This window comes from Lissotriton helveticus, chromosome 3_1 (assembly GCF_964261635.1).
Source record: "Lissotriton helveticus chromosome 3_1, aLisHel1.1, whole genome shotgun sequence".
Taxonomy (NCBI): Eukaryota; Metazoa; Chordata; class Amphibia; order Caudata; family Salamandridae; genus Lissotriton; species Lissotriton helveticus.
In genome coordinates, this window is record NC_136061.1 from 690,005,136 (window position 1) to 690,293,493 (window position 288,358).

Here is a 288,358-nt window from a genome sequence, read left to right on the forward strand (position 1 = left end):
ACGTTTTTGGATAAGGCCGGTGGCCACTCAAACCATATATAAAAAAAGTGGTATAACAATCACTAATCGATCGGGGGTAAGGCCTAGGGCCTTGGGAATCGCTGGGACTACACTGGACTAACCACGGTTGGGACGGGAGTAGCCCGCGGGATTCGGGTGCAGTGCAGAAAGCGCACGCATGCACCAATGTAAAGTCAATGGTGCGTAAAAGTTATCGTTTTACAGATTAAAGAGTCTTCCGACTGGACTAGGACTATCAAACTTTAGAGTTAGGCACTAGAGGTGTGTACCAGTGTAAGAACACCGGCGCTAGTAAGTTACCTCACCCACAGGAAGCGGGTGCATAGGTGCTAAAGTGTGTCGGGTTTCGTCACGCAGTTCGATGGTGCCTGAAGATGAAGATGCTGCAGGCGTCCAGAAGAGAAGTGTCCGGTGCGATCCAAGGGTGGATCGAAGCTGAAGGGTACCTGAAAGCAGTGGGGACAGAGTCTGGGTCACTGGGCAGTGATCAGGAAGGAACCAGGAAGGAACCAGGCGATGTTGGGCGCAATCAGGTCGATGTTGGATGCCTTGTCTCCACTGCCACGTGGACTCTGGGGCACCGAGGATATCCTGGAGTGAATCACGAGCTGTGCCACGAAGGCTCTTGCTGTTGGCGGTGTTGGCTTCACGATCGGAGTCAACAAGCCTTGGCAAAGGAAACCCACGCAGGATTCAAAGATGGCTTAATACTCAGACCAGCAAGGTCTGAGCGGGTGCTCCTTTTCAGGGGAGCGAGTGCCAGTCTGGAGCAACCAGACCAGCTGTTCAAGTTTGAAGGTTCGTCGGTTCTGGGGCCACTGGCCAACGGGCAAGCGACCGGACCAACACGTCAAGCAGGAAAATGCAAAAGCGCCCCACGCAGCACTCGTCGAGTGTAGAGGGGTGAGCTTCGGTGCAAAAGCTGCTCCGGGCTGGACCTTCTCAAACTCCAATGCACAGCTTCAAGAAAGCCTCGGGTGCTGCACGGTCAGCGCTTCGTGGTTTATTCAAGATGGCCGCTCCCACACTTCAGGTTGCCTCCACGGGTCCCAGCTCTGCTTGGACTGTGGATCGGGCTGTTGGAAGGCAGGATAGCTGGCTCTTGTCAGTCACTGTCGCTCGAGTTCCGACGGGAACTGCAACAAAGCAAACGTCAAGGTGCTGGATGGTGCCTGTTTGCACAGGGTGGTCACTCCTTGACCACAAGGGAGATTCTTCAGTCTTCCACGTCGAGTGGGATGTCGAAGGGTCCAGAGTTTCGTTTCATAAGTTTGTCAGGATAATCTGATGTTCATTGGCACTGCTCCCACCTATATTCCAAATCTGGGGGCTGGATTACCTGCTAGGTCCCTCCTATGGGTGGGACCCAGGAAGGGGGTGGTTACACCCCTTTCCTTTGTCCAGTTTGCCGCCAGGACTGGGGCAGGAGTGCCCCAGAACCGGTTTGACTGGAATCTGCCCAGGGACACCTTGTGCGCCCCAGGCAGCGTCTAGTTTCTTTCAACCCACCCTGCTACAATCCACTATCTCCTGTCTGGGGTGGTGTGACACCTCCCTGTGACAGGAAACCCTTTGTCCAGGCGTCCTCTGCCAAGGTTCTGTCAGCAGCAGGAGGTCGGACATGTGTCTGTGGCAGCAGCATCCATTTTGTGATGCTGGGGCTCTGGTTAGGATTAACCGCATTTGCAGTAAGTAACATGTCTTCTCCCTCTAGAAGGGTGGAATGCTACCCCCGTCGCCAGAATTGGCGAGGGGGTAGTATTCCAAAATGTATGACACCAAACACGACATGTTTTGATAAAGCCAAACCAAAGTTAGCATTAACCGCGAGGATTATAATGCATTTAAGAGTATATGATATGGCAGTATCACTAGAACAGCTATACGGAAATGGTTCCGAAAGCTGCAGACAGGCTCAGCTCAAGCTAGAGCACCATCTCACATAAAACCAAGCACTCTGCCTCCAGGATTGTGAAGGCCTGCCATAGGAGTGACTTATAGGTATATATGTGTCCAGATATAGGTTTAGACATAGGTATACTACATCTAAGCAAGGGGTGATTACACCCCCTTGCCCCAGCTGTGTGAACAGCCAGTTGTGTCGATTCAAGTACCAGCCAGGGGTGGCAAAAGATATGCTGCAGCCCCTGGTAGGCCTTGGATGCACCTATGCCCTTGGTACCTATAGTGCACTGTATAGGGGCTGACAAGGTGTCCAGTACCAAATTGGTTATGTACTTATAGTACGTGTCTGTGAATTTAGAGAGAGAACAGCAGGCTGTGGGTCTGATTAGCAGGCCCACAGCCACATTAAGTCGAAAACCAGTGAAGCAAAAAGCAAAAATTGGGGTGACCATAGGATAGCAGACCCTACTCTCCTACATTCCATTTTAGCTTTTTGTCCTGACGAATGCCCCCTAGACCCGGCTGGGTGAGGTGGGGCAGAAACATGTTGACTATTTCCTGATCTTTTAAGTGGTATAATCAGATCAAGTAACCCGATCTGTGTGTATACCCAACTGTTTTAACAACAAACCTCATCCTTTGGTGAATAAAACTTTCTATGATGCAAGTTTGTCTTTTATAATTTTTGTGGGCTTCTATATATCTCTGGACACTACTGCGCTACACCAGAGGTTGCCTCAGGCTTGAGGCTGGCATACAGTACGAATTTAGATAACCCGATGATAATGTCATAACGCATATGTGGGGCGGAGAAACGATATAAACCGCAACCGAGAACAACATAGCGTTTATGAGGGTTATCTAAGAGAACCATTGTAACGCTGTTACAAGTGTCCATTCTTTGATTGATTTTATTGAGGGAATCGCCATGTAAATGGGGGAGGCATCTTCTGCGGGCACTGTAGCACCAACAATATGGGGGGCGTGAAATGAGAAGGTTTGAGGGTGGACCTTACAATCCCTAACCTCCGAATAATGACCGCTTGCCAAAAGCCAGTAATCTATTCTAGTATGAAGTTCATGTGGAGCACAGTAGTGAGTAAAATCCCCTAGTTCTGGGAATCGTGTGCGCCAAACAACTACCAAAGCTAGACGAACCATGTCGTCTGCTTTAGCATTCGCTGAAGCCGAACTGCACCTGAATGGACTCCCCGACCTATCTAAGGATGGCTCAAGTACACAATTAAAATCATCACCATCAGTGACAGTGCGGTGTTGACAGAGGGACCTGAAAGAGGGATTGGAAAAACTGAGGGTGATCAAAATTGGGTCCACATACATTAAGCACTACTAAGTCTAGGCCTTTGCCAGTACACCTGGAGATAGTGTATCGCCCTTCCAAATACGCTAATACCTGATCGAGTTTAATGCCTGATTTCGGATTGATCCACGTGAGCACCCCTCAGCATGAGTTGAGAACCCAGGTGCTTGAAAGGAACCTTGAAAAGTTCTCTGCGGGAGGAACTTACTGTCTACCGGAAGGTGGGTTTCCTGCAACAGGCCGATGTCTACAGTGTGCCATTTTAGGTATGCAATTACGTTTCGGACCTTGCGGTAATTATTAAGGCCTCTGACATTCTATGTCAGAGCTCTGAGCATATATTTATTCAGCTTGTGTCATCTGAGGGCTATCTGGGAATCTATGTTTTGCCTAGCTATCTTTGTGATGTCTAGCTGTGTCATTGAACTCTCTGATCTAAAAAATTCCATATCAGAACTCACACTGTGACTCAAAAAACACACAACAGTGGACGCCCTCCCCCACCCACGCCACATCTTCCCCAACTGGATACGAATGAGAAACCCCCCTTCCCAATACATAAACTAAGAAGGTGCAGCGCCATCAGGTGGAGCACACACCAGGGTAGATGTTGCTGCTCCATTAAGTCTCATTCTGGAAACCCGAGAGAGAGTATCAGCCATTAAACAAAACAAAGGAGGGATTCTGCACCGCTCCACTGTAAAATAATTTCTAACAGAGCTGTACCATGCTCCTAAATGCAACTGCACAGTGTCACACAGTGCTAATCATATTACTATTATGAAAAAACAAAAGTTACAGTTTCCAGAGGCAGCCTACAACCTTGCCCCATAGGATATAATTGACTATATGGAGGTATATAGAGCTGGGACAATAAGGCCTGCAGTGTTGGTGCGACAAATGTAGAAACGTTACTACCAACATCAAATGTCAGAGAACAAACAGGTTGTGCGCACATTGCTTCTACTTAGAGGGGTCCTGACATAAATCCAAACAGAGAGCGCCTATGTAACACAGTCACCAACATGGTGGTGCACTCTTACTTTCAAGATGAGACATATTGCCATCAACAATCCCTCTAGTACCGTGGTACTCATAGTACGGCCAGCGGACCTTGCAGGTAATGTACCCATGGCCCCCCTGAAAAAGAGAGAGAGTGGAGGGAGTGAGAGAGAGTAGAGAGAGAGAGAGTAGAGAGAGAGAAGGAGAGAGAGAGATTGAGAGAGTGGAGAGAGAGAGTGGAGTGAGAGAGTGGAGAGAGACAGTTGGGAGAGAGTGGAATGAGAGTAGAGAGAGACTGACTGACTGAGAGACAGAGATACTGACTGACTGAGAGACTGACTGACTGAGAGAGTCTGACAGAGAGAGAGACTGGCTGACTGTGAGAGAGAGACTGACTGAGTGACTGCAAGAAAGAGAGAGGGAGACTGACTATGAGGGATAGAGAGACTGAATGACTTGGAGAGAGAGAGATACAGAGAGAAACACAAACAGAGAGAGAGACTGACTGAGAGAGAGAGAAAGACTGATAGAGAGAGAGAGACTGACAGAGAGAGAGAGACTAACTGACTGTGAGGGAGACTGACTGCGAGAGAGAAAGAGACTGACTGACAGAGAGAGAGACTGACACAGAGCGAGACTGACTGAGAGAGAGACTGATTTACAGAGAGAGACTGACTGAGAGAGACTGACAGAGAGATACTGACTGAGAGATACTGACTGACTGATAGAGAGAGTCTGACAGAGAGCGACTTACTGACAGAGAGAAAGAGACTGACTGAGAGAGACTGACTGACTGAGAGAGACTGACTGACTGAGAGAGACTGACTGACTGAGAGAGCCTGACTGACTGAGAGAGACTGACTGACTGAGAGAGACTGACTGACAGAGATAAACTGACTGAGAGAGAGAATGACTGACAGAGAGAGAGAGACTAACTGACTGAGGCTGAGAGAGACACTGACTGACTGAGAGTAGGAGAGAGACACTGACTGACTGACTAAGAGAGAGACTGACTGGCTAAGAGAGACTGACTGACAGAGAGAGACTCACTGAGAGAGAGAGAGAGAGAGAGAGAGAGAGAGAGACAGAGAGAGAGAGAGAGAGAGAGAAAGAAAGAGACTGATAGAGAGAGAGAGACTGACAGAGAGCGAGACTAACTGACTGAGAGTGAGACTGACTGACTGTGAGAGAGAAAGAGACTGACTGATAGAGAGAGAGAGACTGACACAGACAGACTGAGAGAGAGACCGACTTATAGAGAGAGAGACTGACTGAGAGAGACTGACAGAGAGATACTGACTGAGAGATACTGACTGACTGTTATAGAGAGACTGACTGACTGAGACTGAAGGAGAGAGAGAGAGAGACTGACTGAGACTGGGAGAGACATTGACTGACTGAGGCTAGGAGAGAGACACTGATTGACTGACTAAGAGAGAGACTGGCTGACTGACAGAGAGAGTCTGACTGACAGAGAAAGAGACTGACAGAGACTGACATAGAGAGAGAGACTGATTGACTGAGAGACAGACTGACTTAGAGAGAGAGAGACTGACTGACAGAGAGACTGAATGACAGAGAGAGACTGAAACAGAGAGAGACTGAGTAAGAGAGAGAAATTGACTGAAAAAAGAGACTGACTGAGAGACTGACAGAGAGAGAGACTGACTGACTGAGGGACTGACTGACTGAGAGAGACTGACTGACAGAGAAAGAGAGACTGACTGACAGAGAGAAAGAGACAGAGTGACTGAGCGAAAGACTGACCAACTAACTGAGAGAGAGAGACTGACTGACTGAAAGAGAGACTGACTAACAGAGAGAGACTAACTGAGAGAGATTGACTGAGAGAAACACTGACTGACTGAAAGAGACACTGACTGACAGAGAGAGGGAGACTAACTGACAGAGAGACAGAGACTGACTGACAGAGAGAGAGAGATTGACTGATAGAGAGAGAAAGAGAGACTGACTGAGAGAGAGAGAGACAGAGAGAGAAAGAGAGAGAGAGACTGTGACGGAATTGGGGTCAAAGTCTGTATGGAGCTATGCAATGCCTCTTAATATTGTCATTGTCTGCTAATAAAAATGCATCATCAAAATGTGCTCTTTGTAATTACATCTGCTTTTGAAATATAGCATTGTCGCATTGTCGAATGTTTTAAAATGGGTTTGATTTTTTTACTATAGTCCTGCCCCCGCTGACCCGCCCCCCACTAACTCCAACCCTAACGGTGTGGCCCTTGGCCACAAACCACACTGTATTTTTGGCCCCGACAGAAAGTTTGTGTGTACCCATGCTCTAGTAAAACATACAAAAATCTACTTTCCCCACAAGCACAGATCCGCCCACTGCCCCCTTCCCTACTGAATGTAAGACCTGTCAGGATCATAATGATGAGTTGCATTTCAGTCATTTTCTTTCATCGTGCCCCTTGCCACACCCTGCCACTGATCAGAGTCCATATCACGTTGTTGTGTTTAGGAGTAGTCTCCATGCTTTCTGCAGAGATTTTGGTTCGGGAAAAATCCTGGAAACTCCTCGTTAATAGTCACTCTTAGCCGTGCAGGGTATAACATAGCATAGTCAATGTCTTGGGCACACAGGGCACGCTTCAGAGGGTCAAATCGTCTCCGCGCTTCCTGGACTCTGGCAGTGAAGTCGGGGAACAGGGAGATGGAAGAGCCCTCATATTGCAAATTCCCAATTCTCTAGCGTGTTTTAGTGCTGCATCACTATCCCTGTAGTTCAGGAGTTTAGTGATAATCGGGTGTGGTGGGGTTCTAGGGCCCAGAGAGCGATGGGCACGTTCAATCACGAACATAGAGGTGAAAACTTCTGGGCCCAGGAGAGTCACTAATCCTCAACTTTATCTTCCAGCATGGTGAGGGCCTTGGACATCTTCTTTTGCACCACATCGGCTTCTGTGTGAGCCTCCTCCACTTCTGTGACTCGGCGTTCCGCCATGTCTAGCCTCTTAGAGTGCTTGTCAAGACGTTCTGACATACGGTTCATACGATATACCAGAGAGTCTATTTTCCCATCAATAGAGCTAAGACTTGACTGCATAGTAGCTAGAATTTGGCGTTGATCCGCAGGCGTGTCGCAAGCCCATCATACTGTTCTGGAGGGGGGGGGGACTGAGTGTCACCCGGCTCCCTGGAGCATATCTCACGTTTCTCAAATGGGAGCTTGGTCTGGCTCCTGTCTACCTTCGTAAAACAAAAGGAGAGAGAAAGGGATTTCCACTATGTGGAGGGGAATGCTCCTAGTCCCCTTAATGGTCAAGTAAACAAACAAATGGAGGAGTACCACCACAAGACCAGTCGAGGTCTCAGCAGAGTGGGGGGAGAGAGAAGAGAAGCATAAGAAAAGAAAATTGTCCTTTTCTAAGAAGACCCCTCACTCAGCAACCTAGTTGGTGACATGCTTCATCATCGGGGTCGCACCCGAACAGCCGAATGCCATCCGGGTGTTGGTAAGTTTGTTAGTGAAGTCCATTGCCTGACTCCGGTAGTCGCTCATTTTGCTGCAATTCTAGCGTAGATATTGGCCATATGGTAAATTTTCCCTTGGGGCTCTCGGGTGGAAACTCTCAAATCTGAGTAAGTTGTTCTTAGCACTTGGTTTGTGATAAGTCTTTGTCTTTAGGCGATCGTCTTCCTTGGTTATTGTGACATCCAGGAATATCATTTTGTTTTGATCAATGGTGTTGGTAAACCTCAGGTTTGGGTCACAGATGTTGATCCACACAGTGAAATCAGTCAATGTCTCAATTGCCAGATAGCAAGGACAAGTGATAGACAGGGGAAACCCAATAAACCCTTGTAGGCTTGGGCACTGGACGTTTCAGGTCTAAGTGTGCTACAAGGGGCTTAATTTAATGAAAAACTCAATTTCAATTAGGAGTTGTACAAATATATCGTACTCCAGTGTATCAACAAGATATCACACTATAAAAAAGCTAGAGCACATCAAGCCAAATGGAAGGAGAAAAAACACGGAGGAAGTAAAATGTATTCAAACAATTATTTTATAATAAGTGCCAAAGCATCTAATAATAGGGCTGGGGAGACAAGGACACAGAAATCAAATTCAGCAAAGTAATCATGAACAAAGGTACAGATTAAATCTACTCTTTAGTTCACAACTAGACATCAAACTTCTAATGATTATCACAGACAACCCAATTCATAAAAAACTGTGGTCATGTGTTCGTGCCAGCGCAACGCTTCAGGAGATGATGGAGAAGTCGACGTTTCGGTCTGTTAATGCAGTCGTCAAGAAGACCATCATCAGGACAAAGTAGTTAGTTGCTGGGACAACCCTCTGAAATTTTCAAGAATGAGCTTGCTTCTCATATCAATACATGGCAACAGATGTAGGACTGGGTATCCACTAACTTGATAGGGATGTTCATGATTACTTTGCTGAATTTGATTTCTGTGTCTTTGTCTCCCCAGCCCTATTATTAGATGCTTTGGCACTTATTATAAAATAATTTTTTGAATACATTTTACTTCCTCCGTGTTTTTTCTCCTTCCATTTAGCTTGATGTGCTCTAGCTTTTTTATAGTGTGATATCTTGTTGATACACTGGAGTACGATATATTTGTACAACTCCTAATTGAAATTGAGTTTTTCATTACATTAAGCCCCTTGTAGCACACTTTGACCTGAAACGTCCAGATGGCAAGGACATCATTGATGTATCTTTTCCAGAACACGATGTTGGCAGAAAAAGGGTTTTGGTCACTTAGTATGAATCGCTTTTCGAATTCGAAAACATACAACCCTGCCACGCTAGGAGCAAAAGTGCTTCCCATAGATGTACCCCCTGTTTGGAGGTACAGTCCTCCCTCAAATTAGAAAAAAATATTTTTAATGCAAGTCTTGCACACTCAAGGATGAAACTCTTCGGTGTTCTGTATGTCCAGGTAGTCTCATCTAGGGCTTTCTTGAGTACTTCCAAAGTGTCATCTTGTGGGATGATGGTGTACAAGCTTTCGATATCAAAGCTGACCAGGATGGTGTTGTCATCCACTGTAATGTCCTTGAGAAGTTTCAGAAGACATTTAGTGTCTTGTAGATAGGTAGTAGTATTTTGTACAAGTGTCTTGAAAAATAAGTCACAAAAGTGTGACAGGGGCTCAGAAGGGAGTCAATGCCCAACAGAATTGGTCTGCCTGGGGGGGGGGGGGTGGGGGAACTTTTCCTTTGTGCATTTTTGGTAGAGTGTAAAAATAGGGGATCTTCCCCTCACTGTTGCACAGAAAGTCCGTTTCTTGTTTTGAGATTTTTCCTATGGTCTCTGCGTGGTCAACAAGGGTTCTGATTCTAATTTGAGATCATCAGTAGGGTCAGTAAGTAACAGTCTATAGTTCCTTGTGTCTTACAACAGTCTTTGGCATTCTGCCCAGTAGGCGACGTTGTCAAGGACGACGACCCCGCCACCCTTATCTGCCGGTTTTATGATAATGGAGTCACAAGATTTCAAATTTTCCAGAGCCAGGTTTTATTCTCTGCTCATGTTCTGGAATGGAGGTTTTGGGTTCAGGTTTTCGATATCATTGAAGACAGCTTGCTCAAAAGTCGCTATCTCCACTGGGATGCTGTGTGGAGGAGGAATGAAGGTGGACTTTACCCATAATCCAGTCTCATTAGGATCTTCGGGGAATTGGGGTTCCCCTTGTTTTTCAAAAAGTGCTTTCAGTCTAAGCTTCCTAAAGAAACTTGCTAACTCACAGTGAAGTTGGAATTTGTCTAGGTGTGCTGTGGGGACAAAACCCAGGCCTTTGTTTAAAACCTTTTCTTCCATGCTTGACAGGGGTCTGGTTGACAAATTGGTTACTAAGCTTTGCTGTTGCTTGTCCCCACCTGTGTCTTGCTCCGAGTGTAGCTGCCTACCGCGTCCTCTTCTTCCCAGTGTACTTGATTGGCGCCCTTTCTCCTTCCCCTCCTGCCCCAGCCTAAAAAAGGCGGCCTGAAGGAGTTATAAGGAAAAAGAGGTTGTGGGAAAGGTGACTGCCATCCATACATCGCATATGTTTGGTGTGGGTTATAAGGGCCTTGGAATCCTGGTTGTAAATGTGCATTATACATGGGCCAGTTGTTATGTGCTTTATTCCTCCCTCTTTGTCTTTATCAGCCGCTTCCTGCACTGGAGCTGTTGCTCCCGGTTGAATTGTTGCTGGATGTATCGGAAGCATCTGATAATTTTCAGACCTTGTAGGTGGTACATATTCCGGATCAGAATATGGATATGTTTTCACAAGAGGAGAATCGCTTGAGATTCTTTTGAATGCATGCACCTTTTGTTGGGTGAGGTTGTCCCTGTATTCATTGATTTCCTTATTACGTTTATCCAGTCAACCATATAAAAAATTGCCTGTAATGGTTGTTCTTATGTGACCTTCTGTCTGTTGGATTTCTATCAATATTGCCTCAGAAAGGCGCAGGGCAGTCTTCATGGTCAGCACAATCCAATCATGCGGGCAGTGCCACGCAATCTGGGCCCAATCTTTCCTGAAGAGTGGGTCGTCCGGAAAGATGCGTGGGGCATTGGTGACAGACAAGCCTTTAGGTGCCATGTTGCTTTTCAAGTATTCCTTCAGGATGGTTCCATGTAGGATTGTCCTTATCTGATTTCTTTTCATTTCTGAAAACTTTTCCCAATCAGTAGTCTGGGAAATAGTTTGTGCAATGCTAGCGTCAGCAAACAGGGTTAGGTCACCCATGATAGCATCCACTGCCTCACTAGAATAGGATAGTCCTTGATTTTCCCCCATGATGCAAAGGTAGGCTAAAGATACGTTCTGTGCTGGAGTAGAATTCTTGCAGCTATGCGCTGTAACAGAGCTCTCGCAGCTGTGCGCTGCCAATGTCCCCAAAACAAAAGGAGAGAGAAAGGGATTTCCACTATGTGGAGGGGAATACTCCTGGTCCCCTTAATGGTCAAGTAAACAAACAAATGGAGGAGTACCACCACAAGACCAGTCGAGGTCTCAGCAGAGTGGGGGGAGAGAGAAGAGAAGCATAAGAAAAGGAAATTGTCCTTTTCTAAGAAGACCCCTCACTCACCAACCTAGTTGGTGACATGCTTAATCATCGGGCTCCCACCTGAACAGCCGAATGCCACTATGTTACAGGCATGTCATTTGTTTGCTTGTCATTGTATTTTCTAACTTTGCAGGTTTTTTTCTCTTTCTCACACTGGAAGAAAGGGCATCAACTCTGAGTACACAGCTGGCTTTTTGTGATTGAGGGTAGAGTACACCTTAGCGTGTGTACACAGCCCAGGTCACGTACACTTTGGTCCTGACGAAAACCTGGTAATTTCCTGTTACAGGTTGAAACATGTAGACCGTCACTTAGCACTTTTTTCACATTACACAGATACCAATTGATCAGTAACATCCATATATGCATCTGATATATCTTTTTAATATTGTCCAGTAGCTCTAGAATAAAACAAAATCAATTGAGTTATACCAGGACAATTTTTAATCCACATTTTACACTCACAAACTCACACAAAAAAAACCCGCTCCACTGTAGTCAGGTGTTGCAGCACACCCAGATGGCATTTGGCTGTTCGGGTGGGACCCCGATGATGAAGCATGTCACCAACTAGGTTGGTGAGTGAGGGGTATTCTTAGAAAAGGACAATTTCCTTTTCTTATGCTTCTCTTCTCTCTCCCCCTCACTCTGCTGGGACCTCGACTGGTCTTGTGGTGGTACTCCTCCATTTGTTTGTTTCCTGTCTACCTTCCCCATTTTTAGTGGGGCAACACTGAATGACATCTAGCTGAACACCACCACCACAGTGAGGCCCACTGTATAAACACGGAGCAATGAGGACACCAAGCATGGCGAGGAGTAGTGAGTGTGCCCCCTCTGCACAGCGCTCGCCCAAGCAACAGGAGGAACAATAGGGATTGAGGCAGGCAGATGCAAGACACTTCAAGGCCCAGTCCACAGTTAACAGCCCACAGGACCAAGGACCAGCAAGTAGAGGCCGTCACTCAGGCCTACAATCCCTGCACGATAAGCATACATTTGAAGAAAGAAGGATAGCTGAGACCCCTTCTGAGGCACACCAACTTGACAAACGACTGTTCAAGGCCCTGTGTGAGTCCCAAGCACGGGTTAATATCTCTGCTACAAGGTCGTATATAGGCATCAGAGCACACAGCAACAGCTTCATCACAAAAAATATTCACCTATCAGGTGCCACAGCTTACTGTAAACGGGCCACCATGCAGCCCGATAGCAGCAGTACAAATCACGCTTCCGGTCCACTCTCCTGCGGGAGCACTACGCCAGGGGGCCAGGCGCAACCCGCTCCAGCTCCCCGGCCAGTCACGCTCACTGTGTGTGGCAGGGGAGATCATCGGCACACCAGGAGGCCTCTCCCAGGGAATGCAGTAGTTCTTCACCATTACCCCCTGCAGGCCCAGGCACACCACAGGTCAGGCGCCAGGCAAAAGGTGCACACCGGCAACAGCTGTCCCCGGTAGAATCGGTGCCCACACCAGGGGTGTTCTCGAGTAGCATTTTCACCGCCGATGGAGAAGCAGGACTGCCCCCACTGTACAGGCATCCACCAGTCAGCTCACCTCGCTGCGCAGCAGGTCATAATGGTGAGTGATGCTGGCCTCATCTATTCGGTCAGCACAACCTTGCCGCAACTCCACGCATCAGTACCTCCGTGGCATGAAATTGCGCAGGAGCACTTCCGACACTCAGCACTAACAACGCCGACTCAAGCAGGTACCAGAAATGGCAGGATAATGCAGGATAATTATGATGGCTTAGAGGAGCCCCTCTTCAGCACGGCCATCTTGCGAGCTGGCAAGCTCCGCCCCCCATTCTAAATACCTCTGGGGCTGGAAACATGCAGAACCTTCTCCTACTTCAAAGCTAGCACCAGGTTGACATAATGGACCCTCAAACCCAACTCCTAAGCACACTTCTGGACATGTGGAAGACTCAGAAGTACTGCTGAGCTGCTCTGGAAGAAGTACTGCTACTCTGCTGCCCAACTGCACTGCTGCCCTCCTGCTTCAGTGAAAAAAGACTGAACCTGTATCTTGAACCCAGGACCACCAAAGTGACTCCAAAGCCTAGATGGCTGACCTCTTCATCAGAGCTTCAGGGACAGGAAAGGCTCCAACCACTTTTGACCCAGCACCTGAACTCTACCAGTTGTGAGTCCTGCCCTATAAGTGATGCCACCCCAGTTCTGGACCCTTGGAAGTGAGCCAGAAGGTGCTCTGTCAGTCCAGCTGGGGTCCTGTGAGCAGAACTAACCCAGCACAACGCATCTCCTCGCAACTTCGCTTCGGAACTGCCGTAGCTCGATGCATCCCCAACACTGGACTTCGCATCGCTGCCCGCAGTCTCCTCCAAAATTGCTGCTGCGCGATTCATGCTGGGCACAGGACTTCTAATAGCAAGCTCCTCATCAACAGCATCCTTGCAGATGCAGGACTTTGCATTGCAGCCCCGTAGCTTCTTCAGAACCAATGGTACACAACGCATCTTCAACGCAGGACCCTCTTCTACGGCAACCTCGACGATGATGTAGGACTCTGCATTGCAGCCCTACAGTTTCCTCTGAACCGGGGCCCTGGGCAATGCATCCTCAATGCAGGATCTCGCATTGCACTTCACATCAGAATTTAGGGTACTTTATTCAGCTGGCATAATTTGTAGGGGTGGACGGAAGTCGCGTAAGGGACTTACGTGGAGAGGCATGGAGATTGAACCAATCTCCGTGCCTCTCCGCATAGTTCTGTTACGCGACACCCGCCTCCTGCCCGCCTCCCGCCCGCAGTATTAAATTACATTAAAAAGCCTAAAATAAGATTTTAATAAAACGTACCTTATCGCGGGCGCATCCTTGTCCATAGAGCCTTCTTCTGGGAACTGTGCATGTGCGGGAGCCCACGCATGCCCATTCCTCGCCAGGAATGCACATACGCAGGCTCCCACGCATGCGCAGTTCCAAGAAGAAGGTGCGGGCGGGAGGCGGGCAGCCAACTTCCGTTACGCCACTGAGTATGCGGAGATTTGCCTTCTTTCTCCACCTTCATTGCGAAAGGCGGAAGGGGCAAATCTCCGCACATTCCGTGGGCGGGACGGAGATGTCCACCCACCCCTAATAATGTGGTCCCTGTATCCTTACTTCATTGCAGTCGGCCTGAACTTGTCACTTTCCCCAGTCCGGCACAATCAAATACCTACAGTTGGCGCTTTGTGCTTCTAGGCACTATTTTTACATAAATCACTAAAAATGCATATCTACAGTTCTTCTGATGGGATTTTTGTCATTTTGATCTCAAATCATTTTTTACGTGTTTCTCTATTTTTCTAAATTGGTGTGAGATTTTCTTGTGTGGTGCTTGCACTTTATTACTGTTTGAAGTGCTGCATAAGTACTTTATGCAAAAAGAACAATTGATAAATATAATGCAGAAAATGTCATACATTCACCCCAGAGATATGGGCCTATATCCATTGTTTTTGCTAACCTTGCCATTCCAGATTGAACCCAGCCATATGCAAATCAGTCTTGACCCTGAACCCAATGGGAACAGTCCAGCCCGAACTACCAGGCCAGGTCCTCTCTGGACTGGAAACAAGCATCCTAGGACTGGTTTTGGGGTTTTACCCCTCATCAGCAGGATAGCTACAATCCAGTGGCATGGAGAGCACAGGACCCATGTTTGGGCATACCCGACACACTTGGGTGACAAATGCTAAAAGAACAATTAATGGACAGAATGCAGAACAATGTAATACATTCACCCCAGTACAGAGATCTGGGCCTAAATCCATCGTTTTTGCATATGGACAGGTCTAAACTCGAGTGGCATGGTGAGCAACAGAATGATTGATTTAACCCAGATCTTTTGACTAGGGGTGAATGTTTTGATTTATTCTGCATTCTGTCCATCAATTGTGTGTCTTTTGCTTTCTCACTCTAAGTGCGCCGGGTATGCCCAGACGTAGGTTCCGGGCTCACTGTACCACTGGATTCAAGTTATCCCTGCTGACGAGGGGTGAAACTCCGAAACTGGTCCTAGGATGCTTTTTTCCAGTCCAGGGATGACCTGGCTTGGCTGTTCGGGCTGGACTGTTCCCATGAGGCACAGGGTCAAGACTGATTTGCATATGGCCAGGTCTAAACTGGGGTGGCATGGTGTGCAAAATAATGATGGAAATAACCCAGATCTTTTGACTGGGGGTGAATGTTTTGATTTGTTCTGCATTCTGTCCATCAATTGTGTGTATTTTGCATAAGTACAACCAGTCTCCGAAAATTCTGTCTAAGCTTTATACAAGTGTTATTCCTCTACTGGAAAAGGTTAGTGGCCTACCTGAGAATAGATTAAACATGGCCCCTTTAACCAATTTCGGGGAAATACACATGGAAATGGTACAGATTTTAGGAGAGTTTTTCTTTTCTAATGTCAGCTCGCAAAAGCAGAAATCTGGGTCTAATAAAGAATCCTGGTATAGTAGGGATTGCAGTGTAGCCAAAAAGGCATTGCTCTGTGCACTCAGGGGGAGTGACAGGGTGCGCATTAGGGATGCCAGGGATGATTTTAGAAGAATAATTAAAAAAGCTAAATTGGACTGGGAGGATGATAGATGGCAGGCCATTAAGACCGCCTTAGAACTTAAGGATGCCGGATCATTTTGGAACCTGGTTCACACCGGGAAATCCGAGGGAAGGACAGATATTGATCCTAACATTGATGAACAATCATGGTTTCTATATTTTAACCCCTTCGGGGCTGATGACGAGCTGGGCTCGTCATGGCGTAGCCTCCTCGCACGCTCATGACGAGCCCAGCTCGTCATGAGCCCCACCCTCGGGGGAAGCGCCAGCGCTCCCCCCGAGTCAGCCCGATTTTTTTAGTTTCTGCGGGGATGGCAGGGGAAGACCTTCCCCTGCCTCCCCCCGCCCTCCCCGCCCGCGTCATCAATGACGTCAGCGCGCGAGGCGCGCTGACGTCACCGGAGGCTCCATTTGTTTACCGACGCGCAGGAAGCCATTTGCTTCCTGCGCGTCGGATTGCAAACAGGTTAGTTTTGCGGCTGGGGCGGGGGAGATTGCAGTATTACTTCTAAGGAGGGAAAGGAAAGGCTTTTCCTTTCCCTCGGTGGCATTTTAGAGGTTTCCTGCTGCACGATCGTGCGATCGTGCAGCAGGAATGTTAGGGATTTTTTTTTTTTTTTTGATTGATGATCAATTTCGTAGTTCGGGGAGCGGCCCCTTGGGGAAGGGTCGCTCCCCTTGTTGGGGGAACATTATCTATGAAGTCTTCTCTTGGCTGCAATGTTGTTGAAAGGCCGTTTTTTCTACAAAAATGCTGATGGGGGTCATTTATAAAGTAAAATAATAGTGCTCATTGTAATGAAGGATGCAAGTGCCTCTGTCCTTCATTACTTATACTGATGTGTGTTTCTGAAGTGGCTAAAAAACACACCTGTGCTGCCTAGGCAAAGCTCACTAGTGTTTTTGGCCTGATGAATGTTTTTTTTTGTGTGCTGCTTTTCAAACACATGCTTTGTCTCCAGTGACCATGTGTGTGTTACTATGCCATGTGCGAAGGGGTCCCTTGAGTGAGCTGTCCATCATAGTGGGAAGCTCACAAATGTTTTTGGGCTGTTGATTGTTACCTGAATTTTTTGCTGCAACTCTAGCGCCATCTTTGTCTCCATTGACCATGGGTGTGTTACTATGCAACTGCACAAATGTGCGCAGGGGTCCCTTGAGTGAGCTGTCCATCATAGTGGGAAGCTCACACATTTTTTTGTGTTGATGATTGTTTTCCTGAGTTTGTGCCGCAACTCGAGCGCCATCTTTGTCTCCAGTGTCCATGTGTGCGTTACTATGCAATTGCACAGATGTGCGCAGGGGTCCCTTGTGTGAGCTGTCCATCATAGTGTTTGGGGTATGCACGAAACATGTCGACGATAGGAGTTGATAGGTACATCTGGACACATTACGTTTAGGGCAGCCTATCTTTGCACCCCGTTTATTACCACCTAGAGGCAAGAATAAAGTTTATTGTAAACCTACTGGGCAGGTATTTCACACATCACATAGTCCACTCCTCAAATACACATGCACCACACATAGTCTAATAAAGTGCTCCTACGTAACTTTCGCAAGTCGCAGCACGCCCCAGCCCGTAGAGGACTGGGATGGCCCCAATGATGAAGCATGTCACCGTGGGGCAACCCTGGTGAGTGAGGGGACACCTAAAAGAGGAGCATTTCTCCCCTTTTTTGTACACAATACCATATTTTCACAATCGACCCCAGTGTGTGTTGGTTGTTATCTGAATAAACTAGCAAGGCTCTTAGGTATCTGGAAGCAGAGACCATTTGTTCATCATAGTGGGAAGTTCACAAATGTTTTTGGGCTGATGATTGCTTTCCTGAGTTTGTGCTGCAACTCGAGCCCCATCTTTGTCTCCAGTGTCCATGTGTGCGTTACCATGCAATTGCACAGATGTGCGCAGGGGTCCCTTGTGTGAGCTGTGAATCATAGTGGGAAGGTCACAAATGTTTTTGGGCTGATGAATGTTTTCCTGAATTTGTGCTGCAACTCGAGCGCTTGCTTTGTCTCCAGTGTCCGTGTGTGTTACTATGCCATCGCACCAATGTGTGCACAGGTCCCTTGAGTGAGCTGTCCATCATAGTGGGTAAATTTAGGAAAGATGGTGCACTCCGCTAGTTGGTGGGCGTTGCCAAACGGGGATCTTCTGTGTGAGTTCACATGCCTCTTATGTGTATAAATGGTCAGAGACTGTTGAGAGCAGCAGATGGGGAGAAAGAAGCTCCTGGGTATAGGAACTGTTTTAGGATTGCGCTTGTGAAAATCAAGGATGCAAGTGCCTCTGTCCAGCATCGCAGTGAACCACAGTAATTCTGTTGTCCCCCTCCCCCTGAGAATCCCTGATGATGTCAGCGCGCACAGCACGCGCCAACATCTTCAGGGATTCCCAGGCGGTCGGGAAGCCATTTGCTTCCTGCGCCTGGAGGTGTTAGGTTGGTTTTGAGATATTTGGGGGGGTTTGCAAAGAGGCATCAGGGGAGAGGTAAGTGATTTTCCTCTCTTCTGATGTCTCTTTGCAGGGCATTTCTGGCTCACGGTCGCGCACAGCATTGCGATTGTGCGGTGGAAATGCCCCCACTAGCACCAGGGATTTTATTTTAGATTGTAGGAAGTGACCCATTGTGCAAGGGTCGCTTTCAGGTGGGTCGGATTTTAAATTTAGATTTTCTGGCCTCCCCCCCCGGTGGGCAAATCAACCCGTACTTTTGTCCGTTTTGCCCTTTTTGATGGCCCATCTGTGTGGATGTGATTTTGGGGGTAAATTTGTGTATTGTTTATTCATTTGTTATGTTGTTTGTGAAATGTAGTATTAAATTATTTTTTTTCTTCTTTGTTTTTGATCCAGGCTTTTGCTGTTTGTATTGGTGTAGGTTGTGGTTCGGTTAATGCTGGTTTTGCAGCTTGTGTAGTTGCATGTGCTTGGTAAGTAAATGTTTTTTGTACTATTTTTCCTAGATAAATGTGTTGTTATGAAAAGTGAAGTTATTGCTGTGTGTGTGGCTTTGTGTTTCTTGATTGTTGACTTTTTTTTTTGTATTGCTGCTTGATGTGTACTTTGTCTAATCTATACTTTTTTTTTTCTTTCCAGTGGGATTTCCTTTCTTTTTGCTGTGTTTCAGCAGAGTAGGTGCTGGTGAGTCTTCTTATATTTGGTTAGATTTGAATTGTTTTTGAGTGTATTGATTTTTGTGTGAAGACTCTACCTTGTTTACTTCTTCCTTTGCACAGTGTAGGTTGTTGTTCACTTGTGTGTGTAGTCTTCTTGATTTGTAAGGATAATGGCTGCTCGCAGGATTACTGCTAAGCAGGTTGTTAGTTTGCTTTTTGAGTCTTCCTCTGACCATGGTCCAGACACTGACTCCGATTCGGAGCATGAGGTAGGTGCAGAAGATTCAGGCAGTGAGTTTTCTCTTCGCATGGTATCATCGGATGATGATTCTTCTTCTAGTGCTGATGAAGTGCCTGTGGTAGAGAGGGACATTGATGTGCCGGTAGAGAGGCAAGAGCCATGTGAGCGGCAGCCTAGGTCCTCAAGGTTTCCCTTTTTTTCACGTCAGGAACAGGCAAGTGTGGTAAAGGCTGCGCCCAAAAGGTTTCACATTGCTGTGGTGCGCCAAAGGTTATCTGGTGCTGCTAGTCTTCCTGTTGTAGAGCAGCATGAGGCATCTGGTGCTGCTAGTCTTTCTGTTGTTGTTGAGCAGCAAGTGGCATCTGGGGATGCGAGTTCTTCTGTTGATGTTGAGATGCAAGAGGCAGCTGGGGATGTGAGTTCTCCTGTTGGTGAAGAGATGCAAAATGTATCTGGGGATGCTAGTATTCCTGTTGGTGTAGTGAGGCAAGAGGCATCTGGGGATGCTAGTGTTCCCGTTGATGTAGTGCAGCAAGAGGCATCTGGCCTGCAGGCTAGGGTGGCTTCTTCTCCTCATGTTAGTGATGACGTCTGGGTTGCCCCTGGCATGGTGCAGCCGGAATTGCCAGACTTCACTGGTGTTCCAGGGTGTAGAGTGGATACTGACAATTTTTTGCCAATTCAATATTTTCAGTTGTTTTTTGACGATGAGTTTTTGCAGGAGATTGTGGAGCAAACTAATTTGTATGCAGAGCAGTATTTGAGGGACCACAGTGCCAGCCTTAAGCCCCATTCCAGAGCTACCCATTGGTCTCCCACATATGTTGAAGAGATGAAGAAGTTTTTGGGATTAACTTTTTTGATGGGCTTGCTAAGGAAGCCATCAATGTCTTCTTATTGGTCCACTAGTCCCTTGATGGCAACATCTATATTTCCAGCAGTTATGACTCGTGATCGATATATGCTTGTTCTTCGCATGATGCATTTTGTTGATAATGATTTAGCGTTGCCACGCGATCACCCTGATTGTGACCGTCTTTTTAAGATTCGGCCTGTCCTTGATCACTTTGTTGATCGTTTTCCTGAGATGTTTGCACCTGGAAGAGAAATAGCTGTGGACGAGTCTTTGGTATTGTTCAAGGGCCGCTTGGTTTTTAGGCAATACATTCCTAGTAAGAGGGCACGCTATGGCATCAAACTGTATATGCTGTGTGACAGTGAGACTGGATATGTTTATAATTTCAGGGTGTACACCGGTAAGGATTCCAGCATTAACACTTCTGCTTGTCCGTCCACTTTTGGAGTGACTGAGAAAATGTGTGGGAACTAGGTAGACGATTATTTAACAAAGGCCACCATTTATATGTAGATAACTTCTACACTAGTGTGCGTTTGTTCAAGGAGTTGGCCAAAGTGGGCACTGTTGCATGTGGCACGATGCGCAGTAACCGGAAAGGTTTTCCAATAGAACTTGTTTGCAAAAGGCTTGTGCGGGGACAGTCTACTGCATTGCGATGTGGGAAGCTTCTAGCTGTGAAGTTTTCAGACAGGAGAGATGTTTACATGCTGACTACTATCCATGACGAAAGCACTGAAGCTCTGCCAGTTCGGGGTGAGACTGCTGAAGTGCGTAAACCTGTGTGCATTTTAGACTATAATAGGCACATGGGTGGTGTTGACAGAGTAGATCAGAGGTTGGAACCTTATGCTGCTCTTCGAAAGGCTTACGTTTGGTACAAGAAGTTGGCTATCCATCTTTTCCACTTGGCATCCTTTAATGCTTTTGTTGTTTTCCAGAAATCTTGTCCTGAGTCAAAGATGCCTTTTGTTAACTTTCAGGAAACTATAATAGGCAGCCTTGTACTAGTGGAACAGGCAAGTGTGCCAAGATTTGGAGTGGTGGAGGAAGTGGCTAGACTGAAAGATCGCCACTTTCCAGAATACATTCCTCCCACAACTGCAAAAGACAATCCCACTAAAAGATGTAGAGTCTGTTGGCGAAGAGAAGTGCGGAGGGAGTCTCGTATGCACTGTCCTGACTGTCCTTCAAATCCTGGATTCTGTGTGCCAGCTTGTTTTAAATCGTACCACACACAAAAGAAGTTTTGGGAGTTTCATTGAGCTTGTAAGTGTACTGTCTGGTCTGTTTTCTGTAATATTTTTTTGTTTGCTTTTAGGTTTCCATTAGTGCAAAGCATTTAGGTTTTGAATTTGTGTTAGCAGATTTGTAGGTTTCTACATTTGATTTGCGGTATTTCTTTAAAAAATTCTAATTTCGATGGTGGTGTGTGCAGGATTGTGCTTGGATTGTTGGTGTGCGTGGACTGGCGCTTGGCTGGTGGTGTGCGTGGTCTGGTGCTTGGCTGGCATAGTGCATGGATTGGAGTTGTGCTGGGGGGGTGAGTGGATTTTTGCTTGGCTGGCTGAGTGCATGGTTAGGTGCTTGGCTGGTGGTGTGAGTGGATGGCGCTTGGCTGGTGGTGTGCGTGGTCTGGTGCTTGGCTGGCATAGTGCATGGATTGGAGTTGTGCTGGGGGGGTGCGTGGATTTTTGCTTGGCTGGCGGAGTGCATGGTTAGGTGCTTGGCTGGTGGTGTGAGTGGATGGCGCTTGGCTGGTGGTGTGCGTGGTCTGGTGCTTGGCTGGCATAGTGCATGGATTGGAGTTGTGCTGGGGGGGTGCGTGGATTTTTGCTTGGCTGGCGGAGTGTATGGTTAGGTGCTTGGCTGGCGGTGTGAGTGGAGTGGTGCTTGGCTGGCGGTGTGTGTGGAGTGGTGCTTGGCTGGCGGCGTGTGTGGAGTGGTGCTTGGATGGTGTTGTGTTTGTGGAGTGGCGCTTGGCTGGTGGTGTGCGTGGAGTGATGCTTGGCTGGTGGTGTGTGTGGAGTGGTAGTTGGCTGTCGGTGTGCGCTGAGTGGTGTTTGGCTGGCAGTGTGCATGGTCTGGTGCTTGGATGGTGGTGTGGGTGGACTGGCGCTCGGCAGGCGGTGTGTGAGTAGTTACTTTCTGTTGGTCAATACACACACTGCTAGTTGAGTGACACTCCACACAGTCCATCATTTTGTGTAGTTGCAGTGTCAGAAATGTGGGCGTGTGAAAGTGATGGGCCCTTGAATGGCGCTGTTTGCTGGTGTGAGTGTTGAAATGTGATGGGTCCGCGGCTGGCGGTGTGAATGTTTTGTATGTGTCACGCGTACGAAAGGTGTATGAATGGCCTGTAAAGAGGTTGGTGCCTTGACGTGGCTTTACAGCTCACGAGCTGCGAGTCAGTGGTTCAGTTTATCATACTTTCAATTATACGCAGTGTATTTCATTTTTGAAGAAATTACTTGCGTATCCAATTGTATGTACTGAATCATCACTCACCCTCGTGCCAAATCCAACCAGTATGTGTGTGTGCTTGCGGATTAGATGGGTGTGCAGTAATAATTGTTTTTTTTCTCTTTCTGCAGTAGGGTGTACCTTGCCCCTTATTGTGATTGTTGTTATGTGTTGCTTTTCCATTCGGATGGTGTCAATGGTCTGGTTTGTATCAGGTATGAAAGGTGCGTGAATGGCCTGTAAAACGGTTGGTGCCTTGTCGTGGCTTTACAGCTCACGAGTTGCGAGTCACTGGTTCAGTTTTTATGCATTTATTTATTGACAGAGTATTTCATTTTTTTGAAATATCTTGTTAATAAAATTTTATGTACTGAACCATCACTCGCCCTCGTGCCAAATCCAACCTGTATGTGTGTGTCTTTGAGGAATAGATAGCCGTGCTTGAATGTTTGACTTTTGAGTAACTCTGTTAAGGTGTGGTATCCTTTTACTCGGGAGAACAAGGGGAGCGCAGGGTGGTAGGACTTTTTTGCCGGCACGGCGATCCCACGCCAAAATGTTTGGAAAATTGCTATTTTTACCTATTTTTAAAGTTTGCAAGGAGTTCTGGGTAGGAAAACATTGGTGGACCCACACATGCCATACCTCCCTGGACTCTCCCGGGTGTCTAGTTTTCAGAACTGTTTGGGTTTGCTACTTTCCAAAGAATACCACCCACCCCGGCCCAAAAACTCAGGTGCCTCCCCCCCAAAAAATCAAAGTTATATTGCTTCAGGGTATTTTATATTCACCACTGTTAGATTTGGACCTTTTCCTGTTGCAGCCACTATGGCTACCCACGCAAGTGAGGTACCGTTTTTATCGGGAGACCTGGGGGAATGCTGGGTGGGAGGTAATTTGTGTGAGCCCAGTGATGCCACGCTTTCCCAGACTACAACGTGTGAAAAAATTGATTTTTTTCTGCTAAAATTGAGGTTTGCAAGTGATTCTGGATAAAGGAACGTTGGCGGATCCACGCAAGCCATACCTCCTTGGAAGCGCCCGGGTGTCTACTTTTCAGAAATGTGTGGGTTTGGTAGGTTTCCATAGATGGCTGTCTCGCACGGGGCCAGAAACCCAGGTAACCCCTAAGTCCACCAGCTTTTGCAAGAGGGGTTACCTGGGTTTTTGGCCCCGTGCGAGACAGCCATTTAGGGAAACCTACCAATCCCACACATTTCTGAAAAGTAGACAACCGGGGGCTTCCAAGGAGGTATGGCTTGCGTGGATCCTCCAACGTTCCTTTACCCAGAATCCCTTGCAAACCTCATTTTTTGCATGGAAAAAAATCAGTTTTTTCACACGTTTTAGTGTGGGAAAGCGTGGCATCACTGGGCACACACAAATTACCTCCCACCCAGCGTTCCCCAAGGTCTCCCGATAAAAATGGTACCTCACTTGCGTGGGTAGGCATAGCGGCTGCTTTATGAAAAGGCCCAATTCATACTGTGGAGACGAAAACATTACCTTTAGCCAAATAATCTTATTTTTTGAGGGGGTCACCTGAGCTTTTGGCCCGGGGCTTGGCAGGCATCTTTGGAAACTACCAAACCCAAACAGTTCTGAGAACTAGACACCCGGGGGAGTCCAGGGTGGTATGGCATGCGTGGGTCCCCCAATGTTTTCCTACCCAGAAACCCCTGCAAACCTGAAATTTTGGTCAAAAAACCCACTTTTCCATACTTTTTTGGGTGGGATCTCGCTGCCGGAACAAATGTCCTACCACCCAGTGTTTCCCTTGTTCTCCCGAGTAAAATGATACCTCACTTGTGTGGGTGGGCCAAAGGCATGTGACTTAGGCTGGGGTGCTTAATTTGTAAAACGTAAATATGAGTAAAAACTACTTTTTTCAAAATTCATTTTTGGCGTATTCTGCTTTGGGGCACCCACACAAGTGAGGCATCCTTTTACTCGGGAGAACAAGGGGAACGCAGGGTGGTATGACTTTTTTGCCGGCCCGGCGATCCCACGCCAAAAAGTTTGGAAAAGTGCAATTTTTACCTAATTTTAAGGTTTGCAGAGAGTTCTGGGTAGGAAAACATTGGGGGACCCATGCATGACATACCTCCCTGGACTCCCCCGGGTGTCTAGTTTTCAGAACTGTTTGGGTTTGCTACTTTGCAAAGAATACCACCGAGCCCCGGGCCACAAACTCAGATGCCCCCCCCCAAAATCAAGGTAGTTTTGCAATAAGGTAATGTAAATTCACCACCGTACGATTTGAACCGTTTCCTGTTGCAGCCACTATGTCTACCCACGCAAGTGAGGTACCATTTTTTTCGGGAGACCTGGGGGCACGCTGGGTGGGTGGAAATTTGTTGATCCACGCAGATTCCAGAACTTTCCACCACAGAAATGTGAGGAAAATGTGTTTTTTTGGTCAAATTTTTATGTTTTCAAGGGATTCTGGGTAACAAAACCTGGGGGTAGGCAGGCGAGTCACCCCATCCTGAATTCCCCTGGGTGTCTAGTTTTCAAAAATGTATAGGTTTGCTAGGTTTCCCTAGGTGCTGGCAGAGCTACGGTGCAAAAACAAAAGGTAGTCTTTTTGTCCGAATCGTGCTAAATTTCACTGGGAAATTGAGGTGCGACCATGCTGCGTTTTGCGCTGTTTCATGTCGCAGCCACTATGCCTACCCACGCAAGTGAGGTACCATTTTTTTCGGGAGACCTGGGGGCATGCTGGGTGGGTGGAAATTTGTTGATCCACGCAGATTCCAGAACTTTCCACCACAGAAATGTGAGGAAAATGTGTTTTTTGGTCAAATTTTTATGTTTGCAAGGGATTCTGGGTAACAAAACCTGGGGGTAGGCAGGCGAGTCACCCCATCCTGAATTCCCCTGGGTGTCTAGTTTTCAAAAATGTATAGGTTTGCTAGGTTTCCCTAGGTGCTGGCAGAGCTACGGCGCAAAAACAAAAGGTAGTCTTTTTGTCCGAATCGTGCTAAATTTCACTGGGAAATTGAGGTGCGACCATGCTGCGTTTTGCGCTGTTTCATGTCGCAGCCAATATGCCTACCCACGCAAGTGAGGTACCATTTTTTTCGGGAGACCTGGGGGCACGCTGGGTGGGTGGAAATTTGTTGATCCACGCAGATTCCAGAACTTTCCACCACAGAAATGTGAGGAAAATGTGTTTTTTTGGTCAAATTTTTATGTTTTCAAGGGATTCTGGGTAACAAAACCTGGGGGTAGGCAGGCGAGTCACCCCATCCTGAATTCCCCTGGGTGTCTAGTTTTCAAAAATGTATAGGTTTGCTAGGTTTGGCAGAGCTACGGCGCAAAAACAAAAGGTAGTCTTTTTGTCCGAATCGTGCTAAATTTCACTGGGAAATTGAGGTGCGACCATGCTGCGTTTTGCGCTGTTTCATGTCGCAGCCACTATGCCTACCCACGCAAGTGAGGTACCATTTTTTTTGGGAGACCTGGGGGCACGCTGGGTGGGTGGAAATTTGTTAATCCACGCAGATTCCAGAACTTTCCACCACAGAAATGTGAGGAAAATGTGTTTTTTTGGTCAAATTTTTATGTTTGCAAGGGATTCTGGGTAACAAAACCTGGGGGTGGGCAGGCGAGTCACCCCATCCTAAATTGCCCTGGGTGTCTAGTTTTCAAAAATGTATAGGTTTGCTAGGTTTCCCTAGGTGCTGGCAGAGCTACGGCGCAAAAACAAAAGGTAGTCTTTTTGTCCAAATCGTGCTAAATTTCACTGGGAAATTGAGGTGCGACCATGCTGCGTTTTGCGCTGTTTCATGTCGCAGCCACTATGCCTACCCACGCAAGTGAGGTACCATTTTTTTCGGGAGACCTGGGGGCACGCTGGGTGGGTAGAAATTTGTTGATCCACGCAGATTCCAGAACTTTCCACCACAGAAATGTGAGGAAAATGTGTTTTTTTGGTCAAATTTTTATGTTTTCAAGGGATTCTGGGTAACAAAACCTGGGGGTGGGCAGGCGAGTCACCCCATCCTGAATTGCCCTGGGTGTCTAGTTTTCAAAAATGTATAGGTTTGCTAGGTTTCCCTAGGTGCTGGCAGAGCTACGGCGCCAAAACAAAAGGTAGTCTTTTTGTCCGAATCGTGCTAAATTTCACTGGGAAATTGAGGTGCGACCATGCTGCGTTTTGCGCTGTTTCATGTCGCAGCCACTATGCCTACCCACGCAAGTGAGGTACAATTTTTTTCGGGAGACCTGGGGGCACGCTGGGTGGGTGGAAATTTGTTGATCCACGCAGATTCCAGAACTTTCCACCACAGAAATGTCAGGAAAATGTGTTTTTTTGGTCAAATTTTTATGTTTGCAAGGGATTCTGGGTAACAAAACCTGGGGGTGGGCAGGCAAGTCACCCCATCCTGAATTGCCCTGGGTGTCTAGTTTTCAAAAATGTATAGGTTTGCTAGGTTTCCCTAGGTGCTGGCAGAGCTATGGCGCAAAAACAAAAGGTAGTCTTTTTGTCCGAATCGTGCTAAATTTCACTGGGAAATTGAGGTGCGACCATGCTGCGTTTTGCACTGTTTCATGTCGCAGCCACTATGCCTACCCACGCAAGTGAGGTACCATTTTTTTTGGGAGACCTGGGGGCACGCTGGGTTGGTGGAAATTTGTTGATCCACGCAGATTCCAGAACTTTCCACCACAGAAATGTGAGGAAAATGTGTTTTTTTGGTCAAATTTTTATGTTTTCAAGGGATTCTGGGTAACAAAACCTGGGGGTGGGCAGGCGAGTCACCCCATCCTGAATTGCCCTGGGTGTCTAGTTTTCAAAAATGTATAGGTTTGCTAGGTTTCCCTAGGTGCTGGCAGAGCTACGGCGCAAAAACAAAAGGTAGTCTTTTTGTCCAAATCGTGCTAAATTTCACTGGGAAATTGAGGTGCGACCATGCTGCGTTTTGCGCTGTTTCATGTCGCAGCCACTATGCCTACCCACGCAAGTGAGGTACCATTTTTTACGGGAGACCTGGGGCCACGCTGGGTGAGTGGAAATTTGTTGATCCACGCAGATTCCAGAACTTTCCACCACAGAAATGTGAGGAAAATGTGTTTTTTTGGTCAAATTTTTATGTTTTCAAGGGATTCTGGGTAACAAAACCTGGGGGTAGGCAGGCGAGTCACCCCATCCTGAATTTCCCTGGGTGTCTAGTTTTCAAAAATGTATAGGTTTGCTAGGTTTCCCTAGGTGCTGGCAGAGCTACGGCGCAAAAACAAAAGGTAGTCTTTTTGTCCGAATCGTGCTAAATTTCACTGGGAAATTGAGGTGCGACCATGCTGCGTTTTGCGCTGTTTCATGTCGCAGCCACTATGCCTACCCACGCAAGTGAGGTACCATTTTTTTGGGGAGACCTGGGGCCACGCTGGGTGAGTGAAAATGTGTTGATCCACGCAGATTCCAGAACTTTCCACCACAGAAATGTGAGGAAAATGTGTTTTTTTTATCAAATTTTTATGTTTTCAAGGGATTCTGGGTAACAAACCCTGGGGGTAGGCAGGCGAGTCACCCCATTCTGAATTTCCCTGGGTGTCTAGTTTTCAAAAATGTATAGGTTTCCTAGGTTTCCCTAGGTGCCGGCAGAGCTAGGGTGCAAAAACTACAGGTAGGCACTTTGCCAAAAAAGGGTCAATTTGTAACTGCTAAATTTAGGTGTGACCACGTTGCATTTTGCGCCGTTTCCTGTCGCAGGCACAAGGCCGACCCACACAAGTGAGGTACCGTTTTTATCGGGACACTTGGGGTAATTCAGATTTGTAAATCAACTGTTATTACCAATTGAGCTTTCATGGATTTCTCCCTTTGAATGAAAGACATTGTGTAAAAAAAAAATCTTTATGAAAAATGACCAATAATTCTCATGCTAGTATGAGTATTCCCAACTTTGAAAATGTGCAATTATATACTGTTTCTGAACTCTATAATTTGTACCCAATTCAGAAATACATAGGTGTCTTTCATACAGATTATTCCATGTATACATTTTCCAAGACAAAGTGCACTATACCCAGTAAATGAAAAAATACCATTGCAAGTTGCTGCTCAGTTTTTGGATCTGGGTTCGTCGGGTTCTTGGTGAAACTACAAGTCCTATATATCCCCACAACCAGGAAGGTCTAACGGATGTAACGGTATATTGCTTTCCAAGAGCTGTCAAAATTAGAAAAAGTTATAGGTGAAAACGTTGAGACAAAAGGCTGTTTTTTTCAACAAAATTTCAAATATTCCAATATCTAACTGTTAGTTTCTATAACGAAACCTTCATGGATTTAGACAAATGACCCCTTTCTGAATTCAGAATTTTGTCTACGTTTCGAAAATGTAAAGCTTTCCAGGATCCATTATTGCTTTCAAACTCATTTCTACCATTAACTGGAAGGAGGTGGAAAGCTCTAAAAATAGCAAAAATAGGCTATGTCCCAGAAAAATGCCAAAACTGAGTGAAACATTTCGGTTCTCTGACAAAAGTCTGTCATTCCCTGAAAGCTGAGAAAATGGAGATTTCAGCCCCACAAACCCTTTTGTGATACCATTTTCAGGGAAACACCCAGAGGCTTTCATTTGCAGCCCGTTTTTCCCATTTTTCTGAAAAAAACAAAAAAATCACTATATTTTGGTTAATTTCTGGGCCCCCTCCAAGGGAATCCACAAACCCTGGGCGCCTTTAGAATCCACATGATGTTGGAAGAAAAGGACGCAAATTTGGCGTGGATACCTTATGTGGTCAAAAAGTTACAAGGGCCTAAGCGCGCACTACTCCAAAACGCCAAAAAAAGCCTCAGCACAGGAGGGGAAAAGGCCTAGCAGCGAAGGGGTTAAAAAATTGTATTCTGGATTGTCCCTTCTCCCTCCTGATAGTAATTCATCCCATTGTTATTTTAACTCGGAACTAATACAGGAAACACCCCCATTTACAAGTGGCGAGGTTCTATTAGCTCTGGCAAAATTACTACCTAACAAGGTGCCCCGAGTTGGATAGGATCCCAGGGGATTTGTTTAAAAATGAACAGACAGTATGGGCACCGTATCTTTTACTGTTGATTAATGAGATACTTCATGGCCTTCCATTACCCTCAACATGGGCGGGGGCAGAGATTGTCCCCATTTTTAAAAAAGGGTCGCCGATTGAGCCTGCGAATTACAGACCAATCAGTCTCATCAATAACACACAGAAAATTTACGGAAGGATACTATTGGGCAGATTACAGGAATGGATTGAGGACCTAGACATATTAACTCCATTACAAGCAGGATTCAGATCGAAAATTCCGACTACAGACCAATTATTCAGGCTCCAGTTAATTTACTGGAAGCATGTAGTTTTAGAAGGGGGGAGCTTGTATCTTCCAGTTGTAGACCTGAAGTCGGCATTCGACATGGTGGACCGTGACCAGTTGTGGAAGATCTTACTGGACATGGGGGTTCCGCCATATCTTTGCTTTCAACTTAAACGCCTTCATGAAAACACCTATGCTAGGGTAAGATACAGGAAGAACGTTTTTTTACCAGCGCCCTTCCCAGTGGGAAAGGGTGTCAGACAAGGCTGTGTATTGGCTCCGACCCTCTTTTCTTTATTTTTAAATGGTCTGATAGAAGACCTGCTTCTCGCAAAAGATCTAGATGCCCCGAGAATCTCGTCATCTAAATTTACTGCTCTAATGTTTGCAGACGACACCCTGCTCCTCTCTAAGTCATCAATGGGGATGAAGAAGGTGTTGAATGAGTTTGCCCAGTTCTGCAAGAAGCGAAAATTGGTGCTTAATATTAATAAAATGAAATACATGGTCTTCAATGCCACCACCACTAACTGCCCATATCCTCTGATGGATGATAGACCGTTAGAGCGAGTTAAAACATTCGAATATCTGGGTCTGTCATTAAATGACAAGATGGGATGGAGCACCCAAATTGCCAAGGCAAATTTGAAATTAATACAAGCTGTAGGAGGTTTAATGAAAGTCCACAACTCCTGTACGACAAAGATTATAAGCCCGCTACTTGAGATTTATAAAGTCCAAGCTAGGGCGGCTGCCACTTACGGGTCAGAACTCTGGGGCCACTGCTCGCCTAAATGCCTCCAACTTACGGAAAATAAGTTTATGAGAAACATTCTAACTTTACCAACAAGCACCCCCCTGGTCCCACAACGAATGGACTTGGGAATTCTCCCAATAGAAGATCTTATCTCGGCTAGGCCGCTGCTATATTGGCGGCGGCTGTGGAGCACACCGGAATTAAGGCATTATAGGGATGAACTGAAAGCGGTACTTTCAATGTTGGGGGCTGCAGGTCGTATACCCCGGTTGTTTATTAAGGACTCCTTCCGTGCCTTGGGCATGAAGGACCTATGGACCACGCCCGAGGAAACATGTCCAGCTATCTCCAAAAGTCAATTAGCTAAGACTGTGAGAGCTTATAAACTCACAAGAGTAATACAGGGAGTAGCTATGACAAGCTTAACACAGGTGTTTTGGGATTTTAAGTCAGTTTATCAATTTGAATTGATTTTAGACCAGATTCAGCCACCGTTAGCAGGGAGGCTATACTTGAAATTCAGATACGGAACCCTCCCGCTTTATGCAGTAACTGATAAGTGGGCTAGACATACAAAGTCTCTATGCTCAGGCTGCATGGTGGAGGAGGAAACTGTGACCCATGTAATGTTCTTTTGCCCTGCGTATAAATCATCTAGGGCAAAGTGGATCATCCAATTGTGTAAGAACATGGGCATTAGAAACTATCGAGATCTTCTAAGGATTCTGAAATCTGATACTGCATTAGTACATGCTGTGGTGTGCTCAAAATTTCTCTTTGCAATGCGGCTTAAACATATGTTTTTGGTAAGGGAAGCTATACAGTTACTAGTGATTTCCTTCCCCTGGATACATATTTTATGTATTACGTTGGGATGTTTTGCTCTCTTTTAAAAATTATTGTTCGCTGATTTTTAGACTCTCTTTTTAACTTTTTATCTTAAATTATGTTTTTATATAGCCTTAATTGCATGGTTGATTCACTGCACTCCTACTGCGACTCTTTGCGCAATGTATTAATTTATAATGAAGTGAAACTGCAATTGACAATGCTGACATTGATTATGTTTTAATGTATTGTAAAAATTACTTTTGTGCTTTTTTGGCTGAAATAGCTGCAATAAAGCTTAATGAATGAATAAGTAATTTACACATTGCTTCTAAGTTAAGCCTGACTGCTTTTGTGCCAAGCTACCAGAGGGATAAACACGGGTTAATCTGGGGTTTGATTGTGTTTCACCCTGAGAGAGACTGTGGTTTTGAATGAGTGAATGAATAGAGACTGAGGTTGCTCCTTGAGCATGGCTTTACCCCTCTCAATCGGTAACCCAATTTCCAAAACACCATCTATTGTATTGTTTGATAAAACCTAATTCCTAGAGTTTGGTATAGTTTCTTGAAGATTGTAAGCGTCCAAACCACATACTCTGCAAGGATTCAGTACCTAGGCTTAAAAAACAACTTCTAGTAAATGGCACATTGGACAGAATTCAGCTTCCCATCCAAGATAGCCCCTTTAATTTAAAACTGCTGGTTTTGCAGCTTTAAACTTAGTCCAAGTTGTACTTTCCCTCATGTTAATGGTCATCAAAACCAGTGAGACACCTCCTTGCAGCATATCATTAGTCTGGACATATCTAATAGGCAGTAAAATGGAATCTTGGGAAGAATTCATTGTAACCATTACTCCCATGTGTATATTTATGAAGCTTTTGTGCAATTGCAGAAAGTTCAGTATCCTCTGCTAAGCATCTATTGACAGCAGTCATGGCAACAGTAAAGGAGATGCTAATAAGAGATGCGGAAGAAGCCAAAAAGGCATGCTAAGTGAAACAATTAAAACTGGAGAAAGATTTAAGACTTCTAATTCAACTTCATAGTAAACAACTGGACTTGACAACTATCTTGCTCTCCTCCATTCACTCAAGGCAGCGGGCCAACGGTAGTTGGTGTGCTGCGTGACTTCCAAGTGAATTTGCCTCTTTGAATGCAACAAAAGTTAGATATATAAGCTTTTCAGAATGACATGATAGAAGCAATCTGAAAACGAACTTGACTTAAATGTACAAAAAAACCTGAAAGCAGAACCATTTGCTCTCATTATGATGGGGCTGTTTGTGTCCACTCTCGGGCACTAACGTGTTTACTCAAGGATCTTAATCGTGCTTTCTGCAGTAATCACTAAATCCCCTCAATTTTCAACAGGTTCATCTGGTGAAAATTACCAGGGGAAAATGCCAGGTAAATACCTGCACAAGTGGATTTAGGTACGGAAAACATTAAAATCTGCATTTTACATCCCAATGGATATAACTTGCAAAGGGCGATACGATTTTAAAAGATGAGATATTTATTGCCTCTCCAGTCGGGGCATACATAAGGAGGGCTACTGTAATTTGAGGCCATACATAACACAATGTTCTATACTGGTATCGCATTCTCTCTCTTTCCAATTAATGATGACTGCATAATGTAATTACCACGACTGTGCTGCTACTCTAGTGGTGGACTGAACGAATGGACGCCACTGCTTCCAGCGCCGAACGGAACTCTGAACCTTAAGGGCTCTAAGAAAGGACAAAGAACAATTTAAGAAACAGCACTGCTATCCCTTAGAAGTTCCAGGCGGTGCTTTGCAGCTGGCCGTGGACAGGTGAGTGCTCCAGTCGTGCTCGTCGTTCTTCCCCTTCTAAAGCCAAACATCCTTCTTTTTCCCTCTATAGTCTATACCGTGCACGCATCACGGCCAGCGTGTGTTCTTCCTCCTTATCTTCGTGCATTCCCTGTGGTGTTCCCTAAGGTGCTGCTCCACTGCATCTTGTGGGGTTAATTCTCTCTCACTCGCCTACCGAGCTTCCCCGCCTGCGCCTGTACAGCGACCTCGTCTCTAACGCAGACATGTGCAGAGAGGCGTGGAAACACAGTTTACGCAATGCCGCCTCGCCGCCCCATTGCTTTCCGCGGGCTCATCGGAATTGATGGAGGGCGCGGCCTGGAGGCAGCGAGCTTCGGATTGGACCATTGATTCGGCTGTCTGCTTCATAAGCGCGGCGAGCGCTGTCCAGGGCTTAGGTTCTGAAGAGACGGTGGCGGTGGTGAATTCTGAGCGCCAAGGACCGCTTTCAGGTGCAGAAGCGCCCATCTTTACGCAACCTGAGCAGAGCCAAGACTAGAGAAAACCAAGTGGCATCCGGAGACCCCCGTAGCATATTGAGGTAAGAATTGGATTGCGTGGCAACGTTGCATCTGTGCCATGAATGCACACGCACTGTACACCAAACAAACTCCGTAATTCTCTACACAGCACACAGGCACCAGCCTGGACTTTGCACTCATCCATAGCCCATTGCTTATGCGCTCCAAGATCAATATCGCTTGAACAACTGTAGTCCTAGGGTCATCGGTGTTTGCTATTTTACTGCGCTATCAAGAGTTATCAAGACTTACCAGTGTCATTACTGCGGACTAGCGCTACCGCCATTACTTCACACCCTCACCACAGACACAACGCATTAATCTGAGCAGCATCGGAGCACTGGGGTTATCACTGCACGTACACTCCAGTGCACACCAACCCCATGGCAGTCACTAGACCCCATCACCAGCGCATCACTGCCGCAGCTCGAGTGCAATCACTGCACGCCTGCTGCAGTTGTCCCGATTGCATATGCATTAAAGCTGCATGTTTGATATTTGCACAAACTGGGAATGTTTACCATAAATTAATGAAAGAAGATGTTTTCCACTCAAGAGTCAGTGGGGTGTTCTGCATACTTCGGGACTTTCCACCAGCCTACTCATTCCACATGCTGTTAATAAACAGAATTTTAAAGGCAAAGAATAACATAATAAATATATGTGTCTGGCACACATTAGTACAGTAGAGAAAGCTTCGTATGGGTCAATAACTGTTGTTTCTCACCTAAGTAAGACCATGAGAGTGCTATGAAACCTGCTACTAGGAGCAGAGGGTCTTTTGAGTATGATGAAAATCACAAATCTAGGTTAATCTTAAAGTACCCGAGTCACACGTGGGATTGTAGCTAGATCGCTGAGTTCTGCGTAGGTTGTATGCTCCATGTTGAGATTAAGAATGTTACCGATGTACTTGCAATATGCTAAATGAATAGCTTTGTGGGTGGGGTGGGTGTGCAGTTATTTACAGCCTGCTCTTGAAGGGTAAAGATATAAAAGGCTGATGATAATCCATCAGCACAGTGACTGCTTGGGAGCCATAGTTGGTTAACGGACATGGGTATGCGTGGCACGATAACAGCCTTTATAACTCATGTGCCCTTGATAGAGAGCACATCTACATGCATGAGCGCACACACGTGGAAGCTGAAATTGTAACCAGTTGTGTCTCTTTGCCTCTCAGGGGACGCTCAAGCATGTTACATCTTGAAAATTTAATGTGTTGAAGACTTGCAGCAGGTTTTCCATCATGCTTATTGCTGTTCCCTTCTTTCTTGCAGGTCATTGTGGAGGGCTTGCTCCAGCTGGAGTCCTTGCTGCCTTTTGTAGGCTTGCTTGAGGAGGAATTTCACCTTGCACTGTAATCATGTGGGTCCTGGACAAGATGCGGGTGACGCTGGAGAGCAGCAGCAACACCCTCTCCTTCCCTGGCCTAGGGGCTGAGGGCATCATGCTGGGAACATATAGACTTTCTTCTGACACACAGAGCAAAGGAACTCTGCCCTATGTCCTCACCCCAGATAGGATCCCCGAGTTCTGCATCCCTCCTCAACTTACCCCCCAGCTGAAGAAGCCAGAGGCTCCCTGCCATCACAGGTCTACTCCCAACATCAGGTCATCAGCCCCAAAGGCAGGAGGAGGCCCGAAGGCTGCTAAGGTCCTGCCCTTCACACAGCAGAAGCACATCATCCAGATCGAAAGTGCTGACGACATCCCCTGTGATGTGAGTTGCAGTGATGATGAAAGGACCAACGCTGACCCTCAGTCCCAGGCTGCCCTGTCGCTCCCCCATCTGCCCAAAGCCCACACCTCCTATGGCTTCTGCACGCTACTTGAAAGCCCCAACACCCGGAGGAAGGAATCCATCTTCCACAATGACCCCTCGGGATCACCAGCGTTGCCCTGTCTGCTCCCGAGATCCAGAGCAAGCACTTACTGCAAGGGGGCATCTTCCCCCACCCTCCATGTCTCTCCCATGACCACCAGGCTGCCTCCCCAGGACATGTGTGTGCGTAGATCCTGCATGTGGGATAGCGACACTGCGTCTTCCACCGATTCCTCTCCTTTCAGCTCCCCAATGCTCAACAGGTCTATTCCCCGATCAAACTCCTTGCTCAAAGCTTTCAGCCTCAGCCAAGAGCGTCTCTTCTGCAAGGCTTTCAAGGTCAACAGCCGAGCCAGTGCGAGCAGGAACAACTCTGTCTCCACAGATGAGGGCAGCTCCACAGACAACAGCCCCAGTGTCCCCAGGAGGGCTTCGGAAGGACTCTTGGAACCCCTGCCCTCACTGGCCTGCAGCTTCTCACCGCTGCCTCTGGACTTTATGTACCGCAGAGAAAGATTCGTCAGGGAAAATGTTGTGTTCCTGGACAGGCGTGGGGTGTTGAGGCTGTCTGCTGAATACTGCCCTGAGAACGAAAGACTTCAGGTCAGGCTGATCAGCGCAGAGGGGCTATATGAGACCTCCACCGAGCCCAAGAGCATCAACTGCTGTGTCAGCCTCTCCCTACTGCCGGGGAAAACGCAGAAACAGCGCAGCACCATCATCCGCATGAGCCGCAACCCTATCTTCAATGAGGACTTTTTCTTTGAAGGGATCCGAGAGGAGGACCTGTGCAGCCGGTCCATAAAAATCAAGGCAGTCAACAAGGCGTCGAGTCTGAAACGAGACTGTGTCTTAGGAAGAAGCGAACTCTGCCTGGCCAGCATTTTGCCCATGTGAACTGCCTAAAGAGATATTCAAAGATTCAAAGTTAATATTTATTTTTGTACTTTTTATTAAAAAAAAAAATATTTATCGGATTCTACTTTGACGTTGCTTTTTTAATTGACACTCCAATGCCTTTCTGTATTATTGCTGCTGCTCCACGTAACAGTAGATTGGGTTTCTTGTAAATTATTCCCTCAATGAATTAAACGAACAGGAAAATGTATACAAAATCTAAATATCTGAATATTAAACAAAACACTTAAGATGCTATATTTTGGTTTCTGATGTCATGACGAAGACCTTATTGCAGAAAAAAACAGGTCCCATATTATAATTCATTCTGTTCTTCAAATACTTGGCTCCAAAAGAGTTTACTTAGTAGCAATAATCCAAATTAGCCTTTTTGTTTTCATCCTGCAATCAAATTTGTAGTTTGAAGTTACACCTGAACCTCATTTACATATGTAGTCAGTCCACTGAAACGCGGTGACATTCTCTTTGCACAGCAGCTTTTAAAAATGATCTGTTTGTCAAAGAAAATTACTGTCCAATTAGAACCCAAGAATAGCATCTGACGTGTGTCAACTTATCTCCAAATTTAGCTATGACTGTGTGTGGCCCTTAATCTCTGAATGACCACGCTTCCTCCTTGTGAATTTTGTGACATTATATTGACTTTGCATCCAGTTGACTACATCAGGGATTTATATTACGTGGATATAATCACTATATGGCATGAATTAGTCCTCCTGGACCTACTCTCAGTCACTGGTGCCATATTTGAAATGCCACCTCCATCATTTCCCTGCCTGCCTGCCTCGCCCCTGCCCCCTCAACCCAAGGATCGATACCTGCGAAAGAGTAAGGCTCATTTCACTAGCTCAACTGTGAAGAAAAGAGAAATAATAGCCTTTGTTCAATAAGCCAGACTTTGTTAGGTGGGCGAGCGCTGCTGGCTCACCAGACATCTTAATTTCCTCACATTTCATTTGCATTTCACAGATTTATAGGTCCTTGTATACATTACTATTAAGTTCAAGTGGCTACAAGGGGCCTGATCATGAGTTTGACGAAACCCAAGGTAATAGTGCAACAACTGCCGCACCAGTGGTCCGACTGCCGTATTACGATTACGGCTGTCAGATCGCCATAGGACCACTGCAAACGCCAGGGATCCACGATCCCTGGCAGTGGCGCGTTAGTCAGAGGGTCGCAATATGCTGAAGGTGCCCCTGCGGCACCACCAAGCATATTACACGTTTCTTAACTGCCATGCTTTGCATGGTGGTGAGCCTTTATGGCAGTGAGGAAACTCTGTTGCCTCAAGGCCTGGAGATGCATGCACGGGGGAACATGGTGAGCTCCCCTGTGTGCATGCAGTCCCTGTTCCAGCAAGGCAAGGACTTTCAAATGCTCTTCTATGAACTTCTGAAAGGCAGTCCCGTGGGCCAACCGCCACAGGACCACCTGCCCGGATTACAACTTGTAAGTTGAGGGTTTGAGGAGTTTGGCGGTGTGGGAGCATGGTGGTGGCATGCTGCCCCGCTCCCATGCAGCCAAAATCATAATCAGAACCCCCTAAATAATTTATAGCCTTTGGTAACCGCTTCCACATACCGACCAAATTCATAAAAGTAAAAAAACTTTGAAGGTGGCATCCAGAGAAACAAGAATGTTTTGTCAGATTGACTTAGGTGGCAGCCAATTGGATTCATTCAGACTGATACCGGAAATACACCAGAGGTCAGTACGGAGGATGGTCAGTAGGTAAGTGGTGGACGTGGAAGGGCAACAGGGGATTGAGGAAGCAGATAATGGGATCTGTGCTGAAATATAAATGGAAAAGCAAAACTGGGCATATGATGCGGGGGTGGTAATCCAGAAACTAGGAACCATGTTGGTGTAGGGGCACTGAAGAAATAAAGCCTAGCAGTCACAAAGTGGAAGAGGAGTTTCAGAGCTACACTGGGGTGAGGCTGACAGACGGTAACTCATGCCAGAGTGACTGGACAGGAAACTTCGGGCGGGTAATGTACTATATGATTCATATTTCATGCAGTAGAGAGTGTGAATTGGGAGGAAAGGGCATGCATGTGTCAGTTTACGTTTTTGAGGTGATGCCACCCTGCTGAAAATGGTTAGGAAGAACATTTGGAACGAAAACCACTGAACACAAAGTACCAATATAACATCTATCCTAAAGAGTGAGTGCTCAATTTTCAGGATCAGTTGGGCGGTGCTATATTCAGATAGCGCTGCAAGGGGAAAAAGCTTGTGCTCATCTCCAGACACCTCCAAAGTTGGACTTCATAATAAAGTGGAGGGCAGAGCCTGAAGGTCAAATTCATGGGTAGAGCTACAACACGGTTAGCAAGTAAGCGTTAGACCCTAAAGTAAAGAGCTGATCAAGGTAGCAAGCGAGGTGTAATGATGTAGCACACCGTATAAATGCATTAAGGAATGAGGGGGTAAACACTCAAAACATATTAAACTTTAACAAGTCACACCCACGCAGTGCTTTACCTGTAAAGACATATTGTAGTGGTCCAAAGCTTTTTCTTAAGAGCCCGCAGCTAGTATTGCCAAATGATCTTGCTGATTCCTTGTCTGGATTCCACATCAAAGCTCTTTCTTCTCCTACTCACTCTCCCTGTCTCCTTATTTCTCTCTTGCAGTTTATGAGTCATCCCTGTTTCTCCATTTGCCAATGTTTCCCTTCCTTTTTTTTCCTCTTTGCCTTTCCATCCTTTCCTTGCCAGTGCTTTATTTGTGCAGGTGTTTTCCATTGCCGGCACTGGTGCTAATTTTTAAACCCCAGCACATATTTAAGGAAGTCCACCACATTGGGGCGCTGTCGATGTAGTTTTAACAGAATCACATGAGCGAAGTCTTGAAAAATTGAATGCACAATGACAAATAATAATAGCAGTGTGCTCAGGCCGTTCTTATAGCTTTGGATAAGCTAGTACAATTCAAATCAAATCCTTAGGTTTGTGGGACTGTAATGGCAAGTAGGTGTTGTTGATACTGGTATTTGGCAGCGCTGGCAGGAACCTTAAGTGGTGCACGCAGCAGTAGCCCCCTGAGGAATATCTTGGGCCCTAGCACTTATTGCTTTTACAAATTAAGCACTGCTAATGACCCAAACAAAAATGAGCGCTGGTGCCCATGACGTATAACCAGTGACCACCAGCACTTATTAAGTTGTGCACCCAAGCAATTGGTGCCAAAGTTCCTGTCTGCCCAAGACCCACTGCCTGGACCTAGAGACTAGCGCACCAGATATGTAATAAGCAACTATAAGAAGTAACCAATGAAAAACACTCACAGACGACGAAAACAAAGCGGTGTCCAGCCCAGCAGTGCTAATGGGTCCTGACAATCACACTTTAATGCAGAAGGATGCGAAAACATAAAGTAGTACACAACCATGTTTAGATATGATGTAAGCTAGCAGTGTAACTTAAGACGGCAAAGGGAAAGTGTGACTCACAGAAACAAGAAAACAGAGCTCACACACCACATGGACTGAAATAAGGGGCCCATTAGGATCGCGGACGGACTTGAGTCCGTCCGCGACCCCTGAGGAGGAGGGAACGTCCGCATGGGCTGCGGCGTTCCCTCCTGTGCAATTAGGATGTGACCGCCACCCTGGCGGTCACATCCTCTATTTTTAACATTGCGGCGGGTGAGGCTTCAAGCTGCACCCGCCGCAATGTTAAAAAAGCACGCATTGCATTTACATGCAGAAAGAGGCAGGCACCGCGGGCCCTCAACGGGCCCCGAAGTGCACATCCGTATGCTTTTCCACGGCGAAGAACCCGCCGCGGAAAAGCATATCTGCTACGCAATCCTAATATGTCTGGCGGTGTCTGAGAGACACCGCCACCATATAGGAGCTTTTCCGCCGTGGTTGTAAGCCGACCGCGGCGGAAAAGCGGCGGACAGAAACCAAGACCCACCAGCCATCCTAATTTGGCGGTGGGTCTTTGTAGGCTCCGCGGCGGTTTTCCCGCATCCTCCGGGCCAGCGGTGGCTTCCGCTGGCCCGGAGGATGCGGGAAAACCGCGATCGTAATGTGCCCCTTAGTTCGGGAAGCGGAGAATAAGCAAAACCACTGAACAAGCTCAGCCAAACAAACACCTACCAACAAATATACAAATTCTCAAGCAAGGCAAAAAAGCTCTGACACTGAAGCACACTCATATTCAGATGGACATGTACATGCATGTGATTCTGCACGCACAGGGTACGTGCCCAGAGCTCACAATACGGGTTCACAAGCATAAATATGCACATATCAGCATGGCTGCAGATCGGCATTTTCACAAAAAAACAGCACACCCACAGGCATCAATGCACACAGGCCAACATTAAGATGTAACCATGTGCAACAGGGGCACATGGTGATGCACGTCTGCAGAGCACAGTATGACGTGCATCAAAAGGAAAAAGCAAAGCTTAGCAGGTAATCAGAGGGTGGTGTTCACCAGGGAAGCATTTGAGACTCATTAAAGGAAATATTAGGTGATGCTCCTAAGGGGAGTACTTTGTGATGTGCCTCTAGCGAACAAGTAGTGATGTATTTTATGGCAACAATGAGTGATGGGACTCATGATGCGTATCAGTGGGTGATATACCTAAGGGGACTGCTGTCTGTTGGGCCTATGGTAGCACTCTCTGATATATTACATGGCTACAAGTGGAAATATCCTGACAGCACTAGGTGCTGAGATGCCCCATGTCATGCATGACCCTGTTGAGATCTAGCAGTGAAGGGACGACAGAAATTTGAGCTTTCTGCAGAAATACGCAGCATTTTTCTCTTTTTTTACTTTTAATAAAAGCACATTTTCTCTAACCTGTGTATTGATACGCGTTTCCTACATTAACTTTAAGACACATTTCTACATTGTCATGTGGTTAATTTACATAAAAAATGTCAGCTTCCTCACTTGTACAGCTGGTTCCCATTGAAACTTTCTGTATGGCTGCTGCAAATCCGGCATAAAACAGGAAATCATTTTTTTCAGTCTTCCATTTGCTGCAAAAGGCTGCGAAGTCCGGTTGTCTGGGATCCTCATGCAAAGCACCTAGGCATTCAGGGATCATTATCTACAGGGCTCCTGGCCCGCTGGGCACCTTCTTTGATGACCTGCAGGCCGCTCTGTCTGTGCCGTGTCTCAGATCTGAGCACTGTATCCTTCTGGGAGATTTTAATCTACACATGGATAAACCCCTAGACGCTGATACCATCAAGCTTTCTGACATGGTGTGTCCATTCGGGATGACCCCTTATGTGGTCAATCCTACGCATGTTAAAGGCCATGTGTTGGATCAGATCTTTTCCACTAGGACTATAGAGGCATCTTCTCCTATGCCAGTCCTGTGGACCGACCATTATCTGATCAGATTTTGCATCTTAGCGACAGTCTCATCTGGTTCTAGAGGGGTGACTGACGCAACAAGACGGTCCCGACCTTTCCACCGAGTCACGGCGGACATGCTAGCCGACGCTCTTGTTCGTTATCCCTGTCAGCTTACAGGTTTCCTGGAACAGGACTTGGAACTGTTTCAGAAGTGGTTGTCCATGAGATTGGAGGAGCTCGCCCCGGGCAAGCCGAGTAAGGCTGCGGGTCAACAGATATCGGCCCCTTGGTTTACCCCACTCTTGGCCTCAATGCGTCAAGAATGTAAGAGGGCAGAGAGGGCTTGGAGACGAAGATATGATCCCGAAGATAAGAGCAAATACAAGGAGCTTATCTATGTCTATCATAAGCACATCTTTGAGGCAAAAAAGGTGTACTTAGAGCGTAGAATTGATGCCGCTGAATGCATGAGCAAGGAAATTTTTAAAGTTGTACGGGAATTTGTGTCACCTGTATCCGGCACACCCACTCATGCACATAGCGCTGTCTGGATCAGCCAACTTGGTGAATTTTTCACCAATAAAATTAAAATCATTCAGGGCTCTTTTCCGGCACCTTCTCCTCTGGCTGACCCCCCAGTATCTGGGCTTTCTGCTGCAGAGGCGGCGGGTCCTCTGCTCGGGATTTTTCCGTCTATCTCCCATGCTTCCTCTTTGAATCTGCTCTCTCGGCTCAAATCGGGCTCGCCGCTTGACCCCTGCCCTGCTAAGTGCTTGGGGAAAATTGCGCCGGCAGTCAACAATCTGATTAATCCTATGCTCAATGCCTCCCTGTCTTCCGGAGAGGTACCGGATTCTTGGAAGCATGCCCTTATCCTCCCGCTGCTGAAGAAACCATCTTTAGACCCTCTTGCACATGCGAACTATAGACCAATCTCCCTCCTCCCCTCGCTGGCCAAAGTGATCGAGAAGCACGTGCACCTCTCTATTTCCACCTTTATAGAGAGTAATAACATTCTGCACGACTCTCAGTCGGGTTTCCGTGCTAATTTTAGCACGGAGACGGCTCTTCTTGAGATCACTGATGCTATCCGCGAGATATTGGATGGAGGGGGAAAAGCCATCTTGGTCATGCTGGACTTGTCGGCGGCTTTCGACACCGTGCCCCACGCCGGTCTCCTTTTAAGACTCTGGGAGATAGGCTTTCGTGGGACGGTGTTGGATTGGTTTAAGTCGTTTCTGACCAACCGCCGGCAAGTGGTCTGGGCACCGCCGTTCTCCGCCGAAATGCCGCCGCTCGAGGTGGGGGTTCCTCAGGGGTCCATCCTGAGCCCCACCCTTTTTAATATCTATATGGCCCCTCTTGCGGCGGTGGCGGAGTCTTTTGGTGCCCAGATCATCTCCTACGCGGATGATACGCAGCTTCTTTTTTCATGTGGCAAGGGGGAGGATTTCGACGGCGGGCGGATTCGGGAATGTCTGGAAGCCGTTTTTGAGTGGTTTCAGGGACATAGTCTGAAGTGCAACTAAGACAAATCCGAGTTGCTCTTCTTCGGCTGCTCTCCCGACCCGGCCTGGAGGTCATGGTGGCCGTGTGATATGTCCCCTCCTTCCACGGTAGCAGTAAAGGCGAAGAATCTTGGCTTCTTGTGCGATGCCGACCTTTCCCTGAGACCTCAGATCATCGGGCTGACGGGGAAATGTTTCGGCATCCTTAGGATGCTACGAAAATTTCTCCCTTTGCTGTCCTTCCATCACAAAAGAATAACGGTGCAGGCCTTGATAGGATCACGCCTCGATTACGTGAACGCGCTTTATTTGGGCCTTCCCAAATATTTGATGGCCCGTCTGCAGGTGGTGCAGAACTCGGCGGCCAGAGCCATCTTTGGACTTCCCCGGAGGGCGCGGGCCTCGGAGCTTTTGGAGCAACTCCATTGGCTTCCGATGGCCAAGAGAGTCACGTTTAAAACCTTGACTCTGGCTTTTAAGGCGCTTCACGGAATTGGTCCTCACTATCTCCGTAAGCGGATAGCCTTCTATGTCCCCAGAAGAGCTCTCAGGTCTGCCTTCGAGGCCAAAGCGGTGGTTCCTTCCATTAGGCGCGCTCGAATCGGAGGCCGCTCTTTTCGGTACCTTGCGCCCCGGTGCTGGAACGATCTCCCTCGATTCTTAAGACTGATGACTAATTTGTTAGCCTTTAGAAAGGAGCTAAAGACCTGGCTTTTCACTCTGTAGTCTGTGTCTTTTCTGGATCACTGTTATGCTGTACCTAACCTTGTTTCACTCTTCGCCAAAGCGCCGGGACACTCCTCCGAGTAGCCGTGCGCTATAGAAGAGCTAATTTAACATAACATAACTACACCCCGTCATCATTTGCATGAATATGGGTATGTAAGCAGTTCCATTTACAGTTTTTTCGGATTTTTCAGTGGCCCACATTTTGAATGAAAGACTGTCTCTTAAGTAACATTTTTAATTACTTTTCATTCACTATACACTCTGGAAACGATTTGGCTCGAGGCACAAAATACCTCATGCCTGACTTGAATAGTTTCTGTGAACAGATTTCCTTTCCCAACAATCAATTAAACAGTGAAAGCAAGTACAAGAATGAAACACATAAACAACAATCTATGCTAAGGCATGACTCTGGCAGGTCAACTAATGGCCAGGCCAGCAATCTGTTGAAGTAATGGGGTCCACAAGTAGAAAGTTCCAAAGGTGATGCTTTATTAAGTTCCAGTTACACAAGATGTAGACTGGTAGATAAGATGGTAAGTTGGTATAACATAGCCCCACCAGGAGCAGCCTCCCTGCTGCTCAGCCTGCAATCTTCAACTGACACACACCAGATCTCCAAGCAACCCATCCATTCATGACATCATCATACATTCTACGCTCAACCAGGCTGAACAGTGGGAGGGATGTCAATGAAAGGAAGAAGATGAGAAATGCAGATTTTCGACAGTTTTAATAGGTAGAAAATCATGATTTTATTAAAGGCACGTAGGCTAATATTATGCATATCACCTGTATTGCTCCTCAAACACAGCAGCAACAAACACTTAGAATTAGAATACTCAAAGCACTCTAGAACGCAGAACATGCATATAATAACAGAACAGGCTGCCATCTTCCTCTTTAGTAGCTGCGAAATAAACAAAGTAAAAAAACACAAATCCATCCTTTGAATCTGTAATCCGAACCATCGATTCGTCTCCAAACTGGACATCGATGCTCAGCTTCTTCCTCTTTAACCTATAAAACAAACAAATAAATAGTAAATTGGGCGGGTACAGCGGAGGGATATTATTAGCCTCCGTGTCTTTTATATAATCATGATTTTCTACTAATTAAAACTGTGAAAAATCTGCATTTGATGGCAAGGCCCGGAGACCAATATTATGCATGTTCAAAGTTCATCCAATACTCTTTGTAACACATTTTCCACAGGTTTGAAATAAAATCTTTTAAAAGTTGAGTCATTTGACCAATCTGCAGCCTTCAAAATTCCATTCAAACTAAAACCCTTCATTAATGCCTTACTAGCCATAGCTCCTCTTACTGAATGTGCCCCCAAACACTAAAATCCACCCCAGCCTTAAGCATAACCCCTATTACCCACCTTTCCAAAGTAGGTGCTGAGACTGCTTTATAAGGTTTCACATAAGAAATTAACAATTGTGAACAATTATCTCATCTTAACCCTAAAGTCCTCCTCTCATATTCCTTTAGACAACTAACCACACAAAAAACATTTTCACCTTCCAAACGAGGATACAAAAATGTCCTAGACATAGTCTTTGACCTTTTTCTTATATCAAAACATACACTGGTTGATAACATCTTGAATTAACCTCTAAAGCTCTAATATCTGAAACCCTTCTAAAGGAAACTAAACACAAAAGCATAGCTAACTTCCAAGATAAAAACTTCAAATCCAAATTCGAATTTGCTCCCCAACTTTCCAACTCTTTCAAAACCTCTGAAACATCCTTGAGAGAATCATACTTTGCTTTTGGTGGACACACTACCCGAACACTCTTACTAATCTTTTAATCAAAACATGTTGCCCAACAGGTACCCCTTCAACTAAAACATGCCCTGATGAAATCACGCACCTACTTAAATTAACAGTATTATAAGCCAATCCACCATTATACTGCTCTGACAAATAATTTGCAACTTCTACTACAGGAGCTGATACAGGGTCCAAACCCCTCTCAATACACCATTCACTCCATTTTCTCCATGCAGACCCATAGACCTTTGATGTTCCTCTAGACCATGATTTAGATAAGAGCTCCTCAGCTTGCTTTGATAGTACATGCATTTGCCATATTTTCTGAAATCAACCATGCTATTAGCCTTAACTGACTGACACCACCAGATCGTGAACGTTCCCATGAGCATCCAACAAAATTTCCCTGAAATCTGGCAAAATGACCGGGGTTTCCACTAAAAGATTAATCAAATCAGGAAACCACACGTGAGCTTTCCAAAATGGCGTTATCAAAACTAACTCCGCTTGCTCCCTTCTGACTTTGGTCAACACCCTTTGAATTATTGAAAACAGAGGGAATGCATAATTCCTCCCCTCCTTCCACACCTGAAGGAATGCATCTATTCCCTTTGCCTCTGGGCCCGGTCTCCAACTGTAAAGATCTTTCAACTGTGTATTCAGTCTGGCCGCAAATAGATCCACCTGAAAAGGCCCCCACATCTGCTCTAACCTCAAAAAAACCTCTCTGTTCAACCTCCAATTGCTCACATCCTTGAGGTATCTCGAATACCAATCCACTTCTACATTGCTCAACCCTGGTATATACTGAGCTTGAACCATAATTTCCTTTTCCAAACAAAACTTCCAAAATTCCTTGGTTAGCTCCGCCAATCCCCTCGACTGAGGATCACTCAACTTGTTCACATAACGAACTGCCGACAAATTGTCAAATTTCAAAAGTATACAACACCTCACTTGATCCCTTACAAAACTCTTTATCGCAAAAGACCCTGCCAAAAGTTCCAGACAATTTATGTGCATCTGACCTTCCTCCTTCGACCATTGTCCCCCTGTCAAAATTATGCCACACCTTGCACCCCATCCGTGCAGACTCGCATCCGACTCTATTTCCATCTCCAGCATTTCCCCAAAAATCGCCCTTCCGTTCCATGCTTGTAAACTCATCCACCACCAATCCACCTCCTCCAGAGTTTCCTGGTTCATCTTTACTTTATGAGAATATCTCGCATCCGGTCTTAAATGAAATGCCTTCAATCTCTGCAACGCACGATAATGAAGGGGTGCTGGAAATATTGCCTAAATCGATGATGACAGTAGACCCAACAACGGAGCCAACTGTCTCAACGTAATCCACTTTGCACTCCTCATTCTTTTCACTTCCTTACTGATTTTCTTCACTTTCTCAATAGGCAATTTCAACAAACATTCCAATGTCTGGATCTGGAAATCTAAAAAATTGATTTCCTGCATTGGCTCTACACAAGATTTCTCCTTGCTTACAACAAATCCCAGATCCTCTATAACTCTCACCGCAAACTTTGTCTGCTCCCTCGCTAAACTCTCTTCCTCTGCCATTATCAAAATATTGTCCAGGTAAATAATCAAACAAATCCCCCTGGACCTCAGCCAAGCTGCCACTGGTCTCATCACTTTGTGAAACACCATGGATCTGACGTCAACCCGAATGGAAGACTCTTGAACCTCCGTTTTCCCTTCCACCTGAACTGTAGATAATCCCTTTGCTCCTGACACATTAGAATGGTCAGATACGCATCCTTTAAACCTAACCTCGTCACCAATCTCCCTTCCTCAATAAGTCCCTCAGCATATGAAATCCTTCCATCTTAAAGTGATTGTAACCAACCCAATCGTTTAACTCCCTTTGGTTTATTACTGGCCTCATTCCTTTTTCCTTTTTCTCCACCAAAATTAGAATGCTTATGAAGCAACCCAGTACTGCTCTTGCAGCTTCTATCGCCCCCTTTGCCTCCAAGGCCCCCACTTCCTTTGTCACAAAAGCCTCCATCTCCTTTGAGAATTTTAAAATCTTGGGAATCCTTTCCTGTACCGGCGTCCTGATAAAATCTATTCTGTAACCTGTTACCGTTTCCAGAACCCCAGGATCCTAAGTAATTTCTCGCCCTCTCAAAACAAACTGGGCTAGTCTTCCCCCCAATTTTATATGAATAGACATAGGGTCTAGTAAACAACTTACCTGAAACACCCCTTGGCCGCATTTCTGAACGCATGCTTCTTGATCTGCCTCTTTGTCTTGGTGGGAAGAAACTTCCCAGTTCAGTTCTGGTATAACCATATCCTCCTCCATAACTTGCTCCAGAGGGTCTACTTCCCCTACCAAAATTACTCCTGTAAAACCTTGTCCTCAGTCGGGGAACGGACCCCGCATTCGCCCGGCCATTCCAAAACCCTTCTGACATCTTTTTGTGCCTTCTGCAAGGAGTTAAATGTACCAACATATCTCGCCATATCTTTGACGAAATCGTTGCCAAAAAGAAACCCTCACTCTGCTCTCCTAACTCCTTACTAGCCAAGTCAGCAAGTTTCGGGTCTATTTTGAATAGAATACTCTTCCTCCTTTCCAAACACAATGCCGCATTTGAGTTACCAAGGAGACATATGGCTCTCTGCACCCTCTGGCGCATCTCCCCAACAGCCACACCAGTGTTATTAGTGTGTGCCTCCTCGCACATATCAAAAACGTTAGTTAATGGCCCCAAGACATCCAATAATCTGTCTTGGCAACCTTTAAGCCCTTTGTCTAGTCCTCTTCTAGGATCCTTTCCACTCTTATTTAGAAAGGCCATCATTGATCCAATTCGGGCGTGTAGGCCACCTTGCTGTTTAAACTAGTTCTTGGACACTCAGACCTTAGTCTGCTTCTGACATCCTTTGGGATTTCTCTTCTTATCCAGTACCTTACGTACTTTGCCACATGTTCAATCGGTGTCCATTGCGGTGACAACGGATGTTGTATTAATAATGGGTCGAACATCTCCTCCTCTTGTGGGTCCACAAAATCACAAACCTCAACCTTAATCTCTTTCCCATCTAACTTCCTCTTTTTATTAGGAACCTCTTCCACATCTGACTCCTCCGAACTCGAACAACATGTCAACTCCACATCACCACCAGATGAACTTGAGTCACATGCCACAGCACTATGTCTTCTCTTTATAGCGCAGCCTTTTTCCTTTATAGTAACCCTGGGCATAGTTTGCGAAGTAGTGCTACGCGTAGCTACGCGCAGTGCACTTCGCACTACACAAGCTACACGTAGCTACGCGAACTGCATAACACACCGTGCAAAATGCTGTTCACACTGATTGCACAGTGCCGGATGCTTGTCCACACTGTGCAATCAGTGCAAACTGCGTCTTGCACAGTGCAAGCAGTCGTTTTCTGCCGCTCTAGTAGATTTCTACTCGAGTGGCAGCTTTCTCAACGCGGACTGGTAGTTTCTCATTGCGAGCGGTCTCGAGCATAAGTGACCTCTCCGCTTTGAGAATCTCGCTGGGAGGTTTATTTTCTAAGCTCGCGATCGGCAACTTGATGTTGCTGATCGCTAACAAGGAAAAAGTCTCGCCGGGATGTCATTTTGCTTGCTCTCGGTCACCAACTTGATGTGAGGACCGCGATCAAGCAAAAAATGACCGCTGCACTATGCTACGCGTGTTTGCACTGTGTTACATGTAATTTGCGCAGTGTGAAGTAGCATAAACTTCGCAAACTACGCGAGCGTAGCGTAGTGCTTTGCCAAGAGTTACTTTAAAGCCACCCCTTTTTAGATCTCGCCTGAGACAGCGCATGCTGTCTTTTCGAGACATTTAGTAAGTGGCTTTTAAAAGTGCCACCAGAGACTTTTGCTTGCCTACAGCTTGTGTTCACGAGCACAGCTGCCATCTGAGTTTTTATTGCCGTAATCAGGCTCCTCTGCTTGCACTACCCCCCTCCCTTTTCCCCCTCCCTCCTGGTCAGCTTCATTTGTGTCTTCTAGCTGTGAGTCATGCTCCTCTGCTCGCACTCCCCCTCCTCTTCGTCAGTTTCATTTGTGTCTTCTATCACTGTGAATGCTCCTGCTTCCACCAGGCACACACACCATCAGTCGTCAGTGCAAGCTTCCACCAGGCACACACACCACCAGCCGTCAGTGCACGCTTCCATCAGGGACACACACCACCAGCCGTCAGTGCGGGCTTCCACCAGGCACACATACCACCAGCCATCAATGCATGTTTCCACCAGGCACACACACTACCAGCTGTCAGTGCATGCTTCCACCAGGCAAACACACCACCAGCCGTCAGTGCACGCTTCCACCAGGCATACACACCCCCAGCGGTAAGTGCATGCTTCCACCAGGCACACACACCACCAGCCTTCAGTGCATGCATCCACCAGGCACACACACCACCAGCCTTCAGTGCACACTTCCACCAGGCACACACACCACCAGCCGTCAGTGCAAACTTCCAACAGGCACACACACCTACAGCCATCAGTGCACGTTTCCACCAGGCACACACACCACCAGCGGTCAGTGCACACTTTCACAGGCACACACACTACCAGCCGTCACACACTACCAGCCGTCAGTAAATGCTTCCACCAGGCACACACCACCAGCCATCAGTGCACGCTTTCACCAGGCACACACACACCACCAGCCGTCGGTGCACCCTTTCACCGGGCACACGCACCACCAGCCATCAGTGCATGCTTTCACCAGGCACACACACCACCAGCCGTCAGTGCACACTTCCACCAGGGACACACACCACCAACTGTCAGTGCACACTTCCACCGGGCACACACACCACCAGCCGTCAGTGCACACTTCCACCAGGCACACACACCACCAGCCATCAGTGCACGCTTTCAACGGGCACACACACCACCAGCCATCAGTGTATGCTTTCACCAGGCACACATTCCACCAGCCATCAGTGCATGCTTCCACCAGGCACACACACCACCAGCCATCAGTGCATGCTTCCACCAGGCACACACACCACCAGCCGTCAGTGCATGCTTTCAATGGGCACACACACCACCAGCCATCAGTGCACGCTTCCACCAGGCACACACACCACCAGCCATCAGTGCATGATTTCACTGGGCACACACACCACCAGCCGTCAGTGCACACTTCCTCCAGGCACACACACCACCAGCAGTCAGTGCAAGCTTCCACCAGGCATGCACACCACCAGCCATCAGTGCACACTTCCACCAGGCATACACACCACCAGCCATCAGTGCACACTTCCACCGGGCACACACACCACCAGCCGTCACACACGACCAGCCGTTGTTGCATGCTTCCACCAGGTACACACCACCAGCCGTCAGTGCACGCTTTCACCAGGCACACACACACCACCAGCTGACAGTGCACGCTTTCACTGGGCACACACACCCCTAGCCGTCAGTGCACACTTCCACCAGGCACACACACCACCAGCTGTCAGTGCACGCTTCCACCAGGCACACACACCACCATCCATCAGTACACACTTCCACCAGGCACACACACCACCAGCCGTCAGTGCACACTTTCACCGGGCACACACACCACCAGCCGTCAGTGCATGCTTTCACCAGACACACACACCACCAGCCGTCAGTGCACGCTTTCACCAACGCACGCTTTCACCGGGCACACACACCACCAGCCGTCAGTGCACGCTTTGACCACGCACACACACCACCAGCCGTCAGTGCACACCTTCACCAGGTACACACACCACCAGCCGTCAGTGCAGCAGGCAGGCTCTTCTCAGAGTTTCTTGGAAAATATGTGTTCGATGCCTGGGAGGGAGTGAGTCGAGTTTTCTTAAACCATGCTGAGTATGCAGGTGCAGTGCATGAACTCCTGTGTGACTGAGTCATGCTGTCTGGGGCTCACTCACTCCACACTTGTAAATTGGCATAGTCAATAAGTCTAGCTTTTTGGACCCTATAGATATTTAGTTATGCAGCAGAATATCCTTGGTGCAACAACATACAGAATAAAGTTTAAAATCCTAATACGGTGCCTCAGAAATGGGACTAGCTAGAAAAAAAATGAAACAACTATTTTTAATAGTTAATAAAAATCCAATTCAATGGTGAAAGTTACCTTTTCTCTGCTAGAAATTCCTGGAGGCTGAATTTGCTCTCCAACATCTCCCTGCCAGTGATAAGTATTTGAATAGGTGTAAAGGAGGTGTGAAATTCCTCCTAGTAGCTACATAATCAGTCACTGTGATTGACTGCTCAATCTGAATGGGCAGAGATGACTCCTCTGAACCTCATAGAATGTACAGGAGGAGGGTTGTTGGCATCCTTTTTGACATTACAGTGTCAAATCCTGCTGGAGTGTCAAATCCTACTTGACAAGTCTGCTGGGTTTTACGTATAATGCTTGGGAAACACATGAAAGGAAGAAAACAAGATGCTAAGACAATTCTTGTGTCTCCACTGTCTGGCTTATGGAAAACCCTGCTTTTGTCCTACAAGACTTCTGTCTCTGGGTTTTACATATAACACTTAGACTGCACATTGAAGTAAGGAAATAGGATGCCAAGACAATTCATGTGTATCTACTGTCAGGTTGCTGGAACACACTGCTTTAGTCCTACCAGACCTATGTCTCTCGGTGTATTAGGGGTACAGTGGCTGCCTCAAACTGGATATTTGTGTTAGATGTCAGAGGACACTAGGATCACCATAGTATGCTCCATATACACCCGGCCCTCAGAGCCCGACTTTAGTGTGGCTAAAAACTTTCACCATCTTGAAAATGCCCAAAGTGGGTAGGGTGGAATCCAGCAACTTGTATTCTATTGCTTAGGGTATGCTCAGGAGTCATTTCCTCCCAATAGCACATGCCAGGCATATAGGAGATATCTCAACGCACCCTCTAGAACACTGCTGTGCCTGGGGAAGGACCGAAGATGAATGGACCTGGTGTCTGTGACCTGAGAGCAGCCCTGAAGGACTGGATCTGCTCCCTCTTGTACTCAGGACAAAAGAGCATACAACAAGGGCCATACGACTGACCTTCTGTTCAAGCTACAGGGCTACACCGAGCTGCAAGAGCCTTTTCCTGTTACTGCTCAGCTGACCATTGGCAAATGGAGCTCAACAGGACCCTGCAATTGGCCTCTGCCTAAAACCCTGTACGTTTCTAAGTGTCTCCCCTGCGGTCCTGAGGGATTTAGAAGTGTACACCTGTAGCGGAGGTTGATCATGACATAAAGGATTAAGTCAGAAGGTAAAATATTTGATCAGGATGAACCAGGTTGGTGCATTGACCCTCACTCCATTGCAGTCAGACTCAAATTGTGCCTAGGTCACGGTCTACTATGACTATTGACTATCATTGGTGCTTTGTGCCTTTTGGTGCTATTTCTACTTAAACTTTCAAAAATCATATTTATGGTTTCCTTTATTAGATTGTTGTCATTTTGTTTATTACACTTTACTCTATGTTTCTAATTCAGGTTAGTATTTTTATTATTTTATATTTTGATTTGATTACAGTCCTAAAATGCTCATTGGCCTAAATTAAGTCCGTCTGCTCTGTACCATAGCTAACGGCGAACTAAATTTAGGTTAATCTATTGATTTTAAGACTTCACCGTAACAAAGTTTGAGATTATTCCTTGAGGTTGTCAGTCACCCACCCCAATTTATAATCTAATTTCTTATAATACACTCACCTATTTAAACTTACCTTAATGATTTTCTGGCAGAACACTATTTTGTCACGCAATACTGTGACATACACTTTTCAGTCAGTTACTCTCTACAGCAGTGATCCTCAAAGTAAGGCCCAGGGGCCACATGTGTCCCTCTTGACCTTAACATGTGGCCCCCTGTTCAAGAGCAACACTGGGATAATGTTTACGTGACTCAGCACTAACAAAAAAATTATGTTAAGTAAAATGGCAAGCATTTATTAAAAGGTTGATTGAAATTAAACAAAGAAAGTAACTAGGGTTCCCTAAACCACTTAACTTTAGGAACACCAGCATTTATAAAAATATCTTAGAGTAAAAGTATTATAAAGTCTGTTAGTAACTCATTTAACATGCAGAACTGTTTCACTTTAGTACATCAGATTATCAGTGCATGGAAAAGTATATATTTTTTTAAGTGATAGTTTTCAAACATGAATTGAGAAACATTAATTCTTCCCTACACCCTGATAACAATGGCAATAGTGTGCAAAGAGGCAAGTCAGTTGTTACATGCACCTTTCAGGGGTTGGGGTTTCTATTATACATGAACAACATTTTGTTTATTAAATCAAACACTAGAGATGGCTTTTGTACAGCAGACATCCTGAAGTCATATATTTCAAGGTCCTTATGTGCTAATTAGGAAAAAGGATAATGACCTAGGATGACACAGTTTGATTAAGTTGAGAAGCCAGGATTAATCCCACATTTTTGGTTTCACATTCAGACACTAGCTGTATAGACCTAGCTTTCCTTACACCCACCATTCCACAAACCCCTTCCCAAAGCCTGAGTGCGGCCCTCGGTCACATCAAGATGCTGTGCTCAGTGGCTGCACAGATGACACTACTGACAGTAGCATTCGGTGGTGGGAGTGCTGTGGGGCAGTGGGGCGGGGCAGGGGTGGAGCAGGAATGGGGTGGTAGTAAAATATGGAATGGGGTCGAACAGAGGTAAGTAAATAAATATATAAATAAAACAAATTTCATTGCGAGCGCTGCATTGCCAAATGCGATGCAGCGAGTGCAACAACATTTGTTTGATTTATTTATTTGTTTACTTACCTCCGTTGGGCCGTATTCCATAGTTTACTACCCCTCACCCTGCTCCAACCCCGCCCTGCTCCAACCCCACCCTGCCTCCTCACCCCGCAGGACTCCCAACACCGGCCGCCACTGACTGCTGAATTTTCAAACAGCATTAGGATTAGAATCAGTGCAGCCCTGATATTTCTTGAGATTTACAGCAATCAGGTGGTATTGCCAATGATGTTCAGTCCATCTGGATGCAGTGATTTTAAACGGTACATCCAGAAATTTTCTCTGGAGTCCAGTAGTTCTTCCTTTAAGATATGTTCCACCGGGAAAATCTTCAAATCTGATAGTAAATGATCCACAAGGTTAAAATGATTGGCTACAGGCTGGTCAAGTTTCTTATAGATTATTGCATATTGCAAAAGGTCTTTCCAAAATCGCCAGTCATAGCTTGCTGCAGAGTCCCCCATTTATGATCTCTTGTTGTGAGATCTGAACTCAGGCAAGCTTTAACAAATGCAGGGGGGCATTGCTGTGATTCTAAACGGTGCATCACATGTGAATACCTTTTACAAACATCATCAGTAACTAGTTCTGTTACAAGAAGGACCTATAGAAAAAAACAGCATCTTACATGTCCAACAACATGCATTATTTATGTGATTCAATGCTAACACCAAAGCTGTAAAAAAACAATATGTAGGCCAAACAGTGAATGACATTTGTACACGATTCAGGAACCACAAATTGGCAATAATTAATAAGAAACTTGACCAGCCTGTAGCCAATCATTTTAAGCTTGTGGATCATTTACTATCAGATTTGAAGATTTTCCCTGTAGAACATATCTTAAAGAAAGAACTACTGAGAAAACTTCTGGATGTACTGTTGAGAATCACTGCATTTAGATGGACTTAATATTCCTGACAATATCACCTGATTACTGCATATCTCAAGAGATCTCAGGTCTGCATTGATTCCACATTCCAAATGGAATCTTTACTCATGATGCTTTTTGAAAATTCAGAAGTGCTATCTGTGCAGCCATTGAGCAAACCATCTTGTACTACCTGAGGAAGGCAGAAGCTAAAACGCTGTAGTGGAAATATATTTTGGTTCTTGGGAGAGTCCATCTGTTTGAGTCACTTCTTTCTTGGATATCTTTTTCTTTGTGACTTATTGTATCCTTTGGGATCCAGATTTGTGCCCTGGCTGGCTGTTTTTTTCTTGTGATTCTTCATCTTCTAGTGCATTTGTTTTAATATAATTTTTTTATTGAAGGTTTCAAACACAAAAACAAAGACACACACACCTTAACTCTGTAGAGCAGCAAGTCAATTGCACACTCCCCATCATATGCACATCAATAAGTTACCGTACCGTATAGGCGGTAACCATTCCTTCCACCCTCCTTAATACATCGTAACCCACGGATCCTATGTACCCAAGACACATTCTGCAGGCTGGCTCATGGCTGCTATATCCATTCCCATTTTTTTGTTTAGCAGTTTAGCATTCTCTGCTCTCACGAACTGGCCTTTCAAGCAGGAGGCACAATCCCATGTCCACTTTCCATTGTTTTAGGTCTGGCGGAACTGAGGAGCCCAATTGTTGGACCACATTTCTTCTAGCAACCATCAGGTCCACCCTGTAAAAGATTTTACATATCATTGTAGGGTTAAATCTCCCAATATAGCAAGTACAATCATCTTTGCTGAAAGGGGTCCCCTTATACCAGTAAGACAGTATCCTACCCCTGACCAAACTCCTTCAACTCTGGGCAGTCTGACAGCATATGTAACAAAGTCCCCCTCTAGCCATAACTGCATAGACAACGAACTTTAAGAGCACAGCCGATCCTGACCAGAAGTGACCCAGTGAGATATGCCCGTGCATGATCTTTTATTTGACCAATTTAAAATCAGAATCTTTGGCCGCCTGCGTTGGTGCAGCAATCACTTCCACCCACTCCCCCTCCTTAAAGAGACCCATGTCTTTCTCCCATTTCATCTTAAGATCCACTAGTGGGTCTGGGGTATTGTTTATAACATACTGTTATATTTTTTTACATTTTAGATCTTAGACATGTAGTAGGAGTGGGTTGTATGGTTTATTAGGGAATTAAGCTGGATGTTTTTAAAATAATTATTCTTTAAAAAATATTTTTCTTTACTTTAAATTATGTAATGTAGTGAATATTTTAATTTATCAATTATTTAGGCTTTTTATTTTTGGGATACTATTTATGTTTATATTTCTTTGGGGTTTTTTTTTTTTAATGGTTGCTTATATATTGCTTTTTCTTTGGTATTATTTGCTTTTGTAATACATTTTTTGAATTTTATTTTTGAATAAGTAAAATAATATTTAGGTTAATAGTTTTTTACATTTACATTATTATTTTTAATTTGTGTTAGTATTTTTAATTATATGTTTTAATTAACAATTTTTGTAAACTGTATATTATAAATAAATGTTTCTGTTTATGTGTTTTTGTAAGTCAATCAATCAGGCATTTATAGAGCATGACAACTCACTTGTGAGGGTTTCAAGGCACTGAGGGAGCTAACTGCTTCATGGTGATTTGTTCATTCGAACAGCCAGGTCTTGTGTCTTTTCCTGAATTCCCGGAGTGATGGGGCAGTCCTAAGGTGCAGGGAGGTCAATCCAAGCTTTGGTCGCCAGGTGTGAGAACGACCATCCTCTGCTTTTGCTTCAGTGGATCCAGGGGGTGTCTGCGAGGAAGAGGGAGGCAGAGCATAGGCGTTGGGTCGGTTGGTGGAAGGTCATGCTTTGTTGATGTATGCTGGTCCTTCGTTGTGCAGGGCATTGTATACATGGGTCAACATCTTGAACTGGCATCTACTCTGGATAGGGAACCAGTGTAGTTCTTGAGGTGTGGTGTGATGTGGGTCCATCTGGGGAGGTCGAGGATGAGTCTTGCTGCTGATTTTTGTATTGTCTGTATTCTCTTCAGCAGGTGTCTGGTGATTCCCACATAGAGTGTTTTCCCATAGTACAGCCTCCTGGTGATGAGGGCCTGCATGACTGTCCTTCTGGTATTGACTGGGAGCCACCTGAAGATCTTGCGGAGCATGCGTAGGGTGTGGAAGCAGGTGGATGAGACCACATTTACCTGTTTCTTGTTAGAGAGCTTCCTGTCCAAGAAGATGCCCAGGGCTGGTCTGCTGGGGTGTGAGATAGGCTGAGATCAGCAGGCCACCATGCGTTGGTCCATGGCAAGGTGTTGTTCCCAAATATGAGGACTTACGTCTTGTCCGTGTTAAGCTTGAGACAGTTGCTGTTGATCCAGTCAATGACGCTCATCACACATCTGTGGAAGTTGGCTCTTGTGGTGGAGGGGTCTTCTGACAGCGAGAGGATGAGCTTGGTGTCGTTGGCATGGGATATTATGTTGAATCCATGAGATCTGACGGTGTAGGCCCAGGGGGTCATATATGTGTTGAAGAAGGTGGGGCTGAGGGATGATCCTTGGGGGACACTGCAGATCTTCCTGGGTTCCAAAATGAAGGTTGGGAGTTGCATTCTCTGGTGTCTTCCGATACGTAGGTAAATATTTAATTTATTTTTATTTAATATGTGGTTTGTTTAAGTAAATTTAATTTGATTTAAATATTTGAATTTCTATGACTGAATGGTGTTCATAAATACTTTTCTATTTAATTTCTTATTGTAATGTTAAAGTATTGTGCTGTTTTTATTGTTTTGGTTATAGTATTTTTATAGTATAGTATTTTAATAAATATATGTCGTATGGAATGGTAGTTATTTTATTTATGTGTTATAAAGTTTAGGTATTTTATGTACGTTGATTACATTGCAGTGGAAGATGTGAATTTTACCTCCCCAAAATCAATACACTTTGCCCAATTAGTTTTACTTCGTATTGGGAATATTATATGTAAATATAGCCTCTTCAGGGAACAAAGTTTTTCCAAATATGGTTTGATTTGCAGTGTAAATAGTGAATCAACCCCCTCAAAGCTGAAAGCTTTCCCCTGTTCAGCTTGGACTGGAATGGAAATAATAAATACACCCCATCAAAAAGTGCAACACTTTCTCCAATGTGGCTTAGATTGGAGTGGGAATAGTAAAGTGCACCCTTTAAAGTTTAAAATGTTATGTAATACTTTTAAGTTGTAGTTGGAAACTTTATTTTACAGTCTTGTAAATTGAACACTAGGTTTAGTATCTTTAACTTTAGTTATAAAGAAATATTGCTTTTGTATGTATTGTTATTTTTTTGGTACTTTTATAGGTGAAAGTAGTGTTTATATAATTTATAAATAAGATGTTTTGATTTACAATTAAGCTTTTTATATGAAAATTGAACGATTGTCTTTTAAATGCAAGTTTAATTTATTAAATGTAGTCCTTTTAGTAAAATATAAAATTATACATTTCTTACTTTTCAACATACCTTGTGATATACATTTTAATATAATTTAATTTTCACGTTTTCACCCATATAATATACATTTATTCATGCATATAATTTGTTGTATACATTGAATATTCTGACATATTTTCCATATATTGAAAAGAGATTTGTTATTTAAGTTTTTTTAGAGTTCTTTTAACAAATTGCTACATTTTTCGTACATTTACATAACTTAGCATTTATAAAACCTTTACAATATTTTAATACATTTTAATATAAAAATGAGAAATAATATATTTCGCAGTCTATCTTTTTTATTTTGTGGTGTTGCTAGTTCCCTTTGGTTGTGGTTCCCTGTGCCTCTTCTTTGGGGAAGGTAAGATTCATTTTTGTATTAATTTTGTGTTTTTAATGTTAGTGGTTGGTTATTCGATTACTTTAGTTATGTTTGTGATTTTTAATATTCAATTTGGTTAGTATTAGACTTGCATTGTGGTTGTGGTTATCCAGTGTGGTAGGGATCATTATTCTGTAGTTATAGGTTTGTTCTATTTCGTAGTTGTGTATTAATTATATGTGTTTTTTTTATTGTATATTGTATCATGATATTTATGTGGTCTATGTGTTGTGTGAATGTTTTGTATTTCTTTCACAGGTTTCACATTTGGGTTGTCACAGCAGCTTTTTAGGGCTCGCCCCTCATGATGCACTGCACAGCAGTGCTCGCGCAGGCGAGCCGTTTTGTAGGAGGGTTTAGAGAAGGACCCTGGAATCGCACACGCTTTTCCTTTTGGGTTCCGTGATTGAGCTTTGCGTGCGTGTTTTTTTCAAACAGAGCACGCAATAGGCCAAAGGCAGGCACTTGCTCCGCCCATGACCTATTGGTGTCTGTTACGTGCACCAAAGCCCATGTGGTTTCAATTATCGTGCCCAGACACGAGCGCAATAATTGAAAACACATATGGCTCACTGTGGCGCGCGCGCATGCACCACTCGCGGCCATGTTTTTTTTTCTTTCAGTGCTGCTTGTTTCAACCCTGTGCCTTCCTTACGCCCAATATGTCCGAGGCACTTAGAAAGGGTGCCCGGGGTTTAATGCTGAGGCTGCGACTCTTGTTTTAAGTATGCTTTTAGTCAACTGCACAGGAGCTCCCAGCCTCGGCTGCTGCCTGCTCTGGCCACATCCATGTAAACGTCTGCAGAAAGGCCCTCGTCTTACAGGTAAAACATAACTGGGGGGCAGTGGACACTCCAATGAGGCGGTACCTGCTTGTTTTCAACCCGCAGAGACAGTTCTGGGGTTTAAAATATGCCCGTTCACATTTAGTGAAGCAAGTAAATGCCCTTGCATCGGGGTCTGCTGAGTGAAATCTTTCTGGCTGAAGGTACTGTAACTGTAATTGTATTTGTATAGCGCTTACTACCCCTGATGAGGCGTTAAAGCGCTTTACTCCAGACATCACCGGCTAATAGCACTTTTCGCAGCACTCTGTTAATGCATGTAGCATCTCTAGTGACTAAAAGCCCTTCTCGGGGCACTCTCGGGCCCCTGGCTTTCCCCAGCATCCTCTAGCGACTAAAAGCCCTTCTCGGGGCGCTCTCAGGTCCCTGGCTTCCCCCCAGCTAGCATGCACACGCCGGTGCTGTCGAGTGAAGACGTGTAGGGGCCGATCGGTGCAACACTAGTATTGTGTTTTTTCAGCCAGCGTTGAGGCATTCCAAGTTTAAAGGAATACCTGGTCCGCCAGTTTTAAAAAACACAAAGACAGGTTTTGGCAGGTGAGAGTTGTCAGCTCGGTTCACCGAGCACAGTTTACGAGTCCCCATTATAAGAAAATCGGGCTTGTGTTGCTGGTGCACACCATATGTACACTGTCACAGATTTCAACATTTGGTGTCAAAAGTCAAATGCAGGCACAATACACGAAATATTGCAGCCACGTGCAAGTGTTGTCATAAACCCAAAGCAGGCGTCCTCTTGGGGCCAATTACAGTGTTTTTAAGAGGCTGCTGTGCTCCATGAACATCATACGTGTGCTCAGAAGACAGGCTCCGAGGCACATAACACTGCCGGCGGTTGGACGTAGCAGGCAAAGAGTAAGCGGTCCTGGACAGACTTGCCCCGATGAAAGAATCGCATGAGTCCAGCAGGGGTGGATGCCGTGGTCTTCAAACGTTTTAATGCTGCAGCCCCCCCCCCCACCCTCACCCCTAGCGTGAAGGTGAGGGGGGAGCTGGCGTACCAGATTTGTCCCTGGGTTGGTGATAAAAAGCCACCAACTAGGGTACAGCGGGCCCATATAAACCTGTGTCCCGCGGTGTTACTGCACCACCTGCAGCCGTGATAGCACTCAGCTGACTTGCAGGGACAGTCTCTTTCCCGCTATCTCTCCTAACTAGAGGCAGAAAGTATAGCGCTGGTTCTAGCTTTCAAGAGAGTCGACGGGCCACAGCGAGGCACGTGTTTCTGTGTTTAATGCAGATCCGGCAGTCCTCATCTGACAATACAATAATTTCGCTACCACAAATTTAGTTAACAATTTAGTTAACACAAATGTACATTTAATTCCAGTTACAGCACCAATATCTGTGTTTTCTATGTGGGTGAAAATTGTCCATCAAGTCATTTTTGTAACATTTGGGCGGACCAAAATTGTGGTCCTACATTTAAGTCTGTGGATTGCCCACTTTTTGGTTCCAAAATCTGGTCCCCCTGTGGGGAGGGCGAGGCCGGCAGTGTCCCTATTGGCGCAGGGTAAACATTTACCCCTCAAAGGCCACTTTTGACGACTCAGGGTATCACTGCGGCCGAGGCTACCGCCCTCTGCATCAGCCGCTCTTTAAGAAGGACGCAGGCACGCAGTTTGTGTGTTTGAAGGACAGCCGAGGAGAGCGGTGCGGGTACCAAGGGAAGCCGGGACAACAAGGTGATTCCCCCAAAAAATCAAACATTCAGCAGTAGAGCACCATCTGCATGGGGGTAAATCACCAGTCGTGCGAAGTAGAGCACCACGCACCCTAGGGGCATGCATCCACTTACTGCACCCGGGCGACTATCTGCGCAACACACTCATCTGCAGTGTTGCCCCGGTTACTTACGGTAATCTTCATTACTCCGAGTCCATGTCTTCCTCGCCACAGTAATATACATATGAGCCTCCGGCTCCACACAGAACTCCAAGTAAAATAAAAGAGCAGCGCTCTAGTCTCCCCTCCCTCCTCCAATATGGCCCCAGAGGCTTCCTCCAATCACATAAAAGGACACATAACAAGCAGCCCAGCCTGAAAAAACCAAGCCGCAGACATGAAGCCACCACCAGGGCCGGGAGGGAAGGGAAACTATACTGTGGCGAGGAAGACATGGACTCGGAGTAATGAAGATTACCGGTAAGTAACCGGGGCATTACCTCCTCGTCCTGTCTTCCTCGCCACAGTAATATACATATGAGCCGATACCAAAGCAATCAGCTTCATGTAAGGAAAACAGACCACACCATCAGTGCAGTGAAACATATATTTAATATACAGAGGCATGACAACCCAAAATATGGACAACCTCTTAAGGTACCCCAGCAGTCAAAACAGAAGAGGCAAATGAAACAGAACCCCCACCCCCAATCTGGAGGCGGTAATGGGACATGAAGGTATGCGGAGAAGACCACGTAGCAGCCCTGCAAACATCCTCCATAGACACCCCTTTGAAAGAAGCCCAGGAAACAGCAACCGACCTGGTGGAACGACCCTGAATAGGAAGAGATGGAACCACAGAGACCGAAGCATAAGCCAAAAGAATGGCTTCCTTAATCCACCGACTGATCGTGGACAGGGAGGGCTTCATACCCTGACGCGACAAACCATAATTAACAAACAAGCAGTCAACCTTACAAAAGGGAGAAGTGCGAGAAATGTAAATCAGCAAGGCACGCCGAACATCTAAGAGGTGCAAAAGGGACTCCTCAGCCGAGGAGGGATCAGGACAAAGAACCGGAAGAACCACCTCGGCAGACCGGTGAAAAAAAGAATCCACTTTAGGAACAAAAGTGGGATGAGGGCGCAAGACCACGCGGTCCGCCAAAACCAACAAAAACGGGGCAGAACGAAGGAAAGCACCCAACTCCCCTACACGCCTGGCAGAGGCAATCGCCACCAGAAACACCACCATGAGAGTCAAAAACTTCAGGTCCACAGACTCCAAAGGCTCGAAAGGAGCCAACTGCAAGGAACGCAAAACCAAAGGAAGGTCCCAAGGAGGAGGACACATGATAGGACGTGGTCGCTGGAAAGAAAGAGACTGAAAAAGTCGAGCAACCAACGGATAAATGGAAACCAAAGGCAGGACATGAAAAGCCCGAATGGCGGCCCACTGAGCCCGAAGGGTCGAAATGGCCAATCCCAACACAAACCCATCGTTCAGAAAGTCCAGAATGCGAGCCGGATCCAAAGAATCCAACGACAGCCCATGAACAACACACCAAGAAGCAAAATGATCCCAATGCTTGGCGTAAGACTGAAGCGTAGAAGGCCTCCGGGACTGTTGAATGACACCAGCCACAGCCACCGAACAACCCTCACGTATCAGAGACTCCCTCACAAGAGCCAGGCCCGCAGACCCAGGGAACGGAACACAGGCAGAGGAAGAAGAGGACCCATCAGAGGGTACGGCACGAACGGCAAGGGCCACCCCGGAGACACAGTCAATTCCTTCAGAAGGGGAAACCAAGGGCGCCGCCGCCAACAAGGAGCAATCAGAAGCACCAACGACCCCTCCCTCTTGATCTTCTGTAACACAGCTGGAAGCAGGGGAACAGGGGGAAATGCATACAGCAGACCCTCCGGCCAAGGGAACGAAAGGGCGTCCACCCTCCAGGCAACCTGGCAAGGCATAATCGTGCAAAAACAACGGGTCTGGGCATTGTCCCGGGAGGCAAACAGGTCCACAAACGGACAACCAAACATCCCCCGCAACCTCCTGAACATCCACCTCGTGAGAGACAAGGACCCCATGGAAGGAAAACACCCGGCTCAGACAATCCGCCACAGTGTTCACCGTACCAGGCAGGTAGATGGCAGACAGGGACCCCAGAAGCACCACCGCCCAAGAACCAATCCGAAGGGCCAGGCAACTGAGGGAGCGAACCCAGCACCCCCTTACATGGGACACATAAGACCACACAACCAGATGGTCCGTCCGGAACTGCACGTGGAGACCCAGAACAAGATCCGAGAAGTCCAACAGACCCAGAAGGACGGCTTCAGTACCCTGTAGTCGGAGGAACACGACAAGACAGACTGAGGCCAAATCCCCTGAGTCCTCCGACAAAGGAACCAAAATACCCATATCGAGGGAACAGGGGACCCAATGCGACAAAAACGCGGGACCCCACCGGGTACATGTGGAGGCGAGCCCATGGCACCGTCAAAAACGACGCCGACAGCAGACCCCGAACCTTCAAACAGAGGCTCACAGGACGAGAACGCCCCAACAACAGGACACGAACTGCAGACATCAGGGACAGAATCCGTGGAGGGGGCAGGAACACCATCCCCAACAGAGTCCTAAACAGAGCCCCAATGAAGACAAATCCTGTGCAGGAACCAGGCAGGACATTGGCACAAGCACGAGGAACCCATGATGCTCCAGGACAATGCACACCCACTGGACATGCAACTCCGCCTCAGGAAGAGAAGAAGCAGAAATCAAATGTTGTCCAGAGAAGGAAAAACACAGACGCCTTCCCCATGCAAATGTCCAATAAGAGGAGCCAGAACCTCAGTAAAGATCCCAGGAGCAGAGCAGAGCCCAAGGGGCAGTACCTGGAAATGGAAATGACGACCCAGCACGCAAAACAGGAGAAATCTCCGAGAGGCTGGAGGAACAGGGATATGCAGAGAAGCATCTCACAAGGCCAATGAAGCAAGGAAGACGTCCTGAGACATCAGAGGAAGGAGCAACCGAAGCGAAACCAGATAGAACTGCATGTGAGGGATGTAAGCATACAACCACAGCAGGTCCAACACTGGCCGAAGAACCCCAGGGCGCTTGGACAGCAGGAACAGGATGGAATACACACCCAACCCCAATCGGTCGCGGGGAACAGGAATCACCGCCCTAACGACCACCAGGGAATCGATGCCGTCCCAACAGCGCCAAACACCTTACAGGGTCTCTGGGACAAGGCGTGGCCCTGAAACAGCCAGGGGGAGTCAGGGAAAACCCAAGACGAACACCCTCCGAAACCACTCGAAGAACCCGCATGTCCGACACAGTCTCGCGTCAATAAACCATGAATCAAGGTAGACGACCCCCAACCGGGCCGACACCAGGAGCGAGCCCCACATGATGAGGAAGTGGGAGTGGACGAGGCAGAAGCACCAGAGAACCGGGACTAGACAAAGGAAGGAGTACCCCGGCCATCCATGAATGACCAAAAGCACTCAGGGACCCAAAGGCATGGAAGCGATCAGGACGCCCAGGAGCAAGGAACATACGGTCCTCCGCAGTCAACTCCACCATGACATCCAAAGGAGGATCAAACAACCAAACACCCGAAAAAGGGATCATCCGGAGAACATACAGCGCAGCACCAACTATCCAGGAGCGAAGAACCAATGAAAAACATCAGAAAGCAGGCGCACCCGCCGCTCCAATATCGCCAGAGTAGAAGAATAACTACCCTTCGAACCAACAAGCAGGCACCGACCAAATTACTGAAAGCAAAGACCGGATTGCGTAAGACGAATAGGCACTGATAGAAAAAACAATGCAGCTGCAAAAAGTGCGCTTCATCGCACCAACCATTACTCACAGCAAAAAACCCGCAGCGGGTATCGAGTACACAAAACGTGAAAACGAACCCCTGACCACATACTACCCTACATGTATCCATATTAAAACAGAAGAAGGTATAGGCAAAGCAACAGTCTCAGGGCGCTGACACCGCGAAAAACAGATCGCCCACCAGATCCACCAAAATTGCAGGAAACACCAAGTCCACACGAATGTAACCCAGCACCACCATGAGGCAGCACCCAGCACAAAGCGACCTTGGACATCAACGTCCACAACATCGACAGAATCAGCAGCAGTAGCGTCATCCACCGTCGCCACATCATCAGGAGGAACAGGTACCTGACCCTGCAACGCCGTAGCCATAGCAGAAGTAAACAAAGCAGCAACAAAACAAAAGAATGAATTGCCACCACTGACCCAGAAGTCCCATGCAAGGACCCAGGAGCAGGAAAATCTAGAGAACCGCACCCCATCACAACCACACACGAGTGGAGTCAACACAAGCAATGAACAGGACAACATGCCAGGTCGAAAAGGGCCCCGAGGTTGCTAGGCAACCACATAAAGCAACGCACGCATGACTCCAACAACCCAAATGCATTGAAGAAGAGCTGCGCGCATGCGCAAAAAAACAGCCATAGACCGCCTTGCGTGGTCGGAGAAAACCGAAAGCTGAACTCAGCCAAAGAATATGCCTAGAACTGCAGCTGGCAAGGAAAGCGGCTGGGAGCCTCCGGCCCTCACAACAAGCGCACCCGGCTCCGGCAGCAGGTAGGGAATGTGACCGGGAGCCTCCGGCCCCCACATCAAGTACACCCGGCCTCGGCAGCAGGGAGGGAAATGCGACCGGGAGCCTCCGGCCCCCACAGCAAGCGCACCCGGCCCCGGCAGCAGGTAGGGAATGTGACCGGGAGCCTCCGGCCCCCACATCAAGTACACCCGGCCTCGGCAGCAGGTAGGGAAATGCGACCGGGAGCCACCGGCCCCCAGAGCAAAGACACCCGACCGCGCAACGTCCGCACAGCAGGACGCGCGGTCGGAAACAAATTAAAAACGGCTTCCAGGAACCCATGCGTCCCGCCTAAAAAGCCGAAAGAACAAGCCCAGAAGTCCGCTAAAGCAGGACGAGAGGCAAGAAAAGGCAAAAGTAGGGGGCAAGAAAATAAATTATACAAGACAAATTAAAGAACACCAACCACAAAGTGCATAGAAAAACAACACTAGCACAACACTACTACCCCCAAACTCAATACCAAAAGGGCAGAAGGGGACAGCTCAAGCAGGATCCCAGCCCCACTCACCTGACCAGCAGGGAAGACACAGCACTCGGAGAAGTGCAGAAAAAAAGAACAGGCTGGGCTGCTTGTTATGTGTCCTTTTATGTGATTGGAGGAAGCCTCTGGGGCCATATTGGAGGAGGGAGGGGAGACTAGAGCGCTGCTCTTCTATTTTACTTGGAGTTCTGTGTGGAGCCGGAGGCTCATATGTAAATTACTGTGGCGAGGAAGACAGGACGAGGAGGTAATGTATTGTGGCTAGTTTTAGCTTCTTTTTGAAAAAACTAGGATTTGTGCCCTTCATCCCAACTGGTGAAAGGTGTGGATTTATTACGTGTGTTGCATTTGTAGTGAATTTACACTGCGGCTAACAGGTGCTTTCAAAAGTGGGTTACAGTAGGTTTTAGGAGGTAGCAGGAGGTTGGATAGGGCTGGTAGATTGAGCTGGGCGTAAAGCTGCGCTCAGGTTTATGGGTTGGCAAGACAAGGAGATCTGGCACTCGTGTTACTCTTGTTACAAAAAGAATAGTGGTGAGATGCACACCTTTTTCTGTATTCAAGTTTCACTTGTTGTTCTTATTTACCGTACTCTCCAGTTTCAACTGTATAGGCGTGCTCGCTTGTACTCTCCAGTTTCAACTGTATAGGCGTGCTCGCTTGTACTCTCCAGTTTCAACTGTATAGGCGTGCTCGCTTGCTTCGCGCTCCGCCCACTTGCGCTGCAATTTAGTAAGAACATGAGGGCGCCACACTGCGGTCCCCATCAAGTTGCACAGCCAATCTCAAACGAGTCCAATGAATTAAATTCATAATAAACTCTTCAATTATTCTGCACTTTTATCCAATTGTATTCATCCTTTTAATCACATTTCTTTATTCAATTCATTTTTACTCCTTTTCATTTAGGTTTGTTGCTGCTCATGAAGACACAGGAGAATGTCTGTTTCCACATGCCACGTTTTATTTAAAATCACCCAATGCATTTTGGGAAAAATCCCTTCTGTGAAAACCATAATGTTTGTAATATAATCATCATACTAAACACGGCCATGTATAAAATTACGATGGTGCTACTTTCAATTCCCATTACTCTTTTATGTTTTAAGCACTAATCCATGTTAAATATCTAAACTAGCCACGCTCTTCACTTTATCTAAAAACAGGCATCCACAATACTGACTAGTTCTTGACCCTCTATTCACCCCTGAGGCCTGTGTTAAATCTCAACTGTAATGGTGCTCTACAACACGCTAACCGTGACATCTGCTGTTCAACCTTCAAAATAAAAAGAGCAGTGTTGAATATGTTTAACTTAATTCAGTTCCATCTTACGATGTCCTGCGTACTGCTCCCGCACATTTTGTCAAGCAAAATGCTGCCTCCAGCTCATGTGAATTAACCCTTGCTTTTATCAACCCACCTACCCTCGACAAAACTGTCACGTGCCGTGAAATACACTGTAAACCAAGCACTGGATTACAAAAATGTGGCGCCAACTCACTCGGATCGTTCTAATCAGTCAAACTCCATTACCCGGAATCCCCCTATAAATGCATCACCAAAACTTAAGCCAGCACTCCCCTACCTTCCAGCTGCGTAGTACTAATGCTTTGAGCAAGGGAATATACAAAACTATATAGAGGTAAATTAAAGTAGAAAAGTTTAAATTGTCCGAAAATTGTTTCATGAATATAATGTTACTCCAGTCGTAGGGAGCAATAACGATGCAGATTCAGGTTTGTGGGGTACAAATCACTTTATTCAGCAACTACGCTCGCAGGGAGAGCGCCAAGCTTTTTCTCGCGCCGACACTCCCGGGCGCGCATGCGCAGTCTGCTCGTTTCTGGCGTCCTCACGTGTTGCGTCATGACACAACCCGCGAAGACTAGAGCGCGACTCTACATATTCCCCTTTTTACACACTATGAAATAAGTCCATCAAGTCCCCGAGACTTAACATTCCCCCAGTTCAAAGTCTCTGAAACGACGGGGTTTGACTACCACTCTGCCCACACGTGTGCGCCTTAATGGTGTGGAGACTTCTCGAGTGCAGTTCTCAGCAGGGCTCACCATGCTGTCTCTCTGAGGGCTCTGCTCTGCTCTTTCTGGAGTCGCCATATTCTCCATCTGCGTTTCCTCTGCTACGGGCATATCTTGATCTCTCCCATCCTCATCAGATCCCTCTTCTCTTCGGTATTCATCACCTGCTGCCGTGACCCCTTCACATCCTCTTGCTCCTTAATCTTGTAGAGCTCTCCCTTCTTCCGTAGGCCACTGTAGGATCTTATTGATTTTTGCCATGCGGTCTTGGGACCACACATTCCCGTCACTGAGTAACGCTGCCTTGTCATATACTTCTTCCACTTGCAGGGGCGGGCTGTACTTGCTCTCTCCTTTCCTTCTCAGCACCGCCAGATTGACTCTCACCCACTCCCCTCTTTCAAGGGCTGCCTCTTTCACGCTTTTTCTTCGATTGTAATGTTCTGTATACACTTTCTGAGCCTTCTCCAGGTTGTATTGAACTATTGCTGGAGACCATTTGCTGGTGATGGTCTTTTCTCTCCAAACCACATTGTCTTTGGTGAATGGGTGCCTGCCTCTTAGGATCTGGAACGGGCTGTACCCTGTTGATGTGGGGGTAATACGGTAAGCCCAGATCATACTCATGATCTCCTTTTCCCAGTCCTTGCCCTTCATGATGGCCGCTTGGATGCACCCCATGTTGACCCGATTGAATCTTTCTACCTGTCCGTTGCTCGAGGGGTGATATATGGAAGTGTGCTTGGTATTGATCCCAATCCTTTCCATATACGTGTACCACTTCTCGGAGGTGAATTACGGGCCATTGTCACTCAGGAGTGTTTTTGGGATACCTTCTCTCAGGAAAACCGAGGTGAGAAACTTTATAACTGTTTCAGAGTCCATCTCCTCCTGGATGTGAACCTCCGGCCACTTGGAGTACTTGTGCACTAAGACACACATATATTTCGGCATTCCTTGGTTGTCCAAAACCGGCCCTAAGATGTCTACCGAGACATCCTCCCACGGGTTGCATGGTTGGTCGAATTTTCTCAAGGCTGGCCTTAGGGGTTTCAAAATTTTGTCAGCTCCTTGGCACTGCTCGCAGTCCCTCACGTGCCTTTCCACTTGTATGTCCAGTCCAGGCCACCAGTACATTTGCTTCACTCTCATTTTGGTCTTCATTATGCCAAGGTGCCCCTCGTGTAGCTGGGCCAACAAGTGCTGGATCAATTTCGTAGGAGGCACCACCTTGTCTCCTTGATACAGGAAGATTCCCGAGTCACTCACCGACAGTTCTTCGCGGACTTCGTAATATTTCCGTAACACCTCCTTTAACCTCTTCTTTTCCGGCCACCCGCTGATTATGTACTCCTTGACCTCGCAGATTTCTGCGTCTCCGTCATACGCTTGGGCCCATTCCTGCTGGCTGATCACCCTTTCTAAGTCCTCCATTACTGCTATCATCTCTTCATCTTCTGCTGTGGGGCTAGGGGCTTCTTTCATGGCCGAGGCTCTACTTAGGTAATCAGCTACCTTTTTTCGTGTCCCCGGTATATATTCTACATCATACCGGTACTCTAGTAGTTTCAAAGTAATTTTGGCTATGCGTGGCGTGGCGGTCGCATGTCCACTCGAAGTAAGAACTTTGACAAGGGGCTTGTGGTCTGTCTGCAGTCGAAATCTCGTGCCCCACAGGAATTGCCTGAATTTCCCCATGGCCCATACTGCAGCCAGCATCTCCTTCTCAATCACGCTGTTCTGTGGGAGACAGGGCTCTGGATGCAAAGCTGAGGGTCTTCGCCGTTCCGTCTGCTCTCTCTTGCGCAAGGACTGCTCCCAGCCCTTTCTCACTGGCATCCGTCGTCAGTATGGTCTGCCCTAGGGGATCGTACCCTTGGAGTGGTACAGCCTGACTTATGTCCCTTTTTAATTCTTCAAACTCCTTCTGTGCCTTTTCATTCCACTTGAACACTGTCTTGTCTCTTATCAGCTGCCTTAGTTGATGAGTTTGGTGGCAAAGTGCTTGACGAACTTACTATAATACTCAGCCATCCCCAGGAAGGATCTCACATCTTCTTTGCTTTTGGGCGCCTTGGCATCGCAAATCGCCTTCACGTTCTCTTTTTTCGGCATGATCCCGTGTCCTCCTATCTCATGCCCAAGGTATGTGACTGATGTCATGCCCAGCCAACATTTCTTCCATTCTGCTGTCAAGCCATTCTTTTGTAGTACACTCAGCACCATATTCAATTTCTTGTCATGGTCTTTCTGGTCCATCCCCATCACGAAAATGTCATCCTGAAAGTACTGGATGCCCTCGATGTACTTGAACAGGCGGTGCATTAACTTTTGGAACACCGCTGCGGCCGAGGCGAGACCAAAGGACCTGTGGAATTGATAGCATCCAAACGGCGTTATGAAGGATGTTAGCTTCCGGCTCGTAGGGTGCAGGTCTATTTGGTGATAGGCGGATGTGAGGTCGATGGTGGAGAACCACCTTACCCCTCTTGTTTTGGCTAGCATTTCCTCTATGCGAGGTAGCGGGAATTTCTCCACGATCAGGTATTATTCAGTTCTCGGAGGTCCACACACAGACGCACCTTGCCGTTTGGTTTTCTCACCACTACCAGAGGCGCCAGCCACTCTGAACTGTCTATGGGTTCGATTATCCCCCGCTCCTCCAGTCTGCGCAGTTCCTGTTGTACCGCTTCTTTGACCGCGAGGGGGACATTCCTCACCTTGTGGGACACAGGATTGGAGTTCTCCTTGAGCAGGATTATGTGAGTGAATTTTTCTAGTTTTTCGACCTTCCCTCCGAACACTTTCGGGAAGTCCCTTTTTATTTTCTCCGGGTCCGGCCAACTCTCGGGGACTGTCATCAACACTTGAATGTCTCCCCCCCGGGTCCAGTTTTATCCCTAGGTCACCTTGATCCATCCAACCTAAGACTGATGGACATTTTTCTGCCACGTACAGCTTGCACGCAGCCGACCTTCCCCCGAATTCAAACTTTAGGGTCCTGTACCCTACCATGGGGATGGGTGTGATCAGGTACGTCACCGGCCGTATATCTGGTGGTTCCAATTTGGGTCCTAGGCTGGGCTCGAACTCTTCTTCCCACACTGATCTTTGGATGATGGTGTACGGGGATCCCGAGTCTATTACAATCTTGATTTTCACTCCTCCTATCAGCATGTCGCATTGTGGTTTACGGGAACGCTTGTTGTCTATTGCTAACACTTGCTCCTCTATGCACAACACAAGGTCGTCTTCTTAATAATAATAATAATAATAAAACCATTTCTAAAGCGCATGGTTACACTAAACAACAGTGTGTCCCTGCGCTTTGCTTGCTGTCCACCCCCAAGTAGATGTTATCACCAAGCCTAGAGACATGTCAAAGTCTGACAGCAGTTTAAGTGTGTGGGAAGAGATGGGTCTTAAGTTTAAGACGGAATCTTGCTTCCGATGGCTCCATGCGAAGTTCAATGGGAAGCTCATTCCAGTATTTACCCACCAAGTACCTGAATGAGCAGCCTCCCAGTCTGGCCTTTCGGATGCGAGGTACCGTGAACAGCATAGTACCCAGTGACCTCAAATTGCGTCTAGGACAGTAGATATTTAGTAGCTTTTGTAGATACACTGGGCCTTTCCCATGGGCGATGCGATGCGCAGTGCACAGCACCTTAAACCATATGCGTTCCTTAATAGGAAGCCAGTGAAGTGTTGATAGGGCTTGCTTCCCTGAAGCTTTGCGAGGCAGATTCAGCACCAGACGTGCCGCGGCACTCTGAGCCCGCTGCAGCTGATGAAGCAATTTCTTACTTAAGCCTATGAGCAGGGAATTGCCGTAGTCAAGATGGGGCGTGACTAGGGCATGGATTAAAGTTTTCCTAGCACCTATAGGCAGAAGATCTAAAACTTTCCGTAGAGTTTTTAGGATGCCATAGCATTTTCCTATCACATTTCCAACATGTTGTTTAAAGGACAACTTCACGTCCAGCAGAACACCCAAGTTCTTCACCGTTTCAGACTGAGACGGTGTAGGACCAAGTTCAGCCGGCCACCATACGGGCGACCAACTAGTTGGAGTTTTTCCAATTATCAACAGCTCTGTCTTATCACCATTTAAACGCAGACAATTATCATTCATCCAGCTCGCTAGTGTCGCGAGGCAAGTGGAGAAATTAATTGCAGCTTCATCCCTCTGTTCCTGGGTAAGTGAAATCATTAATTGTGTATCATCGGCATAAGTGACGATGTCTACTCCAAATGATTCCACAATGTGAGCCAGGGGTTCCATATAAAGATTGAATAATGTCAGGCTCAAGCTTGAGCCCTGTGGTACCCCATGACTCAACCCCCGGGGGGAGGATTTAAATGGAGGACAGTACACTTGAAAGCTTCTATTCTCGAGGAAAGATCTTATCCACTCGAGGGCCGAGCCTTCCACTCCAATATCTGCAAGGCGAGACAGCAGCAAGGTGTGCGATACGGTGTTGAACGCCGCACTTAGATCTAATAATATCAATGCTGCTGTCTGCTCCTCATCTACTTTCTGTCGCAGAAGTTCCGTGGAAAAAAAAAACAGCTGATTCGGTGGAATGGCCAGCTCTAAACCCCGACTGAGTGGGGTGTAGGAGATGCCCCTCCTCAAGATATTCCATGAGCTGTGCATTAACAATTTTCTCCACCACTTTCATACAAAATGGAAGTAGTGAGATGGGACGTAAATTCTGCAACTGGGAGATGTGCAGGTTGGGCTTTTTTTTCAAAGGGATTACCTGAGCCCTTTTCCATACTTCTAACACATGGCACTCCTGAAAGGATAGGGTTGCCATGTGACTGATGTGATCTATTACGTCCTCAACAATTCCCTTAAAACAGTAAGGTGGGGCTGCATCACTAGGGGATCCTGATAGAACACTATTAATTATGCTCAACATAATCTTCTTCTAGCTCCTCTTCTTCACCTTCTGGTTGGTCTTGTGCTACATACTTAACCACGGGTCTCTTATCTTTTCTGCGACACACCTTTTCATAGTGACCCATTAGGCCACAGAACATGCATTTTGCCCTAAATGCCGGGCAGCGTTTATCTTGGGCAGAGTGTGCCGGGCTTCCGCACCTGTAACACGCGGTCTTGCTTTCCGTTGTCTGTTTTCCTGTCTGTCTGGGTTTTCCCGTCCATCTGGTTGCCCCTTTACTTTCTCCCGGCGCCGTTCTGTACCTTCCTGAAGGTTCTGCATCTTCCACTCTGTTCACCATGGTCCTCTGGACAGTCTCCCTTTTCGCTGCTTCGGCACATCGTTTCGATAACTCTGCCTTCTTCACCAACGCTATGACCTCCTTCAGCGTCACTTCTCCATGTGCCCACAATTTATCTTGTACAGTCTTATTGGTCGTGTGCATAACAATTTGATCTTTGATGAAGTCGTCCTGGAGGGCCCCGTACTCGCACATCATCGCTAACCTTCTCAGAGCTGCGACATAGTCGTCTATGGATTCGCCCGCTTCCTGCTTCCTTTGCTGGAAATTGTAGCGATCAATTGAGACACACACCGCTGGACGGTAGTGATTGTCCAGATCCTCTATGGCATGCTTAAAGACGTCGACGTCTGCCTGTGGTCTGGGCGTCGGCACCAAGTTAGTGAATACTCTTATCCCTTCTGGCCCCAGGTTGTGCAGGAGTATCCTCCTATCCTCCTCCTCCTAGCACTGGGGAAAGGTTCTCCATTTTCATCTTCTAGGGCCTCTAGATAATTTTTGAAATAGTCCCTCCAGTCTTCCCATTTCATCTGGGGTTCCCCTGGTTTGGGTAAGAATGGGATCGGCGCTGTGAGCGATGATGTCTGCGCGCTCATCCTAGCCTGCTCTACCGGTTCCCCTCCCTGGTTCCTTGGGCTGCCCGGTGCACTTGCGTTCCCACCTTGCGTCAGGTTCTGTCGGGGTTCTTCTGCACCCCCTTCTCTGCGGTCCTCCAGTTCCGCCATGGCTTTTGTGGGGTTTTATTAATCCCTTGCCATGTTTCTCCTCCTGGCTGCTGCCTCCTACTGGCACTGGTGCACTTGGTGGGTGCTCACCGCTCTCTTGCGCTTCTGCCGCGCTCTCCCTGCTCCTCCAACAGCTCTTGGCCGTCGTGTCTTCCTTCGTCGTACACCCTCTCACTCCCTCCACAAGGTGGGTCAGTAAGGGAGGTTGTGCCCCTTTATCTGCTGCTGTCCTTTCCTTTTCTGATTTTTTGTTGTTGTTTGTGTGGGAGATCTCACTCCTCGTCGCCACTATAATGTTACTCCAGTCGTAGGGAGCAATAACGATGCAGATTCCGGTTTGTGGGGTACAAATCACTTTATTCAGCAACTTCGCTCGCAGGGAGAGCGCCGAGCTTTTTCTCGCGCCGACACTCCCGGGCGCGCATGCGCATTCCGCTCATTTCTGGCGTCCTCGCGTGCTGCGTCATGACGCAACCCGCGAAGACTAGAGCGCGACTCTACAATGAATACATTGTGTTAACGTGATGATTACTGCTGGTTAATCTCATTGCATTATAAGTTCAATTCACGATGAAAACGACCGTGCATGCCAGGGAAACAAAGCTCCTGCATTATCGATATTACAGACACTGTGTAATGTCCCATTCCTTTAAACTGTTCAACTAATCATTTCTTCCCGGGTGCAATCTCGCCGGGTTAAGACAGAAAGTTAATTCAGTTACAAAAAGAATAGTGCTGAGATGCACCAAACATCGTCGTCTCTTACTCATTCTATTCATCACTAATGAGAATCTTCCCAAGCACCTACTTAAAGAAGACATGGATGAAAAGAAGAGACAGCAAACAGGGTCAGATGTAACATTTATGAATGTATTCCAACAAGACACAGGAGAAATCAAACCTCCTACAAGGGATGGGCATAGGGGCTGGATCTCTCATCTCTTTATTAGAGACTGTGTGGAAAGGGCAATTGCTTTGGGAAGCCACACTGTCTGTCCAAGATATAACAGGTTACAGAAAAACTCCCTCTGGAATGTAGTGCCTGACATCATTAGGAGGGTGTGATGCTGAGCCTCACTTGCACAACAGCTCTTGCAAGTCTATTGTTAGAGCTGGGGGTATCTAGTTGGTGGTGGTATACATCCTGTCCAAGTAGGGACCTTTCCTTCTAGTCAGGATGAGTAAAGTACACACCTAAGTTTACCTGTGCTCACTCTCTGGTAGCTACAGAGCAGTCAAGCTAAACCATAGAGGCAATGTGTAAAGCATTTGCATATAACCCACAGTAACAGTCAAAACACCACAAATGGACACCACAGTAGTTAAAAAAAATAAAAGATCTTTATCCAAACCAAACAAGATCAAAACAAAAAAAGTCCAACATACAGATATCAAAATAACACATGTAAAAGGTTTCTTGCAAGAACATATCTCTCGGTCGACAATAGCTCCAATTGGGGCTCTCTCGATATTGTGACAGGTACAAATCCAAAGTACGGCACCAACTGCTAGGTACGCGGGCCAGTCACTGAGTCACAGAGATCCCCAGAGAGACAGTACCTTTTGTGATGATCCGAACAACGTTATCGTATGGTGTCAGGGGGGAGATGTGGTTCCTGTGCCGGGCAGCATTGATCCTTACTGCTATGCAGGGGAGGTGAGGATTCAGTTCATTACTATGCAGGAGAGGTGATGCAGCCTCAGTGGTGGTGCAACAGTTCCTTATGACAGTGCAGCGTTGGGCAGTCACCACCGTCAGTTATAGACTCTGCAATGTTGTGCGGGAGGTGCTGCCATTGGTCGGCGTCAGATGGTGCTTAGTGCAATCCACGGGCAGTGCCTTTGGCCCAGGTACAGGCAGTGGCCTTGGTGATGGCGTAGGAGTTGATGAGGAGATGGCATCAGGCCTGAAGTGTTGACGAGGTCGGTACTGTGTTCACCCAGCGAGCGGTGACCATGGTGTTGATGAAGGCAGCAGCATTAGAGACGGTGTCAGGCATCCTGTTCTTGAGGTTTGCAACCCAAGCAAACACCTCCAGTGACCCAGAATTGGTATTGGTACCACAAGGCAGGTTAGAACTCCCAGCAGTGCTGTTCAGGGAGGCTGCAAGTGAAGTCTTTCTGTCTCTGAGACTTCTTAACAAAAGGCAAGCCTTTTGAGATCTTCTCAAGCAGGATTCACAGCAAAGTTCAGTCTTTGTCCTCTTTCTGGTAGAAGCAGACAATCGCAGGCCAAGCCAGCAAAGCAACACACAGCAAAGGGGCAGTACTCCTCCTCATAGCTCTTCAGCCCTTCTCCTTGGCCAAGGGTCCTCTTGCTCCAGAAGTAACCTAAAGTTCTGGGGATTTAGATCTAATACTTATACCCCATTTTTCTCTTTGAAGTCTTTGTTCAGAAAGTCTCTCTTGCTCAGTAAAAACAGTTCTGCCCTCCTTGGTCAAACCACACTACAGGGGATGAAGACAGCATTGTGCAGGGTAGCCATAGCCTATTCAGGTGCTAGTGAAAAAATCCTCACATCACTTTAGCCCAGGATGACTTATCAGCATATGCAGCTCCTTTTGTGTGAGTGTCTGTAGTAAATGCACAAACAAGCCCCCGACACTCTAAAACCAGACATTGATTCCACAGGCAGGCAGAGGTACAGTATTGTTAAACCATGAATAACCCACTTACTAAAAGTGGTCTTTTCAAACACCCAATTTAAAAAACACTTTACTAAAAGATGTGCTATTAAATTCTGAGCCCAGGGAACCTAAATTCAATTTCTCTATATTTCCCCAATTGGAAGTTACGCTTGTAAAATGTTACAAAGCAGCTCCAATGATCACCTATGTGAAAGACAGCCTTTCAATAGTGAAAAATGAAATGCAAAGTATTTTACTATCAGGGCATGTAAAACACACCTCTACATGTCCTACCTTTCACATACACTGCACCCTGCCCCTGGGGCTACCTAGGGCCTACCTTAGGGGTGACTTACATGTAAGAAAAAGGAAGATTAGGGCCTGGCAAGTAGGTGCTCTTGCCAGGTCGATATGGCAGTTAAAACATGCGTGTGCAGACATTGCAGTGGCAGGTCTGAGGCACATTTGAAAGGTTACTTGAGTGGGTGGCACAATCAGTGCTGCAGGCCCACTAGTAGCATTTGATTGACAGGCCCTAGGCCAACACAGTGCACTTTACTAGGGACTTATCAGTAAATCAAATACACCAATCATGGATAACAAATCATAATCACAAATTGCACAAGGAGCATTTGCACTTTGGCACTGATCAGCTGTGACAAAATGCCCAGATTATCTAAACCAGCAAAAACGAAATCCAGCACACAGTCAAAAGTACAGGAAGTTGAAGCGAAAAGTCAGGGGATACCACGCCAAGGATACCAGGTCTAACATGTGTCACCTTCAGCTGAAAAGTGGTGAGAACTACGCACCCTCCTGGGAGTTCTCTTCACTAAGGCGGAAGAATTTGGACAGACCATCAGCATTGACATGCTCTGTACCAGGGCGGTATTCCACCGTAAATGCCACATGCTGTAGGGAAATGGATCAGTTCAACAGTTTTGGGTTCTCATCTCTTATTTGCATCAACTATCTGAGGGGCCTGTGATCTGTCTGGACCCAGATGTGAGTCCCAAACAAATAGGGTCTTAGCTTCTTCAGCACCCAGATCCCAGCAAAAGCTTCTTGATCAATTGCACACCACCTCTGTTCCCTGGAAAGTAACATCCTGCTGTTGAAGGCTACCGGTTGGTCCAGGCGCCATGCACATGGTAGATTTCAGGGCACCGAAGTGGTCTGACAGGCATCCGTCCAGATCCCTTTCCTTGGCTGCTTCCTGGAAGTCAGCACAGTGAGAGCAGCAAGAATGGTACCTGTAAAATCCGGTGATACCTAAAAAGGCTCTCACCTAAATCTGGGTGTTAGGGGGCTTCCGAGCCAGAATAGTGTGAATCTTAGGTTCAAGGGGCGCCACCTGAACACTTCTTACCTGGTGCCCTAAATACACCACAGACCCCTGCCCGATCTGCCCAATCTGGCCTTAATCTTGAGGCCTGCCTTCTGCAGAGACTTCAACCCTTCCCAAAGGTGTTGCAAGTGATCTTCCCAGCTAAAACTGAACACTGCAATGTCATCCAGATAGGCGGCACTGAAATCCACCAGTTCAGCTGACACCTGATTGACCACCCTCTGAAAGGCTGAAGGGGCGTTCTTCAACCAAAAGGGCAAAGGGAACTGGTAGTGCCCCTCTGGTGTTGAGAACGCAGGCCTCTCTCTGGCTCCATCAGCCAGGACAATCTGCCAGTACCCAGATGTTAAATCAAATGTACTGAGGAACTTGGCAGCTCCTAGACAATCTATGATCTCATTAGCTCTGGGGATGGGGTGTGCGTCAGTCCTGGTGATGACATTGAGCCCACAGTAGTCCACACCAAACCTAAGTTCAGGTGTGGCACCGGGTGCAGCAGCCTTTGGGACAAATACCACTGGGCTGGCCCAAGGACTGTTGGAGGGCTCTATCACTCCAACACCAGCATCTTAGAAACTTCTTCTTTGATTCTGGCCTTGACCCTGTCAGTCAACCAATAAATTTTGGGTTTTACAGGAGGGATGTCTCCAGTGTCCACATCATGGGTACACCAGTGGGTGACACCTGGGGTCTGGACAAACAGAGGGGCAACCTGACCCAACAGCCGGCAACAGTCACTTTGCTGTTCAGGGGTCAGTGATGATGAGAGGTTCACACCTTCCACTGACCCATTTTTCTCCTTGGCAGACAAGAGGTCAGGAAGAGGTTCAATCCCCTCTTCCACTCCATCATCTGTATCCAAGAGCATGCTCACTTCAGACCTCTCAGAGTGGGTTTTGAGACGGCTAACATGAAGTACCCTCAAAGGGTTCTTTGGAGTCTGCAAATTCATCAGATAGGTGACATCACTCTTGCACTCCACCACCTACCCCAAAAGGTTCAGTCCACTTGTCCTGAAGAGCGCAAGGTTCTACTGGGGATATGACCTACACTTTCTGGCTAGGCAGAAACTCAACCAGAGTGGCATTTTGGTAATACCAGAGCTTCATCCTTTCTTGGCTCACTTCCACGTTCTCCTGAGTCCGGTTTCTGGATGCCAGCATGTAACTAAATACCCTCATGGAGAACCAATCATAACCACAATTTACACAGGGAGCACTTGCACTTTGGCACTAGCCAGCAGTGGCAAAGTACCCAGAGTAGCTAATCCCGCAAAAACGAAGTCCAGCACACAGTAAAAAAAAAGACAAGGGAAACCTTGCCAAGGATACCATGTCTAACAGCTGACATTTCTTGATCTGGGTAAGATAAGAATTGGAAAAGAGTTGGGTCTGGTTGAACTGGAAAAGAACTGGAGCTGAAGGAAAGGAGCAGCAACAAAGAATCCAACCGCAGGAGCAAGTCAGGTGATTTGTGATGGACAGGTACTCTGTTGAGAGACCTTTTTACTGGTAAAACAGGTAATGCCTCAAAGAAAGGAACCCGTTTCAGAATTGGTATAACAGGATGGTGTTGGACACAGGATGGGAATCACTTGAAAAGACAATGCTTGTCTCAGAAATGGACATATTAAATTGGAGGTCATGTTTCGACACCATCTTAGAATGAAGTCTGCAATTGATGGCCATCTTGGAAAGGAGTCTAGCTTAGGTGGCCATCTTGTAAAGCGGTGTAACTAAAGAGGAGTTGAAGTAGTGATGCCTGCTTGTAAGTGTGTCTGTTGCTGACCAGAACTAAATCAAACCCTACAGATCCCCATAAAAGGGAGATAGTGTTGTTGGTAGAAGAATGACCATGCTTTTTAACAAAGGAAGCCATAGCACCCAATGATATGGGGCTGACTGGACTAGAGATCCCAAATCCCTCAGACCCTCAAAGAAGTTTCCATCCACAAGAAAGACGAACATCGGCATCAGAACATCTAAAGTTGTTCCCTGTAAAGGCTTGAAAAGGGAGAGGGATTAAAGAATATGACGCAGCAATGGATAATGCCAGGATGGAATTAACATCTTGCAAGGAGGATTGAACAGAAACCCCTTCAGTATCAAAGGAACCAAAACTTAAATGTCAGAAAAAGATGTCCAAAATGTTTGTTAGGAGTTCACGATCCACTTTCGCCGACTGGAAATACCCACTTCCAAGACAGGCATTTAGTTTTTTATTTTCTGAATTTATAAAGCACATGGCTGCCCCAGAGGTGTATGGCCATGGCCCCAGCCTACATCAAAAATGGTCACTGCCTGTATCAAGAATTCCAAAGAAAGATTACAGCAAGCGCATTAAGCAAGCAAACCAGTTTCCTGCAAGGGGAGAGAATGGTGGGTTATTTCTCAGAGTTGTTTATCCTTGGAACTATCAGAATTTTGAGATCTGTATAATTTCTTAACACACTTTCCCAAAAGATCAAAATTACGCTTGGCATATATATGAGAGTATCATTATATGTGCTCCTCAGAGAGGCCAACAATAGGATGAGCATGTAGTATGAACACCTTTACGACACAGTGACTGTTAGTGTCATAAACTTGCGCTGTTTTCAGCTTCAACTCCACATCTCTCAGTTGTGCAATCATGAACATCCATCCACTTCCTGAACTCCCCACGACACTGAACAGCAACTCACTTCACAATATTCACTATTTAGGATTCATATGTTACATGAAAAATAAAAATTCAGGAACACATCTGAATGTGAAAAGAAGTTGTCTCCGGAATTAGGGACATTTTACACCATGGAACATGAAGTAAAACACGTGAAATGTAACAGTGGATGATTCACAAACTTGGATGACCATAAATGTTTTTGCACATATGGTCAAGAAAGAAATCATTGTTTTTGCCTGTAAAGTTAAGGACTTAAAAGACAATGCAGAGTCTGTTTTACTTACGTCTGAGCACCCACCCAGTATAAAGCATTGACTCACATTGTGCTCTCATATGCCCTCTCTTTTTAAGCTCTACCCTTCCAGACAGCACAGCTGTCTGGTTTGCTAACGCCTTCTTGGGGGCATGCAGAAAGTTGACCTAGAAATGCATTCTGCCAATTGCTAGCCATTGGCTTTGTGTTTTGTAACTCACGTTTTCTTGCATTCCATTTGCTGGCTTTATTTGGTTTAGGCCGTCCACCTTGAGTTGGTACCTTCCCTTGCCCAAAATATATTTACAGTATCCTTCCAAGTGCTCTCTTTCTGTACACAGGCCTACACATCATCTTTTTTATCTCATCACATTTGCTGTGCATTCAAAGACTGAGGTCAACTGGCAGGCGCTGTCTTCTGAGGCTTTTCTACCTTTCGTTCTCTGACTTCATAGTGAGAGGATTTATGTGACAATCTTGCTGGATACTGGGGATAGGAAAGATCTTTTTTCTAGCACACAACAACATTTAAATGAACTGTGTAAGTATTTCAGAAAATATATGAATTAGGAACACTAATGAAGAAAATGTTCTGTTATTTCTGATGTGTGTTGAAAACAAATACTTTAATAAGATCAAAACTAATCATTCCACTAGGTGATGCAGTTTCCGTACATTTTTATCTGTGCACTGTATAGTTTTATTAGTAAAACTGTATGTCTGTGCAAATGTAATGGTCATTTCAATTGAAAATGGGTTGTCTGCAGTAGCAATACAATACCAGACCATGAATACTCCACTCAGTCAGTCAAAATACTTAATTCGATTAATACAAAATCACAGATAAAAACTATAAAAAACAGTTTACAAACAATCAATTCATATCAACAAATGTGCAAATTCCTAATTCTCAAAGACAAACATACAAAGGAGGCAACACTATAACAGGTTAGAGGGTCAGGCAACATTCGTGAAAAGGATAAGGCCGGGTTATATTGTCTAAAGTTGTGCTTGCGTAAAAAGTGCAAAGAAGCTTTTTCGATGATTAGAATAACATTTACAAAAAAATCCGTTGACTTGAGAAATCATCACATGGGCTACAAGGGAGATCATTAGTAGAATAGATACAAGCAGGGTGGCCCAGCATACACGAAATGTAATTAAGGCAAAACCTTAAAAGGATAAATCTGTGGCGAGGGATTATTACAAACACCAAATAGGAAGATATTCCCTCACCTTGCATTGGGCCCTCAAGGTATTCCCTGATAGTAGATTTACTCTACTGTGCATTCATTCTCGCATCATTAGCAATTGATAATATAGCTCCCTATATCTAGAGTATGTAGAGTGTTCTTCACATACTTTATCCACTGGATATTCTAGGTGTGTTCTAGGGATAAGCAATCCATTATAATTTGTTGGGTAAGCGTCACAGTATCTCTACGCCATATTGAATGTCAAAGGAGAATAGGTGCTATGTTTATTTGATCAGTTATATAGGGGATATTTAGCTCTTGAAGTAATTTAAAGTTGGAACAACTAGTAGGGAGGTTCATCATTGATTTCCAAAAGCAATCCTCTATTATTTGTATCCCCTTTACATTAACGTGGCCCCACACTCCAGCACCATATGCAACTACTGCACTAGACTTGGCCCTGTAAACCTTTCTTAAAATATCTGAATTTCTTGTACCTAACTTTTTTGAAAATGAACAAATGGCATTTGTACTCTTTTCACGTATGATCCCACAATTCGCCACCATATTCAATCAGGATGCTCTATAGTCAAAGGTCACCCCTAGAAAGAAAATAACTCTGTCTGCAACACTTTACGATTTCTTTATAAACAGACTCAGGTTCAGACGCTGGTCTTGAGTGCCTCTACCTTTTCTAAAGCTGCATTTTGCGGGATCGGGATGTTATTTGTCTGTGCCCATGTCTACAATGTATTTATTAGCACTATGCCCATGAGTTTTGCAGTGCTATCAAGGAGGGAAATTGGCCTATAGTTTCTGGGGTCTAGTTTGTCTCCTGTTTTGTAAATTGGTATTAAAACTGCTTTATACCAAGAAGCAGGAGGACCCTCTTTAGCTATGGTATTAAATATGTTAGTAAGCAAGGGTCCCCAAAGATCAGGGCAATCTGTAAAAAAATCTATTCGGGTGCCATCTATACCAGGCACCTTATTACTAGAGCATTGTGCCAAAGCAACACTTATCTACACATTATTAAAAGTAAGAACGACATTAGATGAGGAAACAGGCTCTCCATCCGTCGCCCCGGAGCCCTCCCGCATTCTATTAACAATTTTACTCCAATACTCCACCAAAGAATCCTCAACCACATGGGTGTCCAAATTAGGAACAGAATTCGGTTTTAGGAATAGAGCATTAATAATTGGCCAGAAGTCCCTTGCATTGTCTGTAATCAATGATTTAAGTAATGTTTCCCAAGCTTTTTCGTTTAATATCTTTATTCTATTCTTCCTGCCCATAGAATAACTTAGGCGGGCCTGTTTCACAAGGGTGGGATTTTTTGGCACACACTTAGGAGATTGATGTAGAAGGAAAAGTGATTTAGTGCAGTTGTGATCAAACCATTTCAGACCCTTGTTTTTATGTGACCCACCACTCTTTAAAAGATTAATTTTCACCTCTAACAAACTCCACCCTACTCTACCCAGCACCACTCCACACCACTGCACTCTACTTTGCACCACTCCACTTTACTTCAAGCCACTGCACTCTGCACAACCCCTCTGCACTATACGCCACTGTACTCTACTCCTCTCTACTCTACCCTGTATAACTCTACTCTATGTAAATGCACTCTCTGCCACTCCTAACTACACCATTGCACTCTTTGCCACTGCTTTCTACACTACTCCACTCTAGACCATCCCAATCTATCCTGCAAAATTCCACTCTACACCACTGTATTCTACGTCACTCTGCAACACAGCATTCTACACCACTGCTCTGTATGCCAATACACTCTACGCCAGAGCACTTTACTCTGTAACACTCATCTCTATGCCCCTGCACTCTGCCAATCAGCCACTGCAATCTACACCACTTTACTCTACGCCATTGCACTCTATGCAACTGCACTCTACCCTGCACCACTGCACTCTACACCACTTCACTCTACTCTGAATCAATCTAGTCTATCCCACTGCACTCTACGCCACTCTACTACACTTTGCACCACTCAATCTATGAAACTGCACTCTACGCCACTCTCCTCTTTACCACTGCATTCTATGCTAATGACCTCCATACCACTGCACTCTGTGTCACTGCACTCTATGCCACTCCACTCTAGCCTGAATCACTGTACTCTAAACCACTGCACTCTGAAACTCTACTCTGCAACACTGAACTCTACGCCAATCTATTCTGCACTACTCCACTGTATGCTACACACCTCTATGCCATTGCACTGTATGCCAATGCACTCTACAGCATTATTCTCTGCTCTGCACTACTCCATGCCACTGCACTTTATGCCACTCTCCTTTACTCTGTACTCCACGCCACTGTACTATATGCTACTCAATTCTACTCTGTGTCACTGCCTTCTGCACCCTTCTATGCCACTCTACTCTATACCACTGCACTGTACACCACTTCACTCTACACCTTTGTACTCTATGCCACTCTACTCTACTCTGAGACACTCCACTCTGCGCCATTCCACTATGTGCCACTCCACTCTACTCAAGTGCACTCTGAACCACTGTACTCTGCACCACTGCACTCCACTATACACCACTCTAATCTAAGTCATCACATTTTACGACTCTGCATTGTACACCACTGAATTCAACGCCACTGCTCTCAATGCCACTGATCTCTATGCTACTATACTCTGCAACAGTCTACGCCAATGCACTCTACACCTACTCTGACTCAATCTAGTCTATCCCACTGCACTCTACGCCACTCTACTACACTTTGCACCACTCAATCTATGAAACTGCACTCTACGCCACTCTCCTCTTTACCACTGCATTCTATGCTAATGACCTCCATACCACTGCACTCTGTGTCACTGCACTCTATGCCACTCCACTCTAGCCTGAATCACTGTACTCTAAACCACTGCACTCTGAAACTCTACTCTGCAACACTGAACTCTACGCCAATCTATTCTGAACTACTCCACTCTATGAAACACACCTCTATGCCATTACACTGTATGCCAATGCACTCTACAGCATTATTCTCTGCTCTGCACTACTCCATGCCACTGCACTTTATGCCACTCCACTTTACTCTGTACTCCACGCCACTGTACTATATGCTACTCAATTCTACTCTGTGTCACTGCCTTCTGCACCCTTCTATGCCACTCTACTCTATACCACTGCACTGTACACCACTGCACTCTACACCTTTGTACTCTATGCCACTCTACTCTACTCTGAGACACTCCACTCTGCGCCACTCCACTGTGTGCCACTCCACTCTGCTCAAGTGCACTCTGAACCACTGTACTCTGCACCACTGCACTCCACTATACACCACTCTAATCTAAGTCATCGCATTTTACGACTTTGCATTGTACACCACTGAATTCAACGCCACTGCTCTCAATGCCACTGATCTCTATGCTACTATACTCTGCAACAGTCTACGCCAATGCACTCTACACCAGTCCACTTTACTCTATGGCACTCCAGTGTATGCCACTCTGTGCATCTCCACATTATGCCACTCCAGGTCACAACATTGTCTGCTACTCCACTCTACAACACTCTACTCGCTATTCGCCATTCCACTGTATGACACTCCACCCCACTCTTTTCTATGCTACTTACTTTTAGCCACGCTAAACAGCAGCCACACTGGTGTATACATGGCTAAAAGAGCTTTGGCAAAGCCAAAGTTCTTGCATGAGTGAGACCTCTTGGCTTTGCCTCTCTCGCTCTCTCCCCCCTCCTTTCTTCCCTCTCTCCTTGCTCTGTTACGCTGCAATGCCAGACAGCTGAGCAGCACCAATCTCGCACTGTTTACAGAACACTAATGGACTGTTGAAAAGCAGTGGTAGCAACCAAAAGAGTCCCGACCCCCTGAAATGAACCACTGCATATCATCCAGACCACCGGAGGGCGCGAGTATATGCTAGTAGAAGCATAGCACTGAACAGACCCCATAACCTTGAACGTAGCCACTGCCACCCCCTTATTAAACTCCCACAACAGGAATCCAACCCCTGGGGAGTAGGACACACCAGAGCCTATGGCCCTCAGGAACGATTCCTCACCCTCCAGAATAGGTGTCGAGGGGATCTAAAAGGGGAGGGCTTCCAGGTAGATGAAATACTTGGTAAAACTATAGCAAGGGCTTTATAGATCTGGCAGGAGGATCACACCGTTATGAATGATAACTGACCTGGGAATGATCTGGAAAATGAATTCAGTTGGTGTTATTATTTAAATGGTAGCTTTCTCCTTGTTTTCTCTACTGAACATCTCTAGTCCAAAATATAAAAATACATATGCAGCGCCTAGAACCAGGGGAAACGAATTGTAACTGATGGCATTTACCCAGATACCTAGTCAGACTGAGTGAAAGGACAAATAACACTTAGAACATTTGGCACTGGATTAAAGCAAATGCTTCTTCTAGGTCTGGTATGACAACACAGTTGTCGCCAGAACTTGTGAGGAACAGAAACACAGCTTTTAAGAAGTATTACGGAGGGAGGGGTTTTGGCTCCACCCACATGTCAGCTGCAATGTGCATAGCGTTTAATTGGACAGAGGTTGTGGGCTTCCACTGAAAACGCTTGATTTGCATTTTTTGTCCTGTGGAAAACATATGCTCAACACAGCAGGATTCAGTTGGTTATGGTGAGAAACCAATGATCATGATCTGTTTCTTAAGAAAAGTTATGATAAAAACAATACACCTGACATATTTCTCGTGAAATGCATACATTTGAAGGCACTCAGCAATTGAAGGTGGATTGTTATTACACTCTGTAAAGCCTGTAAATCGGTATTCTGTTAGTTGGACTCCCACAGATCATTGTAGTAAGCAAGGTTTTGGTGTTTGACACCTGCTGTGACAAACCATCGGGGTAGAAGATCTGCACTTTGACAATCCTTGTTAACCACTCTCAGATGAGGTTGTATATTGTTTTGTCAACTCAGGTTTTATCCATATTTGCAATTTTATGATGGCATTTCTGATGATTGCCTTGTAAAAAAACTTAAGTCCACAACTGTAGACCTGAGTCGGTTATGGTGACAAGCCAATGGTAAAAGCTACATCCCTTGTTTGCTCATTGAGAAAAGTAATGTCAGATTCCAAAGGTCTCATATTTTTATTATGAAAAAATACATTAAAAAAGGCAGAAGGGCTGAAGTTTTGGAGTTGGTTACCTCCTCTGAAAAACATAAGTGATAGTAGATTTGAAAGATTTGCACTTTGACAATCTTTATTAAGCCCTTTTAGATGATTTTGGATATTGCGTTGCCAACATGAATGTTGTACATATTTGCAATTATAAGACTATATGTGATGTGATTGCATTAGTGTAGAAAAGTCAGCCCATATCGCACCCGATGCCCAGGCTGCTGGTGCAGGGCGACTCTTCGTTTCCATCTTGAATAATTACCAAATAAAGAGACGGGCACTGGAAGCAGGAAGACAAGGAAAAAGGTTTATTACTCATGAGGAGAGCATGTCATTTGGGACACTCGCATAGTGTCTTCGGGAGGTGCTCTAACAAGTTTCTCTGAGGCTTCGCCTTTTATACACAGGTTTATGGCACACAGGCATCCTTTATTACAATCAATACATTGTGAAGTACGAAGATATTTCAACACGTGGCTACAGTAGGGGCCCTTATCCTTCATGCAATAGGAGGGGGCTGTCACGCAGCTGAGAGTTCTGCTGATTCCATTGGAATGTGTGTGCCTGATCGAATCTCATGGGGTGGGGTGGCCATGATCAATAGTGGCTTCTTTCAAGAGAGACGAGTGCATACAGTAGTGGGCAATAAACTGTATCCTCGGGCTAAGGGATGACCAGCGGTCCGTGCAAACAATTAGGTTCAGAGGAAGAGGTCATCACAGGAGGGGTATTCATGGAGGGACAGGAGGTGTTGGTCAGGCGCGGGGTGCGATTCTCAGAGACAGAGTCATGCAGGAGGGGAGGGCTCATGACTTGTGCATGTGAGAGCGGGGGCGGTCAGGGTGCATGGGGGAAGCTTGCAGGGTCAGGGAAATGTGCCGATGCTCGATCGTGAACTAGGAGACCATGATACCTAAAATGGCTGTCGTGTACGTGTGTGCATGGGTCTATGCTAGCGGGATAACACAGTCAGTGTTTCAGCGATATCCGTTCTGCTTACAACAAGGGGTACAGTGAACACAAATGAACGCCGCTTATGTGTATACACATTGCCAATTTCAACAGTTAGGGGAAAGCTAAATGCAATCCAGTAGGCCTGTCTTGGTTATGGTGACATGCCAGCGATAAAAGCTATTGTATAGTGTTGGACAGGCCGCATGTTCGAGCTGTACCCCCTCCCCGCAATGGGACCGGGACCCTGGCTCTCCCTGCATCCCCAGCCAGAGTCCACCAACGACCACCCGAAGTACCCTGCAATCCCTCCACTACAAGACACCAGCTCCGGACCCAGCTGGCCCGGGTCACCATCTACCCCACGACATCGACCCGGCCGCCATCTTGGGGCACTGCAGCACGAGGCCGCGTGGCCTCAACTCGACCCTCACCCTGGGCCCGGCCGGGCCCGACATCGAGGCACCAACCTCCCCCCAGGAGGCAGAGTGACCACTTGGCGAGTCAATGGGGGAAGGAATCGTCAACGGCTCTCCTCCGCCAGGTGTTGATCACCCCAGGCCGCCTGGGCGCTGGCTCCACCCCCCTGCTGGGTGTCTGGACTCCCTCATCCCGGACCTCCCGGCCCCCAGGCGCGAGGGTCCGGACATCAAAGGGGACCAGACCTATAACTGGGGCAGGACCAGACCAGGAAGGCAGTTGTATCCTGGAGTCGAGAGACCCGAGAAGAACTCATCCGTGACTTGGCCTGCTGGCGCTGCCGCGGCCCTCTGCCTCGTGAAACCATCGTCTTGGCCTGCTGGCGCTGCCGCGGCCCTCTGCCTCGTGAAACCATCGTCTTGGCCTGCTGGCGCTGCCGCGGCCCTCTGCCTCGTGAAACCATCGTCTTGGCCTGCTGGCGCTGCCGCGGCCCTCTGCCTCGTGAAACCATCGTCTTGGCCTGCTGGCGCTGCCGCGGCCCCTGCCTCGTGAAACCATCGTCTTGGCCTGCTGGCGCTGCCGCGGCCCTCTGCCTCGTGAAACCATCGTCTTGGCCTGCTGGCGCTGCCGCGGCCCTCTGCCTCGTGAAACCATCGTCTTGGCCTGCTGGCGCTGCCGCGGCCCTCTGCCTCGTGAAACCATCGTCTTGGCCTGCTGGCGCTGCCGCGGCCCCTGCCTCGTGAAACCATCGTCTTGGCCTGCTGGCGCTGCCGCGGCCCGCTGCCTCGTGAAACCATCGTCTTGGCCTGCTGGCGCTGCCGCGGCCCGCTGCTTTAAGAGACTATCACCTTGGCCTGCTGGCGCTGCCGCGGCCCGATCCACAGACCCTCCAGCTCGAGGATTGTGAGCTCGCCTTTTACCACCACCTGTACCGATCCGGTACTAAGACTGTCCCGCTACCCCCTTTCCCTACAGAGACTAGAAGTGAGAGGACCCCCGGGTCCGAGTTATCCTGTATCGCTGATATCCTTGCCTTAAGAACCTTATATAAAGCCTTGAACTCGACTTGGTGTGGTGCCTGTTTGTGGGGAGGGAGGGTACTTGTCTGTACGATCGCCGGAGACGGTCCCCCTCGGGGATCTCTCCCTCGGTATCCGGCCGACCCGCAGGGTCCCCGTCTAACATTGGTGGCCAGCGACGGGATCCGAACCTACGCATAATCGTACAGAAAGTCACTCGCCCCACCACACACAACAACCATGTCAATAGAGAGCGGAACAACGGAGAAATTTCAGATGGAAAAATTGGAAGACTACAACCACCGGGAACTGAAGCAATATTGCATAGAACTTGGACTTCCAACCACAGGTCTTAGCACAAAGGAAGACTTCAAACGAGCCCTAGAAGCTTGGGCGGAAACGGGTACGGCCGTACCCCGAACACAAACAACCGAGACGAGCCCCGCACCAACTAAAGAAAGAACGGATCTCTCCCTGGAAGAGATCCGAGAAAGAGAAAAAACCAGACTCCACGAATTAGAACTTGCCCGACTTCGCTTGGATGGGGAACTCAAGCTGGCAGAACAAAAAATAACCCTGGAACACTTACGGCTCAGGGAAGAGCGGGAAGACAAGCAAAGACAGAGGGAGCTAGAGGAAAAGAGACTAGAGTACGAACATGAGCGCAATCTCAAAGCACTGGAGGTCCAGAAACAGAATAAAGACCTCGGGCTCCCCGAACGACCGACCCCGTCTGCCTCGACCGAAACCAAGGTTCACATCCCCAAAGATGTCATCCGGGAATACCACAAGAACGATGATATACAGCAGTGGTTTAAAGCCTATGAGGTGGCGATGACCTCCCACCGGATTCCCCGAAGCGATTGGGGGGCCGGTTTATGGGGGAGGTTTGTCAACGAAGGGCGGGACGCCCTGCTACAACTCCCGGACCAGCTGATGACCTCCTACGACCACATGAAGGCCGCCCTCCTCACTCGATACGGGCTCACACCGGAGATGTACCGCCAACGGTTCCGCGACTGCAAACGGATTCTGGGTACAACTTGGGTGGAGTACGTGAACTTTTTTAGCCGAGCCTTCGAGGGGTGGATCAAGGGCAACAAAGTAACCACCTACGAACAACTCTTTGACCTTATCGTATGGGAGCACCTGTCGAACAACTGCTTCGTGGAGCTCCGGCAACACCTCCTGGACAGTAAGCTAACCGACCCTCGACAACTAGCCGTCGAAGCCGACCGGTGGGAAAGCACCCGAGTTGGCAGGAACGCACCCAGCGAATTATCCAGACCGTATCGCCCCCGAGGGGGAGGAGGAAGTCAGGGTCGGGGGAGAGACCCCGGCCCCTCGTCACCCCCCAGAAACCCCTCGACCCCGGTTGGCCGAGGAAGCCCTGCCGTCCGGGCCGGTTTCCGGGCCAACATTACGTGCCACAGGTGCCAGCGACCCGGCCACTACGCCAGTGATCCCAATTGCCCAAAGAACCCGAACACTACCCCCCGCCAAGTTGCAGCGGCGGCCCTAGGGGAAGAAATAATCCCGGAAGACCAAGAGGAGTACGAGACCGATCCCTCTGAATGGGCACCCGCCGCCATGGCACTGGTCTGCTTAGGGGAGAGAGACATGATTCCGCGGGCCCCCCTTCCCGCCAACACACAGAAGTACGGTCAATGGGTCAACATCAATGGCCGCCGGGCGGAAGCCCTCCGCGACACCGGGGCCAGTGTAACGGCGGTCCGACGCCACCTCGTCACTCCAGACCAAATCTTGCCGAACATTCTTTGCCCTGTTCGATCAGCCGACAACTCCGAAAGCCTATGCCACATGGCCTGCGTCCCCTTCGAGTGGGGAGGAGTAACAGGGATGTTAAAAGTAACTGTCCGCGATGATGCCCCCGTGGACTGCCTCCTAGGAAACGACCTTGAAAGCTCTCCCTGGGCAGCTGTCGAACGGAGGGAGCACCTGGGGATGCTCGGCCTCCCCGAATGGGTCTGCGTCACGACCCGGTCCATGACCGCCCGCGCGGTCCCCAGCCCAGAAGAGCCCGAGTGGCCAGAACCTCCTCCCGCGCTCATCCCAGAGGAGGCCGCCCCAGAAGCCATTCCCTTGACCCAAACCGAAGAAGGACCCGACCAGCTTCGGGACGTCCCTGACCTGGCACAATGGCGGCAGGAGGGAGGCCCCACGCAGGAACAATTCCGGGCCGAGCAACAAACCTGTCCTTCTCTCGAAGGACTCCGGCAGCAAGCCCTGGCCCAGAGCGCCGGGGATACCTCGGGGGCCCACTGGATCTACTGGGACCAAGACCTGCTCTACAGCGAGCAGAAAATTGCAGAACTAGGGGCCAGTCGGGTGCTGGTGGTGCCCCTTCGCTTCCGAGACTTCCTCCTGAACTTAGCCCACGATGTCCCCCTTGCCGGACACCTGGGGCAGGATAAAACCTACGACCGCCTGGTGACCCATTTTTTCTGGCCCCACATGCGGAAGGATGTCACCAACCACTGCAAGGCCTGCCCCACCTGCCAGGCCAGCGGAAAAAGTGGCCGAAAAATCAAAGCACCATTACAACCCTTTCCTGTCGTCACCACCCCGTTTGAACGAGTGGGAATAGACATTGTGGGGCCCCTCGACCCTCGAACAGCCCAAGGACACCGGTTCATCCTGGTCCTGGTAGACCACGCCACCCGCTATCCCGAGGCCATCCCTCTTCGGACGGTGACGGCCCCCGTGGTGGGCCGGGCCCTGATGGGGATCTTCTCCCGGGTGGGGTTCCCCCGGGAGGTCGTCAGTGACAGGGGCACGAACTTTATCTCCAGATATATGAAGTCCCTCTGGCAGCAATGCGGGGTCACCTACAAATTCACGACCCCCTATCACCCGCAAGGAAACGGACTGGTCGAGAGATTCAACCGCACCCTCAAGGGGATGATTATGGGTCTAGAAGAACCCCTTCGACGCCAGTGGGACGTACTGCTGCCATGCCTCCTGTTTGCCTATCGGGAGGTCCCGCAGAAGTCCCTCGGCTTCAGCCCCTTTGAACTACTGTACGGACACCCCGTCCGGGGCCCCCTCAGCCTAGTCAAGGAAGGTTGGGAGCAGCCGCCCCAGAAAACTCCCCCGGACATCTACCGGTATCTCCTGGCTCTCCGCAACCAGACCCGGCGGTTCCGAGACACCGCCAAAGCCAACCTCGAGGCCAGTCAGGAGGACATGAAGAGGTGGTACGATCAGCACACGTCCTCCATTGAGTTCGAACCTGGACAACAGGTCTGGGTGATGTCCCCGGTTGAGCCCTGTGCCCTCCAAGACAGATGGTCCGGGCCCTTCAAGGTAATCGAACGCAAGGGGCCCGTCACCTATTTAATCGACATGGAGACTGCCCGGAACCCCCTACGGGTCCTCCATGCCAACAGGCTCAAACCCCATTTTGTGCGATCCGAACTCAGCCTCCTAATGGCTACCGATACTGGGACAGAAGAAGACTCCGAACCCCTTCCGGACTTACTGAGGGCCTTCGAGCAGGATGGCTCAGTGGAAGGGGTCCAGCTCTCTGAGGCCCTGTCCCCGGAGCAACGCCAAGACTGCCAAACGCTCCTGAGGCAGTTCGCCTCCCTGTTCTCCCTCACCCCCGGAGTCACCCCCTGGTGCCTCCACGATGTGGACACCGGGGACAGCCCTCCTATTCGACACCGAGCATACCGCGTACCAGACCGGGTACGAGCCTGCATCCAGACCGAGGTGTCCAAAATGCTGACCCTAGGAGTGATCGAACCCTCAGACAGTCCCTGGGCGAGCCCAGTCGTCCTGGTTCCCAAGGCAGCGGCCCCGGGCGTTGCCCCTGAGCTCCGGTTCTGCGTGGACTATCGAGGGCTGAATGCAGTTACCCGGACCGACGCTCATCCCATCCCCCGGGCAGACGAGCTAATTGACCGGATGGGGGCCGCCCGCTACCTGAGCATCTTCGACTTAACAGCGGGCTACTGGCAGATCGGCCTCACCCCTAGGGCCCAAGAACGATCCGCCTTCTCTACCCCAGACGGGCACTACCACTTTAAAGTCATGCCCTTCGGCATGAAAAACGCCCCGGCAACGTTCCAACGGCTGGTAAACCAGGTACTGGCGGGCCTGGAAGACTTCAGCGCCGCCTACCTGGACGACATTGCTGTGTACAGCCACCAGTGGACCGACCACCTCCGCCACCTGCGGGAGGTTCTACTCGCCCTCCAGCAAGCCGGGCTCACCATCAAGGCCAGCAAGTGCCAAGTTGGCCAAGGGTCCGTGACCTACCTGGGACACCAAGTGGGAAGCGGGCTGGTGGCCCCTCTCCAACTCAAGATTGCTGCCATCCAGGCCTGGCAACCCCCTACGAGCCAAACGGAGGTCCGGGCCTTCCTGGGGCTCACCGGATACTACCGGCGGTTCGTGAAGGACTATGGCAGCATCGTGGGGCCCCTCACAGAGCTCACCTCCAAAAAGAGCCCCAAAACCGTCAACTGGACCCCGGGCTGCCAATCAGCCTTCGAGAAGCTAAAGACCGCCATGTGCACGGCCCCCGTGCTCCAGGCTCCCGACTACAGCCGGGAATTCATTGTGCAGACGGACGCCTCCGATCATGGTGTGGGGGCCGTCCTCTCCCAACTCAACGCCGAAGGGGTCGACCATCCGGTGGTCTTCATCAGCAGACGCCTCTTGCCCCGAGAACAGCGCTGGAGCACCATTGAGAGGGAGGCCTTCGCCGTAGTCTGGGCACTCAAGAAGCTCCGGCCATACCTCTTCGGCACCCACTTCCGGGTGCAAACAGACCACCGACCCCTGCAATGGCTGATGCAAATGCGGGGGGAGAACCCGAAGCTGTTGCGCTGGTCCATCTCCCTGCAGGGGATGGACTTCACGGTGGAACATCGTCCAGGCCAGGACCACGCCAACGCCGACGGCCTGTCACGCTTTTTCCGCCTCAGCGAGGAGAGTCCCCAGGAAGATGGCTGACTCTCCCCGCCTTCAGCTGGGGGGGACGCATGTTGGACAGGCCGCATGTTCGAGCTGTACCCCCTCCCCGCAATGGGACCGGGACCCTGGCTCTCCCTGCATCCCCAGCCAGAGTCCACCAACGACCACCCGAAGTACCCTGCAATCCCTCCACTACAAGACACCAGCTCCGGACCCAGCTGGCCCGGGTCACCATCTACCCCACGACATCGACCAGGCCGCCATCTTGGGGCACTGCAGCACGAGGCCGCGTGGCCTCAACTCGACCCTCACCCTGGGCCCGGCCGGGCCCGACATCGAGGCACCAACCTCCCCCCAGGAGGCAGAGTGACCACTTGGCGAGTCAATGGGGGAAGGAATCGTCAACGGCTCTCCTCCGCCAGGTGTCGATCACCCCAGGCCGCCTGGGCGCTGGCTCCACCCCCCTGCTGGGTGTCTGGACTCCCTCATCCCGGACCTCCCGGCCCCCAGGCGCGAGGGTCCGGACATCAAAGGGGACCAGACCTATAACTGGGGCAGGACCAGACCAGGAAGGCAGTTGTATCCTGGAGTCGAGAGACCCGAGAAGAACTCATCCGTGACTTGGCCTGCTGGCGCTGCCGCGGCCCTCTGCCTCGTGAAACCATCGTCTTGGCCTGCTGGCGCTGCCGCGGCCCTCTGCCTCGTGAAACCATCGTCTTGGCCTGCTGGCGCTGCCGCGGCCCTCTGCCTCGTGAAACCATCGTCTTGGCCTGCTGGCGCTGCCGCGGCCCTCTGCCTCGTGAAACCATCGTCTTGGCCTGCTGGCGCTGCCGCGGCCCCTGCCTCGTGAAACCATCGTCTTGGCCTGCTGGCGCTGCCGCGGCCCTCTGCCTCGTGAAACCATCGTCTTGGCCTGCTGGCGCTGCCGCGGCCCTCTGCCTCGTGAAACCATCGTCTTGGCCTGCTGGCGCTGCCGCGGCCCTCTGCCTCGTGAAACCATCGTCTTGGCCTGCTGGCGCTGCCGCGGCCCCTGCCTCGTGAAACCATTGTCTTGGCCTGCTGGCGCTGCCGCGGCCCGCTGCCTCGTGAAACCATCGTCTTGGCCTGCTGGCGCTGCCGCGGCCCGCTGCTTTAAGAGACTATCACCTTGGCCTGCTGGCGCTGCCGCGGCCCGATCCACAGACCCTCCAGCTCGAGGATTGTGAGCTCGCCTTTTACCACCACCTGTACCGATCCGGTACTAAGACTGTCCCGCTACCCCCTTTCCCTACAGAGACTAGAAGTGAGAGGACCCCCGGGTCCGAGTTATCCTGTATCGCTGATATCCTTGCCTTAAGAACCTTATATAAAGCCTTGAACTCGACTTGGTGTGGTGCCTGTTTGTGGGGAGGGAGGGTACTTGTCTGTACGATCGCCGGAGACGGTCCCCCTCGGGGATCTCTCCCTCGGTATCCGGCCGACCCGCAGGGTCCCCGTCTAACATATAGGCCTGCTTGGGTTCATTGGGAAATCTTATGTCGGATCCATAGGCCTAATCTGTTTATTATGGAAAGTTATGGAAAAAACAGTTGTACTATTTGTTGTGAAATTAAGTTCTGATAGGCATTTAAGGGTGTATTGGCATTGTATTGTATTATAAAGTCAATAGGCAGGTATTTTGTTTCAGAGAATCTCATAATGTATAGTAGTAGGCAAGGTGTCTCTTATTGGATACCCCTATGACAAGCTCTAGCACCATGATCATTCTTGCTCGGCCCTCATATGTACGGCTGACTGATTTAGTAGTCTGTTAGGCTCTATAAGAATAAGGTCATACAAATACATACATATATATATATATATATATATATATATATATATATGTATATATATATATATATATATATATATATATATATATATATATATATATACATCCATGCATTCACAGACATACTTAGAGAGGCTTTGTGGCAGCCTTCTACCAGTGGTCTGTTCAAGTATCATTCACATATGCTTCTGCCCATGACATCATAAAGCATGCGTTAAAGGGCCACTTCAGTCGTTGGCACTACTGGCTGTATAGCGACATTTTGCCTAATCCTATGTCCACCTCCACTGAAAATTAGTGTACCATAGTAGCAAAAGTGGTGGGCTTGACTTTCAATTTTCCATTTCCCCTTTATTCATTTTTATTTTGTAGACCATTTTGCAGCTCCCCATACAGTGTTACCAGGCTGCTTGCTTAACTCTTCAACTACCATGCCTCGTATTGTGTGTGGCCACTGCTTATAAACTGGCCAGCCACCTTGGAATGCTTTGTCCACAGTATGTCAATATTTTACCCATAAAATAATGTTCACCATATTTAGCAGCACCATGCCAGCCAATTTGGAACGTAAACAATAATACAACATGCACAAATCTATTCCAAAATAGCTGCTCAGTGATTGATCACCTTGTATTTATATTGTGCATAGTGTATCATTGTTTTGCTTTTCCATGATGGCTTATATGTTGTTTTAATTTGGAAGCCATTTTGGAACTATAGGCTTTGTACAATGCTGTTGCAAGATACCCGCCCTGCAATATATAATGTTATTTCCTATTGCAAGCATGTGCCCGCCGTCTTTATATGTCAGCATGTTTTCTTTTTTCTACTTTTATTCGTTAAATTTATCTTGAGCATGGTTACTGAGGTTGTGTTTTTTATTGGGGACGGATAAGTGGGTGAATTGAAGAATAAGTAATTAGGTGGATGTATGAGTGCAAGAATGAATAACAGAGCACATGTATGATATTGACTTACTGGGTACCTAAACTTAGCAGTCACTGAAGAGACAGGTATTTTCATTAATGAGCCAGGCCTATTGGCATTGCCAGTGCTTGTTTTATTTGTTTCAGTAGATGCAGTACATCATTATCTCCACAATTACATGCATGAGTGTCGATAATCAGATCGTTTTGTTCCTTATTTGCTAAGTCAGAAAACTGTAAACTGCCCTGGCTCCTTTTTTTGCACAATTCATATTTTCGAGAATCTCTCAGACAAAGATGTTGCACGCTGAACCTAATTGGCTAATTAACTTTCGGATCGCAAAACAGCGCTTCCCGAGCGCAGACTAATTAACTGGCAAGAGATGTGAGCCCAGATATCGGCTGGTAACGCGGAAACCGAGTTCACATGCATTCCCTTCTGGGAAGCATTCATTATCCGTCCCGGATTTAGAATCGATTTAAAGGGAGCTTTGCCAAGAACAGACGTGGCGCAGGGCAGGCGCGAGGTTTTTTGCATTGTGTTCCCATGCACCTACAATCTCTGATCGCTTACTTTTCATTTACTGAACACTGATGGGGCAATCAGGGATGTGTTTCTCGCTGCTGCCATCTGCTGGACTTCTGAAAAAGGTTCTACTCAATCTCAGCACGTAGCAGATGCATAACAAGCATTAGAAATGCAATCGGGCTCGGATTTATTTGAGTTTGAGCTAATGGCATTGTAAATGCCAATGTCTTTTTGCCATGTGTTATGGAGTGTGTGCATGTGGTGTGTAGTGGAAGTATGTTGGTTGAATTGTAATTTTACCAATGGTGGCATGCTGTGCTTTATATGAATATGTTTAACAGTAAAGTGTACCATACTGCGATTGCTTGGTGGAAAAGTGCACTGCCGGCTGGAGGTGTGTGTGCCTGGTGGAAGGGTGCACTGACGGCTGGTGGGTGTGTGCTTGGTAAAAGCGTGCACAGATGGATGATGGTTGTTGGTGTTTGTGCATGGTGAAAGCATTCATTGACGGCTGGGGGTGTGTTGTTGTGTGTGTTGTTTTCTGTGTGCTGGTGAGTGTGTGGTGGTGAGTCTGTGGGGGTGAGCCTGGGGAGTGAGTGTGGTGGTGAGTGTGTTGTGTTGAGTGGTGACAAGTGTGTGGTGTTGAGAGACTGAGGTGTGTGGTTTGTGTGTGCGTTATGTGTGTGTGGTGTATGTGTGTGTGGTGTTTTCTGCACACTCACACACTGCCCCTACACATTCACACACTGCTCACCCGCACACTCCCAATGTCACCCTGCATAGTCACACACTGTTTACCCTGCACACTCATTCTGCACACTCACACAATGTGCACCCTGACACACTGTCTCTGCAGTCACTCTGCACGCACTGCCACTCTGCACGCACTGCCACTCTGCACGCACTGCCACTCTGCATGCACTGCCACTCTGCACTCACTGCCACTCTGCACTCACTCTGCACTCACTCTGCACTCACTCAGCACTCACTCAGCACTCACTCTGCACTCACTCTGCACTCACTCTCACTCTGCACTCACTGTCACTCTGCACTCACTGTCACTGTCACTCTGCACTCACTGTCACTCTGCACTCACTGTCACTCTGCACTCAGTCTGCACTCACTGTCACTCTGCACTCAGTCTGCACTCACTCTCAAACTGCACTCTCAATCTGCACTCTCAAACTGCACTCTCAATCTGCACTCTCCACTCTCAAACTGCACTCTGCACTCTCAAACTGCACTCTGCACTCTCAAACTGCACTCTCAAACTGCAATCTGCGCTCTGCACTCTGATTCTGCACTCTCAATCTGCACTCTCATTCTGCACTCTCAATCTGCACTCTCAACTCTCATACTGCACTCTCAACTCTCAAACTGCACTCTCAAACTGCACTCTCAAACTGCACTCTCAATCTGCACTCTCAATCTGCACTCTCAATCTGCACTCTCAATCTGCACTCTCAATCTGCACTCTCAACTCTCAATCTGCACTCTCAACTCTCAAACTGCACTCTCAAACTGCACTCTATAACTGCACTCTCAAACTGCACTCTCTAACTACACTCTCAAACTGCACTCTCAAACTGCACTCTCAAACTGCACTCTCAAACTGCACTCTCAAACTGCACTCTCAATCTGCACTCTCAAACTGCACTCTCAAACTGCACTCTCAATCTGCACTCTCAATCTGCACTCTCAAACTGCACTCTCAATCTGCACTCTCAACTCTCAAACTGCACTCTGCACTCTCAAACTGCACTCTGCACTCTCAATCTGCACTCTGCACTCTCAATCTGCACTCTCAAACTGCACTCTCAATCTGCACTCTCAATCTGCACTCTCAAACTGCACTCTCAAACTGCACTCTCAACTCTCAAACTGCACTCTCAACTCTCATGCTGCACTCTGAAACTGCACTCTCAACTCTCAAACTGCACTCTCAACTCTCAAACTGCACTCTCAACTCTCAAATTGCACTCTCAACTCTCAAAGTGCACTCTCAACGTGCACTCTCAACTCTCAATATGCACTCTGCACTCCCAATCTGCACTCTCAAACTGCACTCTCAATCTGCACTCTGCACTCTCAAACTGCACTCAAACTGCACTCTCAAACTGCACTCTCAAACTGCACTCTCAATCTGCACTCTCAATCTGCACTCTCAATCTGCACTCTCAATCTGCACTCTCAATCTGCACTCTCAACTCTCAATCTGCACTCTCAACTCTCAAACTGCACTCTCAAACTGCACTCTATAACTGCACTCTCAAACTGCACTCTCTAACTACACTCTCAAACTGCACTCTCAACCTGCACTCTCAAACTGCACTCTCAAACTGCACTCTCAAACTGCACTCTCAAACTGCACTCTCAAACTGCACTCTCAATCAGCACTCTCAAACTGCACTCTCAAACTGCACTCTCAATCTGCACTCTCAATCTGCACTCTCAAACTGCACTCTCAATCTGTACTCTCAACTCTCAAACTGCACTCTGCACTCTCAATCTGCACTCTGCACTCTCAATCTGCACTCTCAAACTGCACTCTCAATCTGCACTCTCAATCTGCACTCTCAAACTGCACTCTCAAACTGCACTCTCAAACTGCACTCTCAACTCTCAAACTGCACTCTCAACTCTCATGCTGCACTCTGAAACTGCACTCTCAACTCTCAAACTGCACTCTCAACTCTCAAACTGCACTCTCAACTCTCAAACTGCACTCTCAACTCTCAAAGTGCACTCTCAACGTGCACTCTCAACTCTCAATATGCACTCTGCACTCCCAATCTGCACTCTCAAACTGCACTCTCAATCTGCACTCTGCACTCAAACTGCACTCTCAAACTGCACTCTGATTCTGCACTCTGATTCTGCACTCTCAAACTGCACTCTGCACTCTCAATCTGCACTCTCAACTCTCAATCTGCACTCTCAAACTACACACGCGCGCGCACACGAACGAAAAATGCCAAACATGGCCGACCAAAACGACATTTAGCCTATCACTTCAAGGCTATTAAAAAGACACCAAAGCGAAGACGAATCACTGGCCAGATGACATAACACACTAAGGAATGTGTCTCGCCAAAGCCCTAGAGATACTTTTTTTTTCTCTTTAACATTAGGAGCTCGAAACTCCTCCCACTTCGTGGGCGTAGGCACTCTGCACTCTCAATCTGCACTCTCAACTCTCATACTGCACTCTCAACTCTCAAACTGCACTCTCAAACTGCACTCTCAAACTGCACTCTCAATCTGCACTCTCAATCTGCACTCTCAAACTGCACTCTCAAACTGCACTCTCAAACTGCACTCTCAAACTGCACTCTCAATCTGCACTCTCAATCTGCACTCTCAATCTGCACTCTCAAACTGCACTCTCAATCTGCACTCTCAACTCTCAATCTGCACTCTCAACTCTCAAACTGCACTCTCAAACTGCACTCTATAACTGCACTCTATAACTGCACTCTCTACCTGCACTCTCTACCTGCACTCTCTACCTGCACTCTCTACCTGCACTCTCAAACTGCACTCTTAATCTGCACTCTCAATCTGCACTCTCAATCTGCACTCTCAAACTGCACTCTCAAACTGCACTCTCAACCTGCACTCTCAATCTGCACTCTCAATCTGCACTCTCAATCTGCACTCTCAATCTGCACTCTCAAACTGCACTCTCAATGTGCACTCTCAACTCTCAAACTCCACTCTGCACTCTCAAACTGCACTCTGCACTCTCAATCTGCACTCTCAAACTGCACTCTCAAACTGCACTCTCAAGCTGCACTCTCAAACTGCACTCTCAAACTGCACTCTCAAACTGCACTCTCAAACTGCACTCTCACTCTCAAACTGCACTCACAACTCTCATGCTGCACTCTCAACTCTGAAACTGCACTCTCAACTCTGAAACTGCACTCTCAACTCTGAAACTGCACTCTCAACTCTCAAACTGCACTCTCAACTCTGAAACTGCACTCTCAACTCTCAAACTGCACTCTCAACTCTCAAACTGCACTCTCAACTCTCAAACTGCACTCTCAACTCTCAAAGTGCACTCTCAACGTGCACTCTCAACTCTCAATCTGCACTCTGCACTCTCAATCTGCACTCTCAAACTGCACTCTCAATCTGCACTCTGCACTCTCAAACTGCACTCAAACTGCACTCTCAAACTGCACTCTCAAACTGCACTCTCAAACTGCACTCTGATTCTGCACTCTGATTCTGCACTCTGATTCTGCACTCTGATTCTGCACTCTCAAACTGCACTCTGCACTCTCAATCTGCACTCTCAACTCTCAATCTGCACTCTCAAACTACAGTCTCAACTCTCAAACTGCACTCTCAAACTGCACTCTGATTCTGCACTCTGATTCCCACTTCACGTGCCTTTTCAAAATTCAGCAGCAAGAACTTGTGCACTTGTGTTTGGGATTGGAATTGTGAAAGGCGGGTGGGAGTTCCGTATTGTGTAGGAAAAGCTCTTGGGTGTAATCGAATGTCACAAAAACAATAATTTTTCTCGAAAACCAATGCTGCATTAAAAAAAATAGAATGTGAAGCAGTACTGAAAGAAATAGTAATTTAATAGCCTTAATTAAGTTACTATGCACTCAACTGCGTCTTGACAAAAAGTTATGAACAAAGTTTAAAAAACTGTTAACATTTTTTTTTAACGATAGTCGCTGGATCGGATAAAAAAAATAGAAAAACATCAACAGAATGGAAAGGCATGGAAAAAAAGAGGGTCTGGAGTGTTGGTTGTTAGTATTAAATGTCAACAGAAGTCCACACAACGATCTTTCCACTGCACGGCTCTGGTCTGTACATACCTCATAAGAAAACATTAATATGCAATGAATAAAGGAAGGAAGGAAGCAACATCAGACAGTTAGACGTCACAGAAATTCTTCTGAGAACGTTTTGGAAAAACATTTGCATCTATTCAAGAAGACTCGTGCAATGAGTTTGTGTGTAGAAGGCGCGTGGTTGTTTTTTTGGACCCACTAACAAAATAATACAATTTTCCTGTGATGACTAAAACACGAGTTAGGTGATGCCTAATAAAAGGCATGACATTATTACAAGTTGTAAAATGAATTCTCTTTTCTACAGCCCATGACAGAACGTAAGACTCTTGTTCTTGAACTAATGAAGCCCTTTCCCGGCCTGGCATGCAGCAGCTGCGCGCTGAGCGCTGCTGAATGGTGAACGAGCCCGGCCATCTGGATTCACTTACGGAGGCACCCTGACAGCTCCCAATTATAATTAATGTACTTCTTTGCGCGCACACGAACGAAAAATGCCAAACATGGCCGACCAAAACGACATTTAGCCTATCACTTCAAGCCTATTAAAAAGACACCACAGCGTAGACGAATCACTGGCCAGATGACATAACACACTAAGGAATGTGTGGAATGTGTCTCGCCAAAGCCCTAGAGATACTTTTTTTTTCTCTTTAACATTAGGAGCTCGAAACTCCTCCCACTTCGTGGGCGGAGGCCGAGCCCTTAAAACGTGTCCTGTTACATGAAGTTAGAAGTAGTTGCCGAAACATCTACAGCATCTATGCTACCAAACAGGCCCTGTTCTAGAGGGTGGGCCGGGTGGGATGAGCCTTTGCCCTCGCAGTAAATCTGCCACCGATGTACAACAACAATAAAAACTGTTCAGATAACTGATGATTTACGATACTGCTGCAGAGCAACCATTTGTCTGTTGGTAGTTTTTAAATGCAGACAAACTGAATTTTATGGGAATAGCTCAGTGGGTTCTACCTCTGTCACAGATATCCTTTTGTTACTTGCAGTTCAGAAGTTACTATCCTTATATAAGACAGTGACCTATGAACTGCCATCAAAGAGCTACATACAAACTTCGCTTTTTGTGTTGTGATATAGTTAGAACTTATCCAGTTTTTAAACATTTTAATGTTACTAAAAAGAGTTTGTTTGGGCAGGTATACATTTTTATCAGTAAAGCCAACCCCCAACCACTGGTCTACTCTTTAAATCCTGAGTTTGAGCTTCTCCAGACCAAACCTTCGTAAAATATACTGCCCACCAGTGTGGATGACGTGTTTTCTACACCTTGTAATCCTCATTGGCTTATGTGGCATTCCCCGCAGACTGATTTATTGTCTCTGTATAATGTGTTCTGTTATGTAAAGTACTGTGATACCCTACAAATGGAATGGATATGAGAGAGGGGCAACAGCGAGATGAGGGGCACTGGTGGAGGGTGGTAGTGAGGGAATCTGAGGAGGAGGTCATGGGTGGGGGGCTACAGAGAGATGTGGGGCGATGGTGGAGGGTGGCAGTGAGGGAATCTGAGGAGGAGGTCACGGGTTGGGGGGAACTACGGAGAGATGAGGGGCGCTGGTGGAGGGTGGCAGTGAGGGAATCTGAGGAGGAGGTCACGGGTTGGGGGGAACTACGGAGAGATGAGGGGCGCTGGTGGAGGGTGGCAGTGAGGGAATTTGAGGCGGTCATGGGGTGGAGGGAACTACAGAGAGATGAGGGGCACTGGTGGAGGGTGGCAATGAGGAAATCTGAGGAGGAGGTCATGGGGTGTGGGGGCTATGGAGAAATGAGGGGCATTAGTGAAGGATGGCAGTGAGGGAAGCCGAGGAGGAGGTTATGGGGTGGGAGGGAACTACAGAGATATGAGGGGCACTAGTGGACGGTGGCAGTGAGGGAGTCCGAGGAGGAGGTCACAGATTGGGGGAACTATGGAGAGATGAGGGGCGCTGATGGAGGGAGCAGTGAAGGAATCTAAGGAGGAGGTCATGGGGTGGGGGGGCTTTGGAGAAATGAGGGGCACTAGCGGAGGGTGGCAGTGAGGGAAGCTGAGGAGGAGGTCATGGGGTGAGGGGAGCTACAGAGAGATGAGGGGCACTGGTGGAGGGTGGCAGTGAGGAAATCTGAGGAGGAGGTAATGGGGTGGGGGGAACTACAGAGAGATGAGCGGCGCTGGTGGAGGGTGGCAGTGAGGGAATCCGAGGAGGTGGTCATGGGGTGGGGGGGACTACAGAGAGATGAGGGGCACTGGTGGAGGGAGCAGTGAGGGAATCTGAGGAGGAGGTCATGGGGTGGGGGCTACAGTGAAATGAGGGGCACTGGCGGAGGGCGGCAGTGAGGGAATCTGAGGAGGAGGTCATGGGATGGGGTTACTTCAGAGAGGTGAGGGGCACTGGTGGAGGGTGGCAGTCAGGAAATCTGAAGAGGAGGTCATGGGGTGGAGGGGCTATGGAGAAATGAGGGGCACTAGTGGAGGGTGGCAGTGAGGGAAGCTGAGGAGGAGGTCATGGGGTGAGGGGACCTACAGAGAGATGAGGGGCACTGGTGGAGGGTGGCAGTGAGGAAATCTGAGGAGGAGGTAATGGGGTGGGGGGAACTACAGAGCGATGAGGGGCACTGGTGGAGGGTGGCAGTGTGGAAATCCGACGAGGAGGTCATGGGTGGGGGATACTACAGAGAGATGAGGGGCACTGGTGGAGGGAGCAGTGAGGGAATCTGAGGAGGAGGTCATGGGGTGGGGCTAGAGAGAAATGAGGGGCACTGGTGGGGGGTGGCAGTTAGGGAATTCTATGAGGGGGTCATGGGGTGGGGGTAACTACAGAGAGATGAGGGGCACTGGTGGAGGGTGGCAGTAAGGAAATCTGAAGAGGAGGTCATGGGGTGGTGGGAACTACAGAGAGATGTGGGGCACTGGTGGAGGGAGCAGTGAGGGAATCTGAGGAGGAGGTCATGGGGTGGGGCGCTACAGAGAAATGAGGGGCACTGGTGGAGGGTGGCAGTTAGGGAATCTGATGAGGGGACCATGGGGTGGGGGGAACTACAGAGAGATGAGGGGCACAGGTGGAAGGTGGTAGTTAGGGAGTCTGAGGAGGAGGAGGAGGCCATGAGTGGGAGTGGCTACGGAGAGATGAAGGGCAATGTGCCAGGGGGTGGTAGTTGAGTTATCTACTGAGAAAGAGGTTAAAAAGAGGTCAAAAAGGCTTTTGCACTAGCACTAAAGCCGGCTGATTAGGACAACTGTGGAGCACACTTCAACATGCATGCTAATTACATTTACTGCTATATTCAATGTTTAAGTTTCAAGGTGATTTTACTATTGTTTTTTACTAGGAATAATGAAAGTGGAACTGAATGGTGGCTGAAATGGGGCTCCAATTTCAAAAATACTTTGAGCAGTTATTGCCACCAGGAAGTCCATCGTCATGGTTAAAAAACTCATATACAGAGAATACAGGGGCTCAGAATAGGAACCCTAGAGAGATCTCACAACTAGAGGGATGTCTCAATGAGGCAGCAAAAGACAACTTACAAGGTCATTATTTACTAAAGGGTGAGTGGGCACTGGTGAGGTGCAGCACAAGGATTTTTTTTTACAATGGTTACCTATACCAACCCGATGCTTTAAGACCATTACAATCTGATGGGGTGACCCAATAAACCTCAGGACCTGGGTAGCAATTAGTGCGTTCAATGAACAGGTCATCTGGTAACAGTGACAATTCTGGAGAACCTACATTTCGTTAGGTAAACCAATGCGAAAAAGAAAAAAGAAGAAAACATAGCCTGGAAGGAAATTACTGCACACTGCATGTATTATGAGAAACATACATGAAATAATCTATATACATGTCAACGAATGTTACTCCAACATGTGCAAAAGTGTGACGTTAGTGCTCGAGCAGAGTGGCGTGAATGATAAGGTGACTCAAGATAAAAATACAAATAAAATGGTTGGAATTCACAGTGTTCAAGCCGCCTGCCGGCTCTCTGGCAAGTCAAGTTCAATCCAAATCACAGAGGGCCGCTAGAAGGATTTCTTAGGAGTCCAATGGGGGATTTAGAGCTTTAATCCAGACACATGAAAAGTGTTGACGTTTCGACCTAATATAACGGGGGTTACTTAGGACCATAACAGTGGGTCTTCATCAGGACGTGGGGGGGCTGAGCATCCTCGAGTTGCATGAAACAACAACTTCCAAATAGGGTTCCATTGGAAGGAGAGGGAAGGCAAACCTGCTCATCACATCAGTATCTATGTCCACCCAACTCCAGTTGCTCAATTAGTGGTTGGAACCCTTAATAATGAAGGAACCCACAGCTTTGCTTTGTGGTACTCTGCGTCATGATAGCCCTTTCCTTTTACTAACCATTGTCCATCTTGAAAGCCCTTGCAGAATTACCTTACCTTGTTTGTTTTAAACCAGGTCTTCATTAGTTACATGCCAGTTTCAAGCCACAATTAAACTCTTGCCATAATCATGTCAGTACTGGCTCTCTTATTTCACTTTCTCTTCTTTTTGTAGTTAACACAATTAGCGTAGTAATATTGCACTGTTTTCTCATTACCCATTTTTAGGTCCTGCCTTAGAGACAGCTGTTTCACCAGACTATTGCTTTTCAAACAAGCATTAGAAATGCAATCGGGCTCGGATTTATTTGAGTTTGAGCTAATGACATTGTAAATGCCAATGTCTTTTTGCCATGTGTTATGGAGTGTGTGCATGTGGTGTGTAGTGGAAGTATCTTGGTTGAATTGTAATTTTACCAATGGTGGCATGCTGTGCTTTATATGAATATGTTTAAAAGTAAAGTGTACCATACTGCGATTGCTTGGTGGAAAAGTGCACTGCCGGCTGGAGGTGTGTGTGCCTGGTGGAAGGGTGCACTGACGGCTGGTGGGTGTGTGCTTGGTAAAAGCGTGCACAGATGGATGATGGTTGTTGGTGTTTGTGCAAGGTGAAAGCATTCATTGACGGCTGGGGGTGTGTTGTTGTGTGTGTTGTTTTCTGTGTGCTGGTGAGTGTGTGGTGGTGAGTCTGTGGGGGTGAGCCTGGGGAGTGAGTGTGGTGGTGAGTGTGTTGTGTTGAGTGGTGACAAGTGTGTGGTGTTGGTGTTTGTGCATGGTGAAAGCATTCATTGACGGCTGGGGGTGTGTTGTTGTGTGTGTTGTTTTCTGTGTGCTGGTGAGTGTGTGGTGGTGAGTCTGTGGGGGTGAGCCTGGGGAGTGAGTGTGGTGGTGAGTGTGTTGTGTTGAGTGGTGACAAGTGTGTGGTGTTGAGAGACTGAGGTGTATGGTTTGTGTGTGCGTTATGTGTGTGTGGTGTATGTGTGTGTGGTGTTTTCTGCACACTCACACACTGCCCCTACACATTCACACACTGCTCACCCGCACACTCCCAATGTCACCCTGCATAGTCACACACTGTTTACCCTGCACACTCATTCTGCACACTCACACAATGTGCACCCTGACACACTGTCTCTGCAGTCACTCTACACTCACTGTCACTCTGCACTCACTGTCACTCTGCACTCCCTGTCACTCTGCACTCACTGTCACTCACTCACTCACTGTCACTCTGCACTCACTGTCACTCTGCACTCACTGTCACTCTGCACTCACTGTCACTCTGCACTCACTATCACTCTGCACTCACTATCACTCTGCTGTCACTCTGCACTCACTGTCACTCTGCACTCACTGTCACTCTGCACTCACTGTCACTCTGCACTCACTCTGCACTCACTCTACAGTCACTCTGCACTCACTGTCACTCTGCACTCACTGTCACTCCACTCACTGTCACTCTGCACTCACTGTCACTCTGCACTCACTCTGCACTCACTCTACAGTCACTCTGCACTCACTGTCACTCTGCACTCACTGTCACTCTTCTGCACTCACTGTCACTCTGCACTCACTGTCACTCTGCACTCTACAGTCACTCTGCACTCTACAGTCACTCTGCACTCACTGTCACTCTGCACTCACTGTCACTCTGCACTCTACAGTCACTCTGCACTCTACAGTCACTCTGCACTCTACAGTCACTCTGCACTCTACTGTCACTCTGCACTCACTGTCACTCTGCACTCACTGTCACTCTGCACTCACTGTCACTCTGCACTCACTGTCACTCTGCACTCACTGTCACTCTGCACTCACTCTGCACTCACTGTCACTCTGCACTCACTCTGCACTCACTCTACAGTCACTCTGCCCTCACTGTCACTCTGCACTCACTGTCACTGTGCTGTCACTCTGCAATCACTGTCACTCTGCACTCTACAGTCACTCTGCACTCTACTGTCACTCTGCACTCACTGCCACTCTGCACTCACTGCCACTCTGCACTCACTGCCACTCTGCACTCACTGCCACTCTGCACTCACTGCCACTCTGCACTCACTGCCACTCTGCACTCACTGCCACTCTGCACTCACTGCCACTCTGCACTCACTGTCACTCTGCACTCACTGTCACTCTGCACTCACTGTCACTCTGCGCTCACTGCCACTCTGCACTAACTGTCACTCTGCACTCTACAGTCACTCTGCACTCACTGTCACTCTGCACTCACTGCCACTCTGCACTCACTGCAACTCTGCACTCACTGTCACTCTGCTGTCACTCTGCACTCACTGTCACTCTGCACTCACTGTCACTCTGCACTCACTGTCACTCTGCACTCACTGCCACTCTGCACTCACTGTCACTCTGCTGTCACTCTGCACTCACTGTCACTCTGCACTAACTGTCACTCTACACTCACTGTCACTCTGCACTCACTGCCACTCTGCACTCACTGTCACTCTGCTGTCACTCTGCACTCACTGTCACTCTGCACTCACTGTCACTCTGCTGTCACTCTGCACTCACTGTCACTCTGCACTCACTGCCACTCTGCACTCACTGTCACTCTGCACTCACTGCCACTCTGCACTCACTGTCACTCTGCACTCACTGCCACTCTGCACTCACTGTCACTCTGCACTCACTGTCACTCTGCACTCACTGCCACTCTGCACTCACTGTCACTCTGCACTCACTGTCACTCTGCACTCACTGTCACTCTGCTGTCACTCTGCACTCACTGTCACTCTGCACTCACTGCCACTCTGCACTCACTGCCACTCTGCGCTCACTGCCACTCTGCACTCACTGCCACTCTGCACTCACTGTCACTCTGCACTCACTGTCACTCTGCACTCACTGTCACTCTGCACTCACTGTCAGTCTGCACTCACTGTCAGTCTGCACTCACTGTCACTCTGCACTTACTGCCACTCTGCACTCACTGTCACTCTGCTGTCACTCTGCACTCACTGTCACTCTGCTGTCACTCTGCACTCACTGTCACTCTGCACTCACTGTCAGTCTGCACTCACTGTCACTCTGCACTCACTGCCACTCTGCACTCACTGTCACTCTGCTGTCACTCTGCACTCACTGTCACTCTGCTGTCACTCTGCACTCACTGTCACTCTGCACTCACTGTCACTCTGCTGTCACTCTGCACTCACTGTCACTCTGCACTCACTGCCACTCTGCACTCACTGCCACTCTGCGCTCACTGCCACTCTGCACTCACTGCCACTCTGCACTCACTGCCAGTCTGCACTCACTGCCACTCTGCACTCACTGCCACTCAGCACTCTCAAACTGCACTCTAAAAATGCACTCTCAATCTGCACTCTCAATCTGCACACTCAATCTGCAGTCTGCACTCTCAAACTGCACTCTCAAACTGCAATCTGCACTCTGCACTCTGATTCTGCACTCTGATTCTGCACTCTCAAACTGCACTCTCAATCTGCACTCTCATACTGCACTCTCATACTGCACTCTCATACTGCACTCTCAAACTGCACTCTCAAACTGCACTCTCAAACTGCACTCTCAAACTGCACTCTCAATCTGCACTCTCAATCTGCACTCTCAAACTGCACTCTCAACTCTCAAACTGCACTCTCAACTCTCAAAGTGCACTCTCAACGTGCACTCTCAACTCTCAATATGCACTCTGCACTCCCAATCTGCACTCTCAAACTGCACTCTCAATCTGCACTCTGCACTCTCAAACTGCACTCAAACTGCACTCTCAAACTGCACTCTGATTCTGCACTCTGATTCTGCACTCTCAAACTGCACTCTGCACTCTCAATCTGCACTCTCAACTCTCAATCTGCACTCTCAAACTACACACGCGCGCGCACACGAACGAAAAATGCCAAACATGGCCGACCAAAACGACATTTAGCCTATCACTTCAAGGCTATTAAAAAGACACCACAGCGAAGACGAATCACTGGCCAGATGACATAACACACTAAGGAATGTGTCTCGCCAAAGCCCTAGAGATACTTTTTTTTTCTCTTTAACATTAGGAGCTCGAAACTCCTCCCACTTCGTGGGCGTAGGCAATCTGCACTCTCAATCTGCACTCTCAACTCTCATACTGCACTCTCAACTCTCAAACTGCACTCTCAAACTGCACTCTCAAACTGCACTCTCAAACTGCACTCTCAATCTGCACTCTCAATATGCACTCTCAATCTGCACTCTCAAACTGCACTCTCAATCTGCACTCTCAAACTGCACTCTCAAACTGCACTCTCAAACTGCACTCTCAATCTGCACTCTCAATCTGCACTCTCAATCTGCACTCTCAATCTGCACTCTCAAACTGCACTCTCAATCTGCACTCTCAACTCTCAATCTGCACTCTCAACTCTCAAACTGCACTCTCAAACTGCACTCTATAACTGCACTCTATAACTGCACTCTCTACCTGCACTCTCAAACTGCACTCTCAAACTGCACTCTCAATCTGCACTCTCAATCTGCACTCTCAATCTGCACTCTCAAACTGCACTCTCAAACTGCACTCTCAACCTGCACTCTCAATCTGCACTCTCAATCTGCACTCTCAATCTGCACTCTCAATCTGCACTCTCAATCTGCACTCTCAATCTGCACTCTCAACTCTCAAACTCCACTCTGCACTCTCAAACTGCACTTTGCACTCTCAATCTGCACTCTCAAACTGCACTCTCAAACTGCACTCTCAAGCTGCACTCTCAAACTGCACTCTCAAACTGCACTCTCAAACTGCACTCTCAACTCTCAAACTGCACTCACAACTCTCATGCTGCACTCTCAACTCTGAAACTGCACTCTCAACTCTGAAACTGCACTCTCAACTCTGAAACTGCACTCTCAACTCTCAAACTGCACTCTCAACTCTGAAACTGCACTCTCAACTCTCAAACTGCACTCTCAACTCTCAAACTGCACTCTCAACTCTCAAAGTGCACTCTCAACGTGCACTCTCAACTCTCAATCTGCACTCTGCACTCTCAATCTGCACTCTCAAACTGCACTCTCAATCTGCACTCTGCACTCTCAAACTGCACTCAAACTGCACTCTCAAACTGCACTCTCAAACTGCACTCTGATTCTGCACTCTGATTCTGCACTCTGATTCTGCACTCTCAAACTGCACTCTGCACTCTCAATCTGCACTCGCAACTCTCAATCTGCACTCTCAAACTGCAGTCTCAACTCTCAAACTGCACTCTCAAACTGCACTCTGATTCTGCACTCTGATTCCCACTTCACGTGCCTTTTCAAAATTCAGCAGCAAGAACTTGTGCACTTGTGTTTGGGATTGGAATTGTGAAAGGCGGGTGGGAGTTCCGTATTGTGTAGGAAAAGCTCTTGGGTGTAATCGAATGTCACAAAAACAATAATTTTTCTCGAAAACCAATGCTGCATTAAAAAAAATAGAATGTGAAGCAGTACTGAAAGAAATAGTAATTTAATAGCCTTAATTAAGTTACTATGCACTCAACTGCGTCTTGACAAAAAGTTATGAACAAAGTTTAAAAAACTGTTAACATTTTTTTTTAACGATAGTCGCTGGATCGGATAAAAAAAATAGAAAAACATCAACAGAATGGAAAGGCATGGAAAAAAAGAGGGTCTGGAGGGTTGGTTGTTAGTATTAAATGTCAACAGAAGTCCACACAACGATCTTTCCACTGCACGGCTCTGGTCTGTACATAGCTCATAAGAAAACATTAATATGCAATGAATAAAGGAAGGAAGGAAGCAACATCAGACAGTTAGACGTCACAGAAATTCTTCTGAGAACGTTTTGGAAAAACATTTGCATCTATTCAAGAAGACTCGTGCAATGAGTTTGTGTGTAGAAGGCGCGTGGTTGTTTTTTTGGACCCACTAACAAAATAATACAATTTTCCTGTGATGACTAAAACACGAGTTAGGTGATGCCTAATAAAAGGCATGACATTATTACAAGTTGTAAAATGAATTCTCTTTTCTACAGCCCATGACAGAACGTAAGACTCTTGTTCTTGAACTAATGAAGCCCTTTCCCGGCCTGGCATGCAGCAGCTGCGCGCTGAGCGCTGCTGAATGGTGAACGCGCCCGGCCATCTGGATTCACTTACGGAGGCACCCTGACAGCTCCCAATTATAATTAATGTACTTCTTTGCGCGCACACGAACGAAAAATGCCAGACATGGCCGACCAAAACGACATTTAGCCTATCACTTCAAGCCTATTAAAAAGACACCACAGCGAAGACGAATCACTGGCCAGATGACATAACACACTAAGGAATGTGTGGAATGTGTCTCGCCAAAGCCCTAGAGATACTTTTTTTTTCTCTTTAACATTAGGAGCTCGAAACTCCTCCCACTTCGTGGGCGGAGGCCGAGCCCTAAAAACGTGTCCTGTTACATGAAGTTAGAAGTAGTTGCCGAAATATCTACAGCATCTATGCTACCAAACAGGCCCTGTTCTAGAGGGTGGGCCGGGTGGGATGAGCCTTGGCCCTCGCAGTAAATCTGCCACCGATGTACAACAACAATAAAAACTGTTCAGATAACTGATGATTTACGATACTGCTGCAGAGCAACCATTTGTCTGTTGGTAGTTTTTAAATGCAGACAAACTGAATTTTATGGGAATAGCTCAGTGGGTTACTACCTCTGTCACAGATATCCTTTTGTTACTTGCAGTTCAGAAGTTACTATCCTTATATAAGACAGTGACCTATGAACTGCCATCAAAGAGCTACATACAAACTTCGCTTTTTGTGTTGTGATATAGTTAGAACTTATCCAGTTTTTAAACATTTTAATGTTACTAAAAAGAGTTTGTTTGGGCAGGTATACATTTTTATCAGTAAAGCCAACCCCCAACCACTGGTCTACTCTTTAAATCCTGAGTTTGAGCTTCTCCAGACCAAACCTTCGTAAAATATACTGCCCACCAGTGTGGATGACGTGTTTTCTACACCTTGTAATCCTCATTGGCTTATGTGGCATTCCCCGCAGACTGATTTATTGTCTCTGTATAATGTGTTCTGTTATGTAAAGTACTGTGATACCCTACAAATGGAATGGATATGAGAGAGGGGCAACAGCGAGATGAGGGGCACTGGTGGAGGGTGGTAGTGAGGGAATCTGAGGAGGAGGTCATGGGTGGGGGGCTACAGAGAGATGTGGGGCGATGGTGGAGGGTGGCAGTGAGGGAATCTGAGGAGGAGGCCACGGGTTGGGGGGAACTACGGAGAGATGAGGGGCGCTGGTGGAGGGTGGCAGTGAGGGAATCTGAGGAGGAGGTCACGGGTTGGGGGGAACTATGGAGAGATGAGGGGCGCTGGTGGAGGGTGGCAGTGAGGGAATTTGAGGCGGTCATGGGGTGGAGGGAACTACAGAGAGATGAGGGGCACTGGTGGAGGGTGGCAATGAGGAAATCTGAGGAGGAGGTCATGGGGTGTGGGGGCTATGGAGAAATGAGGGGCATTAGTGAAGGATGGCAGTGAGGGAAGCCGAGGAGGAGGTTATGGGGTGGGAGGGAACTACAGAGATATGAGGGGCACTAGTGGACGGTGGCAGTGAGGGAGTCCGAGGAGGAGGTCACAGATTGGGGGAACTATGGAGAGATGAGGGGCGCTGATGGAGGGAGCAGTGAGGGAATCTAAGGAGGAGGTCATGGGGTGGGGGGGCTTTGGAGAAATGAGGGGCACTAGCGGAGGGTGGCAGTGAGGGAAGCTGAGGAGGAGGTCATGGGGTGAGGGGAGCTACAGAGAGATGAGGGGCACTGGTGGAGGGCGGCAGTGAGGAAATCTGAGGAGGAGGTAATGGGGTGGGGGGAACTACAGAGAGATGAGCGGCGCTGGTGGAGGGTGGCAGTGAGGGAATCCGAGGAGGTGGTCATGGGGTGGGGGGGACTACAGAGAGATGAGGGGCACTGGTGGAGGGAGCAGTGAGGGAATCTGAGGAGGAGGTCATGGGGTGGGGGCTACAGTGAAATGAGGGGCACTGGCGGAGGGCGGCAGTGAGGGAATCTGAGGAGGAGGTCATGGGATGGGGTTACTTCAGAGAGGTGAGGGGCACTGGTGGAGGGTGGCAGTCAGGAAATCTGAAGAGGAGGTCATGGGGTGGAGGGGCTATGGAGAAATGAGGGGCACTAGTGGAGGGTGGCAGTGAGGGAAGCTGAGGAGGAGGTCATGGGGTGAGGGGACCTACAGAGAGATGAGGGGCACTGGTGGAGGGTGGCAGTGAGGAAATCTGAGGAGGAGGTAATGGGGTGGGGGGAACTACAGAGAGATGAGGGGCACTGGTGGAGGGTGGCAGTGTGGAAATCCGACGAGGAGGTCATGGGTGGGGGATACTACAGAGAGATGAGGGGCACTGGTGGAGGGAGCAGTGAGGGAATCTGAGGAGGAGGTCATGGGGTGGGGCTAGAGAGAAATGAGGGGCACTGGTGGGGGGTGGCAGTTAGGGAATTCTATGAGGGGGTCATGGGGTGGGGGTAACTACAGAGAGATGAGGGGCACTGGTGGAGGGTGGCAGTAAGGAAATCTGAAGAGGAGGTCATGGGGTGGTGGGAACTACAGAGAGATGTGGGGCACTGGTGGAGGGAGCAGTGAGGGAATCTGAGGAGGAGGTCATGGGGTGGGGCGCTACAGAGAAATGAGGGGCACTGGTGGAGGGTGGCAGTTAGGGAATCTGATGAGGGGACCATGGGGTGGGGGGAACTACAGAGAGATGAGGGGCACAGGTGGAAGGTGGTAGTTAGGGAGTCTGAGGAGGAGGAGGAGGCCATGAGGGGGAGTGGCTACGGAGAGATGAAGGGCAATGTGCCAGGGGGTGGTAGTTGAGTTATCTACTGAGAAAGAGGTTAAAAAGAGGTCAAAAAGGCTTTTGCACTAGCACTAAAGCCGGCTGATTAGGACAACTGTGGAGCACACTTCAACACGCATGCTAATTACATTTACGGCTATATTCAATGTTTAAGTTTCAAGGTGATTTTACTATTGTTTTTTACTAGGAATAATGAAAGTGGAACTGAATGGTGGCTGAAATGGGGCTCCAATTTCAAAAATACTTTGAGCAGTTATTGCCACCAGGAAGTCCATCGTCATGGTTAAAAAACTCATATACAGAGAATACAGGGGCTCAGAATAGGAACCCTAGAGAGATCTCACAACTAGAGGGATGTCTCAATGAGGCAGCAAAAGACAACTTACAAGGTCATTATTTACTAAAGGGTGAGTGGGCACTGGTGAGGTGCAGCACAAGGATTTTTTTTTTACAATGGTTACCTATACCAACCCGATGCTTTAAGACCATTACAATCTGATGGGGTGACCCAATAAACCTCAGGACCTGGGTAGCAATTAGTGCGTTCAATGAACAGGTCATCTGGTAACAGTGACAATTCTGGAGAACCTACATTTCGTTAGGTAAACCAATGCGAAAAAGAAAAAAGAAGAAAACATAGCCTGGAAGGAAATTACTGCACACTGCATGTATTATGAGAAACATACATGAAATAATCTATATACATGTCAACGAATGTTACTCCAACATGTGCAAAAGTGTGACGTTAGTGCTCGAGCAGAGTGGCGTGAATGATAAGGTGACTCAAGATAAAAATACAAATAAAATGGTTGGAATTCACAGTGTTCAAGCCGCCTGCCGGCTCTCTGGCAAGTCAAGTTCAATCCAAATCACAGAGGGCCGCTAGAAGGATTTCTTAGGAGTCCAATGGGGGATTTAGAGCTTTAATCCAGACACATGAAAAGTGTTGACGTTTCGACCTAATATAACGGGGGTTACTTAGGACCATAACAGTGGGTCTTCATCAGGACGTGGGGGGGCTGAGCATCCTCGAGTTGCATGAAACAACAACTTCCAAATAGGGTTCCATTGGAAGGAGAGGGAAGGCAAACCTGCTCATCACATCAGTATCTATGTCCACCCAACTCCAGTTGCTCAATTAGTGGTTGGAACCCTTAATAATGAAGGAACCCACAGCTTTGCTTTGTGGTACTCTGCGTCATGATAGCCCTTTCCTTTTACTAACCATTGTCCATCTTGAAAGCCCTTGCAGAATTACCTTACCTTGTTTGTTTTAAACCAGGTCTTCATTAGTTACATGCCAGTTTCAAGCCACAATTAAACTCTTGCCATAATCATGTCAGTACTGGCTCTCTTATTTCACTTTCTCTTCATTTTGTAGTTAACACAATTAGCGTAGTAATATTGCACTGTTTTCTCATTACCCATTTTTAGGTCCTGCCTTAGAGACAGCTGTTTCACCAGACTATTGCTTTTCAAACAAGCATTAGAAATGCAATCGGGCTCGGATTTATTTGAGTTTGAGCTAATGGCATTGTAAATGCCAATTTCTTTTTGCCATGTGTTATGGAGTGTGTGCATGTGGTGTGTAGTGGAAGTATCTTGGTTGAATTGTAATTTTACCAATGGTGGCATGCTGTGCTTTATATGAATATGTTTAAAAGTAAAGTGTACCATACTGCGATTGCTTGGTGGAAAAGTGCACTGCCGGCTGGAGGTGTGTGTGCCTGGTGGAAGGGTGCACTGACGGCTGGTGGGTGTGTGCTTGGTAAAAGCGTGCACAGATGGATGATGGTTGTTGGTGTTTGTGCAAGGTGAAAGCATTCATTGACGGCTGGGGGTGTGTTGTTGTGTGTGTTGTTTTCTGTGTGCTGGTGAGTGTGTGGTGGTGAGTCTGTGGGGGTGAGCCTGGGGAGTGAGTGTGGTGGTGAGTGTGTTGTGTTGAGTGGTGACAAGTGTGTGGTGTTGGTGTTTGTGCATGGTGAAAGCATTCATTGACGGCTGGGGGTGTGTTGTTGTGTGTGTTGTTTTCTGTGTGCTGGTGAGTGTGTGGTGGTGAGTCTGTGGGGGTGAGCCTGGGGAGTGAGTGTGGTGGTGAGTGTGTTGTGTTGAGTGGTGACAAGTGTGTGGTGTTGAGAGACTGAGGTGTATGGTTTGTGTGTGCGTTATGTGTGTGTGGTGTATGTGTGTGTGGTGTTTTCTGCACACTCACACACTGCCCCTACACATTCACACACTGCTCACCCGCACACTCCCAATGTCACCTTGCATAGTCACACACTGTTTACCCTGCACACTCATTCTGCACACTCACACAATGTGCACCCTGACACACTGTCTCTGCAGTCACTCTACACTCACTGTCACTCTGCACTCACTGTCACTCTGCACTCCCTGTCACTCTGCACTCACTGTCACTCACTCACTCACTGTCACTCTGCACTCACTGTCACTCTGCACTCACTGTCACTCTGCACTCACTGTCACTCTGCACTCACTATCACTCTGCACTCACTATCACTCTGCTGTCACTCTGCACTCACTGTCACTCTGCACTCACTGTCACTCTGCACTCACTGTCACTCTGCACTCACTCTGCACTCACTCTACAGTCACTCTGCACTCACTGTCACTCTGCACTCACTGTCACTCCACTCACTGTCACTCTGCACTCACTGTCACTCTGCACTCACTCTGCACTCCCTCTACAGTCACTCTGCACTCACTGTCACTCTGCACTCACTGTCACTCTGCACTCACTGTCACTCTGCACTCACTGTCACTCTGCACTCTACAGTCACTCTGCACTCTACAGTCACTCTGCACTCTGCACTCACTGTCACTCTGCACTCACTGTCACTCTGCACTCACTGTCACTCTGCACTCTACAGTCACTCTGCACTCTACTGTCACTCTGCACTCACTGTCACTCTGCACTCACTGTCACTCTGCACTCACTGTCACTCTGCACTCACTGCCACTCTGCACTCACTGCCACTCTGCACTCACTGCCACTCTGCACTCACTGTCACTCTGCACTCACTGTCACTCTGCACTCACTGTCACTCTGCACTCACTGTCACTCTGCACTCACTGCCACTCTGCACTCACTGTCACTCTGCACTCTACAGTCACTCTGCACTCACTGTCACTCTGCACTCACTGCCACTCTGCACTCACTGCCACTCTGCACTCACTGTCACTCTGCTGTCACTCTGCACTCACTGTCACTCTGCACTCACTGTCACTCTGCACTCACTGTCACTCTGCACTCACTGCCACTCTGCACTCACTGTCACTCTGCTGTCACTCTGCACTCACTGTCACTCTGCACTCACTGTCACTCTGCACTCACTGTCACTCTGCACTCACTGCCACTCTGCACTCACTGTCACTCTGCTGTCACTCTGAACTCACTGTCACTCTGCACTCACTGTCACTCTGCTGTCACTCTGCACTCACTGTCACTCTGCACTCACTGCCACTCTGCACTCACTGTCACTCTGCACTCACTGCCACGCTGCACTCACTGTCACTCTGCACTCACTGCCACTCTGCACTCACTGTCACTCTGCACTCACTGTCACTCTGCACTCACTGCCACTCTGCACTCACTGTCACTCTGCTGTCACTCTGCACTCACTGTCACTCTGCACTCACTGTCACTCTGCACTCACTGTCACTCTGCACTCACTGCCACTCTGCACTCACTGCCACTCTGCACTCACTGCCACTCTGCACTCACTGCCACTCTGCACTCACTGTCACTCTGCACTCACTGTCACTCTGCACTCACTGTCACTCTGCACTCACTGTCAGTCTGCACTCACTGTCAGTCTGCACTCACTGTCACTCTGCACTCCCTGCCACTCTGCACTCACTGCCACTCTGCACTCACTGCCACTCTGCACTCACTGCCACTCTGCACTCACTGCCACTCTGCACTCACTGCCACTCAGCACTCTCAAACTGCACTCTAAAAATGCACTCTCAATCTGCACTCTCAATCTGCACACTCAATCTGCACTCTGCACTCTCAAACTGCACTCTCAAACTGCAATCTGCACTCTGCACTCTGATTCTGCACTCTGATTCTGCACTCTCAAACTGCACTCTCAAACTGCACTCTCAATCTGCACTCTCATACTGCACTCTCATACTGCACTCTCAAACTGCACTCTCAAACTGCACTCTCAAACTGCACTCTCAAACTGCACTCTCAATCTGCACTCTCAATCTGCACTCTCAAACTGCACTCTCAAACTGCACTCTCAAACTGCACTCTCAACTCTCAATCTCCACTCTGCACTCTCAAACTGCACTCTGCACTCTCAAACACCACTCTCAAACTGCACTCTGCACTCTCAAACTGCACTCTGCACTCTCAAACACCACTCTCAAACTGCACTCTCAAACTGCACTCTCAAACTGCACTCTCAAACTGCACTCTCAACTCTCAAACTGCACTCACAACTCTCATGCTGCACTCTGTAACTGCACTCTCAACTCTGAAACTGCACTCTCAACTCTGAAACTGCACTCTCAACTCTCAAACTGCACTCTCAACTCTCAAACTGCACTCTCAACTCTCAAACTGCACTCTCAACTCTCAAACTGCACTCTCAACTCTCAATGTGCACTCTCAACGTGCACTCTCAACTCTCAATCTGCAATCTCCACTCTCAAACTGCACTCTCAAACTGCACTCTCAATCTGCACTCTGCACTCTCAAACTGCACTCAAACTGCACTCTCAAACTGCTCTCAAACTGCACTTTTACTTGTACCAGAGGACTCGTTTACCATAGCTTTCTAGGGCTTACAAATAAAGGGTATTTTTCCCATCACATGCAAAGCGAAAATTACGATATTTGTAATAACACTAAAACATGGCAAGAATGTAAATCTGCTGAAACGTCATCATGTCGTGTACATGTTGCAATTCCCCTACTGTGTGTGTTCCTTCTCTCGAAGCGATTTCAAATATAATCAAAGAAGGGTCAGGGGCTTAGTCGGGGAAGGTCGCCAGACATCTATGTAGGTCTGCAACTCCTTAATATGTTTAGCTGATTCATTGGTGTCTGCATCAATAACACGCCTGGGCAGCAGCAAATGGCTACACGGCTGCATTAACTGAGGGCAACTAGGCACACGTGTTAAAACACCCACACGCCTCCCCTTTAGCAGCCGACAACAGACATCATCCTTTAACTCTACAAAAGTTACCAGTCGGTACCAAACCAGAATAACCGAGAAACGCATGCAAAATAGCCATTTTCAAGAAAACAAAAACATGGCTTACCACTGGCAACTTGTGTAAGATACCTCGCACCTAGTAACAACCAGCGACCACTAAAAAGAAAGGTTTGCGCTGCGGATGCTGCAGTGTGGTAAAGGTGGGCTGGGTGTGTGCAGGCTGGACATTTCAACTACACCCGCTGGCCTCTCATTTTTCCCGAGGCACACTCATTCGACATTTTTTCGGCCCCTTCATACTGTGATCTGACTCTTTGAAGCAAGTTTGGCAGTTTAATCAGGCCTCCTGTCAGCAAACCCGCTTATCAGGACAGTGTGACTGAACAAGGCTGCTCCTATCTCTTCCCCCCAGGTGTGAATGCCCATTCCCTGGCGGCTGCTGCAGGGCGCCCTTTCCATGATCACTGTGAGGCCCTCTCTGCCTCGCCTTCTCCACTAATGGCAAGGAAAACAGCTTCGTAATCGCTCTCTTCAGCCGAACACAGGGTACAGAAAAGCTCCACCAAACTATGCTACAACGAGGGGTGAATCAGCTACTCTTTGCACGGTACAAGAAAGTGAACAATTATTTCGGATGGCCGCTCGCAGTAGAACACTGAACATTGGCGTTTTCTTTTCTTCCTTGGCGCTGTTACAAACCCTCTGCTTTTTCCCTGCCACGGACGCTGGGACCCTGTGAGCTTGTGGAGTTATCGGAATACGAGGAGTTCCCTGACTACGAGGATAATTAGCGGCAGCTCGGGACTGGAGCAGCTGCGCGCTGAGCGCTGCTGAATGGTGAACGCGCCCGGCCATCTGGATTCACTTACGGAGGCACCCTGACAGCTCCTAATTATAATTAATGTACTTCTTTGCGCGAGCACGCACGAAAAATGCCAAACATGGCGGACCAAAACGACATTTAGCCTATCACTTCAAGCCTATTAAAACGACACCACAACGAAGACGAATCACTGGCCAGATGAGATACCAGACTAAGGAATGTGTGGAATGTGTCTCTCCAAAGCCCTAGGAGATACTTTTTTTTTCCCTTTAACATTAGGATCTCGAAACTCCTCCCACTTTCAGTGGGCGGAGGCCGAGCCCTAAAAACTCCTCCCACTTTCAGTGGGCGGAGGCCGAGCCCTAAAAAGTGATAGCTAATATATGCATTTTTGAGGGGCTTAGTGTTGGTGGGCTTCACCCATTAGTCTGTTAAATTGTCACCCTTATTTTGCTTGCAACCACCACAGGATAAATCACGAGAGTAGCCTGCAAATAAAACACCCCCTTTGAACCATGTCCAAAATAATAATGAGTGAGCATGTGAGGTACCTGAGTCCAGTAGTCATTTAGGGGATTGCTCTCCCCAAGATAATTCAGAAATTTATTTTATTTCCTCTAGCGTTCCTTCAGTCATTGTGCCTTCTTTCATTCCTTCCTTCTCTCGATCATTATTTATCTACTGCTGCCATATTCCTTTCTTTCCATCCATCTACCGTCACCCTTTTTTCTTTGTTCTTTTGTCCTATCTGTCCCCCCCACACCCAGTGCTTAAAATGGAAAAATAGAAGGGCAGGCTCCTTGTTTCTGAGCAGTGCCAGTACTCTCCAATTAAAAAGTATGACATCTCGCTTGAGAAGTGCAGGTACTCTCCATCTCAAAATAAAGAAGTGCTGACACTTAGCACTGGACAGAACCGGCCCATTTAAAGCATGGCCCACGCCACAGCACTATCATACTATCTTCTTGCAGTGGTATTTATGAGCGTCTGATTGGAGACCAGCAGTCTTTGATCTATGCCAAAAGAGCTGAAATAAAAATTCTAACTTTTATATTAATCAGAACTGCTAAGTGGCAACCATCACCCACTCAAACTGTTAAAGTGGGGATTCCTGGCACCTCTGGCATAGAGCAGGGGACAGCCCACTTTTCCTATTCACTCCCTTTATTTTGAGTGACTGCACAGAGCATAGAAGCAGTGCACATTGTTTGCATCTGCTTAAAAATAGTTCCTTTCCTAGTGATAAAATTGTTCAAAATCTGCTTTCATATTTTATTTTTATATTGACTTGAAATACCAGCTACTGATTTTTCCTGCAGTCCGGGTGCCCAGTTAGATGTTGCTATATTTTTTGTCTCTTATTTTTTAAATTGTTTTTATAAAGGGTCCTTCTTAGAGTTTGGCAGATGGGTTACTTCTTCACAAACGTCCGGATATCTCAACCACCTTATTACAAATGCATGATATCCTCTGACACTTGCAATAAGGTGAACCTGATATCCTCTACCTTTGTGATGGAGTATCCAGTCCAGTAAGCTCTAAATGAGGCCTAAAGTGGCATTGTAACATTGTAGCTGCCTGAGATTTTAATTCTTGGTTAGGTAGTGATATATTCCTGTCTCCTGCCCGTATAATAATAATGAAACGCAAGGCCCTACTGTAAGGCTTGCTATTTAAAAAACATCACTAGTAAAACAACCACATTAATGATTGTGTTTTGTTAATCTGAAATTTTATTTGAAAACATATGGCAGCCACACTTACTAGGAGGCGTGTTTTCTTTTTTTTTATATTTGTGGTACATCCTTTTTAGGGCCTGGTTCAGTTTCAGTGTGCACTATACAATAAGAGTAATGTACTCACACAGGAAATCAATTTCTTATCTTTTTATTGACGCTCCCTCTGGGTGTTTCCAGAGGTAGGCCTTTGGCGTAATACAGGAGGCATTGATGTTTGTCACATCCCCCTCCCAATTTGTTGCTTGCCCTGTCTCTCCTGCCCCCTTCCATGTTGTTGCTTGCCCCGTCCCTCCTGTATCCCTGTCACATTCTTGCTTGCCCTGTCCCTCCCACGCTGGGGCTTGGCGTGTCCCTCCCAGGTTGGGACTTGGCCTTGGCCTGTCCCTGACCTCACTCCTACATTCTTGATTACCCTGTCCCTCCTGCGAGGGGGGTTGGCCTGTCCCTCACTCCTACATTCTTAATTGCCCTGTCCCTCCCGTGCTGGGCCTTGGCTGGTCCCTCACTCCTACATTGTTGCTTGCCCTGTCCCTCCTACGCTGGGGCTTGCCCTGTCCCTCCCATGCTGTGTCTTGGCCTTTCCCTCACCTCACTCCTACATTGTTGCTTGCCCTGTCCCTCCTATGCTGGGGCTTGCCCTGTCCCTCCCATGCTGGAGCTTGGCCTGTCCCTCACCTCACTCCTACATTGTTGCTTGCCCTGTACCTCCTACTCTGGGGCTTGGCTGGGCGCTCACTCCTACATTGTTGCTTGCCCTGTCCCTCCTGCGCTGGGGCTTGGCCGGTCCCTCACTCCTACATTGTTGCTTGCCCTGTCCCTGCTGGCCTGGGGCTTGGCCGGTACCTCACTCCTACATTCTTTCTTGCCCTGTCCCTCCTATGCTGGGGCTTGCCCTAACCCCTCCTGTGTTGGGCTTGGCTTCTCCCTCACCTCACTCTTACACTGTTGCTTGCCCTGTCCCTCCTATGCGGGGGCTTGCCCTGTCCCTCCCACACTGGGGCTTGGCCTGTCCCTCACCTCACTCCTACATTGTTGCTTGCCCTGAACCACCTATGCTGGGGCTTGGCTGGTCCCTCACTCCTACATTGCTGCTTGCCCTGTCCCTCCCACGCTGGGACTTGGCCGGTCTCTCACTGCTACATTGTTGCTGGCCCTGTCTCTCTTATGCTGGGGCTTACCCTGTCCCTCCCGCGCTGGGGCTTGGCCGGTCCCTCACCTCACTCCTACATTGTTGCTTGCCCTATCCTTCCCGTGCTGGGGTTTGGCCGGTCCCTCATTTGTACATTGTTGCTTGCCCTGTCCCTCCCACATTGGGGAGTGGCCGGTCCCTCACTCCTGCAATGTTGCTCGCCAGAAATGAAAAGAAACACCCCATTGCACTTTTTTCCTAATCTTTAATACTGCTGCACATCTGCGAGGAGCTCAGAGCAGGCTGCACACTGCAGCTGCTTTCAGCAAGAGACATTTAGCTCTCTACAGATGAGCTGAGGGGGCCCCCCTTCATGTACTGAAGACTGGGGGGCCCCTCCCGCACCGCGGGTGCTGCAGGGGTGTTTGTTACGCCCCTGTTTGGAGCGCCTGCCGCCCTAACACAGTACTGGCTAGGCACAGTTGCCCAAAACCAGGGAGTGGCCCGACTCACCCCCAAACACGACAACCCAAACAGAGGATGCCTCGAGGTAAATTAGAGTTCCTATTTTTCATCTCCAGACCACATCCCACGGTCACCTCTCACAAGCCACCGCCCATCTGCAGGGAGATCAACAAACACAAAAGCTGTGATTTCTGGCATAAACGGTAAGCGAGGTGAATAATCTTGTTGTGCAATTCCCCTAGCGCTCTGTCCGTTGGTGAAGTCTGCAGGGAGGGAAGGTTTCCCACTACCTGCCAGTCTTAGATTAAATGCCATGGGGCATATTCTCAAGGATTTATCACCGAGTTATCGGTACTTTATCGCAGCCAAAGTGGCGATAAATTAATCGCCCAATTCAAATGCTGGTGCTAACAGCTGATAACTCCAGTTTACCTGAGATAGCAGCCGCAAAAAACATCGCCACAGATGACCCCAGCACTATCGCTAATGAGATGCAGAGTAGGCGTTCCCGTGCAAAAAGCCGCGACAACACCACACCGCAACATTCTTAACGACCAGCTAGATTGGTGATAAGATCACAAAACAGGCGATAATGTGCGTTAGCAGCAGGAAATTAACACCTGCTCTGACCTGGTGTTAAGTCTGACGCCAACTTGCAACAGAAAATAGAGCAAAGCCCAGAGCCACACCTGAACATCACCAGATGCCATGGAGCTACTAATCAGGCAGCTCGGAGCCCCAACAGGGCCACAACACCCATCGCCACCACCCCCAGGCCTGCTACCCCCCGGACCACCATAGAGACAGCGCAGACAAAGACAGCGAACCTTCAGGAAATGCACCAGCCTCACAGACTTAACACCAGAGACTGTCATTGCCCACTACAGGCTCAAAAGGACAACCATCCTCTGCATCCTGAACATCATTACCCACAGGCTGACGGTTCCAACACAGCGGACAACCAACATCCCACCTCAGACAAAGCTGCTGGATGTGCTGCACCTGTTGTCCTCTGGTACCTTCCAACCAACATTCACCAGAGTCGGAGGAGTCTCACAGCCAGCCCTATTAAAGTTCCTCACACCTGTCCTGGATGCCATCATCAGCACGGTACCCCAGTACCCCCACACTGCGCAGGAACAGCTGGAGACCAAGCAAGGCTTCTACACCATAGCTGGCTTCCCACACGTGTTGGGGGCAATTGACTGCACACATATCCTACTTGTGCCCCCCTGCCGACACTGCACAAAATTACCGCAACAGAAAGCACCCACATTCCATCAATGTGCAGGCAATAGTGGACCACAGGGGATTCTTCACCAATGTCGTTGCCAACTACCCAGGCAGTGTGCATGATTCTTTCATTTTCTGACAGTCCATCATCAACCAGCGTTTTGAGGCTGGCACCTACGGAAATGCATTGCTCGTTGGTAAGTACCAAATGAACACACCACACACCTCAACTCCACAATCATGCAACTCACAACTCTGGGAATGCACACGTTACAATCTCACATACAACATGCCAAACATGCCCACCCACCATACATGACAGCACAACGTACTGCGGTAACCTGGGCTAGCCATATACATGAGCCATCAACGGCATAGCACCTCACAATAGCAGATTGAGGTGGGAGGTGGGAACCAGGCATGAGCGAAGGGGGCAAATGACCATGAATGAGAATGTACACAATGCAAAGTGTGGTGTGGATCTGCTGGACAGACTGCAGTATGCAGACCACAGACATATCCATGTTGACATATACTGCTGGTGGTGGTAGTGTTGTGGACAGTGGACGCAACCATGTCACCCTAGCCAGGGGGAGGATCACGGAAATGTAGCTTGTCATGTCTCCCCTGAAAGCGTGTGCACAGTGGGCTGGCCCGGCGTATGCCAGATAGCGTAGGGGTATGAATAAAAAGCACGTAGCCCTGGGCGTGGTCCTCTTCCGTAACGGCTGTGTCTGCCAGGGCAGCACCTCTCACCCCGCCATGAGGCCGTTGCCGTGAACGGTGGTGCCTGCGATCCTGTGTGCCAGCCGCAGGCCAGGCTGCTGCTGCCCGAACCAGTCTTGTCCACCCCTGCTCATCCAGGCCTCACTGCTCACCTGCCGACACCAGCGTGTCTCCAAGAGAGCCCACCATGTGCCGGTGCAAGCTCCAAGCCCGGGGCCTGCGACTTTGGCAGCCTCCTCAGACCATCAAGGCCTCGGCGAGCAATGCCCGCAGTACTCCTTTCTCATTGACGTACTCCACCGGCATACACAGCGGGCAAGTAGGTCACACATTTGGAACTGAGTCTTGATTACACATTGGGAGAGTACATATTTTATGGCAGAGTTTAAATCACTATACTCCCTTCTATGTGGTACCACCAACTCTGTGCATAGCATTCCAACCACACAAGTCTGTGGGCCCTTGCTGACTTCTGCCTTCGGCCTACCCTGCGGTCCAGCAGACCTCGCACCAATCCAATACAGTCCGTACCAGGTAGGACACGGAATTGTCGCAGGCTGCACACCCCCTCATCTCTGGTGCATCTACCTCTATCAACCACAAATCATCTCCACATGCCATTTCAACGTTGTGTGTTAGAGATCCAGGAGGAGCTGGCTGAACAGCGGTTGACCCACGCTGACCGTTGCCTCTGGCCTACACTGCGGTCAAGTAGATCACACATTTGGAAATGAGTCCTGATATCTTCATGGAACAGTTCATGCCACAGTACGCAAGGAGAGGAGTAAGAGGAAGACTCGGTTCAGTCTGGAAGAAAAAATGAACTCCGTTACGGAGGTGATCGAACACTACCAACAACTGCACTGGTGCCACTAACTCTGTGCATCGCAAGCCAACAACACATGGCTGTGGGCTACTGCTGACCGCTGCCTCCGGCACACACTGTGGTCGAGTAGGTCACAAAATTGGAACTGATTCTTGATCTCTTCATGGCAGAGTTCATATCATTGTACAGGCCTCGTCGCAGACTGCATCCCCTTCCAACTCTGGCGCCACTGACTCTGTGCCACGGAAGTCATGGACACTCTCTGGATGAATTTTGTTGGCATCTGAGTCTATGGCCTGGGGGTTGTCTTCATCATCATGTAGCTGATACTGACATGATTGTTAAAAGGAGTGTATAGCATTCAACTCCTCCATTTGCCTGTTTCTCCGGGCTTCTGCCCTCTGCATCATGTCCTGGGAGGACACCTTCCACTGTCCCCTGTAACACTCTGCAACATTCTCCTTGGACATCAACGAGGACCAGCTCAGCTCCCGTGGCCCTACCTCAGTGCATCGCAAGTCACCTGTGGTGGTGTGCCTGTGCGGGCCACAGTGCATCCGGGGCCATTAACTCTGTGCAGCTCAAGTCATGGACCATTGCTGTTTGAACTTTGAAGTTTTGATTGTCTGATCACTGTTGTAGTTGTTGCCAGCACCAACCAACCCCTTAGGGGTGGCTTACAGTACCCAACACCCATCCAGCACAGGCGTCACTAGACATGTGACCCTGGCAGTAAAAGGTGCCGGGCACGTGTGCCCATAGCCAGTTCCACAAACTATCTCAGTGTGTCTGTGTGGTCATTATGTATGCATGAGGGCCCCGGGCCATACCACATTACATTGTGCTGTGTACACAGGGCGCAACCTTGTCACCTCAGGCAGTGGGGTAAAGGTGAGACATGTAGCTGTGTTGCACCCCCCAAAGAGCGTAAGCGGAGTGTTCCGGCGTACGACAGTACAGCGTAGGGGTGTGGTCATTCAACACATGGCTCTGGGCGTGGTTAAGTTTATACCTTGCTAAGGAAGTAACTAATGCATGTGTCTCTGTTGTAGTGTCAGTGCCACCTGTCCCGCAAAGGACAATGTTGCTATGTAGCATGCCCCCAGAGTCCGGGCTCGGCTGAGGGGTAAATAAGGGAGCGCAAGCCCTCTTGGGGTCAGGGATCATACATGCCAACTGTTGTGTATGTCGCTATTACCGCAGCACAAGCCAAAGGTCTACCCTCAACCGCATGGCGAGTCAGCTATGAACTCTACATCTGTGTCCGCCCTGTCCTTACCATAGGCCTACACACACGTGGCCGCCCACCTTCAGGCACAACGTTTCTATGTCACTGTCAGGCTTGTGGACATACGTAGACAGGCATGAAAATGGTGTGCCGTAGGGGTGCAATTGATGCAACCGCACTGCGCACACTAGTGAATAGGCTCGGAGGGAGGGAGGGGCAGCAGTGAGGCTACGTAATACACATTGATGCCACTCATTTGCAACAGCGGTACAAAAGGGGGTGGTGATGGACGGAGCATCTGAATCAATCAAACACTCACACCCAGTCAAAAGATCTGGGTTTAATCCATCACCGTTCTTTAGCCCACTCTGCCACCCCAGTTCAGACATGGCTATATGCAAATCAGTCTGACCCCGTGCCTCATGGGAACAGTGCAGCCCGAACTGCCAAGCCATGTCTTCCCTGGACCGGAAACAAGCTTCCGAGGACCGGTTTCTGGCATTCCAGCCGTCTTCAGCCCGGCTTGCTTGAATCCAGTGGCAAAGTGAGCAAGGGACTCACGTCTGAGCATACCCTGCCACACTTATGGCGGCCAAAAGCGGTACTAAAGGGGGTGGTGATGGACGGAGCATCTGAATCAATCAAACACTCACACCCAGTCAAAAGATCTGGGTTTAATCCATCACCGTTCTTTAGCCCACTCTGCCACCCCAGTTCAGACATGGCTATATGCAAATCAGTCTGACCCCGTGCCTCATGGGAACAGTGCAGCCCGAACTGCCAAGCCATGTCTTCCCTGGACCGGAAACAAGCTTCCGAGGACCGGTTTCTGGCATTCCAGCCGTCTTCAGCCCGGCTTGCTTGAATCCAGTGGCAAAGTGAGCAAGGGACTCACGTCTGAGCATACCCTGCCACACTTATGGCAGCCAAAAGCGGTACAAAAGGGGGTGGTGATGGACGGAGCATCTGAATCAATCAAACACTCACACCCAGTCAAAAGATCTGGGTTTAATCCATCACGGTTCTTTAGCCCACTCTGCCACCCCAGTTCAGACATGGCTATATGCAAATCAGTCTGACCCCGTGCCTCATGGGAACAGTGCAGCCCGAACTGCCAAGCCATGTCTTCCCTGGACCGGAAACAAGCTTCCGAGGACCGGTTTTTGGCATTCCAGTCGTCTTCAGCCCGGCTTGCTTGAATCCAGTGGCAAAGTGAGCAAGGGACTCACGTCTGAGCATACCCTGCCACACTTATGGCGGCCAAAAGCGGTACAAAAGGGGGTGGTGATGGACGGAGCATCTGAATCAATCAAACACTAACACCCAGACAAAAGATCTGGGTTTAATCCATCACCGTTCTTTAGCCCACTCTGCCACCCCAGTTCAGACATGGCTATATGCAAATCAGTCTGACCCTGTGCCTCATGGGAACAGTCCAGCCCGAACTGCCAAGCCATGTCTTCCCTGGACCGGAAACCACCCCCTTTTTGTAAATATTTTGGCCACAATGAGTGTGGAAGGGTATGCTCAGACATGAGTCCCTTGCTCATTGCACCATCAGGATTCAAGCAAGCCGGGCCGAAGACGGCTGTAATGCCAGAAACCGGTCCCCGGAAGCTTGTTTCCTTTCCAGTGAAGAATTGGCTTGGTAATTTGGTCTGCCCTGTTCCCATGATGCACTGGGCCAGGGACAGACTAATTTGCATATAGCCAGGTTCTGAACTGGGATGGTGCAGTGAGCAAAAAAACGGTGATGGATCAAGCCCTGATCTGTTGACTGGGTAGGAGTGTTCTGATTAACTCAGATACTCTGTCCATCACCACCCCCTTTTTGTAATTATTTTGCCCACCATGAGTGTGGAAGGGTATGCTCAGACATGAGTCCCTTGCTCATTGCACCATCAGGATTCAAGCAAGCCGGGCCGAAGACGGCTGTAATGCCAGAAACCGGTCCCCAGAAGCTTGTTTCCTTTCCAGTGAAGAATTGGCTTGGTAGTTTGGTCTGCCCTGTTCCCATGATGCACTGGGCCAGGGACAGACTAATTTGCATATAGCCAGGTTCTGAACTGGGATGGTGCAGTGAGCAAAAAAACGGTGATGGATCAAGCCCTGATCTGTTGACTGGGTAGGAGTGTTCTGATTAACTCAGATACTCTGTCCATCACCACCCCCTTTTTGTAATTATTTTGGCCACCATGAGTGTGGAAGGGTATGCTCAGACATGAGGCCCTTGCTCATTGCACCATCAGGATTCAAGCAAGCCGGGCCGAAGACGGCTGTAATGCCAGAAACCGGTCCCCGGAAGCTTGTTTCCTTTCCAGTGAAGAATTGGCTTGGTAGTTTGGTCTGCCCTGTTCCCATGATGCACTGGGCCAGGGACAGACTAATTTGCATATAGCCAGGTTCTGAACTGGGATGGTGCAGTGAGCAAAAAAACGGTGATGGATCAAGCCCTGATCTGTTGACTGGGTAGGAGTGTTCTGATTAACTCAGATACTCTGTCCATCACCACCCCCTTTTTGTAATTATTTTGGCCACCATGAGTGTGGAAGGGTATGCTCAGACATGAGTCCCTTGCTCATTGCACCATCAGGATTCAAGCAAGCCGGGCCGAAGACGGCTGTAATGCCAGAAACCGGTCCCCGGAAGCTTGTTTCCTTTCCAGTGAAGAATTGGCTTGGTAGTTTGGTCTGCCCTGTTCCCATGATGCACTGGGCCAGGGACAGACTAATTTGCATATAGCCAGGTTCTGAACTGGGATGGTGCAGTGAGCAAAAAAACGGTGATGGATCAAGCCCTGATCTGTTGACTGGGTAGGAGTGTTCTGATTAACTCAGATACTCTGTCCATCACCACCCCCTTTTTGTAATTATTTTGGCCACCATGAGTGTGGAAGGGTATGCTCAGACATGAGTCCCTTGCTCATTGCACCATCAGGATTCAAGCAAGCCGGGCCGAAGACGGCTGTAATGCCAGAAACCGGTCCCCGGAAGCTTGTTTCCTTTCCAGTGAAGAATTGGCTTGGTAGTTTGGTCTGCCCTGTTCCCATGATGCACTGGGCCAGGGACAGACTAATTTGCATATAGCCAGGTTCTGAACTGGGATGGTGCAGTGAGCAAAAAAACGGTGATGGATCAAGCCCTGATCTGTTGACTGGGTAGGAGTGTTCTGATTAACTCAGATACTCTGTCCTTCACCACCCCCTTTTTGTAATTATTTTGCCCACCATGAGTGTGGAAGGGTATGCTCAGACATGAGTCCCTTGCTCATTGCACCATCAGGATTCAAGCAAGCCGGGCCGAAGACGGCTGTAATGCCAGAAACCGGTCCCCGGAAGCTTGTTTCCTTTCCAGCGAAGAATTGGCTTGGTAGTTTGGTCTGCCCTGTTCCCATGATGCACTGGGCCAGGGACAGACTAATTTGCATATAGCCAGGTTCTGAACTGGGATGGTGCAGTGAGCAAAAAAACGGTGATGGATCAAGCCCTGATCTGTTGACTGGGTAGGAGTGTTCTGATTAACTCAGATACTCTGTCCATCACCACCCCCTTTTTGTAATTATTTTTGCCACCATGAGTGTGGAAGGGTATGCTCAGACATGAGTCCCGTGCTCATTGCACCATCAGGATTCAAGCAAGCCGGGCCGAAGACGGCTGTAATGCCAGAAACCGGTCCCCGGAAGCTTGTTTCCTTTCCAGTGAAGAATTGGCTTGTTAGTTTGGTCTGCCCTGTTCCCATGATGCACTGGGCCAGGGACAGACTAATTTGCATATAGCCAGGTTCTGAACTGGGATGGTGCAGTGAGCAAAAAAACGGTGATGGATCAAGCCCTGATCTGTTGACTGGGTAGGAGTGTTCTGATTAACTCAGATACTCTGTCCATCACCACCCCCTTTTTGTAATTATTGTGGCCACCATGAGTGTGGAAGGGTATGCTCAGACATGAGTCCCTTGCTCATTGCACCATCAGGATTCAAGCAAGCCGGGCTGAAGACGGCTGGAATGCCAGAAACCGGTCCTCGGAAGCTTGTTTCCGGTCCAGGGAAGACATGGCTTGGCAGTTCGGGCTGGACTGTTCCCATGAGGCACAGGGTCAGACTGATTTGCATATAGCCATGTCTGAACTGGGGAGGCAGAGTGGGCTAAATAACGGTGATGGATTAAACCCAGATCTTTTGACTGGGTGTGAGCGTTTGATTGATTCAGATGCTCCGTCCATCACCACCCCCTTTTGTACCGCTTTTGGCCGCCATAAGTGTGGCAGGGTATGCTCAGACGTGAGTCCCTTGCTCACTTTGCCACTGGATTCAAGCAAGCCGGGCTGAAAACGGCTGGAATGCCAGAAACCGGTCCTCGGAAGCTTGTTTCCGGTCCAGAGAAGACATGGCTTGGCAGTTCGGGCTGGACTGTTCCCATGAGGCACAGGGTCAGACTGATTTGCATATAGCCATGTCTGAACTGGGGTGGCAGAGTGGGCTAAAGAACGGTGATGGATTAAACCCAGATCTTTTGACTGGGTGTGAGTGTTTGATTGATTCAGATGCTCCGTCCATCACCACCCCCTTTTGTACCGCTTTTGGCCGCCATAAGTGTGGCAGGGTATGCTCAGACGTGAGTCCCTTGCTCACTTTGCCATTGGATTCAAGCAAGCCGGGCTGAAGACGGCTGGAATGCCAGAAACCGGTCCTCGGAAGCTTGTTTCCGGTCCAGGGAAGACATGGCTTGGCAGTTCGGGCTGGACTGTTCCCATGAGGCACAGGGTCAGAATGATTTGCATATAGCCATGTCTGAACTGGGGTGGCAGAGTGGGCTAAAGAACGGTGATGGATTAAACCCAGATCTTTTGACTGGGTGCGAGTGTTCGATTGATTCAGATGCTCCGTCCATCACCACCCCCTTTTGTACCGCTTTTGGCCGCCATAAGTGTGGCAGGGTATGCTCAGACGTGAGTCCCTTGCTCACTTTGCCACTGGATTCAAGCAAGCCGGGCTGAAGACGGCTGGAATGCCAGAAACCGGTCCTCGGAAGCTTGTTTCCGGTCCAGGGAAGACATGGCTTGGCAGTTCGGGCTGGACTGTTCCCATGAGGCACAGGGTCAGACTGATTTGCATATAGCCATGTCTGAACTGGGGTGGCAGAGTGGGCTAAAGAACGGTGATGGATTAAACCCAGATCTTTTGACTGGGTGTGAGTGTTTGATTGATTCAGATGCTCCGTCCATCACCACCCCCTTTTGTACCACTCATTTGCAACAAGCAGTACGTCATACAGGAATCACAAAGTCAGACATATCACACACCAATGAACCAGTGAGCCTGCCAACACATCAGGCAGAACCAACTATTGACTCATGTCTCACCGCACTGTCACAGGTGATCAAGGATATGCACACTGCATTTGGGTGATGACACGCCTCTGAGCCCAGAACACACTGGCCCAGAGGCAGTACCATTTGGCCCACAAACGCACCAGGGTCATCGTGGAACGCACATTTGGCGTTTTGAAGTCACGTTGCAGGTATCTGGACATCAAAGGTGGAAGTCTTCTGTAGAGCCCAGACATCGTGTGCAAGATGATCGTTGCATGTTGTGTGTTGCACAACATATGTGGACGAAGCAATGCAGCATGGATACAAATGCCAGATGCACCGGACGATGATGAGAACGATGAGCCAGGTGGACCACACCCCACTGCAGCTGCTGCAGGAATAGCCCGTAGGAACCCCCAGACAAAGGCTGTGATGTCCTTGTCCACTTGTAAGAGTTTTGAGAGGGGTGTCAGCAGAGGGAGCATGCACAGCACGTAGGTGAAAGTGGAAGGGTCACCATTTTCAAAGAGTTTAGCGTGTACAAAGTCACAATTGCAGGAAAAAACACAAATTCCCACCTAGTAGTCTGATTTACAATGTTGTGGGCAGATGGCTTGGGCGCATGCCCGGACAGCCTTGCCCATTTAGATAACATTCTTAAAGCTCGAGGTAGGGTTTCAAAGGCATCGCCTCAGTGCAGGAGTAGGAGTGCCTCTGTGGTGCCTCTCCTGTGAAAGTGTGGATCCTGACTATTGAGTAGGGGATATTGTTACACCTTATTATCCTAGCAAAATGTATAGGTTTTCTATACCTAAGTCCAAATATATGTACCGTGACAAAATATATATCTTAAAAATAGTAAAGATGCACTTCCCTATATACAATTGCTTTCTCTATTTTAGTCCTCAATATTTTGACTACTCTTTTATGGTACAGTGATATACTTATGCATAATATTCCCGGATATTACCTTTTATCAATGCTCTGAGGAAAGAAGGAGGTGGGAGGTGGTACAATAGTTGCTGTGTCTCTGACTACTTCTCATCACCAGAAGATTTCCCAGCTGATCCAGCTACTGCTACTGCCAGACAGCATTATCTATGAAGGATAAATGCAGGGATTAGGACAATATGAATTCTGCACTGTGGCTCCTGTCTGCTGGATACCAAGTAATGTTTGTCATTTGCAAAATGCCAAAGGATTCATTATGCATGGATGGAAAAGAAGCATTAGTACCCAGCGTAGAATAAAAATACACTGATGTGACCTTTACAAGAGAAATCTTGTGCTTTTCCAGTGAGATAATTTACTTTGCTTCCCTGAATATGCTCACAAAACTGCATTGAAATGACACTTGACACGTCCCAGCCAAAATCGGACTACTCCTCATCTACACAAAACAGAATAGATCGTATAACCCCTAAGGCTAAGTAACATAGTATTTAACACACATTACTTGTCCTCTTTTTTCGCTAACAAAGGATTTTTGCCAGGGTGTAATTATTATTGGTGGAGCAGGTGCAGTGGTACTGGGCTCAGAACTCTGTTTCATTTTTATCCCCAAAAAATGCTATATTTTACTAGCCAAATGGGAGGTAGGGGGCATTGTTGATTCTATCAGGGCTACTGGCTTCATTGCTATATTACTACTTTGGATGCAATAAAGAGAGGGCATAGGCAGGGTATCATCCTCATCCTCATTTCTTTTCTCTTTATTTAAAGGTTTTACTCGAAAACAATAGGAGTGGACATTTTAAATCTGGCCCTTTTAAAGTCCAACATTTTCCTTCCCTACTGTTGCTCAGATTGGAGTGGGAAAAGTAAATTTAAACTCTCTCAAGTCCAACACTTTACCTGCTGTTGCTAAGAGTGGAATGGAAATAGTAAATTGTATCCCTCCAAAGTCACTCACATTCTCTACTGCTGCTTAGATTGTAGTGGGAATAGTACATCTGACCTATCTAAAGTACTACGCTTTCCCAACTTTTGCTTACATTGGAGTAGAAAAATTAAATCTGACTCCTCCCAATTCCAACACTTTCTCTACTTTTACTGATGTTGAAATAGCAATAATAAATCTGACCCCTCCAAAGTATAACAATGTACCCACTGTTGTTCAGTTTAGAGTGGGTATAGTTAATTTGAAAAAGTGTTTTTTTATCTGAATTTTTGAAATTCTTTAAATATGTTTTGTTTTTATTTCAAAATATAGTGAAATGTATTTTTTTTATTGTTTACTTTTTCCAGTAATATTTATTTATATTTTAATGTTACTATTTTTATGGTAATACTTTTCAATAATTTATCATCACTTTATGTTATTTTTCAATATTACTATTTTAATAGCTAGGATTTGTAATTATAATTAATTATTAGGGTGTACAAATTTAAACATATGTTATTGCTTTGTGATTATTAAAAAGTATATCTTTTTATTTTATGGTTCTAAGTTATACATTTTTTTGGTCTTGCTTGACAGTACAGCTATCGCAATACCATACCATTATGTGAGCATCATAGATACTTCTTTGGCTCCACCTACATTTTGGGAGCCTGGAGTACATGTTTAGATTAGTTAGAAGTTGTTTGCTTTACAAATATGTGCTTGCTCTCTACACAGCAGTGATCATTTTGTTCTTTTACACAGCGGCCTGAACTTCAACTTTCGGGAGCACACACATGACATAGTAATGCTACTAAAGTGTCTTAAATAACTAGATCATTTATGGTGATTTTCTCTGGCTGGAGCACAGATGGGAGGAGGGCAGGCATTAACCTACATCAATGTTTAGGTCAGGCTTGATGGCGCAACTGTCAACTGACTTTTTAACCTACACCAATATTATTGCACAGTTCTTTGCTTCCACACAAATGCACATCCATCATCATGCTATTCTCTGGTAATGCTTTACACTATTAATATAGCATTCATTTCAAGGTAGCTCTATTGCCATTGCCAATGCTTGTTTAATGTATTTCGTATATTATAAATATAGTTTTCAAATTGTAATATTCGAGTCAAGAGATACTTTTCTTCGGCCTCACAAGACCTTAAAAGCACAGATAAAACATTTAAAATTCAGTACAATTGATCAGTATAAAAAGTTCTTAAAGATATGAAAACATTAATATTTTTTTTTAACTATTAAATGAGCGGGTAGACGCCATGTATCTCAAGTATACAGTAAACAATTCATGTATATTAAAGTGAAAGAGGAATACAGAGTCCCAAGTAGTAACAGGTGCATGGGTGGGTAGTTTAGACTTGGGCTTTCTTTAGAACCGCACAGCGAGCACACCACATTGAAAACAGGTAGTGGGAAACTAAGAAAACAATTGGCATGCCAGTGTCATATTTGAGAATCCTACAAGCCTGTAGGCAGTGAGGGGTTCCAAGATTCCTACAAAGCTGTCGTAGCCAAAGAGCTCTTATTGCCTTGTAGGTGGGGCAGAAGAACAGGACATGCAAATCAGTCTCAGTACAGTTTTTACATGACGGGCAGTCTTTTGTAGAACTCCCTCCCCATTTATAAGTAACAGCACATAAAGGAAGTACACCATACCTAAACTGCATATAGAGTTTCTTAGCAAGGGAAGGCTGAATATCATCTATGCTAGATTCTAAGGTGTATTGCAGTAGTTTGATTTCTAAGAAGGATGAGGTGAGTGTGCCTGTCCTGGGGCCCCTCAACAATAAATTGAGGTGATAGTCTTCAAAGTTTTTTATCAAGACTTTTCTTAGTGTGGCCAAGGACTGCTCTTCCGGGCTAACCTATAGATCACCCTTTCCAATGGATAAAAAGGAATTCATGATAAAGGTGAGACAAGGTATTTTGCTAGCTCCCCTTAGGTTTACCACCCCCCTTAGTTCCTCCCTGTACAAGGATAATTCTGGGGTGCTCCATCGGCAACGCCAACAGAGAAGAGGTCTAAGCGTGACCTCCAAAGACATTGGGCGTTACATACATTCAGAGCGGGGTTAGAGGGGTACTACTGGGAAGTCCCATCAACTGTCTAAGAAAATAATTTTCAATCCTAGCAAGTTGTTCGGATGACCTGTGACCCCATAACTCCGCACCATACAAGGTCACCCCTCTGGCTTGCGCCTTGTATATTTCCAACACTGGCCCCAGCTTCCTGTGTGCACACTTTCTCTGCTGTTTAGCAAGGCCCCCAGACGTTTGCATCAGCTTTAGAGAGGCCTTCTTAATTTGGTCATCCCATTCCATTTTCTCATTAAGTGATGATCCCAAATATTCACATCGTGTAACTCTCTCTAAAACATCCCCTGCTAATTGTGGGTTAGGTTGTTTGGAATTCCCTGCATTAAACAATATATATTTTGTTTTCTGGGTGTTAATTTCCAGGTCCCTGTTCTTGCAAAATAGATGGAAGATATCCAAGACCCTTTGAATACCCATTGATGATTTTGACAGCAGGAGAGTGTCATCTGCGAACATCAAGGCAGATACCTTGTGGCCCGCTAACTTAGGAGCGGCTAGATCCCCTCTCGCTAGGGTAGGGGCCAGAACACACCCCTGTCTCACATCTCTCTCTATGGGTAAACGGTCAGTAATTTCTCCATTCTTCCCTTATCTGATTTGGGCATAGTTGTTCACATGCAATCATTTCAGGATCTCGCATAAATACGCGGGTATTGTAATATTATTTTTAAAGTTAATATATATATTCAAGGTAATACAGTCTATCATAGTTAAAATGTATTATACCTATATATTTTTTGATGATATTGTGGTCTTCTATATTTTCATTATCAATATTTTTGAATTCTAATGAAAGGTATGTAAAGTCAATCTCCAGTGCGCCCCTCCCCCATGTACCATTGTGGGGACATTGCGAATATCACTGCAAGACCATGAATATTGGAGAAAATAGATATATTTGTACACACTCAGATCACTGTCACAGACTCATTTATGCACTCACAAACTCACTCATGCACTTATATGCCCATTCACATACCCACTTACATGCTTTTACATCCAGTCACATACCTACTCAGATACTCATACACTCACTCGGAAAGTAACGCCCATGTACAGACGCTCTCAGAGAATCACGCACCTACTTAGAGACCCACTCATAGAGTCATGTGCACAGTCTCATACTCACTTAGAGTCTCTTATAGCCACTCACAGACCCACCTGGGCACTCATGCACCCACTCACAGACCTACTCAGATACTCATGCACCCACTTCCAAACTCACTCGAAGAGTCACACACCCATGCACAGACCCAATCAAAGACTCATGCACCCACTTACAGGCCCACTCACACACTCTCACATAGTCACACACGGACAGACCCTCTGAGGCACTCATGCACCCACTCACAGACCACTCAGACACTCATACACCCACTCACACACCCATACAGTCGATATCACACTTAGTCACAGACCTTTTCAGAGACCTATGACCTCAGTCACTCATTCATACAATAAGAGACTCAGACACCTCATATATATATATATATATGTTTGGATGTAATTCACGCTGTGCCAGTTGCGTGATACGGAGGCCCCCGCATCAATTGTGGGCCACGGACCTAGCTGGCTGCTGCTTCGGCGGATTGCTTCTGTTCCGAGGGATCGGATTCCCCGTAGCCCGCCTCAGGAATCCAGGACATTTGGGGGCGGTGATACGTAGGGCAGGCTGTTTTAACACCCCTGCCTCTGCCCACTTTGTCATCTGGAGGAAAGGGGATGATGCGGTAATGGGGACTCAGGGAAAACGCCGCAAGAAAAATAAACAGGAATTCGGCAATTTGAAAGGACTACTGTGAGCCCTGCACTCTGCGAAATCCACCGTGAGTGCAATTCCCCCTGCAACACCTACCTGGAGACACCTGCATCCTGGGACGTGTAGTTCTTTAACTGCAGTCTGGTGAGCGAGCATCAAGGAAGGGGGCGGAGAGGATCCCCTCCAATGGGGATGTGGCAGGACTAACATAAATGAACATTTTCAAAATGCCGCCTGACGATTACAGGCATCTGAGGAAGGCCAACAAGAGGCCGAAATGCATTATGCCGCTCGATCTTGAAATAAAGCGTTTACCAAGCTGTCCCCCGTGTGGCCTCCGCTGTTTGTTCAAGTGAGAGGAAGTGTTTGGATGTAATTCACGCTGTGCCAGTTGCGTGATACGGAGGCCCCCGCATCAATTGTGGGCCACAGACCTAGCTGGCTGCTGCTTCGGCAGATTGCTTCTGTTCCGAGGGATCGGATTACCCGTGGCCCGCCTCAGGAATCCAGGACATTTGCGGGTGGTGACACGTAGGGCAGGCTGTATTTACACCCCTGCCTCTGCCCACTTTGTCATCTGGAGGAAAGGGGATGATGCGGTAATGGGGACTCAGGGAAAACGCCGCAAGAAAAATAAACAGAAATTCGGCAATTTGAAAGGACTACTGTGAGCCCTGCACTCTGCGAAATCCACTGTGAGTGCAATTCCCCCTGCAACACCTACCTGGAGACACCTGCATCCTGGGACATGTAGTTCTTTAACTGCAGTCTGGTGAGCGAGCATCAAGGAAGGGGGCGGAGAGGATCCCCTCCAATGGGGATGTGGCAGGACTAACATAAATGAACATTTTCAAAATGCCGCCTGACGATTACAGGCATCTGAGGAAGGCCAACAAGAGGCCGAAATGCATTATGCCGCTCGATCTTGAAATAAAGCGTTTCCCAAGCTGTCCCCCGTGTGGCCTACGCTCTTTGTTCAAGTGAGAGGAGGTGTTTGGATGTAATTCACGCTGTGCCAGTTGCGTGATACGGAGGCCCCCGCATCAATTGTGGGCCACGGACCTAGCTGGCTGCTGCTTCGGCGGATTGCTTCTGTTCCGAGGGATCGGATTACCCGTGGCCCGCCTCAGGAATCCAGGACATTTGCGGGCGGTGACACGTAGGGCAGGCTGTATTTACACCCCTGCCTCTGCCCACTTTGTCATCTGGAGGAAAGGGGATGATGCGGTAATGGGGACTCAGGGAAAGCGCCGCAAGAAAAATAAAGAGGAATTCGGCAATTTGAAAGGACTACTGTGAGCCCTGCATTTTGCGAAATCCACTGTGAGTGCAATTCCCCCTGCAACACCTACCTGGAGACACCTGCATCCTGGCACGTGTAGTTCTTTAACTGCAGTCTGGTGAGCGAGCATCAAGGAAGGGGGCGGAGCAGATCCCCTCCAATGGGGATATGGCAGGACTAACATAAATGAACATTTTCAAAATGCCACCTGACGATTACAGGCATCTGAGGAAGGCCAACAAGAGGCCGAAATGCATTATGCCGCTTGATCTTGAAATAAAGCGTTTCCCAAGCTGTCCCCCGTGTGGCCTCCGCTCTTTGTTCAAATGAGAGGAGGTGTTTGGATATATATATATATATATATATATATATATATATATATATATATATATATATATATATATATATATATATATATGTGTATATATATATATATATATATATATATACGCACCCACTCATTCAACCACTCAAAGAATCACGCATCCACCTAAGACCCACCCAGACACTTCCCCTTCCAGTCACAGACCCACTCAGACACTCATGCATGCACCCATCCACTCACCCACTCAGAGACGTATGCTCATACTCACAGGCCTATTGAGACACTCATACACCCACTCACAGATCCACTGAGACACTCATTCATCGATTCACCAACCCACTCAGACACTCACATACCCATACAGTCCCTCACACACCCACTCACAGACCCACTCAGAGACTTATTCACCCAGTTACGCATACACTCAGAGACTCATGCACCCACTAACAGTTGCACTCAGAGGCCCACGCAGCCACTCACAGAACCACTCAGACACTCATGCCCCAAGTCATAAACCCACTGAGAGACTCATTCACTCAGTCACAGACACACTCAGACACTCATGCACCCACTCTCTCACCCACTGATACATGCACGTAGACACTATGGATCCACTCACATATCCAGTAAGACAGTTATATAATTACTTACAAATTCACAAAGGCACTCATGCAGCTGCTCACAGATTCACTGAGAGAGTCATGCAATGAATCACAGACCCATTGAGATACTCACGTATCCCATCATGGATGCACTGAGACAGTCATGCAGTTTGATACAGAACCATTGACAGACTGATGCACCGTCTCACATCACACATCCCCCAGGGCCCACTGCATTTCTAAAGGGGGGCACATGGTCCTATCCCTGGGCAATTAATTGCCCCAGGGATAGCAATCCCCCATTGCTGGCTCACTAACTATGTCCCTGAGAGCTCACACCAGGACATAACGGTTTCCCTGCCTGCACTGGCAGGGGAGGGGAAACCTGTGTTTGCTCTTGATTGGCAGGAGCATTTTCAAAACTCCCACCATGTGGGAGCAAACGTAATGTCCGCTTCCAGCCGGCGGGGGCTTTAAAAATGCTCCTGCCAGCTGGGAATAGACTTTTGATCTATTTCTGTACCCGCAGTGATACAAATCAAAATAGTGCTCTGGCCCGTAGTGAGCAGCATGAGTAGCTGCTCCCTGTGGGCGGCAGCAATGCTGGCCCTTGCTGCATGCGAGGAGCTGGCTGGGGCTGTGGAAGCTTTGGGGCCCCCATGGCCCCCACCGAGTATATGGTGGGTGCCCTGTGTGGGCACCAGGGCACCCAACTTTAAGCCATGTAGGCCAGACTGATGGGGTTCCATGTGGCCTCCCTCAATTTTAATAAAAATGCCAGCCCTGGTGGAAAGGGTCCCCAGGGCCCCATAAGGTTCAGGAAGGGGTGCTCCCTCCCTTGTAATTTAAGTAGTGGCCCTAGGGTTTGGGGTCTTCAGGACCTAATAAGACTCGGAGAGGGGGCCACATTGCCCCCTCCTCTTTAATAATATATATATGGTCCTGGAAGATGGGATCCCCGGGGTCATAATTGGTTTCAGGAAGAGGGGGCCACAAAGTCCCTCTCCCCTTTCAAAAAGGAGCAGGGGAGGAGGTCCTGTTGTCAACCTCACAGTGTGCACAGCCAAAGGCAGTGTGCAGTTTGGGATTGGCTGCATGCATAGCGTGGTATGGGTTGGATTTACGCATGGTAAATAAATATTATTGTACGTTAAATAAACCGTAAAAATTCACTGAAAAAAACCCAAAGGTTAACATAACATTACAGTTAGGTGAAACGTTAAGCAATAGCATAACTTTTTAACTCTACAAACCATTGAAATTCACCAGTTATAGTTATCCCAAGTAACTATAACTCATGCCCTAAAGTAACTTTAACTTGTGCCCTCTCCATGCACTGCTAACTACCCCACATATTACATCACTCATGACATCTTCTATGATATTATTGATAATATCATTGCAACATTTGTAATACACTTTTGATGAGAAAACTGCATGGCAGGGGTGCAAGTTGTAGTTACCCTAGGGCATGAGTTATAGTTACTTGAGATAACTGTAACTTTAACTGTTGAATTTAAGTGGTTTTTAGAGTTTAGAACATAGTTAGTGAACATTTGACTTAACTATAACGTCACTTTAACCTTTGTTTTTTCATTAATTATATATATGTGTGTGAACTGCACTAAGGATTGCGTTTCGATATATATATGTATATATATCGAGTTGACCTGCCTTCTTTCAAAGCCCCTTCTTGTCGAGGAAAAGCAAGTGCGGACCACAGAGTAAGTGCTAAGTTGCTTTATTCTTTGTCGGCCATAACGCGTTTGAGTCCAGCCAGACCTTGACCACATGACAACGCTCTTAGTTACTTACACCCCTTTTAAAGTGACATGTGCAACATTCAGTCCCTGATCCATATCCATATCCATACTACTATTATAAAGAGAGAGCTGAAACCTTTGAGGCGGGTAAACTCAAGAAGTACAGCACCAATCACAACACCCAATACAGCATTGGAAAGGGGAGTTGTAGCAGATGGACATAGGCTACACAGGTGGCCACCATATACATTAGAAACGTCATAGAACCTTAGGGGTAAAGTAGTCCCTTTTGGGCTTGTTGGGGGCGTGTTCGTGGGCGTGTCAAACTACACACATTTTACTTTGTGGCCGTAACCGTTGTCAGAGGGTCGTGGGTGTGGGCGTGTCAAACTACACACTCAGAGGGCTGTGGGGGTGTCGGGGGCGTGGTCGTAGCCGTGTCAAAGTACACACATTATACTTTGTAAGAGGGGCATACCACAACAGCGTTCTCAGAGGGGCGTGCCACAAATGTTATAACCAAAAAATGGCCGCGTCATTCAGTAGCGTGCCTTTTCTTTCACGAGTTATAATTACTTCTCACATGTCCGTATAGAAGTCACAAGGTGCGCTGCATTCACGGACATTGCCATTCAGGCGCCGTTAATAACATGTGTTGCGAAACAACCTTTGTGGGCATAAGCGTTACCGATCTCAACCAGGGATAAACGCAGGCGTCTCAGAATGCACACGCCCACACGTCTCAGAATGCAAACGCCCACACACAACAACGCTGAACAGCACGCACACCTCACGACGTTCACGAATGCTAATCTCACTGTGATGAGATTAGCGTTCGTGCACGTCGTGAGGTGTGCGTGCCCTTCAGCGTTGTTGTGTGTGGGCGTGTGCATTCAAGATGCCTACTGCATTGGAAAGCGGTGGGGTAGTGTTCGGTGAAGTTTGCCGTCCTTCAGGTAAATCTTTTTTATACCCGGACAACGTCGGGACGGGCAGCTATTGGCAATAAACATGAAAGAAATACACAATCAAGTATATATTCTTTTTTTTTTTTTTTAAACCTTTATTGAGTCGATCAAAGCAGTACATGCGCAGGCCTACAACCACGGGGGCCGGCCGCAAACTCTGGAAATAGAAACAGAAGCAATGTACATGTTCACGGCTCGATGAATAAGCACGGGGTAATCATAAGACATAGTTGCAGGCACCACGAAACACAAGGATGAAAGAGGTTTCATGTTTTATAGTTTGAAGAAGTAGCTGTGGCTATATCATCGAAGGCATCACACTAGATACTAAACAAGAAGAGACGGGAGGGGCGTAACCCTCCACGCAATCAGGAGTTGGTGATGAGCAATACGGCCTAAAACACACTACGCCCGCCAATGGCAGGCCAGGAGTAAAGGTCAAACAATAGCAAGCACTGTGACGAAAGCATCATCCGAAAAACCCCACCCTTCCGAGACAATAAAGTGGAGGCAAGTGCAGATGCCCAACAGAGAAAGGGATGAAAGAAGGAGATATAGCCAACCCTACTAAGAAAGGAAGAGAGAAAGGGACCATAGAACAAAACAAACTAAAATAACAAAACCCCCCCCAACACCCGCCACCCTACATCACCGTAATGGCTATGGCCTACCCCACTAACAGCGTGCCTGTCGCCCCAGAATCACCCGAAAGAAGGAAAGTAAAAGATACATAAGAGAGGAGATCGATAGAACAAGTTCCCGACCTCTGTAACCCCCTGCCACTAGCGACCCCCCAGGACATGTTATCCACTATTGTTCCCTCTCTTTCCCCCTCCTCCCCTGTAGAGGGACGTAAAGCAGTTACAATCACGGGCAAGCAAATCAACAAAGCCATAAGCATACAACATTTCGCCTCCCAAATGCCTTATTGTAGCTCAGGGTAATGACCGTACCATACCGGTACCAGGATAGAAGAGGTGTCTTTTGAAAGGTTCAAGGAGAGAGCAGGATCTACTTTCGTACAGTCAAATAATACCAATGCAAGGGGATAGAAGTGATCAGGACCTTCACAGTCAGGACTATTGGAGGCAGGGTGTTGGTGCTAGCGCATAATAACCAGGATAGACAATAAACAGTACAGTCCGCCCACCAATACAGTATGTGCCCGCTGTAACGCAAAACTTTAAAGAAACGCCCACCCTTACAATTTGAACCGGGAGAAAGCACGGTGAGCAACCTAGGGAAGAATGGCGGGGAAGCCAAGAGAAACAAGAGAAGAGCCCAAAAGAGGGAAGAAAGAAAACGGAGGAGGACACCAGGACAGACCCCCAGCCCACACCCGCCCCCCTCCCCCACCACAAAGAATACCCACCCTATGTAGAAAGCTGAGAGCAATACAAGAAAAGTAATATGAGTGGGTGCAATCTTCGCCAGACAACCATTAGCGCAACAATGACCTAGGTGAAAAGTCCCGCACTAGCCGCACACAAAAAACAGCACTGCGATTCTTGACCCAGGCCCGCCAGGACCAAAGCATTGATGCAGCCCAGACCCGCTGCCACAGGTGTGAATGAGCCAAAAATACCAGACTGGGACGAGGATGTCATCTCGGGGCACGGTAGTATACAATAATGTCGGGCGAAGGACGTCGTCATCAACATGCCCAAGGGCTACCAGGGATCGAAAGTGGTGGTGCTCCCTCTTTACCACCAGTCCAAAACAAAGTACAAAAGACATGTCGTAGCGCCACCGCCGCCCGTCGCTGTAGATCGGCTGATGTTGAAAACAAAGTAACGCTCCTGGAAGTAGTACCCTCGTAAGATCTTCCTTCTCCGCCGTAGGCGCAGAACTCCGCGCAGTATTGCTGCCCCCCTGTCAGGCATGGGCACACAAGGTGCCTCCATCCGGCCCCGAAATCACAAAGTCCCGGGGTACTCATGAGTCGTCAGTCAAGAGGCCCCATGGCCCACAGCCTCTAGTGGGCCATCCATCGGTGCGGAATCCGCTCCACCGAGACGACCCCCTCGCACGTCGGCATCCAGGGCACTCCCCACGGTAACATCCTGTGTTGCAAGAGGAATACAAGGCCGTAATGGCCGCCATGATATCTCCCAACCGCAATTCCATTTCCTCTCCCCCAGTAACGCCAGTCCCAGCATCAAGCGGAGCTTCATCATGCCAGGTCGATCCACGCCGGGTGTCAAATCGCATCATTCACGTGGCCCCTGCGGAGCAATTCAGGATCGAGTCCGTGACCTTCTCAGGCATCATTGCGTGTAAGGCATTCCCACCACAGAGTGCAACTCACTGGATAAAACGGGTCCCGAGGCTGCCCATCAGGTAGCTGGCAAATAATCCAAATGGGGGGTCTTTGGGAGACACTCACCTCCGTCAGGAGTGACGCAGTTGGCACAAGGCAAACAGTTACGGAGCCACCGACGTGGGGGGGGTTTATCCCTTCGAGCGTCCATAGAGAACGGCGGAACAAGCATCACCAGTGCCGCAATAATGTGCGAGGATCGCCGTCAAAATCGGGAAAATCCGAGTCCCCATCTCGCCAGACCGGTACTTCCGCCATACACCCTGCCGATGTTGTTGAGGTTGAGGCCGGGCACTTCAGCACCCTAGACCCCGGTTCCATGTCGGGGGCGGGCCGCGATCTTCGAGACGACACATCTCCGGCCAGGAAGCCGTCAGAGCACTCGGGCGCGCATGGATCAGCGCCGCTCTATCTCGGCCGTGCGGGAGCATAGTTGGGGCGCCGGCTAGGAAGCCTGATATGGTGGTGGGAGACGGAGGCCGACGGAGTCGGGAGCCCGTGCGGCCATCTTGGTCCTCGACCTGGCTCCTCCCCTGAAGTATATATTCTTGAAGTTGAATAAATACGTAAATAAATAGGTTTTCAGTACATTGGCTGCTCCTATAAATGATACAAAATGTATAACTTCATGATAAAAGCTTTTTAAATAATGTATAAAAATGTTATGTTGTCATTCCTGAGTAAAAACAGTGACGATAAAAAATGATTAAAAAACACTCGATTCTCAAACATTTCAATAGAATAAATATATAAATATATAAATATTAATTCAAAAAAATCATTATTGGTTCATTCCTATAATTTTTCTATGTCCATGTAGGTCAGCAGACTCTTTTTCATGATCACAATTGAGCATAAACGCATAATTTTCACGCAATGTAAACAACTTCCTATTTTAGGTTTTTATCTAGACATAAGTTGAAGCCCCATATTGGCTTGGCTCAGTGTTGTCTGTTGCCTTCTCTCCAGAATGACTGATTAAAGTGCAAATGCCGCATGAAATTAATTAGTGAAAATTCCATGTCCATGTTGTGAAAATTGTGTCATAAAACCTTGTTTATTTGATTTTTTCTTTTTATAAACTTTCTTTTTGGAGTTGTAATTTAAAAAAACACTATCTCTGGGGTTTTGGTTGGTTAGGCGGCCTCATTAGGTTCAGTACATCAGTTTAGCTAACCTTCCATAACAATTCAAATCTATATGTTTTGTATGTTTTCATCTCAGCCTTCATCCGATCCCTCATTTAATTCATAGACGTGTATACAGATCCTCTGTCGTATTCAAACCCCCAGGAGACATGCTATCAAAATTCAAAATGTATCTGGTGTCTAGTTTTCTCAACTGCCCCTCTCTGTCTCCTCCTCTCATATTTAGGGAGATAGCATCAATCAAGTAGTACGAGAAATCATTCAAGTTATTTTGATGTATTTCAACTGGAAAAGTATGATCGTTGTTATTGATCGCCCTTATATGTTTCAAAATTCTCTTCTGATTGAATAAAATTTGGGCTGGGAGCCTAGTGCTGCCCACATATTTCAGATTGCAGGAACACTCTAAAACATAAATTACATATTCTGTTTTGCAATTTAGTGGTTTATTACTCTTTAGGATTTTCTCGCTAAATGCTGACCTATATATTTTGGTGTTGACTCCGTACTGGCATGCCTTACAGCTTTTACATTTAATAAAGCCATTTTGTAGCCACCATTTTCTTTGTTCCCTTACGTCTGGGTTGCTACTCACTATGCTGTTATGCATTGACGGGGCTCTCTTATAGGTTACCCCTAACTTGTATGGCATACTCTCACCAATTATTGGGTTACTTTTCACAATTGGCCAGTGATGTTGCATGACTTTCTTTATTTCTCGTTGTTGGGCATTGTAAGTTAGAATCAACCTAACCTATAGTGCCGGCTGCTCCACATTTTCCTCTCTTGTCTTTTTAGTTTGCAATAAGAGGGATCTATCTTGATCATTGGATTTTTCAATGGCTGCCTCTATTGTCTTCCTGGTATATACCCTTTCAAGGAACCTCTTTTTACTTTCTTGTTGGGCGGCTGTTAAGTCAAGCTGATTACTGCATATTTTCTTTATTCTGATCATTTCCCCATAATGAATACTCTCAATTAGGTGTTGGGGATGTAAACTAGGGGAATGCAACACTGAGTTGCCTGCTGTCTCTTTTCTAAACATTCTTGTTTCAAAGGTGTTATCTGCTATATAAATTTCTACATCCAAAAAGTGGATGTTCTTCCCACTTATGGTGGCCGTACATTGTACATTTATATTGTTTATGTTGAAACCAGCCAAAAATTCTTCCGCTTTTTCCACTGTTCCTTCCCATACAATAAACAAATCATCAATAAACCAAAAATATGCTTCACCATTCTTCACCTTGTATTCCTTGTGTGTTACCCCCGAGACTAGCTTCTCCCACCAGCCCATAAACAGACAGGCATAACTGGGGGAGAAGCTGGCTCCCATTGCTACTCCGCGTAATTGTTGATAATACGTTTTGTCAAATAAAAATACAGTGTTATTGAGGCAAAATCTAATCATATATATATATATATATATGTATATATATATATACCACATTTTACTGAATGTAAACCAACATAAGACATCAGACTTCTCGTAGTATTTTCTTTTCTTATTCGTTATTCGTGTTCTCATGATGTATCATGATAATACAGCAATACTGCCTACAGCCAACACGTGTTTCGCACACAAACGCGCTTCTTCAGGGCTTAATGATTCTGTTCTTTAGATATTTCAAAATACTTGAATTAAATATATATAGTGTCATTCGTTTAGTACAGTTTTTTTTAAAACATACTTTATTGGGTTTTTTCTTTTCTTTTAACCAAGCAATAAACATATTATGCATTTTACCTATACAGCATCATAATTCTATAACATATAAGGCCTGTTACACAAAAGGTTACATCACCAACATCGTGTGTTTCCAGAGATGCTTCATTTGTTGATTTATTCTGAGCAAGCTTTTCCTGCAGTATATTGTACAGGTTGCTTATAGGAATAGTTATAATAAATCAACATCCTATGGCCCACCCTCCACCCTTCTAATGCCCACCCCCACCATTAAGTGGCTCTGGCTGTTCAGTATATAATTCAATTAACCATCTCCATACAATGCATTACTGTGTGTGCAATTACTTGTCACACTGCTCCTTCCGTCGCCACCATGAGTTACTGTATTCCATACCATACTATTTCAGTTATTATTGGGTACTTGGAACGGTAGGAGCATCCTCCGGGTTAATATTTTTGTATGCTTCCACCATTGCATGCCATTCCAGGGAGATTGGATCTCTTTGCAACTATAAGCGCCAAGTCTAAGAAGCGTAGCTGTACCTTCTGTGTTTTCACCTGTCTATGAACACCTAATATGTGCTGTAGTGCCTACGCAGGTCCACAACATATGAAGTAAATTTGCTTCAGGCAAATTACATTGGGGCATTGATGTGACGTTTCTAGGTACATTCTGTGGGTCAGGTAAACTCTGTGTACGATCATACATTGGATAAACTTGAACTTGGCATTGCATGGTATTTTTTGTGGGTATTCCAATATGTCACTCCATTCTCTGTCCATTAAGTCCCACGCTAAATCTGCCACCCATTGCGTCCTTGTGGTGTCTAGCGGGGATCGAGCATGTGTGCGGATACGAAGGTATAACCATTTGACAAGGTGGCTTCCATGTCCCATGCAGTAGGGCGATTTGATAAGCGCATTTGATTGTGGTTCCTCCTGCGGTGGTGCCCAGTGTCTTTTAATGTAGTGTATTAGTGCCTCATGTGTCATGTACAATGTGGTAGGCGCTCCCATAATACGTGTAAAGGTGTTGTGATCCGTAAGTGTCCAGTCACCAAAGAGCACCCCAACAGACTCCAACCCCACATCAGTCCAAGTTTCAAGCGCCTGCTGCGTCAGCCTGCCATTCGCCAATGTTACCCCTACCAGTGGAATGTTATTGGCATATTTGCCACCCCCAGAAGTGTATTGCAGCGCTTTTTCCCAGCAGTGTAGTGCTTGTAGGTTGCTGCCCGCCGTCCAATAGGACAACCACTGTACTTGGCATGCGTAGTAATATGCTCTAAAATCTGGCGCCCCCAGTCCGCCGTCCCGTGTACTGATTTCGAGCTTTTTAAGACTTATCCGGCGTCGGCCCGTACCCCATATTAAGTCTGTCAGTATAGTATCTAATGTACTAAAGATTGTTGCAGGAATGAATAACTGCAAGTTCGCGAAATAATACAAAAGACGAGGAAGTACCACCATCTTAGATAGACCCACGCATCCCATAGCCGATAAAGACAGCGTGGTCCAGAAAGCTACCTGCGAATGTATTCTGCGAATAGCCTTACCCAGGTTACCCTCTATCATGTCCAATTGTGAGCGACATACGTTAATTCCCAACTATTTGAAAGGGTGTGGGGCCACTGGCAGCCGGAGCTCTTCGGAAACCAATATAATACGGGTGCATTCGGTCGTGGAAGAAAAAGGCATAGGATTTAGAGTCATTAACGGAAAACCCTGATACTAAGGCAAAGTCAGCAAAGATACAGGGAAGAAAACCCTGACCCTCTAACATATCTGTGAGATATAAGATAAGGTTATCTGTATATGCTGACACAAGGTGCATGGCAGTGCCTATGGGGATTCGCAACATGTAGCCTCTCGCCGTATGTGGAGTGCCAATGGTTCCAGTTCCAAAACGAACAGTATCAGGGACAGGGAACAGCCTTAGTGCGTACCTCTGTGGATACCATATTCACTGGAGATAAGCTTTCACATTCGGACTCTTGCGGTGGGTGCCGCATACAACAATTTTACCCATTGTATATATATACGGGGGTAAGCCAAAGCATGCAATGGCCCTGAACATATATTCCCAAGACAATCTGCCAAATGCTTGTTGCATGTCCAGAGACATGCAGCCATAGTTTGGAAAATGTGTAAGATCACTAGACATAATATGGTGCAACCTGCGCAGGTTTAATGAGGTACTCCTAGCTGGTATAAACCCACATTGATCGATATGGATCAACTTGTTAAGGTATTGCTGAATTCTATTCGCCAGCACCTTACTTAAGATTTTATATTCTGTGCATAGCAGTGACAAGGGGTGGTAGCCTGACATGTTGGTGGGGTCCCTGCCTGGTTTAGGCAATGACACCACCAGTGCCTGAGCAGTGGTACGAGGAAGATACCCCAATTTGAGTGATTTCTTATAGAGCTCTTCCAGGTGCGGGATCAATATTTCAGAATATGCGTCAAAGAATTCTACCGGCAAACCATCTGTGTCCGGTGTTTTATTGCACAAGAGCCCAACTCTAGCTGCCTTAATCTCTGCCCTATTAATTGTTCCCTCCTGTTCCTTCCTCATGCCTGTCGGAGATTGTGGGTAAGGTAGGTCCGTGAGGAAGTCGTCGATGGAGGACTCCTCCAAAAGGGGGGGTGCACTGTACAGTTCTTCAGAATGTTCACTAAAGGCTTCACTAATAGTGTATAGCGTGGTCACGGTTTCTCCCCCTGGCAGGTTAATATGGCTAATGACAGTAATGGGAAGATCATCTCTGATCAGCCTCGCTAAAATAGTATCTAAATTGTCTGCGTTCAAGTGATGCATTTGTGTATAAGATTTGTAGTCTATTAACCTCAGTGTTTCAAGTAGTTCTGCATGTTTAATGCGTGACTCTTGTAATGGTGTCTGTTTCGTGGGGTCATGCACTGCATCTTTTTCTAGTCGTGACATGCGCGACATGCTGATCTGGCTCCCACTGTGGCACTGATTGCCGCCCCTCGGTTAACAGCCTTTACGGCATCCCATTCGAACAGTATTGTGGAAGTAGTATTATGATTTTCCGTAAAATAATTTTGAAGTTTTGTGGATGACATATTGCTAAAAGCCGAGTCTTCCAGGCTTTGAGGCCATAAGCGCCATGTAGGAACCGGGGAAGCTATTCTACCCCAACTAAAAACTGTTTCTAGGGAGTTATTTTCAGAGAAGGTCTTTGCTGGGTGTGTTGCATATGTAATTTGATCTGCTATGGAGGTGGAGCACATAATCCTGTCTATCTTGGTGTGCAACTGATGTACTGAGGAGAAAAAGGAGTATTCCTTGTGGAGAGGGTTTTTGAATCGCCATGCATCACATAGGGACCAACCCTCCACCCAATCACAAAGGGCTTCCGCCTGTTTGCTAGCCATTGTGTCTCTCAGGCGTGGATGTGAACGATCTAGGGACACGTCCATGACCACATTACTGTCGCCCCCTATGAGCCATGATTATGCTTCCCACCCTGCCAGAATGGAGTTCAGACCCAGAAAATAGTTGTGTTGGTCATAATTCGGAGCATAGATGTTCCCAAGGATAATCAGTATACCATCTAGTGTACCGCGCAGGAATATGTACCTGCCCTGTATATCTACCCGTTTGTCCAGCATCACAAATGGTACTCCCCCTCTTATCCATATCGTCACCCCCCTAGCAAAAGCAGGGTGTTTGGTGGATATGACCTGACCCCTCAATGATTTCCTCATTTTCATGGCTTCTGCCTCCATTAGGTGCAACACCTGGAGGAAAACCACCTGTGTCCCTCGGCGTAACAAAAATGCATGTACTCTGTGCCGTTTGTGTACAGAGCCTAACCCTCGGACGTTCCATGTAATACATTTATATTTGTCTAGTGACTGCTGTACCATTCAATCGTGTGGGTTTCCTACCATGCAGTGGACCATGCAACCTTGTGAAATATAACATTATTAATGTGCCAGAGCCATGAAACCCCCAACCTATACAGGCAAGACCAAACAAGATGAACATTGAACTAAAACATAATAAACTGTAGCAGTTGCAAAGTGGGGATTGGCAGCTACTGCCATCATGTAAAGAAACACATAACCTAGGCCTCCCTAGAGCCCAAGTGTAAGATGTAGAGCATTACATTATACATAGTTTCTTATAAAGAGTCAAAGCAAAAAAGCATACGTGAGTGTTCGGGGGATGGCACCCCGGCAATGCGTCCCTGGATGAGAGTTCCTAGCCATGCAAACAGCATAAGTGAGCCGCTCTCCAAGTATTCCATCTGCTGTTTGCGGTGTCACAGTAGGAAAGAGTTGTAGGCTGCTGTCCGAATCCGAGCGGACTGTGCTGTGTTCTGACGACTCCGACAGCCTGCAGGAGGTGTTGTCTCTGAAGGTGTGTGCAGCCAACAGTGCAGTTTCTTTACCTGTCTGGACTTGCTGCTGTGTTGGTCCAGGAAAGGGCAACACTCTGGTGGGTTCAGTCACTATCTGCGATCGAGGGTATCTTGGAGTTCCAGGGCCACGCATGCCAGAAGGGGAGCAGCCGAGAGCTGTGTAGGTTTTATAACTTCCAGCCATTCCTCAACATCTTCCAGACTTTCAAAAAGTAAGTCTTCTGCTTGTAGATGATCTTCAGACATGCTGGGAATAGTAGCGCATATTTGAGATTCATGGTCCGCAACTTCTTCACCTCTTGAAAAGAGGAGTGCCTACGCTGTACAAGTAGCATATAGGCAGGATATGGTGAGATCTGGCAATTCTCAAATTGGATCTGTGGTTTTTAACGTGCTATTTGCAAAAGCATGTCACGGTCCCAGTAATTGAGAATTTTCATGATCAAGGGTCTCGGCGGGGCTCCCACTCTTGGTTTCCCTGTGGGGATCCAATGTGCCCTCTCAACGCAGTGGAATTATGAGAGACACTCAGGGGCCACATGTGTGCAGAACCAATGTTCCATGTAGGTCGTGGCATCAGTTCCCTCACTCCATTCCGGTAGACCAATGACGCAAATGTTATTGCGTCGTGCCCGGCCCTCCGCATCCTCCACTCTGTCCATCAGCCCCATGACCTGTTTACAAGGGGACTGGAGCTGACTCGCATGGTCCTTTCGTTGTGGCACCAGGTCCTTCAGCGTAGAGCTATGATCCTTCACTGTAACGGCCAGTTCAGTATGATCCGCTTTCAGTAGGGTAAGACCAGTAGTAAGGGTGCCTATTTGCTGTTCAAGTGGCTCTTTGGGATTCCCTAACTTCACTCAGTATTAAGTCCAGTTTATCTGGTGCACCCTCGTCACCTGGGGGTGGGATTGTATTGAGTGAATGTATGTTTAGAGCCACTTCTCCATCGTCCACACCCTGGGAGTTAGTAGCCACTGCCTCTTGGGTTTTGCCCCTATGGCGGCCCATCTGTCTGCGCAGGCTTGTCTTACTATATATCTCCTTAACAATCGGCCTGGGCTTCCAATGGTCAGGAGCCTCGGTGGTGAGGAGGGAGATGCCACGCAGGCTGTAGCGTTGGTCACCCATCTGCACCTACGCAGCCTTGAGGGGAGCCGTTCGCTGGACGTGCCAAGAGTCAAACCAGTCAGTTAGTCGTAGAAGCAATACAGTGGTGTAAGCAGCGCACCCTCTCTCAGCACAGGTTGCCTGTAAAGGAGTTGCTTACTTGTCGAGTGGCAACTCCTTTACAGGCAACCTGTGCTTTGGATGTTTGGTGGCCTGCCTGAGCTGCGGAGGAGCCCCAGTGTTCCTGGAACACTCCAGCAGTGACGTCAACCGTCGCCACTGCATATGGGACCAGTAGCCTGATTATTGCAGAAACTACGTGTCAGAGAAGGTCTGTCTACGCAGCATCTACCCACTGGGGAATGAACTAATTTTAATGGGGACACAGCAATGCCAGCTCACACGAGCAAGAATATGTACTACATTGTCCAGGAGGCCACAGGGTTGGTCACGCCCACTGGGGCGGGACTTTGTTCATCTATAAGTGGTGCTAAGAAATGGAACGGCTGTGCGAATTATACAGAGCCTTTGAAAAAGTGTTTATACACGAAACCCGTCAGGCGCTGAACTGATTTCCTGCATGCTGTGTGGCATCTCTTTCTCTGAACCTGCGATAATAAACCTTGGCTGATACTTACTTGTCGAGTGGCAACTCCTTTACAGGCAACCTGTGCTTTGGATATATATATGTATATATATATATGTATTTATCTATATATATATCTATATCCATATATATATATATAGATATAGATATATATGTATAGTGTTATATTGATCTATAGCTTAGTATTTACGTTTGGTTAACTGTCCTAAATAAATGACATTATTTCTGAGATTTTTTTCAGCATAAAAGGAGAAATATTTATGGTGCAATCATAGTAGGGGCATAACTCTTGCCCTGGCAGCCCATGCGTGCAAGGAGTCCATTGAGTAACTGAGAGTTACAGAACCTCGCCACCCATCACATTCTGCCGGAGGGCGCAGCATCTTGTGTTAGGCAATCAGGATCACGGCCTGCTTTAGGAATCTGTGACCGGTGCAGACACACCTGGTGCTGACCTCGGGAGAGGCACTGTATTTGGTAAACACCTTTGTTTTTAAAAGCACCTGCTGTTGACTTGGATACAGCAGTTTTCAGGAACAATACAAATGCCAAGATAACCCAGATGATAAAGTTTTTGCTGGAGAGAGATTAACATTTCCTCTAGTGGCAGTTTTGACACATCATAACATGGTAAACTGGGAAAGACATGGCTTGGTAGTTCGGACTGGACTGTTCCCATGAGGCACAGGGTCAGAGCTGATTTGCATATAGCCAGTGTCTAACCCAGGGTGGTGTGGAGTTTAAAAAAACGATGGATTTAGGCCCAGATCCTTGTACTGGGGTGAATGTATGACATTGTTCTACATTCTGTCCATCAACTGTGTTTTTTGCAATTTTTACCCCGAGTGGGCTGGGTATGCTCAGACGTGAGTCCCAGGCTCTCCACACCACTGGAGTCAAGCTATCCAGGCTGATGAAGGCTGATAGCCAGAAACCGGTCCTTGGATGCTTGATTCCGGTCTGGGAAAGACATGGCTCGGTAGTTCGGACTGGACTGTTCCCATGAGGCACAGGGTCAGAGCTGATTTGCATATAGCCAGTGTCTAACCCAGGGTGGTGTGGAGTGCAAAAAAACGATGGATTTAGGCCCAGATCCTTGTACTGGGGTGAATGTATGACATTGTTCTACATTCTGTCCATCAACTGTGTTTTTTGCAATTTTTACCCCGAGTGGGCTGGGTATGCTCAGACGTGAGTCCCAGGCTCTCCACACCACTGGAGTCAAGCTATCCAGGCTGATGAAGGCTGATAGCCAGAAACGGGTCCTTGGATGCTTGATTCCGGTCTGGGAAAGACATGGCTTGGTAGTTCGGACTGGACTGTTCCCATGAGGCACAGTGTCAGAGCTGATTTGCATATAGCCAGTGTCTAACCCAGGGTGGTGTGGAGTGCAAAAAAACGATGGATTTAGGCCCAGATCCTTGTACTGGGGTGAATGTATGACATTGTTCTACATTCTGTCCATCAACTGTGTTTTTTGCAATTTTTACCCCGAGTGGGCTGGGTATGCTCAGACGTGAGTCCCAGGCTCTCCACACCACTGGAGTCAAGCTATCCAGGCTGATGAAGGCTGATAGCCAGAAACCGGTCCTTGGATGCTTGATTCCGGTCTGGGAAAGACATGGCTTGGTAGTTCGGACTGGACTGTTCCCATGAGGCACAGGGTCAGAGCTGATTTGCATATAGCCAGTGTCTAACCCAGGGTGGTGTGGAGTGCAAAAAAACGATGGATTTAGGCCCAGATCCTTGTACTGGGGTGAATGTATGACATTGTTCTACATTCTGTCCATCAACTGTGTTTTTTGCAATTTTTCTGGGTCAATTAATTATGAGCAACGTTGGTAATACATATGTAGAACACTTATTTGGCCGAAAGAAAGGCTGTCAACACGTTTCGAAACCTGAAAAGTTTCTTTAAGGGTTCTTCTCAGGACAAAGAACGATGAAAGAGCTGAAAATAACAAAAACACTATGATGAACAAAAAGTACCAATCAAAAAGTTCACACTTTCCTCTCTCTCATTAAATCCACACCCCAGCAACTCCACTTGAACAAGATTCTCTCTCTTTTCGTTTTTATTTCTGTCGAATTAAGGTAACAAAAGTGAATGTCCTCATTCATTTGCCTGGAAGATCTGATGGCAGGACTGGTGACTGTCAGTCTTTATAGGACTCCACCTATCTCATTCGTTGGCTAAAAAAGGAGGCTTTAATCATTATGGTTATATGTGGCTCTAAAATGTACACAAGCCACTTGTCAGACTAAGATACATGTTCGTGATCTGCGGGCTTCTTATGATTACAACAGGACTTGTAAACTCTTTATGAGAACACTGGCACAGTACATTCACCTATTATTCTCTTCGTGCAAATGCAAGGAGACACGTTCCATGTTTGCATGGTATTCGCACTTCCTATCCCATCGGAAATTAAAGGTCTCTCCCGTAGTTCAGACCGACTTTTACGTTTTTTACATAATTGCCCGAGTCAAAGCCGGCACGAAAAGCATCCATCTCCCCCAGGCGATCCGTGCATAAATTCACTTGTGGCTTGTGTACAAAGGTTGAAAGAAGTTTAAGGAAACGCCGTGTTGAATACAGTGCTTAATTTGTAAAATATGAAGTGCAGGTGCTCAAATGTTTGGCAGAGGCCACACCTACTTTTTGCTGGCTCCGCCCACTTCATCCACTGGCTCCACCCACTTACTATATTAGCTCCACCCACATTTTCAACTTGCTCTGCTAAAAGTCAGAGGTAATATATATCTGGCTGATCCGAATTTCAGCAAGGGAGCCTTCCTCATAGTAAGGTTTTGATAGGAGGGTCCCTTGCCCTGTGAACATTTTGAAAAAGATTATCTCAAAAGTGCATTTAAAGCACAATTTTGGAATAAATTAACTAAAATCACTAATGCATTGAAAAGGGACAATTTCAGTGCTGTATGTGCTGATTTGGTGAAAGGACAATACTGGGGTAGGGTATGCCATTTTTTTTTTACAGTCTATGAGTTCTAAGGTACAACTTTTACATAGCTTATGTGCCAAAATAAACCAAAATGTTGTTAAAACACACTAAACGGAGAAAGTGAATAACATCATGCAATGTACTTGAATTAGTCAGTCATGGCACTTCCAGTTGCCGAAGGGGTATGTGGTTATTCAGTACACTAGAGTATTTTGTTAGAGAAACAATTGAAAAAAGAGGATTACCAAGTGGGCTTGTTGCTATAGCTTAGTCCCCTGGGGGCTATATGTGCATTTATGAGACACAGATTAGTTAAATAAAATATGGAACTATGCAGTTCTGTATCACACAGACTCAACAGATTAGAAAAGAGGCATATATTCCAAATATGACTTTTTAATTAAAGATTTGTAGCTCAGAAAAATGTAATCTCCACCAAAAGGACCTAGAGCTACCTAGGCCAAAGGAATAGGTAATGACGAGGCAGTTTGAATTTCACAGTATTGCAAGTCATAGCTATTAGTGCAAAATGGCCAGTCAGTGCCATACAAAATCTAAACATATAAAGACAAAATAATGTAACATAAAACATATAAATACAAATAAATATGTTCTAAAATGAAAAAGCAAGGTAAGTCTTATAAAAACAAAATAAATTATGCACCATATACCATTCCTGAGTATATCCATGTGTATCCCCTCCCTAAGTAGACAGAGATAACACTAGTATATGCCTAGAGTTTATCTCCTCCTTGTGTGACTTTATCTCTTGTACATTTGCATTTTTTTCTGTTTGTAAAACTTTGTACCTTTTTTATAACGCATGTATTCCTAAGTCCGTATGTTTTCAACTGGTTCTTATGTAAGTCAAAAATTTGCCGCTTGTAACCTTCAGTCCTTATGTTTGAAACTGGGTCCTATGTAAAGCGCTCTGACACCTTCGGGTAAAGTTCGCGCTATATAAAATTGCACAAATAAATAAATAAATTCTTCCATGCCTTCAGTGTGTACTTGGTTTGTGTGTCTCTCTCACCCAGGACTGCTCTCACCTCACGCCGTATCCAGTATTGCTTCAGAAAACCCCAGCCCTGCTTTGCAAATGTTAATGTGTAAGTCAGAACATTTGCGCACGCTGCCTGCAGTGCTTGCCTGGCACAGCCCCAGCCAACCCCCACAGATTTTATGAGCGTGCCCGGCCTGCCCTGAAAACGAAACCGAATCCTGCCCTGGGCCTGCATCCTGTACTGATTCCAGGCAGCCCGCAACTGCGCAACAAATAGCCAGTGCACTGCACCTGCACACACTGCTGGCAACAACAAAGTTTCAAACATGATCGTGCATCGATTCGTGATGATCAAAGTACCAGTAGCCAGGGCATCAGAAACAACATTTAAGCAGTGTGACCTGCGTCCATGAACATAAAAAAGTAAATCTGTAGGCCTCGCCTGCGCAGATTTATTAGTTAATTCATTATGTGTCTGACTCTGCCGGCCTACGCCGCCTATCATTCCCAATCCCAGGCCAATCTTCATGATAACCAACGACCAACCAATCATCAACAATGAATTGATTTTTAAAAAACGTAATCCTGTGCCTGCGGCCCCCGCCGCCCCCAGCCAGGCCCTGCCCAGTGCCACTGCCAGCCAGCCCTGCCTGCTACCTCGCCTCACCTGCCTGCGGAAGCGCTGCTCTGCTCGCCTCATCATGAGGATTATTTATTTATTTATTTCGGCCGCCGCTGGCGCCGGCCTACCCCCATCTTGTCCGACTCCAGGCGCTTCTCGTAGCAGACCAATGCCAATCAGGAATGGATGATTTTAAAAACCTGACTGGCCACCACCACCAGTAAATTAATTAATCACCACTACTAGTGTAAGGGCGCCAGGCCCTGCCTCGCGAGTCGCGCCTCGCCCTCACCTGCTGAGCGCTCGGAATCGGATGGATGGCGGCTGCGCTCCCAACTCCGAGTCCAGCAACTTTGGGCGGCGAAGGAATATCAGAGCAGATACTCGCCGAGGGCCAGGGAGAGGGGTGCGGCCGTGCGGGTATGCTGGGGCGGGCAGAGAAAATGCGCGTGCAACATGCAATCTGCGCACGCGTCGCTTCCTCTGGCGCGCACAGCCCCAACCCCCGAAGCAAAGCCCTGCCCAGTGCCCTGCCCTGGCCCCGCAACTGCAACAACACTCAACAGTGTCCCGCCCACTGGGGCCCTGATCCGCGCCGCGGCCTGGAGGAAGAGAGAGAGTAAACTGGGACTGGGAGCAGCAGGCACGTGACGTCACGTCACCGACACAGCAGTAAGTACTGCCAGTGCAAGTGCATGCATGATCATCGAAGACTAAGTGAATGAATCAATCAACAAGTTTGGCAGTACAGCAGCAGTAGCACAGCAGCGCACACTCTCTGTGTGTGCCAGAGTCACTCACCGAGTCACCAGTCAGTGCGCAGTGACACGCACGAGTCACGTCTTTTAAAAAATTAAATTCTGAGGCAGAAGGACAGGTGCACTTAATGCCGCGTGATAGACCCGGCCCCCATAATTAAGTGCCGGTGCTGAGCACCGGCAGGCTCCGGCTCAAATTAAGCCCTGCCCGAGCAGTCTTAGAAAACGCTGCTTTGTTCAATAGGTTAATTTCGGACTCCGAGACAAGTACGGTCTTCTTGGGAACTGGTGTTATTTGTTAAGGTAAAATGTTACTCATCCGGCTTAAGAGGTCATATACCTGTGTCGTGATGTTTTGCTTCTTCGGATCAAAAAAGGATTATTCTATTTTGATAGTTTGAAGATTTTAAAGCCTTCGATGCCGTTTAAGGAAGATTTTTTACAATTTAAGATAATCACTCTGAAGCCAACTTGAAGGCTTCTGGGAATTGTAGTCCGGCAACTGCTATTATTATTGATGGTGACGATTTTTCCAAAGTGGTCAGGTTAGAAGTATTTCTATCAAAAGAGGGAAAATGCTTCCATGTAACATTTGTGTTGAGGAAAGAATGTCTTGGAACGGGCTCAAGACTTTTGTTTTGTACAGCTGTTGTTGGCATCTTTGTTGTAACTAACACATAAGTTGCTGGGGCTTGGGGCTTGTGCCGAGCTTGTGACTCTCCCGCTGCTGCCGTCGCGGCTGGGCTTTGCTCCGCCCCCCTCCCGCATCCTACCTCACACTCCCTGCTGGTGTCCGGCCGGGCTTGGCTCCGCTGGCCCTGCTGAGGACTACATCACCCAGGATCCTTTGTGCCAGGACGACCCTTCATCTCGCGCCAGGAGGCGCATATAACCACGCCTGGTTCCTCGCCTCGCAAGGTCACGCGCGGGTCACGCCAGGAGAAGCCCGGGACAAGGGCGGGACCGTCTGTGGCCGTCCGGGGCCGAAGGAGGCCGGGCTGGGCCACGGACCTTGGCTCTGCAATTTAAGACACATCTGCTCAAGTGAGACTTTATATCTCTTTGGTCACTTGTCGAGGGATTTGACATTGTGATCTCCTTAGCTAACATCCCTGTAACACCGGCACCAGGGTATATTACTATTAATGCTTGCATTTGGGTTTTTAAGCTAGTATCCAAGTATCATTTATTGACTATGTCCATGGCAAAAAATGATAAGCTCGTTTCTGGGGCAGGCACATTAGACAATTACTTGGTAAAAAAGGTAAACAAAATTAATAATGACAAGAGAGCCTCGCTAGGTCGAGGGAGCCCACCTGTTCTACACCAAGATACTCCTACCCGTTTGGTGGAATATCCAGCCGATGATATACTCGACCTGGGCAACCGGGGGATCATAATGGCCGAAGCGCAGGTTCACTCTGAGCTGCAGGAGGAATTATCTGATACATCTATTGGTCCACCAGCCACTAGACCAGTGAGAACCTGTAGAAAACCTCAAACCAAACGCGGGGGGAAGTATAGTAATAAAAGAGGAGAAACTTCCCAGGTAGTCCAAAACGGCCTTGCAGTTGGAACTAACCCACAGGAAGGAAATAGTGTAGCCAGTATTAACATAAGCCCTGAACAATTTGCATTACTGGTCTGCTCCATAGAAGCTAAGATTGAGGCCAAGATAGAAGAGTTTATTAAACCCCTAGTGCTCAAATTAGATACTGTCACCTCAGAAGTAAAGAGGCTAGGCGGTCAGTTAGCTACTCACTTGACCTCGGTTGAAAGAGCCAAGGCTGGTGTAAAGGGTCCTGCTGGAATGGGGCAGGGTTTTAGTAATGACAACTTGCAGCAACTAAGCCAGCAAACAACTGTAACTGAAACTGCCCCCCCCCAGTCCCCCACCAATAGCCTGCCCAACTAAACATCCCCTCTTAGGACCAGATGGAACACAAGGTTTTAGACAGGTAAAAAAAAGCCGTTTTGTAAACCTTCCCCCCGATTGTGCACCCTACGTGGTTGTCCTGACCAATGTCCCGCCTGTTGATTATCACTCCACCCAGCCCAATGAGGAATCACATGATTCACTAAAAAACAAAACAGTGTCATGGCTGAATAGGAGATGTGGCTTCCCAACAAAATATTCCGATCAAATATTGTCCACGAGGAGGGCAAACTGGATTGGCCCATCTAAAAAGACGTGTAGTGGGGATTGTATAATCATTAATTTTAAACACCCTCAACATGTTGCCACAGTTCTGTTAAGGGCAGCCTCCTTGGTCTATCACGATAACACTGTTTGTGTGCTTCCACTTGGTTATTTTTATACACATTTAATCAAAGCTCCCCCTAATCATAGGAGATTTAGACCATTTACTCCTACTGAGCCTTGGGTCCCTGTAGTATCACAACTCCATAATGCTGACAATCACCGCAGGGATGGGCCTAATGTTGTGACACAAAATAGATTTGATTTACTCTCGGGCCTAGAGGCGTGTGACGGACACGAGGACTCTGAGGGCCAGGGAGGGGAAAGATTGGCTAACCTGGGATGTACGGAACTTGCCCAAGTTAAAATGAGTTTTAATAATACTCATTCTAAGTCTGAAAGCATCACTGAGGGTTTGGGGGAAAAGGTCAAAATTATAAACAGGAATATTGCTGGTTTACGGTCCAAAAGAGATGATAATGTCTGGCTAAATCTTGTGAAACAGTACGACATTGTTGCACTTCAAGAGACCTGGGACAAGGACTGTGATTTTTGGATTAATGGTTTTACATCTTACTATGTGCCTGCCTTGTGTTCGTCTGCAGGGAGAGACAGAGGGGCACTTATGTTTCTGGTTTCAGTAAACAGAACAGGAAGAGTTAAAAAGGTCGAATGTACTTCCTCTAATTATTTAATATTAGAAGTAAGTCTGGCAAACAATATTAAACTAACTCTTATTTATTGCTATAATTCATTGCAAGGGGAGTCCCCAAACGAGCATCTCCATTCACTGTCAAATTTTATAACAACCTATAAGGAAAACCAAACCACTTTTGTTCACTATATCCTGATGGGTGATTTTAACGTACACTTATGTAGTCTAAACTGTCAGTATAGAGATAGCGATGGTCCTGATTTCACAACCCCTCAACACTTTGAGCACAGCCCCAAAGGGGAAGCATTGGAGGTACTTTTGGCCAATAATGACTTGTTTGAGGTGGGGTTTCTAGATAAAAGTAACCGTGTCCCTACGTATAGAGTTAGGAACTGTGAATCTATAATAGACTACATATTCTTATCCCCAGGACTTTTAAGTCATGTAATTTTTTATAATGCTATACCCTCTTCCTTTAGTGATCACAACCCGGTAGTAATTGAACTGGATAATGACCTTTCCCTCCTTAACAAAACAGCTTCGTTACAATTTGGATCTGATGTAAAAGTCAAAGATCAAGGGAGGAGATTAAAATGGAGTAAGGTCACTCCCGAAGACTTTTTTCACACCATTACATCAAAGGTTGGCCCGGAATTAAATATATGTGCAGACCCCCTCAACTATGGGGGAGATGTAATAGCCTCATACGAAGCCATCTGTCAGCAAGTAGCTAAAGAACTCACAATTAACACCCGAGTTAAAACTAATCCTGCCTTAGGCTGGTTCAATAATGAATGCACTAAAGCCCACAACCTACTCAAAAAGGCTGTTAACAAGACACCAAGGGACAAAAGGCTGGTAGCTCAGCTCAGGAAAGAGTATTTCTTAACAGTTCAGGCACGGAAAAATGAAATCAAACAAGATGCATGGGCAGCATTAATGGAAAAGGCAACTATGAAAGACAGCTCCAAGTTCTGGGCAATTGTAAATAATCCCTTGTTTACCTGTACCCAGAACTCTGCATTAGAAGTTAACATCTCAGAGGAGGACTGGTTAAGCCATTTTGAAAAAATCTATGGGAGTAATATCGAGCAGGAATCCTTTGAGGTACCAATTTCTGATCCCCCATTGACATCTATTAGTTTTAATATAGCGGAGGTTGAGAAAGCAATAGAGGGAACGGCAGGGCATACGGCGCCAGGCCCTGACGGTGTGCCCTCTGATATGTATAAGGCTAATCCCAAATATTGGGCAAAAACTCTGACGAATGTCTTTAATACATCGGCCGCCATAGGGTTCCCGAAATCATGGTCCCGTTCAATCATAATCCCTGTGTTTAAGAAGGGCCAAAGGGGAGACCCCAGATGTTACAGACCAATATCTTTACTAGATTCCTCTATTAAAATCTTAGGGAAGGTTATTCTAGCTAAAATAACAGACTGGGCTACGGAGAACAATATTCTAACCAATGCCCAGTATGGATTTAGATCTGGGAGGGCGACGGAAGACCAATGTCTTAACTTACACCTAATTGTATCTAAATACACGAAGGCTGCCAAGGGTTCGATTTTTTTGGATTTCATGGACCTGTCCACGGCCTTCGATCTAGTTAATAGATCAAGGCTGTGGACCATGTTGTTGGGCCTAGGACTCGACCGGCCCCTTGTGTATTTTTTGGCCAAGTTACACAGAGACCTGAGAGCGTCAATAAGGATGACGCAGGAGGGGAAATGTACTACAAGTTTTTTAATCAGGTAGAGGGGTGCGCCAAGGTTGCATCCTGGCACCTATGTTATTTACTTTATACATAAACTCCCTGGAAGACAACTTGTTAACGGCAACACCAGACATTCCGCGTATGGGAGGAACTTCTATCCCTGTACTCCTATAAGCGGACGATGCCGTACTACTGGCACGGACACCCCTAGGTTTACAAAGATTACTAGATTCTTTCGGGGTTTTTATGAAGTCACTGGACCTTGTGGTTAATAATGGTAAATCGCATGTTATGTCATTAGGAAAGGGGAAAAACAACATTAAATCCTTTTATTGCAACGGGGAAGCTATCACTAGAGTGAAAGTGTTTACCTACCTGGGAGTCGTTTTTGATGACAAGGGACTTTGGGCACCGCAACTCTCAACTAAGGTAAATGCTGTGAGAAGCTCCTCAGCTGCAACATTAGGTTTTGCTAAAAGGCTAGGGGGAAAGCCATGCAAGGCCATCCTAGCTATATATAAAGCAAAAACCATATCAATTGCTAGGTATGGGGCAGCAATATGGGGGTACGCTAAATCTGATTCCATTCAAAGAGAAGAAAATACATTTCTACGTGCCCTCCTCGGCCTTTCACAATCGACAGCGACCCATTCGGTCCACCTCGAGTTGGGGATAGGGTATATTTCAGATACAATAAAAATGGCCCCAATCCTGCTATGGATCAGAACCTGGTTGAATTTGAATCTTACTCTGAACCACAAGATTCTGAAGGATTGCATGAAATTAGATAAAATGAAGGAAATCCAGTGGTTGTCCTATATTAAAATGTCAACAAAGAAATGGGGGCGCCCTGAGATTTTCTCCAATCCTGAAGGACTATGTAAAGCTGATCTCTTTTGGTGATAAGTGCGCTATATAAAAGCATTTGACATTGACATTGACATCTTGAATGGGTTAAAATAAACTACATTAAGCTCAGCGAGTTAGAGCGGGAATCTGAAGAGCTAAGTAAATCTACAGTTAGGGCTCATTTCTTGCTCATGTCGTCTCCAGCCATGCAGTCGTACCTTTCCATCGTTATGTTCCCTTTTCACTGATGGCTATTGACAACATTTCGTTTCAACCAGATCCATTTGGTATTAGGTGACTTACAGGGATGGTGTAGGCCTGAGGATGTGGTTCCTTGTAAATGTGATGATTTTTCCCCCCAAGATACTATGCACTTTATGTTTTTTGTCCTCTGTACCATGAAGCTAGAAAAAGGTTTATTTTTCCAGTACTGAAAGGGAAGGCCTTTTTACAAGCTAAACCTGCATTACTGTTTTTACAATTAATGGAATCCCCTGTTACCATGTTTGGTGTTGCAAGCTTTCTTGTCGCGTCTATTAGCAGTAGGAGGATTAGACAGGCAGCCCAACAGGATATGATAAACCAGTCATTATAAGTCTATCGATAGTGATTAACTGAATTTTAACATGAAATTATTCTTTTTAACTGTTTTTAATGGAATTGCATGTTTTGGTACTATTTTAAAAGAAATGATAACTTGTATAGTATACTTTTATGATTTTTAATAATCGAATAAAGTGGTTTTGACTTGACTTGACTTGAACACATAAGTGTCTATGGGTCTAAGTGAAATCAAACCTAATACATAGTATGATGCAAGGTGAGCAACTCAACAACGTGAAGAACAGGGAAAGTCAAATTCACTGGCCCTGACCTATCCTTAGAGAATAAGGATTCCCATCAGTCACCACTCGATACCTCCCTTCATCATTTGGGACTCCTTAGGGACCTTTCTTTTTGCAAGCCATGAGTGATATATGAGGATGGGATGGACTATCCTTCATCAACAGATAGCCCGCTATATGGTCAAAGTGATGTTAACTAAGTTGTCTCTATTTATGGGTGACAGGATTGCAGTGCGTGTGAATGTGAAAAAAGTGTATTAAAATTGGGTGAAGGAGCAACACATAATTTATTGTTTATGCTCAATCCTCCAATATTAAAAACAAAATAGCAAAGAGCAGTTTTAAACAAATAACCGCCCTGATGGTATGTAGGTCAACATGTTTCAGCAATAAAAGGGACCACGTTGTCCATGCCTTCTTCAGGATCTATATGTTAATGCTACTGCAATGTGCAAAGTGATAAAGAATAAAAAAGGAACGTGATCACCTGAGATCCTAGGTGTCTGTTTCTTTCCTGCATATAGATCGATTTTATCACTGGGGGGGGGAAAGAAACATAGATTGTAAAGAATACTCTGCATCATACAGTGTAAAAGCAAATGGATCAAGCACTGTAAAAGTATCAATATCCTGATGCAAACAAAATAGATTATGGTTTTGAAAGATATGGCATGAAGTTCCATTTTAATGTTTTTGTTATTACATCATGAATTATGTTGTCACTTATATGTAATAAAACGCCTGCTTACATATTATGTAGGAGAAATGAGCCTCACCTCACCAGGCTGTGGCTCAGGAAAAGGAAGCACCACATATTTGTTGTATCCATACAGGTGCTCTTAATCTAGTAGTCCAATTTAAAGCGTTATATAGAATCAAATTGGATCCTGGTTGCTGGATATTACGACCCAGGATCATATTCGAACAGCAGAAACCTAGCTGGTATTCACAGACTATGAAGTTCTGTTATTTCATTTAATCCGTTGATTTCTGTGTTGAACTTTACAATTAAACGCAAGGAGATGATGGACGGAGCGCTGAAACTTTTCAGACACTCACCCCCAGTCACAGATCTGGGTTGAATCCATCATCATTCTTTAGCTCACTTCGCCACCTCAGTTCAAACCCAGTTATATGCAAATCAGTCTTGACCCTGTGCCTCATGGGAACAGTCCAGCCCGAACTGCCAAGCCAGGTCTTCCCTGAACCGGAAACAAGCATCCTGGGACCGGTTTCTGGGTAACACCCTTCATCAGTCAGGCTAGCTTGAATCCAGTGGCAAAGTGAGCAAGGGACCCACGTCTGGGCATACCCTGCCAACTTAGGGCGAACAAAGCAAAGACAAGGAGATGATGGACGGAGCACTGAAACTTTTCAGGCACTCACCCCCAGACACAGGGTATGCCCAGACGAGGGCCCTGTGTTCTCTATGCCAATGGAGTCAAGCCATCCTGGCTAATGAGGGCTGAAAGCCCCAAACCGGTCCGTGGATGCTTGTTTCTAGTCCAGGGAGGTCCTGGCCTGGCAGTTCGGGATGGACTGTTCCCATTGGTGCAGGGTCAAGACTGATTTGCTTATGGCTGGGTCCAAACTGGAACGGCATGTTGAGCAAAAAAACGATAGATTTAGGCCCAGATCTCTGTACTGGGGTGAATGTATGACATTGTTCTGCATTCTGTCCATCAATTGTTCTTTTTGCATTTGCCACCCCGAGTGGGACGGGTATGCCCCTGGGTCCCGTGCTCTCCATGCCACTGGAGTCAAGCTATCCTGGCTGATGAGTGCTGAAAGCCCAAAACCGGTCCTAGGATGCTTGTTTCCAGTCTAGGGATGGACTGGCCTGGCAGTTCAGGCTGGACTGTTCCCATTGGGTGCAGGGCCAAGACTGATTTGCATATGGCTGAGACCAAACTGGAATGGCATGGTGAGCAAAAAACGATGGATTTAGGCCCAGGTCTCTGTACTGAGGTGAATGTATGACATTGTTCTGCATTCTGTCCACAATTGTTCTTTTTGAACTTTACAATTAAGAAAGCTTCTCTCTGGCTTCAGCACAGTTCACTGTCACTTCCTCTACTATTGTGTTCTATTGGAGATATCACAGTCCATTTCTGATCTCCCTCTATATGTTTCTCTTTTATCCAATGATTCACCTAAGGAGCAGTTACAACATTTTTACGGATCCTTGATTTGTGTTGGGTAATGCTTTGGCGTACTTCCTGGTTTGTTTTGCCAATGTACAGCATATTGCATGGGCAGATTATACCATAGATTACATTTCTGGTTATACCGTTGGAAAACGTGGTATGTTTCCAGAACATGTTCTTATATTAGAATAGACTACCTTCAATAGTTTAACTGCATGTGCCACACTTATGATGTCCCTGAATTGAAGGGAGATACAAAACTTGGCTGCCAATACTGGTTTCTTTTGTAAATGCGAATAGTGTTTTTTCAAAAGAATCATCCCAGTTTGTAATCAAGTGCCAATTCAGATTAATGATCTTCTTCAACTGTTTGGACCTGGTACAAAATGTTGTAACAAAAACCACATGTGCTAGTTTTTCTTTTTCTTTTTTCTTCAATATTTCCTCGTGCGGTGTCCACCACACTCTTTTTTGCGACCGTTTGAGTCATTTCCTTGGGTATCCACAGTCCTTAAGTTTATCTATCTAGCATGGAACTGATAGTCTGCCTTCTGAGAACAATTCCTTCTTATCCTCAAAAACTGGCCGAACGGGAGGTTATCTCTTAGGCTGTGAGGATGGTGGCTAGTATACTTCAGTGCTTTATTTCTATCAGTAGATTTAGTATGAAGTGTGGTTTTTAATACTCCATCAGATGCATAAACCTCCACATCTAGAAATGTAATGCGCGCCACATTATGATGTGCCCTAAACTTGTTGTCTGGTGATCTATTATTAAGCCAGCAATGGAATATCTCAAGAGACTCTTCATGTCCAGTACAAATAAAAAATATGTCGTCAATAAACCTTCCCCAATTTGAGATCTGGTGTATAAATGGATTATTGTTAAAGACGTATTTTTCTTCAAACTTAGCCATATACAGTATGGCAAATTCCGGTGCGAATGGACAACCCATGGCAGCCCCTTTGACTTGGTAATAAAAGTCATCACTGAATTTGAAGTAGTTCTTTCTTAAGGCTAAACCTGCCAAGTTCATAATTAATTCCTTTGGGACTTGTTCTGGCTCGGTTATGGTCATGAGGAATAATTCAATTGCCTCTAAACCATCTTCCTGCGGTATTTAAGTGTATAGGGACACTATATCGAATGTTACTAGTATCTGAGTTTGTTCAGAAAAATCCCTCATCTCAATTTTGTTGATGAGGTGCATTGTGTCTCTCAAATATGATGGGGACTTTGTTCAAGAATGGTTTTAAGAAAAAGTCAACATCCTTTGAAATTGTTCCAGAACCGATTCACAGCCAGATACTATTGGACGCCCTGGTGGATGTTTTTCATTTTTATGTACTTTAGGTAACATGCACACTATTGGAATTAGAGGATGCTTTTTTTGTCAGGTAATCAAATTCCTTTGGTCCAATGTACCTGGAGTCAAATCCTTGCTTAACTATTGTGGCTATTTCTTCTTGTTTTTCTTTGGTGGGGTCACTCTGCACTCTCCTGTTTTTCTCAGTGTTTCCAATTTGTCTTAGGGCTTCTTTCTGATGGTCCGTGGTGGCCCAGATGACAATGGCCCCTTCCTTGTCTGTCGGTTTATCACAATTGAAGTGTCATTTCTCAAATTCGTTAAACCATCTCTCTGTGCTTTTGGGATGTTGTATTTCACAACATTCTTTTTCTTTTCCATATCAGTAATAGCTGAGAGGATAATATGTACAAATTAAAGGATTTCTTTTGGTATTTTGCTGAATGAAGGACAAAAAGTCTATTTATTATGTAATCCCGTAACATCAGTATTTTGTGGAACCTCTTTTTGTGAAACGAAAGCTTTGAGTTTTATTTTTTGACAACATTCTATTGTTTCTGCTTTCATCCTAACAAAGTCTGTACTCTTTGTAGGTACATAGGAAATTCCTTTCTCTAAAACCTTTGATTCTACCTTAGCTAACGGTCTATTAGATAGGTTGAAGATGGGGGAGATTGCTAAGTATTGTAGTACTGCCGTCTCTTTGCCAATTCCGATGGTTGATTGATATATCTTGCCCTCCCTCTGGATCTCTATTGGCCTCTTCCTAAAAAAGTTGTTGTTGTTGATTTCTACCCTGTCCATTAGGGTTCCCACTGTCCAAAAAGGAAATGAAATTGTGTCTTGATCTAGCATAATAATCTGATAGGTACTTTCTTGAGTCTGGACGTGAATAGAAGTCAGGCTGTAAGTACGGGTACGTGCTTTCCAAAGAAGAAAATGTCTTGTCTTTCTCGAATTTTGAGCTTTTTTGTTTGATTGTGAAAAGAAATCTTTAAAAAAATCTTTAAAACAATTTGTTTCTTCCATTAAGAATTGACTTTTGGAATAAATTAATTTGATCATAGCAGTTGGTTCATGTGATCATGTTGTGAATGGTTGAATGAATGAGAATCAGTATTGGTATTGTTTTTGGTGTTTAATATTTATGGCCCAGCCTTATTGATTTTGGGCCAAACCCTTCATTGGTGAGAGGTTCATGCTGCTAGCAGCTTTAGGATTGGTGTGAGCTCTCTCGATTTGCACACCCAGTTAGACTGGGAGCCTGTGCCTGCTCTTTTCACCCTGGCAACGCAGCTTGGATTGAAGAGATCTTCAGTGCGCATGACAGTTGGCTGTCCTGAGAAGGCCAACCAAACCGTCATGCGCACTGAGAGCAGTGCAACCACTCTCCCAAGTGCATGTCATTCCCCTGGCCTGCCGTCAAGCCTCGGCTCAGAGAAAAAAAATAAAACGATAATAACTAAGGTTTTGTTAATGTTTTTTTTCCAATTTTTTGGCTGCTGGCGGGGGGCGATGATCCTCTGCCATAGCGGAGGAGCCACCACTGCTTAGACTGATTTGCATATGTAGGAATCATTGCCTCAGCTTGTGTGTGATGTAAAGTTGTCTGACACCCTTACGTTGGTATGAGTAGCCCTATAAAACAAAATAAATAAATCCATGTGAGAAAGGGGCTGTGGAGAGATGAGTGGCACTGTTGGAAGGTGGTAGTGAGGGAATCTGCAGAGGGAGGACTTGGGGGAGGCACCAAAAAAGATTTATGAACCAGGCGCCTCCGGCGCTAAAGCCGGCCCTGATTAGGATATGATAGAATTGTGCTTCTACAGAGCTCCTTTCAAAGAACGTGTTACTGCAAATGGCAGGTGACCATAAGGAGAAAAAAGTATCATGTTTAGTTTGCAGACAAGACTCAAACAAGCATTTGCAATGCAATAGGTCTCGCAGTTGTTAGAGTTTGAGTTATTGGCATTGTAAATGGCAATGCCATTTATTTATGTGTTGGTGTCTAAAACATAAATAAAAGGCATTGTCATTTACAATGCCAATATGTTAAACTCTCGCAAATGCGAGACCTATTGCATTGCAAATGCTGTGGCTGAGATGCATTAACCCCTCTTGCCGCACTTGCGTTTTTGCAGACCTCAGGAGGGACTGTTGGACTATCGCGACTTATTGCGAGAGGTGGGTGGTCCCACTCATAACATTGCAGCTGCGTTTTAAGGCACTGCTAAATTAATCTGGAACACAAAAATAATGCTTATTTATGCATCAGTGGCAACCTTCCGTGCTTTTAAAGGCCATTGGTACATTGAACCCCGCTCCCCCCTTCACCCCACAAGGATTGGTATAGTCCACTTGCCATTCTGCCCTGGATCGGTACGTTTTTGGTGTTACACGGTTTTAAAGAGGTCTGCTTTGCGATGGTAGCTGGAAGATACAAATCAACTCTTTGTTGACAAACAAAGGCTTATTGTTTGGATACACTCTTTCTCCTACACAGGCAGCAATTGTGCTGTGCCAATGGGGCGCGTGGATGTGGCGAGGGGCACTGCCACGCCGATCACGTGCCTACCAACAGTGAAAAGCGCTCACATAATTTGGCGACGTGGCAATAACAAACATTGCTGTATACACACCCCCTGCAAGTCCCGGGGGAGCAGAATATATTTCACGTCAAGTTGAAGATTTTGGCAGTTTACTGCGAGGCTGGAAGATTCCGCGCAACGAGGCACGTCTGCGCTGCCAGAAGAGGAAAAGTGCGCACATTCACTCGCAAAAAATGCGATTACAGTGGAGCAGTGCCCTGCCACCGTGCCCTCACCAATAATCGTATGACAGACAGACATCTCGACTGACTTTTATCAGCAAACTCATAAACAGGTACATGGAGTTTGCGACAAAGCTCCGGGTACCACAGGCGACAGACACGAGGACGCCGGGCACGGGGCGCCCCGAAGCCCTGCTCGGAGCCCCCGGTACTCACCGTCCGACGGTGCAGGGAAGCCGCAAATAGAGGGGCGAAGCTAGCGCTGGGAGGCAGCCAGGGGCGCGGAGAGAGGAGCTCTTATTATATAAAGAAATCTAGTAGCTTGATAAAAAAAAAGCAGGCGCTGCCCGGGTGAGGAGCGAAGCAGGCCCCTCCCGCCCGGCGTCGACGAGTCTTCCGTTTCTAGGCAACGGCCCCACCGGCACCAATCCCAGCGCGGCTCCTCGTCTGACGTCAGAGGAGTTGCGCTCGTGATTTCTGAGGCTCCCGAAGGTTCCCGGGCTGCGGCGGTGTTTACGGGGAGGCAACTTTGAATTTCCCTACAATGCCGCTGTGGGAGGCGGCGGTGATTTCAAACAGCGCTCCTTCTGGCACAGAGCTCCACAGTGCCTTCCCATGCGTAAGGGGAGAGGAGCCCGGTGAGTGGGGTTGAGGGTGGGGGTGTACGCGCGTGTGTCCGTGTGTGTGTGCAGTGTGTGTATGTGCGCATGCGTCAGAGTGGCTTTGTTTGCGAATGGGAAGATGAGGCACCGCGACGTGCGCGCTCCCGAGGTTAAATCTCGGCCAGGAAAAGCGCGTGGAACTCTGCTGTCCACATTCCCCCAAAAGTAACTACATAAGTTGTCTCGCCCTAGACAGCAAAGCTTTGCTTTGCTTTCGTCTAGGCGAGACCTAAAAAGGGCCTTATTTGCAGTAACAATTTTGCAGAAGAGACTGAGCATTTAAACTAACAATACGTCGCAAATCCATGAATTGAGATGATAGACATACAACACTTTTGCAAATAGGAAATTAATATTAAATCGCTGAAGTGCAGTTAGTTAAGTGAGAATTCAGGGAGATGGTTGGGTTGGCTGACAAATAGGGAGAAACTATAAAGAGTGATTACTTGATTGGGGGCAGTAACTGGTTGATCAGGTAGAAATCAGACACAAATCTTTGGAATATCATAAACACCTATATATACAACGAGCACAAAGAGACCCTGTGTATGTGACTAGCTAGATTCCTAAAATTGATGTAGTTTTCTGTTACACTTTATCATGATTTCACCATTCCAAAATGGCTGCCTGTTATTTTCAAACAGAAAATAAATAATAAAGTATGTGAGGAGTGTCATGAATATAAATACGAGAACGCTGTCAAGTAACACTGTGCAGCTGTCCAACCCTATCAAAATGTTTAAAAAACAAAACAAAACAATTTTGACATTTTAGCATGGATAGAATTCCAAGCAGATCATTACAGCTACCCCACGAACTCTCCAGCGTAGTTCTTGTCAGTGTCTTCTACAAGTAACCTGGGCCCAATCATTTGTTTAATTACGCCGATGACCTCCAGCTAATCCTTAATCTCTCCCACTCTTCCTCTTCATCCCTGAACGTCCAATCCGTCATGCTGTTCATTCAGGATTGGATGAACTGCAACCACCTCAAACTCAATCCGGACAAGACAGAATTAGTCCTGACCGGAGGTGGTTGCAGTCCCTGGTCTTCTTCCCACTGGCCTCCCCCACTTGGTGTCCCTCCGATCCCTGTCCCTAAGGTCAAAACCCTTGGTATCTTTTTGAATTCCTCACTTTCTGTTCACTCCCAGGTCAACTCAGTTGTTTCTTCCAGTTTTTTTCCCTTAGAATCATTAGGAAGATCTCTCGCTTCTTCTCTCTACCCGCTCTAAAGATCATAGTGATGGCTATGGTGCTCTCGCGCCTTGATTACGGCAACATCATCTACAACGGCGCCCCAGCCTATGCCATTCGCCGTCTGCAGCTAGTGCAGAACCAGGCTGCCCGCCTGATTCATGGCCTGCCTAAATTCCATCACGTTACTCCTTTATTGCAGGCCCTGCACTGGCTGCCGGTGAAAGAACGAGCCTTGTTTAAGCTTGGCTGTACCACCTTTCAGGCCAAAATGGGCACCGCTCCGGAGTTCATCTGCTCCGCCATCAAGCCCTACACGCCGGGCAGAGAGCTTCGTTCCTCTCATCAGGCCTTGTTAACTATCCCCCGTTTCAGAAAGAAAAAGGCAGGCGGAACAAAATTCGCAGTTCTTGCTCCTGCGTTCTGGAACTCCCTCCCGACGGAACTCCGTGGGACACCTTCCTACACTGAGTTCCGGAAAGGTCTAAAAACCCTGCTCTTTTCCCGAGCTTAAAATGCTTAGTCCTCCCTCTGCTCCTGTTGGCCTCCCCACTATTCAAAAGCGCCAAGAAACCGCGTGGTAAAAGTGCGCTATAGAAATGTTTTTAAATTCAAATTTTTAAATTCAAATCATAGCCTCTATTAACAGGCTTTTACTTGATCTCAGAGTTCCATGGAATTTGATGTCCATGATGCAGGCAAAGCAGAGCCTGAGTAAGAGAGGGAGTGGTGGAAAGAGGAGTGGCAGGAGAGCACCGGGCAAAGATTATTTGAAGAGAGAGAGAGAACTGTGTTAGGTGAGAGGTGGGAAAGTTGTGGTAAGTAGAGAGGCACGAAAAACATGTCTCAAGCCAAATGCTGGAAGAGGAAGAACACAAAAAAACAACGATCTGAGGAAAGCTGATCCAAAACAAACTCTGAGGGGCAGATTTATAAGGAACGGGTGCATTTGCATAGATGTGTCAGTATTTACATTACAGTGCGCCATGGCGCAAAGATTAACATATGCGTCAGAAATACTGATGCATCTGTTGGCACAAAAGTAGTGCATTTGCTGGAGTTGGTCTTAAAAAAGTGACGCAGGTTTAGCAAAGTGCCACAACAGATAGGTGAGTCCCATACAAAAAGTCCTGCTTCATTCCTTACACCTGGTCTGAGCAGGCAAAGGGATTTTGATGCAGTGAAGGTGTAGAGTGACGCAGTGAAATGTTGTACATTTCATTGCATCAGTTCTACATCGCTTTGTGCATGGGAACACCTATCCTGCATACATTATACCTGGCGCAGGTATAATGTGATGCAGGGCTTTACAACATGACGCATCTCCCTAGATGTGTCAGGTTGTAAATTGGCCGCATTGTTTGTGCCACCCTTGCGTCAAGAAAAGTGACACAATGGTGGCGCAAGGGGCTTGTAAATCTGCACCTAAGTAATTTATGTTAAAGTATCTGTTTAGTGCAGTTGTCTGAAGGAGAGACCTAAAGCTTTAGGCATGAAAGATTGTTTAACTTTATGTAGCACATGTTAGTTTCAGTAATCAATGAAATGCTGAACAAATGAAGATGTAAATTAGCACTAACTAAAAAATTGGTACTTTTATAGTTGCGATTGAAAATCAAACGCATTGGTACAACGGTTGTTGTTTGAATTGTGTGTATTAGATTATTTTTGTTTAGTTGATCCTGAAAACCTAAGGAAGTAGATTTTAAAGGAAAGTTATACACAACGACTAATAAATACCCTATAAAATGTTTTTTAATATATTTACCTAGGTTTTCACAATTAATTTTTCAAATTTTTGTCTTGTAAACATGATTTCAATAATACAAATAGGGCAAACATTGTTTCCTTCATTTTTTATCATGCAAGCAATAAAGTAGTGCAAAATGGATTAGTCCTGCATTTTGCACTGCTGCACATGGCCAGATATACAAGCAACACTAGGAGCAATTCATATAGCCATTATCAGCCGTAAGCATTTGTTTATCAGTGTAAATGCCTTTCTTAATGGTTGCCAACATCTCACAAAAGAAATCCTGACAAGAGGAAATTCAAGTAATACCGTGTATTTCCCTGCCACAAGTGCAGACAAATGTGTAGTATTAACACCCATGCAAGGAGTAGGAAGTGAGCTGAACATTAAGCAGATAGCCTTACAAGCTTGTGAATGCTCTAAAACGTGAGCTTATATGGGTATCCGCAAGCTCCAATCTGCCCCTCTCCCCCAGGAAATGTTCAGAGATTACCCCAGCAGAGGGCTGGGAGGGGAAATGAATCACCTCTAAATTTGGAAGAAACGTAGGGGAAGGAGTTCACACCATGGAGAAAAAAAAGATATTGTCAGAAACCCTTTTAGAGTGCCATGGGGCAAGCAGGAGCTGCTGGGCCTAATCAAGTTGGTTGAGGAGTTTTAATCCTGATCTCCCGGGCCCCGAATTAGTATGGGTCTTGAGCAACTGGGCCAAGTACCCATTCAGCAATTGACTCTTAGTGACGGCACGGCTTGAGCAGACCAAGGTTTCTCTGAGGGGTCAGCTAGGTTCAAGGTTAACACAGACCCTTTTTTTGTTTAAATTTGTTTATTGGGCTTTTACATTTCTTATTGCTTCTTGACTTTGTACATCATTTCAATGCATTAAAACACAATTACAATTGGGTGTGAAGTACTTGTGATCGTCAGCATACATTTTACTACATCACAATGTTATAACAATTTAGACCGTCGTGAAAGACTGTTAGGGAGGCGTCTTATCGTTGTTCTGAACTTGTCAGCAATGCTGTCTCGTGTTTGGATTGCACTTGTCGCTGATGGGCGTATGTGAATTTTTCGCTGATGTGTAGTCTTCCCAATGTTATCATGCCTATTCTTGTCTGAGTGTGTTCCCAACAAACTGTCAGCGGAGTTATGTCCGCCAACGCGAACTTTCAACAGTTGCAGTAAACTGTGGGGAAAAGTGGGGGAGTTTTCGTACTAAGAGTCAATAGGATCGATAGTGTTGATAATATAAGGTGAACACAGACTCAAGGCTCAAAATACGTTCAGCAACGCCAATAAATGAATGTCCATCCAGATACTTGTTTTTATGAAAAAAGTAATATTTATATATGAACACAAAGATAAATACGACATAAACAAACAGTATACATAGCTCTCCTAGGGCCGCCAGTCTGAGTCCCCCTCCCCTGCCTGCTGGCAGTAGTTATTCCCCATTTATGATAGGTAATATTCAGATTAGGCTCCTCTACATTTCCAACTCTTAGAAGTTCTACTGTGGCTATGAGGCAGAGCAGAGCAAGATTTCCTGGGCTATCCCGCTCAGCGATCAGTCTTATTCGCTCCCGCTGGTGTTGCGATAGGGACGGCTCCGGGAGCGTTCAGCACTCCGGCGTGGACTGGAACGGATGCCAGCGATAAGTGGTAATCTTGTTACTGCAGGAAAGGCAGTTGGTCATCTGCGGCACACCTTGGATGATTCAGTAAGTTCCCCTGATCTCACTAGCAGTTGGGGCAGTCACTCACCTTCTGATGCTTCCGTCGGAGCTCCGGGCTCAAGGGTCAGCAACCATTCGTGTTCACACGCTGTACATAGCCTTCCCTCTTGTAATGCATTGCACCAGGGCGACAGCCCTTGATCTTCTGACTTACAGAGCCACTTACTTTGGCCAGTACATGGGCAGACAATAAGATTGGTACAGCAGCAAATATCTTTACAGGACTCCCTCTGGTATATGGGGTCGCCGACTTGGGTCAGCACACTAGCAAACAGCCCAATTGGTGAATCAGCAGTTATGTCTTCATGATAGCCTCCTCTTGTGTACAGGGTCGCAGACTTGGGTCAGCACACAGGCATACGGCCCAATCAGAGCAACAGCAATTATCTCTTCACAGCGGCCCCCACTAGCATACGCAGGAGCTTCCCTCTCTGGCATATGGGGTCACCGACTTTCTTCAACACACAGGCGAATGGCCTGATCAGTGCAGTATAGATTATGTCTTCACAGCAGCCCCCCAGGCATAAGGGGTCACAGTTTTTGATCAACACACAGATGGACAACCCTATTGGTGCAGTAGTGATTATATCCTCACAGCAGTCCCCTCTGGCATAAGGGGTTGCCGACTTTGATCAGTGCACAGGCGGACGGGACGGCCCAATTGGTGCGGCAACAGTTATCTCACACCTCACTTCGGGATCCACTCGCCAGGATCTGCACCTGAACTTTGTTCCCTTCAGACACTCTCCTCCTCCCCACAGGATCCTCTGGCTGCTGCAAGCAGGCAGATGCTGGTGCTCCAGGCTTCAGGGCAGGTGGTCTTAATTCCCCTGGAGGATGTCCCCCTACCAGGCTGGGAGACAAGCAGACCTTGAGCCCCAGTCCTGATCACACAAGGTGCAAGTCTTGCTGATGTTTTCTGTTGTGAGGTACAGCCACGGGAGACGGTTTGACCGTTGTCTATTTGGGGGACTCAAGCTTCCCTTTTTATAATCCATTTTTAGACACAGATGTGATTCAGTGTCTCATGTTTTGAAGTTCACATTGAGAGGACTGCATCCTTCACAGTGCACACTACTCAGTCGTGTCTTTTATCCCATGAAACAGTTTGTCACAACAGGAGCAAATCAACCCAAATAACCCCACAATTCAGGCCAAGGGTAGCCTATTACCAATGTGAGGGTAGCACTTTGGGCAGTTCTACCGGTCTAACAAGACAGCATTCCATGAGGAGCCCTAAGTCATGATGCACATGCATGACCATGTTCGCCCATGACCAAAAATCAGCACTAGGGATCCAGAAATTGTTGCAGCTGGGGCACTCAGGGCAGGGGTACACTCCTGCCACCAGGCAACGGGCTATTCTGTCCCAAAAGAAACGTGAAGAAAAAATTGCCATTTACAAATCAGGCACCATTTCTTCAGGTCTTATGTCTATTATATGTAAAATTACGCATTGGATAAATGGGAGACTCTGGGAATATGTGTTATTACATTCCCAGTGGTATGCCTGGGAACTTGTGTAGCCTGGTGTAGCTTACAGATGTATTACTGGGAATGTTTGTGAACTACAAAAAGTAAGACATCTGCACCAGTTTATCACAGTACTTTGACAGGTGTAGGTTTAGTACTTTTTGTGTGAAGTGCGCTGATTCACACAAATAGGAAACATATTCTTTCTAAACTAAATGCAGTGAACGTTGTTAGATGTGCCATTAAAAAACTTCTTGGCATTACATTAAAAAATATTATTTTACATTTTCACTGCAATTTCCTCAGATTTCTCTTGGCAATAAGTTACGAAGCATTATTTTACATTTGCATTGCTATTTTCTCAAACTTCGTAGCAGATTTATCCTTACACCCCCTCTGATATTTGAAACTGTTTCTCAAGATTTTTACATATTTCTTTGAAAAGCTGCACTGCTCTTAACTTTGTCCATGCCAAAAAAGACCATTTGGATCATTCACCTCCCCTGCACAGACAAATCAATTTTCCAGATTTTTCCACCCAGTGTGCTAGGCCAGCCAGTCCTGCAGGAGGCATGGGTAAGTTACCCACACTGCAGGCAATACAGCCGTAAGGCAGGGTGTACTATACCTCTTGTGAGGGCATAATTCCAAGACTGAAGATACCCACTGACTTGGCCCCAGACATACCGGCATGCCTGCAGCCCTCGAAGATCCTGCAAAAACCGACGACTTGTTCCACAGCCCAGCAGCCTCCAAAAATGCCTGGAAGGAGTGCTCCTTCCACAAAGACCAGAACTTCCAAGAACAGCGGCCCTGTTCAACAAGAAACGCCAAGAAACGCCTCTGCGGCCGTCCGAACTGCAAAACCCCGCTTCCAGATCCACCACTGCCCCCGACGCCTCCGGCCCGAGTCCAAGTGGCCCGCTAGTCCCAGCGAGATTCCCCAGTAATCCAGGATGAGAGTCCACCATGGGATGACCCCTCCTGGACTCCACGATCACGCCTGCAACCTCAACAAATAAGAGCACCTAACAGCGACTGGCTCCAGTAAGGCTTTTCTGATACCCAAGGACACCCCTACACTTGCAGCCCCCAGGCCTTGGGGGGCACAACCTATGGTGCCCAGGTGACCCTCAATATCCAAACTTACCTGTCCAGCCACCAGTTTCCTTTGTCCAGCTTCCTGGTCTGAGCCTGTAGCCTTTTTTCAAAACCGTTGTCCTTTATTGATTTGTATTGGGCGCCCGACGCAGTGTTGGCACTCTGTACCCGGCCACCTCCATACCGTTGATGGTGTATGTTTGGTGCTGTCACGTGCCCCCCCAGTGTTTGTCTTAACCCCCAGAGATGGACCTCCAACTCTACTTTACTTACCTGTAATTGGCACAACTTTGTGTGCCCCGTCTCGATTGGTTAACATTAGGCAAAGACTTCAAATTTGACCTCTGCACTTGGCTGCTCCAGTGCCACTGGTGGTTCAGTCTTGGGGCTCACTTGACCCTTGCTGTGTTGACCTAAAACCCCGAAGACTGGGTCTGTGAGTAACGTATTTACCTGTTAAATTGCATTCTTGTTTTCCTCCCCATGGATAACATTGCTCATTTGAGATATTGCACTAAGTGTAAGTTTTTCTTGATCTGCAAAGTATTGCTATTTCTAAAAACTGTTTCTATCTTGCTGAACTGAAGTCCTGCATTATGTAACACATTTACTGCATTGAAAAGTATTGCCAGTTTGCAAAACGTACTTACCTGCAACTAAGTTTCTTTGGTTCTAGTAATAAAAGTAAACAATTGGTTTTGGATTTAGTCATTGAGTGTGTGTAATACTTTCCTGCCTGAGTGTGTACGACAAATGCTTAACACACCCTCTGATAAGCCTAACTGCTCGCCCGCACTATCACATAAGAGAACATTAGTATTATCTACTTTAGCCTCTTTAAAGCCTCGGGGGATCCACTGGACTCTATGCACACTATACCTTACTTTGGCATAGTATATACAGAACAACCTTCTTACATTGGTGTATCAGAAGTGGGGTCTACAACTTTGCATTTGCTGGACCACTCTGACAAAAAGTGACCACAGGACTACAATCCAAAATTGCCCTTATATTCAACCATATTTTTTAATTGAGAATTTTTCCAAATTTCCCAAAAATGTTTAGGGCCTTGGTTAAGTCCCATTATCATTTAAACATTTTTAAAAGCCTACTTAAGCCTACTTAAGTTAGGGGATAAAAGTGCATAGAAGTTTTTGGTCCTTTTAAAAAAAGGCCCCAACTTTTGTAGAATAATAGGAGACACATAGCATGTGGTTGTGGAACTCAACCTGACCCCTTACCTCCATCTTGGCATGAAGGAGCTAAGTACCCGCAGTGGACTCAAGAAAATTAAAACTGGTTCCAATCCTACCAAGGATAAGCTCCAGGAGCTCTTGGCAGAGTATTCTAATGAACACCCTTCTGAAGAGAGACCTTCTTGCAGAAGGAGAAAGTGGTGATGAGGGGGACTATTCCCAGCCCCCTCACTTAGTTAGAGAAAATGTGGTCCCTACTCCCATATTTCCAAAGGTAGTGCTAAGGATACCTGGCTCCCACATAGGTGGGGCAGGCACTCCAAGCAGCACTGAGCACAGCCTCACTGAAGAGGAAATCCTTTTAGCAAGGGTGACTTGTAGAATTGCCCTGGAGGATAGGCTCCTGGCTATAGAAAGGGAAAGATCAGATATGGGCGTAGCACCCATAAATGGAAGCAGTAACATCATAATACCTAGGGACAGAGAGGAAGGAGATGATATTACAAAATGGTTCAGGGCCTTTGTACATGGAGACATGTGAAGAAGTTACACTGGGGAGCATTGCTGTTGAGCTTACACCTCGACACTGCCGGTTCTTGTTTCTCTTCTTTGCTGCAAACCCCAAACTCCCCCTTGAACAAACCAAAGCGCCAAGGATGGTTAACTCTTGAACACTCTGATTTATCCAGAAGGGAAAAAGGGAAGGGGAAGTGGAATGAGAAACAAAAACAAACACAGGAGCTCTTCAGATCCAATGATGTCTCTCAGATAAGTGTGCCGGGCCTTTAAACATTTATTGCTGTACAAGGGATACCAAACATCAGTACCAAGATTTCTCAATGAACTTTTCAATTATTTGTTATTCTCTTGTGAAACATACCTTTTGTTTTTTCAGCCCTGGCTTACACTTCTACAACAATCACTAAACTCTTCCTTCTTTGAAAAGCCTTGAGTAAGAACAAGCATTCATTAAAATAAATACAATTCCTGGAATGTTCTACTTATCTCTATTTTTAGTGTATTAGTATAAACTTTGAACTTGAGTTAACAACTTGGCATACCTGGATTGTTGCGTTTTTTAACTGGATTTGGGAGTCCAATCTGTAATGATAGTAGAGGGAAAAACAAGAAACAACCAAAATCTGCACCCTAATAATGTCTATTTACTTGTTAGCTTTTGGCTTTAACAGTGCTTGTTAATAATTCACAGCATCGATTTTCTCATGAGTAACTCCGCACCATGAAAGTAAACACCTTGGGATTTACCACACTATATAGTGATCGCACATCAAAGTAACAATCAAACAACAATCGTTTCTAAAAATGAGCCAATGTTTGTTGAATGGACCAATGCTTGTTGAATGGGCCAATGCTTGTTTGTCCTAATGTTCATAGGTAATGTTCATAGGCAGTCCGGATGCTGAATTAACCAAAGTTCAATATTCCCTATTAAGTTCACAGTCTATCGCCAAGTTCTTTCTTTCTTCCTTGTAATACAACTTGTCCTTTAATCTGTTCTTGGTTTTGCAGGGACACGAGGGGTTAAATGACCTGCCTGCCGGACCCGAGATGACGTGACTGAAGGGAAGCGAAGGTGTGGAAATGCCCCGGTTACTTACCGGTAATCTTCATTACTCCGAGTCCATGTCTTCCTCGCCACAGTATTATACATATGAGCCTCCGGCTCCACACAGAACTCCAAGTAAATTAAAAGAGCAGCGCTCTAGTCTCCCCTCCCTCCTCCAATAGGGCCCCAGAGGCTTCATCCAATCCTATAAAAGGATACAGAACAACCAGCCCAGCCTGAAAAACCAAGCCGCAGACATGAAGCCACCACCAGGGCCGGGAGGGAAGGGAAACTAAACTGTGGCGAGGAAGACATGGACTCGGAGTAATGAAGATTACCGGTAAGTAACCGGGGCATTACCTCCTCGTCCTGTCTTCCTCGCCACAGTATTATACATATGAGCCGATACCAAAGCAATCAGCTTCATGTAAGGAAAACAGACCACACCATCAGTGCAGCGAAAACATATTTTAATATACAGAGGCATAACAACCCAAAATGGACAACCTCTTAAGGAACCCCAGCAGTCAAAACAGAGGAGGCAAACGAAACAGAACCCCCACCCCCAATCTGGAGGCGGTAATGGGACATAAAGGTATGCGGAGAGGACCACGTAGCAGCCCTACAAACATCCTCCATAGACACCCTTTTGAAAGAAGCCCAGGAAACAGCCACCGACCTGGTGGAACGACCCTGAACAGGAAGGGATGGAACCTCAGATACCGAAGCATAAGCCAAGAGAATGGCTTCCTTGATCCACCGACTGATCGTGGACAGGGAGGGCTTCATACCCTGACGCGACAAACCATAATTCACAAACAAGCAGTCAACCTTACAGAAGGGAGAAGTGCGAGAAATGTAAATCAGCAAGGCACGCCTAACATCTAAGAGGTGCAAAAGCGACTCCTCAGCCGAGGAGGGATCAGGACACAAAACCGGAAGAACCACCTCGGCAGACCGGTGAAAAAAAGAATCCACTTTAGGAACAAAAGTGGGATGAGGGCGCAAGACCACCCGGTCCGCCAAAACCAACAAAAACGGGGCAGAACGAAGGAAAGCACCCAACTCCCCCATACGCCTGGCAGAGGCAATCGCCACCAGAAACACCACCTTGAGAGTCAAAAACTTCAGGTCCACAGACTCCAAAGGCTCGAAAGGAGCCAACTGTAAGGAACGCAAAACCAAAGGAAGGTCCCAAGGAGGAGGACACATGATAGGACGTGGCCGCTGGAAAGAAAGAGACTTAAAAAGCCGAGCAACCAACGGAGAAATGGAAACCAAAGGCAGTACATGAAATGCCCGAATGGCGGCCCACTGAGCCCGAAGGGTCGAAATGGCCAATCCCAACACAAACCCATCGTTCAGAAAGTCCAGAATGCGAGCCGGATCCAAAGCATCCAACGTCAGCCCACGATCAACACACCAAGAAGCAAAATGATCCCAATGCTTGGCGTAAGACTTAAGCGTAGAAGGCCTCCGGGACTGTTGAATGACACCAGCCACAGCCACCGAACAACCCCCACGCATCAGAGACTCCCTCTCAAGAGCCAGGCCCGCAGACCCAGGGAACGGAACACAGGCAGAGGAAGAAGAGGACCCATCAGAGGATACGGCACGAACGGCAAGGGCCAACCTGGAGACACAGCCAACTCCCTCAGAAGGGGAAACCAAGGGCGACGCTTCCAACAAGGCGCAATCAGAAGCACCAGCGACCCCTCCCTCCTGATCTTCTGTAACACCGCTGGAAGCAGGGGAACAGGGGGAAACGCATACAGCAGACCCTCCGGCCAAGGGAACGAAAGGGCGTCCACCCTCCAGGCGTCCCGGCAAGGCATAATCGTGCAAAAACAACGGGTCTGGGCATTGTCCCGGGACGCAAACAGGTCCACAATCGGACAACCAAACATCATCTGCAACCTCCTGAACACCCACTTCGTGAGAGACAAGGAACCCATGGAAGGAAACACCCGGCTCAGACAATCCGCCACAGTGTTCTCCGCACCCGGCAGGTAGATGGCAGACAGAGACTCCAGATGCACCTCCGCCCAAGAACCAATCCGACGAGCCAGGCAACTGAGGGAGCGCACCTTGCACCCCCCTTGATGGTTCACATAAGACATCACAACCTAATCCCACTCGTCAAATCTGGTTCTCCACTAGATCCCTGCCCGGCCCATATTCTCCGTCACATCTTCCTTAGCTGTCCTGACCCTCCTCTCCACGCTCTTAACAGTTCTCTTTCTCAGGGCGTGGTACCTAACTCACTTAAATCCGCCGTCATTGTCCCCATATTGAAAAAACCGGGCGCTGATCCCTCAGTTCCAGCCAACTTTCGCCCCATTTCCCTCCTGCCGTTTCTGGCGAAAGTTCTCGAGCGCCATGTTACTTCTGCCTTGAGTTCTTTTGTGGAGAAGAATGGGGTCCTCGCCCCCCGCCAGGCCGGGTTTCGCCCCGCACACTCTACGGAGTCCGTAGTGCTTTCGGTCCTTGACAACCTCAGGGAGGGTATGGATACCAATCAACCTCAGGCCCTGGTCCTCCTCGATCTCTCAGCCGCTTTTGACACGGTGGATCATTCCATCTTGCTTTCCCGTGTCAAGGCGGCGGGGATCGGGGGTACGGCGCTGGTCTGGTTATCCTCCTTCCTGAGGGACCGCACCCAGGCTGTCCGCCTGGGTGACTTCACTGCGGACTTCTGTAATGTTCAGTGCGGGGTCCCCCAAGGCTCCTCCCTTTCCCCCCTTTTATTTAACCTATACATCTCCCCTCTTATTTTTTCACTGCAACAAATGGAGGTCGCCGTGTTTAATTATGCGGACGACCTCCAGCTTGTCTTTAACCTTTCTTCCTCCCCCGACTCTGCTCTTAACTTTCAAACCATCATGATTCACATCCGTGACTGGATGAACCACAATCATCTTAAACTCAACCCAGACAAAACAGAGCTGGTGTTGACGGGTGGTTCATCCAGCCCCTGGTCCCCTATCTTCTGGCCCCCTTCCCTTGGCCCCCCACCTGCCCCCTCAAACTCAGTTAAAACTCTCGGCATCAAGCTTAATCCCCAACTCACCCTCCACTCCCAGGTCAGCTCCGTGGTCTCCTCCTCCTTTCTGGCACTGCGTACCATACGCAAGGTGTCCCGTTTTTTCTCATTTGATGCACTTAAACTGATTACTCTTGCCATGGTCGTGTCCCGCCTGGATTACGGCAACGCCCTATATGCAGGTATTCCTGCATATAGTCTTCGGCGGTTGCAGCAGATCCAAAACCAGGCGGCGCGCCTGGTGTTCAAACTCCCTAAATCCCACCATGTCACTCCCCTCCTAAAGTCCCTACACTGGCTTCCTGTCTGTGCCCGTGTCCAGTTCAAGCTTGCCTCTATCACCTTCCAAGCACGACTGGGCATGGCTCCGGCTTTCATCTCATCTGAGATTGTTCCCTATGTCCCCGCCAGGGAACTGCGGTCTTCTACCCAATCCCTTCTAACGGTCCCACGGTTCCGGAGAAAGAAATGGGGAGGCTCTAAATTTGCGACCCTTGCCCCGATTTTTTGGAACTCACTGCCTTTGAAACTTAGAGCTTCTACTTCGTACCTACTGTTTCGGAAACAGCTTAAGGCACATCTCTTTGCTAAATCTTTTTAACTAAATAATCGGAGCTTCCCCCTCATGTTTAGCTCTCTGTCAGTCTAGCGCCATGAAACCGCTGGTGTACGTGCGCTGTATAAATAATTTTAAATAGAAATAAAATAGAAATAGAAAATTGTCCGTCCGGATCTGCACGTGGTGACCCCGAACAAGATCCGAGAATTCCAACAGACCTAGAAGGACGGCCTTCAGTTCCTTGTAGTTGGAGGAACATGACAAAACCGACTGAGGCCAAATCCCTTGAGTCGTCGAAACCCCCAGAGTAGCACCCCATCCCAGCAGGCTGGCATCGGTAGTGACCACGCGGGAGGGCACAATCAGAAAAGGGCGGCCCTTGGACAGATGACCCTCGTCCAACCACCAACCCAGGACCACCCGAACCTCCTCCGACATAGGAACCAGAACATCCATATCGAGGGAACAGGGGTCCCAATGCGACAAAATGTGGGACACCACCGGGTACATATGGAGGCGAGCCCACGGCACCGTCAACAATGAGGCCGACATCAGACCCTGAACTCGCAACCACAGGCTCACAGGATGAGAAACCCCCACCAACAGGGAACGAACAGCAGACATCAGGGACAAAACACGGGGAGGGGGCAGGAACACCATCCCCAACAGAGTCTTGAACAGAGCCCCAATGAAAGTCAACTCTTGTGCAGGAACCAGGGAGGACTTCGGCACATTCACGAGGAACCCATGATGCGTCAGGACATGGCACACCTTCTGGACATGCAACTCCGCCTTAGGAAGAGAAGAAGCAGAAATTAGAATGTCGTCCAGATAAGGAAAAACACTAACCCCTTCTCCATGCAAATGTCCAACAAGAGGAGCCAGAATCTTAGTAAAGATCCGGGGAGCAGAGCAGAGCCCAAAAGGCAATACCTGGAATTGGTAATGACGACCCTGCACACAAAACCGGAAAAACTTCTGAAAGTCCGGATGAAGAGGAACATGCAGGTAAGCATCCTTCAGGTCTAACGATGCAAGGAAATCCCCCTGAGATATCAGAGGAAGGATCAAAGGAAGGGAAACCATCTTGAACCCTTGGCGAGGGATGAAAGTATTCACCCACTTCAGGTCCATCACCGGTCGAAGATCCCCTGTGCGCTTGGACACCAGGAAAAGAATCGAGTACACCCCTCTTCCCAATTGGTCGCCGGGCACAGGAACGATCGCCCTCTTGACCACCAGGGAAGCAATGCCGTCCAAAAGCGCCAACCGTTTCACAGGATCCCTGGGACAAGGAGTGGCCCTGAAACAGTCTGGGGGCGTCCGGGCAAATCCAATGCGCAAACCCTCCGAGATCACCTGAAGCACCCATTTGTCCGACACAGTCTCGCGCCAAGAGTCCAGGAAGCAAGAGAGTCGACCCCCAACCGGACCTACACCAGGAGCGATCCAGTCACGATTTGGAAGCAGGAGCGGAGGAGGCAGAAGCGCCGGAGAACCGGGACTTATCAAAGGAGGGAGCACCCCGGCCACGCCCCCGTCCACGAAAGGGCTGACCAGCCCGACCCCTCTTCGAGGAACCAAAAGACCGCTGGGAACCAAAGGCACGGAACCTGCCAGGACGGTCAGGAGCAAGCAGTTTACGGTCCTCCGCCGTTTTCTTCACCATGTCGTCAAGAGATGAACCAAAAAGTTTAACTCCAGAAAAAGGGATCTTCATGAGCAAGTTCTTCTGTGCAGCATCAGCCTTCCAGGAATGGAGCCACAACTGACGCCTCGCAGCCACAGAGGATCCGGCCGCAGAAGCAGCAGCCCCCAGCGAATCAAAGGAGACATCAGACAGCAGACGAACCTGCTGCTCCATCATCGCCAGGGTAGAAGAAACATCCTCCCCCTGGTCTAACAACTCCGACAGAGACTGAAAATCCTTGAGCAAGGACTGGATAGTGTAAGATGAATAGGCCGCAGCTCTGATAGAAAAATTGGCAGCCGCAAAAGTGCGTTTCACAGCACCATCCACCTTACGGTCAACCGGGTCAGCAGGAGAAGAGTCCTCCGAGACAACGGACCCATGTGAAGACATGCTCGCCAACAAGGAGTCAACCTTCACGGAGGCAGGGTATTTCACCGCAAAATCCTGAAGAGGGTACCTCTTACTCAAGAAACGAGGAAAAGAACCTTTGTCTACATCCTTCCATTCATTCTCCAGGACCTTCAAGACAGAGGAATGGAGAGGCAAAGAATCAGGCTCGGGACGACGATATTGCGAGAACAGATCGTCTTCCAGAGGCATCACAGAAGCAGGGAACACCAAGTTTTCGCGAATGTGGCCCAGTACCTCCTTCAGGTCGGCACCTTGCACAAAGCGACCCCTGACATCAACCTCCTCCTCATTATCAGAATCAGCATCAGCAGTAGCGCCATCAACCCTCGCCTTTTTAGGAGGAGGGACAGGAACATGACCCTGCAAAGCAGCAGAAACAGCAGTATTTATCATCTGCTGCAAAATTTCCATAGAGGGAACATGCACCCCCGAACCGGAAGGCACGTCCAAAGGATCAGGATCATCCACGTTAGAAGAATCCATGACCGACAGCCAAGTGAAAGCAAACAAACACAGGCATCACGAAGAACAGCCAGGTAAAGTAGGACCCCAGGTTGCTAGGCAACGGAACAAACTCCACCCGGACCGAAGCCGAAGGCAATAAAGCATCCGGAAGAGCCGCGCGCCGCAGTAGGAAGAGGCCCCGACCGCAGCGCGCCAAGCCCAATCAACCCCAAATGCGCCTCCCGCTCAGCAGGAAACGAAGAGGCAGAAAAACGCCCGCCGGCGCGGAGACCGGCATCAGGTAAGGCCGCAGACCGCAAACATCACCACGGACGCCCCCGGCTCCCTGAGATCCCGCACCCGGCCGTGCAACGTCCGCTCAGCAGGACGCGCGGCCGGGAAGGAATAGTAAAAACGAAAAACGGCCTCAAGAACACAAGCGTCCCGCTTATGAAGAGAAGATCCCAAAACAGATCAAACCAGCCGGTAAACTAAACCACGCAAGTCCGCTGAAGCAGGACACGAGGCAGCTAGGCAATAGAAGGGGGAAACAAAACTTAACAAAACGAAGGCGACAATGTAAAAACTAACATAAGGCATATCACACAGCAAACTAACATCCCCCAACTAGATACCATAGGACAAGGGGAACCGCTAAAGCAGGAACCCAGCCCCACTCACCTGACCAGCAGGGAAGTCAAAGCACTCGGAGAAGTGCAGAAAAAAAGAACAGGCTGGGCTGGTTGTTCTGTATCCTTTTATAGGATTGGATGAAGCCTCTGGGGCCCTATTTGAGGAGGGAGGGGAGACTAGAGCGCTGCTCTTTTAATTTACTTGGAGTTCTGTGTGGAGCCGGAGGCTCATATGTATAATACTGTGGCGAGGAAGACAGGACGAGGAGGTAATGCGGTCCTATACCAGGAAAGGAAGTCTCCAAGCAAGTCAAGAACGGAAGAATAACTGAAGAGGCCGTCAGAGGTAAGTTCGGGAAAAGGGAGGAGAGAAGAGGCAATACGGAGGGGTCAGAAGGGAAACGAGGGGGCTTGTGATGAAGGGAGGAATGCACAGAAGGCGGGCAGGAACGAGAGCACTTACGGCAAGAAGCGATCTCTTTCAGGATGGTGTCAGGACTCAGGAATGCCAGAAGCGACGGGGGTCAAGGCCTGGAATCTTGATGGACGGCAGAAGCTTCAGCAGCAGTGTTCGTGATGACGCTCTGTTGAAGCGAAGCGCCGTTTCCAGCGCTGCATCATATTTATACCTACTGGCAATTTGCATAGCACAATGTGCACGCGTCAGAGCGCTGACAGTTAACACGTGCCTAAGAACATCTCTTCTCTGCCGAACCTCTGCTTACAACACATCCTAAATATGCAAACAAGCATTGGCAAATGCAGAATTGCAGGAAATAAGAAATGACAGTTCTTTAATGATAATTTCTAGCAATAATCAAACCAAAGTCATACATTGTATATGTATAATTCCTACAATGGAATATCCTGAAACCCTAACATTATTTAACCATTAACAATTGCTTTGGAAACTGTTCACTGTTAGGTGTAGGGGTAGATGCCTGACACTCACTGGGACAGATACTGGGTCCTATGACGTCATGAAAGGTACCCTGATTGAAGGCTTTTGACTCACCAGTCAATACAAGATTAGATTCAGGGGTGCTCAAAAAACCTTGAGTCATTCCTGGGTTGACTTTGTAGACCACTCAGAGGAAACACTAGATGACTGGTTAACTGGAAGTGAAGTGCATGACTATGATGGGTTTTATAATCTGTTTATGAAAGAACACAGTTTAAGTTATTGCATTAATAAAAAAGTTGCTTCAGTATCTGGTAGACCTAGGTCCAATTTCTCCCAAAGAATTGGGGAAGAAGGTAGAGCACTGGGTCAAGACTAGGGTGACCAAGACTATCACTGGTGGTGACCAAAAGAAAGGGGTTACAAAACCTCCCCAGGGGAAAGTGGGTGAACAATACTCCCCAGGGGAAAGTGGGTGAACAATACATCCTAAGGATAAAAGTAAAGAGTCTTCTAAAGGCCCCCAAAAACCTGCAAAGGAGGGTCTGTCACAGAACTCTTCACAAGTAAAGGGTCTTCAAAAGGCCCCCAAAATCCTGCAAAGGAGGGTCCGTCCCAGAGCTCTGCACACACCAGCAATGGATAAAAGGGTAAAATCTTCGATCCCATAAAAAGCCTGGTGTTACAAATGGAAACAGTTGGGACACAAAACTGGAGACTCTGCCTAGCTACAAAAGAATCCCCCTAGTACTCCTCCAGCTAATATCGGTATGGCAAGTCTGCAGTGGGGCTCAATAGTGTGTCTAGAACAGATCAGGGTTCACACTGAAGCTTTTTTAATCCCTGAGGGTGGAGTAGATTTCACCACTCTTGCTGTCTGGCTCCCTAAAATGAATATATACAGACAGCAGTAACCTAGGATACCTGCCTATATCCGGGACGCATGGAGTAATACACGGGGAGACGCCACGGGAGAAAATGTTGAGCACCACAGACACTGTAAGGAAACTGAATAGTTGTTTCTGTTTTCTTGCAATATAGAGAGAGTGAATTATTAGGACAATTTTTAAGGATCCTATTAATAGGATATCCTATTTTGGAATCAAAGCTTTTATTGTTTGGCGGACTGTATTAAGAAAAATTGGCTGGAATCCTCCAAAGTTGTACTCATACTTTAGGAGGTTTCCTTGAGAGATCATTGGAATCTAGCAGCCATGAGGAAGCTGCAAGGGGCGATTTCCCGACTGCGACAAAACGTGTTGGCGTATGCTAAAAAGAATTAAAGAACACATCATAGGAGAAAACAAGAATCCCAGCATTTTTCTTTACAATGAAATAATTGTCTAATATAGTTTTGAATGCATTGTTGTGTGCCTTGAACTTGGTAAAAACAGCCTATGATACATGGGACTAGAGTAGAAGCCCTGAGGGATACATATGCCAGTGTCACCATGGGGACCGAAAAACTGGTTTCCCCAGGACAGTATTTGACTGGAGAGTCAAATCCAGTCACTAATGTTGACAATGTAACTAAGGTCCATTCTATGGCAATAGTATCCTTAGAATGGGGAGGGGTTACTGGCCTGAAACAGGTAGTAGTCTCTTCTGCAGTACCAATTGAATGCCTGTTAGGGAATGATTTGCAGACTAACTGTAAAAACATGCAGTCAAGCTGGGAATCCCTGAGATGGTAGCTATAAAAAGCAGACCAGAGATGAGCAGATGGTGAAAAAGAAGTGCTGGAGTCTGGAATAGTGGCCGAACCTTCTAAGAGGAAAGGTAAGAAGACTGGGGGACCAGCTTCTGTACAGCAGAAAGGTTCAAGAACCCTCTCCCCAAGAAGAAGACCTGTCACCCCAGAGAGAACTGAGCCTAGGGGACCTAAACCTTATCAGGGTGAGCTCCTGAGTCCAGGGGGGCCTCTGTTGAACAGCTGTGCTAAGGACAGAAGACCTGTCCTACTCTTAAAAGCCCTCAACAGCAAGCTGCTGCGCAGGAAAAGGGAGATGTGAGTGGCTCCCACAGGACCTATTGGAAGGACAGACTCCTTTACACTGAGGCCAGAGATCCCAAACCTGGTACCACTAGAAGAGTGGTAGTACCTCAGTAGTTTAGAGAATTCCTTCCCACATTGGCCCATGACATCCCCTTAGCTGGGCATCTTGGCCCATCTAAACCTTGGAATAGGCTAGTCAGCCATTTTTACTGGCCAAACATGTCCTAGAAGGTGAAGGATATTTGCAGCTCCTTTTTCACCTGTCAAGCCAGTGGCAAGACAGGTGGCCACCCAAAAACCCCCTTAATCCTACGACCAGTGGTTGGGGTTTGCTTTGAAAGGGTAGGGGTGGACATAGGTGGCCCACTTGAACCACCCACAGTTTCAGGAAATAAATTCATACTGGTAGTACTGGATCATGCTACCCGGTATCCTGAGGCAATTCCCCTTAGGACTACTACACCCTGCAGTAGCCACAACCCTCATTCATAGCTTTACCAGGTTAGGGTTTCCTAAGGAGGTGATTTCAGTTTTAAACTGTATGTCTAGTTCCCTGAAGCATATGTGGAATGAGTGTGGAGTGACCTATAAGTTCACTAGACCTCATCACCCACAGACCAATGGCCTTGTTGGAAGGTTGAACAAGACATTGAAAGGCATGATCATGGGTATCCCTGAAAAACTCAAAAGGAGATGGGATGTCCTTTTGCCACACCTGTTTTTCACCTACAGAGAAGTGCCTCAGAAGGAAGTAGGGTTTTTCCCCTTTGAACGTCTGCTTGGCTATCCTGTTAGGGGACCACTTTGTCCTGTGAAGGAGGGTTGGGAGAAGCCTCTCCATACACCTAAGCAAGATATTGTGGACTATGTTATAGGTCTACGTTCCAAGTCTGTAGAGTATATGGAAAAAGCATCCAAAAATCTTGAGGCGAGCCAAGAGCAGTTAGAAGCTCTGGTATAGTGTCTACGTCCATTCCTAGGCATTAAAGGTGCGTTAGTAAAGCCATACTGAGTCGATGGGCTGGGAGCTTGTCAATTCGAGTTCCACAGCTCCATGATGGCTTCACCGAATCCCAAGATGTTTGGTAGCAAACATCTCAGATTCATGAGCCCACGCTGATGCCCGTGTTAGATTCATTAATAAATGCACTCAGAGGGTACCTCAGAGGTGCCCCCTGAAAACCTACCAACCTACTAGTGTGTGCCTGACTGGTCTACATCAGCCTGCCACTTCTAGGCATATTTCTGACCCGTCCGAGCTGGGAGCATTTGCTCTGTTGGGCCAGAAACAAAGCATTCTCTGGGTGGAGGTGCTTCACATCTACCCCGAGTAGCTCATTGGCTACTACCTTCCAGGCACTCCTGAATCTTAATCCTTAGTTCCTGATGACCCATTAAGGAAGAAGACAAAGAAGAGCCATGCTGTAGAGGAAGACTGAAGACACCCACTCACTTGGCCCCAGCCCTACTGATCTGTCTGCAGACCTCGAATATCCTGTGAAAACTGAAGACACGTCCCACAGCCCAGCAAAAATCTTTGTAGGTACTGCTGCCTTCAACAAAGACCAGAACTCCTGAGAACGGTGGCCCTGTTCAACAAGAAATTCCAAGGAATGCCTCTGTGATCAGCAGAACAGCGAAACTCTGCTTCAGGAACCACCACTGTACCCAAAGCCTCCAACCCGAGTCCAAGTGGCCCACCTGTCTCAGCGAGATTCCCCAGTGATCCGGAGCCCAAGTCTACCATGAGCTTACCCCTCCTGGACCCCACGACAATGCCTGCAGTCTCAACACAAAGCACCACCTAACCGTGACTGGCTCCGGCAAGGCTTTTCTGTCGTCCATGGACACCCCTGCACCTGCAGACCCCAGGTCTTGGGGAGCCCAAGCAACAGTGCCCAGGTGCCCCTCAATATCCGAATTTACCTATCTAGCCACCGTTTTCCTTTGTTCAGCTTCCTGGTCCAAGCCAGCAGCCTTTGTTCAAAACATTTGTCCCCCATTGATTCGTATCAGGCGCCGACAGTTTTGGCACTCTGCACCCGGCTGCCTCTGTGCGGCTGAGGGCGTATGCATGATGCTGCCTACTGGCCCCCCCCCAGTGCTTGTCTTAACCCCTAGAGGTTGTCTCCAACTCCGCTTTACTTACCTGTATGTGGCACGAACTTGAGTGCTCCCCATCTCCTTTGGTTAACATTGGACACCAGACTCCGAGTTTGACTGCTGCACCCGGCAGCCACAGTGCCACTGGTGGTGCAGTCTTGATGCTCACTTAAACCTTGCCCTGTGATGACCTAAAACTCTTAAGAATGGGTTTGTGAGTAAGGTACTTACCTCTGAAATTGCATTCTTGTTTTCTTCCTACAGGATAATATTGCTCATTTGAGATATTGCATCAAATGTATATCTTTCTTGATCTGAAAGTATTGCTGAACTGACGTCCTGCACTAATTATTCATTTACTGCATTGAAAACTTGAAATGCGTGCATTTTCGGAGACAAAATGGCAGCCGCGTGAACTGTGCGGGTGTTGCTCCCTGACCGTTGTATCTACTGAATGGCCTCTACGGAGTCAATGCTCTGCTAATTCCGACCCTTCATGCTCTGCAAAGATCGTACCTGCCTCCAGTTGATCCCCCAGATGATTCTCCTTCCAGGATTGTGCAGGATTTGGCAGCGCTCGGCGGAACTCCGCCTTCGGGTTCCGCGAAGCCGAGTTTGTCTGCCGTTGTGGCTGTGGTGAACGCTGACTGCCGGTAAGCCGCTGGGAGAGCTCGCTTTCCGGACCAAGATGCTGCCTTCCAGAGTGGCTCCTAAGGAGGGTGTATCCAGCACCAAGGTGAATGTGGCGGTGCACAGTCATAATATCGACTTCAAAATATCGACTGGACATAATATCGAGTTTTAAATATCGACTGGACAAAATATCGACTGGACAGAATATAGACAGCAAAAATATCGTTTTTAAGGTAAGTAAAGTAATATCGACTGTTCAAAATATAGACAGTTAAAATATTAAAGTATATAATATAGGTTAGTAAAACTATCTAATTTTTAATAATATTGAATTTTTTATAGTGTGTATTATGTTATTATATGTGTGAAAAGTGTGTATTTATGTTATAAATAATAATAATTAATGAAATTTGTATTTTTAAATTTTTGCGTTATTTAATTCTGTAGCGGGTTGTGGGTTTATAGGGGAATTGGGTGGGTAGTAATTTAATAATAATTAATTAAATATGTAAAATTATTTATTGTTAAACATTTTTAAATATTTGTTAAATAATTTTTATTCGGTAATTAATTAAAATTTAATTGGCAATTAATTTAAATTAATTGATTAATTGTTAATTATGTTAATTTTTCTAATTATTTTCTGTAGTGGGTTGTGGGTTTATAGGGGAATTGGGTGGGAACTAATTTATTTATAATTAATTAAATATGTAAACATATTTATTGGTATTGTTGTAGAATTAATTGTTAATTATTTATTTTATGGGTAATTCATTAAAATAGAATTGCTAATTAAATTTAATTTGTAATTTTAATTGATTAATTATTATATTATATTACATTTGTAATTACTTTTAATTGATTTTTTACCCTACGCTATCCAACGCTTTCCCTACTGTTGCACCCACTGGAGTGGGAATAGTAATTTTTACCCCTACGCTATCCAACGCTTTCACTACTGTTGCACCTACTGGAGTGGGAATAGTAATTTTTACCCCTACGCTATCCAACGCTTTCCCTACTGTTGCACCCACTGGAGTGGGAATAGTAATTTTTACCTCTACGCTATCCAATGCTTTCCCTACAGCTGCACTCTTTGGAGTGGGAATAGTAATTTAAACCCGTACACTATCCAACGCTTTCCCTACTGTTGCACCCACTGGAGGGGGAATAGTATTTTTTACCCCTACGCTATCCAACACTTTCCCTACTGTTGCACCCACTGGAGTGGGAATAGTATTTTTTACATTTTGGTATTGTACGTAAATAAAATTGGATATTTCAGTGATCCGAATGTGGCCACTAAAAAACTGCCGACAGGGAAAGACCCTGAAGCAGCTCCCATCGATCCCGATTTTAATAATGTGCTTGGTGAGCAACAAGAAGGGGGGGACATAGTACCGGGTACCCCGGATGGAGAGAACTTTTTTCTATGGCTGAAGAGTCGGATTCAGTTATTGGCAGTGATCTGGATAACATGGATGTAGATGCTTCTGTAGATGATGGTGACACGGATAGCGCTCCCACAACTGCTGATAGACAAGCTTCTAATCGTGTCAGGAAGAAAAAGCACACAGGCTCCCGGCATTAGAGTTTACAATCGGATCCCAATGCCCATCGCCAATGGGACTACTCTACCACAAATCTTGGAAGTGAGGGGGCTGAGGGGGGCGTAGGACCTGGATTTGAGGAGGAAAATCTCTGTGCTTCAGGAACCAAGAGTGAACAGGCTCCTTCAATGTTGCTAATTTATTCAACTCTCAAGGCAATGCAAGTTGAGGCTCTCCAGGAGCATAAAAGAGCGAAATTGGCGACATAGAAAATCCAGGGGGCTATCCGAAAGACCACAAAAGCTTGTACTGAAGTAATGGCACAAACTACAGCCCTGGAGGAACATGTAGTGGGATTAGAGGCCGGGCTGGAGAGTACCGAGCAAAAAACATCTGCCAACGATGCCAGAATGATGGACATCTTATGGAAACTTGAAGAGTCTGAAAATAGACAACGAAGGAACAATCTGCGTTTGCTGGGCCTCGAAGAGAAAGTTGAAGGCGGGGATATACGTGGCTTTGTGCTCAGGCTCTTCAAATATGCCTTCCCAGAACTTTCACACTGGAACTGGAAGACTGAGATCCAGCGTGTGCACAGATTCCCACTAATGGTAAAAAGCAATCCCAGTCTGGACCCAGAGCTATGAGCAATCTTGATATTCTCTGGGAATTTTTTATTGCGGCAAGCGATATTTGAAAGGGCCCGTCCGGATGCCAAGAAAGTAGCAGAAGGACAGACATTTTCGTGTGACCAGACTTTTGTCACACAACTGTTGAGAGAAGATGGCGACTTAGACAGTTGATCTCCCCCTTTCAGACACTTAGTTGTGAAGTATACCTGATGACCCCAGCTCGGTTGAAAGTTGTACATCAGGGGCGGGTTAGGGTATGCACCTCCGAGATCCAGGTGGGGAACTATTTAAAGGAGATAACTGGTGACTGGGCGAACCTTTGGTGTGTCTGAAAATTTCGGGCCGATGGGTCTCGTCTTGTTTTGATCCTTTCTTTTTTTTTTCTTCTCTCTCCTATGTTTTCCTTCTCCATTTGGTCTAAAGGAGGATTTTGGGTAGCGGGTAGGCTTGTTATCCGGAAAAAGATAAAAAAAGAAAGGCTTTTTTTGGGGGGATAAATGTATAAGATTTACTGAATGTAAATGTGGGTGGCAAAGGGGGGGGGGATGGTAGGGCTCGACTCCTTACTTTTTTTTTGTTATATGTAGGGGAGCGACACGGGGCGCCTCATCGTGGGAGGCATCACAAGGGTCTGAGGACCTTTTCCGCCTTAGTGATGGGTGTGGGGAGGGATGGGAGGGGGAAGGTGGATCCATTTTAAGGGAAGGACAAAGGGAATCTGTTTGGGGGGTTTAGAAATGTGTCTTTTTTTATATTATGGGTCATTGACTAATGGTGCATGTACTATATGCTATGGGGTGTGTTAGGATAGCCACTATCAATATTTGTGGATTAAATGACCCTGCGAAATGTCGTAGGATAAAAGAAGATATTCGAATCCTGAAGGCAGATATTATCTGCCTCCAGGAGACTCACATCGAAGCCAGTAGAAGAAAGATCATGGAGTTGGATGGGTTCCAATTGATTTTATGGTCTAAGCAGGAGGTCAAGACAAAGGGGGTGGCAATATACACCCGTCGAGGAGTGGCAAACTTCTCTTGTTCTATTTCCGATAAATATGGCAGATGGGTAATTGCGCAATGTTTAATCGATAACAGCTTGTTCTCACTGTGCTCAGTTTATGGTCTGGTGTTAGGCGACCCTGAACTGTACAATTGGCTGAGAGTCGAATTGGGTGGCTGGCCGGTGCGGGTTATACTGTGTGGGGATTGAAATATTAATCTTGTCTGTGCAATATCTAATCACCCGGAAATAATATATCAAGGGCGTAAGCCGAAAGTATTTAGATCTCTTAGCCAATTAAAGGAGTTGCACGGGCTGGTGGACATCTAGTCATTAACTCAGGGTCAAGATCCCGGTGTTACTTATTATTCTGCCCCGCACCAATCACATTCAAGACTGGATGTGCTGACGAAAGCTGAGTTAAATTTGGTCAAGGCAATGTAGGAGGGGGACATTGAAATGGCTCAAACTAGGATTTTAACTGCACGATCTGCTAGAACGGAGATCTCTTTTGCTAAATCAGCGGGTAGATATCTTGCCTGGCAGACCATACTGTATGAGAGCAATGAAAAGGTAGGGCATTTTGCTAGCTGTGCGAGTGAGGCAAAAGAAAGCACAAACCCGGATTGCGGGAATTAACGATCCCAATATTGACTTAGTGACTGACTCAGGTGCAATTCTCATTGCTTTTCAAAAATTCTATCAGAAGCTGTATTCTGCAGATGTCAGAGATATATCTGGGTTCCAGGGTGAAATTATTAGATATCTCGATAAGAATAAACTGGATCATCTGGCCTCCGAAGATTGTGATATGCTGGATGCTCGGATTAATTTAGGAGAGATTGTTAGTGCTTTAGATTCATTGCCACCTGGAAAAGCTGTTGGGCCGGATTTCCTTCCAGGGGAATTTTAGAAAAGTTTCCGAACCCAGTTGGCACCAATTATATTGGAAATGTTTTGTATGATACAGAGTGGGGAACCACCCCCTGTATCTTGGAGGTATGCAAAGATATTTGTATTCTTAAAGAAAGGGAAGTTGGCTACGGACCTGGGGGTGTATCAGCCCATCACACTGATAAACAGTGATGTTAAGATCTAAGATTCTTGCAGTTAGATTGGCATCAGTAATCAAAAAAAAGGTCTCTCCTCAACAACATGGCTTTGTCCCTGGTCGGGAAACTATAGATCATATATGTCGGACAATAACTTTATTCGATTATACTAAGGTTACCGGAGATCCCATGACCTTAATTTTATTAGATGCTGAAAAGGGATTCAATAGGGTCTCCTGGCCTTTTTTATGAGCAGCTATGAAGCATTACGGGATTGGGGAGGGATTCCTAAGAGCAGTCCAAAGTATGTATAAGGATCCAATTGCCAAAATTGCACTAATGGGAACACAGTCGGGAGAGATCAATATAATGCGAGGCACTAGACAAGGGTGCCCTTGTTCTCCCTTGTTATTTGCTATTAATATTGATCCTTTAATAAGAATGATTCAGTAGAACCAAACAATTCACCCAATTTCTGCCTGTGGGGGAGATGTGAAAATTCTAGGGTATGCAGATGATTTAGCTATCACCACTTCTGCTCCACGTAAGGATTTAGAGGAAATAGGTATCTTAACTTCTCAATTCTGTAGGATTTCCGGCTATCACTTGAATGCTAGCAAGACGGAAGTAGTTATTAATGATAAGGCTGTACTTGTAGACCAGTGCATTGTGTCTAATGCCAGGTATCTAGGTGTAGAGATAAGCTCTAATCCCGAAGTTATAGTAGAGTTGAATCTTCAACCACTACTGCGTAATGTTAAATCTGACTCCCGCAGAATGAATAATCTTCATTTGACGTCAATTAGAAGATGTAATGTCATTAAAATGATTTTCCTCCCAAAAATGTTATCATATCTCAGAGCTATTCCTTTGGAGTTTAGTAAGATGTGGTTTCAGAGGTTTGACCAGGTAGTGTCATGGTTCTTATGGGCGGGGCAGCGCCCAAGACGCGCACTTAGATATATGACCTTACCAAGAGATCGGGGAGGCTGGTCCGTCCCTAACTTTCAAATATATTATTGGGTGATCATGCTGAAGCATATGGGGGAGTTGATGAATGAGGGCAATCCGGGAGGTTCTGAAATCTCAATTTATCAATTAATTTATGGGGAAGAAGCAAGGGGTCTCCTTATGTGGCAGATAGATTTTGCATATTATAAAAGGGTTAAATTTCAGGTTTTGCTAGGTGCTTGTAAAGTCTGGATCGCAGTCAGGAAAAGATTTGAGATTGGGCGGTTCCACTTGTATTCTCCCTTAGTTAATAACTCTTTACTTCCGGAAATTTTCCATAATGTATATTTTAGAAGGTGGGCAGAAAGAGGGATCCAGTATATAGGGGATCTTATATGTGGTGCCGAATTGCTCTCCTTCGACGCCATTAAAGAAAGATTTGGCATCGAGAATAAAGACTTCTTTAAATATTTACAAATCTGGAATTTTCTGGCCAAAAGATGATTTAATCGGAACCGAATCCTGTTATTAGATTTGGTCAATAGTAACCATCCTTTGACTTCTGCTTTATACAAATTAGTTAATGAAAGAACGGGAGATGATCTCGCCAGACACTTTGATAGATGGCAAACAAGTTTACAAGCTGGACAGGGGGAGTGTGAGGACTCCCTGCTGCTCAGCCAAACAACGTGTATCTCAGCTAATTTGCAGGTGCAATGATTTAAGACCTGGTGTAATCTTTATGTAACCCCGGCACATAGCCACCGATGGGGGGTCACTTCGGGGATACATTGCTCGCGGTGTGGGCTGTTGGCTGCAGATAGTACACACATGTTTGCTACCTGCCTGGATCTTTCTTAAGTATTGTCTAACGATGATTGTAATCTATATTGGGCTATTCAGTATTATTGACTCCCCAAGCTATAATGTTAGTGATTTCTAATCAAGTAATGGAAGAAGCTGACAGGAAAATGGTGTTTATAGCAATGGCGGTATTTCGTTTGTGTTTGGCTATGGCATGGCTTGACTCAGACCCCCCTTCAGAACATGTTTGGTTTAGCGCAAATTATTATCTACATATGATTGGGAGATCTCTGTGTATAGAAGAAGGGGTAGGCGGGCCAGGGAAAAAGCGGAAAAACTGTGGTTGTCCCTAACTAAATGGTTAAGTAAGGATTAGCCGATAGTACGAGAGGCACGATCTTGTTTTTTTACGGTATATAACTATGCGAGTTCAGATTCGTTTGTTTCTTCCAGAAGGTAGGACCCACCAGGGGTGTGAGGTGGTGGGGGGTAAAGCATAAAATCGGGGCATCAGACACAGTTGTTTCTTATGTTGTATTTGTTATAATGTTCTTATTTTTGTGTTTTGACGTCCTAACAAAAAAGAAAAAAAAAGAAAACTTGAAATGATGTAGGAATTACACCACTGGAGTAGGCAACTGTAGAGTTTATTGTAGGGTACAGAGAGCCGTCACAGATGGCACAGCCAAGGCACAAGCAGCAACTGCCACTGACAGAACATCCAGGGCAGGGTGCCTACCAACACTCTAGATGACTTCAGAGAACATTCACAGGCTAATGCCAGCATCACATCACCACACCTCCCCCCTTTTGGGCAAAAATACACTAGAATAAGGAAAGAGGGATATGGAGGAGGAAAGAAAGGAGGAGGCAAGAGCAGAAAATGAGTAGAAAGCAATGGAATTTATACATAGTCTCGTAATTTTCGTTGTCTACAGGGGACCCTGGTGCTTTTTCTAACACCATCTCCTCCTGAAAAAATGTTGGTTGATCTTAACAGACTCGGAGCAAATGCAAGGATCTCTAGCAATGCGAGAAGTGCTCCACCAGTTTCCATTAAACAATGTAACTGCATTTTTACGAGTCTCTACAATTTGTTGAGAATCTAAAAAATTTTAAAAACCTTTTCTAACCGAATTGGGATTTTTGACTTTGACCCAGTCTCTGACACAGAGTCTGTGAGTTTATTTTGTGACAGGACGTGTGTAAGGTTTAGAACAAGCTTCAATTGATGTTTTGTTTGCAGATTCCCATATACACCTCATGTTGCAGCTTTGATGGAAGGATTTAACCATCCAGAAGGGGTACACTTGTGAGGAAGCTTTTCTGACCCTTATCAGTTCAAAAGGGCTGAAGTTGGTAGCGACATGAGGCAAGCTGTAATATGACCAAACAAGATCCTTGACAGCTTGAAAGACACAAGACCTGGACCTAAAAGCTGCTTGCACACACCCCACTACAACCTTGTTGAACCTCTCCGCTTTGCCATTGCTTTGTGGATGATAAAGCGGAGACCTGGTATCCTTGATGCCACAGGATTGCAGGAATGAATTCATTTCTTGGGAAACTAATTGTACACCGTTGTTGGTAAGAATTTTCTCAGAATAACCCTCCCTGAGGAAAATAGTGTTCAAACAGTTGATGACACTCTTAGAATTGGGTGTAGTAATGGGTTCAACCTCTACCTACCTGGACAGGTGGTCTATGAGGACCAAAAAGTGGGGAGAACATGAAAGGGTGCAAGAAAATCCAAGAAAATCCATGCCCAATCTCTGCCAGGCTCTGCCAGGAGGGTGTACATGAGATTCCACTGTACATTTGAATACTAGAACTTTGTCACTGGCATTGGAACGAGCACATTGTTTCACTAAATCATCGATTTGGGTGTCCATTCTGGGGCACCAGAAGTCGGTCCTAACTTTCCTCTTGGTAATGATGGTACCAAAATGACCAGAATGATCGGCTAAATGTTTTTATCTCTATAGCATGAAGGAGGAATGAGTTTGTCACCCCTGACTACTTTTCCACTTTCAACCGAAAGCTCGTCATTGACTTTCCAGAACATTTGTAGATCAGGGGAGAGACACCTCTCTTTGGGCCAGCCCTTCTTGAGTAATGAAACAACTTCTTTGAGTATTGAATCCTTGTCAACTTGTGCCACCCAATCTTCTTCAGCAAAGGACAAGTTGTTGTGACTGATAAGTGCCACAAAACACTCTTCCACCTCAGTTTCCCAATCTTGCGCATTTGTTTCAGATACAGGGAGTCTGGACAGACAGTCCGTTCTGCTGTTCTTTCCTCCGGAAATATACTCTACGCTGAAAGAATACTCTAAGAGTTTAGTAGACAATCTGGCTAGGTGAGGGGTGGTACGTTTGATGTTTTTACCAGAGAGGATGTCGACCAAAGGACGATGGTCAGTCTTGAGGATAAAAGATCTGCCCCATAAGTATGGTTTGAACTTTTCAATGCTCCAGACACAGGCTAAAAGTTCTTTTTCACTAACGGAATATTTCTGCTCAACACGAAGAAGAGTCCTGGATGCAAATCCCACTGTGTGCTCTCTTCTGTCAAAGTTTTGTGAGAGAACAGCTCCCAGACAGTACTCACAAGCATCGACAGTAACAATGGTTTGCTTACCTTCTACAAATGCTTGCAGGGCCGGGGCTTTGATGATGTGGTCTTTGATGGATTGGAAACCATTTTGGCACTCCTCTCACCATGCATAGATTGCTGCTTTCTTTAGTACTGCTCTGAAACACTCTGTGGATTTTGCTAAATCTTTCATAAACTTGGAATAGAATTCACAGAGACCGAGAAAGGACATAAGTTGTTCTTTATTTTGAGGAGGAGGTGCGTCGACTATGCTTTTTATTAGGCCTCGTCTGGGTAGGATACGCATGAAATAATGAGGCATACATGGAAGCGTAAAAACTGTGTGTGTCAGTGTGAAGAAGGATGCAAAACACAATGAAATGCTGTGTGTTTCAGCGAAGTGAAGCAAGACAGCAATTTAATTGATCGACGTAAAAGGTGTGCTCGAGTGTTGTGCGTATAAGTGAAGTTGCAGGCAAGGGGTATGATGACACGCAAGAGAAGCTGTGCGTGTCAGCGTAGAGGAGAGAAGAAAAAAATGTGCACATGTAGTAAATGAGGAAAGGTGTGCGTGTCACTGATGTGCGCGCAGCTATTTTAAGATTAGCGAGAACAGGGTGTGCGTATCACCACGCAGAGAAGACAAATACCGTTGGTGCCTGACAAAATGGCAGCACGTTACATGACCCTGAGGTGAGCAGGTCATGTGTGGCAAGCGTAGACGTTGCATCTCAAGAAGTAGTTCCAGGAAGAAGCTGCGTGTCAACAGAGGTCATAGAAGCCATGTTGAAGGGGTGTACCAGAGGAAGCGCAACACTGCAGGCAAGGTAGGAGCGCGAGCCCTACTTTTAAAATTTAAATGCAACAGTTTTGTCAGCGTGTGAGTAACAAAGTCAATACAGTCAGTTCACCACCAGTAGAATACACCACACTCCTCACCAGTGGTAGGCGGGGGAAACTCACAGAGGGAAAAGCAGCACTAATCCACAAAAATGGCAGAAACGTCAGAAGGGAGTTAATTCAACTGTTGTGGCGAAAGGAAGCACAATGAAGGAAGGTTCTCCGATTAGGCTTCGAAAGGTGTGACAGGTGGCAAACTTCAAAGTATGAGCACTTATAACCAGGTGGCAGCAGAAAATAAAGCACAGCGTAGGGCAGGTACCACAAAGAAATGAAGAGGGCACGGCTCTCTGTACGTGTTGTAACAGGTGTGTGCCTTGGCAAAGTGAAGGTAGCCATAAAAAAAAAATACTCACAGTTGGTCTGCGCGAGGAAAGGTAGATAGTACCTCTAAGCAGATGTGCAGAGACAAGTAGTCAATAATCCCATCTTCTGTCGCCACTGAAAATATGTAGGAAGGACACCTCTAAAGTAGGCAACTGTAGAGTTTATTGTAGGGTACAGAGAGCCTTCCCAGCTGGCACAGCCAAGGCACAAGCAGCAACTGCCACTGACAGAACATCCAGGGCAGGGTGCCTACAAACACTCTAGATGACATCACAGAACAGTCACAGGCTAATGCCAGCATCACATCACCACAAAACTATTGACAGTTTGAAAACTGTACTTACCTGCAACTGTTTCTTTGGTTCCAGTAATAAAAGTAACAAAGTAATATTTTTACAAACCACTGGTCTCAGATTTATTCATTGAGTGTGTCCTGAGTGTGTACAACAAATGCTTAGCGCAGCCCTCTGATAAGCCTAACTGCTTGCCCACATTACAAAAAAAGAGAACACGAGTATTATCTACTTTAGCCTATGTAACCCCTCTGGAGATCCACTGGACTCAGTGCACACTATAGCCTACTTTGGCATTATATATACAGAGTCAGCTTCCTACATTATTTTCAGCAGAGGAGCTCTCTTCAGTGAAGCTTCTTGTTGTTTTCAAACCGCCACGATGGATTCTGGTGAAGTGACTGAGCAGATGGGTCTGTTTACCAGGCAGTTGAGTTTTGCAAGGTAAGCTTCATTTCCTCAATTTCTTGGAAGTGAAACTGACCGAGAGAGGTACGCATTAATGACATTAAATGTGATAAGAGATAATTGCCCCTGCGACGATTTCCGCATAGGCGAACGGGCCAGCAAAAGAAAAATGTGGTGCCTGGTTCCTCTTGCAACAGGAACAATTAATTGACAAAGAGCCGAGAGCTACCATGAGCTGCACGGATAAATGCAACAAAAGCATACTCCATACCCCAGTCCGCCTCCTCCAGTCATAAGCATCCTATATATAGAACGGGTAGGCAAAGGGAAATACACTTCCCCTGAAGTTAGCCGAAGGCAGAAATGTCACACTTCGCCAAGAAGTTAATATTTCCCCAACTCAAGGCGCAGTTTCACACAGGATGTGAGCCTAAACCTCAGTGGTGACTTCCCCCAACACCTTTGTCCAGGCCACTCACACACCCTGCTAAGGGCAGCCAACTCCTGCACAATGTCATGGTGATACAACCCCCCACGCCCCCCCCCCACTCCCCTCGAATTTTGCAATTTAACTGGGGGTGATGTTGACAAGTATAGTTATTAACGAGCCTATCCAGTCTGACTAAAACTCTTAAAAACATAAAAGTAAGGGAAAACGGTAACAGAGGTCAGGAATGCAAAGTTACTCACAGCAAAGAAATAAAAAAAAAAGAAAGGGAAAGAACGAGAGAAGGGGGCTGGGTGGAAGAGTGAAAGGAAGGACGCATAAAAATAAGGAAGAACGTGTGACAAGGAAGGGCCAAAAGGATGAAAGGATGGATGCGAGGGCGAAAGGAATGATGGCTGAAAGGTTAATACAACATTTGCATGACTGGATGAAAGAGAGCAGCTGGAACGATGAAAGGCTTGATAAATATGTGAATGGATGAACGGACGTTTGGATGGAATGGTGAAAAGATGGATTGGTAAAAGCAGGTGAACTGGTAGATGGATGAAAAAGAATGGATACATTGATGGGTAAAAAGATAGATAAATGGTTGGAAGTGTGGAATGGAAGAATGGATGGAAGACTGTAATAATGAAAGTGTGGATGGATGCATTAAAAGATGGATAGATGAATGGATGCATGTATACTTTAAAGGACGGAGAATTCGATGGATGGGTGGCAGGAAGAAGGGACCTCAGTTGAGTGGGTAGGAGCTACTACTTTTGCTCACCCATTGGCATTCCGGGTATGGATCAAACTAGGGTGTATTTTAAATTTCTGGCTACTCCCTTGCTCCAGCAGCCCACCAAACAGGGATGGGACATCAGGCTGCAGGGGACAGGGAGAGTGGCCATGGTAAAATAGTGAGGAGACACAATATTCAGCTCTCTGGAGGCACATTATCTCTTCTCACTGCTGCTCAAAGCCCTGCCCTAGAGTTTCTGGTCCAAGCAAGTGGATAATCCACTGCTCTGGTATGGCATATCATCAGTACCGTTTATGTTGTAGAGCAAAGTCATTTTTGCTCCATTTAAAAAACATCAGCGTCCCAAGAAGTAGGCAAGGTTTAAACATAAATTGCAAACTTACCATGCCCAGGACTTCTCACCTAAGCACACCCCTAGACTGTACATTGTTACATTGAATTGCGGGATGAGATGTCTGCATCTACACTACATACTTCGTGTCAACACAACCAAGATTGTTCTTGTTCTTTGTACTAGGATGGTTTTATAATCTATGGGACATATTGCATGGCGCTATGTTCATTAAAACCAACTAACAACAAGGTTGGTTGTTAAACTAACTTGTTGCTATGCTCTGTATTATATTTTCGGTACGTATATTTATTACCACTGCCATTTGTTCGCAATTTGTCAGTGTGGATAGTGCCTGGAAAATTTTGACCCACATGAGTAAAGGACTGTGAAATCACTTTGAAAGACTTAGGGCTTAATTATGACTTTTGGCACAGGGGTGGTGTGGTGGTGCAAACTGCCGCACCACCGCTCTGCCGAAGTTCGCTGCCGCCCACCCACCAGATTACAAGATTTAAGTAGTCTGGTAGGTGTGGAGGTTCCAGGCAATGCCTTTTTTACAGGCGACGATGCCTTTGAAAAAGGCACTGCACATGGTATGCCCCCCTGTGTGAATCCACATGTGGTAGAGGCACAGGTGGCCCTTTAGGGCCTCCCTTTGTTTCCTCTCTGTCAGGGTGCTCATGCAGGTGGAACCGCCATGTTAACCCTAGTGGAGAGGAAACTCATAATGTGCTTTGCGGGACCACGGCAGTCCAGCCAAGCATATTGCAGCCTCAGGACCGCCATGCCACCTCCGGAGAATCACGGTTCCCTGACGGTAGCTGTCCCAGGGTGGTCCAACCACCCATGTCTTAATCAGGTGGTCAGACTGCTGGTGCTGTGGTGGCTGGACCGCCACGGCTGCATCACCACCCACCAGATCTTGACATTGATGAGGTGTAATCATGTTTGACATTTGACTGAACCAAAATAAAATTGATAAAAAAGGGATAACAGTTCTATTGTTCTAGGAAGATACATTTTAAAGCTTTGACAACATCCAACATTTTTTACTGAACTTCCTGTTCTGATACTCGATTCAGACATAAAGCAGGAAGAACTAGTTCTTCATTCTTAAGACAAAAGGAATTTACCTTATGAATAATACCAGGGCCGGGCTGAAGAACAATCCTATTTAAAAAAAATCTTTCAATAAAGAGGAGCACGCACTAATGCATTTAACTCTCCTAAAGTCTATCCATTGTAACTGCTATTAAAAATACCACATTTGATGCCAAAAACTATTCTGAAATTTCTTCCAATGGCCCAAAGAATGGATTCTAGAGGGTTGCCAGAGCTAACATAATGTCCTAAGGAGATAGTAGCTTTTGTATTTTTGGTCTTAACAATTCAAAACCCTTGAAAGGTGTGGAGACTAATTTATTAATGGACTCTAAAGAACCCTATATCGAATGACAGGCTTTCATAGTTGCACACTGCAATTGTACTGTACCTACTGCTAATCCCTTCAGAAGAAATTTTAAAATCGATTCTTGTTGACAGGGAACAGGAGAAATCTGATTCTTCTGACCCCAAAAATCAAATGAAACCCAGAGCTGATTGCACGATTTCCTACTTAACTTTCTTATTAATGTCTAAACAGAAAGGGAAACTAGCAAGTATACACTTGAGTTCATAAGCCCTTTCTGCTGAAGGAAGTGACCCGAATAGGGTCACACGGTTCACCTGTGACCCCCTCTAGGCCTTTCAAACAATGAAGAGTCGGTCAGGCAGTCGAGAAGACAAACCAAAGTTATTGAGCCCAGTCTGACCAGCCTCATGAGATAGCTGCAGATAGACTGCCTCCCTCCAACATGACATAAGATATTATACATTTTCAAATCTCTAACAACATGCCCAGACTGGAAAATTCCAGTCCAGACACTAGCAAACAAAGGGGGCACAGAAGGATGAGCTACAGTCCTGGGACCGGGTAGATGTTATCTTCATTTCAAGGTCACTTCACCCATGCTTGCCATTGGAGTGAAGGCAGGAACAAGACTATCTAACAGGTGAGGTATGCAACAATAGAGAGTTTATTAATTAGTTTAACTGGAATCGGCCTTGGAGAAAAACGAGCGAAGGTGCATGGAGACAGTTTTCTGCTGAGGCTAGCAGTACGAGGCAGGAGCTTAACATCAATCATGGAACAGAATGGCGGTTACTAATAAAATGACGCCATGAATGCTAACTTAACACAGAATAAAACATGAGCAAGGGGACGATAGCATTTTCAATTATAACAGCCCTCCTTTTTTTTGATAATCAACTTCATTGGCATTTTTTTAAATGAAAAACATGCAAAATAATGACAGCATATGAGTACATAATAGATCAAAGTCCATCTCCGGCTGACAGCAAGAGACCACACATCAGTGAAAAAGTGCAAGATAACCAATACAGAGATACAAAAGGAAGGACGTCCCAAATTTCAGGACAATAGATTCAACCATTTGCCCCATATTTTCTGAAACTTCTCAGGGTAACACCTAGCCTCAAAAAGGGGTTCTTCTTGAGATGCGCACCAATCCACCCCCTGTTGCCACTTTCTCACAGTAGGGGGGTTGGCCTGGGCCCAGGCTGCCACAATGTCCCGCTTAGCCACTGCCACTGCCGTGCCCAGAAAACACTTGTCGGCTCTAGAGCCATCTAAGCCATAAAACCTCTAGAAGAAGCCGTATGGGATCGTGAGGAACCTGCCACCCCAGGACTTGCGTATGGTCCAACTCCACACCCGAACAAAATGGAGCAAGGACGGGGCATAGCCATACCATATGAAAGAAATCGTCCGGGGTGTGCCTACAGCTTGTGCATTCTGGGGAGACGCGCAGTCCTGCCCTGTGCGGGTGTGAGATAAGCCATATGGAGGTACAGTTTAGAGGAAGTCATCAGGGTTTTAGGTGTCATAAGGGCATCCTGCCAGTCTGCTTCCTCCAGGAGACGCACCCAAGCCTCCCATCGGGCACGTATCGAATATAAGGTGGTAGGGCCGTTGTTCGCAAGGGAGCGGTATATCCAGGACACCCCCCTGCCTAAATCTACTTCCAATGACGTGACAGGCCCCACTCCTATCAGCAAGTTCGATGTCTAACACCATCCTGTTTTGAAGGGCAACAAGTCTCATAACCTGGACCTCTACTGTGATATTGATCAAAATCCCTGCAGTGGTGTTAATGACCCCTTCTACAACCCTTGTGAGTCACCGAATATTAAGACTATTGGCCATGGGGCCCAAGAACGGTATTATACCTTTCATAACATCAGTAAACTGCTGCAAGGCGGTGTCCGTCTGATCTATGTCGTCTGTGCTAATCATTCTTCTAAACCGAAGCACATGGGCATTTCTATGCTGTAATCAATGGTCTTTATGGTAATTGGGTGGGGCGATATCTACCAGGGTTAAGAGGTAAGAAAGATAACACCTACCCAACCATCCATCAGGAAGCCAGACACAACCATGAGATCCACAAAGTAGACATTTAATGGCGGGATTAGGGACGGGCTATCAGCTACTCTCAAATTATAAGTGGTGTTGCATCTGCTGTCCCCTACCACTATCTTCCCAGCCCCCTGGACACAAAAAGCAGCTGTAACATTAACCACTGACAGGGGTATCAGCTTATCTAAGTAACATAACGGGCCTTAATGGACTGGAAGTATTCTGATGTATTGAACTGCAGGAAATTATCCATTTCTGCCTGGGACCAGATTCCATTTCTCAGTCTCCTATATCTTTACATGCAAGAGCTTAGGAACAATCTGCCAAATGGCTTTCAGCCTATATGAGCACTAGGAGGTGATCCATTATGGAAACGTACAGTTTGTTTTAGGGTGCGAAAATCAGTACTCTTTTGTTCTAATGTATTAGCCCGGGGAAGTGAACGTACCATAATAAGCAATGCAAACCACCCCTCACAGCTATTGACATATGACAATGGCAAGGACAACAAGTTTGAACTCCTATGAGTCACAGAGGGCAGCAACTCACATACCCAGCACTTTGTCGTGCTATAAGCATTGTGTGTTTGGTGCAGAGTCTCGATGAACACATTATCTTTATAGGACTTTCGGGGCTCCTCTTTGTGAAGTGCCAAAGTGACAAAAATATGTTCAGGGGGAACAGGCGTAGAACCAATCAAAGTATGCACAGGATATTTCTCCCCAAGGAAATACGCTATTCCAAGTATTATTACTAGAGAGATCAGAATAATATTTTGCTTTTCACACACGAAGTGGACCAAACAGGCCAATTCTATTCAGACTCCGGAGCTGCAAAGGGCTATTCTGCCTCCCGAATGGGGCGACCAAAGGGGTACATTTTTTTTTTTTTACTACCAGAGGAAAATACTTATGATTGGAGCCAACTGGAGGTGAAACAAGGAAACGGGGCAGTGTTCTCAGCATCCATCTGAGTCCTGCTGACGGACTCCTGTTGTTCATCAGGCATAGGCACTGTTGAGCACTGACGGTGGAGCTGTTCATCTAGCTCAGATCCAAATCCCATGTTACAGGGCAAGGTATTTCTGTCTTGAGAATCTTGAGAATCACAGTCCTTTGGCCCTGATCATTCACTGTCCAAACAATGCACCAATCTCCCTTTCCCTAAGCTACTGTTGATACCACAGGCAGGGTACGTTCGCCATATTCTTCAGCAATGTAGTCCATCCCTACTAATCGACTTTTCCTTTGGTGCACTGTTCCTCTGTTGGAGGCGTACATTGTACCTTGTCACTCTAGGCACAGAGGAGTCAGGAAAAAAGGGGTCAGGCTCAAATGGACCAAGGGGCAGAGGCTCAAACACTGATGAGCCAGCAGGCTGGAGCTCAACAGGCTGGGACTCAGGTACAAGTGGACTAACAGGCTGGGGCTTCTTGATGGCCTTAATCTCAGGTGGCACTGCCTCATTCCGCACGGCATGGCTCTCTTCCTCAATGGGCGGCCACATCAGCCATGCATCCGAAAAGGGAATGAACCACTGTACTTGCTCCGTCTCATGGTCGCCAATCCCATCTAGCACCCATTGGTCATTAGGCAATTGCAGGGGTACCCTCCCTCTTGCAGTGAGTACTGCGGATCCAATTCTTCCGGACGTTGACCTTTCACTGCTGTTCTGGTGGCGAGGAGGACCTGGAGCGGCCCCCTCCAGCGTGGCTTCAAGCTGCTTTTTTTCTGGCAATTGCACATGAGACCCAGTCCCCGGGTCGTATTTCATGGCCTGGCACCTCTGGAGTTTGTGGTAAGGCTTCAGAGATCTGTTGGTGAATTGAATGCAAACTTTTAATCAAATCATAGAGGTAATCCACAAGCAGAGGCTATTCTATGTCAGAAAAATGACAGGGTCACGAGACGCCCCAGATATTTGCCAGACGGCCGAACACGACCCCGTACAGGGACAATCCTGTTCTAGAGTGAGCCGTGGCTCTCATGGACAACAATGCTAAGGGTAAAACATCTGACCATTGCAATCCTGTTCTCTCTTTGATCTTTGCCATTTTTAATTTGAGAGCACCATTATACTTTTCAACTAAACCTTCTGATTGGGGTGGTTCGCCGCATGAAACTTTTGCTTAATGTTCAATCCATCACACACTAGCTGTATAACCTTTGAATTAAAGTGACTTTCATTGTCACTCCAAATCAAACGGGGAAAACCGAAACGTGGGAAGAACTCTTTCAATAGTGCCTTCGCCGTTGCCATGGTTGTATTCTCTTTAGTGAGGTAAGCCTCAATTCATTTGCTAAATGCACAGACGAACACTAACACATATTTCAAATTGTTAACTCGTTCCATTTCTTATGAAATCCATCTGGAAAACCTCGAAAGGGAAGAAAGGCGGTGCGAAACTGCCAGAAGGTGTAGGGGTACCTTTTCCGGGAGTGTGCATCATGCATACCATGCTGTTATTCACCAAATGAGCAGCAACTTTAGGGATATTGTTGTTCTGCCACACGGGATCTAACAATTTACATATTCCTTTCTCACTAATGTGGGCTGGCCTATGTGCCATAGTAACCACAGGAAGGACATATGCATCAGGTAACATCCATCTCTGCTTTCCCGACTTGTCAGTCCAGGACCCATCCTCATCCAAATGGGCTGTACTTTCCTGCCATACTGCTAACTCCTCAACCATTGCCTTGCACTGTACCTCCTTGACATTGTCCAAAGTGTCCTCAAACTTAGTGACTTCAGGTACCCACCTAGCAGGGCCTGCTACAAGCATTCCTTTCATTTGTGCTCAGGCTGTCTCTTTAGCTGTTAGGTCTGCAAACGCATTTTCCTTTCCCACATCATCAGTAATTGCCTTGTGGGTACTACACTTCACTATTGACAACTTCTTGGGAAGTATTAACGCTGACAAGAGCCTGTGTATCAATGGGCCATTCTGAATTTTTGACCCATGTAAAGTCAGGAATCCTCTCTCTGCACAGAACTGCCCAAAATTATTAGCGACGCCAAAGGCGTACTGCCTGCCAGTATAAATATTGACAGACAGTCCCTCGCTCAAATCACAAGCTTGAAGAAGGGCAACTAACTCTGCAGCTTGGGCCGATTGGTAGGAACCCGTGATGTTTCAACTACTGTGCATAGGGTTGTTACAGAATACACTGCTGTTGTGGTGCCATCTGGTAATTTGAAACAAGAGCCATCGACATATAGCTCCCCTTCGGGATCAGATAGGAGAACATCAGTCAGGTCTACCTATCTCTTCGTCTCCTCCTCTGTACGGAAAATGCAATAATGCACATCCGTGTCCTCACTCTCAGAAGGAAGGGGTAGTAACATGGCTGGATTCAGAGTGGCAAATCTTTTGATGGTGACATGTGGTGCTGCTCCTTCACACAGCGAGCCTCCAGAGTTATCCGAGCCTTCGTTGCTCCCGGCCGCCTTGATTTTTTCAGGCGCTGCCCTTCCTAACCCGCCCCCGTCTTAGCCGAATAATTTGCAGACTTTTCATCTGTTGCTTCCGCCCTCGGACCCAGGAACCACGCGACCAGCGGATTGCGCACAACACTGCCTGAACCCTACAACCCTGTCCTGAAGACGATCCCGACTCACGGGGATCGAAATGCCGTCGACACCACAGCGCAACTTTATGGCGCATCTAACGTTTTTGGCTCTTGTAAAATGTATGACATCATGATTTAAGTGACTAAAACTAAGTCCTACAGAGCCACCACTGTATATTTCTTTGTCACCTTGCGCCGTTCACGCTGTTCACATTCAGCACTTGCATCATCACCTTTCACTAAATGTATATATCACCACTCACCAAGTGCTTCCGGGTTGTCACATGATTTCCTCTGTACAGTGCTGCCTAACTGTATCTCCATGTGAAACGCCTTTTTTGAATTGGTGAATAACAAGCTCTTAAATCATATGAGTCTCCTTGTTTCCCTTTCATGTAATGCTTACTGCATACATCATTGAACTGCCTTAAATTGATACCTGTTGGGAATTGTTTCTTATACATATGTGGAGCAAACAGCGTCAGCTCATAGCCCGTCAGACCCACACTGGTAAGGTGCTGCATTTTCATTCTGTTCAAAAGTGTGCCCACAGCATGGGGTACCATAACTGTAAGGTCAGTATCAAGGACGAGCCCTGACGATTGTCGGATTGAGACAGCCACGGCCGCAACCGCTTTTAGACAGCTCAGGAAGGCTCTTGCCACATTATCAATAAGTGCAAAGAAATAAGCACACAGCCTCTGCTTACCTCCAAAGGCCTGTGTTAAGACAGAGAGCGTGCAGCCAGCCATCTCATGTACATACAACACGAACGGCTTCTGGTAGTTGGGCGTGCCAAGTACAGTTGCAGAACATAGTGTTACTTTTAGTTGCTCAAAAGCTTGTTGACATTCATGCGTCCAAGGCAAAGGTTCATGCACATCTTTAGTGGTTAGTTGCAATAAAGGCTTCGTTAGTAGGGAGTAATTAGGAATCCAGTGGCAACAATACGAAGTAATGCCTATAAAAACACACACATCCCTTTGAGTCTTAGGGAAGAGCATTTTTACAATAGCACTAATTCGTTCAGGTGTTAGTCTCCTTCCCTCTTTCGACAGTAGGTGACCTAAGTAGGTGACCTCCTGTTAACAATATGGACATTTTGAGAGGGACACTTTGTGACCGTGGTGGGCCAAATGTAGCAACAATTTAACTGTTACATCCTTGCAACCGTCTTCAGTGTCAGAAGCGATCAAGAGACCGTTCACATACTGCAATAATAGATTACCGGTGGGAAGTATGAGGAAGTCCAATTGACTTTTTAAAGCTTGACTATAGATTCTCAGGTTTCCAGTATAGCCCTGAGGAGCTCGACAGAAACTAAAGCTCCTTCCGGCGAGGGTAAATCCAAACAGATACCTATTATCTGAATGTATTGGGATGCTAAAGAATGCAATTTTTAAATCGATGACAGAAAGTATTTGGCAGAGGAAGGGATCATAGACAGGAGAGCAGTGATGTCAGGGACAATTGGGAACTGAGGAACCACAATCTTATTAACGTCACGCAAGTCATTCACAAAATAATAGACAGCTGGATAATCATCAGAGGATTCCAAGGGTGTCTTCTTAAGAATAGGAAGAATAGGGCTATTACACACATTTGTAGACATCTCTTTAACAACCCCTGACTTATTCATGTCCTGTCTAATCTGCAAAAGCGCTCGCTCCCCTGCTTGCGGTATCTTGTACTGAGGGATACGAGGAAGAGTAACGTTGTCCTTGACTGTAATAGAGACCGGTGATATCTGGAATAGCCCCATGTCTGTAGCACCTGTAACCCATAACGTCATTGGTACATCCTTGAATTCCGCAGGAAGGGGCTCATCCTTTGACAAACATTGCTTGTACTCACTAAATTTGGTCCTATTGTCATATAGACACCATCCGGAGAGCAAGAACTAGTCGCGTGCAGCTTTTTTAACAAATCCAAGCCCATCAAATATTCTCCATAATTAGATGTCAGTAGGAAAGGCAAATCTACAGTAAAAGGACCAATAGTCAGGGCAAGTGGCTCCGAAATGGACCTCACAACCGGTATGCCTGAAAAGCTTACCAAAACATTATTTTGGCTGGACAGGGCGGCCCGGGGACAAGTGAACGAGAAACAGAGCTATTCATTGCACCTGTATCCACCAAGAATATTCTGGCTGAGCCCTGCAAATCAGTTGTAACATAAGGTCCGCACTGATCCACAAGGATGTGAACTGATCCCTCACCCTGCCCGTCCTAGTCATATGTTAGACCGTCACCTCATCCAAATCGTAGTCATCATAGTAATACTGTCGCCCCCTAGGGTCCTTAAAATAGTTCTCATTAGAGTGACCTGGCTGTTCCTCACCTCCCTGGCCTCCGTCATGGCTGCCTGCCCCACAACCCCGCCCATGAGAACCCCGCTCTCTAGGTTGCTACCTTCTGTAACAACGCCCGACACTCCCCCAGTGTCCCCCTTCTCACAATATGCACACAGGTTTGGCCCCAGAGGTACAGCATTTCTGCTAGTGTGAGGCAGCTGTCGAGCTGGGCCAATACCTCGTCCCCTACCATTCCCCCTGGCCGCCTGCTCGTTCTCTCTATGCTCATAGTACTGTGCCATGCTGAAAATCACTGATGGGAAGGAGGTAGTCCAAGGGCTCTCTGAAGCCTGTAACGGAGTCATGATCTCGGGAAGCAAGTTCGTAACAAATCTGTTAACGAACAATCGGACACCCCTTTCCATTGACAAGTCCTGCCCACTGAAATCCCAAAACATTCCTTCAAACCTAGTAAAAAATCAGACACACTATGATTTTTCTTCTGATGACCTTTACTTGTCCCAATCTACTCTTCTAGGTGGAATAAGAGAGTGCATGTATGTAATAATACGTCCTGGCAAAGCTAGTATCTCAGCCTTAGGCTTATCCCATGTCCTGATCTCATCCCAAGTGCCTCCCAACTCCAAAACATGGTCCTGCATATGCACTTGCCACCAAATATCCATAGGCGCCAATAACCCGAAAAACATCTCAATGTCTGCCAACGTAATCACCGTTGACGACGTGGCCTCTGTTACTTCTTTATGAAATGCAAATGGATTTTTCCTAGGGTCGGGTAACTGAGTCTTAAGAAACAAAACCTCACTCGTTTTCCAAGGAGTATAAACCCATTGTTCCTGGTAACGGGCCTCTATTTGCTGTCTGACAACAGCATTATGCTATTCTCACAGGTCCAGTATCTCAGGATGAAGAAAAGGGTGCCCCTCCCTCATCGGAAACTGGGACGCTGTTGTCGGACTCTGCTGGTGAAACCTACCTCAGTATCCAATTAGCGTTGTGACATTACTAAAAACATCGTTAGGGGGAGCATACACACTGTCCCGGATGTCATAAATAATTAGGGATGCGACACCATTGAAAGACTGCTCCCACAACCCGATCAGAGTAGCCAACATGTGCTTGAGGGCATGCTACTGTGCAAACAGCTCATACTTATTTAACACACTCCACACATATTCAACACTGTAAACCAGATTCCAGGCCCACTGGACAGCCTGGTTAGCTACCATTTTTTCTCTGCATCTTCCATATCAGACCGAATCAACACCCACCCCATTCTCCCCTGTACAGTCGCCCAATCCCCGTCAGTCAGTCCAGGCACAGGTGTATCAATACTCAACGAGGTAGGGGAGAGGAAATGTGAGGCAGGCACAATAATCGAAAGGGCAGGCAACAGTGTTATTAATGACTGTGTCGTAGGTGTAAGTGATGATGTGAGGGAAGAAGTTGAAGCAACAGGCATAGCAACAGATGAAGCTGAAGAAGAAGGAGGCACTGTAGCCGAGGCAGCCTGATCAATAGCAGGAGAAGCAGAGACAGAGGCAGGCAAGGCAGAAGACTGGGGTTGTGGGACAGCAGGATATACTTTCTACGGAGCTTACGGAGGTGGAGGTCGAGTATCTAATAGGTCCTTTATAAAGGCATTGCCTTCTTCTCGAGCAACATAAGATTTGTCACATTTCAACCTAAACTTCCGGTCAGCACACTCTATGCCCCTCAATATTTTCGCTCAATCATATGCTATTGCCTTCTGTGTTAACATCTGCATCTTCCCCCTTCAAGCCTCCTATTCTGCTCTCATTCACCTCTGTTTAGCTTCCTTTTGCCATACTTGGAGATAATCAAACCTCGACTGCCTACTCTACTCCGTTTTGCAAACAATTTATCCTGCAAGAAATGTAATTTCTGTTTGTCTGAGGTACCTGTTAATGGGCACTTTAACTCGGCATTATCCCTCGCCATAATGTACTAAGTATAACAGGGCCAAGGCCGTGCTTAGCGTACATGTCATATTTTGGAGTGCCTTCCGGAGGCGCAGGTTTCCTCTCCTCCAATCGAGCATCAGCAGAACAGCAACAGCACCTCTAACAACACAACTTACTAAAACATGGCATCTTAAAAGTGAAAACAGGTTCGCTGTTCGTACCATACCAATAACTATCCAATCAAATATCTTTCCGAAAGCCGGTCCTCGGACTGTGGGAGCCTAAATGAAATATTAGCAATCAGCACATATGATAGAGAACATTTATTCTAGATGACAAGATAATACAAATATGTGCAGCATGGAGACAGTCAGCATAGCTGTTGAGTGTCCAATGATGTGACATTCCTGACACTTTTATAGGCCCAAACTACAAAGGATACAGCATCAAAATAAACGTAAAACAAATTAAGCATGTGTAAGTATGGTTCTTTTGACCAATTGGCAACTGCCTAGGCTGCGCCATACCATCTTGGTCTGAAATATACTGTTGCTGACCACGTGTCGTAGTACGCAGTTTTGAGGACTTTCCACTGTAATGCAATGTTTTATGTTGGTACTTTTCCGTAACACGTATCAGAAGCATTTCGCAACACAATATGCTGAAATCTGTGTTGCTCAGCTTTTCTATTTTCGGATACTTCTTGTGCAAGCTTTGCGTTATAATAGCAGTTTTACTTAAGACAAAATGGAAACGTACAAACATTTTGTGCAGAGATTTTTATGTCAACATAACAGGGTCGGAAGCTTCAAGCATTTGGTATCATATAAGAAAGATGGCTTCTACATTGCCCCATCTGATACCAAATCACTACATCTTACTCGTAAGGCCTCCCCAGCATCATGTTGGTATGTCAAAATTACCCCATAGTAGGCAGGGTGTTGAAACTAGTACAGTTGTACTATGCCCAGTTAGTGCAATCATCCTGACTATAGTGCAACCCACTACGATGAACTTTGCGAACCTCCAAGAACCAACACTACCACTGCTATGCAGCACTATCATTGGTGCCCTTTCGCGTTATGTTCCCTTTCTATTGTATTCTTTGCAATTTGTGTCCTATAACACCTAGTCATTTCTGAATTATATTTGTGGTGTTTACTTTCCCAAACCTTTCCTAATGCAATTTCAAAATGTTGTGGTCTGTAACATTGGCAATCGAACTTCCAGGTGAGTGTATCTATTCTATTTATTCATTTTGGTACAATACCTCTGTGTCATTTAAGCAGTATCTCAGGGCCAGTGCAGGTATAGCAATGTGAGCATAAAACACTATAAAGAGCGTAGTGAGATAATATTACTAGTAGCACCCATGGCCATATTCTCTCATTCTTCTGAAAGTCTTGAGGCATTGTTCCAGTCATTGGTACATGTAGTTTGTGTGACTAGTTGGAAGAATGTTTTATCTTCTGTTGCACTAGCACTCTCTTCAAAAGTCTGCCGAGGAATAATGAAGAGCCTTAGTCATCATACCTGTAAAACAGAAAAGTAACCGTTGGTGCCTGTCTTCAAGTAATTTGAGATGATACAAGCACTTCTAATACTTACGCACTTTGAATATGAAGAAAACAAAGTGATGATGAAGGTAAAGATGTCTTGTTGTCACAGCTTGTAGACTGAGGGGTTGGGGCATTGATGTTCTAGACATCTGTAGTTTATGTATCTTTGGGGGCCCCCTTACACACTCTTCTTTTCTCTGCTGGAATACCATTCTCACTTGATTCTTTTCGTGGAACACATGTTGTCACGAGGCTGTCCTTGATTTGATGTAAGGGAAGGCACTGGAGGCTCCTCTGATGGTGTCACTTCTTTCTTTGTATGAGAGCCATTGATCCAGGAAGTCAGGCTCTCACACTTGATCGCTGTTGCTGTTGTCAAAGGGACCTGATATGGCCCCTACCACCGATATTGGAAACAGTGCCATTTGTAGAGGGCTTTTTTCCAAACCCAGTCCCCTACCTGGAGGCGGTGGGCTGCTGGTGTCTCTGCTTCAGGAAGGGACTACAGCACCTGACAATGTTAGTCTTTTGCAGTATTGAAGAAGCAGATCATTAGATACGCACAGATGGACAATAAACATGTGGCCCGGAATATTCTTTGGCTGTCTAAACACTATTTCATGTGGGCTGAGCTTTGTCACTCTGTCTGAGATACTTCTCATGGACAACAGAGCAAGTGGTAGTGCATCAACCCAAGTCCATTCAGTAGATGCACAAATCTTCCCTATCTTATTTTTCAACACTCAGTTCTTTATCTCAACAATGCCTGCTGCTTGTGGATGATAGGTACAATGTAGTTTCTGTGTAGTTCCTAGCCCCTCATTCACATGTGCGATCAACGCTGGTCCATTGTCAGAACCCAAAAGCATAGGCACTTAAAAGCGCGGAATGAACTACATCAGGAGGTATTTGGTAACAGTTTGTGAATCACAGTCCTTGGATGGGCATGCCTCAGTCCATTTGCTAATCATGCACACAATAACCAACAAGTACTTGTACTTTTGAGTAGGGGGCATGTTGATGTAGTCCATTTCATGGGGGGACAATGTACCAGCATTGGAGAAACAGTCTGATCATTCCATCACATCCTACATGTGATGGGCCATGAAAAAAAGTTGGGCCACTGGAGCAAGCATTAACTTTGGTAAACATATTTTTCCATTTGGGCCTATCCATATTCCCTCTTTTTTTCTTCCTTTTTTTCTGCATCAATGAAGATTTTACCACGTGATACGCACATAGTCCTTGGAAGAGCTGTGTGCAACACATTCTACAATTGTAGCTCTCTTTGGTGGCAACAGGCCTTACAATAGTTGTGCTATTAATGGTGCATGCTGTATTTGTTGGCCAGCTGAGGTAAAGAATCCCTTCATAGTCCACAGCTGGCCAAGATCAGAGGCCACTTCAAAAGTATATTGGCTGTCTGTGTAAATGTCCACTATTCTTCCTTCATGTTGTCAATCTTGCAGTACATTCAAGTACATTTCTAGCAGTGCCCACTGCGTAAGACGTTTGCAGTGAGCCTGCGTTATTGCTGATGCATGAACCATGAACAATTAGATCTATATCTACATCGGGGAAAGGCGTGTCTCTTAAATCACATTGAACATTTGCATACTATCTGTGGCTAGCACACATGTATTATTCTCTACCAAACACTCTTAGTCTATGACCCATTGCTAGGTGAGAAATCAGGAGTGGTGCAATGTGTGGGTCAAGTTGTCAGAATTACAGAACATATTTGCACCAAAGGAGCTTTATTACCAGATATGAGAGGGTGAAAACATTTATCATTAAGCACATGCATGCAAACATTTTGAAAACAGGAAACCTATTAAACTCTGTAGGGGAATGAAGGAAAGAACATAAAATTATATTGTCATCCCTGTACAAGACCTTTAAAAAAATCCATTATCTTCAAAAGCAAAAGAAGAATTAAAACATTGTACTATAGCTTGTCAAAACAGCAAACACAGATAAAAATCTCTGTCACGGTAACACCTTTGGGAATCAAAATATTCATAGTTGTCTAACTGAGCCAATCGCTTATACCTTGATACCTATTTGCAAACATCCCTAAAGGCTGCACCTGTATACTAAAAGACATATTAAATCTGTACACATTGTATCCTAAAAAAATATGATATGAAGCACAGTTAATCAATGCACACTGTCCTTCTGTATTTACATATACTCATATCCTCATTACTAAACCTCATAAGTATAAGATTACTATATATTATCCATCCTGTGTGGTCCCTGGTTAATGCACTGCATTAGAATGCATTTTAGCACATTCCACCTTACAATGTAATTCATTATAATAATATTTTCTGCAACTTTGAAGAACCTAGAAATGAAAAACATTAATATACATACACAATATTTCTTTTAGATACATACATTAAATAGTACTTCTCTTTGCGCCATTTAATTACACAAAACCCTTCAAGAACTCAATATACCTAGTGCTATTCTATATGTGCTTTTGTGGATGGCGGTGTTATACGTAAGGTGGCGTTCTTTGGATTGGGAAATGGGGAAAACAAGCCAGCTACCTAACCTGACCTAATAGTGTGATCCTGTTGTAAGTTTCTTTGCAACTTACATCTTTCTGAATACTGGGAACCCAGGCCACCCAGATCATTCATCTTTTAGCTCAATACAGGCAATATTGCCATGGTTGGGAGATAGCTAATATGTTCAAATGCACAAGTTAAAAAAACTAGCACTTGAAATAGGGGCAATACCTATCAATGCACTGAAGTAACCTGATGTAGAGAAATTAAACAGCTCTGCATGTTCATGAAATACACGTTTAGCTTGGAGAACTTTACAAGACTATCTTTAACACTTCTGCTGTAAACTGTTATCCTGAAAGTAATGCTGTACGGGGCTCTCTGGCTACCTGAAAACAAATGTCTCCTGTTGTAATGTACACCTGTGAGTTAGGGGCGAGACAGGGGCTTTGGGATGCCATTACTCTGGCCCATACAATTTCAATTTACAAGAGACATACGAGGAAACAAGACAAGACATAAAACAGAAACGTACGAGAAACAAACATCTTTTCTCCGATGTTTTGCATCTGAAAATGAAAATGTTTAGGAAACAAACCGTTATATTAAAGTGCATTTACACAAAATAACACTTCTCTTCATTAAGTATTTGCATTCCTTTCCATTCTCCACTGCTAAGAATACATTATTTTAACCGGTTCTGTTCATACCCACAGAAAACTGTTGTAGTGTGTGGTCAGCGAGGTTCTTTTTATAAATTATGTTTTTTAACCCTTCAAGATATCATAATATTGAAGGCCTTGTTCGGCAGAACATTTCTCAGTAACTATTTTTTTTCACTCTTTTTACTCTACGAAATTATCATTGGTGCTACCTGTCTCAAGAGAGGTCATGTCTCCTCGAGCAGGCTGAAACACACTTTCCAGTGTATTTTTGTGCCTTAGAAGCTTGAAATCAGATGTGGTCAGCTCCAAGCATGTTAACTGAGAGACCCATAGCTGCTGTGTTTAAATCTAGTGGTCCTGGAATGATGGGTGTAGTTAGTGTGCATTCCGTTCCACCTATTTGTCTCCCTTCCTGTCTCATTACTTCTATGTACCCTCTTCTTTGCTCTTCGCGTAATTTCGTAAAGTCTTTGGTAAAGGACATGAGATGTGCTTTGAAACACGAGACATGTACATATGCCACTTTATTTTCCTTCTCACCAGGTGGAGGAGACACATTTCGCAGGAGCATTATCAATGTGGGTGTTGTGGACACTTGGCAAGAATTCTGTGAATGTAAATTTGGCTAAATCCCAACTATAATCTGGAGAGAGAGGGGGCTGTTCCTGTATTCCATCATTTCTTAGGGCAGTGGCTTGCAGCTCATAAGCACTGTGGGCCTCAGGAAATTCGCCCATTAATTCTGCATGTGCTAGCGAGAGCACTGTATCCTGGTATGATCTGGAGTTAGTGGCTGTGTTTAAAGCACATTTTTCCTTCTACAGAACTTGGAAGCCGCAAAAGCTGCTTTCTGTCCCATTGTTACAAGGGAAGCAATATTTGAAACATTCTATTGAAAGTTCTTTCGTTAACTTCCCCATTCTGAGTTTGTGCGTGAGAGATTTGCAAAAGGTCAGTTTATCATGGGACAGCTCAGTGCTCCTGTGGCGGAGAATGCTGGTGTGTAATGTGCAGGGGAGCCTGAACTTCCCCATTCTGCAAGTGTGTGCAAAAGCACTCACCCTACTTGCGTTACCAACCGCTCAGTTATACTGGACACGGAAAAACAAAAGGTGACTTGTTAGGTTTAATGCCAGGTGACACAATAGGAAAGACGAATGCTACCACACACTTTCGGCCAGCCTGAAGCCTTTCAAAAAGCAGAGGAAACCGTGCGTCATTCAACAAACAATGGAATTGCTACTAGTTCACCAAAGCATTCACAAGTTGGAAAGGGAAGGAAGCATCCTGGGTACTGGCATTCCTTGGACAGTAAAAAAGGTTACAGGCATACACATGATATACAGAAACAGGTAGTCAGTCCCTGCGCAGTGGTGCTGTGGTGTACTGTCCACTATGGCTGAGTGATGTACTCCTAACCTAATCCCAAATTAATAATAGTGGAAAAAGAAAGAGAATAATCGGGACCTCAAGTGCAATGAGAAATATCGCAAAGGGTCATCTGTCTAATACAAAGTAAACGTCAGGAGGTCTGTTAGTCAATTCAACAGTTTGCATCAACATAGCATTGTGACATTTCAAAGTAACATTTGTATTAAGGTGGCTAGTAATCAGTCATTTGACATATAAATAGCATATCAAAGGTCAGTCGCAAAATACCAAGAATCTCAAGGAATCACAATACATTATGTGACAATCAAAGACAGCATCTCAAAAAATAAAAGCACTTCCAATAAATGCATACAATAAATTAAGAGTACTTCAAATTAATGCATATAATGCAATACTAACACCCTCCCTGTTGTGAGTAGGTGGACGCCTATTCACATCTGGAGACCACCCTTGGTGTGCAGCAGAAGGCAGTGCACCAGAGAGGACAGCTCTCTGGATACACCATAGTGTTGTTACCAGCACCACCACCAGGGATGTCACAAAAATCGGCACCATAATACTCATTGCAACAACCAGGTAAGAAGCACCACCTGCTAGCCCCCTACGATATCATCATGCTCTCAATAACAGTGCCAAACTGGGGAGCTACTCCTGCATCAACCATAAACCTGGGGAGCATTACCTGCTATCACTACAATGAGAAGCAATACCAGCTACCACCCAAAATCTGAGGAGAGTAAACTCCTCCAGCACTCACCTAGTGATGTCCCATCCAGTAATGCCCACCAACCTCTTGTGTTGCTCATGGCTGAAGCCTTCGGCCCCTGGCTGGGGAGTCTCTGCTGGCAAGACTGGGAACTGCAGTACTTCACCCGCTCCGATACACCGTCAGTCAAAGGGCTGCTTAGGATCAGAGAGTCACTGCTGGTATGGAAAATGCAGAATATTTGTTCTCTCTGCCCAGGGGTGAAGGCAACAGCTCAATAAGTAAATTCCAAATTGAAACGCAACTGAGTAAATATGGAAACACATGGTCAGGCAGCATAGATGGAGAGAACTGTACCAGTGGTGCAAAATCAATGGGGTCCGTGACCCAACGGTCACCCAGTGGCAATGACAGCAAACAAAATAAGAGAGGGAATAAAACAGAAGACAGCACATTCAGATGATATACATGAGAGGAAACCCAAAACCGAGACCAAAACAAATACTCCTCCCCATTGTAACTGGCCCACCACCAGGGATAACCGAAAGGAAACATGCAGGGAAACGGCAACCGTGTCTGCCAGAGGAGAGAGGCAACAAGACGGTGCAGCACTGGCCCAGTGCCAGAAGTGCACACCAGAGAGAGACACACAGTCACCAACAGAGCTGCCATTGACAGTGTGGCGACAAACCTGAAAACACAAGAAAGGAAGGGGCCAAGACTCCCACCAGCAGGGCAACCACAGAGACCACACAAGGCCAAAAAACCCAACTATGAGGCGTGGGGTGAGGTAGAAGGTCAAAGAGCACACAACAATAGGCACAATAGCCATCAGAGCTGGCTCACAAAGCCATCATTATGTGCTGAGAGAACCTGGGGAAACAGGGAGCAAGAGCAGCCCAGAGATGTGACAACTACTCACAGCTAGCGGCAGCATCCAGCCCCGAGCGGAGGAAGAGAGAGAGACCTCAAAGGCAGAAAAACGTTGTGGTCAGACCTCCGCTCGAAGGGGAAGGCAGCAGCCCGCTGCAGCAGAAGACATGCATTCTGTAGTCGCATTCTCCCACCAAATGTGGGAGCCTAAATGAAATAATAGCATTCAGAACATATGATAGAGAACATTTATTCTAGATGACAAGATAATACAAATACGTGCAGCACGGAGACAGTCAGCATAGCCGCTGAGTGGCCAATGATGTGACGTTCCTGACAACTTTTATAGGCCCAAACCACAAAGGATGCAGCATCATAATATACGTAACACAAATTAAGCATGGGTCTTTTGACCAACTGGCAACTGTCTAGGCTGCGCCATACCATCTATGGTCCGAAATGCACTGTTGCTGACCACGTGTCTTAGTAAGCAGCTTTGGGTACTTTCCACTGTAATGCAATGTATTATGTCGGTACTTTTCTATAACAAGTATCAGAAGCATTTTGCAATACAATATGCTGAAATCTGTGTAGCTAAGCTTTTCTATTTTCGGATCCTTCTTGTGCAAGCCTTGCGTTATAATAGCAGTTTTACTTAAGACAAAATGGAAACGTACAACCATTTTGTGCAGAGGTTTTTATGTCAACTTAACAGGGGTCTGAAGCCTCAAGCATTGGGTATCATATAAGAAAGATGGCTTCTACAGGACCGTACAAAACAAAGACAAACCAAAAGTCAGTCCTTGCACTGCACCAAAATTACAAACCAGAACCAATAGCACAAGAGCCAAAGACTAGTCAAACCCCAAGCATTTACACCAGGAAGCCAAATCCATTATGTTGCCTGATAGAATGTACGAAGACACTTTGTACCAAAAATCGGCCCTCATACCTACCAAGTGCAATCAAACGGTACGCAGACCATACCAAATATTACTCAAAATGGCGCCATATTCACAAAGAACCAAAGCAAACTTACCTGGTGCACACAGGTCGAACAAAATATATTCTCCATTGTTGACTCTTCGGACCAAACGGTCAACTCTGAGGGTTTCGCCTTTCAGGACCCCAGCCGGGGTGACCACTGGGCAAGGCACCGACCAATCAGACAGGCGGCTGACGCGGCCCCGTCCTCCACACCAGTTTGCGGTCGAGGATGGGTCACCGGATGAGGTCTCTGTTTGGGCGCCAAATGAAGGAAGTGACCTGAGTAGGGTCACCCATATCACCTGTGACCAACTCTCGGCGTTCCAAACAATGAAGAGTCAGTCAGACAGTAGAGAATACAAACCAAAGTTATTTATTAGTGTTACACCGCAGCAGAGCTCTGTCTGACCAGCCTAATGAGATAGCTGCAGAGGGACTGCATGACAAAAGATATTATACATCTACAGATCTCTAAGAACGTGCCCAGACTGGAAAATGCCAGTCCAGACACTAGCAAACAAAGGGGGCACAGAAGGATGAGCTACAGTCCTGGGACCGGGTACATGTTATCTCCACTCCAAGTCCACTTCACTCATGCTTGCCATTGGAGTGAAGGTGAGAACGAGCCTATCTAACAGCTGAGGTATGCAACAATAGAGAGTACATTCATTAGTGCAACTGAAATCAGCCTTGGAGTAAAATGAGCAAAGGTGCTGAGGCAAGCATTGCGAGACAGGAGCTTAACTTCGATCATGGAACAGAATGGCGGTTACTAATATAATGGCGCCATGAATGCTAACTTAACACAGAATAAAACATGAGCAAGGGGACGATAATATTTTCAATTCTAACACTGCTCAACACCCACACTAATAGACCAGCGTTGGCTGGATTCTATTGACAGAGGGGGGTGGCTAACAGGACAAAGATTTAAAGGAAGAATCAATTCCACCTGGACTGCTAATATCTGCAAAAGCGTATACCATTCCTTTCCCATATTCATGTTTAGGCTGGAACACTTGGTCAACCGACCAGCTCCTCCTCCACTTGCCCGCTCTTCTGTGTCTGGAAGAGCATGAGCTGTAATTCTTATTGGGCCTCTTTGGGCGGTCCCAGTGACTGGGGTGGCTCCTTGCAGGGTTAGCTGTTCTGGGCGACTCTGGAATACACATGGGCTGGGTATGGAGGTGCTAGCAGATTGGTACAATCCCCCTTTGGACTGATCAGGTCCAGGATAGTGTGGCCATGCAAAGTCCAGTCTCTGGATAATTCGGACAAACACAAGCTAATCTAGTACACATGGCAAGGCCCAGTACAGGCCTCACTCTGCAATTCAGGTACCTCCACAGTTTCATCTTTCAGTACAGCAGCTCAGGTCAAGCAGCAACTTCTTTGTTGGGGTGGCTTTTTAAGACAAAGGACATGGGGAATGTATAGAACACGGAACAGAGGTCCCTAGTTGAAGGAATATGCCGAAATTATGTGCAGTCAAATGACACTTTCAATCAATTAAACAATGAAAGTCTAAGAAATGATGCTGTGAGTGCCAGTGCAGAACAACCTGCTTGGTGCTCTTTTATAAGTGATACATGCATGTGACAAACGTGAACCTCTTGTGTGCATAGTAGTCTTCTGAGTAGTCTGTGGAGCACTCCATTCCTTGGTCATAGAGAACCTGTGACTGGAACAACAAGTGGGCCACACGTTTGCACTGTAAATGCAGACAAGAGATGTGACTTCTCTGTCTGCACTTTCAGAACTGGTTTGAGGTGATTCTTCTTTCAAGTGTTCTTCCCTGGCTACTCTCCAGACACAGCTATTAACCGCATCGAAGTGGTGGCTTTTCACGCTGTACGCGGCAATTTTAAAATTACCGCGTCACATGACGAGCTCAGCTCGTCATGAGCGCACGGCAGGTTACGCTCATGACGAGCTGAGCCCGTCTTCGGCCAGGAAGGGGTTAAGTAGAGTGATGCTTTACAAATCGGGGATGCCTCTGGTCTGGAGCACACACACCTGAGGCATTAAGAGGTATGAGGTTTCTACATATGGCTATCATCAGATAAACTAAATAAAGCGATCTGGAAAAAATGAATTGCTCGTCCTCACCTAAGGGGACCCGTCACCTTGCACAACTGAATCTGCAGCCCCACTCTGCACCACCACCATCTTCTAAATGGCAGTGCTTCAAGAAGGCTGATCAGCAGCTCATGCTCAGCAAATGGCCTAACTAAATTTCAGAAGGAGCCTTGTCTCCTCTTCACCCAGCTTCAGGAATATTAGCAGTACACTTCAACTATCTGGGAAAACAACCTAATTTCCATCTTGTGCAGCAATTCAGGCTTGAGGCATCCAAAGTGGATCCTGAAGTTGATACACTAAGCATGCACAGATATACATTTGTGATTTTAGTACTAGAATCTTGTTCAGCGCATAGAAGCAGAACTTTACATTACTGGGCCAGTAGGCCCCCACTCAAGTGACACAGATAAAAAGATCTGGTTACAACTATAGATTCACAAAATATGTTATGCTGCCACCACCTCTCTAAGTGCAAAACCTATGCCAGAGACAGTAGTCCTTTGTCGGTTCAATGAGGGTTTACTTGGTGTGCACCTTCAGGTCACGTGGCAGGCCAAGGGCCTCACTCATGTCAAGAGACAGGTCTAGTGTGAGGCTAGCACTAAAATCAAAAACAAGGAAACCAGAGACACTTAATAAGGCACTCAGGCCATGGAGATATACCTGCACACGATGTACAGGACATTCCCTTTCCAACACTAACTTAAATGAAAAATAATAAAAAAGGACAAAAAGGACTTAAGGAACAGGATGACAATAAAGTAATAATTTTCATGTCCATTGCCAACTAGAAGGATATATACCACTTTGCGTTGCACTCAAACACACTCTCAGGCTGATGCCTGAGACTTCTGTAGCAAAAGCCATTGTCTCTGTCATATCCTGATACTTCTTATGAGAGGAGGAGATACTATATCCTTATCCATTTAGAAGCTTGGCCCAATCTATTCCAGACTCTGCAATGACTGGCACTGAGATTTCTCATGATTAATAAATAAATAAAAAATCCAAAATCAGTCTGTGTTGAGTTTTGTTCCATCTTTTCCTGAGCATGGGAAATCACTAACAGATCATCCCGGTAAGGATGGAATTATTCTCCTTCCTCATGTAGGATTGCCATCAAAGGAGCTGCTGTCTTGGTAAAGATTCAGGGAGAAGCCTTCAACCCAAAACTCAAAACTGCCAATGCATTCTGCGCCACAGGATTTTTGTTCAATCTGTGATGGGAATATGAAGATATGCATCCTGAAGGTCTATTAAAAATCCCAGTTGGTACTACTAGGGATAACTTGTTGCAGAGTGTTCATGTTCAAGAGAGTAGTTGTTAAAAACGAATTGAGATCTTTTTAATCTATCTTCAGTTTGTAATGACAGGATGATTTCGTTATCAGGAATGTTATTAGGTACTATTCTGTTTTCTTGACAAAAGACAGCAATAATCTGCTTCTTTGGAAGGAAAGTCATAACATTCTTCTATGGTGTATTGCTCTCTTCTACATCATAAGGCCAAGAATTTGGAAGAAATTGCGAATTCGGAAGGACTATGGAATACTTTTCCAATGATTTGCTTGTGAGCTACTGGTAGCTCTCCAGCTACCTGTAAGCAGCTTTCCTGTATGCAGCCCAGTGAACTAAATTAGAATATTTTGCTTGGTTAAATTAATATATGTATACTAAAACTGAAAAATGTTTCTTTTCAGAACCCATAAGTTCATGTTTAGAGAAAAATGGTTGAATTTCCAGTATATATTTAAAGAGGATATTTGAATGACAAAAATTAAATGATGTTGGGGAGCACTTATTACTAATATTATTAACTTGGTGACAGTGGCATTGCAGCTTCGGCTGATATGTATTACCCAGGTAAAGGCATTCCACATTGACATTGACAATCTATGTTTTACATTACTGCTGGCAACCATTGTCTCTAGCAGAGGTGATCACTGCTAGTGATCTTGCATTTGGTTGTCACGAATGTAACCTAGTCTAATGTGGTTACTATTACATATCTAATAATATTAGTAGCTCAGGAGAATTTTCATTGAACAGAAGTAGTTCTTATTACAGGAAAGGTTGGAGACCCCTGCTTTAGATACTATTCATAGTACCCTTCTATCCTGGACAGAATTTCTTGGCACACTCTGAAAGAGAGTCAAACAATACCCTGCCATCACTGGAACTGGAAAAATCAAGCTCCTAGTATAGACAGGAGTGCCAATGTTGATTTCCTTTTCAATATAGAAGATTATTTGAGATGGGTTTTCCAAAGACACCCTAAATTGATATGATGAAAGTGAGATTTATTTGATGAAGATACACACTTCTTTCCTCTGCTGCTATCATAAGGTCTCTTGCTTCTTTCAAAATACCTTGACTACTAGTGAAAAGATTGGACATGTTTTTCAGTCTTAAAATATTTATGAATCACTGATTGTTCCCCAAATAGGCTATTCCATTGAAAGGGTATCTCCAAAAGGCAGCAGTTTTTTCTGAGTCTAGTTTCAAACCTCTCAAATACAAGTATCATCCTACAGCCTCAACACCACAAGGACTCATCAATTAAGCTTTGGGCATTTTGAAGGTCACACATGAAATTCATTTAGCTTATGTTCACATGAAAGCTAACAATTTTGACATATCTTCCTCATTTGGCACACCCGTGGACAAAGACTGAAAATCTTTTGCCAAAAGCTGAGGCAGCTTTCATTGCCATACATAATCTGTCACATCCTCTATTTATAGAAGCTTCTGCCTTTTTATCTTCTGTATGTGGAATGGTGATGTCCTCTGTGACAATTGCTATCTGACCTGTCAAGTTTGTCAACAAAGAATCCAGCAACTAATATTTGAGGCTACTCAATTTCCCCCGTTTCAATGAAATATAACCTCCGCATTATTTTAAGAATCAATTGTCTCTCAGGATCTCTTCCTACTCTCTTAAGAAGACCTTAAACAACGGCATTAATCAGCAGCATGAGACTGAACGCCCCTGTAATTGTCTGACCCACTCACCACTCATAGTAGATTGTTCTTCATCAGGTGGAAGGTGGAGATTCAAATTTAGATAGGGCACAACCTTTGTAAACCCTCCTTATAAATATATTTCTCTTTCAAGACAGAGGCTTTGCCTCCTTTCCCTTCTTCATCATAATTAAGGGAGGGCCTTATTATTGACTCATTAGAGATCAATGAACATCATCTTTGTGAAAAATCTAATCTATCAGGAGAAGCGAAACCTTCAGTCTGCCCCATTTATGCGTATTAAATAAATCTGGAATAGATCTCGCCAGCATCTGTATATGATTGTATGACTTGTCAGGAATAAGTACTTGTTTTCTGATACATGTCTTCTTGTATTATAATAGACTATTGCCCATCTGGGAAAGGGGGTGGTAAATTATGCTATGTATACAAATGTTTCCTCATGGTGACCCAAATGAGAATAGCACCCTGTGGTGTATGGATTTTTATTTACCCTACATAAATTAAGTAAAACAGTATTGACCTCCTTGGTGTTATCAAAACTGGATTACTGCAATGGCTTATACATCAACTTACAATCCAACCTACTCAGAAGGTTACGGCGGTACAAAATGCCGCCGCTAGACTAGTTCTGGATGTTCGCAAATACCATTCCATTAGATCAGGGATTCAGGAATTGCATTGGCTCCCGGTTGGTCAGCGTGTTAAATTTAAGTCTCTCTGCATTGCACATAAGGCACTTCAAAAAGAAGGACCTCAATTTCTGTGGGATTCATTTAGTTGGTACACACCAAATAGACCACTATGCTCGGCCAATGCCTATCTGATTCCCACTTCCAGATTTAAAGAAAGAACGGGGGAGGAGCTTCAGTTACAATACTATCAAGGAATGGAACTCCCTTCCGCTTAACCCCTTGCATGCGCAGCGGATTTTCATGCTGTGCGGGTCATGTACATAGTGGACAGGATTCGGATGGACCCTGGCCGTCGTGAGCACACACCCACCGTCATGAGCGCGCAAGGGGTTAATCTTAGGAGAACTTCCTTCTTGCTTGACTTTAGGAACCTATTTAAGACATGGCTTTTCAGAAACTAGTTTGCCCTGACACAGTATTGGAAGACTGGAAGCACCTAGATACCCACGGGTATTAGTGCGCTATATAAATTGTTATACCATAACATAACATAATTGTTTTAGGATGACCCTCGAGATACCTGATAAAAATTAGTTTAATTATTTCATACAAAGATATCCAATTAATGGTCCTTTCCTTTATGCATACATAATTTTAAAGGTGTAATCCTTAAAAACTTGGACAAGAAACTATAGATTACTGCAAAACTGCCAACAGTCAAGTAACAAGAGCATCCTGACTTGCGCTGACAGATGTGTTTTGTGAATGCAGACTTCATTGCAACCCCCCAGATAAGAGCCAGATAAGAGCCAGTACCAGATGCCTTCCTGTGGCTGCATTAGACAAAGTACCCTGGGGGTGTTTATGCCATGCTTTTTGCACTCCCCTGTTTACTGTCCCCCCATTTCTCCCCCTCCCCCAGGCACTTGGGTATTACAGGAATGGCCCAAATGCTTGGGCTGTCCTTCTCGAATAAGGTTCGCATGTAGCACCAGAGCGACCTGAATGGGGCATTCCCTCAGTTACATGGAAAAAAAATGGTTGGGAATTATCACAGTGGGAAGGACACCCACAGATAGATTCAGTAGGTTGCAGTTAAGGTCAGTTGAATAAGGGGCAGCCTGTGGGAATGAGAGACTAGCGAGGAGAGATATAAAACAATGAAGAAGACTTGAGAGAGTTGAAAGGAAATGGAAGTCACAGAGGTTAAAGACTGACAAAGTGAGAACCTGCAGGGAGATGGGGAAGGGAGACAGATGTGAGGGACTAAAAAGGTGACAGACTAAACAGCTGCAGGTCAGAGCGGTAGGGCAGTGGGGTCGGGGGGGATTTTGACCAACGATGACAAGGGGAAATTAAATAAATAATTAATGTTCGCTCGTCATTGTCGGTTGAAATCCTCCTCCCATCCGGCCTCACTGCTCTTACTTGCATAAGCCGCGGCTGAGACTAAAATGAGCCAGGAGACCAGAAATCAGACGGGTGTGATGCATTAGAGAGACCAGGGCACAAGTTCTAAAAAAATTAGTGGTGGGACGCTCCAAGTTAGGTGGTCACCGGAAATGACGTCACGACAGGAAGTGACTGCACGACAGGTAATCCCCTCTCATTGCAGGTCTTTTCACTATGGCTCCTGTAACGAGCCTTATCTCGCTCATGCTGGAGAGCCGAAGGTACCATATATCTGCTGGCTGTGGTAAGACTATCTCGGAAGGGTCAAAGTGTAGAAGTAGACATGTCACAGCTTTCTCCGCTCACCGTGACACCGCCCCCTCTGTCCACGCCCGAGGCACCCCTCCTGAGCTGCCCTTGCAGCATCACTCCACCCCTCTGTTCATAGCCTGACTCCTGCCTCTTCGTTCTTCTCACTCAATCATCCCTTGCTTTCATCCTGCTTACACCACTACTAATTGAAAGTCTAGCTTTTGGGCAGGTGGGACAGCGTCCACCCGGTAAAATAAGTGGGGGGACGCCGTCCACCCGCGTGGTACCCCGACTCGAGCCCTAAGAGAGACAGATTGAAATTGAACACACAAGAGACTGCCCTGATAAGAGAGACCTGCTTTCCATGCCACTGGGGCACTTTGGTAATACAGAAAGGCCACAAATAAGCGTGCAGCTCCTTTTAAAATGCATATGAAGCGAACATTCATCTTAAACTCTGATTCTAACCAGCGGACACCATGCAACAGATGAGGATTGAAGGCCCAGTTCAAAAATTCATTATCACACCTAAGTTCAACTGAATTACACGTATGAAATAACGTAAGTATGTAAAATCATGTCTTTATTCACAAATGTGAATTGACACTGGACTAAATCTGTTCCCAGGGTACAAGTCCTAAAAAAAGAAGTGGGGGGACTCTCCAAGTTAGGTGGTGTTACAAGAAGTGACATCACGACAGAAAGTGACATCCCGACAGGAAGTGACATCACGACAGGAAGTGACATCACATGTGCAGCAGATCTATCATTTGCACCTATTGCAAGATTTAACAATTGAAGCTGCTCAGTGCTTAAGCCTGTGACTTAAGGTCCCTGTATAGAGGAATTAACAGCCCAAATGTGAATGAAGTTTGGTGAACACCTACATTAGTAAAAGACATTAAGTGCTGTAAGTGAGGCATACTAAAACGTGGCACCAGGAACAAAAGAAAATAGCTGCCAAGTTTTCAGGGTGCTCTGTAAAATAAGTGAGGGGACACCGTCCACCCGCGTGGTACCCCGACTCGTGCCCATCCATTATACTTGGGCAGTTGGCACCTCCCGCAGTGGCTGGATTATGGCAGATGATGTACTCGGCAGTCAGAGCCCACTCAAGGTGCGGCCATCTTTCAGCTAGGCAGCAAGTTAGCATCTAAGAAAAATATAAGGGAACAAAGTAGCCCAGTAATATTAAAAAAATCAATGCAGCTGTGCTAGTCATGTGCTCGCCACTATGTCCGCATAACGTGTGACAGGGGTGACAACATTATCTTAATGTTAAGCAACTTTGTTGTACAGTTACCTCACTTGGCAGTTTGTTCTTTTAGGCTGCTAAATTGTTCCAGAGCAAACGTGAGCTGGTTGTGATGTTAGAAAGCTCCCACACATGAGCTAATCAGATCTGTACCAGTACCACCGAACCTCCTCTCGCTTTGCTGCTTGAGTTGTCCCCTCACCCCCTCCCTTATCGCTGCTTGCCCTCTTCTTGCTTGCTCCTTTTGTGACCATCAAGCCACATCTGCACAAGCACTAGTGCTTTCAGTAAATTAAAATGCAGAGAACATGAAATTTCAGTTTAATGCTTCTCTGGAATAGGCGGTACTTGCTAACACCCCCAACCACTAAACATGAGGATAAAACCAAGACTAGGTCAGATCACATTGTTAACTAAATGATACGGGTGCATCTGACAGCAAGTTAGCATCTAAGAAAACTAAAAGGGGAACAAAATATCCCAGTATTATCAATAAATCAATGCCGCTGTGCTAGTCATGTGCTCGCCACTATGTCCGCATAAAGTGTGAAAGCTGTTAAGTGTTAAGTGTTAAGCAATTTGTTAAACCTCAGTTGGCAGTTTGTTCTTTTAGGCTGCTGAATTGTTCCAGAGCAAACGTGAGCTGGTTGTGATGTTGGAAAGCTCCCACACATGAACTAGTCTGACCTACAGCAGTTGCAGTGATATGACGCTGGTTCGGTGCATACACATGATCTCCACAATGGTGCTAGGACAATTTTTAGAGGTGGGTGCTGCTGCCAAAAACTACTGCACTGAAAAAAACTTAAGAAACATGAAACAAATCCAGACAATAAAAAAACAATGTGCCTTTTTATTGTTCATTCTATAGTGAAATTTTCAAGTTTTATGGAGGTGTTTCTAACGCCGTTGCTGCTGTAAGATTTCTTGTGTATAAGCAGCTAATGTCACATGTAAAGCGTGCTGATACCAGCCGGAAAAGTGACATCACAGAAAAACAACGTAAAACAAATAAATAAATATTATATTTGCCTTTATACAGTGCTTACTATCCCTGAAGGTGATGAAACGCTTTCAGCAAGTAGCACTTTACTATCCACGCTAAGCCTTAACTAAAGAGGAAACCCTGTGCATTCATAAAAGGTACGGAAGAAGTAATAAAAACCCACGTATGCCAGAAAAACCAGGACACCATTCCTTATCCCACTAAATAGGAAAGTACACAGCATGAATTTATTCTCCAGGCATCAAGAGTGGGAGGGACCTCCGACCCTTCCCCCATCCCCTTCCCACTGCGCCATGCAGCATTTTGTAGCCAGTTCCACACAGTGATAACATTATGACCCTTTCTGCTAGTGTATATGTCCCCGCTTCTGATTTTTAGATAAATGTGAGAAGCTCTGTGTCTTTTATTTGTATTTATTTTTTAAGTTTTATATAGCGCTAGCTCGACCCGAAGGTATCAGAGCGCTTTACATACACACAGTAAAACAGCAGAAGGACAATACATTACACAGTAGGCCGGCAGTAAGGAAGCAAACCACAGACAAAAATACAGCATGGGAATAAATATGCAGTGCAGCGGAGGGGGAGAAAGCAAAAAGAAAGGGCGAGAAAGACATAGTCCGGTCACCCACTATCCTTAAAAGTCCAGGGAGAGGGGAGACAACTTGGATAAAGAAGACTAGGGTAGTTGACGTTGGTCATGAAAGTATTTGTTTAGGAGATGGAGTTTCAGGTCCCTTTTGAAACAGGAGAAGGGGAGGAGTTGCATCTGAGGACTCCAAGGAGAGTGTTCCATATCCTGGGAGCGTTGCCAGAGAACAATCGGTTTTGGTTTTATTTCTTTTTCACTTTCGGAATCCCTCTAAGGATGGCGTTCCCGTAGTCGATTTTGGAGAGAAATAGGGATTGGACTACTGTCTTGAGGTCATCATGAGGTAGAAAAGGTTTCAGTTCCTTGAGGTGTTTTAGAGATGTGGGCCTCCATTGATAAGTTCTTGTCAAAGGTGATGCTTAGAGACATAACTGAGTCGGATCGGGTAAGGGGCGGTTTAGGGGAACCAGTTTATTGAGCCACTCTTGGATTGGGCATTGGTTACTTTTTGGAGAGAATAGGATTAGTTCTGTTTTGTCTGGGTTGAGCTTTAAGTGGTTAAGGTAGAACAAAGTTTCGATCTCGGTTAGGGTGGTATTGAGGAATTGGATGTCGCTGGGAGACTTGATCCTGAAATAGATTTGAGTGTCGTCCGCGTAAAGGTGGTAATTCACTCCAGCTTTTTTCAATATGATTGTGAGTGGCTCCATGAAGAGATTAAAGAGGGACGGGTAGAGGATCGAGCCTTGCGGGACCCCAAGTGTAACTTTAGTTGGTTTTGAGAGACAGGAGTTAATTTTAATTTGTTGCAAGCTGTGTTGAAGGAAGGAGGTGAACCATTTTAGTACTGTGCCATTGATGCCGGACCGTTTCTACAGGGTCTCCAAAAGGGCTGGATGGTTTACTGTGTCGAATGCCGCAGATAGGTCAATAAGGATGAGTAGGCAGGCATCTCCTTCGTCTAGGGCCTTGTGAATGTCATCGGCGACGTTGAGCATAGCTGTTTCCGTGCTACAGCCTTTTCTGAAACCAGATTGAAAGGCATCATCACCATCTACTGTTTCACTGAGTTTCACACATTACCCACATGTTCTTCCTCTGTGCCCACCAGGCGCGCAATGCCCATTGGGCTTAACGGGCCACAGCCCCTCCCCCCTCCCCCACCATGTGTGTCAGCCCGGGCCGAGACAGCTTCCCAGGCACACACACACAGCCGCACCGAGCACTTCACAGGTCTTTAAAAGACCATTCACTTGTTAACAAGGCTGTTGTTTAACTGCTTCATATAGACATGTTGCCGACTAGTACTTTTTTCCATAACTTTCAGCGTTGCTGAACAGCAGCCCGGCAAGGTTACAAGGTGATGGGGGCACGGGCAGGGTCAAAGGGCAAAGCATAATTTTGATAGGTAGCGCATTCGCGCGCTACACAAGAATCTGGGGATAAAGGGTATGAACTTAAGGAAGCCGATGTGTGCCGAGAACAGCAGCGAGCCCTGTACTGGGAGTGAGAATAACCTTACCAGGTTTAAAGTACCGTAGCCGGGAGTGTTGAAACTACGTGGTAGCCAGCCCTGTGGTTGGGAGCGGCTGTGTGGGCAAGTGACGCCATCACAGAAAGCCCAGGGGGGCGCGGCCACCGAGTAAAATAAGTGGGAGGACGCCGTCCACCGGCGTGGTACCCCGACTCGTGCCCTGTCTGTTCCCTTGAGTGCCGACTTGGCTCTCCAGGTTGGGAATGTTATGGAAAGTTGGTGAACTCCAACAAACTTGAATCTGTAGGAGTTCACACTTTCACAAACATTTTCGAACCTGGATAAAGCTGCCGATTGCATGGGTGGGGATACGAGGGAACACCACCATAACTAATCTAGAAGGGGAAGGGGTGTGGAGAGAATTTCTCCACTGCTTTTCGGGTAGCCAAAAAGGAAAACAAATTTAGCAAATGCAGTTACGAACATTACACATCTGTTGAAACTTGTAATTCTAAGTAATCGTGGGAAGCTGAGATCGTCACAACTTCTCTCGAGTAAGATTTGAATGTTTTCGAGAGTTCCAAAAATGTCAGCAATTCACTTGAGCGTAGGTGCAAAGCTGATAAGTTTCCCCGGTCCATGCCTGTCTAGTTATAGCCCAGTGCAGGTGTTTTCTTAGAATCCCGTCACTTGTATCCTGGTTAAACACTGAGTTAAATAAGACTCCAAGTCCCACAATTCTAATCAGGAACTAGACAAACTAGTCACTCAAGGACCCCCGGGAAACTTGGCAGCTATGCGTATAAATCTAAAAGATTACATTTACGTGTTTGCCTGAACTGTGTTCTCCGAATCGTTTTGTTCCACCCGTGGTTGTGACAGACCTGCTGTGAAACTTCATTTCTGATATCTGGGACCTACCTACCAAACATAAAACAGATTCGCCAGTTATTAGAGCAGCTGCAAACAACTGTAGACCTTCATTTACCGAAGGAAGGCCGTCCTTGGGAATACAATGAGCAATACCTCGTTAAACGAGGGTGTAGTGCTTTAAATAGGCCGCGCGCTGGCTGCAGCACGCTTATTTGACTTCGGCACGCTTCACATGGTCGCCCGAACGCAGGTGGAACCTTTGTCTGACGCTTTCGATGACAGACGCAGCAAACATTAAACAAACACGGACAGACTTGTGCAGCCGCTCAGCCTTTCCAATTGACGGTTTGTACATTTTGTTTGCCAGAAGCGATAAAACTTCATGGGAACCGCAGAAGACTAAAAATGGCAGAGGCCCTGTTCATGACGTCCCTCTCCACGTCTCTGACAAGAAAGAGTGAGCTGTAACTAAAAATACCTAATTTTAAATGTTCATATCAGTCCTGGAAAAGGCACAGAATTGGCAATAAAAAAAGCACGGCAGCGCCCGTCCATCTTTCCCTTGTCCTATTATTCCTAAAGCATAAAGTCTACGCGGTCTCCAGCTTGCACTTCTTTAACCACTATAACCCCCGCACTCTGCCCCACTCCCACATGTATGCCACATTTGCCATACTGTATTCCCTATGAGGACAAGAAAAAAGCCAACGTACACATTTGTCTTGTGGTGGTCATTTGTTGGCCGCAGTTTATTAGGAATACAAGGAAACATGTATATACTTGCATACTTTGCATGTTATGTCCTGACAAACTTCCTTGTTATTGCCTCTTGGCCCTTCTGGGTCATTTTCTTTGGTAGGTTGGTTTTGCGCTCACTTTGCGCGGGGAGGGAGTAGCTTCTGTCCCGGAGTTAGGCCCCCTCGCTACCTTGTCCGACTCTTGTTGTGCCCTGCCTTCCGGCAGGGGCTGGGCTGCGAGCGCCGTCTCCGTTTGCTACCCCCGTCTTTGGTAGGCCATCTTCCCAGCCGTGAGGCATCCCAGAGTGAGTGGTCCTACACACCTGTCCTTAGGCCAACTCACCCAGCCGTGAGGCATCTGAAGGTGAGTGGACCTATTCTGGCACACCGCCCTCCGGTGTGCCTCCGTACCAACCGTTATCAGCGTAGTTCTCCGCCACGCCGTCTGGGAGTCTTCCGTCTCCCTGCGGCTCCCCCCAACTACGTCCTGTTCTTCCTTATTTGCAACCTTCCAAGCTCTTTGCTCCCCACAGGTTGGCCTCCACTCTCTCTATCTTTCGTGAGGCTGCCTCCTTCCGTTTCTCTCCATCAGTGTCCCTTCCGCGAGACTTCCTGAGGGGCCTGCAGGAGCCTCACCTCAACCTTTCCTGTGGTGGTGGGACACCCTTGGCTCCTTCTATGCGCCCCTGCCATGTGTCATCCCAATGACCTGTTTGGTAGGAGGCTTCCCTCTACTTTTAGTAATTCCTTCCCCTCCTACACGTCTTGCATTCCTTCCGCCTTTATCCTGCGGGGCGGGGGGGCCTGCGCCCCTCTGGGCCTGTTGCCCTTTATCTATCCCCCCTTTGCCTTGTCAACACGCCCCGCCCGGATTGGGGGTGGGTGGGTCACGCTCCCGCCCTGGGGTGCCCCCCCTTGCGGCATAAACGCTGTTTGTCACTGTTTAACCGCCTGGCTAACTCTTTGGTAGCACTTTGCTTTACGCCCTTTGTAGCGTTCTGTCGCTGTGTCATATACTGTACGATGGCCGTTATACATACCGCAGGCCTGGCTTCCCTACCCCTATTCACCTCGGTCGGTCACTGACTCGCTATCCTAAAATTGCGATCTCGTTCTCGCATCTGTGTCGTGGTGTCCACCACACCTTCTTTGTATTACGGGTCGGGCCCGAGTGTTGGAGGAGCACTGGCTTTGTGCACCAGGGGAGGAGGCCTGTTAGCCCTCCCCGCCGGCAATATGCGGACTGGCCTGTCTCTAATGACAGGAAAATGTACCCTGTATAAAACACTGCAATAAAGTGATGAGTGAAAATTATGGATTGAACGCATGGATTTTAAAGTCTTTCCTCTTTTGTTGTGCTTCCTCGCCATTGAAGAAGAGAACAGCCATGTGCAAAATAAAGTCAGTCTGGGTTCCCCCAAAAGCCCCGTCCATCCCGAACTGCTAGGACATATGTCTCGTGCATGGTCTGGTAGGCTTGGATGTCACCACCCAGGAGCACGCCTCGCCCAACTCCCTGAAACAGCTTAACTGGCAAGTTTGTGTAATTTTGCATTGTAGAAAAAAGCACATTATTTGGAATGTACGACATGTACGTCACCAGGCCTCCTGCGCTCCCTGTGTTTTATTACCTGTTCGTCACTACTAACCAAATACTCGGAGGAAATTCCTACGGCCTCTCCCGTTGGGTTGGTGCAGACATTTCAGGCTAACTCTGCAATCGTTATTTTTGGCCTCTGGGGTTCACCAGTTTAAATGTACAGGTGATAAAAGTAATTATTAATGTCCTTACTAATCGAGAGGTATGAGGACAAGGTTGAAATATATACATTGCTCATGTGCTTCTCTGATATGAGGAGCTGTGTTTAGGAGGACTCACGTCGCAGCAGTGACAGCTTTAGCGCGCCTAGATGCAGAGGAGAGCATGTATGGATAGGACCATACCACGTGGAGTGTTAGCGACCGCTCTGCCCTTGTCCCTTCAGCGCGTTCTGTCCGGTTGCAGTGCCATATTACAGGTTAGGTTAGGGGCCCTTCTTGTATTTATGTTTCCTTAATGGCAACCCTTTCTACTTGGGGTAAGGGGGGCTCTGAGTGGTGTTGCAGGCTCTCCTACTGCCAGTGGTTCCCTTGTAGCTTGTGTATCCCTATTTAGCCATATGACGCTAAGCCCCATGCTACGTACTTGCCCGAAGTTTGTTGCGAATATTCAAGCTCCTTGCCTGAGCTGCTGTGGCTGTCTGAGCCTTTTACTACAAAAAGTTCACTTAATTGCCCAAGCTTCGCACCCGATAAGGTTCCCCCAGTTCCCGTTGGCAAGATGGAAGCATGGCCTACCTACTTTTTGCCTACTGGCTTTCGCAATGCTGCTCAACTGTGTTTCCCGTATTCTCCCCGCCACCGGCTGAACTGATTTTTTGCATGTGTCTATTCCTGGCAGGGGCGGGATGCAACAAAACCTGTTACTCAGTTATGTTGTCATGCGGGGGTGCCTGATCTTTGCAGGTTTTTATTTTTATTTTTATTTATTTTTTGTAACCTTTCATGCTGTCCGGCTCGCCCATGACCTGTAGGTACAGCCTTGCCTTTCTTTTCCGCACTTTTATATATCGCGTACCGAAACCGCCGGCCTCAGGCAGCTGGCCTTCGCCTCATTTAACCAAACCCAACCCGCCGTGTTGGGTTGACTGCTCTAGTCTTACGCAGAGGGCAACACTGGGATTGGTCCCTCCCCTTGAGAAGGCCTAGCCTGGGGGCATTTAACCAGGTTATACATGTTTTCTTTCCTTTTTCTTTTGGGCGGGCCCCTCGGCGCGTCACCATCCAGGCCCTTATTAGATCCTTCGGCATGTAGTCACTCTGGTGCTGCTTGCAATGTGTGGGTCGCCCTTACCAACCCACCCTGTGTGCGTATTGGTGTGGACCGGTTCCCCCACCCGTCGCAGGAGGCCTTGGAGAGCGTGCGCCCTTATTCCAGTCCCTCCACTCCCGCTGCAAACTCATAATGCGCGGGCCTGCCAATTCGCAGACTGTGCCCAGCGCTTGCGTGCTCTTGTGTAAATATACTGCGTTAGCTCCTTTCAGCCTGGCGCTGAGGCTTCCTGGTTTATAGAACCCCTTTATTACGCTATTTGAATTCCGGCAGCGGGTACCGCCATGGACTCCCCGACAAATCGGGGCTAACTGACTTTACTTATAATAGTATGCTGTGTGCTGTGCCTGGGTCAAGCCCTTTGCAGCAATCATATTAACAATCTTTGACCCGTGAATGTAGATTTGTAGGGGTTACACTCCTATGGGCCTTGTCTGACGCATCACCGCTGCTAGAGGCAGGTCTGCCAGTTTAATATGTTATTAAACCAGCCTCCCGCTTACCATCCTTCTTTCTGCCCTGCAGGGCATTGTGAATAGCCGGTATTCAGGCACAAATGTACCGGGGAAGTTGTCTCAAATGGCATCCTCAACCTGTGGGTTATGGACGGAGGACTACGTTAACTTATTCCTCCAGGTGCTCTCATTCCTGGACATGCAGACTAGCAACTCTTATGCGCCTGGATACAGAATCAACAGGTGAAAAAGATCGGTTAACTTCTGCCAGCATGAGGTGTATTAACATACACTTCCTAGGGCTGTTAGTTCTGTACTAGTCAGAACGCTCGTTTTTTACGTCTGCAAATTATACAGAAGAGGAAGAATTAGATACCAGTGCTTTCCATCCATATTTAAGTGGAAAACACATCCGCGGCGGAATTGCAGAACATCAACAGCACAGGGCATTGCCTCTCTGCATTTACAATCCCCTCTGTGTGGCCTGCTGTGCAGCTCTATGTGTGTCTTTTGCTCTACAAAAGTACATTTCCCCTTCTCATAACAACAACTGCACCAACATAAAAGAATGCGGGAATGCAAACTTGAAACAGCGCCGTGAAACCAGGATTAACCAACTATAGTGAGGCTTCTGAAGAGGTTTGAGACTTCCGGTTATTTTACTGCAGCATCCCCTGACGCAAAGAAAACTGAAAATTGTGCTTTCGTGTGTTAGGCCGTTTCCCACCTTATTCTTCCCCCTAGGTAACATGGGTGCTACACTAGAGGCCCCATCGCCAGCGCTGCGTCCCTAATCAGTATTTCCCTTCTTTATGTTCATTTAATAAAAAAACAGCCGCGCGGGGTTAACCCGAGGCTCAACTCTTGGCCTACCCACCAGTCAGTAGCCACCGCGTGAGGTGACCTGAACCTGGAATACTGGCCACTATCGCCATCTCGTTCCCTCTTGCCCTTTTGCCCACTAGGTGGCACTGCTGCCACACCGCACGGTGCAGCCCAGCCCGAAGCACTATTGCTGCTCGGCCCTCTTGCGAGGGCGCGCCAGAAGCGCCTCAAAATTGAGATTCAGTATACCCGGGCTGTTTATCTATCTAATTTGATTAAATCCATTTTTTTTTTTAACGCGCGAACTTTACCGGAAGGTGTCAAAGCACTGTACCATAGCCCCAGTTACGTAGGTATCGGGCGCTTCATATCCTTTCTTGGCACTATGTTCTAGGGACCTCGCACATTATTCTTAAGCTGGCCATGTCTAGTTTCTGGTACCTTGAAGGGGCAGTAACAATGCTCGAGCGGCCCTGTCTCTTACCTCCTTTGATGTCTGCGGGGGCACTGCCGCCCGCCCCGGCCTTTGTCATCTCGGGGGCACCACCGCCCGCACCGCTCACCACCTGGTTCTGGCCTGGCTACTGTCCCTTAGTTACTCCAGCTGCTTGCGCCCAAGGCTGCCGGGTGCCGCAGCTCACGTTCTCCTGAGGTGCATTCGGGTAGCCGTTCTGGCCCCCTGCTCTGCCTCGATCGCTCGTCCAACCGCTGGTCATCGATCCCCGGTATCCTGGCTCCCGGTTCCCGCGAGGTGCCGCCTGGATCACGTCCACCCTCTTGGTATCGACCTGCCGCTCGCTGCGCTGGCCGGCCCTTCATCTGTCCTGCACGAAGGAGGGGTACCATCACTTATGTCTCTTGCTCGGCCTGTTCCACGAGCATCCCTTTCTCTTTGGTGGCTGCATGGCGAGGTGGGGTACTTCGATACTGCTGGCCCGTGGCGGACTCGAAATCCGTTGCGCCCTCCTCCAGCTCCTTGATGTGCCCGGTGATGCAGCGTGGCCACCCGTCTTCTTCCTGGTCGCCGCACATGGTTGAGCCCACCACCGGGATGCTTGGTGCTGCAGGGTGGGCTCCCGTTCGCTTATGACCTGCTCACTTTCTCCCGTTGGTGGCCCTGAGCGGGAAGTTCCGGGCAGTCCCTCTCTCTCTTGCAGGTGGAGCGGGGTGGGCACCCAGACGTCCCTGGCAACCCTTTGTTAATCATTTAGGCAGCAGCGGCCAGTCCCCTGGCCATGAAGGGCTTTGCCTTCGAGAAATGGAACAAAAATGTGGGCCCTGCCGCCGGTGCTGCTCCCCGCTCCGATAAGATAGGAGCTTGCTTGGGGGAGCGTTGCTTATATGCCCCCTGCCATTCGCCCTCCAGCCAGCCCGGTATGCCCTATGTCCATTGGGTGGTTATTCTCCCGTCTCGGCCTCCATTGGCCGGGGGCTGGCGCCTCTTTGGTAGCTGCTGTGGGGGGGGGAGGGCGCAGGCATTTCCTTTGTTCCTTGGTCGCTTTTGCGCGCCAAAACCAACCCCCCACTAGTTTGTGTCCGGGGGCACGGCGCTGATTATGGCGCCGGCTTTCGAGCTCCCTTTGGGAGCAGCCTCTGCAACATCACTTGGCCTAGTCTGCCTTTTTGGCAGTCATTTCCCCCACACCAGTCTTCATCGTCACAGGTGTATCAAGTCCAGCAAAACACCAAAACACATTAACTTACCACACAAACTCAAAAAGTTTAATTCGACAATTATTTGATTACAGGTTTTAAAACAGAAGCTCTGAAATTTTAGGAATTATTAGAAGATAACTACAAAAGAAATAGAAAAGGGTTGTGAGCAATGTTCCCTCTAATTATTTTTTGGGTGTGGGCAGCCCAGCGTCTGTGTCCATTTCTTTCCAAGCTGTGTGCACAAATTAAACTCAACTGGAATCACAATGCCTCTAATCATGCAAATTCTAATGGTTATTGGGGGAAAACTGACGGTTTAATTATTTAAAGAAATGGAATGAAAATTAAATATTTCGCTAGTATTAGTCTTGCTAAAAGCTACAGGTTTTAGAGACAATTCTAGATCAGATAGTAGAGTTTCTGAAATGATCCGATATTTGACAATCTGCCAGCACAACCAGAATAATTATTGATCTGAGGTTGAAAATTCTTTTACATTCTCTGTCATTTATTTGTAGAGGGCCAGATGCAGTTCTGGTCATGGCAGAAATTGTTATTGGCACAGCACTAATCATGCTCATTGGGGAAATTAAGCCATATCTGATCTGAAGAGAAATATCATCCATCGTATATGCTATACGAGGAGATGTAATAATGCCGATCTAATTTACCATGCCAGAAAAAAATTCCATCAGAATAAAATGTGGCTGGAGAATATTATCTTCAGAATTATAATGCCACAGATTAAGTCAATTGGAATTTCTTTGCACTTTAAAGATATTGTGCCCGTATAAGAGTGCAACAGACACAACAAGCTCCCAGCAGAGTTCTCCGTAAATATCTACTAAGTATATATAATAAGCATATGAATATACAAACAATCTGAAAAATTTGCTACACGATTCCTATACTTCTGTTACTCCTCCACCAAACATGTCCCGTTGCGCAGCCACCTCCACCATGCCAACTTAGCTTTATACATATGTGTCCTTGTTATTGTGCCTGTTCATGCTCTCTCACGTGAAGTAATTATTTCACTGATTCTACTTCTGTCTTGTTCGCTTTTTTACCTACTACTAACCCTCATACTATTTCTTAATTACTCTTGTTCTGTTACCCACTTACTCAGGCGCAGAATATTTCAAGTGTTAACATCCCTTTGTACTTACATTTGTATTATCATTCAAGAGGTTTTTTCCTCTAGAGCCTATCCAGGTAAAATCTAGTGGGAGCAAATAGTGTAAAACACTATTTTATGCATCTTGGACATGTAAAAATGTAAAGTTTCCATGTACTACATGTTTTCCCCAATTCAAGCAATGCAACTCAGAGGTGGATTCAAAATGTGCACCAGCTATTTACCACATTCAAGGCCTCATTTATGGCCTTTTGCCGTAGGGTAGCGCTGCAGGCCTCGCTGAGGCGCTGCCCTACGGCAAAAGGAAAGGGCATGAATGCGCTGTATCTATGTGATATGGCGCATTATTGTCCTTTTCCCCTGCCCCAACGTGCACAATGGGTTGCCGTGCGCCAACGCAAGTACCTTTGCACCATGGTACAAGGGTGCCTGCATTGCGGGGATGATTGATTTTGTGCAGGAAGGGACAAAATCAATCCATTCAGGCAATTTACTTTTTCTATGTGTGCTGCATTCTGCAGCACACATACAAAAATAAAAGCACGAGGAGAAATGTTTTAATTTCTCTTCGTTGTGCCTCCCAAACACCATCCCTGGTGGCATAAGGTTCTGACTCATTCCCAGTTTTACAATTCCTCGTAAATCTGGGAATATGTCAGGATCTACAGGTTTTTCGTGGGAACACCCACAGCAACACCCATGCAACGCCCTTTTCATACAGTTTTCTGCGTGAAAGGGGCACATATTCATAAGGCCATGAAAAGCCACGTAAAGTGGCTTTATGTTATCTTATACATATGTGGTGGCACATTATGCCATCGGAACGTCAAAAAAGTGATGTTCCTGGGGTGCAAAAGTGCTTATAGGAGTGTGAACTATTGTGCGCCAAATTGTAATCAAGCCAGCACTTCCCTTCCTATCTTGCTGTTTTATTCCATGTTTAGCTAAGATATAACTCTCATACTGTCAAAGAAAAGCACTTGTTATATCAGCAACCAACCACATACATATTTTTAGGTTGATTCGCATTCATAACAACAGAGGAAATACATGAACATTTTGGTACAGCTCTGTAGCCTCTAATATTTCCTAAAACACACTTCATATCTCCCAAAATGTGTTATACACGTGCTAATTAATTAATAACACTCTCTCCTTCTCAAATGCTTAACAAAACACATATCAAATAAAGGGTGGAGGCGCTGTTGAAGTATGTACACATTATTTGTTGTATTACTGAAAACTGCCTTTAAACCTATAATTTAAATTAGGTAAATATAGCTTTCAGATAAAGAATTAACTTAAGCTACTCATGATTTAGAAGCACATTTAGTCAAAAAAGTGAATGGTTTTATTTAATTTATTTTTGGAGTTTGTGTAGTCTAAACAAAGCCTAAGGGGCATCACAGTGCTTTATGTAGAGATAAGACAAATGTGAGTGTAAATATACAATAAAGTCAAGAATAAAATAATATGAAGAGGCATAATAGTTAAAACAAAGTGCACATGAAAAATCAACTGTCAAGGGAAAACAGAGTAAAGAATTAAACACTATTTCCATAGTGGTTTAACTGAATAGTAACTTCTGGTGAACAACATGAGGGTTCCTGCAGCCAGCCAGACACTGACTCTCATTGTATTGCAATTAGAATTGCATTTCTATTGCACTTACTATCCCATAAGGGGCACTGAAGCACTTTTCGCAAGGCAGAATGTGTTGAAGCTGATTCAGGATAGTGTCCACCTATGGTGAGGCACTGTGCACTGAGTCCAGGCAACCATTGGGGCCTGATTGGGATGGCAGTGAGACCGCCACCGCCAGCCCGTCAATTGTGGTCTGACCGGCAGCCCAACCAACATTTCCGTCATGATGGGGGTTGTGCTGGTGGTCGGAAATGCTGACCGCCAAGCATCCGATGGGCTGCCAGGCACCGCAGTAGGGATTACAATGTCCCTTTCCCCCCACCTTCCCATGGCGGGAAAGGGACTTTGGGAGCCCATAGTGGGACCCCCCCAGCACTGCAGACATGGGACCTGGGGGGCACCTATATTGCCCCCCTACATATCCCTGCACCATGTGGCAGGAACCACTTAGTGCTTGCCACATAGTGCAGGGGTATGTGCAGTGTCCCCTTTTTGTCTTGCAGCATGTGCTGTAGCCAGCAGCACACCGGCAACATAAAATATAGACATTGCAACTGCCGTGTGGCGGTCACATTGTACTGCCTATGTCGGGACCGTCAACAGACTGTCGGGCGCTCCTGTCTCTGATACAGTGGTTAACTCGTCCCGCCATCGTAATCAGCCCCTTAGTGATACTGTTTAGGTCCTTGAAAACCAGCGCTCTCAAGGGGTAGCTGTGAAGAACAGCTAAGGCTTATTCAGTTGGGGTGTAAAGCAAGTGCATGTACCACTGTAATAAATTCAGTAAGCTTTTCATACAACAAAGAACCACAGCTGAGTATAAAAATGCTTTGGGCCTCATTAAGATGCAGTTCGGACCGCAACCGACCGCTTGTCTGTTGCTGTCCGTACCTCATATACAGTTGCGATCCGACCAATGCATTAGAATGTGTGCGGATGGAGGCAGCAGTTGGAGGAACTGACTGACGCCTCGGTGTTAAAATCTGGATTGTGGCGTAAACATTATCGGCGCCATCTTGTCCTTTTCAGATCCATACGTACGCGTAAGCAGCAACCATTTTGATTGCCATGGCCTCTCTGCCCACACCCGATAGCCAGCGTCTCTCTCTCCCCCTCACTCCCCGGCCTCGCAAGCATCCCCGACAACCCCCGGTCTCTCCTGCTTGGGTCATAAACGCACCTCCAGCGCGACCCAGTCTCCGAGCCACATCCCGTGCTGAACCCCCCTCACTCTTTCATCTCATTCATAGAACAGGCCCTTTTGATAACCTCTTCCTCCCTGCCCGATTGTCCGGCCTGACCCCAGGCCATCACCTAGCTCAACAGATGCAGTTTATTGCCCCTTACTGTATGGAATCGCCCCACATCAAAGGAGCGGGGATTAATCAATGCCTTCACACCCCTAGATCCGATCGATCGCCCACATTCCTGTTCCCAGCGGAATGACCAGCTGCGCGATGGCCATCATGCTGAGATTTGGGTGGGATTCAGAAAAGGGGGTGGTGATGAACAGAGTGTCTGAATTAAGCAGACCACTCTTACCCAGTCCAAAGATCAGGGCTTGATCCATCACCGTTATTTAGCTCACTGCCCCATCCCAGCTCAGAACCTGGCTATATGCAAATTAGTCTGTCCCTGGCCCAGTGCATCATGGGAACAGGGCAGACCAAACTACCAAGATTTGGGTGGGGACATCTACTGTAGATATGTGTGAGAACGGGCCTGGACCGGGGATTCCAAAGATGCCTTTTTGAACTTCAAAGCAATACCACAGATGTCATAAATGTAATAAAGCCATAAACCTGTGTATAAGAGGCCAGGCCTCAGAGATGCGGTTAGAGCACCTCGAGAAGATACCCTGTTGTCTGATTTGACGTGTTCTGCTCCGTCGGAATAAACTCCTGTTTTCCTGCCTTCCAGTCTCCAGCGCCTGCCTCTTTATTTGGTAACCGTGTGTTGGGTGAGAGGCGGCTAACGCCGGGCAAACCTTGAAAAGGGGTAATCAACCTGATCTGCCTAACCCCTTTTTCTACAATTGGCGTCCCAAACGTGGGGCCCATCAGCGACACGTGGATCCAGTGGGAGAGGTCCTGACGACGGAGTGAACGACTGCAACGATCGGGAAGTGCACCTGCCCGATAGACCCTCGTCTGGCAGCCGATCATCCGAACTTCACTGGTTCCGAGCAGACCTCTCTCGAGTGATCTACGGTCCTGACTGGGAACCATCAGGAGTGCCACGACAGGAGATAGAGGACGATCGGGCGCTGGAATCGGAAGACAGGAAACTGTCCATGCGGTCCGGGTAAGGTCGTGTAACACGACAAACTGTGAAATATTTGATTGATTGATTGGAAAATACTAGTATTACTCTCCGAATTGTTGGTTCTCTTGGAGATTCTCTGTCTGCAAACGGAGAGGAATAGAAAGTATTCTCTCTTCCTTTGCAGGTAGTGAAGGGTAGGTAACGCAGGCCTTTGCCCCCGTTGTAATCCGTCGTGCCTATCTTTCTCCCCCACTGATTGATTGTTTGCCCGAACATTGCTTGTTCGAGGATTGTTTTCTCGAGAATTCTCTGTCTACAAATGGGGAAGGATGAAAGTATTCTGTCCTCCTTTGCAGATAGTGAAGAATAGGTAACGCAGACCTTTGCCCCCGTTGTAACCCGTCGTGCCTATTTCTTTCTCGCCACTGATTGTTTGATTGAACGGACATTAATTGTTCGATATTGGTTCTGTGGAGGTATTCTCTGCTTACAAATAACGTGGAATAGAGATATTCTGTCTAGTCTTTGTAAGCAGTGAAAGGGTAGGTAGCGCTGGCTTTTGCCCCCGTTGTAACCCGTCGCGCCTATTTGATTCCTCATTTGATTGATTGATTGTTTGTCCGAACATTGACTGTTTGGAATTGGTTCTCTCTTTGGGTATTCCCTATTTGCGAATACTGTAGAATAGAAATATTCTGTCTAGTCTTCGCAAAGTAGTGAAGGATAGGTAGTGCAGACTTTTGTTCCCATTGTAACCCGTCATGCCTATCTTCTCCCCATTGTTCAGTAGTTGGTTCAGCCCGGACCGCTTATTAGAGGTGGATCATCCGGCTCCTCTGGAGGGCACCCCTAATAAGGATATGTTTTTAAAGTATGGACTAGTCGCCATAGATTATAGTAAGTTATGGCATAAATATACTAAAAAGGATCAGGAAAGTCAGTGGCCACTGATAGGATCCTTCGATGATGCAAAAATAAGCGTGCTGGAAACAGCCCTTTGTAACAATAAAACAACGCCCACTATGCTTGATAGTTTCGGCATGTGGCGCAAGGAGACGGAACAACGAAAGAAAAGAAACGAAGTCAGACTAGAGAAAGAATTGCGAAAAGCAGCTCATTTAGCCGCGAGCAAGTTGAAAGAAGAGATAAAGGAAAGAGAGGGAGCTAGACTGAAGCAAGAATCCGAGACATCGAGCCAATGTCCCGTTAGAACACCCTCTACGCTTTACCCTGAGCTACCTTCGAAGCAGCGAGCGAACGATGATCTACTGCTAGGTCCCCCGATCATATACATGCCCCCTCCATACGCCCCTTCCCAACCTCTAGTGCAACGCACGCAACCCCCTAGCATAGATGAGAGCAGTGCCAGAGCCTCGGTCCTCACGGCCTCCGCGCCGGCCGAGCCCCTTGTACTCAGCGCAGCGCAAGCAGCAACATTAGATGAGCCCGAAACTGAGAAGAAAGACTCCGCTAGGCTCAATCGATTGAGTAAGAATGAACGAGCAGGGATTGATAAGATCGTAAAGACGCTAGTAGAGCGGAAAGAAAACGAAGATTTCGTGACAGATATATGCAATACATATGCTGATAACCACAAACGACACTTTGTTGCACGTTTTTGTTATCACACCCTTAACGCCTATGAAGACTGGTATCGTAACAAAGGTCCTGAAAGCCTAACGACTCTGTATAGAAAAGTCGACATTGGAGAACAGGGCGAGGGTGATGTGACGGACCTCTTCTCGCGCACGCTTGAAGTCTTCCGCCACCTCACTGAACAAAGATTAGAAGCCGACACCACGACCCCTGTAGCGACTGAACCTCAGACCGAGAGAACTGACACCATGATGCCAATAAGAGAAGCGGCACCTTATTGGGTTCCCTCACGAGGACAGGGAACACACGACGATATTAACCACCAAGATGCGAGAGGGAGGGTAGTGTACAACTGGGTCTACCAACCCTGGGATCGGCAAGACATCCTGACTTTTCGAAAGTCCTTGCCCGATCTACGAAAGAACCCCACTGCCTTCTACACAGAATTAGGTACCGCCTTGGGTTCGACGATTATGACCCTAGCGGACATCGACTTGTATTTCGGGCTATGTCTGCCAGCTGATGTGTGGAAGCAAATCCGGAAAGTCGACCACCTTGAGCTGTTCGGACATACCTGGTCACAACTCGATGGCATAGACAAACAGCGAGAGCCCGGACAGAAACCCGTGAAATCGATTCTAGACCTACCAGACAAAATAGTACTAAAACTGAAAACCATAGTACCAGAAAAGAAGGTGGACTGGTCGATAGTAACGGCTTGCTGCCAGAAACCACAGGAAGACGCCTCAGAATATTTCTCCCGGTTCGAAACGGTGTTCTCCGATTACAGTGGCCAGGACATGACCTCTGCGACCGGACATCACTTGTTCGTCCAGAACTTTGTAAAAGGCCTGACACCAGAAGTCTCGCAAAAACTGCAGACTAGTGAAAGTAGTTGGGCTGCCTCCAAACCCGCGGCTATCCTTCAGATGGCTCAATACTACGAACGGCAAAAGAACGAGAACGATAGGGCGACTGAGAAAAAGAAAAAGGACTTGAAAGAACGAGTGATGATTGCTCAATTGCAAGGAGTGACGACAGGAAGGGAACAGTATAGAGGAAACTACCAGTCAAATGCTCCTAGAAATCCACCCCCAAGAGACCGCACACCCGCACCCGGCGCTCCACGAACAGACCTCGATGAGAACCAGTGTGCGTTTTGCAAAGGATATGGGCATTGGAAGTCCCAGTGCCCGGTCCTGCTAGAAATGTACAAAAATAGGGACGCAAAAGACGTAGCGGGTGGGCCGAAAAATAGAGGACAGGGACGAGGGCACGCAAACGACGCCAGCAATGACAGGTCAGGCAGACCGAACACTTTTGACCACCCCCGACAGAACCAATGCCAGCAGACTGACTGTGACGATGCCCGCGGCTTTGCATAGGACTGCCTAGGGCAAGGGAGGGATCCAGTCGAGCTCTATGTTGACCAGCAAGGTCCTTATGTCACCGCTAAGGTCCTAGGTACGAAGTCTCCATTTCTGGTAGACACTGGCGCGACACGTAGTACGTTATCTAAACGACTGATTCCAAGGGCACCCTTGTCTGGCTCACACATAACATCAATAAGCTTTGATGGAACGCCCTCCACTAACCCCTTATCCGCACCGGTGTCCTTCGCCTTGGACAGTAACCCCACTGACACGACATTTCTGCTTTCCTCCAACACCCCCGATGCCATTATGGGACTTGACTTACTGAAGCATTTCCGAGCTACTATCAGGTGTTCACAGGACGGAGTTCGAGTCATTCTGTATGATAACCCGACTTTGCTCAGACCTCATCCCGCACGACACATGTTCTCCATCTCTGACGCTGACGCATCATGGGAACAGGGCAGACCAAACTACCAAGATTTGGGTGGGGACATCTACTGTAGATATGTGTGAGAACGGGCCTGGACCGGGGATTCCAAAGATGCCTTTTTGAACTTCAAAGCAATACCACAGATGTCATAAATGTAATAAAGCCATAAACCTGTGTATAAGAGGCCAGGCCTCAGAGATGCGGTTAGAGCACCTCGAGAAGATACCCTGTTGTCTGATTTGACGTGTTCTGCTCCGTCGGAATAAACTCCTGTTTTCCTGCCTTCCAGTCTCCAGCGCCTGCCACTTTATTTGGTAACCGTGAGTTGGGTGAGAGGCGGCTAACGCCGGGCAAACCTTGAAAAGGGGTAATCGACCTGATCTGCCTAACCCCTTTTTCTACAATTGGCGTCCCAAACGTGGGGCCCATCAGCGACACGTGGATCCAGTGGGAGAGGTCCTGACGACGGAGTGAACGACTGCAACGATCGGGAAGTGCACCTGCCCGATAGACCCTCGTCTGGCAGCCGATCATCCGAACTTCACTGGTTCCGAGCAGACCTCTCTCGAGTGATCTACGGTCCTGACTGGGAACCATCAGGAGTGCCACGACAGGAGATAGAGGACGATCGGGCGCTGGAATCGGAAGACAGGAAACTGTCCATGCGGTCCGGGTAAGGTCGTGTAACACGACAAACTGTGAAATATTTGATTGCTTGATTGGAAAATACTAGTATTACTCTCCGAATTGTTGGTTCTCTTGGAGATTCTCTGTCTGCAAACGGAGAGGAATAGAAAGTATTCTCTCTTCCTTTGCAGGTAGTGAAGGGTAGGTAACGCAGGCCTTTGCCCCCGTTGTAATCCGTCGTGCCTATCTTTCTCCCCCACTGATTGATTGTTTGCCCGAACATTGCTTGTTCGAGGATTGTTTTCTCGAGAATTCTCTGTCTACAAACGGGGAAGGATGAAAGTATTCTGTCCTCCTTTGCAGATAGTGAAGAATAGGTAACGCAGACCTTTGCCCCCGTTGTAACCCGTCGTGCCTATTTCTTTCTCGCCACTGATTGTTTGATTGAACGGACATTAATTGTTCGATATTGGTTCTGTGGAGGTATTCTCTGCTTACAAATAACGTGGAATAGAGATATTCTGTCTAGTCTTTGTAAGCAGTGAAAGGGTAGGTAGCGCTGGCTTTTGCCCCCGTTGTAACCCGTCGCGCCTATTTGATTCCTCATTTGATTGATTGATTGTTTGTCCGAACATTGACTGTTTGGAATTGGTTCTCTCTTTGGGTATTCCCTATTTGCGAATACTGTAGAATAGAAATATTCTGTCTAGTCTTCGCAAAGTAGTGAAGGATAGGTAGTGCAGACTTTTGTCCCCATTGTAACCCGTCATGCCTATCTTCTCCCCATTGTTCAGTAGTTGGTTCAGCCCGGACCGCTTATTAGAGGTGGATCATCCGGCTCCTCTGGAGGGCACCCCTAATAAGGATATGTTTTTAAAGTATGGACTAGTCGCCATAGATTATAGTAAGTTATGGCATAAATATACTAAAAAGGATCAGGAAAGTCAGTGGCCACTGATAGGATCCTTCGATGACGCAAAAATAAGCGTGCTGGAAACAGCCCTTTGTAACAATAAAACAACGCCCACTATGCTTGATAGTTTCGGCATGTGGCGCAAGGAGACGGAACAACGAAAGAAAAGAAACGAAGTCAGACTAGAGAAAGAATTGCGAAAAGCAGCTCATTTAGCCGCGAGCAAGTTGAAAGAAGAGATAAAGGAAAGAGAGGGAGCTAGACTGAAGCAAGAATCCGAGACATCGAGCCAATGTCCCGTTAGAACACCCTCTACGCTTTACCCTGAGCTACCTTCGAAGCAGCGAGCGAACGATGATCTACTGCTAGGTCCCCCGATCATCTACATGCCCCCTCCATACGCCCCTTCCCAACCTCTAGTGCAACGCACGCAACCCCCTAGCACAGATGAGAGCAGTGCCAGAGCCTCGGTCCTCACGGCCTCCGCGCCGGCCGAGCCCCTTGTACTCAGCGCAGCGCAAGCAGCAACATTAGATGAGCCCGAAACTGAGAAGAAAGACTCTGCTAGGCTCAATCGATTGAGTAAGAATGAACGAGCAGGGATTGATAAGATCGTAAAGACGCTAGTAGAGCGGAAAGAAAACGAAGATTTCGTGACAGATATATGCAATACATATGCTGATAACCACAAACGACACTTTGTTGCACGTTTTTGTTATCACACCCTTAACGCCTATGAAGACTGGTATCGTAACAAAGGTCCTGAAAGCCTAACGACTCTGTATAGAAAAGTCGACATTGGAGAACAGGGCGAGGGTGATGTGACGGACCTCTTCTCGCGCACGCTTGAAGTCTTCCGCCACCTCACTGAACAAAGATTAGAAGCCGACACCACGACCCCTGTAGCGACTGAACCTCAGACCGAGAGAACTGACACCATGATGCCAATAGGAGAAGCGGCACCTTATTGGGTTCCCTCACGAGGACAGGGAACACACGACGATATTAACCACCAAGATGCGAGAGGGAGGGTAGTGTACAACTGGGTCTACCAACCCTGGGATCGGCAAGACATCCTGACTTTTCGAAAGTCCTTGCCCGATCTACGAAAGAACCCCACTGCCTTCTACACAGAATTAGGTACCGCCTTGGGTTCGACGATTATGACCCTAGCGGACATCGACTTGTTTTTCGGGCTATGTCTGCCAGCTGATGTGTGGAAGCAAATCCGGAAAGTCGACCACCTTGAGCTGTTCGGACATACCTGGTCACAACTCGATGGCATAGACAAACAGCGAGAGCCCGGACAGAAACCCTTGAAATCGATTCTAGACCTACCAGACAAAATAGTACTAAAACTGAAAACCATAGTACCAGAAAAGAAGGTGGACTGGTCGATAGTAACGGCTTGCTGCCAGAAACCACAGGAAGACGCCTCAGAATATTTCTCCCGGTTCGAAACGGTGTTCTCCGATTACAGTGGCCAGGACATGACCTCTGCGACCGGACATCACTTGTTCGTCCAGAACTTTGTAAAAGGCCTGACACCAGAAGTCTCGCAAAAACTGCAGACTAGTGAAAGTAGTTGGGCTGCCTCCAAACCCGCGGCTATCCTTCAGATGGCTCAATACTACGAACGGCAAAAGAACGAGAACGATAGGGCGACTGAGAAAAAGAAAAAGGACTTGAAAGAACGAGTGATGATTGCTCAATTGCAAGGAGTGACGACAGGAAGGGAACAGTATAGAGGAAACTACCAGTCAAATGCTCCTAGAAATCCACCCCCAAGAGACCGCACACCCGCACCCGGCGCTCCACGAACAGACCTCGATGAGAACCAGTGTGCGTTTTGCAAAGGATATGGGCATTGGAAGTCCCAGTGCCCGGTCCTGCTAGAAATGTACAAAAATAGGGACGCAAAAGACGTAGCGGGTGGGCCGAAAAATAGAGGACAGGGACGAGGGCACGCAAACGACGCCAGCAATGACAGGTCAGGCAGACCGAACACTTTTGACCACCCCCGACAGAACCAATGCCAGCAGACTGACTGTGACGATGCCCGCGACTTTGCATAGGACTGCCTAGGGCAAGGGAGGGATCCAGTTGAGCTCTATGTTGACCAGCAAGGTCCTTATGTCACCGCTAAGGTCCTAGGTACGAAGTCTCCATTTCTGGTAGACACTGGCGCGACACGTAGTGCGTTATCTAAACGACTGATTCCAAGGGCACCCTTGTCTGGCTCACACATAACATCAATAGGCTTTGATGGAACGCCCTCCACTAACCCCTTATCCGCACCGGTTTCCTTCGCCTTGGACAGTAACCCCACTGACACGACATTTCTGCTTTCCTCCAACACCCCCGATGCCATTATGGGACTTGACTTACTGAAGCATTTCCGAGCTACTATCAGGTGTTCACAGGACGGAGTTCGAGTCATTCTGTATGATAACCCGACTTTGCTCAGACCTCATCCCGCACGACACATGTTCTCCATCTCTGACGCTGACGCATCCTTACTTGACTCTCTACCTCTGTATCTGTGGGCTAAAACTGACGCTGACGTAGGACGAATGATGATCGACCCCGTGCACATGACTGTTCGCCAAGATGCGATACTCCCAAAACTCCCACAGTATCGGATATCGCCCGAAGGTGAGAAGGCATTGGTAATGATAATCCAGTCCCTGGTACAGGCAGGAGTGGTAGAGGAAGTAGTCAGCAATATTTGCAACAGCCCTATCCTACCCATTGTGAAGAAGCAGGGCGAGGGAGATGAGAAAGCGTACCGCTTCATCATCGACCTTCGAGAGGTCAACAAGGTAGTTGTACCTCAGTACCCCGTAGTCTCAGATATCGCCACCATTCTGACCCTGATTCCTTCCACAGCCACCACCTTCACTGTAATAGACCTCAAGAACGCTTTCTTCTCCATCCCCATCCACCCAGACAGCCGCTACCTTTTCGGCTTCACGTTAAAATCCCGCTCATATAGATTTTGTAGAGCTCCCCAAGGTTACACAGAAAGTCCCAGCATCTATAGCCAGGCCCTCAAGAGACAGCTGGACGCCGTTCAGCTACCGGAGGGAGTGGTGTTGATACAGTACGTCGATGACATCCTTTTGGCGGCCGACACCACTCCACTTGCAGTCACAGCCACCATCCAACTCTTGCACTTCCTTGCGGAAAATGGCCACAAGGTCTCCAAGAGAAAGTTGCAATTCTGCCAACCCCAGGTCACCTACCTAGGCCACCTCTTGTCCAAAGACGGGAGAAAGCTTACACCCGATCGAATTCAGGCCATTCTAGAAACCCCTGTCCCAAAGACCCAGAAACAAGTCCGCTCCCTGGTAGGCTTCACCTCCTTCTGCCGGCAGTGGTTGCCAAATTTCAGCCTCATTGTAAAGCCACTACTTTCCCTACTAGCCAAAGATGTCCCCTTCCCACTCCCTTGGACCCCCGAATGCCAATCTTCCTTCAAAGAACTTCGAGATGCCCTTTGTTCTGCACCAGTCCTAGGAACCCCCGATTACACCAAGCCCTTCTCTCTCTACACTCACGAAAGGGAGGGGTGCGCTTTGTCTGTCCTGACTCAAACTATTGGCCCCAAGCAACGACCATGTGCCTATTTCTCTGCCACCCTTGACCCCGTAGCGAGAGCCTTGCCTGCCTGCCTTCGAGCCGTAGCTGCCGCTGCTGTCTCTATCCGACAAAGTGAGGGGATCGTACTATCGAATTGGCTCACGGTATTAGTGCCCCATGCTGTTGACACCCTCCTAAACCAGACTAAGACGCAACACCTGACTAGCGCACGACTGACTGGATACGAACTGACTCTGCTTGCACCCCACATCACGCTGAAAAGATGCACCACACTGAACCCAGCCACCTTGTTGCCTCTGCCCGAAAACGACCCAAATGTCCCCCCTATACATGACTGTGTGACCCTCACAGACGAACAGACTAGGAGTAGAGTTGACCTCCGAGACACCGCCTTCACAGACCCTGACGGAGAGCTATGGGTAGACGGCTCTTGCATCAAACTGTTCGACGGCACCACCTCAGCTGCCTATGCAGTAACGACAGCCCGAACAGTAATTGAGACAGCCCGCATCACACAACGATCCGCACAGGCGGCAGAACTGATTGCCCTCACACAAGCATGTATTATAGCGACAGGGACCACGGCAAACAATTACACGGACAGCCAGTACGCCTTTGGAGTGGTTCACCATTTTGGACTCTTGTGGAGAGAAAGGGGATTCCTGACATCCCACGGCACGCCGATCCTCCACGGAGATCTAGTCTCCGCCCTGATTGAAGCAGTTCTCCTCCCCAAATGATTAGCCGTAATCAAGTGCCAGGCACACAGGAAGGTGACACCCTTAGTCGGACAGGGAAACGCACTGGCCGACATCATTGCTCGAGCCACAGCCGAAAATAGGACGTTGACTCACATGTACGTGACTAGGTCACAAGCTGAAAAATGGACGGACGCTAGGGAGACTATTAGGGACATCCAGATGGCCAGCTCACCACACGAATTGACTGAATGGGCACGGGTGGGATTGAAAGACGATGAAGGCTGCTGGCGGACAAAGGACACTAACAAATGGTTGCTGCCCAACTCGTACCTGATCCCCATACTGACTATGGCTCACTCCCCTGCACACATAGGATCTGCCACCATGATCGAACTCATCTCCAAGGTCTGGCACAACGACAAAATCCCCGACTCAGCCAGACGCCTGGTCCAGCAATGCCTTATCTGCCTGCAACACAACCATGGGAAAGGAACTGTGGTACCCCGGGGAGGGTTTGGGGTCCCCGACCATCCCTTTGAGGTCCTCCAGATATAGTACATCCAACTAGAAAGATGCCAAAGCTTGAAGTATGTATTAGTCATTGTGTGTGCCTTCAGCAAATGGGTAGAAGCCTATCCAACCCGTGATAACACTGCCATGACCACTGCCAAGGTACTACTGAAAGAGTTTTTCCCTCGCTACGGTCTTTGTCGAATTCTATGGAGCGACAACGGCCCCCACTTCATAGCTGAAGTTATCCAACTAATCTTGAAAGGGTTGGGTGTAAAACAGAGGTTTCATGCAGTCTTTCACCCCCAATCTGCTGGCTTAGTTGAGCGACACAACGCCACACTGAAACTAAAACTGTCGAAGATAGTGGCCACCACAGGACTTAAATGGCCAGATGCCCTCCCACTGGCATTGCTATCGATGCGCTCCACTCCCACTAAGCACCATTTGACCCCCTACGAGGTTGTATTTGGGCGACCGATGAACCTCTGGACTGCCCCTAAACCGACCTCCATTCACGACGTCCCGGATGTCCTACTGTCTGATTACTTGTGCAAATTGACTAAAACATTGTCTGTCATTCATCAGCAGGTGCAGCAGGCCATCCCCGATGCTTCCAGGGGTCCGGGTCACGATATCCAACCGGGGGATTATGTGCTGATCCGAAATTTCCAACGGGCAAAGAGTCTGGAACCCCGGTGGACGGGCCCCTGGCAAGTACTGATCACCACCCGGACGGCTCTTCGAGTGGAGGGGAAATGGCACTGGCTGCATGCACACCACTGTAAGAAGGTCTCCTCGACCCTGGCCACGACAGAAAACGTCAGCACCCAAGAAGAGCTCCTGAACAAAGACCGGCCATCACTGAACTGTTATCCTGATACCGAGGCACTCGAACTTGCAAAATTCTCTGATCCCACTGTGCCATCCAGGGAAGGGTATTTCCTGCGTCGAAAGGAGGTAGCTTCGGCTAAGTAGACCACGGACTAAGTTGAATCTCAGAACGGTAGCCTAAACACAACCAAGGGTTACCCGGAGAGAAGCTAAACGAAGTCTGCGGTTCTGCCCACTACCGAGCACCTCGAAGATGATGGAAGCGCCAGATAAGAATATGATGGAAGCAACCGGAAATACCCACTACAGGAACCCAAAGACTGACAGTATGCACAAATCAAAGACACTTGCCCTTTTCATTGTCCTCCTCTTTTACCTCCTCCTCATGACTTCCTTCTGGATCGTGGAAGAGAGCACACCCGCTCATCAAATATTGCTGACCACTGCACAGCCAACCACTATGAAAGAGCATCACCTGATCTCCCTTTCGCCTCAGCTCCGAGAAAGGCGTAAGGAGTTCTGGAACAATTCCTTCGTGCAACTGTTGCACCAGCACAACCTTGCCGCCAACGCCACAAACTGCTGGATCTGCGGGTTGCTCCCCCATGCCACCGGACACTCCATCCCTTTCATCCCTTCCCCTTTCTTAGTTCACGGCTCCTGCCTTGCCTGGTTGATCCTCTTGCAAGAGAGCTACAAGGACAACGCCACTTCTGGTCAAACAGTGTCACACTTCTACCATGGGTTCTGGCTGAACAAAACCGGGAGGACATCTGCTCCCTTTTGTCCTTTGACCTCTGGTTCCTCCTTCCGTATGGACATCCCTGCCAAGGAACGAGTTGAAATGCAGGTGTTCCATAATCCAGCCAGACCCACCTTCTCCTACCTACGGAAACGAACTGCTGCCACTCTGACTGTGGCTCTGTCTGTTATCAATGTCATGGGCCTCGTGTGCCTCGAAGGCCTGGGAACACAGCTGGTGGGTCACAGTTCCTGCCACATCACCAGAACATTGGACTCAATTGATCCCCCCTCCTTTGTTGCTTCTCCGAATATGTACTTTGTTTGTGGCACCAAAGCTTACACTTGGCTTCCAAAAGGTTGGGGGGGTACTTGCTACATCGCCTTCATTCTCCCTCCAACGTACGTGGCCCCAACAAACCATCACCGGCAGAAACGCGCAAGAGACATTGAACAAGCCGACTCCACCGGAGCACAGTTCCTGGATGCAGTGAAGGGACTTGTTCCTCTGTGGGGCCCAATGGCAAACAGCCGCGCCATCCGACACCTGACCCAGGCAGTAGAAACGACCATGAACATCACGGCTGGCATCCTCACTAACAATACGGCCGAGCTTCAGGCAGTCCGCCTGGTGGCTCTTCAGAACCGCCTTGTTCTAGATGTGGTTCTAGCTGACCGTGGAGGAGCATGCCGCATCATCGGATCCAGCTGTTGCACCTACGTGCCAGATAACTCGCCCTCAGTCTACAAAGCAATCGAGCACCTTCACAGAATTTCCTCAGAGGTTCACCAGGAGCAAGAAGGATGGTCGCTTGGGAGCTGGTTTTGGGGTACTTTGAAGGACTGGGGATGGAGGTTGTTTACATTTATATTGATACCGGTTGTGGTACTGTGTGGGTGTTGCCTAGGTATTCAATGCTTGCCACCTTTGTGTTCACTCATTACTAACTGCATGTGCCCTAAGACTCCGAATTTCGAAGCTGAACGTATGAAAGCTTTGTATGATATCGAAATACGTATGTTATGTTATGTTATGTTACACATATTTGTATTGCGCACAGCTGCCTCAGCTAAGGGGCGTCCTGGCGTATGGCAGGAAATATGCAACACCTACAGGGAACACAACAGATAAAAACAAGGAGGTTTATTAAAACAGAAAAGTTTTTAGAGCTTTACGAAAAGCGAAAAGATCCTCTAATAACCGCAATTCAACAGGAAGGGAATTCCAGAGCTCAGCTGCTCTGACCCGGAAGGATCGGCCACCAACCCGACACAGCCTGTATCGAGGGATCACGGCAAGAGCTTGGCCCCCAGATCTCAAGGAACGGGTGGGTACATACCAGGACAAAAGGTCTGCGAGTATTTGAGGACCCCCTCCCCTCAAAATCTTGAACGCCAGACACAGCACTTTAAACTGAATTCTCGCCCTGATAGGCAGCCAGTGCAGTGATCTCAGTGTGCCAGAGACGGAGCTCGTTCGGGGTAAGCCAACAATGGCTCTCGCCGCGGCATTCTGGACGCGTTGGAGGCGGGTGACCTCAGCCAGATTGGTCCCTACCAGGAGAGAGCTTGCATAGTCCAGGCGAGATAGCACAGTAGCCTGGACTATCAGCTGCCTGGTACGATGGTCAAAGAACTTCAGAATGGGACGCAGCGACCGCAAGATGCCAAAACAGCAGGCCGCGGTTTTCTTCGAATGGCCCACAAAACTAAGAGCAGGGTCCATCCATACTCCCAAATTCTTTAATTCAGTGACCAGAAGGGGGGCCGGCCCCAGTTCAGCAGGCCACCACCTGTCCCCCCACAGTTCCGCCCTCCTACCGATGATCATGATCTCTGTTTTCTTAGCGTTGAGCTGGAGACAGTTGTTCTTCATCCAGCTTGCCACCGCCCTAAGTCCACTCTGAAACCTGGGGGCATCCCGGTCCGAATCCCCGCTGATCGTAACCGCTAGCTGAGTGTCGTCGGCATATGGGACCATAGTCATGTCCCATTGCTTGACGACCTCAGCCAGCGGTCTCACGTATAGATTGAACAACGTGGGACTCAGCGAGGAGCCTTGCGGGACCCCCTGTTTCAGAGGATGGAATTGGGACTGGAACGGTGGCAGGGCAACGCTAAAGAAACGATCGTCAAGGAAGGACCGGAACCACTGGAGGGCAGGGCCGCCCAGCCCAATCTCCTCCAGGCGATGCAACAGGATGGAATGAGAGACAGTGTCAAACGCGGCGCTCAGGTCTAATAAAACGAGCGCCGCTGTCTGCCCCGCATCCATCACCGTGCGAAGATGTTCCGCCATGGAGAGAAGGGCGGTCTCCGTGCTGTGCCCAGCACGGAAGCCGTTCTGGGTGGGGTCCAAGATGTTAGCATGGATGAGGTGGTCCGAAAGGACTTTGTTGACATGGGCCTCCAACACTTTGGTTGGCCAAGGGAGCAGGGAGATAGGCCGGTAATTTTCTGGCTTATCTGGGTCCAGTGAGGGTTTCTTTAAGATGGGAGAAACCACCGCCCGCTTCCAGCTAACGGGTACCGTGCCGGACTCCAACGAGATGTTAATCAAGGAGTGTACCACGGTCCGTCCAGCGAACGACTGATCTCTAAAAAGAGTCGAACTAAGCGGGTCAGCGGGGGACCCCGATTTAACCTGCTGTGCCAAGATGTCAAACCCTTCAGATGTCAACGGGGGCAGCGCGTGCAAAACGGTGTCTCCATAGATGTTAATCGGAGACTCAACTGGAGGCCCTGTAGAAGGGAAGGTCTTATAGATGTTTTGGACCTTATCCTGAAAAAACAAAGCAAGGGCCTCACAGTGGGCAGTGGAGCCAGTCGTCGGAGCACAGGGTCGTTTAGCTAAAAGATCCTTCATCAATTTAAAGATGGTTTTAGAGGGGTTGGAACTGTTGCCAACTTTGGCAGTATAGTAGACTGCCCGAGCTCGGCAAACAGCCCGATGGTAAGATTTGACGGAGGCGAGATAAATAGTTTTTTTCCCGATATCGTACGCCTTCCGCCAAGCCCTCTCTGCTCGCCTACAAGTACCCTTGAGTGCACGTAAGGCGCCATCGTACCACGGACTAGAGTCCCTAGAACTGGTCTTACAAGCGGTAAAAGGAATAAGGGCGTCAAGCGCCTTGGAGATCCAAGCGCAGAACCCATCGTAACCTGTATCAACAGTTACAAAAGGATCTAATGGCTCCGCGGCGAGGACACGATGTAAATCCTCCAACCGTAATTTACTCCAATGCCGCCTTGCGACCAGTTTAGCAGGGGGGATAATGATCCTACCCGGCAAGGGGGTACAGATGGCAACCAAAGAGTGGTCGGTCCAGCCAAGGGGTGAGACGGTGGTGACAGAAGCATCTGCCAAGTTGGTGAAAAAAGGATCTAAAATGTGGCCACCGGTGTGAGTGGACTGTCGAACCAATTGTACCAACTGAAGGGCCTCCAAGTCCGCAAGAATGCCACTTACCGTAGGGATGTTAGGTTTATCGAAGTGTAAGTTAAGGTCCCCCAAGATAGAAAAATTGGGACAACCTACCACCAAGGAGCTGACCACATCGGGGAAGGCAGCTCTAAACGCAACTTCACTCCCAGGGGGACGATAAACCACCATCCCCGAGAGTGAAAAATGTGGGGTGACTAGAATCTTAAACACCGCACTTTCACATCCCGCAATGGTCAGGGCCGACCAGCTGCAAGTAAAGCTGGATCGGATAGCAAGAGCAATACCCCCTCCCCTAGTAGATCGATTGAGGGTAAAGACAGAAAAGTCAGAGGGGAATGCCAGATTGATAATGGCCGCATCGTCATCCTTCAGCCACGTCTCTGTGATGGCCACAATGTCCGGGGCCTCTTCCTGTAACAGGTCAAACACGGTCATATAATGGGGATAGACATAAATTGACAAGCTGGCTAGATATGTTGAAAAGGGAGGACTGTTAAAATCTGGATTGTGGCGTAAACATTATCGGCGCCATCTTGTCCTTTTCAGATCCATATGTGCGTGTAAGCAGCAACCATTTTGATTGCCATGGCCTCTCTGCCCGCTCCCGATAGCCAGCGTCTCTCTCTCCCCCTCACTCCCCGGCCTCGCAAACATCCCCGACAACCCCCGGTCTCTCCTGCTTGGGTCATAAACGCACCTCCAGCGCGACCCTGTCTCCGAGCCACATCCCGTGCTGAACCCCCCTCACTCTTTCATCTCATTCATAGAACAGGCCCTTTTGATAACCTCTTCCTCCCTGCCCGATTGTCCGGCCTGACCCCAGGCCATCACCTAGCTCAACAGATGCAGTTTATTGCCCCTTACTGTATGGAATCGCCCCACATCAAAGGAGCGGGGATTAATCAATGCCTTCACACCCCTAGATCCGATCGATCGCCCACATTCCTGTTCCCAGCGGAATGACCAGCTGCGCGATGGCCATCATGCTGAGATTTGGGTGGGATTCAGAAAAGGGGGTGGTGATGAACAGAGTGTCTGAATTAAGCAGACCACTCTTACCCAGTCCAAAGATCAGGGCTTGATCCATCACCGTTATTTAGCTCACTGCCCCATCCCAGCTCAGAACCTGGCTATATGCAAATTAGTCTGTCCCTGGCCCAGTGCATCATGGGAACAGGGCAGACAAAGCAATACCACGGATGTCATAAATGTAATAAAGCCATAAACCTGTGTATAAGAGGCCAGGCCTCAGAGATGCGGTTAGAGCACCTCGAGAAGATACCCTGTTGTCTGATTTGACGTGTTCTGCTCTGTCGGAATAAACTCCTGTTTTCCTGCCTTCCAGTCTCCAGCGCCTGCCTCTTTATTTGGTAACCGTGAGTTGGGTGAGAGGCGGCTAACGCCGGGCAAACCTTGAAAAGGGGTAATCGACCTGATCTGCCTAACCCCTTTTTCTACATCGGTTGATTGAAAGCTCCTCATAATCCTTTAAGTACGGCGTTTCTGCAGTCGGGATTATGATGCCGGTTTTTGACAGCCCTTCCATGTCGGCCTTTCTGACATTGGAAGGCTGTAGGAAAGCGACATTAGGGGCCCCTAGCAGGGCCCACAGGTCCTCTGCATCTAGGACTGGTTGAACCCCCTGAAAATCCCTGCATTGTAGCAGGCACCATAAATTGCCTGCTACATGCTGCAGGGATTTTCCCAAATTCTCGTCTCATTGGGAGCTTTTGCTGCGGGCAGTTTTCGCCCATGTGCAGTTGCATTATATTCAGGTGTTCACAACCGCCGACCTATGGCCGGGTGGTTCCCTCACTGAAACCATGTCAGTCAGAGGTGACTCCGACCATCATCGTAATCAGGGCCTCTGTATTTCTTAGTACACACTAGACACTAACTCTGTAAATCTCCTGCCCAGAGATATCAACTACACACAAGAATTACTTTAGAAATAGGTAAGTAGCATAGGAAACATATAGGGCCCAACCAGGAGGCCAAACCATATACTAAAATGGTATTCAGAGGAAATATCAAAATTAAAATATCATCATACCAAAATATCATCTCCAAAATATTGTGATATGGAAATACCATCTGCAAGAATATCTATGTCAAGAATGTTGATTTTAAGGAAAGTAATATCGATTTTTAAACTATCGAAGTCATTAATATCGTTTACAAAATATCGTTGTTTATAAAATTGTGTTTTAATTATTGTTAGGTATTTTTGTAAATATTTTAAATGTAAATGATGTGAATTTTTTGTATAATTGTTATCTATACCTTTTAATATAGTTGTTAAATTTTTTTTTTTTTTTAAATTTTATTGTTTTATGCGAGGATATACAGAAATGGTCATTCACATATCAATACAGAAGAGCAAAAAATAAAGCGATAAGAAGAAAACAGAAAACAATCAAAATAAAGTATAAGCCACATCAGCATATCGATTCTGTTATAAGCAGCATCAAACAATGTCTAAATCCATTCGGTTATAAACTCCCACATTTTTTCACCAAAAGCTCTTCTTCTAGCCCCTTTGAGTTTATATATGGCAAATTCAATATTATACATATATAATAATCTTTCCCTCCAGCTGAAAAAAAGATGGGGGGTCTGCATTAATCCATTCCCTGGTAATACATGCTCGGGCTACTGCCATACAAATAAAAAGAAAACAGGTTAAAGGTTTGGGTCTTGACATTCCGGCCTCTAAACCAATTAAAACCATCTCAGCTGTTACTTTAATATTAAGCTTTACCACAGCACTCAAAAAATTCTCAACTTGTTTGTAGAACTCTCTCAATTTAGAGCAACCAAAAAACATATGTTCAGCATCTGCAGCGTACAACCCACAGCGATTACATTTTGTCCCAGTTGTAGTGCTCCATTTTGTAACTTTGCTAGGGGTATAATAAAGATCATGTAAACACATAAAATGTTGAGATTTCATCATTCCAGTTATTAAGCATTCAGATGCAAGTTTAACTGAATCAAAAACCCTAATATCGGGTATCCCCAATTTGCCAACCCACCTTCCCTGACATTCTATTAAATCATCCCCAAATTCTTGCAATAAACAAGAGTAGAGAAGGCCTGTTGGGGTTTTGTTTTGCAAGAGATCAAAAAGGGGGATTTTATTCATTTTAGTTACTGAGACGATTGATGGATTTTGAAAAAAGCTGCGGATTTGAAGAAACTTAAAGAAGTCATTTTTACTTAATAAATATTTGCTCTGTAATTCTTGAAAAGAGGCCAGCTGATCTCCACAAAACAAATCACCCAGATAACGCACACCTTTCAAATTCCATCTGACCGCCGCTAAGTCACAAAAGATTGCGGATGGTAATAGACCAGATGCCTCAAAAGGTGTATATGCATTCAATTTAGTTAACCCCAAATGTTTCCGAATTTTCTGCCACACCAAGAAAGCTGCTTTTAACACCTTAAATTTCATCTTCTTGTAGTAACTGGGCTCTGTCATCTTAAGAAACTGGGATTTTGCTCCTTCTCCTAAAGTCAGCTCATATATCGATGGAGAGCTGCAGGCAGGTATTCGAGTTCGCTCCCCCATTATCAATGGACTAATAAATTGTAAAGTTGCCGCGAAATAATAAAACAAAAAATAGGGAACATTCCATCCTCTGCGCTCTTTGCTAAGAATCATTTTTTTGAGGGCCTTTCGATGTCTTCTATACCCCCATAAAAATCTGGGTGTTGCACTTTCTAGATTCCTAATGCAGATAGGGGAGAATTCCAGGGGTATAAAACGAAAAAGGTATAAGACCTTGGGTAAAATCAGCATTTTTAATACATTGGCCCTGCCATGCAATGATAAGTGTAAATGATCTAGCCGTTGCAGTGTAGAATTGATCTTAGCAAGCACTGGGTTCATATTTAGATCCGGAATACAAGATACAGGTAGCGAAATTTTAATCCCAAGATATGTAACCTCCGAAACGGTCGGGAAATTAGTCTGCATGTTATGCCCTGCACATAATATCTGAGTTTTGGACAGATTTAATTTGTACCCGGACAAAATGCAGAAATCTGACGCCAGATCATTAATAGCTGGGACCGCATTCTGGACATCGGTTGTGATGACAACAATATCGTCAGCGTAAGCTAATGCCCGATAGCTTACGCTGGCCAGACAAACTGGTTTAATCCTCTCTTCCAAATTAAGATAATTAAGTAAAGGGTCGATATAAAGTGCAAAAAGTAAAGGAGAACAAGGGCACCCCTGTCGGGTACCCCTGGTGACAGAAAAAATAGAGGACACCTGTGAATTTATTCGAATACGTGCTTTGGGGGTGACATACATAGTTTTAAGTGCAGTTATAAAGCCCTCACCAAATCCCTTTCTGCCCAAAATAGTTTTCGCCCATGTGCAGTTGCATTATATTCAGGTGTTCAGAACCGCCGACCTATGGCCGGGTGGTTCCCTCACTGAAACCATGTCAGTCGGAGGTGACTCCGACCATCATCGTAATCAGGGCCTCTGTATTTATTAGTACACACTAGACACTAACTCTGTACATCTCCTGCCCAGAGATATCAACTACACACAAGAATTACTTTAGAAATAGGTAAGTAGCATAGGAAACATATAGGGCCCAACCAGGAGGCCAAATCATATACTAAAATGGTATTCAGAGGAAATATCAAAATTAAAATATCATCATACCAAAATATCATCTCCAAAATATTGTGATATGGAAATATCATCTGCAAGAATATCTATGTCAAGAATGTTGATTTTAAGGAAAGTAATATCGATTTTTAAACTATCGAAGTCATTACTATCGTTTACAAAATATCGTTGTTTATAAAATTGTGTTTTAATTATTGTTAGGTATTTTAGTAAATATTTTAAATGTAAATGATGTGAATTTTTTGTATAATTGTTATCTATACCTTTTAATATAGTTGTTAAATTTCTAATAGTTATGCCATTTAATATAATTATTTTTTGTAATTTTTAGTACTGCAGCGGGTTGTGGGTTTATAGGTGTGCAGGGTGGGAAGTAATACATTTAATATTATTTATTTAATTGGTGATTAATTATGTTAATTGTGCAATCATTTATTCTTAGGTGCATGTTATGGGCTTTATAGCTGTACAGTGTGGGAAGTAATTACATTTTAATTAATTAATAATTAGTTGTTAATTAATATTAGTTATTGAATTTATAATTAATTCTGTAATTTGTGTAAATAATTGTATTTTTAAATTGTAGGTGCAGCTTGTCATTTTTACAGGGGTACAGCATGTGAATTAAATTAATTCTAATTCATTGATAATTGTTAATTAATATAAATGACTTAATTGGTAATTAATTATGTTAATCGTGCAGTACATAGGCGTACAGGGTGGGAAGTAAATTAATTATCAGTAATAAATATTTAGTTTTTAATTATTAATACGTATGAAATGAAATGAAATTAAAATGGGTTTTATAGAGCGCAATACTACCCGAAGGCCTCGTAGCGCTAAAGTTGCTTACGTCTGGGGAAGATTGCTGAACTAAGTGGAAAAAAGAAAAGTTTTAAGGGTTTTTCGAAATTTTAGGAGGTTGGGCTCATTCCGGAGCGCAAAGGGTAAGGAGTTCCAGGTAGCGGCAGCATTAAGGGAGAAGGAGCGTCCGCCCCACCTGGCCCGTTTAATTTTACGTGTTGTTGCCAGAAAAGCTGTACTTGAACGCAATGATCTTTGGGGATGGTAGGGAGTGGCTAAGGAGCAGATCATTGCGGAAGCATTTTTCCACATGGCCTTATGCATGATGCACATCGCTTTAAATTTTACTCTGGCTTGGATGGGCAGCCAGTGTAAGTTTCTCAAGGCAGTAGTGCCTGAGTGACTACGGGAGAGGCCTAGTAGCAGACGTGCTGCTGCGTTCTGGGTGACTTGCAGTGTTTTAAGTGTGCTACTCGGTGCACCCAGATATAGGGCATTCCCATAGTCGAGGCGAGACAGGATAATGGCCTGGACCAATATCCTGCGGGCCTGAAAAGGGAGAAGAGGTAGGATTTTCCGCAGCATGCGCATCAGCGCAAAGCAAGTGGCGGGCAATATAGTATTTAAGTATTTAATGATTAAGTATGTTAATTGTGCAATAAATATTTATAAAACGTATATTTTAGGTGTGCGTTCTGTAGGTAGAATAGGGTGGAAGTACATTCATTTTAATTACGTTTTTAATTGATAATAATGATTAAATGACTTATTAACTATTTTAAGTGTGCAAGGATTTTTTTTGTTAAGTTAAATTTTATGAGTGTGTTATGTTTTATGGGGGTATATTGTAAGCAAATTAATTATAATGAAGTAATATTAATTTGTAATTGATAAATATTTATGTTAATTTAAATAATTTTTTTTAATGTTCGGTTTTAGGTGTAGGTAGTAATTTTTGTAGGGGTACAGGGTGGGAAGTAATTAAAATAAAATGATGTATTAAATAGTTTTTGTTAAACTATTTTAAAATAAAATTATTACTTAAAATGAAAACAATTTTTTTTTTAATTATAATAATATTTGTAGTTATTTTGTATTTGACATTGTAATATGTATATTTTTTATTTACCTGTTAATATAAAATGTATTTGTATTTTTTGTAAACATATTTATATTTTTATTTATTTACTATGTTTTTAGAATAATTTTAGTGTGTTGAAGAGAATTTGTTTGTTTCTAATGTTGCTCTGACTGGAGTGGGAATAGTAAACATTACCCTTCCGCAATCCAAAACTCTCCCTACTGTTGCACATATTGAAGTTGGAAGGGTAAATGTAACCCCTCCACAATCCAACACTTTCCCTACTGTTGCATTTATTGGAGTTGACATAGTAAATTTTACCCCTCCACAATACAACACTTTCCCTACTGTTGCACATATTGGAGTGGGAATAGTACATTTTACTCCTCTGCAACCCAACACTTTCTCTACTGTTGCACTGACTGGAGTGGAAATAGTAAAGTTTACCACTCAGCAATCCAACATTGTCCCTACTGTTGCACTGTCTGGATGGGGAAGAGTAAACTTCGCAATCCAACACTTTCCCTACTGTTCCAATGACTTGAGTGGGAATAGTAACATATACACCTCCGCAATTCATCACTTTCCCTACTGTTGCACTGACTGGAGTAGCAATAGGAAATTTTGCCCCTCCTCAACCTAACACTTTCCCTACTGTCGGAATCGTAAATTTGACCCCTGCATGATGTAACAGTTTTCAAACTGTTGCGTTCTGTGAAGGGGGAGTAGTACATTTTATACATCTTTACTAGAACACTTTGCCTACTTTTGTGTAAATTGTAGTGGGAATAGCAAATGTATCTATGTTTTTAATGTGTAAAATATTTGTTTAAAATTGTAAGAAATGTATGTTGTTTACTCCTTTCTAAATTGAAAAATGGTTTGTTCTTTAAATATTTTATATTATTGTTGTATATGTATATATGTGTGTGTATATATATATATGCATGTATATATGTATATATATGTATTAATTTATTTGATATATATATATATATATATATATATATATATATATATATATATATATATATATATATATATATATAAATCAATAAATATGGAAGCGGCAGCTTGTATTTGATATTCGTGGACCTTCGGTCGGTTTTTGACCTGGTCCAGAGGGACAAGCTTTGGGTCATCTTAACTGAGATGGGTGCACCGGCTTAACTATGCAAACTTTTCCAGCGGCTGCACACGGGCACGTACGCAAGGGTGAGGTATGGGAAGGGGGGCACTGACTTCCCCTTTCCCAGTGGAAAGGGGAGTCAGACAAGTATGCGTACTAGCGCCCACGCTCTTTTCCCTATTCCTCAATGGCCTTATTGCCCACTTACGGGGAGCGAACGCCCCGAGTGGCATGGGTATGCTCAGACGTGCGTCCCATGCTCTCCACATCACTGGAGTCAAGCTATCCAGGCTGATGACGGCTGATAGCCAGAAACCGGTCCTTGGATGCTTGATTCCGGTCCAGGAAAAACATGGCTTGGCAGTTCGGGCTGGACTGTTCCCATGAGGCACAGGGTCAAGGATGATTTGCATATGGCCATGTCTGACCTGGGGTGGTATGGAGTGCAAAAAAACGATGGATTCAGGCCCAGATCTCTGTATTGGGGTGAATTTATGACAATGTTCTGCATTCTGTCCATCACCTGTTGTTTTTGCCTTTGTCGCCCCGAGTGGGATGGGTATGCTCAGACGCGAGTCCCATGCTCTCCACACCACTGGAGTCAAGCTATCCAGGCTGATGACGGCTGATAGCCAGAAACCGGTCCTTGGATGCTTGATTCCGGTCCAGGAAAGACATGGCTTGGCAGTTCGGGCTGGACTGTTCCCATGAGGCACAGGCACAGGTATGATTTGCATATGGCCATGTCTGACCTGGGGTGGTGTGGAGTGCAAAAAAACGATGGATTTAGGCCCAGATCTCTGTACTGGGGTGAATGTATGACAATGTTCTGCATTCTGTCCATCACCTGTTGTTTTTGCCTTTGTCTTAGATTTTGCAGCATCTTTGAGTCTGATCTCCCAATAGCCAGCAGTCAGGTCAAAGGTGCTGAGATACTTGGCAAAAGCCAGAGTATCTATCAATTCATCTGCCCTGGGGATAGAATGGGCATCAGTCTTAGTGACTGCATTGAGGCCTCTGTAGTCCACACAAAACCTAATTTCCCTCTTTCCACCGTGGATTTGAAGTTTTGGCAAAAGGACTACTGGACTAGCCCAGGGGCTATCTGAAGGTTCAATGACCCTTAACTCTGGCATCTTCTGGGTCCTCTGTCCTGATGCAATCCCTGACATGTTCAGGCTGCCAGTAGATTTTACTCTTGACAGGCCGGCTCGTTATATGTATCCACCTCATGGCCACACATAGTCAGACTGGGTGTCAGCGAAAAGAGTTAAGGAAATTGACTGAGAACCTGTCTGCAGTCAGCTTGCTTTTGGTTAGTGAGCCTGTCTGCAAAGGCTACTCCATCTTCTGAACCATCAAAGGGATTGTGTGAAAGGAGATCAGTGAGAGGGTCACTCTCTTCCTCCTGTCCCTCCTCAGTAGCCATGCACAAGTTCATGTCAGCCCTGTGACAGCAAGGCTTTAGGCGGTTCACATGAAGCACCCTGTGGGGTCTTCTAGGAGTACCCAGGTCCATCAAATAGGTGACCTCACCTTTCTTCTTCAGGATGGTATGGGGGCCACTCCACTTGTCTTGGAGTGCTCTTGAAGCCACAGGATCCAAGACCCATACTTTCTGCCATGGCTGGTAAACAGTCAGAGCAACCGTTTAGTCATGTCCCAACTTCTGAAGTTTTTGGCTGGCCTCCATGTTTTTGCTGGTCTTCTTCATGTACTCAACCATGTGTGAATGCAGGCCTAGTACATAGTTCACAATAAAGCTGCTCCCATCTCTCCTTCACTAGAGTGTGTGGACCCCTGACTGGATGTCCAAATAGACGTTCAAAGGAGCTGTAGACCACTCCCTTCTGTGGAACCTCTCTGTAGGCAAAAAGAAGGAAAGGTAATAGGACATCCCATCTCCTTCTGAGCTTGTCAGCTAGTCCCATAATCATACCTTTGATGGTTTTGTTGAACCTTTCAACCAATCAGTTACCTTGTGGATGGTAGGGTGTAGTTAACTTATAGTTGACACCACATTTGTTCCACATGGCTGTCACGTTGCCAGACATGAAGGTTGCACCTCGGTCTGGCACCACCTCCTTAATAAAGCCCACTCTGCAAAAGATTCCTAAAAGGACCTTGGCAACTGCAGGGGCTGTAGTATTCTTAAGGAGAAAGCTCCTGCGTAACTGGTGACATGGTCCACCATTACCAGGATATAACTGTTCGCAGATGCTGTAGGAAGGTCTAGGTGACCAACAATGTCAATCACTACCCTTTCAAAAGGAACCCAACCACTGGTAGTGGGATGAAGGGGACTTTGTGGTGCAACCTCTGACTTACCACTGGCTTGGCAATTGACACAGGAGCGACAAACTTCTTGGTATCCTCAGACAGGTGGGACTAGTGAAAGTGTAGGGCAAGTCTGTCTCAATTCTTGCTTGGCCCACGATGCCCAGCAAGGAGTATATCATGTGCCAGGATCAGTAGGAACTCCCTACATTTCTGAGGGTATGATCAACATCCTTGTAGCACTAGGTTTGGGGTCCTTAGCCTCCGACTAAAGGAGTCCATCCTCCCAGTAGACCTTGTGGGTCCCACTGACATTCCCCTGCCTCTGCAGAAGCTTGCTGCCCGAGGCTTTCAAGAGAGGGGCAGGACTTATGCTCCAGACTCAATTCCTCCCTGGAGGATACCCCATTCCCAGCAGCTCTTCCGTGTCAGGCCCAAGCTCCTGTGGGGCAGTTCCCTCACCAGGGAAATGCACCAAAGTAGCTCATCTTCTGGAGAAGACTGATATTCATATGAGTTCTATGGGAAGGAGAACCTTTTACCCTTCCTACCTCTAATCTGGGCCATTATTTTAGGCTCTACTGTTCCTTGATCTCCCTGCTTCCTCGCCTGTGCTCTAGTCATCACAAACACACTTTCAGGGATCCCACGTATGGCTGCATGAGTTCTCAACTCAACTTCATCCCATGCTCACATCTTCAAATCATTGACCATAAGACACCCTACAGGAATGTTAGAAGGTACCAAAACCTTTTTAAAGTCAGTATCCCCCCAGCTGACATCGATCACTGCCATGGGGTGGCTATTAGTGATATTGTCTGCGTTGGTTACTTGGTAAGTGTGCCCAAGTAGGTTTTGCTCAGGTGACACCTGATTTTCAGCTACCATGGTGACACTGGCACCTTTGTCCCTGTAAGCTTCTGCTTACATACCATTGATGAGGGGAAACTGCCTGTAATTCCGTATATTAGGAGGCAGGCTGTCAAAGTGGCAAGGTCAATGCCACCCTCTGATATCAGGAAAGCCTCAGTGACTTCTCTGACTAGGCCATATCTCACTGTTGTACACAAGATGAACCCACCGACACCCTGTGGGGGCTTAAAGCTACTGGTGCTACTGCTCGGGGCACACGTGGGAGTAGTGGCAGTCTTGGTGCCTTCCTTAGGACAAATTGGATCATTTGTACTATGCCCGTTTTACTTTCAAACAAAGCACCAAGGAGTTTTGTTGCTATTAGAAGAGGAGGAATATTGACCCACCCCCAGAAGAAGATTTTTGTGGATCTTTAGGTTTCTCCCCATCTTTCTTGTAGGCCTTAGATTGATAATTCGTTTTCTGGGTACCCCCACAACAATACTGACCCTGGTATGTGCCTTATTTCCAAATTCTTTCGGAGAGGCCAGATCAACATTCACCAGGTATTGGTTCAGTTTCTCAGACACACAGTTATTAAGGGTGTGCTCTCTCAGGTTCAAAATATACAGCCCATCATAGTCAAGTACATTATTATCATGAATCCATCTTTCAAGAGCCTTAACTGCACAGTATATGAAATCAACCCAGTCTTGTGGAGAGTCCTTCTGGGTATTCCTGAACTTAATCCTGTATTCTTCACAGGTAAGTCCTTACACCTCAATAAGTGCCGCATTCAAAACCTTGCAGTGGTGGCTCCTTCGCTAAGGTGGAGGAGCATTGCCCCACTGCTTTAAAGCAGTGCAATGGAAAATAAAATGATAATAATGGAAGATATTATCATTTTATTTTTAGTATTCCAGTTGCTGCCAGGTTAGGACGGGGCAGAGCTGGGCTCCCTGCTGAGGCGGAGTGGCTGGTGCTCCACCTAAAGTGCACATGATTGTTTGGCCAGCCGTCTTGGGTCGGCCAAGCAGTCATGCACACTTTGCATGTTCTCCATCCAGGCTGTATTAAAGCCTGGATGGAGAACATGACCAGGCTCCCACTCCCTCTCTGAGTGCACAATCATGGCGCTCAGACCAATCACAACGCTGCTAGCAGCAGCATTGTGATTGGCCAGTGGTGTTTGAACCCCTGGGTGCTTCCTGTTCCTAGGTCCTGTGAGGAGAGGTGGCGGCTGGCAACCAGCAGGTATGTTTTCTTTTTTATTTATTTCCTACCCCCCACTTTCCCCTGCCCCTGCCACTGTTCCCTAACGGCCGCAACTGATAGCCTATAGTAGTCTGTAGCCTCTTCTCTTACTGCCAGGAGTTTGTTTCTACCTTTGTCTGCAAAGGAGAGCCACAGGATAGCTGCCCACTGCTTCTGAGGGCACTTCTGGACGTTACAGGTCCTCTCCAATGCAGTAATCCACTTATGGATATCATCCCCAGTTTTAAAAAGGGGAACTATCCTGCTAAGATTCCTAGAATCAAAGTGTTCCTCCCTGATTCTGGTCTCTTTAGTGCCTCTCCTTCTCCACTTCTAGGACTTCCCTGTGAAGGGCCAACTTCTCCCTCTTAAGTTTGAGTTTGGCCTTCTCAAGCTTGAGCAGATTGTACCCCCTATCTAGGATGGCCTCACATAAGTTAGATTGAGAAGACTCAGCAACTGATGCTGAGGAAAGGGAGGATGAGGACAATCCCCTCCTCCTAGGAACCCTGTGAACCAACCCAGGGGGAGTGAAAGTGGGCCTCATGACATGGCCCCCTCCAGTACCATCAGTACCCCTCTCTACATGTATAGGGTCCTGCAAGAGAACCTCTTCAGATTCCTCCTGGCCATGCCCACTGACAGAGATAGTGGTACTGCGCACCTCCTGCTCTTCAAGGTCACCCCTCTCAACAAGGCCTTCCTCCTCCAGTGACCTTCCAGGATTATGTATGTCATCTTGGAGGAGTAATCCCAACAGAAAAGACTAAGTGGGGTCATGGCCCGGTCTAAGTCCTCTAGCTTTGCACAGAGTCCTAAGTTCCTGAATCTAAGGACACTGTACCTAGACTCCTGACTAGCTAGAATGTCCAGCAGTGGCCATTGTGCAAGTGTAATATAGCCTACTCTAGCAATCTAAACTTTAAAACAGGGTTGGAGAAAGGGCTGTGCTAGACCCATGACACCTAACCAAACAGTTTAGAGATTTGTTATCTACAAAGTGTTGTGTACTTACCAAAGGTAGTAATGGTTTCTTATAGTAACCTTGCTTATTAAAAAGTGGTAAAGAGCATGCAAGTCTTTATCCTAACTGCTGCACCACCAATGTTGGTTCAGTATATAGTGTCCACCCATGGTGAGGCACTGTGCACTAAGTCCAGGCAATCCTTAGTAATAGTGTTTAGGTCCCTGAAATCCAGAACTCTCAAGGGGTAGCTGTCGATAGCAGTAAAGGCTTATTCAGGAGGGGTGTAAAGCAAGTGCATGTACCACTATTGACAGTCAGTAAGCTTTTTATACAAGAAAGAACCACACTAGGTGAGTATCAAAATATGTTGCATTTATTAGTACACACTAGCAAATTAATTTGGTATATCTCCTGCCCGGAGAAATCAACTACAGACAAGAAATACTTTAGAAGGATGTAAGTAATATAGGAAAACACGTAGTGCCCACATGGGGGGCCAAACCATATACTAAAATAGTGCAATGTGAGGTAAGTACCCAAGGATGGAATAGCCTAGAGGAAACACAGAACCATCCAAGGTGAGTAGCCAGGGTCCCCAAGGAACCCGGGTGAAGAGTGGTTACACTGGTTAAATGTCCATAGGATAACACTGGGTAAGTTGTGGTTAGAATTTTACAGTTCTCTGACCCTTCTCAAAGGACCCCGAAGGAACCACTTGGATCAAGGAAATATAGAGAGCAACCCCACCCGTGGATACCCCAGGAACCAGGATACCTACAACAGAGAGTCCAGGTGCATAGGGATGAAAAGTAGTCAGAAACCCCAGTAAAAGATCAGCAACTACAGCTTGTAGTGGACCAGGATGGTAGAACCAGGAGGAGGAATCAAGAGGAGAAGAACCTCAAAGCAGAGTGGGCAGAGTCCAAACCCCCAGGAGGTAACCAGGAGGCACAGGAACTAAATACCAGCCCTGGATGGAGATACTTGCTGTAGCACAGTGAGGATGAAGTAGCACCTGTGGAGCACAGGTAAAAGTCCAGGAGCACAGGAGCCATCCACGAGCTGTCCCATGCTGGTCAACAAGTGCAGGAAGGTCAGTGGCAAGCAGGACCACCAACAAGCCTTAGCAAACGCAAACAGCAATTTGCAGGAGAAGAGGCTGGGTAGCAGACCAGTCTGTAGGAGTAACCCGGCAAGGTTAAGTCTGGGCCAGCCCTCAGCATGCAGGAGATCTATCAGGAATTGATGGAGCTCCCTCAAAGACCCTCTGGCAACAGGTACAGAGAGTCACAAAAAAGCCTCAGCAGCAAACAGGAGATGAAGGCCCATGATGCACAGGATGCAGACAGGATATCTAGCGCTTAGATACCCCTGGGTGATAATGCGCTCTATAAGTCTATATTAACATAACATAACATAATATAACATAACATAACATATCATTCCTGAAGCTGTGCAGTGCTGGAGGCTGTTTTTGTTTACCTTGAAGATCTTTAATGAAGAGAGACAACAAACCTTGGTAATGACAAACAGACTCTGTAGACAGGGAGGCCGTTCACGTCGGCTGGAGAGGGATTACAGTCACCCAAGTTGCAGGGAAGACTTGTCAGGCCTCTGGAGAACCAAAAACCACCATCTGTGTTGCAGAGCCGGGTGATGTCCATGGGACAACAGCATCAGCAAACAGGTCATCAACGTAGAGGTGCCTGCAGATGCATGGAAGTGACTCCTTCACTCCAAGGGAGATTCCTTGTGGCTGGGATGCAGGCTGAGTCCTTGGTGACTAGAAGTATGCACAACCATTGAGTGTCAAAACTTGGAAAAGCACAAGGACAAAGATGCAGCAGGAATCTTCCCACCGAAGCAGTCTTGTCATAGGTTCTGGCTTGAAGAACAGCAGAGTTCCAGTGCCCACCAACAGAAGAGTCTTTGGACAGTTTTAAGACAACAGGCAGTCAGATCTATACGTTTTCGCCTGGGCAAATTTAAGGACCCACCCTTAGGGGAGCCCTTAAGAAACCCTAAAAAGGAGAAAGACCTCTTCGCTGGTGACCCACCTATCAGAGGGGGTCAACGACGCTCCTCAGATGTTTTAGCCTGTCAGATGCTCTCAAGGGCCAAGATTTAACATGGCAGAAGCAAGTTGCCACCTGCAGGAGCACTGGGCACGTCCCTAGGGAGGAGCTGGACAGGGGGTTGGACCCTCCCCTGTCTTTTGTATGATATTACGCCAGAGGGGGAGCCAAGGGCTCCTGAACTGGGCTAAACTGGTTTATGCATGAAATGCACTAAATGCGCCCGTTGATGCAGTCTGGTGGTGCTCTGAAACATCCCCACCCTACCTAATTCTAAAGGGGTGGTGATCACACCTCTCCTTTGCAGGAAATTCTTTGTTCAGTTTCCCCTGTCTGAGTTAAGCTCATTGACAAGGGGGCTGAACACCGTCTAGGGTTGGCAGCAGCGCAGGCTGGGAGGCAGTCCCTGTAAGGTTACACATGGTCCTCTAAGGAGCCCCCCAGTACATTGTATCATGCAACTAACACTGGGATCGGTGTAGGTGCATGATTCTAACATGTTTGATTGTAAATCATGACCAGGTTCGTGACATCCATTACGTAGGTGGACACCTCGACTTGCCAGTGCCCACTACATACCTTATAATAGCTGTCCCACACTTACAAAGCCCAGAAAATGGAGTCCAGGGTTTGTTGGGATACCTCTGCTCATGCAGGGGTGCCCACACTCTTAGAACCATGCCAACTGCCCTTAAACTGAATGGCCTACTTTATGGTGGTTTATAGGTTCAAAGTGCAGTGACCAAAATATAAGGGAAACCTTATAACCAAAGTGAAAGGTGCAAGCACCATTTCACGCAGACTACAATGGCAGCTCTGCAGACACGGTTTGCAAGGGCTCCTATGGGTGTCATAATACATGCTGCAGCCCATAGGAGACCGCTGGTGTACCAATGGCCTGTGTACCTCAGTACCATATACCAGGGTCTTATAATGGTACCCCAGTATGTCAATTGTGGGGTGTACAAAGTACTTACCAGAGAATTTAGAGTGGAGAGCACTACAACTGGAGTGCTGATTAGCAGGATCCCAGTAAGCGGCATTCTAAACACACTGGCACAAGGCAAAAGTCGGTGTATCTATGCCAGAAAGATCCTACTTTCCTACAGCATGGTGCTCCAGAACCCAAGCTTAATGGTCAATCCAGTGGTTATTGTTGGTTATTGTGATCAACACCACACAAAATCGGGTGCCCTACTCAAATGTATAGGTTAGTCCTCCCTTGAAAAAAAGCAAAAAGCTTTTTGAAGTATAACCCTCACCCACCAGAGTTACCCCTTAGTGGCATGCTTCATCATTGGGTTCTTCCCATACCGCTGCGGAACGGGGCGTACTACTATCTATGTGTTACATAAGAGCCCTGTAGTGTATCAAACCAACCACAGAATAATGGAGAATATGTGTTGGAGGGCTTTCATTTAGGTTTAAAATGACGTGCCTGGTAGGAAACTGTATTTTATTGTATCCTCCATTCAGTATGGTTAAAATATGTGAAAGTAGATGTGGAAAGTTTGCTCGGGTTCAATGAAACTGTTGTTCTTTCCAAATTCAGTTTACATGTTTCTGCCAACTTCCCTGTGGCTTTCGTCAGGACCAAGAATCTCACTCCCAATCATGCACTCTTCATAATGGCATCAATCCCTGAACTAGTACCCTATGTCGTGCAGTTGCACTTTGTTTAATGAAGAAGGTGAAGCAGCTGGTTTTTCAGAATCAACCTCTTTGATTCTGATAGGAAATCGTGTTCCTTTTGAAAGTTGAGTAGGGGTCTAATGGAGTTCTTCTAATGAGTTGGAATGATTTGTAGTTTTCCCAATTCAGTAGGAACTGCCATGATTCTAGGCAACTGCCCACCAGCTTTGTGCTGACTTCGGCTTTTAAAAATCAATGACTCAATCAGATGGTCATCAATACAGAGGAAAACATGTATACCTTGCAACTGAAGAGACATTACCACTAGACCTTGGCTAAGACTCTTGGGGATTATGACAGGCCGAATGGAAGACCCTTGAAATGAAAGTGAACAACCGAAATCGTAGGTACCTCTAGGATTCCACATAGATTAGTATTTGAAAATAAATATATTGCATATCGTGGATTGTCATAAAGTCTCCCCTTGATACCAAAGGCATCACCATTTGCAATGTCTCCATTTAGAATGATATCTTTCTCACATAGACGACATTCTTGAAGTTCAGGACCGGACGAAGTTTGCCATCTGAGTTCTGAACCAAGAAGAGAAACAAATAAAAACCTTGAGATCGCTTGGACTTAGGAACTCATATTTATTGTCCCTTCCAGTAATAGGGTCTGCTCTCCCAAGTTGATTGCTGCTCTATTACATTTCTTTTTTCGGAAGACGAGTTTTGAAAAATGACGGTTCTAGAGGAGGGTGGATACATTCCATTAGGAAGCCCTCTTTTATTGCTGAGAGGTCCCGTTTGTTTGACGCTGTTAGTTGCTAGCTACTGCAAACGTCATGTATTCCTTCCCTCACTGTGTTGCAGTAATTGTTATTGCTTTGCGGTTGTTACCGTGGGTTTCCTGCACACACAGCTCGCCGACCACATGTCTGACCTCAAAAAAATTGTTTGCTGTTTTATTCCTTGAAAAAGACTTTTCTACAAAAATAGGCCTTAAATGTTGAAGATTCATTTTCTCCTCTGCTGACTTTTTCACTATTTCATCCAGCTGAGAAAAAAACTGTTTATCTCACAGAAAAGCAAGATGGTGAATCGAATATCTCTGGACTGGCTCCAGTTTCCAATGATTCAACCGCAATAGACGTCTCTCAGTAATTGTTGACCCTGGTGAAGTTGCTGCTGAGCAAAGAAAGTCAAACAAGACAACCAAAACGAACTGAGACAACAGGTCCATGTTCCCAAAAACTTCAGTGGTGTCCTTATTTTGCTGAAGGCAGTCAAACATCATCTCAGTCTTCAAGCATTATTTGTGTTGCAATAGCTAAATAGGTAGCAGAGTGTAAGGAAAGTTGGGTGCTGCAATACTCTTTAACATAATCTTTTGAACTATTTTTCTACTGCATCAGAAAGAGATGCCTTCTCCAAGGCTAGAGACGATGTAGATGACATTTTAGCCAGAATTATTAAGTTCACTTTCGGCCTTCAATGAAAATTCTCCCGGTACTCGTTAAGAGGTTTATCTTTTTTTAACAAAACATAGAACATTCACTCTAAGTCTCTCCATTCTTTAAACACAATTTTTAAGGTTGAGCCTGTGAGAGCATGCGCTAACGCATGCGTCTTGCTTGCGTCTCGCTCATGTATCCAAAAAGGGCTTGGAGCCCTTCCATAGCTTACTTGACTTTTGGGCTAATGTGGCATTCTTCTTTACAGTCTCGTAATTTGTCACTGCACTCTAGTCCGCCCACCCGATCCAATAAATCCCACTCCACCCCACCCCAATCCACCCCACCCCACCCCACCCCAATATAATCCACCCCATCCAGTTCAGCCCACTCCATTCCAAAACACCCCACTCTGCTACAATCCACCCCACTCTACCCCAATACAACCCACCACCCAGTTCAATCCATCCCACTCCACTCCAAACTATCCTACTCTATTCCACCCCTATCCACCTCACTCCAAGCCAATCCACCCTCCTCCAGTCCAGTATAATCCACCCCACCACTCCAC

The 288,358-nt window shown here is 46.7% G+C and overlaps 1 protein-coding gene across 1 annotated transcript; it reads left to right on the top strand.

The window, feature by feature from the left end:
* The first annotated feature begins 33,701 nt into the window (after positions 1-33,701).
* Positions 33,702-36,531, top strand: LOC144824715 (C2 calcium-dependent domain-containing protein 4C-like). Its single transcript, XM_078683734.1, has 2 exons — positions 33,702-33,829; positions 35,090-36,531. The coding sequence occupies exon 2, from the start codon at positions 35,176-35,178 to the stop codon at positions 36,529-36,531; it is 1,356 nt and encodes a 451-aa protein (XP_078539860.1). The 5' UTR covers positions 33,702-33,829; positions 35,090-35,175.
* Positions 36,532-288,358: the final 251,827 nt, after the last annotated feature.

Bases quoted from the DNA above. Each gene is read 5' to 3' on its own strand.
- LOC144824715 (XM_078683734.1), top strand. From the start codon at position 35,176: ATGTGGGTCCTGGACAAGATGCGGGTGACGCTGGAGAGCAGCAGCAAC.